The 278,259-nt window shown below is 58.8% G+C and overlaps 8 protein-coding genes across 19 annotated transcripts in view; 2 read left to right on the forward strand and 6 right to left on the reverse strand.

The window, feature by feature from the left end:
- Nucleotides 1-26,924: 26,924 nt before the first annotated feature.
- SLC9A3 (solute carrier family 9 member A3) lies at nucleotides 26,925-57,577 on the forward strand (the record flags this gene model as incomplete). The annotated part of the gene is given in 17 exon segments (NM_001082697.1): nucleotides 26,925-27,256; nucleotides 46,324-46,626; nucleotides 49,095-49,255; nucleotides 50,694-50,772; nucleotides 51,143-51,320; nucleotides 51,739-51,959; nucleotides 52,182-52,384; nucleotides 52,650-52,739; nucleotides 52,823-52,893; nucleotides 54,089-54,218; nucleotides 55,065-55,180; nucleotides 55,563-55,692; nucleotides 55,784-55,963; nucleotides 56,052-56,124; nucleotides 56,465-56,581; nucleotides 56,800-57,034; nucleotides 57,536-57,577. Coding segments are annotated over 17 exon segments (2,499 nt in total). The 3' UTR covers nucleotides 57,540-57,577.
- A 5,317-nt stretch (nucleotides 57,578-62,894) lies between these two features.
- Nucleotides 62,895-88,585, reverse strand: EXOC3 (exocyst complex component 3). Its single transcript, XM_070056959.2, has 13 exons — nucleotides 88,452-88,585; nucleotides 85,758-85,950; nucleotides 83,596-83,815; nucleotides 78,821-79,502; nucleotides 76,880-76,997; nucleotides 75,701-75,826; nucleotides 72,955-73,055; nucleotides 71,070-71,180; nucleotides 70,843-70,993; nucleotides 69,601-69,723; nucleotides 64,371-64,532; nucleotides 63,871-63,998; nucleotides 62,895-63,146 (listed from the first exon to the last, which is right to left on the reverse strand). Exons 2-13 carry the CDS (start codon nucleotides 85,899-85,901, stop codon nucleotides 62,975-62,977), a joined length of 2,238 nt encoding a protein of 745 aa, XP_069913060.2. The 5' UTR covers nucleotides 85,902-85,950; nucleotides 88,452-88,585; the 3' UTR covers nucleotides 62,895-62,974.
- A 7,136-nt stretch (nucleotides 88,586-95,721) lies between these two features.
- On the reverse strand, nucleotides 95,722-163,572 carry AHRR (aryl hydrocarbon receptor repressor). Of its 2 annotated transcripts, none has more exons than XM_070056960.2 (12): nucleotides 163,440-163,572; nucleotides 159,652-159,732; nucleotides 156,867-156,938; nucleotides 147,988-148,169; nucleotides 133,294-133,400; nucleotides 109,183-109,272; nucleotides 107,168-107,297; nucleotides 106,621-106,757; nucleotides 104,561-104,760; nucleotides 100,039-100,100; nucleotides 99,782-99,926; nucleotides 95,722-99,174 (listed from the first exon to the last, which is right to left on the reverse strand). In XM_070056960.2, the coding sequence occupies exons 3-12, from the start codon at nucleotides 156,926-156,928 to the stop codon at nucleotides 98,232-98,234; spliced, it is 2,058 nt and encodes a 685-aa protein (XP_069913061.2). In that variant the 5' UTR covers nucleotides 156,929-156,938; nucleotides 159,652-159,732; nucleotides 163,440-163,572; the 3' UTR covers nucleotides 95,722-98,231. The 2 variants fall into 2 exon arrangements, with proteins under 2 accessions (XP_069913061.2, XP_089169463.1); XM_089313337.1 differs by lacking the exon at nucleotides 163,440-163,572 and adding an exon at nucleotides 159,883-160,224.
- Nucleotides 163,573-173,994: 10,422 nt separating this feature from the next.
- On the reverse strand, nucleotides 173,995-193,035 carry PDCD6 (programmed cell death 6). Of its 3 annotated transcripts, none has more exons than XM_008251395.5 (6): nucleotides 192,881-193,035; nucleotides 192,297-192,358; nucleotides 181,649-181,693; nucleotides 179,369-179,521; nucleotides 176,857-176,966; nucleotides 173,995-174,572 (listed from the first exon to the last, which is right to left on the reverse strand). In XM_008251395.5, exons 1-6 carry the CDS (start codon nucleotides 192,979-192,981, stop codon nucleotides 174,474-174,476), a joined length of 570 nt encoding a protein of 189 aa, XP_008249617.1. In that variant the 5' UTR covers nucleotides 192,982-193,035; the 3' UTR covers nucleotides 173,995-174,473. The 3 variants fall into 3 exon arrangements, with proteins under 3 accessions (XP_008249617.1, XP_002723239.1, XP_069913068.1); XM_002723193.6 differs by having other exon boundaries at nucleotides 179,363-179,521; XM_070056967.2 differs by lacking the exon at nucleotides 179,369-179,521.
- Nucleotides 193,036-197,056: 4,021 nt separating this feature from the next.
- Nucleotides 197,057-226,118, reverse strand: SDHA (succinate dehydrogenase complex flavoprotein subunit A). 2 transcript variants are annotated; one of them, XM_051829792.3, is made up of 15 exons: nucleotides 226,012-226,118; nucleotides 221,139-221,225; nucleotides 219,974-220,135; nucleotides 217,766-217,909; nucleotides 217,305-217,469; nucleotides 215,987-216,135; nucleotides 213,280-213,404; nucleotides 210,075-210,243; nucleotides 207,803-207,998; nucleotides 206,934-207,105; nucleotides 203,875-203,993; nucleotides 200,526-200,637; nucleotides 200,294-200,424; nucleotides 198,986-199,099; nucleotides 197,057-197,516 (listed from the first exon to the last, which is right to left on the reverse strand). In XM_051829792.3, exons 1-15 carry the CDS (start codon nucleotides 226,072-226,074, stop codon nucleotides 197,430-197,432), a joined length of 1,995 nt encoding a protein of 664 aa, XP_051685752.1. In that variant the 5' UTR covers nucleotides 226,075-226,118; the 3' UTR covers nucleotides 197,057-197,429. The 2 variants fall into 2 exon arrangements, with proteins under 2 accessions (XP_051685752.1, XP_017194705.3); XM_017339216.4 differs by having other exon boundaries at nucleotides 221,139-221,228.
- A 93-nt stretch (nucleotides 226,119-226,211) lies between these two features.
- Nucleotides 226,212-242,591, forward strand: CCDC127 (coiled-coil domain containing 127). 7 transcript variants are annotated; one of them, XM_089313342.1, is made up of 5 exons: nucleotides 226,212-226,549; nucleotides 232,743-232,775; nucleotides 232,896-233,024; nucleotides 233,428-233,580; nucleotides 241,745-242,591. In XM_089313342.1, exon 5 carries the CDS (start codon nucleotides 242,005-242,007, stop codon nucleotides 242,401-242,403), a length of 399 nt encoding a protein of 132 aa, XP_089169468.1. In that variant the 5' UTR covers nucleotides 226,212-226,549; nucleotides 232,743-232,775; nucleotides 232,896-233,024; nucleotides 233,428-233,580; nucleotides 241,745-242,004; the 3' UTR covers nucleotides 242,404-242,591. The 7 variants fall into 7 exon arrangements, with proteins under 7 accessions (XP_089169468.1, XP_089169469.1, XP_089169464.1 ...); XM_089313343.1 differs by having other exon boundaries at nucleotides 226,212-226,287; XM_089313338.1 differs by lacking the exon at nucleotides 233,428-233,580.
- Nucleotides 242,592-245,406: 2,815 nt separating this feature from the next.
- Nucleotides 245,407-250,828, reverse strand: LRRC14B (leucine rich repeat containing 14B). Its single transcript, XM_051829793.3, has 2 exons — nucleotides 247,973-250,828; nucleotides 245,407-246,834 (listed from the first exon to the last, which is right to left on the reverse strand). Exons 1-2 carry the CDS (start codon nucleotides 248,857-248,859, stop codon nucleotides 246,189-246,191), a joined length of 1,533 nt encoding a protein of 510 aa, XP_051685753.1. The 5' UTR covers nucleotides 248,860-250,828; the 3' UTR covers nucleotides 245,407-246,188.
- A 917-nt stretch (nucleotides 250,829-251,745) lies between these two features.
- Nucleotides 251,746-278,259, reverse strand: part of PLEKHG4B (pleckstrin homology and RhoGEF domain containing G4B) — a 65,366-nt gene continuing 38,852 nt past the window's right edge. The window contains exons 4-21 of one of the 2 annotated variants that reach the window (XM_008251397.5): nucleotides 276,099-276,287; nucleotides 275,219-275,342; nucleotides 273,906-273,999; nucleotides 272,030-272,116; nucleotides 269,641-269,757; nucleotides 269,234-269,332; nucleotides 268,523-268,665; nucleotides 267,983-268,121; nucleotides 267,264-267,380; nucleotides 267,020-267,181; nucleotides 265,551-266,359; nucleotides 261,430-261,679; nucleotides 260,219-260,308; nucleotides 259,911-260,141; nucleotides 259,330-259,500; nucleotides 258,369-258,549; nucleotides 256,623-256,739; nucleotides 251,746-256,511 (exon numbers count right to left, since the gene is read on the reverse strand). In XM_008251397.5, the coding sequence (XP_008249619.4) occupies nucleotides 256,303-256,511; nucleotides 256,623-256,739; nucleotides 258,369-258,549; nucleotides 259,330-259,500; nucleotides 259,911-260,141; nucleotides 260,219-260,308; nucleotides 261,430-261,679; nucleotides 265,551-266,359; nucleotides 267,020-267,181; nucleotides 267,264-267,380; nucleotides 267,983-268,121; nucleotides 268,523-268,665; nucleotides 269,234-269,332; nucleotides 269,641-269,757; nucleotides 272,030-272,116; nucleotides 273,906-273,999; nucleotides 275,219-275,342; nucleotides 276,099-276,287 (3,329 nt within the window). In that variant the 3' untranslated portion in view covers nucleotides 251,746-256,302. Of the gene's footprint in view, nucleotides 256,740-258,368; nucleotides 258,550-259,329; nucleotides 259,501-259,910; nucleotides 260,142-260,218; nucleotides 260,309-261,429; nucleotides 261,680-265,550; nucleotides 266,360-267,019; nucleotides 267,182-267,263; nucleotides 267,381-267,982; nucleotides 268,122-268,522; nucleotides 268,666-269,233; nucleotides 269,333-269,640; nucleotides 269,758-272,029; nucleotides 272,117-273,905; nucleotides 274,000-275,218; nucleotides 275,343-276,098; nucleotides 276,288-278,259 lie in introns of both variants that reach the window. The other variant, XM_017339228.4, reaches the window with a different exon arrangement.

Here is a 278,259-nt window from a genome sequence, read left to right on the forward strand (position 1 = left end):
AGCACCTGGGCCAGAGCTTGTAACAGGTGAGGTGATGGGTGAGGGCCTGCAGTGGGCCCTGGTCTGGGCTCTCCAGCCATCTGCAGCTGCATAGCCCTCTGCCTGGCCACTCCTTGGTGCTGTGCCTGTGGAGTGAGGGGCTCCCGGCACAGAGGGCCAAGGGGTCTGTGGGTCTGCTCAGACCCCAATGCTGCCACACACTCGGCACGGCCCGGCAGGCACCCCTGGGACGCACCTTTCCCTGGGCAGAGCCGAGTGGCTGCAGAGTGGGAGCCCGGGAATCCGGGCGCCCCGGGGAGCGGCGCTCTGAGCAGCCCTGCCCGCCTGCCCAGCCCCAGGCACTCGCCCTGGATGAGGCTCCGTGGTTCTCTGTGCTCTTTCTATGGGAGGGCGTTGTTCTTTTATTTTTCAATAACCAGGGACGTGCGCGGTGCAGGAAGAGGATGGTGCCCAGCCATGGCAGGAAGCCCCTGCTGTCCCCGCGCCCCACACGGCCCCACCCCTGGACGCCATGGCTCAGGGATTCCTGTCCCTTCCTACAGGGAGGCTGTGTGTCAAACTGTCCCAGAGCGCTCACTGTCGCCACGCCAGCATGCTCTGTTCCGTGATGCCGACCCAGGACGTCCAGGCAAGGTCCACCCGGCAGCTTCCCTGGGTGGCCCCCCGGCCAGGGCACGCCTTGCCCTCCCCCTACATGGGGCTCCGCCCCTGTGACTGGTGCCTGAGGACCACTCTGGGAGCCGGGCACCCTAGGTGACCACACCGGGGTCCGCCTGCCACCTGCACGGCTGCGTCCCATCCCCCAGTCTCACAGCCGGGTGCTCGCTGCTCTTCTCAGATCAGGGCGAGTAAGGGACAAGTAGCCTCCCTCTCCCTGTGGGGAGACCCTGGCCATGCTCTGTGAGGTATCAGAAGGGGCCAGCGTCCAGGACACAGAGACTCAACCAGGTGGTGGGGGTGGGGTGGGGGTGGGAGAGACATGAACCCTGCCAGGCGGCCTCCCAGGTCTCCCCCAACCAAAGCGCCATGGGCGACATGCATGTTGCTGTGTGTTCACTTCCTGCTCTTTGTGCCAAGCGGGGGACCTTGCTGTGTGCAGACCCCAGCCCTCGGCAGGAAGTCAGTCCCCTGGACAGCCATACCAAGAGGAAGTGCACGTGAGTGAGCTCAGGTACGTGGGGGGGTACTCAGACCCGTGCACGGCCGGCCCCTGCCCGGAGGTCTCACGGCCCTGTGGGCCCGCGTGCGTGGCTCTGCACCACGCGGCCAGTCTGCCGTCCACAGAATCGCGCCTGCCCCTCTGCTCCCTTCCTGCTTTTCAATTCCATGCAAGCAGAAACCGAAGGAACCTGATCCAGGTGAGGGAGAGACCGTGTGAGGCTCCAGGCACCGGCAGACACATGGGGAGTGTGGGGTGGGGAGGGCACCCCGGGGTGGGGAGCGAGTGTGGGGTGGGGAGGGCAGCCCGGGGTGGGGAGCGAGTGTGGGGTGGGGAGGGCACCCCCGACCTGGAGGCCGAGCCGCGCGCTGGAGCTTATCGGAGGAGGAAGCTCTGCCCACTGATCGAAGGACTCTGAAGGAGCGCTGTTTGCTCCTGCGCTGGCCCTGTGTGCTGACAGGCCTCCCACCGAGTCCCCCGGCCCTCGGAGCGGGACTGGGCCTCTGCCCAGGACGCTCAGGCTGCCAAGGCGAGTGGGGGAGACCCCATTCGCACAGCAGGGGCAGGTGGTGAGGCTCGCCCTGGGTCCCGGTGCCCAGCTGCACATAGACAGTGTTCACGGAGTGCCGGTGCTGGGGGAGGGGGAGGAGGGGGCAGAGCCCAGCAGAACCAAGCAGAGTCTGGGGTCAGTGGGCCAGGCATCCCGGTGACAGCCAGACAGGGTGGTACCCCGGAGGCTGAGGCCAAACCCGCAGGAGACAGCTGGACAGCTGGCAGCCGTGCGTCCAAGGGAGCTGTGGGCAGGAGCACCTGGGGCACTGCCCTGGCCACCGTCAGCCCCACCTCAGGGCTGTCCCCACCGGGACCAGCCAGTCTTTCTCAGCCCTGAGAACTCGGGGAGAAAACCCCCCAAACGGGGAACGCGCCTTGAATGCATCACATGAGGGAGGCCAGGTGCCTCGGTTTCCTTGCGTGCGGGTGAGGAGGGCGGCAGCAAGGTCATCTGGGGGCTCCTCTTCCTGCCCCCCCAGTGTGTCTCTCACCCGCGGGCATCACACCCGGCTTTCCTGGCTTTGTCCGGCTTTGTCCTGCTTTGTCTGGCTGCTGGCTGCCCTCCCAGGCAGGCCAGCGTCCACGCCAGCATCCGTGCCAGCCCCAGGAATTGGTCCTCCCACTCCGGTCCTCCAGGGACCCCAGCGACACTTGTAGATGTGGATTGCTACACCTGGTCCCTCTGCCTGTAGCCAAGCGTTGGTCACTAGTCCGGGACGCAGGCGGCCTCCCCCTCAGTGACTCCTCCAGTCCTGCGGGTGCCCGTCCTGTCCCTCCCCTCCCACAGAGCTGAGCTCCCAGGCGGTGCGCTGCCGCCCCGTCTCCGAGGGCTGTCCTCCGGCCTGAGCTCTGCGCCCTCGGGACTGGCCCTGTGGGCTCTCTGACTTTCCAAGCCAGGCCCCGCGCCCTGACGTCTGTCGGGCTGGGTCTGCATCGCCGTGCTGCGTCTCCTGCGCCTGTTTTGTGGAGGGGCTGCCTCTGTCCACGCCTCCTGGTGTCTTTGCCAGCTTTTGACCGTGGACTTGAGCTGGGAGTCTCTCCGCCCCAGCTTTTGCAAAAGTTCAACAAATACCTTCACCACCGGACAGAGCGCATCACTGCAACCATCCGGCTCGGCGGTTTTTCTTTGTGCGGATAACGCATTCAGTCTCCTCGGGAGGTGCAGGACGATGCACCCCCTGGTGGTTGTGTCTTCAGGAGAAGCTGTGGGGCCCGGCTGCGCCCCCGCTCTGCTTCCGACCCAGCTCCCTGCTGACATGTCCAGGAAAGCACGGAAGATGGCCAAGTGCTCGGGCCGCTGCCACCCACTTGAGAGACCCAGATGGGACTCGGCTCCTGGCTTTGGCCTGGCCCAGCCCTGGCCGTTGTGGTCATCTGGGGAGTGAACCAGCGGATGGAAGACTCTCTCTCTCTCTCTCTCCTTCTTTCTCCCTGTTCTATAATTCTGACTTTCAAATAAATAAATCTTAAAAATAAATACCATTGGTTTCCTTATCTTTGAGCTGCAGGTCACACTTCCTGGCCCTGTGCTGTGGGCAGGGCACGGGACACACTCACAGCCGCACAGGCCCTGAGCCATGGGTCAGCCCGGAGCCGCCGGTCTCTGTTGTAGGCCCGTTTCCCTGCCAGCTCCTGGCAGCTCTGCCCTCTCTGTGGCAGACGCAGCTGACCCTCGGCACCCTCCTCAGGCTGCTGACGGTTCAGGGGTCAGGCACACTTTGGGGGTTCACACAGGCCCCCTGTCCGTGGTGCCTTCCTTTGGGGAGAGCCCTTCACTGTCCAGGCACTGCCCCTCAGCCACAGAGGCAGCAGCAGTGGTCAAGGGAGCCACGCAAACCTGCACGCACAGCCCCCTGCAGCCTCACCACAGCCACGGGGAAGCCACGGAAGCCTGAGGGGCACACGGTTTTCTGCTTTTTCGGGACTGGGGAGGAGTCGGCCCTCTCCCTGGAGTGTTGCCCCCGGCTTGCTTTCACCATTTCCCTCTCTGGGAGGCCACTGGCTTCTCTCTGGGCTCGGCTTCCTGAGGCCCCTCCAGCGGGCAGCGTGGGCTTGCGTCCGAGGCCTGCGGGTCCCGAACGCATGCCCCGTCCTGTTTCCCGGGGACTCATTAACCTCGCAGCCTCCGTCCGCTGTCGTCCGAGATCACTGCCCGTCCCTCCTGGGCATCTCCAGCAGTTCCCAGCCCTGTGGCCGTGGCCCAGTCCCCTGCACTTACACCGTGGGCTCAGCTGGCCTGACCACCTTGGCCACCTGCACTGTGGCAGAGCCGGAAGCTGTGTGTGTGTGTGTGTGTGTGTGTGTGTGTGTGTGAACGCATCGCCTCACTTGTAGGCCCCAACACAGACACACCGTTAAATTTGTACTCTTCCCAAACGGCTGCCAGCGACACAGGTGCCGGCAGTCTCCTCCCACGCACACGTCAGCGCCAGTCAGGGCTCGGAGATGCCCCTTAGCCGGTCACTGCGCGGCCTGTGGGCGTGGCTGGTCCACAGGGATCCTGTGGTTTTGGTAAAGTTGTGGGAGATTCTTTGAGACTGTTCATCTTAAATCTCCCATTTCTTTATATAATTACAGGCTCATGGATTCCAGTTTCAAAATTCCTGACGATTGTTATTTTTTCAAGACTTATTTATTTCTTTGAAAGGCAGAGAGACAGAGAGAGATCTTCATCCGATGGTTCACTTCCCAAATGGCCACAACAGCCAGGGCCGGGCCAGGCTGAAGCCAGGAGCCAGGAGCTCCATCAGGGTCTCCCACGTGGGTGCAGGGGCTCACGCACCTGGACCGCCACCTGCTGCTTCCAGCTGTGTTAGCAGAGGGCGGGGGGGGGGGGGAGCGTGGCGCTGCCGAGGCTTGAACGGGCGCTCTGGTGTGGATGCCAGCAGTTGAACCCGCTGCGCCACAACACCGGATTGTCAGATTTGGCAGGACGCGACCCAACCCTCTCCCTTGGGCTGCCCTGTAGCCTGGAGGTGGGGCCTTTGACACTGCCTGGCCCGGCCTGCAGGTGGCACTGCCGGGTGCACCCCAAGGCTGCTGGGAGCCGCGGTGTTCCGGGCAGAGACCCAGTCCCTGATAAAGCGCCCATTAAACCCCAGTCCTTCACCGGCCTTTCTTTTCATGTCAGGCCAAGATGGGCGGCTGCTTCTCTTCCGGCACAGGGAAGCGGGCAAAGGCTTTGAACTCCTGTGGGTGGGGGTCCACCCCAGGAAGGCCACAGGGCAAGGCTGGACGCGGGGTCAGCGAGGGACGGTGCTGGGCGGAGGCAGGAGGAGCGAGAAGCGGGGCTGCGTTTGCTGCGGCGCCTGGGCCCAGTCGGCGCGGGCACAGCCCAGGGGATGCGCTGAGCCTGTGAGGAGCCCGTGCCCGGCATGCGAGCCTGGGGGTTTGGCCTGGAGGTCTTGGCGCTGCTGGCCTGGCTGATGGGCACCGTGTGTCTGTGTGCTGTCGCCGGCCAAGGCCGGAGCCCGGGGTCCCCTGCCCCCCAGAACAGCAGCGGGGTCCCGGTGGTCAGCCTTCAGTGGCCCTCCGTGCGGGCCCCCTTCTTCACCGTGCTGTGGACCCTGGTGGCCGTCTCCTCCCTCCTGGGTAAGCCCCTGCGTCGACTGGGTCTCTATTGTCTGCAGAGGGGGCCTCTGGCGGGGCTGTGCCTGGCCTCTCTGCTCACTGCTCGTGCCTGAAGCGCTCTTCCATGGGGGCTGCCCGTCCAGCACGGCCAACTCAAGGCCCCCAGCGCGCCACAGGCCACACACAGCCACGCAGCACCACCCCAGGCGCCCCAGATACCCCTCAGCGCTCTGCTCTCGCGGGCCGGGGGTGTCAGGAGGGCGAGGCCCGGCAGGGCTTTTGAGGGGATGCTGAGGCGGGACCACCCCAGAGCAGGTGCACACACGGCTGCCACCGCCAGCCGCAGTCCCCTCCGGAGCCGTGCTCGCACGAGTCGCACAGAGGCACTGCGGTTGCTGTGGCTGCCAAGCCCTCGGCTTGGGCACGCTGGCTGGGCTTCCTGCACTCATCCACTGCCTGTTGCCTCTCGGCCTGCACAGAACAGACGGCGTCTCGGGGGAAATCAGATCTGGGGCCACAGCCTCAGCTTAGGCGAGTGTCTGTCCACTCGGGGTAACCAGACTCGGGTGAGGAGGAGCAGAGGGCGTGACAGTCTGGACACCCCACCGGCCTCAGATGCCCAGCCCAGGGGGTGGGGAGGCCAAGGACCGGATCCCAGCCCCACTGCCGCTCAGAGCTGCCTGTCCTTCTCCAGGCTTGGTCGGGGGAAGGGGAGGGGGCACACAAGTGTGGGCCTGGCTGTGGGCCCTTGCAGCCCACAGCCACATACTACTTGCTGCAGCCCAGGACCAGGCTGCTGACCCGGGCCAGGGCTGTCCTGCTGGGGCTCTGGGCCTGGAGGACTCCACTCTGCAGAAGCTGGGGGAGTCGCTTCCAGTCTCTGTTCCTCACGGAGGATGTTCTCTGGGGTGCCGACGCGGAGCCACAGCACTGGGCAGATGTCACAGGGGCGCTGATCAGGGTGGCCTGGCGGTGACGCGTCAGTGAGGATGGCGGGGGCTTGGAGGGGTCGGGGCAGGGGGGCTGGAATCGGGAGCAGAGCTGGGATGTGGGCGTCCCCAGCAGTGTCCTCCCCACAGGGCCACCTGCCTGCCCCTGTGTGACGTGTCTGTGCCCCGGCTGCTCAGCCCTGCACCACTGCCTCCCATTTCTGTGAGCCGCAGCTGGGTTGTTTCCAGTGCTCGGTTGCCACCCACAGTGCTGTGGGAGCCTTTGTGGCGAGGCCCTGTCCTGCGCACTCTGTGATGGGCTGGGCGGTGTCTGCGAGACCCACCGTGTGGCCGAGCTGGGGGCGCAGGGTGGCCCTGCTCCTGTGTGCCTGTGTCCTAACATGGCAAGGAGGTGAGGACATGGAGAAGGGGCCTCCCTGCCCACACTGGCCTGGCCTGGGCCTCTGGGGCTGTGGGACCTACACTGGCTGCCTGGCTGTGCTGCCTCCTGCAGGTTCGCACACGTTTGCTGGTGGGAGGCGGGGCTGCAGGGCACCTGTCCCTCCCCAGGGTGGAGTCTCCCTTCCCAGATGATGAGCCTGGAGCAGTGGTTCAGCAAGTGGTCCCCCCATTCGTTGTGGGGCATTCTCACAGGCAGACACACACGTGCACATGTGCACACGCACATGTGTGTGCCGTGTGCCCCCCACCTGGCGTCTTTCCCCTCACTGTGTGTGGGCGGCCGTGTTTGGAAGACAAGGATGTTTGACTGGGAAGTGCATCCTTAAGAATTTCACTTCGAAGGGCTTATCTCTATTTCACCTCATGAATGCCATGGAAGACTGTGCTAGATGAACGCAGACGAGACAGTTGCGAGGCAGGATAGAGACAGAGGTGTAGGTATAGCTGCAGACGGCAGGCAGGGAGACGGCAGGCAGGGGATAGGCTGCCTGTGGGACAGGCCACAGGTGATGGAAACGTGACAGCCGTCCCACGGGGGCGGAGCACCTGGAGTACACTTTGGGGGGAGTAGTACTGCAAAGAATGCACCCCCATCTGTGCCCCACAGTGGCCGAGCTCGGGGCAGCTGCAGCCGCTCTGCAGGGAGAGTGGAGGGGCGTGGCGCGGGGCTCTTTCGCCTCTGTCTCCTGTACACGCAATCACCTCTCTGCTCGCTGAAAGCACAGAGGGGCGGGTGCTTCCCGAGCGATGCGTCCCACATCGGAACCTCCGGGTCCCGTGTCTGGCTCTGCTGCTGGCTCCGGCTGCCTGCTGGTGCGGACCCTGGGAGGAAGCAGGATCGCTCCAGTGGCTGGGATCCTGCCACTCACATGGGCATTTGGGGAGTGCACCGGTGGATGGGAGGTCTCTCTGCCTCTCAACTGAATAAATAATAAAACCTGGAAGGCAGAAATACAGTAACCCAAAGCCCCCGAGACTTGATGTCTGAAAAATACCCATCAGACCCCAGCACTGAGCGCGCCGCGGGAACGAGGCTGAGTGTCCCCGAGCCAGGAGGCCAGCACCTGTCCTGCATGGGGCCCTGACCAGCAGCCCTCCGGGCAGAGATTCCTCAGCGCCCAGTGGCCCTCCCGGTCTCAGGGATCAGCCACTTTGGGGAACGCAAGGGCAGAGATTCCAGAAGCAGAACCTGAGCCTGTGCAGCACAGGACGGCCAGGGAAGTGCGAGGAACAGGACAGCGTCGAGGCCGGAGCGCATGGCCTGCGGCCCGCGGCCTGTCGTGTTCCTGGGCCCGGACAGCAGCTGGCACAGCCAGCCATGGGCCAGAGATGGAGACAGAGATAGAGACAGACAGGAGAGAGAGATGGAGAAGACAGAGACAGAGGCAGACGGAGAGGAGGGGCCGACGCCGCGTGCTGGAGGCGGAGTGAAGCTCACTGCTCACCGCAGGAATCAGACGCAGGCGCTCCCCCGGCCCGCACAGCCAGGTGGACCACTTCCTAGCAAACCTCAGTCCAGAAGGGGTAAAATCTAACCATCCTGCAGCCGTCCGTCAAACTCGGGCTTCAGGGATGTAGTCTAAGCCCTCCCTCCCCAGGATAAGCCCCCCGCTGTGTGGCTGCGGGCCTGTCCTCCAGCAGAGCTGGGAGCCCAGGCCGTGCGGGGAGGAAGCCAGCCTGCAGCCCAGCATGGTGGGGGCTGTGGATCCTTCGGCCCCTGGAATGCTCCCCGACTTCTGGGCGGGACCTGGAAAGGACTGTCCACTCCCATGGACGCTGGTTCAGAGCCACACTGTCTCCAAGAGGTGCTGGAAATGCAGAGGCCAAGGCCTGCCCAGACCTCCTGGATCAGAAACTGCATCTTGGGGCCGGCGCTGTGGTGTAGCGGGTTAAAGCCCTGGCCTGCAGTGCCAGCATCCCATATGGATGCTGGTTCGAGTCCCGGCTGCTCCACTTCTGATCCAGCTCCCTACTGATGCGCCTGGGAAGACAGTGGAGGATGGCTCAGGTGCTTGGACCCTGCACCCGCATGGGAGACCAAGAGGAGGCTCCGGGCTCCTGGCTTTGGATCAACTCAGCTCTGGCTGTTGCAGCTACCTGGGGCGTGAGCCTGCAGATGGAAGACCTCTCTCTCTCTCTCTCTCTCTCTCTCTCTCTCTCTCTCTGTAACTCTGTCTTTCAAATAAATAAAATAAATCTTAAAAAAGAAAAGAAACTGCATCTTTTTAAAGAAATTATTTATTTTAAAGGGGAGATGGAGAGAGAGAGACAGAGAGGTATCCTCCCTCCACTGGTTTATTCCCCACAGGGCTGCAGCAGCTGGAACTGAGCTAGGCTGAAGCCAGGAGCCAGGCGCTTCTTCTGGGTCTCTCAGGCAGCTGCAGGGGCCCGAGTACCTGGGCCGTCCTCCACTGCTTTCCCAGGTGCGTTAGCAGAGAGCTGGATTGGAAGAGGAGCAGCAGGGACTCGAAGCCGTGTCCCTGTGGGATGCGGGGTCACAGGCGGCGACGTTACCCACTATGTCATGATGCCAGCCCAGAGTCAGCGTCTTAGTAGCACACCCAGGGCCGTGGGTCCTGATGTGCTTGACACCCCTGGACGCCTGCCAGGGACAGCACATTCCTCGCTGGGGAAGACGGCCTCAGCCCCTTGGGACAGCAGCGTGCTGCTTGGGGACGGAGGGTGGCTGCCTACGGCACAGCAAACTCCGGTCATTTCTCAGCAGCCTGGCACACACTGGACTACCTCAGGCCATAATCTCCGGGCGTCCTTCGCAAAACCACGGCTGGCGGGAGGGGAGAGGCCAAGCGTGGCCAGCAGGGGGCAGGCGGCCGCTTCCTCCCTTGGCCACCAGCAAAGGTTCTGCCGCTGCCCGCTCCTGGGAGCAGGCGTCATTTGGTTTTTCTCTGATTCATCAGAAACAGGGACGGGAGGTCAGAGTTCACACTGGGGGCAGCTGGTCCTGCGAGGGCCCCCGAGGCTGCCCCACCCAGGCACCTCCTGGAGGTGGCCCCGGGTCTCCTGTCTGGCCACAGGGACAGCAGATGCTTCTGGATCCTGTATCTGGCGGGCAGTTCACCCCCCATACACAGTCTGTGCTCTGGACACCCGCCCGCCCCACCTCAGCCGACCCTGTGGGACAAGGGGGCTGAGAGGCAGGAAGACGGGATCATGGGAGCAGGTCTCCCGCAGCTCCTGGCCCCAGGGGACCTAGACCCCCAGGGTCTGTGCTTGTCACCATCACCCCAGATGCCGGCCTGGGCCCCTGCCTCTGCCAGGCCCCCGTCGTGGCCGCACACTGCCCTGGGGTCACCGAGGACACGCCCCCAGCAGACCGCTGGGCTCCCCCTGAGCTGGCTCCCACTCCAGACAACGTCACGCGTGTCCTCACCTTTCTTCCAGGCGACCCAGGCAGCAGAATGCCTGTGGGCACTGTGGCTCCAGGTTTCCCACGTCTGGCTCCCGCCTGCTGGGTACACTTTTTTTTTTAAGACTTATTTATTTGTTTGAAAGACAGAATTACAGAGGAGAGAGAGAGGGAGACAGAGACCCTCCATCCACTAATTCACTTCCAAAATGACCACATGGCTGGAGCTGGGTTGATCCAAAGCCAGGAGCGGGAGCTTCTTCCAGGTCTCCCATATGGGTACAGGGATCCAGTCACTTGGGCCATCTTCCACTGCTTTCCCAGGCCATAGTAGGGAGCTGGATTGGAAGTGGAGCAGCCCAGTCTTGACCTGGCACCCATATGGGATGCCAGCATTGCAGGTGGAGGCTTAACCCACTACACCACAGACCGCACCCTGCCCGGAGTTCACCGGTGCAGGCAGTGGGGGAGGGGTGGTCACTGACTTCTTGCTGTGTGTCCATGGGGGCCTCATAGGGTTCTGGGGTAGAGAATTGGGGATAGCTCAGCGGCCCACCCTGCACAGGGCTGGGCAGCCACAAATGGGTTCTGATGCCAGGATGGCCTTCAGTGGGGCCTGCGCCCTGCAGTGGCCAGCGGTGGGTGCAGGCTGCTGCCTCTTGGAGGGGAGAGGCCGTTCCCCAGGAGCCTCACCTGGGAGGTGTCGGCCCCCAGCCCCCCAGCTGCAGGCCCAGCACGCTGGGTGCTGTGGACAGAGCACGGCAGGCAGCGTGGCGTGGCCACACTTCACTGGCGGGAAGCTGCCGTAATCTCCAGCCCACCCCTGCGCTTATCTGCCTAGGCTGCGCTGTGTGTTTCTTTTCTATTTATAGCTGCCTTGTTCTATGTTGAGCAAAACTTTACAACCTGCCCGAAATTCCCTTGGGAAGCAGAGGGGTGTGTTCCACGCCGTGTGATGCGGTGAAAGGTAACACGTTTATTCCTCCCCATTGTAAAAACGCTGCTGCTTCTTCAAGGACCTGGCCAGGGTCTCAGCTCAGCGTCAGGCCCTGCGTGTGCACGAAGGCTCGAGGCGGCACAGAAGGCAATGGCAGGGGAGAGCAGAACCAGGGCCGGGTGCCTGCTAGGAGTGGGCGTGGCCAGGGCCTGCCCTGCCCAGGACCTGTGAGACCAAGGGGTCTGAAGGGGCCAGGCCGCTGGGCAGGCCGCCGGGGGCCAGGCAGCCTCACGGTGTCTGCTCTCCTCGGGCCTGGGATGGAGACGGCCTCCCACACTCCGGGGCAGGGGTGTCTGCCCGCTGCGGCTGCTTCTGCGGGGGTCCAGCTGCCGGCAAGCCTCCCCTCACACCCGCCCGGTGCTGAGAACGCGCGCGGCACCGGGAAGCTCTGGCGCAGGCCGGACCTTGCTCTGGGCCGGGAGCAAACACGCGCTCAGTGGTGCGGCCGCTCAGCGAGGAATGTGGCTGCAATTTAGAGGCTGCTGTTTTATAAGGATGGATATAAAGTTTCTCACTCACGCACTTTTTATTGAACAGCTTTATGGAGGTGCACTTGACACACAGTAAACCACATAAAGTGTCCATTCGAGAGGCCGGACTTGTGGCCGCCCCGGGACACCTCCACAGCACCAGGGCAGGCACGCTCCGGCCGCGCCCGGCCCACAGCCCGGCTCCTCCATCCCGCCCACGGCCCCGCTCCAGGCTCCAGGCGCTGTCACCGCCCATGCGTTATCATGTGTGTGACTTCCGTGGAAACGCGACAGTACCCTAATGAGCTTTCTTGTCTGCTTTGTTTCACTCAGGATAGGTGTTCGGAGTTTCCTTGTGTGCTAACTTAGCCTCTCAGCTTTCCTTGATAGGGATTAGCGAGGGTGTGTTCTTCAGCTAATTAGTGTATTTCTTGCGAGGACTCCCCCCCATCTGACAACTTTTGCTTTTTAATCGGGAGCCTTTGGGCCACGGACACTCGGTGTGACTGGTGCGCGCCCCCGTCCGCTGTGCTGTTAGGCTGTGTGTTCTGCGCTTCTTGTTTCTGTTCCGTCTTGGATCATTTTCCCAGACTCGCCTTCACCTCCTTGTCGTGTTTTGCTGTCTTATGGCCGAGGAAGCACTTGCTCCCCGACAGCCCACCGCAGCCGACGGGGCACCAGCTCAGGACCCGTCTCTTCCCCACCAGCCTCTGCCGGGCACTTGCCTGCAGCTCAGGCCCTTGGTTTCCTGCAGCGCCGGCGCCTGGCTGTCAGTGCCGTGAGATCCTCTGCGTGTGGCTCCAGGCCGTTAGGTGCGGTCCCAGCCCCCTGTCTCAGCTGACTCTGCCTCGGACCCTGTGAGCAAGCAGGGGCCAGCAGGGCAGCCCACCCTGCACCTCACCTGAGCCCTCCAGGCGGCCGCTCTCCCCGGCACGCTGACACGCGGCGCTCCCTTCCCCGTGGGTGGTCTGTGTGCTTTCTCCTCCCGGTGCCCCTGTGCGTTTGCGCGCGTCGGGCGTGCGTGGCTGACTGTTAGCCAGCAGACCCACACTGATGTCACAGTGGAGCTGGGCAAGGGGAAAATTCTAGAGATCAACTCAACTTGTGTGTGGGGGGGGTCTCGCATGTGGGAAACACATCACTCTCCCACCTCCCCCCAGGCCCAGCTGCGTGACTCCTGGGGAGGCGGCTGGGAGGCGTGAGGCGGGACCACAGCCCATTCCTCCTGCTGTGGGGATGTGAGGACAAGGAGTCGCTGTTCAGAGCGCTGGCTCCCAGGAGGACACTCCCTCTCCCCACTCAGAGAGAATGGCCGCGCCCAGCCAGCCGGCCTCTGCCCTCGGGGCTCCCGAGGGCTGGCGGACGGGGGCAGGGGCCTGGTCCGGAGCTCTCTGAGGGCGAGACCCTCATTTGCGCACCTCTGTACCTCTGGCACCCTGTAGAGCTTAGCCTGGCTGGGCTCTGTGGCTTGGAGTGGAGAGACTGCCGTGCACACTTGGGTCTCGAACTCGAGGCCTGGCAGACGCCTTCTGGGTCTGGAGGCTCCTTGGTGGCCCACGCGGAGTCAGGGGTCCCAGGCCTCTGTCTGCCTCCCCAGCACAGATCAACCAGCTGGATACAGAGCCGTCTCTCACTTCTGTCTCTCACTGGGGGCAGCAGCCACGGGGCCCACACTGCGCTAGGTGCTCTGAGCCACCCAGGGACGGCTGAGGCTCCCGGGGGATGCCGATGGTCCTGCCCACGTGGCCCCACTCGAAGGTGGAACTGTAGCACTGGGCTGGGTATCCTGGAGTGAGGGAGCAGATCCAACCCAGGCCGTGGAGGGCAATGGGTCGCATGGGGGTGACTGGAGCAGCGCGGCCCTGAGCATGGGCAGCCCAGCCCAGAGACAGAGCCACTGGCTGGGGTCTCAGTGGGCTTCTATGCAGACACACGCCAGGTGTGAGGTGGGGCGCGGCCCTGCCAGGGGGCAGCTGTGGCCAAGCCCATGGAGTGCGACCCGCGTCCTTTGGAGGCTGCCCAGCATGCCTGGCCTCTTCCTACTGGGGAGGGGGCTCCCTGAGGCCCAGGTCTCATGGACTGCAGGGCACCAACCCCACACAGGTGTGATCCCAGAGCCCAGGTCCCCTCCAGCCTGAACCCCCAGGACCACCCGAACCCCGGCAGGGACCCTGCAGCAACTGCCCCGGCAGGCGACCCACAGGCAGCTCTGGGCAGCCATGGGGGTGGGCAGCCGGGCCAGACCATTCCTGAGGGAACCAGAGTCCCACCCACCCTCGCACCACTGGACATACTGCGCCCTGCTGGGTCCCTAGGAGGGACCTGGTACCAGGTCAGGGGCAGCTGCTCCTGGGGCCCCGGCACCGCCCTCCTGCCCCATGCTCCTGGCCCTTGGCCCCAGATTCCTGCGGGATGACCGCCTGAGAGCCAGGATCCAGACCCTGGGTGCTGAACTTGCTCTAGGCTGTGGCCACGGCCTGGAGGCAGACCTGACACCAGGACCCTCTGCCACCTGAGCAGCCGGCCCTGGCCCCTCAGACCCTGGTGCAGATGCTCGGGTCCCTGCACTGAGCTCCTGGGGAGGAGTGGCTCCACCTCGGGCCCTTCAGGCAAAAAGACCCCGCGCAGTTTCACGCGCTCGGCCAGTGCAGAGTCCCTTGCAAGGGAAACCCCCCGCCAGCTCTGGGTCCCGGGGCTCAAGAGCAAGGCCAGGGACCACCCTCTGCTGCCCTTGCCTGCTGAGCTGGTGCCTGGTTCTCCCTCCCACCTGGGGGACCCGCCAGGATGGAGACATGATGCTTCCCAGCCCCTCCCCCGTCTCCTGGGGGAGGCAGCCACAGGTGGGAGCTGCGTTCCTGGCTGTGCAGCGCCCCAGGACACACGCAGGGAGCCCTCGGGCCTGGGCTCCCCAGAGCAGGAAGTCAGCGCGGCTGTCTGGGTGGCAGAATGACAGGTGTCACAAAGTCCAAGCGTGCAATTCTGCAGACTTTATTGGCAGGAGGGGCCCTCCTGGCCCGCTCCCCCGTCCTAAACCCGGTCTGGCAACAGCACACCGTGTCCCAGCTGCAGGAGCAATTCACCCACTCCATAGCTCAGCTCTGCCCTCCAGTGAGGGAAAGGGCAAAGACGGGGAAGCCCCCTCGAGAGGCCCCAGGGCCAGGCCGCATGGGTAGCGGCGGCTGGCACTGAGGTCACGGCCCAGGCCACAGTGAGGAGCCTGCACCCCGCCAGTGTTGGTGCTGGGGTCGCGCCGCGGGTACTGTAACCTGGGGCAGGCCTTCTCTGATAAGACCGGCAGCTGCTCCAGGCCTCGCCGGGGACGGCAAAGTCACTTTCCCCGAACTCGTCCTTCCTGGTCCCTTCCCAGAGCTGCCTGAGCCATCCGGGAACTGCTGCGGTCGGGCCAGCAGAGGACAAAGTGTTGACACTGCGTGTCCCCCGGCCTGCTGGAGGACAGGTGCCCACGGCCGAAGCCCAGGCACCGGCTCTGTGGACTCCAGGGCCGACAGTGCACACGTGGTGGGGTAGTCTGGGGCCTGAGACGTTGTGCTTGGCTGTAGCCTGGCTAGCCCTCTTCTCAAGTGGGGCAGGGGTGGCACCCTGGGAGACCCTGTGCCTTCAGCTTGGGGCTCCATGGGACCCTGCACGGATGCCAGGGTGCACCGGAGCTTAAGGAACAGATACCTGAGCCCTGGTAGGTGGCTCCCCCAGCGCACGTCCCTCAGGGAGTGTGGACGACGGGTTTATTCCATGCCCGGGGCCCCAGCCCCCAGCCCCCAGCCCCAAGGGCCAGGAAGGAGGCGGAGGGTCAGCACACTGCTCTCACAGAAGCCCACACGTGCACTTCAGCCCCTCCCTCTGCACCCACTCCCAGGCCACACTGTGCAGAGTCAGGGTCAGGGCCCCCCAAGGCTGCTGGTGCCCTGGCCGTCACATGCGGGGGTGTCCAGGTCTGGCTGAACCCGGTGAGAGGAATGTGGTGTCACCTCCTGGTGTCCTCGGTGGCTCCTGAAGCCCCACAAGGCCCAGATATCACCCCAGAACACAGGCCCTCAGGATGCCTGACCTCGGGGCTCGGTCCACCCAGAGGGCCGGCGAGTGCTGACCCACAGGCCAGAGGTGAGCCACGGGGAAGGTTCCTACGCAGCTTGTGGAGAAGAGGAAGCTAAGGACTGGTTAGTACTGGGGACTAGTTAATACGGGGCTACGATCCCAGCAGGTCATCTGGCAGGGGCCGGCTGCACCTGCAAGCCGTCAGCGTGAGGCGGAAGCTCGGCTCTCATGCTGGAACTGGGCTCTGGCCTGGAACCCGTGCTGGGCTGGGCCCTGTGGGCGGCGGCCACTGCGGTCCCCTCCTGGGATGCAGCCGCCACCTGCTCCACCTGCATAATTCAGAGCACATAAAAATGAAACGGGGAGGAAGTGGAAGTGCGAGGTGGCGGCCGTGCCCCGCGGCGGTGCTGGTCTCGTGCTCGCGCTTTAAATGCCCAGCCTCGCTTCCTTCCCACAAGCAGGGGTGGCTGAAGGTCACGGGTGGCGAGGCGGCTCCCCGTGAGCCCTGCCGGCCAGCAGCGCTGTGCGAGGTTGGCCTCAGCTTCTGGGGATGCTCCCGCGTGTGCCCCTGCTCGGATCCCGCCGGGAACCCTGCACACGCGGGCACCGGAGCGGCCCTCAGTCCCAGGGCGAGCCTCACCGCTTCTGTCCCAGACCTTCCACACCACGCAGCCACCTCCCCTCGTGTGGTCAGCTCAGATGCTGGGGGAGAGACTGGCAGCAGTGGCCTCGTCCAGGTCCAGCGTGTGCCTGCGTTTGTGTAGGGACCCGGAGGACCCCTCTCGGGACGGTGAGCGGAGGCTGCCCGCTCCCACATACCCGCTGCGGCAGAGCTGGCCTGGTGACTCCCTGAGACTCCCTCAGTCTCCCCAGGGCCCAGCACGGAGCAGGGGACAGCGGCTGTCCAGCCTGAGGCCTGGCCCAGGGAGGTGGCCAGGAGGCTGCAGCGGGCCATGGATTTGGGCAGGACCCGCTGGGGGCTGAGAGGGCCCAGAAGCGGTGGCTCTGGGGGTCTCAGGCTATGCTTCCCAGCAGAGCGGGGCACAGTGCGCTGGCCAGGCAGCCAGGCTGCACCCTTGCCCTTTCACAGGGCGAGTCCACCCGCGAGGGCTGCTCTCTCACAACCCCTCCCGGGGAGGCCAGGCTGGCTGGGATGCGGCTCCAGGACGTGGGGGCGGGGAGCGTCTAGGGGGAGGTTGGGGCCGCCCTCCAGAAGGCTGGTTCACTTGACCCAGGGCTCCGCACCTGCGAGACATGGGGACGTGGCACGCGGCCCCTGCCCTCACACGCGCTGCCCAGGGCTCCTCAAGACAGCAGGACTGGCCAGACGTCATGAGGTGTCCCAGTGACCACCAGAAGCAGACCCAGGCCACACCCCTCTCCCTGGGCCTCAGCGCTCTGAGACCCTCCTGTAGCTGTGAGGAGCCCCCAGGCCTGTGCCCTGTCCCTCAACACTGTTCTCCCGTGGCCACCGCCACACTGCTGAGTTCCCGTGGCCCGTGAGACGTGCCTGTGGCTGCCTCCCCAGCCTCCCGGTTTGGGAAACAGGAAGGTCAGACCTGGCGGGGCCACCCTCTGCTCCCTCGGGGCTGCCCCTGTCCCTCTGTCCCTGTCCACAAGGGCGCTCTAGCTGCTTCCAGCCCAGACCCCACCAGACCCGAGCAGCCTGCTCCCCGCTGCCTCTGTCCTGGCCTGCCCTCAGGCTGACCCCCAGCACCTTCCGTAGGTGACCACGCCCCTGCCCTGCCCTTGCTGCCTGCCCCTCTCCCCTGGGGCCTCCCTGACACTTGATGAGGCGAGAGGTGGCCCTGGACAGCACACAGGCCGCCCAGGCTTGGGGCGTCTGGGCCCCTGGGGTTTGCTGGCTTGTTCCCGTCTGTCCCTGATGCCGTGTGCCACCCCATGCATGGCACAGGGCTCTGTGACACCAAGGCCAGCTGCCTCCAGGTCCCCACACGGCTCAGCTGTGACCACTCCTGCTCTAACTTGGTCATCGGAGGCTTCTCTGGGTGTGTCAGCTCCCTGGTGTCCAGGGTGGGTCCGCCCAGGCAGGGCAGCAGTGGTGGCAGGGCCTGGGCAGGAGCTGTCCCCCCGGCCACGGCTCCCCTTCGTGTCCGGCGTCCCTGTCCCAGCTTCGCCTGGGGAAAAAGGCTGGTGTCTGCTCCTGACCCACTTGGCTGCAGGGCTGCGTCAGAGCTGTTGGGGCTGAACTCTGCCGTATCTGGGTGGCTTCAGATCAGCCCCCAGGAGGCAGCAGCGCAGGGAGTTGGGGTGTCTGGGAGGGGCAGGGTGCTGAAGGAGGAGCATCAGAGGCTTCTCAGAGCCCCCTGGGCAGAGGGGACGCCGAGGCCCGAGGGGTGACTGGAGGGACAGAGGCCTGAGGGGCTGACCCCCAGGAGGGGGCAGGGAGCGAGGACTCTGTGGCTCCAGCCACCGGACCTGGCAGCCTGGGGCGGAGGGGACCCTGGCTGAGCTCCTCAAGGAGAGGAGAGGAGACGGCACCAGAGGGAGAGGGCAGGGCTGTGCGTGGGGTGCTTAGGGGCTGCAGGGGGAGGGCTGTGCGTGGGGGTGTGGGGGAGGGCTGTGCATGGGGTGAAGGGGAGGGGGAGGGCTGTGCGTGGGGGTGTGGGGGAGGGCTGTGCATGGGGCGCTTAGGGGCTGCAGGGGGAGGGCTGTGCGTGGGGGTGTGGGGAAGGGCTGTGCATGGGGTGAAGGGGAGGGGAAGGGCTGTGCATGGGGTATGAGGGGAGGGCTGTGTATGGGGGGAGGGCTGTGCGTGGGGGTGAGGGGGTATGGGGGGAGGGCTGTGTATGGGGGGAGGCTGTGCGTGGGGGTGTGGGGAGCCGTGCGTGGGGGTATGAGAGGGAGAGATGTGCAGCAGGGGCGAGGGGGCAGGTGAGGGGTGGCAGAGCCAGAGGAAAGCTCAGGCTGAACCGCAGACCAGGCAGGGCTGCTCCTCCCACTGCAGCTGGAGGGAGACGATGGTTTGGGGCAGACACACCTGTGTAACCTGAGGTGAGGGAGTATCCCCACGGTCAGCCCTATTGATCTCAGAGCAGAGCTAGGAGAGCAGCCTGGGGGACCAGGGACAGCAGGTGGGGACGGCCACCCTGGGATGGAGGCTGTGTCCTGGCTGCTGCGCCCAGCGTCGTAAAGGGCCGCATAACCATTAAGTAGTGCAGGTTAATCTATAATTCCGTGCCTGCACTATCACCAGAGCCATTGTTTGATAAGGATTTAATGAGCAGGGAGACAGCCTGATAAGAGCCTCCCCTCACTGTGGGATGCCAAGGTCAGGTGGGGGCAGCACTGACCCCTCTGCAGGGAGCCTGCTGCCCCCCCATGTGGCGGGCTCCGGGACAGAGCCCTGGGGACCTGGGTTACTGTCTCGCGTCCTTGTCCACCCCAGACCCCAGGCCGTGGCCAGCCCCTCCTGCTCCCGGCAGGCTGCTCACTTCCGGCAGGCGGGTCTGGACGAGGGAGAGGGCCAGGCGGGATGTGGTGCCTCGTAAACCGGGCCCTCCCAGCCATCACAGGGCCAAGCAGTGCCCGGCAGTGCGGTCAGCACGTGGGCTGGTGTAAGAGCCTGGCCGGCAGCGGGAGGTGGGGCCTTCCGAGCGGGCAGAGGAAAGACTAGGGGCAGAGGTGGCCCCCGTCCACCCCGCCCTCCAGCCTCGGCCCCGCCCTCCACTCAGTGACTTTGAGCCCGGGACGCAGGCATGTAAGACGGTGCATGGAGTGACATGGTGCCCACCCCGGCAGGCGGCCCCTCGGCGGCGCTAATCCGGGAGCGAACATGGAAATGTATTCACAGGCATGCAGTGTCCGCCAGAGAACGGCCTCACGTGCTCAGGCGCCTGAGGGCCAGCTCCTGGCCACGGCCTGCTCTAAAGGCTCCGACGCCCAGTCACTCCCCTGCTGTGTCCTGTCGAGGACATCTCCTGCGAACAAGGCTGCGGGGCAGCCTCCCCACCCCGGCTCTGTCCCCTGCACTCAGGCCCCTCAGGCCGCCCACTGAGTGCGGCTACTGCAGAGCTGACCATGAAGGACACCCTGGAGAGGCTGCTCTGGGGGAGACAGAGTTCTCCTATGCCCCTCACCCCCAGGCCGCGGCTGCGCACACGGGCGCCTCGCACTCCCCGCACCCCGCACGCGGATGCCTCCGCACCCCACGCCACTACTGCCTGCTTCCCTCACCCCCACACTGCGGCTGCACAAGCCAACACCAGGTCATGGGCACTCCCGTGAGTGTTTTAAAGGTCGCTTGGCCAACAAGTGGCTGGAGCCAGGCCAGGAGAAGAAGCCCCCACGGCTAAGCTACCCCTGGTGCCCCTGTGCCTCTGGTGGACGGGCCTCGGTTGACGGCCACTGCTGAGTCCAGTCCAGTCCAGGGCGGGCCAAGCTGAGCCTGCCCAGGGCTGCTGTCCTCTGAGGCCTCCAGCTGTCTGCTGTCCCCTTAGCCCTAGGATGCCACTCCCAAAATACTGCTGTGAGGTAGGGGCCCGAGGCCTGACATGTGGGGCTGGTCAGCAGCCGGGCAGCCCCCTCGCTGGACACACGCAGCACTGCTGCCTTCCAAAAGACCCCAGCACCCGCGCCCACCACTTGGCTCAGTGCAGGGTGCCCACAGCTGGTTTCACTCGGCCAGGCCCTCCCAGGCGCCCCCTGCCCGGCCATCACCCCCTGCTGTCCTTGGCACAGAGATGGCAGTGGAGTGGGGCAGCCGGGCCGTGCAGGTGGCAGGGCGTGGCCACGTGGTCCTGTGTCTGTGGCCAGCCCCAAAGCCGCCCACTTCCTAGACGTACAGTGGGATTAGGAGCGGAAGGGGATGGCCAGGCCCACGGCCGTGATTCCCAGGGGTATCGGGTGAAGCCCGCAGGGGCTACACGGGGGTTGAGCAGCCCTCAGTAGCTGTTTTCCGTGTACTTAATACCCCTTCTCTAAACAGGGAAGTGCGGACACAGAACAATGAGCGTATTCATCCGTTATGAGCACGAGGGACTCGCTGAGGCCACCACGTCGTGTCGGGCAGACCCCCAGCCTGGCCAGCCAGGAAGCAGGTGCAGGCGGCAGCATGGGGCCACGGCACGGGGCCACGGCACAGGCGTCCCTCCTTGGTGGGTTTTGCTGGACACAGAGGCCACGCTCATCAGGCCCTGGGCTGGCCTTCACCCGGTGGGAGGGAGCACCCTGGCCAGAGAGAGTTTCAGAACTGGGGGAACACTGGGACACTGGGACGCTTCCATGGGGAACGTGGAGGCCCAGTAAGCTCCTGGGCTCCATGTGGCCCGGTGAGCCCCTGTGGCCAGCGGAGCCACTGCAGAGGGGAGCGGGGGACCCTGTCCAAGTCCAAGGAAAACATGAGCTGCCACCGAGAGGCTGAGCTCTGAAAATATTATTCCTGAAACCAACACTTGCAGCCCATGCTCCTGGCCGCGGGCTGTTTGGCCTTCAGGTCTGGAACTCGGGTGCCCACTGGAGTTGGCCAAGGCTGCCCTGGAAGCTCTGGGGGCAGGGGCACATGTCGGGCCCCAGGTGGGCTGCCCAGGTGGGGAATGGCCCACGCCCCTCCAGGGCCACTAAACGGTGACTCAGGCTGAGCTGGCTCCCTAATCCTGCCTCCGGATTGCACCCAATAAACTTTCTGGAGAGAAGTCGCTGTTTGTGTCCAATGCGGCCACATCTCCTTTACAGCCCAATTGACCTCAGCCCAGCCGGGGCCGGCCTAGGACAGCCTGTACCCACCTGGTGACTGCTCCAGCGACTGCAGTCCACGCTGCCAGGTCTTAGGAGGGGTGGGGCTCAGGGACGGCACCCGGGATGGAGCAGCCTTCCTCCTGCCAAGGTGGGGCCGTGGCCTGGGGGACCAGGGCAGCTTCTTGGCTGCAGGGGGAAGGCCAGCCAAGGGGCCTGCCTGGCCCTGCTGGGACGGTGGGCCTGGCCTCCTTCCTTGAGCAGAATGCACTCGTGAGAGACCCGACCGTGTGCTGTGGCCCCCTGAGCCTGTCCGGGGGCCCCTGCAGCAAGAGGGCAGGGAGAGGCAGAAACCCTGTCTCTGCCCCCATCAGAGGAGTCCGGCATGTTCCAGAAGGGTTGGGGTGCTGGCACATGCTACTGCCTCGGGTCAGGGGGAGCAGGTGGCCTAGGGTCCTTCTGTCTTCTCCATGGCCCTGTGTATGACAGTGGCCAGCTCCAAGGCTTCGAGGGGAGAGGCCGCGGGGGTGGAGGGCCCTTGGCTCTGAGCTTGGGACACTGAGTGCTGGCCCCGGAGCCGTCCTGTGCCGACCTGCTCTGGCCTGAGCGACATTCCGATCTGAAAGGCTAATTTGTGCAAATGAGTGTGCCCCGGCCCCTTCCTGGGAATTCCCCGAGCCCTCACACCAGGCAGCAGGCATTCCTCTCCGTGGAAATTTCCCACCGCCGGGGGGGGGGGGTGCCTCACCCAGCTCCTTGGTGTCCAGCACTGTCTGGGATGCGGACGATTCTTTCCTTCCCAGGGAGTCGGAGCCCACAGTGGTCCCAATCCTGGTAACCCCAGGGTGGCTGGGGCCGATGGCCACTGCCCAGGGGCTCCTGTCTGCTGGCCCAAGGTTGGGCAGACCAGGGAGGTGGACCCAGGCCAAAGATTACCCCATCCCCCAAATAGAACCCCAAAGACGGGCATATGTGGCGTCTCTCAGTGGGAAGAGGCACTGGGGACATGCCAGTGGGCTCCCGTGTCAGCTGTAAGCTTCCTGGGTGACCAGTTTTGCCGTCAGGATTCCCACAAGTCCACAGTGGCTCATGATGGAAGCAGCACAGATGGGTGAATGTGAGACCTGAACACAGGTTGCAGTCCCCTCCTCATCCCTCAGCTGCTGCCTCTTCCCAGCTGCAGGCCCAGCCCCGAGGCAGAAGGAACAGACCCCCCCCCCCCATCCTAGGTCTCCCCTGCACCTGTAGGACTGTGCCTTAACCTGGCTCACCCGGCCCCATTCGCCATCATCCTGGAGGCGCTGCACACCTAAGAAGTGCGTGGAGTGGCAGACCGAGGCAGGGGCGATGCTGACTCTCACAACCCACGAGGAGAGCTCACTCATTCACAGGCACAGAACTTCCATTCTTCGGCGAAATCCTTCTGGATTCCTTTGGGGAGAAATGCTATCAAGAATGACTTAACACAGCTACGCCCGCCTACCAAGAGCCAGGGCACTTCCCACCACCAGGGCTCTGCCCAGCCCAGGCTGGGGTCTCCAGGAGCACCGTGTGCACTCTGCTCCCCGACGGGTGGGGTCTCCAGTGGCACCACACGAACTCTGCACCCTGAGGGGTGGGGTCTCAGGGCCACCGTGTACATGCTAACTCCCGGGATCCTCCAGGGCACACTGCGTCAACCAGGCACTTAGACAAAGTCCAGAGGCCACCACCCCCTGTGGGCCCCATTGTCTTCCAGCCTCTCAGGCCCCACGCTGTTGAGCTCCAATGCAGGTGAGGCGGGGCCGCTGGCCACCTGGGACGCCGGTGTTGTCAGGCCCAGGGGGCCTGGCCCCCGTCCAGCAGTCCTAGCTGTTCCAGAGGCTTCTGCTCTGTGTGCCGTCCCTGTCCAGCAGGTCTGAGGTGCAAGGGACAGGCTGGCACTGCATACCATGGTCACCCCCAGGGCTTCAGGGAACTACTGGGGTGCACCCTGTGTCCCCGCAGGCTGGCTCGAAGCGGTTCCCACCTGGGAACAGCCACCACAGAGGGGAAGCAGGCTCACAGATGAAAACGGATCTCACCCAGCACAGGAGGGGATGCCTGCCCCAGAGCCCCACGAGAAACTGCGTGAGACTTCCGGCCCTTCTGGTCCAAGGTGGAAGCCACGGACAGCGGCAGGGACAGTGTGTCCACTGAGGCCCTCCTCCCTCACGGGCTTCCACCGAGGCAGGGTGAGGAGGGCTGACCATGGCCACGCAGCACAGCTGGAACGCCAAGCTCCGCCGCCTGTAGCTCCTCCTGGCTCCTGGAGGAAGGCGCCCCTGACCATGCAGCAGGTCCCGGGCCAGCTGCAGCCTCAGTTTGGCCAAGCGGCTGCTGCTGCGTCTTCCAGGCTTCAGAGTCCTCCCAGAGGGTTGGCCCGGATGCCAGGAGAGGTGGCCAAGAGCTGAGCTTCTGGGGACGGAGCAAATCCACAGGAGGCCGGTGCGATGGCCCCACGCCTGACCCTGACCCTAATCATCCGCAGCCAGGCCCATGTCCCCAGGGATGCTGGCTGGAGCCCCCAGGTGACCTGGGAGCCCAGGAGGAAGCCCCAGAGGAGGCCTGAACGATCACGCAAGTGAGAGACGTCAGGGACACTGGCAGTCCCAGCAACGACTTGCAACGTGCAGTGCAGGCAGGTGGCAAGATTCGTGACCGCTGCTCGTGGGACCTCTCCTCTGTGCCTCCTCTGACACTGGCTATCCCCAAGGGCCCACTTCCCGTCCCCTGGTGGTCATCCGTCAGAGGGCATGTCTGTGCCACATGCAGAACCTAACGCTATCCGAGCAAATCTTTGCGGCAGGCAAGTGAATTATAAGAATGCTCGGCCAGATTAACCAGGTCTGCGAGCAGCAGCAGAACGAGTCTGTTATCCTCGGAGCCACACCTGGGCGAGTGACAGAACCAACAGGAGCTGCGGCTTGGGGGCTCGTGAGTGACACGAGAGACAAACTTCTGGGGCTCCTGCAAACAGAGAGAGGCCTGGGTGCCAGGTGGGCTTGGGGTTGCGTGGACTCCCCGGCACCTGGGTGATAACTGGAACACCCCCCCCACACACACACAGACACACTGGGAAGCTCCAGGATGCGAGTGAAGCAGCAATCGGAGCCAGCAATGTGTCCAAAGGAGGCAGAGAAGGCCCAGGGGGCGGCCCCGACCTCCGGGACCACTCGGCTGCTCTTGGGAGGGGCCTGGGGCTCTCCTGGGATTCGGGCCCAGCTCCGAGTTCAAGGAGGAAGGAAAGCCGGGGAGAACAGAAGACACAACAGCTGAGGAGGTGGGCGGCAGAGGCAGCCGACAGGATCAGGATCCGGCTGTGCCAGCGGCGAATAAAACCACAACCCTCTGCAAGTTTATCAAAAGGACCGGAGAAGAACGCGGTGCAGAGAACCTGGCAGAGTAAACCTGACCCAGGATCTGAAACCTCTCCACCTTTGCTGCTTCGCCAGCCAGCTGCCCCTGCACGCCCCTCTTCCCTGGTTGCTCGTTTGTGCCACCTCTCCCCTCGGCACGGCCAGGACCAGGTGGGGGCAGTGCTGCGCGGCCCTAGGATTTGAGGCCGCGGCTTCACTGGGGAGGAGACCCAGGCCCGACCCTTTGTCTGCATTTGTCCCTTTTCCTTCCTCAGCTGGGTTTGCGGGGTGAGGGAGCGGCGGCCGGCCGGGGCCTTGGGAGGTGCCCCGGGAACCGCGCAGCCAGCGAAGCGGACCCCAGATGCCACATGCGTGGGGAGGATGCCGGGAGGGGCCGGGAAGGAGGATGAGTAGTCCTGGGCCTGATTGCGGGAGCTGGGAGGAGGACTCCTGGGCAGCACCGGCGCCGTGGGTTGGACCGCAGGAAACCTAGACTCGGTGGCGCCCGGGACCCCAGACGGCTGTGCTCAGAGCCGCTTGCTGCGGACCCTGCCGCCCTGCGCCCTGGCCCTGGCTATCCCTGCAGGAGCCCTGGCATTGGGAGCCCCCAGCCCAGATCTCACCATTTCCCGGGCTCCAAGGGCCCAGACCCCTCCCCAGCCAAGACTTCCTGAGACCAGAGGGGAGGCTCCCACCCATCTGTCCCCAAGGGCTCACCAACCAGAAACCAGGGTGCTCGGCCAGCAGGCAATGATGGCTGAGTGGCCGGTGGGTGCCCACGGCCCCAAGCCTCAAACGCCTCCACGCTCCACTGCCGGCACCGCCCGATTTCGTTAAGCGAAGCTCAGATTCTGAGCCGTTTGCTTCAGCGCTCCCGAGAGGCGTTTACAGACCTCACAGCAAGTTTTCTTAATCTTGCAGCTCAGGGTTTGGGTTAGGGAGATGACGCTGCCTTCTGGACTTTTGGTGGTGGTGGTGGTACTATCTCAACATGTTTGAGTGCATTGTGTGGCCATAATCCCTCCACAGAAGCCAGGGAGAGGGGCCGCCTGGGAAGCGTGGAGGGAGAGGGTAGATCAGAGCGCACAGGGGCGGGAGCGCCCACCGCACCGCCCAAGCTGACTTGGTCTGGTGAGCCTCACGGTGTCCCTCCTCAGAACCCCACTTTCCGGCTCCCACTGCCCATGACAGAGCCCCAGCAGCCAGCCAGGTACCCCCGTGGGCTCAGTGCCAGACCCGTCGTTAGCCCATTAGCCCTGCATCACCAGCTGCCCAGCCGGGACGCCCAGGGCAGCCCAACAGGAACACTGCCTTGGGGGGTCACAGGACAGCTCCCGTCAGCGGGTGTGGGTGGGGGGGAGCCCGGGAGCCGACCAAGCCCCAGCCTCAGCACTGCGCTCAGGCCCCTGGGTGCTCTGAGTGCATCCGCCAACCTGGGCGCTGCCTACCCGCCGGTGTCCCCGCGCTGTTGTGTGCCAGGTGCCTGAGCCCCGGGAAGGGAACGGAGAGGGAGCGGGTGCTCCCGAGGGGTCGGGGCGGGAAGGGGGAAGGTGACACTGGAGCTGGCGGGAGAGCAGCGGGAGTCGGGGCAGCGCCCGCACGGCAGCTCCGGGAGTTTTGTGTGTCTGGAGCGTCAGGCGAGTGAGAGGCTGGAAACCGCGCGAGCAAAAGCAGAGCCCGCGGAGCTCGCCTCGCAGGCTGGGGAGCCCCAGCGAGCGGCGCGCGAGGTGCAGGCGGGGTCGTGCGGCGCCGGGGACGCTGCCGCCCTGGAGCCGGAGGGCTGAGCCCCCGCCCTCCGAGCTCAGTCGCCCCTCGCGGAACGAGCGGCAGCTGCGGTGGGCGGGGAGGGGCGGCGCCGGGGAGGGGCGCTTGACCCTCTGCGTGCTGTGGGTGTGCGTGGAAGGCAGTGCCCGGCTGGCTGCCCCGCTGGCCCCGGTCCCGCGCTGGCGCACAGGGAGCGACTTCGGGAGCCCCGCGGGGGATGCCGGAGGCGCCGGGACGGCCCGTCCATCCGCACAGTGTCCGAGTCCGAGGGGCCCCGCCCCCAAGGGAGGCGGCCACCCGGTCCCGGTTTGCCCTTCGCAGCGCGACCTCGCGGACCTGTGCCTTCCCGGCAGCTGCTCCGGAGAAGGCGCCGGGACCGGCGCGCAGGAGCTGGGGCCGGGCGTCCTGGGCAGGGCGTGCGCAGGCCGGGCGGGCAGGCGACGGTGTCTGCGCTCACGTGTGCGCGGCGGGGGCGGGAAGGCCCCGCCCTGGGGCCGCCGGATTAAAGGCCACCCCAGCTGGCGGGGACCGGGACTGCCGCCTCACCGGCTCGCGCAAGGCTTCACGCCGCCCACGCGCGTCCCGCGGCCTCGCGCAGAGGGACCCTCCCCACGCGACATGCGCGTCGGGCCCCGGCGCTGAGCGGCAGAGGCGATGTCAGGGCGCGGGGGCTGCGGCCCTTGCTGGGGGTTGCTGCTGGCGCTGGTGCTGGCGCTGGGCGCGCTGCCCTGGACGCAGGGCGCCGAGCAGGAGCATCACGATGAGATCCAGGGCTTCCAGATAGTCACGTTCAAATGGCACCACGTCCAGGACCCCTACATCATCGCGCTCTGGGTCCTCGTGGCCAGCTTGGCTAAGATCGGTAAGCGGCCCTGGGATCCCGTCCGAGGGACCAAGCCAGGCGCGGGCCTCGGTCTCGGCGGCGCAGCCGCCGCCGCCTGGTCTTGGGTATCCGATGGGGAAGGGGCGCGTCCGGCGGAGTTGCGGCCGCCGCGGGTTGGAGCGCAGCTGCAAGTCCGGGCGCCAGGCCGGTCTCATCGGCTCCTTCTGCTGGCGTCCAGGCCGCTGTCGCTGGGTCTCCCGCAGGGTCTGGGGGCTTTAAGGCTCTCGGTCTGGCCGGGTTCGGCGACGTTTCCCTTCCATCAGAAAAGCAACCCCGGGAACAGGGCGAGCCCGGCGCGGCTTGTCTGTCCGCCCTTTCTCTTCCTGAGCGGCGCACAGGTCCGGGAAAGTGGGGCTTGCAGGGACCTCCGGGCAAGGTGACAGCAAGGTCAGCGTTCTTCTGCGCGGTAGGGATCAAAGTTTGCAGGGAGGGTCTTCCTGGAGGCGCTGGCTGGCTTGATTGAGCGGTGGAGGCTCCAGCTGGGTGGAGCCAGGGAGCCGAGCAGCCGCCCCCGGGGGAGTTCCCATGGGGGAATCTGGTGCAAGGAGGGGCGGCTTAGGGGTCCCCTGCCAGCCTGGGGGCACGCTGCTGGGGTCTGCTCCTGCAGACCTGGCCCCTCCCCTTCCATCCCTCTCCTCCCTCTCCCTCTCCAGATCCTCCTGTCTCCTCTTCTCTGTGGCCTCCTGGCCCCCTGACCTGGCCGCTGGGTCTCCTCGTGAGAGTGGGGCTTGTGGCCTTGCCACCGTGGGTGCAGGGCCAACCCTGGCTGCTTCCTAAGGCTACTGCCTGCTGAGGTCCAGCCTCCACAGCCTGCCGTGGGAGCAGCAGTGGGGAGGGCTCAGACAGTGGACGGGGCACTCGCGGGCCAACCCCACTCGAGGGGACCGGGTTCTGCCTGGCCCCAGAGCTTGCCGTTCCCTAGGTCTCCCAAGCACGCGGACTAGACCAGAGTGGACGTCCAGGCGGCTGTGGTGGCCACCCATCCCCCTCCCCAGCAGCACATGCCTGTGACCAGCAGGGGCTCTAAGGACACAGTCTCCTGTGCAATGTCCCACCCTGGGGTGCATCCGCAGAGGGGCCAAGTCTCCTTTGCAATGTCCCACCCTGGGCCGTATCCACAGAGGGGCCAAGTCTCTCCCCCCTAAAATGTAAGCCAGGACCCTTGCTGCCCCTCACCCACCTGCCCTCTGTGTGGCCGCCCCTCCTGGTGTCTCAGCAGCTCAGAGGCCCGACCTCCTCCCCACCCAGGCCCTGGCTCTGACCTGTGCCCCATCTCCACTGCCTGGCTGGCCACACCAGCACCGTGGTGCTCTCCTGTTCACCCAGGGGTATGACTGCCCAACAGGGATCCTGGCATGGTCATCTCCCCACACCCAGGTGACACTGGGTCCCCTCCTCGTCCCCTCCTCATGGAACAAGCCCCAGCCTCACAAGTCACCGTGGTGCCCCTGTGTAGGCCCCCGGCCCAGACTCTGCCCCCCCCACTCACCTTCCCCAGCCCCAACAGTAACAAGCAGGCCCCCACACCCATCCCCCTCCCTGTGGCTCACCCTCCTCCTGCCCCCTGCCCTGTGAACTCTGCACCTGACCTGCCTCCTCGCAGGTCTCCAGAGCCGCTCCCCGCAGCCAGAGGCCCCAGCGCCATCACGCAGCCAGGCGCAGCCACTGTGTGGCGGATCCTGCAGGAATGGGGGATCCTGGGTTCCGTGAAGCTGCCCCATGTCCCCAGCCGAGGGCTTCATCCTGCTTGTGGAGCCATTGTGTTGTCTGAAGCGGTCGGGGTGGTCCTACCAGGGTGGCTGGGTGTTTGTGATCTCCCAGCATTTGGTCAGAGTTACAGAGAGAGGGGAGAGATGGAGAGAGAGCGAGAGGGAGAGAGAGAGAGATCTCCCATCTGCTGGTTCACTGCCCACATGGCCACCAAGGCCAGTGCTGGGCCAGGCCAAAGGCAGGAGCCGGGAGCTTCATCTGGGTCTCCCTCGTGGGTGGCAGGGCCCAAACAGTTTGGCTGTCCTCTTCTGCTTTCCCAGGCCATTAGCAGGGAGCTGGATGGGAAGTGGAGCAGCCGAACTCGAACCGGCGCCCGTGTGGGTGGCCTTCCCTGCACGCCACGATGCCAGCCCCTGTTCCAAGTCTCTGGAGTGGCACATGAGCACCCAGTCTGGCTCTGGGTGTGTCCTTCGGGCAGCTGGGGACAGAGAGAGGCCGCAGAGCTAGAGCTGCCCGTTCCAGCTGCTAGGGACAGCGCAGCAGCAGCGTGGCCCAGAGCCTGCTGAGGGTCAGGTGTGGGTCTGGGCTCCCAGAGGCTTTGCTGTGAGCTCCCTGCTCTGTGCCCTTGGCCCCTGGGCTCCCCACCTGGCATGGAGAGTCAGAAAGGGAGGGAGGAGCCGCTGAGGCTGGAGCTCCTGTCCGTGGCACGGGGGCAGGGACATCCAGGATGCCTGCTCCTGGGGTCTCCAGCCAGCAGCCACACACAGCAGGTCACATCCTGCCTCATCCCGTTTGGTGAGCTGGTGACCCTGGGCCAGGCAGGAGAGCTGAGGAGGCCAGGGGAGGCGCCCGGGCAGGCTGAGGAGGAGGCCAGGCTGCGGGGGTCCATGGGGGAGGCTGAACCGGCTCTCTGCAGGCCTCAGAGGACTTTGGCCCCTACTTGGGGCTGTCGGGAGGGCGGGACTTGGTCAGCACTGGCCATAGGGCAATGGACAGAATGGGCACAACCCAGAGCTGCTCCTGGGAGGACAGCGGGGGTCCTGGGCTGTCAATTGCAATGCAGAGGTGGGGGCTTCCGGCCCAGTCTGTCCCCCTACCCCCCGAGCCGCTCGCTTCTGGGCAGGGCCGTCCACTGCGCTGACCTCGTCTGTCCTGCCAGCTGGGGTGGCTGTGAGGACACGGCGAGGCTGAGACACTCATACCAGCGGCCTGCAGGGGCCACTACGCAGCAGAGGTCGTGGGTCCTGGCAGGGAGAGTGATCCCCATGGCACCCTAGGCGAGTAACCCAGGGTCTGGAGGGCACACTGAGGCTGGGGCTGTGCCAGGTGGTGAGGGGTGAGGCCCACCCTGGATGCTGGCCCAAGGCCCCTGGCGCCTGGTGATTCACTCCCTGGCCGGCGGGCATGGAACATGGGTTTGGATGGTGGCTGTAGACTCGCACCCCAAGGGCCGGCCGGCATAGAGACCAGCAGGGACCCCTGGGGTGCGGGGCAGCGGAGGACAGAGGTCCTGGATGGGACTTCTGTGACCCCTCAGGTAGCCGTCCAGCTGGAGCCCCCCTGGGCACTTCACCAGTGTTAGCCCTGGGCGTGTGGCCTGCCAAGATGGGGACCCTCGGGGTCATGGGAAGTGCTTGTCCCCAGTTCAGGGAAGTGGTGGTTCCAGGGGCTCCAGGCTTGGGACGCTCCCGTGGGGTGAGGGTGGGGGCTCTGCCGTCTGCCTCTGTCTCTCAGTGCTGTTCTGTGATGTTGCTGCTGAGGCCTTGGCCTTGGACCGTAGCCTTCTCTTTGGATGCGTGTACAGTGGCCCTTCAAGGCCCCTGTCCTGGCGCCCGGAGGTCTACTCCTGCCTGTGGGGCTGTGATCTCTGTCTAGACCTGTGATGTCTCCACGTGGCTGCCCTGGGTCACAGTCCCAGGCTGTGGAGGAGCCGGGGTCCAGCTTGGGAGCTCGAAGTTTGTATTCCGTGCGCCCCAGGACAGGAGGCCCTGTGAGACACCCTGCCTGTCCCACAGCTTTCCCACGGCTCCTGCCCCTGCTGCTCTCCCACCCCCTCTGCTCCCCCAGAGGACGAGGGAGGGGCTCTGGGCCCAAGCACGAGAGGCAGGAGCGGTGTGTCGGCGGGCCTGGAGCCAGGGCCAGCAGCAGAGGTGGGAGCCGGACGTGCCCAGCGTCGCCCTGGGAGGGAGAGACTGCTGGTCTGGGTCAGCAGCCACTGGAAGCAATCCACGCCGCCTTGCCTGGGAATCTCCCGAGGAGAGGGCAAAGGTCAGGGGCCGAGCCCCAGGCTGTCCTGTCCAGGCAGGGCCCACCCGCACCTGTTGGCCCTGCTGGGCGCTCACGCTCTGGGAAGGATGTGGGTTCTGCTCACCCAGCTGGCAGCAGGGGATTTCCCTTGCCAGGGCTCCCCAGGAGCTGGACTTGGGGTCCCCACCTCTGTATTGCCGACCCCATTCAGGGGGCCAAACTCCACACCTGCGGTCTCTGTGGTGAACCAGGCCCAGCGATTCACCTCCCCGGAGAAGAGGCCGGGGCCTCCCCACAGCCAGCTCGGTCCCCACTTGGGCACGGGCGTGGGGCCTGCCCCTGTGACCTCTGTGCCCATGGCGTGGCCGCCAGGAGCCTGCTCTTCAGCATCAGGTCTCCAGGGGCCAGTCTCGGGGTGCTGGGTCTCGGGGTGCTGAGACTCCAGGGGCCAGGTCTCAGGGTGCTGGGTCTCGGGGTGCTGAGTCTCTAGGGGCCAGTCTTGGGGTGCTGGGTCTGGGGGTACTGAGTCTCCAGGGGCCAGTCTCGGGGTACTGAGTCTCCAGGGGCCAGTCTCGGGGTGCTGGATCTCGGGGTACTGAGTCTCCAGGTGCCAGGTCTCAGGGTGTCAGGTCTCAGGGTGCTGGGTCTCCAGGTACCAGGTCTCAGGGTACTGAGTTCATGATGCTGGGTCTCCAAGTGCCAGTTTCAGGGTGTTGGGTCTTGGGGTGCTGGGTCTTGGGTGCTGGGTCTCAGGGTACTGGCTCATAGGGTGCTGGGTCTCTAGGTGCCAGTCTCAGGAAGCTGGGTCTTAGGGTGTTGGATCTTGGGGTGTTGGGTCTTGGGGTGCTAGTTCTCGGGGTACCAGGTCTCAGGGTACTGAGTTCATGATGCTGGGTCTCCAGGTGCCAGTTTCAGGGTACTGGGTCTTAGGGTGCTGGGTCTTAGGGTGCTGGGTCTCAGGGTGCTGGGTCTCGGGGTGTTGGATCTTGGGGTGTTGGGTCTTGGGGTGCTGGGTTTTGGGGTGCTGGGTCTCGGGGTGCTGGATCTTGGGGTGTTGGGTTTTGGGGTGCTGGGTCTCGGGGTGCTGAGTCTCCAGGTGCCAGGTCTTGGGGTGCCGGGTCTCAGGGTGTTGAGTCTCCAGGTGCCAGGTCTTGGGGTGCTGGGTCTTGGCGCTAGGTCTGTGCAGAGCCCGGAGTGGATGGTTTCTCTCTGGCCATGTGGGTGGCTGGAAGGTCCTTGTCCATTGCGTAGGGACACACTAAGAAGGGGTGACTCCAGGGTGAGGGGCTGAGCAGTCCCTGTCTGTTGCCCCAGGTGGCACCTGCCCCTTGGCTCTCTGTCCCATCCCCATGACCTCTGACCTCTCAGCCCACCCCCACTTCCTCCTTCCCCAGTGCTGTTTTCTCTCCTGGAGCCGAGCCCCACCCACTGCGCCTCATCCCCACACCCGGCATCTCCCGCCTCACCCTCTCTGAGCTGGGAGTGCTGCTCACCCCAGCGCCCAGGACTCCGCTCCCAGCACCCGGTTCTTCCGGCTTGGCCAAGCCTGTGTGGCAAGGGGCCGGGGCGTCTGCTTGTTCTTCTGGACTCTGAGCCTGGAGCCTGGCGGGCCTGTGGCTGCAAGGACCCGATGTGGACAGACGAGGGAATGAATGCACGCATGGCGGCGTGGGTGTGGGTGAATGAATGAATGAGCAGGTGCGTGCTGCGTGGGAGAGGCCTGGCTCGCCCCGTCTGTAGTGTCCTCCAGATGCTGGGGCCCAGACCCGGGAAGTGGCTCCTGAAGCCCCTCGGTGTCAGAGCCGGGGTGGGGGCACACCCTGAATCATCCACCTTGGCGCCAGGCCCCACCCACAGCCCTCTCCTGGCACAGCGACTGGGCCGGGCCCCCGGGACGGTGGTGGCTTTTCCATCTGGTTTATTTTGTCCGTATGGCGACAGCTGCGTCAGGACAGGAGCCCCTAACAGTTAGTTCAGTATTCAGGCAACAGATGTGGTGTCAGGACCTGTAGGCACCGCTGCGGGTGAATCCAAGCTAAACCAACCCAGACCCCCCCAGGAGTCGTGGCTGGGGAACGGCCACCTGCTGACACCACCCCTCACAGCCCATGTGCAGAGGGGCAAGGGGCAGCGGGGTGCTGATGAGCGCTGGCCGGGCCCCTCCCGGGGCTCGTGACGTGGGCACGGCTTCCGGCGTTGTCCACCTGTGCTCAAAGACATTCAGAGAGTGCACACCCGAGAAGCCGAGCGTCCACACTGGGTATGCTGTGTGGGGCGTGGCGTGGGGGGAGGGGCACTGTGCCCGTGGCAGGACAGGCCGGGGGTCGATTCTCTGCCGTCCTCGGGTCCTGCCTTGGGCTGCTCCTGGGGGCTCTGCCATGGAGCCTCATGCGTCCAGGGAGCACCGAGCCTCAGGCTGAGGGCTCCGGGGCAGCCAGGGGTGCAGAAGGGGATGGTGAGTCAGCCTTGGGGGAGGGGGCCAGGCAGAGCAAGAGGACCTGGGGTCCCCAGAGGAGGCCCCGCCCGGGGCTCGTGCAGACGGTGTCAGGGCTGGAAGACAGGGCAGGCTGAAGGGTGTGGACTCTGCCCAGGCACAGGACAGCCTTCAGGGAAAGCAGTGCTGCAGGGAAGGGCGTGACCCTGCGCCTGCGGGGGGCCTGCCAGCCTGGGCTCCCTGGGCCGGCGTCCTGGGTGGGGCGTGGGGAGGGCCGAGGGCAGGGACAGCGTGTCCCCGGGTGCCGGGGTCGGGGCGGCTGTGCAGTCTGACTCTGGCCAATCAGGAAACCTCTGTGAATTCGCCACCTGCTGGGCTGGGGTGCCAAAGTCCAGTGGGGTCTGAATGGAGGCCAAGGCTATGTCTGGCGCCCCAGGGCGGCCGTGAGGAGTGGGACCCCAGCTCCTGCGGGCCCTGTCCTCCCAGACGCTGCCCGAGCTCTGGGGACCCAGCCCCCGGCAGTGCCCAGGGAGTGGTGGCTGTGTTGTCACCGGCAGGGGGTCTCAGCAGAGCTGGGAGGGAGGGTACAGGATGCGCAGACCTCAGAGGGGCTTGCACCTCGCAAGGGACCAACCCCAGGGTCCTGCTCCCTCGGCTGTCCCGGGCGCCTCTTCCCACCCCCGGGTCCTCGTCCTGGGTTTCTCAAGAGCCGGGTCACTCGGAGACGGCACAGCTTCCCAGACGGGGGAAGGGCAGGGAGGCGCAGCCCCCTCTGGGTGGGGGGTCCCTGCTCCAGCCCAGCCCACAGAGCTGGACCCGCTGAGTGGCCAACAGCACCGAGCGGAGTTACCCAAGGCTCCCCACCCCCAGCAGTGAGGGGCACTGTGGCCAACACAGCGTCACCAGCGGGGCCGTGTGTGCGCCGTGGTGGTGGCACATGTGTGCGCATGGAGGAGGCGTGTGCACACGTGGAGGCAGGTGTGGCAGTCACGGCACCAGAGGTTTCTAAGGGACTGAAGGGGTCTGTGGCCGGGGCCCACACCGTCTCTGGGACTCAGCGCGCCTTGCCCCGTGGCCTGCAGGTGTGTCCTGGGCTCTCTCCCCGGTCCTGCGGCGTGGGGGATTCTGGGTCTGTGAGGGCCCTCGGGCCCAGGCATCACCAACAGCTGCATTGTGGGTCCCTCAGGAGCAGCTCCTGAGAGGGAGTGTGGCGGCTGTGCACAGCAGATCCCTCCAGGAGCCCCGTGGGGGACTGGGCTGTGGGTGCAGCTGAACCGTGCAGGCTATGGCTTTGCACCTCACGTTTAGCTTATAAAACAGGCACATAGATCAGCGGTCCCCAGTGATAAAGCAGGATGACTTTAACCGCACACCGCTATGGTGGTGCCCGGTGGTGTGGGACTCTCCCTGCCACACCTGGGCCTGCCAGCCGGGGACCTGGGTGACTGAAGCCGCTGCAAGCTTCAGGTGGGGCCGCCCAAGGCCACCAGCTCCCAGCCCCCGGGCTCTGTAGCTTCCTGGAGCGGGCGGCCCCTGCTGCTGCCCACACCCACCTGGCGCCCACTTGCACACCACACTGCCCCTCCCTGGCCCCCAGCCCTCCTGGCCTCTGCGGTGCGGCTGTCTGGTGCGGTGCAGGGGCCCCTCTGAGCCGTGAGGGTCCAGGAGAGAGGCGGGTGTGTCTACCCCGGGTGAGGGCGCTGCTTCCTGGGAGAGATGAATTCCCAGACTTTCAGACTTGGGGAACAGCCCAGAGTGGCCCAGCGTCCCTGTGCCCCGCCTGCCTCCTCCCGCGGCCCCGGCCCCAGTGTCTGCACAGGACCTCGCTTGCTTGAGTGCCCCCAGCGTTGGCTGCGCCCTGGGTTTGCCCAAAGGTGTCAGGGTCACCGGAGCTGGGTCACCCCGCCCTCTGACCCTGGCCCCGGATGTTCGTGCGGCCGGGATGGTGCAGCCTTTCCAGGCTGGGATCTTAGGACGGCCCCCGTGTGCCGGGCTCTGGCGTCTTCTCATTTGCATCTTTGCCACGGTGTCTTTGGTCCGGCTGTTCACTGCCTTGTTTTTCGTGCGTTTTGGAAATGTGCCCTTTCCAGGTAAAAGCTTTGCAAATGCTTTCTCCCAGCTTGTGGCTGTCTTTGCATTCTCTTAGCATTTTAATTCTTTTAACTTTCGCGAAATCCAGTTCAGCAGTTTTTTCTCTCATGCATGGGTCATGTGGTTGGCATTTTACCTGAAGTTCACCGCCAAGCTGGAGGTCACCTGACGGCCCCCGCGGGTCCTTCCAGAAGTCCCGTGGTCTCGTGTTCCACACCTGGGCCTCCTGCCCCTTTCGAGTGAGTCCTCTGGTGAGCTCTGGGGGCCTGTGCCTAGTTTTGGGGGCGTCACTGGGTGAGAAGCCACGCTAGGCTCCCTCCTGCACTGCGGCCGGGTTGGAGCGCTGTGTGGCCACGGCACCAGAGCTAGAGCTGCGGGGGCTCGGCAGAGTCGGCTCCCAGGCTCTGTGCCGCGTCCGTGATGCGTGGACTCCCAGGACCTCTGCACGGCACTCACACTCCAGGCTCGCTCCGCCGTGGCCAGGAGACTCCTGCAGGCACTGCTTTGAATGTGGGTCACGGCCTGCCGCTGAGCGAGGGGGTCTCGGCGTTTCCCTCCAGGAAGGTCACCTTTTAAATGGCTTCCATCAGAATTCCACATTTTCCCGGCACAGGGCTCTTGCGCACTCTGTCAGACTTGTGCCCGAGTTTGGGTTATTGCGATTCCTTTGTGGGTCTTGGCGCTGAGCTAAGTGGGTGTGCTTTCGGCGTCAGCTTCTGTGTGTTTTGTCACCTTTGGGCCACCCATGGTTTTGCTGATGCATGTTGGGTATTTGGGGCCTCTCGGCCAGGACCTCACCTGTGGGTGGGTGCATACAGGAGTCCCAAGGTGGGCTTACAGGACCGAGGGCAGAGCCTGCAGAGAAAGGGGATGGGTAGGCCTAGCAGGGGCTGTGCTGGGCCCAGGCGTGGGATGCTGGGAGTCACGGGGCGGGGGGGGGGGGCTGGCAGCATGGGCGTGCCGACAGGGGGCGCACGTGCCAGCCCCCTCCCCAGGGCCTCTGCGCTACTCCTCCAAGCTGTTGCTCTTGCCCTGCCTCTGGGCACTGACCCCTCGACTCTCGGAAGATGGGGGAGCCTCCAGCAAACCCCTGCCCGTGCTGCCTGCCAGGCAGAGCCATCTTTGTCCCCTGGGGCTGTCGGCTTCCCTCAGGGAGGAGGCCAGCCCTGCCCGCCCCCGCTCTGGCCCCACTCCCCAGCTGGCAGGGGAGGCTCAGGTGGGCGCCCTGCCCTGAGCCCCCGGGGTCCGGCCCCAGTCTGTGTCTGTGCCGTGCCTCCTTGGGAGCAGCCGGCTCGCCTCGGGGTTTCTCTCCCGGGGGCGGGGGGGGGGGCTCTGGACTGTTCTGTTGGATTCTGGTTTCTGCTCTGGCATTTGGAACTTCCGAGGGCTTCGGCCCCTGGCACCCCTCCCCTGGGAGCTGCTCCCGGCGGCCAGGTCACTGGCTTCCCCCCGAGACTTGCCAGGGCCCGTGTGGGTGAACCGAGCTGGGGCAACTGGGGTGCCCCGGAGTGGGGGCTGCTTGTGTGGCTGCCCGCCCGCCACTGGGGACCCAGCGCTCCGGGGGTCTGATTGGCATCTCCCAGCAGCCCGGGGGCGGGGACTTTCATCTCAGCCCCTGGAAACCGAGGCTGCCAGAGATAAGCCAGGCCTGGACACAGAGCCGTCCCGTGTGCAGGGAGCGTGGACTTGTGACTCCACAGACGGGGCCGCCTGCTCTGCGGTGGCCGCTCACCCTGTGGGGTGGCCCCACAGGGAGGTGGCCAGGGCCTCCTAGCATGACCCCGCCACGTCTGGGGTGGACGATGGGGCCTGGGGAGCTGGCACAGCCTGGGCGAGGCTGCGCCCGGGGCCTCAGTGCCCTTTGCACCGCCCCCAGCTCCGCATGCTTCAAGCCCTGGCGGGGGGACCCTGGGCCCTCCCTCGTCCCCTGTGGGGGGCTTCTCTGCTGCTGGCCCCTGTGCCCTTGGCACACGGCACAGACATCCAAACTCATCGTGCCCGTGGCTCCCTGCCGCTGCCCAGGCAGCAGCTCGTGACTTGGGCCCGGCTGGGGGTCACTCTGTGGGCTCCCGGATGGTGGGGGCCGTGGCCACGTGAGCGGCACAGGCTGGTCTGGTCTGCAGTGGCCTTGGGACGCTGCCCACACATTTTATCTGCACAAAAGGAGCCCTCGGAGCGAATGTCCCCGCTGGAATTTTCTGAAGCCGGGCTGAGCCTGCCCCCCGCAGAGACCCTGCTCGCACGCCTCCGGGAGGCCCCGTGTCCCCAGGCCCGCCCCAGAGCTGCGTCTCCTCCGTGGATTTTCCATCGGCTCGGTCCTTGGGGTGGCCCTTCTGGCCCCCGGCCACCACACCCGGCTGTAGAGCCCAGCCAATCTGGCGGCTGCTCCGCAATGTGATTGACAGGTTCCCGGCACTCCCCACGCCCAGATGCCACTGGGAGCCCGCCCCCTGGGGTCTTCGGGTGCGTTTGGCCCTGGGTCCCTGGGACCCCCGCTTCTGGTGGGGTCCCCTGAGGCCGGAGCGCCCTCCTCCCTGCCGGCTGTGCCTGCTCCCCGCTCAGGGCTGCGCTTCCTCAGCACCACGCTCTGTCGGGGCGGGGCCCCTCCCCTCAGCCGGCGCCGGGGTCCCGGTGCGGCCTGTGCTGGGCTCTCAGGTCACAGGGGCCGGCCGCACGGCGCTGGCCGGTGCCTGGGTGCCTGCAGTCTTGTACTTGCCCTGCCCGGGAACCGCAGAGTTCCCCAGATCCACACAAGCCTCCTAGCCGAGGATGGGAGCAGCTCCTGGTGCAGAGTGGCACCTTCGGGTCATCCAGGCCCTGCTCACGCCCGCCAGCCCTTTGCTGGAAGGTCAAGGTCACCTCCTGCTGCCCAGGTCACCTCCTCTGCTGCCCAGGTCACTCCTCTGCTGCCCAGGTCACCTCCTGTGCTGTCCAGGTCACCTCCTTTGCTGTCCAGGTCACCTCTGCTGTCCAGGTCACCTCCTCTGCTGTCCAGGTCACTTCTGCTGCCCAGGTCACCTCTGCTGTCCAGGTCACTTCTGCTGCCCAGGTCACCTCTGCTGTCCAGGTCACCTCCTCTGCTGTCCAGGTCACCTCTGCTGCCCAGGTCACCTCTGCTGTCCAGGCCACCTCCTCTGCTGCCCAGGTCACCTCCTCTGCTGCCCAGGTCACCTCTACTGCCCAAGTCACCTCCTCACCCAGGCAGCTGAGGGTCCCTTCAGACACCGCGCTCGTCAACCCGGAATTCCCTGTAGGTTCTTTGGGCGGCTTCTGTTTCCGTGGTCAGCAGTCTTGGCCCGCGGGCTGTGTTGGGGCCAGCTCTGCTCTCTGCTGTGTGGCCGCAGGCCTGAGTCCTTCTGTGCGTCCCGGTTGAGGCGTTCACGGCCCGTGTGCTCCTGGCCGACATGTCGCTACCCCTGCGAGACAGGTGGCGTCCAGCCTGCACCCCGGTCAGCAAGCCTGGCCCAGTTCCGCTCCCTGCTGACGCGCAGCCCAGGGGCAGCAGCCACGGCTGCCCTGCTTGTGCCCTGCCGCCCATGTGGGAGGCCTGGATGGAGCCCCTGCCCCTGGCCCTGGCCTGGCCCAGCCCAGCTGTTGCAGGCATCTGGGGGTGAGGCAGTGGAGGGAGATGTGCCGTCCCTGTCTCCCCAGCAGACAGGTAGGCGCCATCCAGTGCGTCAGGACCTGTTTCCCTGGTGCCCTTGCGTAGGTGCTAGCAGCAGCTTTGAGGCCGTTCTCTGGGTCGACCCAGAGTCTCTGCCTGATCTTCGTCTGGGGCCGGCACCGCGGCTCACTAGGCTAATCCTCCGCCTGCAGCGCCAGCACCCCGGGTTCTAGTCCTGGTTGGGGTGCCGGTTCTGTCCCGTTCACTCTTCTTCCAGTCCAGCTCTCTGCTGTGGCCCGGGAGTGCAGTGGAGGATGCCCAAGTGCTTGGGCCCTGCACCCCATGGGAGACCAGGAGAAGCACCTGGCTCCTGGCTTCAGATTGGCGCATCATGCTGGCCGTGGTGGTCACTTGAGGGGTGAACCAACGGAAAGGAAGGCCTTTCTCTGTCTCTTTCTCACTGTCTAACTGCCTGTCAAAAAAAAAAAAATTAAAAAATTAAAACTAATCTTCGTCTGGGACCGTGTGACGGACGTCACATCTGGGGGTGGTGTCGTTGTACCAGGCAGTCCACTTGGGTGGGCTGAGGGTCCGCTTGCGTCCTCCCAAGCTCCCAAGAGCTCACACGGGGGCCGGGCTTGCTCCTTCCAGGAGTGCCTCCCACGTGCCAAATAGCCGCAGGAGGCAGGGACCTTGCTGTGAGCTTGTCCCTTCTCCGGGCCGGGGCCCCTGTGTCGTGTCTGCTCCTCCGGGGCTGCTGCCGGGACAGCCCCAGCCGGCAGCCCCGGGCCCAGGAGGCCGTGAGGACGCCGGGACTGGCAGCCAGAGCCCCCGCAAAGACGGGCTGTGGCGCAGTGACAGGCGGGGGTCGAGAGGGCAGCGTGGTGTGGGTGGCCGCTGGGCTCCAGCTTCTGGGGACCCGAGCCCTTGCTGCTTGCCGTGGCTGATGTGCACAGTCCTGGGGGCGGCTGCCGCTCTCGGGGGACAGTGTCGGGGACCCTGCTCTCCCACTGCCCGCACTGGGCCGCTGCCCACAGGGGTTCTCACCTGGGTTTTCTAAGTCGACCCCGGAGGCCACTTGTGTCAGGAGGTTGGGTCCTGGGACAGCCGCACTCAACACTGGTTAGTCCCCCCGCCCCCTTTCCACTTTAGGTTTTAAAGATTTTAAAATTTATTTTATTTGAAAGGCAGAGTTACAGATAGAATAAGAGACAGAGACAGAGAGAGAGAGGTCTTCCATCCTCTGGTTCACTCCCCAGATGGCTGCAGCAGCCAGGGCTGGGCCAGGCCGAAGGAAGGAGCCAGGAGCTTCCTCCTGGTCTCCCATGGGGTGCAGGGCCCAAGCACTTGGGCATCCTCCACTGCACTCCCGGGCCCCAGCAGAGAGCTGGACTGGAAGAGGAGCAGCCGGGCCTCGAGCTGGCGCTCCTATGGGATGCCGGCACCGCAGGTGGCTTTCCCTGCTGTGTACACGCTGGCCCCAACGACATAGTTTTAAAATATAAAACGCGGCAAGGCTTGCTTGCATTTTGTAAGCGGGCAGCCTTTGAAGTGCCTGACGGGTGAGCTGAGGCCATCAGAAGGGGCTGCTGTTCTGGAAGCCACGAGACGCGGAGCAGAGGCTGCGGCCGCCCTGGCCCCAGCAGGCCCCGCCTTGCCGGGGAGGAGCTCCCCACACGGCCCCGGGAGAACCCCACAGCCCTCCTCACCCGTCGGGCTCAGGGCGGCCACTGGTGCTGGCTGCAGAGGCTGCTGGGAGGTCACCGCACACGCCTGGGCCTCGCGCCCGGGGCGGGGCTGACTCAGCTGCGGTCCCTGCCCCGAGCTGCTCTGAGCAACAGGCTCTGCTCCCTGTGTGCAAGTCCGTGGGAACCCCTGCACGGTGCCCGTGACTGCGCGTGCCCGTGTGTCCTTGTGTGGTGCCCGTGTCTGCGCGTGCCCGTGTGTCCTTGCGCGGTGCCCGTGTCTGCGCGTGCCCGTGTGTCCTTGTGCGGTGCCCGTGTCTGCGCGTGCCCGTGTGTCCTTGTGCGGTGCCCGTGTCTGCGCGTGCCCGTGTGTCCTTGTGTGGTGCCCGTGTGTCTGCGCGTGCCCGTGTGTCCTTGCGCGGTGCCCGTGTGTCTGCGCGTGCCCGTGTGTCCTTGTGCGGTGCCCGTGTCTGCGCGTGCCCGGGTGTCCTTGTGCGGTGCCCATGTGTCTGCGCGTGCCCGTGTGTCCTTGTGCAGTGCCCGTGTGTCTGCGTGTGCCGGTGTCTCTGTGCTCTGTGTGCGCACTGTGAGTGTGTGTGTGTGACTGCGCTGTGTGCTAGTGTTGCATTTGTGTGTGTGTTACATGTATCTCTGTATGTGTGTGACTGCACGTGTACACATGTGTATCTGTGTGTCTGCATGTGCACACATGTGTGTGTCTGTGTGTGTACACGTGTGTACACCTGTGTGACTTTGTGATCTGTGTGTGCATTGGGTGCATATGTGACTGCGCTGTGTGCTAGTGTTGCATTTGTGTGTGTTACGTGTATCTGTATGTGTGTGCACACGTGTGTATCTCTGTGTGTGACTGTGTGTACACATGTACGCGTGTATCTCTGTATCTGTGTGAGACTGTGTACATGTGCGTGTACCTGACTGTGTATGTATCTGTGTGTGTGCATGTGTGTGTATCCGCGTGTATCCGTGTGTGTGCGTGTGTGCCTGTGCATCTGCCCACTTGTGAGTGAGACCGCCCGGCCCGCCCTGCCGACCTGGGCTGTGTGACGAGCCCCCCGCTTCTCCCGCCCTTGCTGCCCACCCTGGTCTCTGTGAGGCAGAGCCCATGCGTGAGGCCAGGTCCACGTTAAAGTAAAACCAGAGGATTTGCTGTGCCGCTGCCCTTGCATGGACTCAGCGGAATCTGCCCATCCCCCGGACGGCCGGGACTCGGGCTTGACCCAGGCCCGCCAGGCTGTGTCCCTCGGGGCCAAGCCTGCCCCTGGGCAGCCCAGCGCTGGTCCGGAAACGGGCAGTTTCGCAGCAACCTTTGCCTCGCACGGGGCTTTGTAATGAGCACTAAAAGCCACCTGTCGTTACCAGCGCGCGGCCACGCCATTCTGTGCTTAATTGGCTGTGACCCCCTGGGCCTCGGCCATGGTTCCCGTGGCTGGGTGCCCCTCGACCTGTGGGCGGCTCTGTCCTCACCGCTCCCAGCGTCCTGTCCCCACCGTGCTTTCTTCTGGCCTCCGAGGAGACCCAGCCCTGTCTCTGGCTGCTGCTGTGTCAGGCTGTCAGCCACGCCGGAGCCAGCCACGGGCCACACCGCCTCCTTCCTCACGTGTCAGAGCTCATCTCAGTGCTGGGCTTGGTCGTGGTGCCGCTGAGTGTCGCAACAGGCACATTCCAACACTGAGCCTGGGTCGCTGTCGGCCCTGACTGTGACGGTGTACACAGTGCCTGTTAGCTGTGGCAGTGTATACAGTAGGCTGCTAGCTGTGACAGTGTATATAGTGGGTAGCTGTGATGGTGTATACAGTGGGCTGTTAGCTGTGATGGTGTATACAGTGGGCTGTTAGCTGTGATGGTGTATACAGTGGACTATAAGCTGTGATGGTGTATACCGTGGGCGGCTGTGACAGTGTATACAGTGGGCTGTAAGCTGTGATGGTGTCTACATCAGGCTGTTCGTTCTGCTCTGTTTTCCCTAAGGCCTCACACATCCCCTTCCCAGACCTCCATGCCAGACTTTCTCAGGTCCAGGGCCCTAGGGAGTGAAACACAGCGGTCCACCCGCCTCCCCTGGGCTCCTGGGACACCTGTCTCCTGGGCTCCTGGGGCACCCATCTCCTGGGCTCCTGGGACACCCGCCTCCTGGGCTCCTGGGGCACCCATCTCCTGGGCTCCTGGGGGCACCTGTCTCACCTGGGGCTTGAAGGAGGTGCCTGTAGACAGGGATGGCCCCACGGACCCCCAGATGCCCTGGAGCAGCATGGCGTCTGCCCTTAGAGTGGGGGGACAGAGGACGGGGAAGGCCCACAGGTGAGTGCGTGTCCACACGCGTGCCGTCGGCCTGCCCAATCCGCTGTTGGAGATGAATCAGCACTCAGGAGGGACAGGGAGCGTCCAGGCCGTGCCGGGAGCCACTCCTGGGTCAGGGTGTCCATTTCCCGGTCACAGGCATGTGCGTGGCCCCACGTGTCAGGCCCGTGCAGGCGGAGCAGGAACCTGACTCCCCGCCATGATGGGCCCATTGCACCCACGGGTGCTGCACCGTGCAAATTGCCGCTTGAGCCATCGGAGTCCGGTCGATCGCTGCCTGAGAGGCAGTCCTGGCTCGGAGGCCGGGGAGTCCTGAGACCCCGGCAAGCCCAGCCCCACCACTGGCACAAACCATGGAGCTGTGGGCCTCAGCAGCAGGGCAGCAGAAATCAGCCCCCAGCCCCCAGAGCCAGGGCAGGGGAGGGGCTAGCCTGGAGGAAATGGGAAAGGACCCCCCTCACACGCACACACAGGTGCACATGTGGACACACACACAGGCACAGACATGCACACACAGGTGCACACGTGGACACACACAGGCACAGACATGCACACGTGGGCACACATGGACATACAGGCACAGACATGGACACACAGGTGCACACGTGGGCACAGACATGCACACACAGGTGCACACGTGGACACACACAGGCACAGACATGCACACACAGGTGCACACGTGGACATACACATAGGCACAGACATGCACACACAGGTGCACACGTGGACATACAGGCACAGACATGCACACAAGTGCACACGTGGACACACACACGGGCACAGACATGCACATAGGTGCACACGTGGACACACACAGGCACAGATATGCACACACAGGTGCACACGTGGACATACACACAGGCACAGACATGCACACAGGTGCACACGTGGACACACACACGGGCACAGACATGCACACAGGTGCACACGTGGACACACACAGGCACAGACATGCACACACAGGGGCACACGTGGACACACACAGGCACAGACATGCACACACAGGTGCACACGTGGACACACAGGCACAGACATGCACACACAGGTGCACACGTGGACACACACACGGGCACAGACATGCACACAGGTGCACACGTGGACACACACAGGCACAGACATGCACACAGGTGCACACGTGAACACACACAGGCACAGACATGCACACACAGGTGCACACGTGGACACACAGGCACAGACATGCACACACAGGTGCACACGTGGACACACAGGCATACACACACCACACATAGACGCACACAGGCACAGACATGCACACGTGTGTGTGCAGGGGGAGGGGCTCCTGTGCAGCCCAGAGCCCCCGCCGGCAGCAGGTGCTGGGCGCTGAGGCGGCTCAGGGAACTGGGTCGGAAGTGACGGGGACCTGCCGGCGCCGAGGTTCACCCTTGGTTGATAGAACAGCCTCCCGCAACTGGGCCGGCCCCACGGGCAGCGGCAGTCAGGGTTTCAGGGACGTGGGAGCCCAGGACACCGTCCGGCTGAGCCCTGGTCAGAGCTGCAGGCCATGTCTGCAGGGGTGAGGCGCAGAGCCAGGATTTTTGGCTCAGAAGCAGAGCAGTGGATCCCAGGACAGTGGATCCTCAGGGAGACCCGGCTGGGCAGCTGCTGTGGGCTGGGGCTGGTGAGGAACAGGGCCAGCGAGGAAGGAAATGTCCCTCAGGTCTGGCCACAGCCACGGGCAGGTGTGGAGCCGTGGGCAGGCCTGTGGGGGCGCCCGGCTCTGGGCAGGGACCACGGATACAGGCCCAGCTCCGTGGCCATTGGGAAGGAACAGGAGGGGAGGTGGTCAACCACTGGCCCATCCCTGAACCTCTCAGTGACCCCCGAGAGACAGTGCAGGCTCCCCAGCCAGCCCAGGGCCTGCCAGAGTCCAGTGCTGCCCGGGGCCTGTGGCCATCGCACCAAATGCAGCGGACATGGCCATCCCTGGGACCTGGGACCTGGGACCTGGGACCTGGGACCTGGGACATGGCTCCCACGTGTGCCCCCCAGGCCCCAGAGCCTGATGCACACTCCCAGGCCCCAGGCGGGGAGCCGGTGTGGGGGGCACCTCCCGGAGGAATGCCACCTGTGCTGTCCACTCGTGCTCCATGAGGCTGCCGTGCGGGCTTTGGCCATCGTGGCCGTGGTGGCCATCGTGCTGCCTCCCAGCGCTGCTGCCCCCGCGGAGGGGGACAGAACCGTGACCGGACACCCGGGAGCAGGTCCTCTGTCCCCACAGCGGTGCTGGCTGCAGGGTCAGGGTGCCCGGCTCAGACCAGGTTTGAAGAGGACCCGTCAGGAAGCCGCAGGGGGAAGCTGGGCAGGGAGGAGCCGAGCGGGTCGAGGGCGGGGCTGGCTGGTGCCTCCTGGAGGTTCTGGTGTGGCCCGAGACCTGGGTCCTCCTGCTCCTCACTCTCTGTGCTGGGCTGGGGCCTCGGCTGTCCTGGGGGACGCTTGGCATCCAAGAGGACTTTGGCCAAAGCCTGGGAACAAAGGCAGTACACCGTACTTTCTCGGGCTGAAGGAGTCACCCTCCTGGCAGCTTCCCGACCCCCAAGAGCTTCGTGTGGGGCTCAGTCTGCGCAGCCCAGGGCGGCCGAGGCCGGAGGCTGGCTGGGGGAGACCCGGAGACCTGGGGCTGCACTCCACAGCCCCCCGAAGGTGGCTACAGTGGGACAGGCGATGGCTGCCCTGGGACTGGGCTCCCCTGCCCTGGCCCCTCGTGGGGGGCTCCGCCTGTCCCCTCAGCCACCTCCTGCCAGCCCTGCTGAGCTCCCTGTGCAAGAGTGGGGGCGGCGTCTGAGGCTCTGAGCCTCTGGGCTTGACCCGACAGGGAGGGGAGACGCCAGCTGGGGCAGGGTCCGGGCAGCTGAGGGAGGGCAGTGCAGGGAGCACAGGGCCCCCAGGGGCCAGGTGCCTGCCGCTGCCGCTCCTGACGCGCTCCCCTCCCCCGCAGTCTTCCACCTGTCCCACAAAGTCACCAGTGTCGTCCCCGAGAGCGCGCTGCTCATCGTGCTGGGCCTGGTGCTAGGCGGCATCGTCCTGGCCGCTGACCACATCGCCTCCTTCACGCTCACGCCCACCGTCTTCTTCTTCTACCTGCTGCCGCCCATCGTGCTGGACGCCGGCTACTTCATGCCCAACCGGCTCTTCTTCAGCAACCTGGGCAGCATCCTGCTCTACGCCGTCGTGGGCACTGTGTGGAACGCGGCCACCACCGGGCTGTCGCTCTACGGAGTCTTCCTCAGCGGCATCATGGGTGAGTCCGGGGGCCGGGCAGGAAACAGACCCCAAGGAGGGTGTGCACAAGGGGCCCACCGAGCGCCCCCTCGAATTCAGGACCGGCTGGGCAGGTGGGAGCGTGTTCTTCCGGGGAGCGTCTGGGGCTGGGGTCGGCCCCAGGGAAAGGGAGAAGGGGCTGGCAGAAGCCCCCAGGTGAGGGCCACGGACCACAGGCTGAGCTGCCCACAGCGCCCAGTGTCCTGTCCACTGAGCCCGGCACTGCAGCCCTCCTGTGTGTCGGTGGCCACATAGCAGCCCGGGTCACCCCACCTGCCGCAGGTACCTGATCCTGCCCGGGACTGCGCTGGCTCTAACTGGTTAGCTGCGCAGGCTGGCCAGGCTCAGAGGCCCGGGGCCGTGTGCACAGGCAGGCCGGGCTGCTCCTGCACTGTGGACGTGAACAGCCGTGGCCCATGCTCGGGTGGCCCAGGCAGGGGGAGAAGCCGTGCAGATGCTGCCGTCTCCTTGCCCCGGGTGCAGGGTGAGGCCTCCAGCAGGGCCAGTGCCTGCTGGACCGCCAGGCGGAGGCCAGAAGGGCTGCTGCCCCGGGGGAGGGCCCACCCCACCCCTGGCCACCTCGGGACTGCTGGGGTCAGCACTTTTCCAGAAATTGCCGCAGACCCGTCAGGCCCTGGAGCAAGAGCTGGACCTGCACGGGAGGCCTGAGAGGGGACTTTTGTTCTTATTTTTTCTTTACTTATTTTCAGTCGAAAGGCAGAGTGACAGGGGTTGGGGTGTGGAGAGTGAGCAAGAGAGCTTCCATCTGCTGGTTGATTCACTTCCCACATGGCCACAACATCCAGGGCTGAGACAGGCCAGAGCCAGGAGCCAGGAGCTCCGCCCCGCTCTCTGACACAGGTGCAGGGCCCAAGCACTTGGGCCACCCTCCACTGCCTTCCCAGGCCACGAGCAGGGGGCTGGAGCGGAAGGGCAGCAGCTGGGACCAGAACTGACGCTCAGATGCGGCGTGCAGCGTCACGGGGAGGCCTGGCCCACAGCGCCCCTCGGAGGCGGGCCTAGCAGGGCTGCGTGTGGCCGCAGCCTGAGGCTCAGCTGGGTGGAGGGGCAGCGCAAGTCCTGCCCCAGACAGAAACCCCAGGCCCTGCGGAGTCTCAGGGGCTGCACTGCTGACCCCACGGGGAGCACGGGGACCCGCTCACTGGCTCCCGCTGGGCCCTCCCACGGGCCCCGGGCCTCGGCCTGGAGCGGGATGGGCAGGTTCTGGCACAGCCCAGACAGACGTATTCTGGGCTGCGCGGCCGTGGGCGCCCTGGAGGACTGCCAGCTGTGAGCTCGGTCCCGGCCCTCCCTGCACCTTCTCTGGCCCTGGGCAGGCTCCTGCACCCCCTCAAGGCTGAGCGGTCTGCTAGGCCCACGGGATGGACAGAGGACTCAATGCCCTCTTTATAGCCAAGAAGGCGGCCGGCAGGGCCCCAGAAAGCCGGCCTGAGGAGGGGGCTGTGCACGGCCTGAGATGGGGGGGGCTGTGCACGGCCTGAGATGGGGGTGCTGTGCACGGCCTGAGAAGGTGGGGAGCTGTGCACAGCCTGAGATGGGGGGACTGTGCACAGCCTGAGATACGGGGGGAGCTGTGCACGGCCTGAGATGGGGAGGTGCTGTGCACGGCCTGAGATGGGGGGCTGTGCACGACCTGAGATGGGGGGCTGTGCACGGCCTGAGATGGGGAGGTGCTGTGCACGACCTGAGATGGGGGGCTGTGCATGGCCTGAGATGGGGGGGCTGTGCATGGCCTGAGATGGGGGGCTGTGCACGACCTGAGATGGGGGGGCTGTGCATGGCCTGAGATGGGGGGCTGTGCATGGCCTGAGATGGGGGGCTGTGCACAGCCTGAGATGCAGGGTGGGGGGTGCTGTGGTGCATGGCCTGAGATAGGGGGGCTGTGCATGGCCTGAGATGCGGGGTGGGGGGGTGCTGTGGTGCATGGCCTGAGATGGGGGGGAGCTGTGCAGGGTGTGAGATGCGGGGGGGGGGGATGTGCACGGCCTGAGATGCAGGGGGAGCTGTGCACGGCCTGAGATGCAGGGTGGGGGGGTGCTGTGGTGCATGGCCTGAGATGGGGGGGCTGTGCAGGGTGTGAGATGCAGGGCAGGGAGGGGATGTGCACGGCCTGAGATGCAGGGGTGCAGACCTGCCTGGAGCCCTGAGAGGGAGGGGCCTCATGTGGACCTGCCTCCCCCTGCTGTCCCCGACACCCTGAACGCCCTCTGCACCTGCCTTCTGTTGCCCACCTGCCGGCAGGCCTCTTAGCACTTTGTGCGCCCATAGCCCCACCTCAGGCCAGGCCTGGGTCGGCCCTGCCCCTGCCTGCTCCCCTGCAGCCCCCTGTGACTTCAGAGGGTCACACTGACCCCACAGGGGCTCCGGTGCCCTGGCTGCGCCCTTCCCGGGTGCCCCGGAGACCCACAGTCCCTGCTTATCTTGCAGGCGAACTGAAGATCGGCCTCCTGGACTTCCTGCTGTTCGGCAGCCTCATTGCTGCCGTGGACCCCGTGGCCGTGCTGGCCGTGTTCGAGGAGGTCCACGTCAACGAGGTTCTGTTCATCATCGTTTTCGGGGAGTCGCTGCTAAACGACGCCGTCACGGTGGTGAGAGTGGGCGGCGTCCCAGCCGCAGCAAAACTGATTGGGTGTCTAGTGTCCCTGGCATCTGTGGGCCGCAGGGGCCTGGCCTCCATGACCTATGACCCTGCACCACTGCTGCCTCCAACGCCGTGAGGCACAGGGCCTCGTGGTTAGCAGCCCCCACCCACGCCTAGCCCTGGTCCTCCACACAGAAGGAGCGGAGTTTCCGTCACAGTCTCGCTGTTTGCTCCTCAGACCTGCCCACTTCATCCCGCAGGGCCAGGGGCCAGCGCTGAGACCCCAGGGCAGGGGTCTCTACTGTGGATCTGCCGCTTCCTGCTTCCTTAGGAGCAGACGAGCAGGGGGAGGCGTTTGGCCTAGAGGTGACAGACACCTGCATCCCCTCGGAGCACTTGGCTTCCAGCCCAGCCCCGCTCCTGACTCCAGCTTCCTGCTATGCACAGCTGGGGGCTGCGGTGAGCTCAAGCGGTTGGGTCCCCGCCGCCCACGTGCGAGACCCGCCTGAGCTCCTGGCTCCCCACTTCAGCCTGGCCCAGCCCCAGCCGCGGCAAGCATTAGCGGAGTGAACCAGCACGTGGGGGCTTTCTCTGTCTCCCCTCCCACGGGAGTCACAATAACACCTGGGGTTGCCCAGCAGAAGCAGGGACACAGCAGTGGGGGCAGGGCTGGCTGTGCCTCGTGTGGCCGGCCCTCCGTGTGCGTCCCTCTCCTGTGACGCAGACCCTCAGTGCCTCCGTCTGGCCAGTTTGCCTCTTTTAAAGACCCTATCCGGGCACGGGGCTCCCACACGTGAGTTCTGGGCCGGGAAGCGAGCCGGGCTGCCGTGGGCTGGGGCTGCGTCAGCCATATCCCACAAGGAAGTCGTGCAGCTGCACGGCCCCGACCGGCCGTCCTCTGCAGCCTGGGGGCCCCGCCTTCCAGCCGCCGCGCCATCCGAGTCTCAGGCTCCAGGAGCCAGATCTGCCCTGCACCAGATTTCTTGTGTTTGGCAGCAGACACAAGGCTCCCAGGAAAATGCAGAATTAATTGGACTTTAATCGAAAACAGAGCGAAGGCTGCTGTGTGCCCCTGGGGCCCTGGGGGTGGCAGCGCCGTGTCCCGTGCAGGGAGAGCTCCCGGGCTCCCTGCCGAGGTTGTGACGTCCCGGCTGCCCTTGAAGACCCCGTAGGCGACCGTAGGACCATCACAGCCAGACCACTCCATCTTTGCGCCTCAACCCTTCAGGGCAGCCCTGGGGTCTGAGCAGACCCCAAACTCCAAGAGCCCAGAGTCGGGGGCCACAGCCCCCAGGGTCCCAGCGCCACCATCAGCATGTGTCTGGGCAAGTCTGCACTGCCCCGGCGAGGTGGGAAAGACCAGCTCTGCCCCCGGGGCTGCCGCCTCTGCCGCCTGCTGGCCCCCCGCAGCCGCAGCCCGGGGCTGACCAGACGCCCTCCCGCAGGTGCTGTACAACGTGTTCCAATCTTTTGTGACACTGGGTGGTGACAAGGTGACAGGCGTGGACTGTGTGAAGGGCATAGGTATGTGGGTTGTGGGTCCCGCCCTGCCTGTCCATCAGAGGAGCACAGGAAGTTCCCAGAAGTCTCTGCTGCTCCTGGGGTGCGAGGCCCTGCAGGCCTCTTCACTGTCAGGGTTTCCCATGGGCCCCGGGCAGTCAGAGGACAGCTGAGCTGGGCACCCTGGGAGGTCCTGCCGCCTCCCCAACCCCCACGCTGCTCCCCTGGGTGGGCGGGCTGCGTCCTCTCCCCTCCACACTGAGGACAGAGAATCAAGCTCTTGTTTCCCAGGCCCACGGCCCCTCCGCGGGGCGGTTACCAGGCAACTGTGGGCAGGAGTGGCGGCCAGCCTCGCCCACGCTGCCGGGCTGAGCCGGGCCTGCTGTCCCCGCAGTGTCCTTCTTCGTGGTGAGCCTGGGGGGCACGCTGGTGGGGGTGGTCTTCGCCTTCCTGCTGTCGCTGGTGACGCGCTTCACCAAGCACGTGCGCGTCATCGAGCCCGGCTTCGTCTTCATCATCTCCTACCTGAGCTACCTGACGTCCGAGATGCTGTCCCTGTCGTCCATCCTGGCGTGAGTGCCCCGCAGAGCGCGTCTGGGCCAGGGTGGCCGAGGCCTGGCCCTCGCCGTGGGGGAGGTGCATGCCCAGGTCTCTGCCCATGGGCCCCGGGACCTGCTGGGTGGGGCAAGGCTTCCAGGAGGCCCTTGTGGGGCACCGGTGCCCCGGGTCTGCCCTGAGCCCCCAAGCGGGCAGGACCAGGCCGTGGACGGACCCCCAGGCTGCCCGCTTGGGGCCCAGAAGCAGGTCTTTGTGGGTTTGGTGTGCACGCCGGGCTGTGGGCACCAGTCCAGGGCGCTGGTCGCCAGCGGCGCTACATCCACTCAGCACAGGGCTGACCCCAAAGCGGGGCCAGCGGCCGGGATGGCGGGTCTGGGCTCCGCTGCCCCGCCCGCTGGTCCTGAGCTGCCCCGCCCGGCCTGCCGCCCCCAGTATCACCTTCTGCGGCATCTGCTGTCAGAAGTACGTGAAAGCCAACATCTCGGAGCAGTCGGCCACCACGGTGCGCTACACCATGAAGATGCTGGCCAGCGGGGCTGAGACCATCATCTTCATGTTCCTGGGCATCTCGGCCGTGGACCCGCTCATCTGGACCTGGAACACGGCCTTCGTGCTGCTCACGCTGCTCTTCGTGTCCGTGTTCCGGGCCATCGGTGAGCTCCGGGGGCTGGGGGCCGCCCCCCGTGAGGGTCCCAGCACCCCCACAGACTGGGGTGTGCCCTGCCTGTCGGGATGGACGGTGCTGGAACTCACGGGGAGCCTGCTGGGTTCCTGCTAACTCCGGGCAGGGCAGCGAGGCTGGGGAGGGGCCCACGGGGCACAGAGATGCAGGCCCGGCCCGGCCCGGCCCGGGGCTGAGCACCGCCGGCCCCCAGGTGTCGTGCTGCAGACCTGGCTGCTGAACCGGTACCGCATGGTGCAGCTGGAGCTGATCGACCAGGTGGTCATGTCCTACGGCGGCCTGCGCGGGGCCGTGGCCTTCGCCCTGGTCGCGCTGCTGGACGGGAACAAGGTCAAGGAGAAGAACTTGTTCGTCAGCACCACCATCATCGTCGTCTTCTTCACCGTCATCTTCCAGGTGCGGCGCCCCAGGACGGGGTCTTGGGCTCGGGACCTAATTGGGTTTTGTAATTTTAGTAACTAGGAGCGCTATGTAGGCCTCCACGCGGCCACTGGGGACACAGCACCATTTGTCGGGGCAGCGGCTCTCGCGGGAGGGCCCGGACCGGGACTTCTGGCCAAAGCAAGGGGCTGGGGGCTCCTGCGGGGTGGGGCACGGCAGCCGGGCCTCCGCTTGCCCTGCCAGGTGGGGCGTGGGCTCAGCAGGACCCCTGTGTCCCCAGGGCCTGACCATCAAGCCGCTGGTGCAGTGGCTGAAGGTGAAGCGCAGCGAGCACCGGGAGCCCAAGCTGAACGAGAAGCTGCACGGCCGGGTAGGGGCTGGGGTCCCCGGGGCCGCCGGGGGGCTGGGCAGTCCTGCTGCTGGCCCACACCCAACACCCCTCTCCTCCAAAAGGCTTTCGACCACATCCTCTCGGCCATCGAGGACATATCCGGGCAGATCGGGCACAATTATCTCAGGGACAAGTAAGTAAGAGGCGCCGGTCGTGGCCGGTGGCACCCTCCTTCAGCCCCTGACCCTGGTGATGGGCTGTGGAACCTACAGGACAAGCGGGGGAACAGAAAGCCACGTAAACCAAACGGCACGGAGCTTCCGGAAGTCCCTCCACTCTGGCCGGGTAATCAGCCCGGTCCTGACTCTCAGGGCTCCTCTGCCCCACGAGGCCAAGGCTCAGGTGTGCACCAGACACGCAGGTGCACACACATGGAAAGGAGAACGCCTGGCTCCACTGAGCTGCCGGGGCCCGGACGGCCACGGTGGCCAGTTCATCCCAGGCAGCCACGTTACGTGGGAGATGGGAGTGGGAGAGATGCACTCATTCCCCTCCTGTAAGCAGAGGGGGGCGTGCCAGCACCACTGTGCGAGCCTGGCACTGGGCACGTGTGGTCAAAAGACAAACTGGATGCTAGGACGTGACCAGCCTGGTAGCCAGCAGGACTCGGCCTCCTGCACGGCCACCAACAGCAGGCGCTGGACGGCCTCATGTCTGGGCCCTCAGAAACCTACATCAGCGAAGGGTCTCGGTCTGGCCGAAAACTTGACCTGGGCAGAGGGCAGTGAAGCAGCTGGCCCCTGGGGCGACAGCTCCAGCTCCCTGGGGCCTCACCCCCTCTGCCACTGAGGGGCTGTGTCTGGAGCCCCCCGGGGTGTCTGAGCTGAACAGCCTCACTCTGGCCAACTTGGCTCTGTCCAAGCCGAGAGCTCCGTGGGCCCCTGCTCCTGGGAAGGTCACACAGGCTCCTGGCCAGGGTCCTGTGCGCGCCCCCAGGCCACCTCCTGAGGATGAGGCAGACCCTGGGAATGTAGAATCCACGTTTGTGTGTGTTCAGACAGTGCCATCCAACCAGGGAGATTGTGGAATGCGAGCAGAGGGAGAGGAATGGAGCGAGACAGAGAGGGAGGGGGAGGACAGACACGAAGACCTCTCACCCGCTGGTTCACCCTGCGACGGCTGGGAGCGCAGCCCGTCTCCCACGTGGGCGGCACTGCAGTACCAGCAGGAAGCAGAACCCAGGCACTCTCACATGGGACGGGGTGTCCCGAGCAGCCTCGTAACTGCTGGGCCCCGAGGTCGTCACGTCCACCCGCCCAGGAGGAGAACGGGTCCTGGGTCGAGGCCGCGGGCTCCGTGAGCTGACGGCTCTGTCCGCCTGTTTCCAGGTGGGCCAACTTCGACCGGAGGTTCCTCAGCAAACTGCTCATGAGGCAGTCGGCCCAGAAGTCTCGGGACCGGATTCTGAACGTGTTCCACGAGCTGAACCTGAAGGATGCCATCAGCTACGTGACTGAGGTGCCCGGCCCCCTTCCCTCGCGGGGCCGGCTCAGCCAGCTTCGCTTCATCTCCCCGGTCCCCAGACCCAGGCCAGGTCCTTATTTGCCCTCCCAAGAGACAGCAGGAGACAGGGAGGCGAGGCCCCAGTACCCCTGTGCACACACCACAGAAATGGGTACCAACAACTGTGGATGGCATTCAAAGACGCACCAGGATAAACGTATCTTTTCATTTCATTTTTGGTGAACATTTAGAAGTAGCCTTGTAGGCCTACATGCACACACATGTGCACACGTGTGATCACACGCGTCACCACACAAGGGAGCGAACGTGCCTGCACACAAGCCACGTGTGAGTTCAGTGCTGCCACACACGCGTGACTCTGTAAGCAGTCCGTGACCCACGCCCCAGTCACTCAGCGCTGCTGGGGGCGCAGCCCTTCCCGCACCGCCAGTCTGCGCAAGGTCAGAGAGGAGCCGTGAGTTAGAGGCAAAAAACCAGAGCCCGTCCCGGTGACGAGCAGAGCCCTGGCAGGGCAAACCGGCAGCGACGGCGGCACGCCCCGCCTCCCTCAGCCCGTGCAGAGCAGTGGAGCCGGGCCGGCTGGCCCCCAGGGCCCCCATGCGGACCCCCAGCCCGGCGGGGGCCGTGGGGGGCCTCGGTCCTCTCACACAGTAGCCCTAGCGCCCAGCTGTCCCCTGGCGGCCTTTGGGCTCCCTTTCTCAGGTGTCCCCAAGGTGTCCCTTCACACAGCCAAGAGCTCCGGGCCCCAACACCCCACTTCTTCCTGGCTTGGGTCTCGGGTGGGGCAGGAGCCCTCTCATGTGGGCAGGGACACGTGGCTGATGGGGCCGTGTCCCCCAGGGAGAGCGCCGAGGCTCCCTGGCCTTCATCCGCTCCCCGAGCACTGACAACATGGTCAACGTGGACTTCAGCACGCCGCGCCCGTCCACCGTGGAGGCCTCCGTCTCCTACCTCCTGTACGTGTCCCAGGGGCTCCCGGGGCCCCAGAGCCTGCTGCTGGGTGGGGGTCCTTACCGAGGGGCCCCTCACCCAACCATCAAGCGGCCGAGAGCTGTAAATGTGGCGGCGGAGGCGGTGGGGGGGGGGGGCGGCTCACCGAGGGAGGCAGGGTCCCCAGGGGGCTGGGTGGGCAGGAAGCGGACAGGGAAGGAGGGAGCTGCAGGCACATTGCCAGCCGCGAAGGCGCCTGCAGGGCCCCTGGCAGCTGTGGCTGGTTTGGTTATGCGGGCGCTGGGGAGAGGCAGTGGACAGCACCATGCCCACCTCCGGGGGGTCTCAGGGCGGGGGTTTGTGGCCTCGTGGGAGTGGGTGCTGTGGGCTCAGCTTTCCCCTGCACAGGAGGGAGAGTGCCAGCGCTGTGTGCCTGGACATGCAGTCACTGGAGCAGCGGCGGCGCAGCGTGCGCGACGCAGAGGACGTCATCACGCACCACACGCTGCAGCAGTACCTGTACAAGCCTCGGCAGGAGGTGGCGCGGGGCAGGCGGGGCGGCGCTGGGCGGCGTGGGGCGGGGCGGGGCGGGCGCAGGGGTGACGCCCCCTCCCCCGCCCCGTCCCCAGTACAAACACCTGTACAGCCGGCACGTGCTCAGCCCCAGCGAGGACGAGAAGCAGGACAAGGAGATCTTCCACCGCACCATGCGCAAGCGGCTGGAGTCCTTCAAGTCGGCCAAGCTGGGCCTCGGCCAGAGCAAGAAGGCGACCAAGCACAAGCGGGAGCGGGAGCGGGCGCAGAAGCGGGTACGCGCGGGGCGGCGTGTGGGGCGGGGGACGGCTGGACCCCAGGGACCCCTCACCGGCTCTGCAAGGCTCCATGTCTGCTCCTCAGAGAAACAGCAGTGTCCCCAACGGGAAGCTGCCCCTGGACAGCCCTGCCTACGGCCTCACCCTTAAGGAGAGAGGTACGGGGAGGGGGCGGTGTCCCTTGCCCATGGCTTCACCCTTAAGGAGAGATACGGGGGAGGGGCGTCCCCTGGGGAACCCTGGTGGCCTGCAGCCCACTGCCGCCTCATCCCTGCCCCTCTCCTCCCCTTCCCTCCTGGCCCTGGGGTCCCTGCCCCTTTCTCTCTGACCTAACTCCCCAGAAGGCCAGGGATGGCCAGGGCAGGTGGGCAGCACTCCGTGGCTTTTTGTCCAGCACACCCGGCTGGCCATCTGGTGGCCACGACAGCCCCTCTGGGCAGGGTGGACCTGGGTCCTCCTCACCCCCGGGGAGTCCCCTCACCCCCCACTCCCCACCAGAGCTGGAACTTTCAGACCCCGAGGAGGCCCCCGACTACTACGAGGCTGAGAAGATGAGTGGGGGGATCGAGTTCCTGGCCAGCGTCACCAAGGACACGACCTCCGACTCCCCTGCAGGTGAGGACCGAGGGGAGTGTGGACGAGGGGACACGAGGGCCTGGGGGCTGTGCACACCCTCCCAGCAGGTCTGCCTGGCCAGGAGCTGGCTGGGCCTGTGTCCCGGGTGGGTGAGGGGCTGCAGCCTGAAACGTGGCAGGTGACTGGAGCCTGTGGTGCCGGCCGACCCCTGCAGCTGAGGTGCCCTGGACACTCAGCGGCCACGCCCTCTCTCCTAGGAATTGACAACCCTGTGTTCTCCCCGGACGAGGACCTGGCCCCCAGCCTCCTGGCCAGGGTGCCACCCTGGCTGTCTCCCGGGGAGGCCGTGGTGCCCTCCCAGAGGGCCCGCGTGCAGATCCCCTACTCCCCGGGCAACTTCCGCCGCCTGGCGCCCTTCCGGCTCAGCAACAAGTCGGTGGACTCGTTCCTGCTGGCGGAGGACGGCGCTGAACACCCCGAGTCCACACACATGTAACCACTGCCTGCTCTCTCGCAGCTCCTCTCGCAGCCTCCCTTCTGGAACTGTCCTCCGCACCCTTCCTGGGACCCTGCTGCAGGCGGGAGGGAGCCGCTCAGGGCCCGCCGGGAGGTGTTTCTCTTCCCAAAGGGCCAGGCGCGGGTGAAGAAGGAAAGAGTGCAGGAGAGGCGGTGGCGCCGGGGGCGGGGAGGGCCCGCGCGGGGGGGGGGGGGGGGGCGGTTCACCTCCATTTCCCAGGAAGCAGGAGCTCTGCTCTGTCGCTCTCTCCCTCTCTCTCTCTCTCTCTCTCTGCGAGCAGCAGTTACCTTCGGCCTTGCAGCCCGGCAGGCCCCAGGCAGGGCGGCCCCCGCCGCTCCTCGCTGCGCCCTCCCAGGAGCACCCCCGATCCGCCGCCCAGAGCGGGCATCCGGGAGGGAGCTGCTCGGGCGGGCCTCGGGGCGCGGGCGGGGGTCCCCCAGCGCCTCGCGCGCCTCACGCCCGCCCCAACCCCGCAGGTGACACGGGCTCCGACACGCCGCTGACCGGACGCTCGTCCCCGCGCCGCCGGCCACCTGACGCCGAGAAGCCCCCGCCGCCCACGCGGCTCCCGCGCCCGCGAGCTCCGAGCCCCGCTCCGCCCACGTCCGACGACGCAGCGCCGGACGCCGCCCCGTCCGGGCCCGCCCGCGAGCCCGGTGCGGGACCGGAGCGCAGGGCGCTGCCCAGTGCCCACGCGAGGTCTGCGGCGGCGCGCCGCGTGCACAGCCGGCGTTCGTTCCAGCGGCCCCGCGTGCGCCGCCGCCCCGCGCTGCTCAAGCTCGCGTCGCTGCCCCTGTCGAGCGCCTCGTCGCCTCTGGCCCTGGAGCAAGAGGAGACGCCGCTGTGACGGCGCCCGCCGAGGGCAGGGCAGGTGCTCCGATGTCCTCGTCTGCACGTCCATGATGCTGTTTGCACTGCCGACCCACTCAGGGACAGGGGCCCCCAGAGCGGGGCTCTGCGCCCCAGGGCAGCGGGACGGGGTACGGGGGAGGGTGCAGTCCTTGGGCGTCCTGAGCCAACTCTGGCCGGCAGGGGGCCTGCGTGGTGGCTGTTCTCTGGCCAGTTCTGGGACTGCGGGACTCCGTGTGGGCTGAGGGCAGCGACATCCCTTGTTCACTCTTCAGTTTTGTGCTGGAACTCCTGAGCTGGGCACACAGGTCCTGTCACCCTGGACTGTAGCCCTGCCTGCACCCAGGGCTCTAGGGGCTGGGACACTGCGGCTGCTGTGGGTGACGCGGGCAGGGTTCCTGTTCAGAACCACAGCCTGCCCTTCAGGGGGTTGAGGGCCAGGTGGTTGCTGTCCCCACTAGCCACAGCAGGGGAGGGCTAAAGGGACAGCAGGGGCTCAGGCCCCGAGGGAGACTTGGCTGAGACTCCTGGGCCATGGATCCCCTCTCCCCCACCCTGGGGTCGCAGCCCATGGAGCTGTCACCTGCCACTGGCCTCACCCTGCTCAGGAAAACTCAGCTGCGTGTGTCTGGCCCAGTTCTGAGTCTGTGCTCTGAATCGCCCAGCTAAGGGACGTCACCAGTAGCTGAATGTCACACGCTGAGCTCTGTCCACGGCTTTGCAGCTGAGAAAAGTGAAAGCAACAGCAAGTTCGCTCACCACACAAATCACTTTCCGAGGCTTCGGCACGCCGACGGTTTGCTCACAGTCGGACTCATCAGTGGGGCCGCGTGGACAGTTCCCGGGCGTCTGGCTTCAGCAGGCCTCCTCACGCTTCCCAGCCCCTTCAGCCAGCTCCGAGACAAAATCAGCCACCTACGCAGCAGAGCCTGAACCACCCGGCTCCAGGGGGCAGTCCCATCTGCGCCACAGCCACCTTCCAAGTGCCTGCCCCGCCTGGGGGGGACAGAGTAGCAGGCGGCCGGCACCTCCGGCTGGACCACTGGATGCTGGGCAGACTCCCAGCTGCGGGAAGCAGCTAGATCCGTGGCGGCAGCCTGCATCTGCCTCTGTGTCTGGGGCCCCACCAGGCTGAGCCCGGCTGTGACGGAACGACGCGCCAACGTCTCGCACCCTGACGTCCGCGCGCAGTGCTGTGCCCGGGCTCTGTGCTCGTCTCCCGGATGAGAAGCCGCGTGTCGTCACGGTTGTAAACAGAATGTACACAGAGCCTCATGAATGTATTTCCTTAGGAAAACCACTGTAAAAATTTTTATTACGGAGGAGTATTTATTTAATGCTAAACGTTGGCCTACCTTGCGGTAGACTACAAAGTACACAACTTAGGAAATCACTAGTCCTCACTTCTGTATCCTCTTGAAATCCACTGTTACAGTGCCCAGTGGATTGTTCAGAACTGCCCAACTGTGAGACTTCAGGAAGAATCACATCAGAGGTGGACATGGACTGTATCCAAGTGACGAGTGGGGAGGGCTGTGAATCGGTGATGTCACCTGTAGACTGGGGGGTTCTAATCACAAAACTATGTGCCTTAAGATGCCCGAGCCCCGCGACAGCTGCTGCAGCCACTCGATTAAAGACGTTTGAAGGCATTCTGGGTGCAGCTGTGTTCAGGAGCACTGTCCTGGGGACACTGACCAGACAGCGTGGCTGCCCTTTCTGGCTGGTGGAGTAGACACAGCCTGGATACTGGGTAGTGCCAAGCAGGCCTCATGAAACACCAGAACAGAGGTCCAAGGCCCCCAGGGCACTGGCTAGGGCAGCCGCAGGCAGCAGGCTGGCATCCAGGTTGCAGGAACAGCACCCCCTGGTGTGTGCTGGAGGGTGAGGCACCTTAGCAACCAGAGTGGGCAGGGACACTAGGGTCCCGAGCCTGCGACCAAGGAAGCGTCTTTGCATGAGACGCGGTGGTAGAGCGGGCAGAGGTCAGTGGACCCAGGACAGCCATGTGCCCGACCCCATGTCCAGGCGGACTCTGACCCCTGCAGGTGGAGTAAGAGGTCACAGACGCACTCTTGAACAGTTAAGTTTGTAAATGTTTGTTATAAAAAGAGAACTGCGAGGGGAGGTAACCTGACATTACAGGGCTTCAGACCACACAGAGTCCACGCCCCTGCCAGCAGCCTGCGGGGGGGGGGGGGGGGGACACTGTCTAGTCCCGCCCTCTCAGGGTGGCTTCCTCTTGACTGGCCGCACTGAGGGGACGGGGACCACCTTGAGGAAGAGGGGAGGCTGCTTCGCTGAGCCTCCCCTGCAGCCTCCTCGCTTTCTGGGACCCCAGTGAACTGCCTGCTCTTTCCAACCCCACACCCAGGCTCCGTGCTGCCCCCTCCCTGGGCCGTGGCTACCAGGTCTCACACCCACTGTGTGGCTTGGAGGTGACCCTCCTGGAATCAGATGGCCGTGCCTTCCTGTGCATTCTGGCCAACGCTCTGCCTCTGGAGTCAAGCCTACCCACCCTTCAGGAAAGCGCTCCTGTCCGCACTGCAGATGCTCAGCCACATGGCCCTGCAGGGGCGTGACACGCGGTTAAGGACACCTCGCACACCACACGGCTGCCACCAGGACGCTCCTCCCAGGGTGAGGGGCTGACTCCTCAGCGGAGGAGTTCACACTATTACGACAGCCTCCGGAGAACTGTGAACACGCAGTGCAGCTCTGCGCGTGCTGCCTCTTCCCACACCCAGGGGCGTGCCAGGCTCCGCGTTAGGCAGGGAGCAGGGTTAAACCACGCATTAGGAGACTGCATTAGCCGCACGTCTCTCCTGAGCCAATAACCACCAAGGACTACACCCCCTGGTTAAGGGGACACCGGCAGCCCACACGCGCACTGGTTCAAGTCCCGACCCAGCTCCCTGCAAATCCACTCGGAAAACAGCTGAGGGCGGCCCAAGCACTTGAGCCCCTGATCTTAGCCTGGCTCAGCCCCGGCTGCTGGGGCCGTCTGGGGAGTGAACCAGCAGGTGGCCGATCTCTCTCCCTTTCCCTCTATCTCTGTAACCCTGCCTTTTCAGTAAGTCAAAAAAACAAACCCTGCATCTAATTTTTAGTTAGTTAATTCTATTCAGGTTTTGATTATTTTAAGAAAAAGTCCTATTTGTGACTTTTCCCTTCTTCAATGAAGACGGAAGAAAGGTGAATGCACACTCAGTCATGTTTAAAGTGCGGACCCGGGCCCACACAGCAGCAGCGTGCTCTGGGCTTTGACGCAAGGACAGAGGGCTGGCCGCCGGGCACAGGGGAACCCACACAGCGCTTACCCAGCAGAGCACACACCTGCAGTGATGGCAGGACCAGGGGCTGGCAGGGACCCACTTCACTCTGGACACAGTTTCTTACTGAGCTCAGTGAAGACACATGCACGCCGCCGCCAGACCAAAGGCAGATGCACGGGGCAGCTTGGTGATGGTGACTAAGGGATTCCGTGTCAAGAATAAGCAGAATTTAGGGCTGGGTTTTTGTGCAGCAGGTTCACCAGTGGCCAGGATGCCACATCAGAGCTTCTTGGCTTCTGACCCAGCTTCCAGCCGATGCACCTGGGAAGGGGGCGGATGATGGCCCAGGTGCATGGGCCCTTACACTCATGGAGGAGACCAGGATGGAGTTCCTGACTCCTGGCTTCATCCTGGTCCAGCCCTGGCTGCTGCAGCCATTTGGGGAGTAAACCAAGGGACGAGCTCGCTGTCTCATCCTCACTCTCTGATGTTCTGCCTTTCAAATCAATCAACCAGTCTTTACAATAAAAAAGGAATAAGCAAATCTACAAGTCCTAAAACGCATCCCACATACACTTTTATCAAAATTTACACTCTCGAAAGCACCAGCACCGTGCTCATCTTCAGGGGTGCCGGGGAGGTGAGTCTGTCATCTGCAGGACAAGCTGAGGTGCAATGGGTGCCCTGCGTGCTGGCCAGGCTGCATGGCCAGCTGGTGGCCGGAAACAGATCTGACGCTGCAGCAACCCCAGAGAACATCACAGTGAGACACAGCCTTGCTCCACCTTCACCGAGGAGCTGAGATGCCAACTGGGGGCCAGAGTTCCAGAGTGCATGTCCCAGACGGGTGTGAGACACAGAGTGTGCATCTCAGGTGAGTGTGAGACCAGAGTGTGCGACACAGAGTGTGCGTCTCAGGAGGGCATGAGACCCAGTGTGTGTGATACAGGCAGGTGTGAGACCCAGAGTGCACGTCCCCGGCGGGTGTGTGACACAGAGTGTGTGAGACACAGAGTGTGTGTCTCAGGAGAGTATGAGACCCAGAGTGTGTGTGACACAGAGTGCATGTCTCAGGTGGGTGTGACACACAGAGTGTGTGTGTGACACAGAGTGCATGTCTCAGGAGAGTATGAGACCCAGAGTGTGTGTGACACAGAGTGCATGTCTCAGGTGGGTGTGAGACAGAGTGTGTGTGACACAGAGTGCATGTCTCAGGTGGGTGTGAGACACAGAGTGTGTGTGTGACACAGAGTGTGTGTCTCAGGAGAGTATGAGACCCAGAGTGTGTGTGACACAGAGTGCATGTCTCAGGTGGGTGTGAGACAGAGTGTGTGTGACACAGAGTGCATGTCTCAGGTGGGTGTGAGACACAGAGTGTGTGTGTGACACAGAGTGCATGTCTCAGGAGAGTATGAGACCCAGAGTGTGTGTCTCAGGTGGGTATGTGACAGAGTATGTGACCCAGGCAGGTGTGAGACCCACACGGTGTATCACAGGAGGGTGTGAGACCAGAGTGTGCGTCTCGGGGGAGTGTGAGACCCAGAGCTGGATGCAGTCCCCCCTGCACCTCGTGCACACTCCCAGCAGCACTGTGTTCACAGTCTTGGAAAGCAAAAGGGGACAACTGTGTGGCCTCACAGCCACCAGGACACACTCTCCACGCCCGACGCTCAGAAGAGGCCTGTGAAACTGACACCAGCAAACATGGATCTGGAGTGTAACTTTGCTTTTAATGCGTTTCTGAGGGTGTGGGCGAGAAGGTGCTGAGTGGCAGGCTGGCGACCCACGTGGCTACTTGAGGAGCTTTGCCACGTTCAGGCTGGGCACCATGATCTCCTTGAAGATGGGCACGTAGTTGGGGTTGGCCTGCGTGGGGCCCTGCTCCAGCGTTTCTATGATGGTCTGCTTCATGTCCCGGCTAGCGTCCCCCCGCATGGCCAGGAGAGCGCCAATGTGGTCATCTCTGTAGGGGAGAAGATGTCAGCCCACACGTGCCCCTCACCGTCTCCGGCCCCCACGGGTGGATGTGGACAGCTGTGAGCAGCAGGCGCCCGTCCCCCACTGTGCTCCTCCCCACCTCCACGGCAGACAGCTTTCGAATGCTGCTTCTCCAAGTCTCGGTTTAAAAGCTGCCAGTGTAAAACGGAGACCCCAGAGGACCCAGGATCCTGGCTCTTCCCACCTCGCAGAGCGTAGCAGTAAGAGGAGAAGCTGAGGCCTTGGAGGTACCCACTGAGCTCCACAACACAACATGGCCCCTTGGGAAGGCAACAGGTGCCTGGGACAGGATCACAAAGGCTCGGTCCATGGGCGGGGGCGTGGACCTGCCCGCTCCCTTAGCCTGACACTGGGGACTCTGAATATTGTGTCCATGGGAATAGCACGGCATGAGACCCACACGAGGTTCCTACAGTCACTGGCTCAGCCCACTCCCATGGCCCATGCTGCTGTGACACGCCCATAGCTTCTGCCCACTCAGGCTGGCGTGGCTGAGCCACATGCAGCTGTGTGGACCTGGGCCAAGGGTCCTGCCAGCAGGACGCAGCAGGGGCCTGCTCAGCCGGCCCCAAAACTTGGTCTGCTGTGCCTTTGCCAGCCCCCTCCACCAGCAGGCCCAGCCTTCACCTCTGGATCCCGAGAGCCAGGAGGTGGTGCACGTGCTCCGGCAGGCGCCGCGCCGCGCGTACCTGATGTCGGGGTACTTGCTGACCAGGGTCGACACCTCCAAGTAGAGCAGGGACGGGTCAGTCAGCTTGATCACTTCAGCAACGGCCACGATGGTGTCACAATGTCCATCCACGTCCTCACCGAACCCCTGGACAGCAGCGGGGACCCGGAGAGTGGCCTCAGCTCCATCAGCCAGCTGCAGGTGCAGGTGCTGTTCTGGCCAGCACCGCACCTTCCTCTTGTGTGAAAATCCCTCACGATCCACCCCGAGAGCCAGGGCTTTCCTTGCAGGGCCGGGGCTGGGGTGAGGGGTGCCTGTCACACCTGTGCCTGGCTTCAGTCAGGTCAGAGGTTCGTGACCAGCCTGGCACAGAAACAAGATGGGACGGGGTGGGGGGCAGGAGGGGGGGTCAGGGAAGGCACTCAAAGAGCAGGGCCCCTGAGGTAATTCAGTCACTCTCCAACCACAGGGCTGGGCAGGATCTGAACCCAGACCACCTGGGTCACTCCCGACACTCACAGAAGCCAGCTTCCGGAACAGGAAACGCAGCTGCTCCGCCTCCCTCACCATCTTCTCAGCGCCCTCTTTGCGTTCCTCGGGGCTGCGGAAGGAGATCCGCTTCTGCATGACGGCCCGCAGGTACTCCACCACCACGCGCCGGTGCGCCTCCGCCGTCATCCTCTGCAGGGAAGCACAGTCAGCCGGACGCCCAGCCGGCCAGCTGTCCCGCCTGCTCCTGGGCGCCACCGCGGGCCGGTGTAGTGTGAGTACCACTATGCCAAATAAGCACAGCGGCAGTTTTGTTACCAACCCGTGGACACCTCTAACGGGGTCACTGCAAGCACAGAGGCCCAGGGCTGAGCGGGGAGACCTCCAGGGTACCCAGCGTGTGGACGCCGATGCTCAGAACAAAGAGCCCAGGTTTGACGTCATCGTTATGGGCACGAGAAAGCTGCCATGCACGCCAGCCCAGCACCAGCTTTATGAAACCTGCTTCAGGTCTCCTGACCCCCTCCTCAGCCCCCCGCCCCGCAACTGTCTCTGAGCTATGACCCCTCGGCAGAGCGGCTGGACGGTGTGGGGCTTGACAGGACAGAGGTGTGTGCAGGGGCACGAGCCTGCTGTTCTTTGGGGTTGATGACAGCCACACCTCAAGCACTGGCAGGACCTCTGGGGGAAGAGGAGCCCCAAGCCCGAGTACTGGGGAGGTTTCCAGAGGAGAAGCCAAGGGGGAAGGCCAGGAAGGCGGCGCAGGAACACAAGTGGGCATGACTGAGCCCATCGGGACACACAGGTGTTGGTCAGCCGTCCCTCAACTGTGGATCGACAATGTGACAGCTGACATCACATTGGGATCCCAGCTGCGTCCACTCTGTTGTGGCCTGAGCAAGCGTGAGAAGGCTGCCCTGACATGAACTGAGACCCACGCCAACCGCTGTCCTGAGGGTGCGGCTTCATAGCAAAGCAAGGAGACCCCAGGGCCCTGAAGAAGACCGACAGCACCGGCAGCTGCTGGCAGCCGGAAGAGGCACCCTTCCCTTAGCTCCCAGAATCCCCTGTCCAACATGAGCTCAAACCCCATCTCAACGGACAGCATAGCGCAAGACAGAAGCGGCCCAGACACCAGTCAACGCATCTAGTGTCCAGATACGGAAGGTCCAAAATACAAAAGCAAAAAGATACAAAACTGACCAGGTAAGCCTAAAATTAAACAACCATAGTTTTCAGGAAGAGAAACACGATTGTTGAGACGTGAACTAACGGAAGCAGGGCTCTGATTCAGGCCAGGTCATCCCGGCAGTCGGCTTAATCTTCAGGCTCCTGGGGAAGGAAGATTCCCCAAGACACACCGATAGGACCGTAAAAAATGGGGTGAATTTGACTCCACTAAAATCAAGGGTGTCGTTCCTCAGGGGAAGCTATGCTAGAAGCTGTCTCGGTCCACTCAGCTGCCATGAACAAGGACGCAGACCAGGGCTCCGTGGCAGAGACCTGTGCCACACTGTGCAGGTGGAATCCAAGACCCAGGGGTGGGCAGGGCTGGCCCCTGCCAAGGCCTCTCCTAGGTGTGCAGACGCTGTCCTCTCCCTGTGTCCTGAGGGCCCTGTGCACGTCTGCACCCTAACCTCCTCTTCTCACACGGACACCAGAGCCCAGCACCACCCACACAGTCCTCTGTAAAGTCACGCCCTGAGACACCAGGCCAGGACTCTAGACAGGAATTCTGGGACGGGGGCCAGCCCAGGACAGAGACACACAAGCAGGAGGAGCAAGATGCGACTCAGAGCCAACCAGGACCCCAACCTACAAGAGACTACAAACCCAGATGGCCCAGCACAAATGCGGGACTGTGACGGAGCTCAGGACAGAGGGCTCCAGGTGAACCCAGTAGGGAGAGGGGGTGACTGCGGAACAAGATGCTGATGGGGGAGGGGCCTTCGCTCGATGCTGGGGGTGCGCAGCCTGGCCCAACCCCTCTGGATGCAGGGCAGACTCCCCAAGCCCACCGCCAGGCCTCAGCTGGGAGAGGGCCGAGGACCAGGGATGGGGGACGGCCAGGAAGTCGGCCTCTGGCCACAACCTCCTCGGCTCAGGGAGGTGTGGACACGCACGAGGGCCACTGTGAGTGTATGGACACGGCTCTGGGCTTGCGGCTAAGGAGGACACACAGCAGACAAGTAGCCACGGAGGAAGTCAGAACCCCGGGAAGGGGCACTGGCCACACCGCGTTCTCCATCTGGTGTTTCCCTGGCCTTCTGTTGACTGCACTTCTAGGCTAGCTGACAGCGAAACACCACCCACACCAGCAAACAGATGGCCAAAGCCCCCTCAGGGCAGAGGGGGCACTACACCCACTCAGAAACCTCAGGGACTTCCCACACCGTGGAGGAGCAGGGGCTTCCAGTCCCCAGACGACGTGGGAAGAGGGGTCCGCCCTACGTCAGCACATCAGATCGCCACACGCGCGAGGAGAAAGCCAGCGAGAGACACTCGGAGGAAAATCACAGGCCATGTCCCACACGCACATCTGGGTGAAAGAGAGAATCCCCAACAAAACACGAGGAGCAGACCCACCAAGCACGGAGCAGTAAGAAACCCCCATGACTCGGGTGAACTCGTCTCAGAAACACAAAGGTCACTGACAGCAGAAAACCCTTTACACGTAGTTCACGGCCTTGGCTGACACCGGAGAGACTCCAACAGACGGAGAAGCCCATTAGTAAAACTCAACGCCAGGTCCTGGCTAAAAACAAACCCAAACCACACACGCGCTCCTGTCAGGAAGAGACGGGTGCTCTCCTGGTCAGAGGAGAGGTGTCCAGGACAGCCTCCCCCTTATCACATTAATGTCAGGAAAGAAAGAGACGTCGGGACACAAAGGAAAGGACATGAACAGCTCCCATCTGCCAACATTCCTCACAGTCCTCTGTAAAATACGAGACGTAAGACACACAAGGTCTGCCACGCGAGGAGGGCGAGGCCGCCTCTGGGGGAGGGGTCCCCTGCCGGTGTGACGCGCTCTTGGGAAGCCACGGCCACCACGCACCGATCACCAACCTGCAGACAGCTCGGAGCTCCTGCCTCCTCTGGCTGCGTGCATTCCTAGTTCTTACCTGTGCTGGCCTCAGAACAACCCGCCCTGCCTAAAAGGGAATCCTAGGACCAGGGGCAGCTGGTCCCATGCCTGGCGCTGTCCCCTACAAGGGACCGCCTCAGCCCAACTCCAAGCAGGGAGGAGCTCTGGGCATGACCAAAGCAGAATGTAACACCCACGTACACAACACACAGTGCACCCTCCATGCAACGAGCACACAGCCCACACCACATGCATACGTGGCCATACACATGCATACACATACATGTGCACACATGTGTACACATATTCCCACACTCAATGTATACAACACACACATTTCACACATGCAAAAACATACAATATACACAAGCCTCACACATCCTACACATACACACCACACACATTAAAGACACATTTCTACACCACGCATGCAGTGTGCATACACGTCACACACCACGGCCTCCCTTTCCTCCTGGGTCTCTTGCTTGGACCCCTCACCCCTGGCACCAGGCCACCAACCAGCGTCCAGGAAGGAGGACCACTCAGGGATCTGGCCCCTCTCTGTCCTCATGGGCCCACTTGGGGCCCAAGGCCTCTGAAGACATTTGCTGGGTGTGGAGTGACCCAGGGTGCACCAGTGCACACTCACCCACAGCACAGGAGTGAGCACCCTCATCACAGGTCCCATGCTCACGGCCAGTCTTGGCTGGCCTGGGAGTGGGGGAGGGGGTGTGACTCCTGGGTTTCTTGTCCCTGCGCTTGCCCAGGACAAGGGCCACAACAACCGCACTTGTCACTCGGCAAGGCGTTCTCCCGGGCTTGCTTTCGCTGGCCGTGACTGTTGGCGGAGGCCTCTGGCTGCCGTGATGAGTCCAATCAAGTTCAGTCAATTTACCACCTCTGGATCTCCCTGTGGGGCTCCTTTCTAAAAGCGAGGAGTTGGAAGAATTTCCCTTAAAATCAGGAGTTGGGCCGTGCTGGGTGTCCCAGCCAGTGTGGGGACAGGGAAGACAGGGCGGTGGTGACCACCAGCAATGAAAACGGCACACAACGCCCTCGCACACAGAGGCTACGGCTGTCCATGTGGAGTGAAAGAAGCTAGACAGATGGACAGAGGGCTGGGCATACACGGAAGCTATCAAACCACCTGGATTTCCATCAGCCAGACACAGGCAGCTGGACGTCCGTTCTCCTGCTGCACGCACTCGCCCCGCTCATGACACCGACAGCCCAGCTCAGAGGGCCTGGGTCAGGTCCCGCCCCCGCCTTCCCAGCCAGCTTCCCACAATGCACCTGGGAGGAAGCAGGCTTTGCCACTCATAGGGGAGACTCAGAAGGAGCTCCTGGCTCCCAGCTTCAGCCTGGCCCGGCCTCGGCTTTTGGAGACATCTGGGGAGTAAAGAGCAGATGGAAGCTCTCTCTGTTGCTCTGCCTTTTAACTAAATAAAAACTAAACTTTTTTTTTAAGTTAAAACTCCTTTTAAAAGATTTATTTAGTGAAAAGGCAGAGTTGGCAGGGAGTAGACAGCGAGAAAGGTTTTCCATCTGCTGGTTCACTCCCCAAATGGCTGCAACAGCAGGAGCTGGGCTGATCCAAAGCCAGGAGCCAGGAGCTTCTTTCGGGTCTCCTACATGGGTGCAGGGGCCAAGCACTTGGGCAATCTTCCACTGCCTTCCCAGGCTCATTAGCAGGGAGTTAGATGGAAAATGGAACAGCCGGGACTCAAACTGGTGTGCATATGGGATGCCAGCGGTTTTACCCACTATGCCACAGCACTAGCCCCCAAACGTAAAACTTAAGAGTAGCAACGACTGTAAGAAAAGATGCCCGAGACATGGGTAAGGAGAAGACACAGCACCTGGTGTGGGGGTAGGAGGGGAGGCAGCCAGACAGGCTCTGCAGGTGCATGCAGTCCCTCCAGCCCACTGACCATGGGCTCTGGCCACTGCAGAGTGGACAGGCCAGCAACCTGAGCGTGCACTGGAGGGGTCTGAGAAGGGCTTGCAGCCCCCAGTGCTGGGCCCTCTTGCCCAGGGAAGACAAGTGGGCAGGTGAGCTGTGCCTCAGGTGAGTGGTGCCCCCTGGAGGTCAGGTGAGCGGTGCCTCAGTGCTCACTGACGCCCCCCACAGCCTTCTTGGAGACACTGGTTCCAGTGAACCCACATTCTTACCTTTTTATATGGCTTTTTGATTTTGGCAAAATCGTTGAAATAGTCTTCCACGGTGACACAGATGATGTCCACGGCGTTTGACCCCAGAAGCCACTTCTTCGTCATGAGCTCATTCAGATGTTGCTGCAAGCACATCACAGGAACAACGCCCATGGGACCGTGCACCCAGGAGGGGGTCACGGCCGTGTGCCTCTGCCAGGCCCACTGATGACCGCGACACACACTCGTCACCTGCAGATGCGCTGCACGTGCACTACCTGCAACCACTGGGACGGGCTCCCCTAAACCACGCGTGAGACGTGTAGCTCTGTGTACGACATCAGATATGGAGTCCTGTGTGTGCTGAGCTTCATTCCATGGCTCAGACACCTACATGTTCACACTCCAGTTTACCAGCTAGATTCTCTACTGAAGGACACTGAAACGTCCTCATGTTTTCAACTGTACGCAGTGCGGCAGGGAATCTGCACATTTCTGCTGGTGAAATTCCTAAAGCCGAATTCCTCAGTCCACAGTGCACCAACCAGAACTCTGAGAACCAGACTTCCGAACTGCTCCCCCAAGCTCCCCGACGCAGCGCCACACCTCTGTTCTCTGCCCTCAGCCACAGAGCTGCTCCCGCTCCAGCAACAGACGACGTTCAGCCTGCACCGGCCCCTGCTCCTCGGTCAGGACACTGGTGCTCCCCTTCCCAGGAAGTGTCCACGCAAGGCCTGTGTTAACTGCTGTCATGCTGTCTTGCTAATAAGCTTTCTGACATTCTCTCAAAGGCAAACACTTTCTTTCTCTTCAGCCACTTGTGAGGAAGCTCTTACACTGCCACAGCACGCCCACCACGTGACACTGGAACCACGCAGCACCCAAGCTCCCTTCCAGCAGGACCCAAGCGAGGGTGCCCGGCATACACCTAAGTGATACTGAGCCCCTCTACGTGTGCAGGAAACCCACCGGCTCACGTATGTGAGGCCTCTGAGTCAGTGACAGGTCACGTGACGCCTGTGCTGTTTTCACACAGCTGTGCAGTCTGGTGTGGGGACAGCTTCTCCACGCTTGTTCCTACTCTGCATGCACCGAGTTGCTCACGGCTTCAGTGCTTCCTGGGGGTCTCTGCCGAGGGCGCACCCCAGACACAGACACCCTCCAACACTGAGTACGAGTGCAGTGTACAGGTCAGTACACACAGTGTCCACCTGGACAGTTTACGGTGTGCCTCCTACACCTGCGCCCAAGGGAATCACCCACCTCCAGGTCCAGGAAGACCTCCTCCAGAAGGCTGCCACAGCCCTCCTTTGCAATGGCGTCTAATATCCCGTCCATGTTGGGTTGGCTGGGGGCCATGCCCTCCTCCACTTCGTTCTTTAAATACTTCTTTTTTAAGCTCACGATGGATTCTCTGCAAGGAAACATTTCAGGCTCAAGGAGGTGGCTGCGCACTGTGGCCGCTTTGTCCCGTTCCACACGACACTCACTTGAACGTCTGGCAGTTGTTGATGACTGCGATCATGTACTGGACGTAGCAGTGCGGCTGCTGCCGGTTCCTCAGGTGCTCCTCCTTATACAGCTGTGCCTCTTCCCGGTACCTACAGACGCACAGCCCAGGCAAGAGTCTCATCAAGCAAGGACAGCCAACAGCCATTCCCAACACCGCGCTGACTCTGTCTGGTGCAACAACCCCACGTCCCCAGCAACAAACCAGATTCAATTCTGTACCAGGTATGGAAACATGGTTCTATATTCTGATACCCTGATCATGAAGATACCTGATTACAGGGACTTCAGGAAGCATTATCTTATTTTATCTTACACACAATTCACCTAGAAACTCATAGAACAGCATCAATGTAAGGTAAGATGTCCCTTGGGACCGGCGCTGTGGCGCAGCAGGTTAACGCCCTGGCCTGAAGCACTGGCATCCCATATGGGCGCCGGTTGGGTTGGAGACCCGGCTGCTTCTCTTCCGATCCTTGGGCCCCTGCACTTGCATAGGAGACCTGGAGGAGGCTCCTAACTCCTGGCTTCAAATCGGCACAGCTCCAGCCATTGCAGCCAACTGGGGAGTGAACCATCGGATGGAAGATCCCTCTCTCTCTCTCTCGCTCCTGCCTCTCCTGTGTAAGTCTTTCAAATAAAATAAATCTTCAAAAATCATTTTAAAAAAGGTAAGATGTTCCTTTCCAAAACTGCCTCAGAAGAAGTCATATTTAAATAAATTAGACTTAAAATGTCAAGGCCAAGACAGCATGCACTTTGCTTTCAGGCCTGCTGTGGAGACCCCTGGGCCTACACAGTACACGTGTGGGCTGTGTTCACGCTGCACACCGGCAATGGACAAGCACCCACTCCGCTCTGTCCAAGCATGGCTCCGGTGGCTGAACAACCGCGGATGGTCTGGGAACGTTTGTCTTACAGACGATCCCACTGCACACGCATTCTGACCTCTGATGAGGGGGCTAACTTGGCCAGGACCTCTGGAGGAACCGTCTCAGGGAACTTGAGCCCCATCCCCATGGGTGGATGGATGTTGGATGGGGAGTCTGGGTGAGAGGCCTGGTCGTCAGCCCTTGAGCCCTCGGCATGACAGGCGGATTCTAAGTCTCCTGACAGACTGCAATGGGGAGCCCAGGTCAATAAACAGACCAGCAGGGCCCCAAGAAGCCTCAGAGCTGCCTGCTGGTCTCAGGCAGCTGGCAGTGTGAGGGCCAGCACTCCAGGAGACTTATCTGCCCACCTCCCACAAACCACCGACTTGGTGGCGGGAGCCCTCATGGCCACCTGCAGCATAGACCTGCTGGTTCCATGTGACACACAGCCAGGAAATGTCAGAGACAACTGGGAAGTGTGAGCCGACAGCACTGCTTTGAGAGGTCTGGGATGCACCTGGAAGGTCTTCAGCAGAGAAAGGAGAGGGAGAGAGGATGGTGGGAGTGGAGAGGTCAGGCGAGGGTGGCTGCAGATCCCAGCTGACAGACACAGGCTCTTCCACGCCTCCCTACTGCTGTACAGGGCTGAGATCTGCTCTGCCAACAGCTTAGAAGAGAGCAGCACGCTGGGCACAGCCCACCTCGAGCTCCGTCCAGGCCCAGTTCTGCCAGGGGCAGCCCTGGAGGGGAGTTACTGCCTCAGCTGGCATAGCTGTCCCCCCGTCCCCAGCGGTTCACTCTCAGAACACATCACTGCTGAGGGTGAGGCCCGGAGGGAGAGTGCACCCCACCCTAACGGCAGCCTTAGGAGAGCCACTGTGGGTGCAGAGGGGCTTTCTCAGAGCCTCTGGGCTTAAACTATCCTTGGATCACAGATGCCTGCTCTTAACTGTAACACATCACTTCTACACTGCACAGGGGCAAAGACGCGTACCTGCTTAGGAAAGAGTTCATCTGCTGCAGACACAGAACCAGCACCTTGGTTTTCAAGTCCTCACTTATCTGAGCAGCAACTTGAAGATTCTGTTCAAACATCTAAAATCAGAAGGTGTGAGCACTGACGTAACCAGTGGAGTGCAGGCTTCCCAGTACCCACAAACCTCAGCCGCTACTGCACATTCAGAGAAAAACCCAACTACCTCAAAAATAGCACACGCTACTTGTCCACGTGCTGACGTGAGGGCTGACGGGGACCGTCCAGGAGGCGATGCTGGGCCACGGGCCAGGGGCTGGGCTGCACAGCCTACGCCCCCAGGGCTCCAGTTGCACATGCCTCTCATGGCAGCTCCAAAACACAGGGGAGGTGAGGACAGTGCCACGCGAGAGGCCCCGTGCCCAGCAGCCCGCACTCCTGCCTGCGGTTCAAACTGCTCTGAGCAGGCAGAGCTCCCTGCCCCACGCCTGCCCCTTCAGCAACGCCACTCAAGCAAGAGGCAAGTGCAAGGGAGCAACACGTGAGGTGGCCGGCACCAGAAAGCCGCCAGTGGTGAGAGGACGGGGGGTCTGACCCCAGCATGGGACCAAAGTAAAAGTGCAGGAAGCGACTGACACTAGTGCTCCCCACTCAGTGCACAGCACTTCTGAGGACGCCTCGGCATCGACAGGCCTGGGCACCACAGAAGCAGCTCAGGTCCGCCACGAGTAACAGGGGTGCACCGGTTCTAAGTCAGGAGTAACAGGGGTGTACCGTGTTCTAAGTCAGGAGTAACAGGGGTGTACCGTGTTCTAAGTCAGGAGTAACAGGGGGTGCACCGTGTTCTAAGTCAGGAGTAACAGGGGGTGCACCGGTTCTAAGTCAGGAGTAACAGGGGGTGCACCGTGTTCTAAGTCACGAGTAACAGGGGATGCACCGGGTTCTAAGTCAGGAGTAACAGGGGTGCACCGTGTTCTAAGTCAGGAGTTACAGGGGGTACATCATGTTCTAAGTCAGGAGTTACAGGGGGTACACCGGGTTCTAAGTCAGGAGTAACAGGGGATGCACCGGGTTCTAAGTCAGGAGTAACAGGGGTGCACCGGTTCTAAGTCACGAGTAACAGGGGTGCACCGGTTCTAAGTCAGGAGTAACAGGGGTGCACCGGTTCTAAGTCACGAGTAACAGGGGTGCACTGTGTTCTAAGTCAGGAGTAACAGGGGGTGCACCGTGTTCTAAGTCAGGAGTAACAGGGGTGCACCGGTTCTAAGTCAGGAGTAACAGGGGTGCACCGGTTCTAAGTCACGAGTAACAGGGGTGCACCCATGTTCTAAGTCAGGAGTTACAGGGGGTGTACCGTGTTCTAAGTCAGGAGTAACAGGGGTGCACCGTGTTCTAAGTCAGGAGTAACGGGAGGTGCACCATGTTCTAAGTCAGGAGTAACAGGGGGTGCTCCCAATTCTAAGTCAGGAGTAACAGGGGGTGTACCCGTGTTCTAAGTCAGGAGTTACAGGGGGTGCACCGTGTTCTAAGTCAGGAGTAACGGGGGGTGCACCGGGTTCTAAGTCAGTAGTTACAGAGGGTGCACCCGGGTTCTAAGTCAGGAGTAACAGGGGGTGCACCGTGTTCTAAGTCAGGAGTAACAGGGGGTACACCGTGTTCTAAGTCACGAGTAACAGGGGTGCACCCAGGTTCTAAGTCAGGAGTGACAGGGGGTGCACCGTGTTCTAAGTCAGGAGTAACAGGGGTGCACCGTGTTCTAAGTCAGGAGTAACGGGGGGTGCACCATGTTCTAAGTCAGGAGTAACAGGGGGTGCTCCCAATTCTAAGTCAGGAGTAACGGGGGGTGCACCGGGTTCTAAGTCAGTAGTTACAGAGGGTGCACCCGGGTTCTAAGTCAGGAGTAACAGGGGGTGCACCGTGTTCTAAGTCAGGAGTAACAGGGGGTACACCGTGTTCTAAGTCACGAGTAACAGGGGTGCACCCAGGTTCTAAGTCAGGAGTGACAGGGGGTGCACCGTGTTCTAAGTCAGGAGTAACAGGGGGTGCACCGTGTTCTAAGTCAGGAGTAACTGTGGTGTATCGTGTTCTAAGTCACGAGTAACAGGGGGTACACAGGTTCTAAGTCAGGAGTAACAGGGGTGTACTGTGGTCTAGGTCAGGAGTAACAGGGGTGCACCGTGTTCTAAGTCAGGAGTAACAGGGGGTGCACCCGGGTTCTAAGTCAGGAGCAACAGGGGTGCACCGGGTTCTAAGTCAGGAGCAACAGGGGGTGCATCCGGGTTCTAAGTTAGGCGTAACAGGGGTGCACCGTGTTCTAAGTCAGGAGTAATAGGGAGTGCACCATGTTCTAAGTCAGGAGTAACAGTGTGTGCACCCGTGTTCTAAGTCAGGAGTAACAGGGGGTACACCCAGGTTCTAGGTCAGGAGTAACAGGGGTGCACCATGTTCTAAGTCAGGAGTAACGGGGTGCACCCAGGTTCTAAGTCAGGAGTAACAGGGGTGCACCCAGGTTCTAAGTCAGGAGTAACCGGGGTGCACCCAGGTTCTAAGTCAGGAGTAACGGGGGTGCACCGTGTTCTAAGTCAGGAGTAACCCAGAGATGAGAAAACCATGAAGACCTCCTGTAAGACTACGAGGCGAGTGCAGTCCTGGGGGGCACTGGGCGGGGACAGGACTCGTGCACGTGTCTCCATGCTTTCTAAGAAAGATCAGGTGTACTGCATCTGTGTGTGATCCCATGGATCCCACTGACCACCCAAGACCGCACCTGGAAGACGATGGCAGGGAGTGTGGTCTGGTAGTACCCGTCCTGGTCAGCTTCGGGCTCCGTCTCTTTGCTCCAGTCTTTCTTGTCTGTTTCTAGAGCCTTCCGCAGCCAGGCAATGATGTTTGACTAGAAGAGGTTCAATACCATGGAGGAGAGCAGAGCTCTGAGTCCCGCCCAGAGTTCTGCAGCCGTGAGCAGCTGCACAGACCAGACCGTACGTCACAAAGCCCTGCTCCCCGGACCCTAGCACAGCCTCCACGGACTAGGAGCCTTGCATACGGCCATCCCACTGGAGGACAGGAGCCTTGCGTACGGCCATCCCACTGGAGGACAGGGCCAGGCAGCAGACAGCAGGCACCGGTCAGGCTGGGCACATCCAGGCCCAGACCCAGCAGCCACATCAGCTCAATCCCCCCAGAAGACACGGCCTCCACTCCTAGGACCCCAGCACCAGAAGGCCGTCTCGTCTTGTGTGAACAGCACTGAGGAGGTGGGTCTGCGCCTGGTGCTGGACGCGTGTACACTGTCTGTATGCACGGGGCACCCACAGCTGATCCGGGCCTTCACAAGAGCCCACAGACACTGACACAGCCCTGTGCGCTCCCTGTCTCTGGCCATGTGGTCCCTGCACTGCCCTGGGACTCTGCCCGCAAGAACACATCACCAGGGGCTGGACCAATGGGGTCTGCCCAACCCTGGACTGTGAATCTCTGGAACCGCGAGCCAAAGCAAGCGCCTTTGCTTCAGAAAGAAGCCTGAAGAGGGTATCTCCTTGTAGCCATCGAAAGTTCACTCATACTTTGGTCACACCCTTTCCGAGGAAGCAGAACCCAACCCTGTCTAACTGGAAGACTGCCTGTGGTCAGCCGGCTACAGCCGCACCTGCCCACTGGTCCCCTAACTGCCACCCTCACTGGGACTCAGAACTAGGCATCTGGCAGGCACCACTGTATGTGGCATGGACGTCAGGTCTCGCCAGCCTGCAGGGGTACAGCCCCACTCCAGGGACAGAGAATGGACCGCTCTCCCGGCCACTTCAAGTCCTAGACAGAGCCAAGGTGGCAGAGCACACCTGGGAGGGACATGCCAAGCCTTCTCTCTCACCCTACCTTCTTTTGCCCCTAAGGCTGGCCACGCCCAGTGGACACAGCGGTGGGACTGTTGCCAGGCTCTACTCACAGTGAGAGTTGACATGTACGTGTCCAGCAGCTCAGAGACCACATCTGGAGAAAGTAAAGGCTCCAGGGCGTGCACGTCCACTTCCGGGGCCAGCTCTGCGTTTCCCATCATCTCTGCACTGCAGTGAAACCAGGAAGGGGAATGCTGGGTCACAAGGGACACAGAACACTCTTGGCTGAGTCTAGGAGCGCGATTCCTTCTGACACACGAGTCCACCACCCTGGACGCGGTGCAGTCACCATTCGGGCACGACAGGGGCCTTGTGGGCAGACCCGAGGGAGGAGGCATCACATATTGGTGCATGTCCAAGTCACTCTAACCCAGCCCTCGGCCTCACAGGGGCCAGGGGCTCAAACGCCAGACAGAGCCCCGTGCAAGCGAGCCGTCTGTTCACTCATGCAAGTGCTGGGTCAGCACGTCCTACTGAGTAAGAAGATAAAAAGTGCTGCAATTTGGACGCAGAGCCACCAGTTTCTGCAGGAGCACAACTGGGCATGATGGACTAAAAGCAAGCCAGCAAGAGTTAAGTGAAGTCATGCGCAGCCCACTGTGCTGTGGCCTGGGAAAGCAGAAGATGGCCCAAGTCTCTGGGCCCCTGCACCCACGTAGCAGACCCAGAAGAAGCTCCTGGCTTTGGATCAGTGCAGCTCCAGCCGTTGTGGCCAATTGGGGAGATAACCATCGGATGGAAGACCTTTCTCTCTCTCTCTCTCTTTCTGCCTCTCCTCTCTGTGTAACTCTGACTTGCAAATAAATAAATCATAAAAAAAAAGAAGTCTCATCACAAACAGTCATGAGTATGTGGCAGTGCTCTTAGAAGTCTGTGGTCTTCGGGCGGGCGCTGTGACGTAGTGGGAAAGCTGCCGCCCTCAGTGCTGGCATCCCACATGGGCACTGGTTCAAGTCTCCGCTGCTCCACTTCTGATCCAGCTCTCTGCTATGGCTTGGGAAAGCAGTGGAGATGGCCCAGTGCTAGGGCCCCTGCACCCACGGGGAGACCCAGAGGAAGCTCCTGGCTCCTGGCTTTGGACAGACCCAGCTCCGGCTGTTCTGGCCATTTAGGGAGTGAACCAGCGGATGGAAGACTGGTCTCTCTCACTCTCTCTCTGCTTCTCTGTAACCCTGCCATTCAAATAAAAATAGATAAATTTTTAAAACAAACAAACAAAAAACAACAGAAGAGAAGTCTGCGGTGTGGAGGTGCAGAAATCTCGTGTGCAAGCCACACTCCCTACACATGCACTCAGACCCTGAGTGACGGACATTAACGCCTGGGCCACGGTCTGCGAGGGGTCCAAGCACTTGCAGAGAATTCTGCAAGCACGAGGGGCTGCTCACTTAGCCCAGGTTATCTCTGCCTCGAGAACCTCCAGTGAGGGCTAGGGAGCAGCTCAACTGCCCTGACACAGTCCACCAGGCTGCCACAGGCCTTCCAGGGACACACGGTGCTGACAGCGTAGGCAGTGGGAACGTGAGTGACACAAGCAAACACCCACAACCTAGCGGCCAGAGCTCCGGCAAGGCCCAGAGCCCGGGCTGGAACCCTGCTCCCCACTCGCTGGCTGTGTGAACCTGAACCCTCCCTTCCTCAGAAACTGGAAGCGGATGGTGGCCATCTCACCAGCTGGTGCCTGGTGCAAGTCCCAGCAGCTCCTGGGGCAGGTGTGCTCGCGTCAAATGGGAAAGAACACTCCTGCCCCGCGGTGCTGCTGGGAGGAGCACCCGGCACATGGTGAGCACAGAGAGCGAGCCCGACGCTGCACCTGCTCGACAGAGACTGGACGGCAAGAGCAGGGTCCCACAGACAGGCAGCACTGAAACCACAGGCTGGTCCTGACCCCAAGGAAGTCCCCTCAGGCGCACCAGCAAGCTACGCTCTGCCTGCAGCAGAGAGCCAACAGACTCGCCGGAGACTGCCCCGGCCGTGCGGAGCGGCTTTACCTGGCGTAGGTGTTCAGCACCCAGGTCAGCAGGCTCACGATCTCACTGGCTTCCAGGTCTTCCGCCGCGAGCTCCTGCATGCGTGTGCTCAGGGCCTGGTGGTACATGCCCAGGAGATTCTTGAAGATCTCGTAATGGGGAGGAAAACACTGAACCATCAGGTTTTTGGCCACGATGAGGTCGTCCAGGACGTACTTCCTTATGATCTCCAGGTGGCGGACCAGCCACATCTTGTCCGACTCCCGGGTGTCTGCCTGTGTGCCCTCGATTCTGGTGGTCACGGTTCTGTCCAAGATGGCAAACATTTTCTCTTTCCAATTTTTGGGCCTCCCGGGAGGAACAAAGCCGGTTTGCTTTTTGCGGTCAAGTATACGCCTGTCAATTTTTTCTTCCCTCTCGATGATCCTGACCACAGACACCAGCAAGGTGGGGTCTCGGCGGACGGTGACCAGTGACCTCTGCAGCACCATCCACAGCTGCTTGGCCAGCTCGTCGGAGAGCGCCTGCGTGCTGCCGAAGTAGCCGTGGATGAGGGTCATGTCGCGCGTGTTGCCACTGTCCATGCGGTACTGCTCGTACATCAGCCCGTCCCGCGAGCACTCCAGCTCCATCAGCTTGCGGTGTGCCTGCAGGAGCGCCCCCTGCTCAATCAGGTCCTGGGTCTCCCTCACAATCTCGGGCACTGGGGAACAGACACAAGACCACACCATGAAGAAACGCACCCAAGGGGTGGGCAGGGTCTGGGCAGGCGAGCACCCTCTCCCCAGAGAGACAGCGGTACCGGCAGGCCCCACCTGATGTGCACTACATGGGAACTGCACAATCTCATCCAGGCTTCTGCCTGCCAGAGGAGGCCCGGGTGCTACACTGCCTTCACAGGAGGAGCGACCCACCCTCACCGCCAGCCTCGGGACAGGCAGCCTGCACTCCACTGGCAGGAGACAATGGAGGGGGTAGAGGGCCAAGAAAAATCCCACGCTCTAAACACCCAGGATCTGTTCTGGGAGTGCCCCTCACTCTCCTGCTAAACTGACTTCCAGGGCATTAAAAGGGTCAGGCCCCCTACTACCCTGCTTTGAAGCCAGACAAAGATGTTCCGAATAGAAAGTCACTGGGCATGCCCAGGACAAGGCAAGGCTCAGAAGACCTGGGAGGAGCTCAGCACACAGCCAGCCTGCAGCAGCCCAGAGGCAAAGAGTGAAACCAGCACACCCTGGAAAGGCAGACGGGACTCCAGGGTTTCCACACTGTTAAATTCCATGTCCAGTTTGGGCAAAAATCGTAAGACATACGAAGAAGGAGGAAAATACACCCAAAGGAAAAAGTAAATTCTCTCCCGGAAGACCTGATGCAGAACTCCTAGTCAAAAGCTTTGCAACGAGTTTAAAGATGCTCGAGAACTAAAAAGAGACACAGAGAAAGTAAAGAAAGCGTTATGGACTGGCGCCGTGGCTCAGCAGGTTGAGCCGCTGCCAGTTCGAGTCCCAGCTGCTCCACTTTCAATCCAGGTCCCTGCTAATGCACCTGGGAAAGCAGCAGAGGATGGCCCAAGTGCTTGGGCCCCTGCACTAGCATGGGAGACCCAGATAAAACTAGTGGTTTCTGGCTTCTGCCTGGCCCAGCCCAGGCTGATGCACCATTTGGGGAGTGAACCAGCGGATGGAAGACCTCTTGCTCTCTAACTCTGCCTTTTAAATAAATAAAATAAATCGTAAAAAAAAGTGATATAAAACTAAAAGGAATGTCAAAAAAGAGAAAACCCAAAAAGAAACTGATACTGAAAAAAAGTGCACTAAGGAATTCAAAGAGAGACTTGAGCAGGCAGAAGAAGAATCCACAGACAGACTGAAGCAAAGTGAACAGAGCACAAGGAAGCCCGGGCAGCTGCACACAGACCGACATACGCACAGCAGGAATCCCGGGAAGCAGGGGAACTAACTCTGGGATGGGCCAAGCCAGTCAGGAGCTAGGAACTGCGGAGTTTCAGATGATGAGCCGGAACACAGGCATTCACCCCACGAATGCCACTGGCCAGCTCCAGCCTAGGGTTCAACTAGTAACGTAACAATCAAGGATGTGCCCTACAAATCACTGCAGGACAAGCAGGCACGAGGAAGGGAGGTAAGTGCCGTGGGACATATTTATCGTGGGAGAGAAGTCCCAGCTGCTGCTGGCTCACCTTCTGTGTCCTTGAAGCATGGTAAGGAGTTTTCCGAAGAGCAGTCTCCAATAACACCCCAAACCTTACGCTTACGGCAGCCACACCCGTTCAGGCAGGCAGCCACACTCGTTCAGGCAGGCGTGCCTTCACAAGGACCACAGCCCTGTCCGGCGGCCAGGAGGCGGTGGCCTCACTGCGAACACTTGGGCAGTATCCACTACGAGAAGTTCTAGCTGGGTCTCCTACACGGGCGGCAGGGGCCCAGCCAACTGCGCAGTCATCCGCTGCTTTCTGATGATGGGTGCGGATGTCTCGACCCAGCTTAACCCACTGACCCACGATGCCGGCCCCATGACACCTGACGCGGCAACGGTTTCTTGGGGGAGACACCAAAGGCACAGGCAGCAAAAGAAAAAATAAACCGGATTTTATGAAAAATTTAAAACTTTGTGCATCAAGGGGTAACCCACAGAGTGGGAGAAGTAGCACTATCTGATAAAGGATTAATATGCAGAATATTCAGAAAACACCTTACACTCAACGACAACAAAATAACCTGATTCAAAAACTGGCAACAGGGCTGGGCGTCTGGCCTCAGTGTGAAGACGCCCGCAGCTCACACAGCAGTGCCTGGGTGTGAGCTCCACCTCTGGCTCCTGGCTCCAGCATCCTACTACTGCAGACACTGGGGAGCACCAGGCCACGGTCAGACAGCTGGGTCCCCAGCACCCACGCGGGAGCCCTGGACTTGTGACCATTCGCTAGCTTCAGCCCGGCCCATTAGGGAGGGAACCGGCAGAGAAAAGGTCTTTCTCCCTGTCTGTCTCTCTGCCTTTCAAATAAACAAAATAAAAATTAAAACCAGAAGTACATAAAATGCAGCAATCCCACTCCTGAGTATGTTTCTGAAAGAACTGAGACATCTGCAAAGCCACGTTCACAGCACTACTGACAACAGCAATCCAGACACAGAAGCAACCCCAGTGTTCATCAATAGACGGCAGCCGCCAAGGCCGCGTATTTATAAAACAACCCCAGTCAGCCTGGAAGGGGGAAGCAATTCTCACCAAACTAAGTGAATCACACCAGACACAAAGACAAACGCCGTGTGGTCCCACGTACACCTGAGGTGCACACAGCAGTCACATCCCGTGAGACACGAGGCAGAAAGGCAGGTGTTGGGGCTGGGGGAGTTCCTGCGTCACGGGTACAGCTTTTCACGTGTGCAAGGACAACAGCAGCGTGTGCTTACAACTACCACGCACACACCTACAGCCACCGAGGTGTGAGCTCTGTCACACGCGGCCTAACAGGACCAAGGGGCCTGTGTCCACAGCTACGCCCGAGGACTTCCAGGCACGAGGGAACCACAGGCCACAGGTTCCCAGTGGAAATCCACGCTAACAGGAACGTGTGCACGCGACAGGGCCCTCTGTTCATCAAGTGAAGAGAATCATTTCAACAGCTGGGGATGAACGAATCCCAGCGACTAACTCTGGTCACGAGGCGCTAGTCTCACAGGAAGATGCAGTCAGGCAACAGGAGGTTACAGGAGCAGCAAGATGGACGAGGACAGCGCCAGCTGAGTACCACCAGGGCAGTTCAGGTGTGGGGCCTCTGCTCCAACTTCAGGCAGTCAACAGCCACCGAGAGGAGCGGCTTCCCAAGCACCTGCTGTGAACGTGACAGTTGGGACGACGTAAGAAGTGATAGGTTCTGTGCCACCAAAGGATGGGCACACACAGGGGGACAGTGACGGGCTCAGCCAGGCTGTAGCTCCAGGCACAAGTAGACGCCAGGGGAGGCTGGGCTACACAGACCAAGGTATGCCATGGGTGTGGGCACCATACCAACCACACATGACTTCAGGACCTGGGCACTTTGGCCTCAGTGTTCAGACAGTAGCTATGATGCTGTGGAGCACAGCCAAGCAGCCATGGCCAGCACGGAGCCAAGTGGGGAGGAAGCTGGAATCCCAGGGCACTGGGCAGACCTTGACTCCTGACCTGGCACTGTGGGGACGGAGCAGAAAGAAGACTTTGGTGCAAGATGTTTGAGGGAGACAGGTAAGGAGTCCGACCACGCCAAGGCTGCTGCTTGGGGGGTCTGAAGCACATCGGGGACGCTGGCAGGTGATGGAGGGGAAAGACATGTTCTGGGGGCCTAAGACCAGGTCACATCCCCGCGAGTGGGGAGGTGTGTGAGCACAAATGCCAGGAGCCACCACCCAGGTGCACCTGACACTGCTCCAGGCCAGGCTGCTGAGCCCGAGGCTCCTGCTCACCAGGTACTGAGAGAGACCACTCTGAAAGCGTCGCCCCGCCCTGCCATGCACAGCTCCACCAGGCCCCTGCTCCGCAGGCCCGTGCGCCGCTGCTCCCCCAGCTCCCTCACACAGCCCACAGCCCACAAGGACACTGTTCCAACACTGCTCACTCAGCTCTGGGCCTCCCTGCAGAGCCAGGGCCGTCAGTGCCAGAAGAAACTGAGCAGGTGGGACACAGGCTCACTGCCCACTCCGACAGGTCTCCAAAACGCCTCGAGTAACGGCCGGGGTGTGAACATGGGCAGTGGGCAGCCCACGACCGCCAGGCCCCGCCGCCGGCCAGGGCACCTGAGAAGATGTTCTTGAGGTTCTCCACGGCGGCGGCCAGCTGGCTATGCTGCACCACAGCGTCCTTCACGTCCTTGAGGCTCTCGATGGTGTTGATGCTCTGCCTCCAGTCCTTGCTGACGTCGGCCAGCGCCTGCTGGATGTCCTTGACATCGCTCAGTGCGTTGTGGAGCTGGCTCAAGCCCGTGCGCACCCCGTCCAGCTGTGACTGGATCGCAGCCTAAGGGAGACAGTGTGCAGGTGAGCAGAGCCAGAGACAGCCACCAGCTGCATCCCAACGAGCAAACCTTCCCCAGGATGGCCAAGTTCAGAAGATGCATCTCAGCAGCAAGAGATAGTTCCCATCCAGAAAAAGGAATCAAGTGGACAGAGATTTACTCAGATCGCTTCTTTTCTCACTGCTGCCTTGGGACGGAACAACGATGCCTCTGAAAGCTCTGACAAGAAATCTTCCCGAGAGCCCTGTCCTGCCTCGCCACCTGATGACAACGGACACCTCCTGGGCCTGCCTCGGGCCCTCGCCACCTCTTAAATGACCTCCTTAGAGGGACATCACCCGGGTATCTCCCACCTTTCCAACAGAGCTTCCTGAGGTACAGGAAACTAGCAGACTTCTTCCTCAGCTGGGGCTCCCACCACTCACCTGGGCCCAGACTCGATGCAAGGGTGGTGGACCCCACACTGAACTGGCACATCGGGGTGTGGGCTCTCGTGCTGGGCCAGCCAGAGCAGCACAGCCACGGGGAGGGCCGTGCAGGAGCCATGGCCGGGGATGGGGAAGGGAGGGACCAGCCAGGAACAACATTCACCGGGAGTCTATGTCACACCTAGAAACAGGCATCCATAGTCACAACAACCCCTCAAGGTCTCTAAGTCACTATGACGACTGTTAGTCCCACACTTTTTTTTTGGACAGGCAGAGTTAGACAGTGAGAGAGAGAAAAAGGTCTTCCTTTTCCGTTGGTTCACCCCCCAAATGACCGCTACTGCTGGCACGCTGCACCAATCCAAAGCCAGGAGCCAGGTGCTTCTCCTGGTCTCCCATGGGGTGCAGGGCCCAAGCACTTGGGCCATCCTCCATTGCCTTCCTGGGCCACAGCAGAGAGCTGGACTGGAAGGGAAGCAACCGGGACAGAATCTGGCACCCCAACCGGGACTAGGACCTGGGGTGCTGGCACCGCAGGCGGAGGATTAGCCAAGTGAGCCGCGGCGCCGGCCAAGTCCCACACATTTTGACAGCAGATAAAAGCTCAGGCTAGAAACACAGCAGGTCCAAACTGTTTTTCCAGTTAACAGGAAGCCGCTGTTTCAGAGCAGTGCAGGGGGCTCTGGGTGCCTGGCTGGGACACGAACGAGCCCACCCTGGCTCGCTGACAGCCCTCCTGTCTCCAAGTGGAGCGCAAGCTCACTGCCCTGCCCGTGTGAGCTGGCTCTCCTCAAGGCCCTCTCTCAGGTCCTGCACGGCTCGGGTGGGTGGCAGCCAGGCAGGCCGTGGTTCTAACCTGCTATGACTACACTGAATGTGCCTATTTCAATAAAACCTTGCCTGCTCAGATCAGTCAGGCTGAAAGCCAATCTAAACCATAAAATACCTTTTCTGTCTCACTCCCACACACACTTTGTGAACCTGTCCAGGGGCCAGTGTCATGGAGCAGTGGGTTACGAGATGCCGGCTCGCCACACAAGCAGCTGCTCGAGTCCCAGCCGCTCCACTTCCAATGCAGCTTCCTGCCAACATGCCCGGGAAGGCCGCGGAGGATGCCCAAGACCTTGGGCCCCTGCACCCACGTGGGAGACCCAGACGAAGCTCCTGGCTCCAGCCTGCCTCCATCCTAGCTGTTGCTGCCATTTGGGGGGGAACCAGGATATGAAAGAGCTCGCTCTCTCCCCCTCCCTGTAACTCTGCCTTTCAAATAAATAAATCAATCTTAAAAAAAAAAAAAGGTGTGTAGCTCTTCCTCCTGACTCCTGGCACGCTCAGCCCGGCAGGACCAGGACCTGGTTTCTCCTGCGAATCTGCTGACTGGGAGGAGCCCAGCTCTGCCTCGTCCTCGTCCTCAGAAAGTCCAGCTGAGCAAACTCACTGTGACACTGTCAGGCAGGAACCCAAGTTCAAAATAAATGACTGTCCCGCCCAGAGTGCAGCAGGTGCGGCCGCCTACCTTCAGCCTGGCCTCCACGGAGGCCTTCTTCCGAGCCTCTCTTCGGCGGTACTGCTGCACTTTGTCCAGCTGGTCCGGGCGCTGAAGCATGCCAGCTACCCGCTGCACGGCCGTTGCCACAGCCTCGCGGTCGGTCTCCTTCATGGTCCACGAGAGGGCACAGTCCCCACGCCTGTCATTCCAGGGGCACTGACTGTACAAGAGAGACAGGGTTAGGAAGGTGGAGACACGGGCACCGAGCACGTCCCCAGCCAGCTGGCCATGTGGGCACTGAGCACGCCCCCAGCCAGCTGACCACGTGGGCACAGAGCATGTCCCCCAGCCAGCTGACCACGTGGGCACAGAGCACGTCCCTACCCAGCTGACCATGTGGGCACTGAGCACTCCCCCTATAGCCAGCTGACCACAAGGGCACTGAACACCCCCAGTCGACTGACCATCTGGGGCCATATGAGAGGTGTCTGAGACCGCAAGTAAACTAGAAAGAAAGCGTAACCAGGCTCATGAACCCCCTGACTCAAATTCAGGGATTTTTTTTTTTAAGATTTATTTATTTATTTCAAAGTCTGAGCTACACAGAGAGAGAAGAGGCAGAGAGAGAGAGAGAGAGAGAGAGGTCTTCCATCTGATGGTTCACTCCCCAGATGGCCGCAACGGCTGGATCTGAAGCCAGGAGCCAGGAGCTTCTTCCGGGTCTCCCACATGGATGTAGGGGCCCAAGGACTTGAGCCATCCTCCACTGCTTTCCCAGGCCACAGCAGAGAGCTAGATCGGAAGAAGAGCAGCCGGGACTAGAACCGGCACCAATATGGGATGCTGGTGCTTTAGGCCAGGGCGTTAACCCACTGCACCACAGCGCCGGCCCCTCAGGGATGGTTTTACATTACATGTAGAAACCCCTGTTGGGGCCGGCACTGTGGTGTAGCGCATAAAGCTGCTGCCTGCAATGCCGGCATCCCACATGGGCGCCGGCTCCAGTCCCGGCTGCTCCACTTCTGATCCAGCTTCCGCTATGGCCTGGGAAAGCAGTAGAACATGGCCCAAGTCCTTGGGCCCCTGCACCCATGTGGGAGACCCGGAAGAAGCTCCTGGCTCCTGGCTTCAAATTAGCACAGCTCCGACTGTAGTGGCTGGTTGAGGAGTGAACCAGCGGTGGAAGACCCCTCTCTCTCTCTGCCTCTCCTCTCAATGTGTAACTCTTTCAAATAAATAAATAAATCTTAATAAAAAAGAAAAAGGAAGAAAGAAACCCCTGTGCACGAGAAAGCAAGCGCGCGCACCAGTCCCTGTGCGTGAACCTGCACACGTCAGCCCGAGGCCCTGCGGCGCCCCTGACAGGAGCCTTCTCGCCAGCCCAGGGCCGCGCACAACTGCCCCAGAGGGCGAGCACGCACCCAGGGCCACCCTGCAAATCACCACGCACAACTCCATCCCCTGCATTTCACAGCCCTGACAGAGGGTGGGGAGGGCAGGGGACGCGGCACAGGCGCTGACCCAGCTCCCCCGCCAGCGGCCCCAGCTCCAGCACTACCCCCACCACGGCCACCTCTGCCGGGCTTTCTCATTCCCATTCCCGGCTCTCAGGAGAACGTGCGGGTCTCTTCTCTTTCAGAGGCGGCACTGCAACCGCTACCCTCTTCTCCTCCCCTGGTTACGAAATCAAACCACATACAACGACGCATGGGAGCTACGGACACGCCAGAGGCAGCCGCGTCCCCCCGCCCCCCCAGGCGCCCTCTCCTGCCGGCTCGGTGGCCCCCGCTGCTCCCTGCATTGCTTCAGTACGCAGAGCGCGGCTTTGCACACGACCATGTTCCCGCTGACACGGGACCCTCATCTTGATGACCACAGCCAAGACGCTGGCAGCGTGCCCTGAGCCCGGCCGCACTGGCCCTCAGCACCCTTCCTGGGTGCAGGGCAGCGGAGGGCTCGCCTCTGAACAGACGGGGAAAGCAGGAGGCTCACCAGGGACCGCACAGGGTGCGCCAGTCTCCCCAGGCCAGACGGGAACTCCTAGGGCCCCAGAGACCCTGAGGAACCTCCACAGCCCTCCCACACCGGCATCGGGGAGGCACCGATGGGCTGAGGAGTCAGATGGGCAGACACCACGGGGTGACACCTGTGCTCGGGAGCGACCCGCGGGGGTGACTCCCGGGCCAGGGGGCGACGCCCCGGGGGTGACACCGTGCCCGGGGACGACCCGCGGGAGTGACACTCAGGCCGGGGACGAAACGCGGGGGTGACACTCAGGCCGGGGGATGACCCGCAGGGGTGACACTCAGGCAGGGGGACGACCCGCGGGGGTGACACTCAGGCCGGGGTATGACCCGCGGGGGGGACACCCGGGCCGGGGGACGACCCGCAGGGGTGACAGGCAGGGGGACGATCCGTGGGGGTGACACCCGCACTGGTGGACGACCCACGGGGCTAACACCCGGCCAGGGGACGACCCGCGGGGGTGACACTCAGGCCGGGGTATGACCCGCGCGGGGTGACACCCGGCTGAAGAGACTCCCGAGCCGAGAGGACACAGCGAGGCGGACACCGCACCGCGGCCCAGACGGCCTCGGGGAGCCCCGCCCTCGGGCCCCGCCCCGGCCGCCGCTCATCCCGCGGACGCCCAAGGACAACGGCGGCAGGGTCGGCGGCCACCACCCAGCGGACCGCAAGCCTTCGGACCCCACAACGCCTCACCGCCCGCGCCGCCGCTGCCGCTGCAGCCGCCGCCGCCGCTGCAGCCGCCGCCCGCTCCCGGGCCCGACAGGAAGTGGACGCTGAAGGGCACTTCCGCTTCCGGCGACGCAGGTGGCGGGCGGGGCCTGGCCAGTGGGCGGGCCTTCGGGACGGCAAGACCGTCCGGTGCTCCGGGGGTCGCTGTCCACGGAGCCCGGTGACGGCTGGGGGCTTCCTGCCTGTCCCGGCTCCGCCGCCCCTTCCCTGACGTGCGCCGGACGCCGCCCGCCCGGACCCCTCAGGATTCACAGCCGCAGGCGCCGACCCCCGGCCCGCCCCATCGCGGTGTGTGTGCGCAAGCGGGTGTGCGGGCGTGCGCGTGTGTGCGCGCCTGTGCGTGAACGCGTGTGCATGTGTGTATTTGTGTGGGCGCGTATGCCCGTGTATGTATGTGTGTGTGTGCGTGAACGTGTGTGAACGCGTGTGCATGTGTGTATTTGTGTGGGTGTGCACATGTGTGCACATGCGTGTGGACATGTGTGCGCGCGCGTGTGCTTTCGTGTCACAGAAGTTCTGCTGTGGGCACCTCGGTGTCAAGGCCATAACGGCCTAGAATACCGGACATGGGAGGGGGCTCACAGGAGCCCTCCACCCTCTGTGCTTGGCCCTGGGGGGGTCACGGCAGCAGCGTGCATGGGCGTTCTTGGGAGCGTTTCCCTTCATGCTGCCGCTGCCACTTCTTCCTGGCAAAACAAGTGTGGGCACTGAACGAAACACAACTGAGGTGTTTACAGCCTTCCGTTCCCTGAGCTCTGACCCAGTGAGGCGGGCACAGTCAGGGACAGTGCAGTGAGTCCCAGCTGGCTTCACTCCATGTGTCAGATGCCCTCAGGTGACAGGTGGCACCCAGGGGTGGTGCCCTCAGGATGGACAGGTGGTGCCCGGGGTCAGATGCCCACAGAATGGACAGGTGGCACCCAGGGGTGGTGCCCTCAGGATGGACAGGTGACACCCGTGGTCAGATACCCACAGAATGGACAGGTGGCACCCAGGGGTGGTGCCCTCAGGATGGACAGGTGGTGCCCGGGGTCAGATGCCCTCAGGATGGACAGGTGGTGCCCGGGGTCAGATGCCCTCAGGATGGACAGGTGACACCCAGGGGTGGTGCCCTCAGGATGGACAGGTGGTGCCCGGGGTCAGATGCCCACAGGATGGACAGGTGGTGCCCGTGGTCAGATGCCCTCAGGATGGACAGGTGGCACCCAGGGTCAGATGTCCTCAGGATGGTGCCCGGGGTCAGATGCCCTCAGGATGGACAGGTGGTGCCCGGGGTCAGATGTCCTCAGGATGGACAGGTGGCACCCAGGGTCAGATGCCCTCAGGATGGACAGGTGGCACCCAGGGGTGGTGCCCTCAGGATGGACAGGTGGCGCCCGGGGTCAGATACCCACAGGATGGTGCCTGGGGGTCAGATGCCCTCAGGATGGACAGGTGGCACCCAGGGGTGGTGCCCTCAGGATGGACAGGTGGCACCCAGGGTCAGATGCCCTCAGGATGGTGCCTGGGGGTCAGATGCCCTCAGGATGGACAGGTGGCACCCAGGGGTGGTGCCCTCAGGATGGACAGGTGGCACCCAGGGTCAGATGCCCTCAGGATGGTGCCTGGGGGTCAGATGCCCTCAGGATGGACAGGTGGTGCCCGGGGGTCAGATGCCCTCAGGATGGACAGGTGGCACCCAAGGGTGGTGCCCTCAGGATGGACAGGTGACACCCGCGGTCAGATACCCACAGAATGGACAGGTGGCACCCGGGGTCAGATGCCCTCAGGATGGACAGCTGGTGCCCAGGGTCAGATGCCCTCAGGATGGACAGGTGGCACCCAGGGTCAGATACCCACAGGATGGTGCCTGGGGTCAGATGCCCTCATGATGGACAGGTGGCACCCAGGGGTGGTGCCCTCAGGATGGACAGGTGGTGCCTGGGGGTCAGATGCCCTCAGGATGGACAGGTGGCACCCAGGGGTGGTGCCCTCAGGATGGACAGGTGGTACCCGGGGTCAGATGCCCTCTGGATGGACAGGTGGCACCCAGGGTCAGATGCCCTCAGGATGGACAGGTGGTGCCCGGGGTCAGATGCCCTCAGGATGGACAGGTGGCACCTAGGGTCAGATGCCCTCAGGATGGACAGGTGGTGCCCGGGGTCAGATGCCCTCAGGATGGACAGGTGATACCCGCGGTCAGATACCCACAGGATGGTGCCCGGGGTCAGATGCCCTCAGGATGGTACCCGGGGGTCAGATGCCCTCAGGATGGACAGGTGGTGCCCGGGGTCAGATGCCCTCAGGATGGACAGGTGGTGCCTGGGGTCAGATGCCCTCAGGATGGACAGGTGACACCCAGGGGTGGTGCCCTCAGGATGGACAGGTGGTGCCCGGGGTCAGATGCCCTCAGGATGGACAGGTGGTGCCCGGGGTCAGATGCCCTCAGGATGGTGCCCGGGGTCAGATGCCCTCAGGATGGACAGGTGGCATCAGGCTGTGAGTCACATGGTCACAGGGGACATCCTTGGCAGTGACCTCTGCTCTCATACAGAACAGGCTCGGGCTGGTGGCTCAGGCTGATGGAGGCCCAGCAGGCTGGGAGCCGGCAGTCAGGCTCTGTCTGTCCCATAAGGCTGCTGCTCACTGGGAGAGCCCCTAAGAGAGACAGGTGTGGGGCAGCTGCGGGCACCAGCGGAGCCCTCACTGGGTCAGCTCTGGTGCCGGGCGCCCCTCCCATGTGCAACAAAAAGTAGCAAACGCCATCCTCGGCCAGGTCAGTGCTTGTCACAGGCGGGTGTCTCCATCAGACCAGGGAGTGCGGACTCCCTGCCTGGACCCCCAGAGATTCCCCCGCCCCTATGACAAACGGTGCACGCTCCGTCCCACAGAAAACCAGCTGAAGTGAACCTCTGCCCCCGCTCCCTAGTGGAGCATTCCACCTCTGCTCCCATGGGGGCTCGGGCTTTTTGGCTACAATTTTGTGTGAACCTTCTTTAAGGCATCAGTGAAGTGGTCTCTGCTTTGTGAGCAGAAGCTGAGCGTGCTGCAAATGGAGGCAGGGACGGCTCTTGGAGTGCCCAGGGCCCTCCTCCTCCTTCCCAGTGCCACGCCGAGACCCCACGTGCTCCCTGCGGTAGCCCGGCTCCCCTCGGGCTGACGGCTGGCACAGGGCACCGGCTCAGGAGGAAGGGACAGTGTGTAATGTGACTCCTGTAGCAGCTGCCACCCGGGGGCAGCCTCGCCTCTGCCGTGCCCAGGGGTGAGGAATGAATTCAGCCCTCGTGGCACACACACAGACCAGAAGCCCATGTGGGACCCACAGCAGTGGGACAGGGGCCCTGGAACACTCAGGAGAGCCTTGGATGCCAGGCTGGGCAGGTCCCTGGGCAGGCAAGGCCCTCCACCTGTGGGGCACTGCCCCGAGCGGCGTGCAGGTGGGAAGGCGTGGCAGGCCCTGTGGGGGATGGAGGGGAGGCCGGCGGCTGCAAGGGCCTCACCCTCCTGAGAGCGGCCACTGTGAGACCACCAGCTGTGGTGGAAACACCTGTGGCCTCAACACTGCATCTGAATGAGAGTCTTTCAGTCTGTCACCAACTCTGCGGATGATCATCAGCCGGGATGGTGCCCACATCCCGTTCAGGGGGGTCTGAACGTGACAGGGATGGGAACACGGAGCTGGGGGCCGCCACACGCGCCCCAGAGCTCACATACCTGGTGCACCTCAGAGCGGGGAGGTTGGGCTCACACACCTGGTGCACCTCAGAGAGGGGAGGTTGGGGCTCACACCTGGTGCACCTCAGAGAGGGGAGGTTGGGGCTCACACCTGGGTGTAGCTCAGAGAGGGGAGGTTGGGGCTTGCACACCTGGGTGCAGCTCAGAGAGGGGAGGTGTGGGATGTAAGCAGAAGTGGAGGGGGAGGAAGCAGCAAACAGGGAGCGGGAGGTGGCCGGCTATGCCAGGGCTTGGATTCTCACTGCACAGAGGACAAGATGGGGTCAGGCTCCCAGCAGGTGGAGATCCCATGTGAGGCTGGGTGTTCACAGGGGTGCATCCCCCGAGGAAGGGCAGACCCAGAAAAACACACCAGAAATCGGAAAGCAAGGTTAAGATGCTGCCTGGACTGTGCACCCTAATCCGCGCACGGCTCCCATTCCAATCCAGCTCCTGCTTGTGCACACCTGGGAGGCAACAGTGATGGCTCAAGCGCTTGGCGCCCGACATCCATGCAGGAGATCCGGAGGGCGTGCCCAGCACGGCTGTCGCAGGCACCTGGAGAGTGAACCTGGGAAACAGGAGCCCCTTTGACCCCACCCCACCACCGATGACTCCTCTCCTCCCACCTCTGAAATAAACTGAGAAATGCTCTCCAGGGTCCCAAGGATGGCAGGAGGCCTGCCTGACTGCCCAGGCCAGCCCGGGCATGGTTTCAGTTCTGCAAGGCTGAGGGTTTGACCCTCAGCCCTTGGCAGAAGCCAAGGAAGGCCGGCGCTGTGGCTCACTAGGCTAATCCTCCGCCTTGTGGCGCCGGCACCCCGGGTTCTAGTCCTGGTCGGGGCGCCGGATTCTGTCCTGGTTGCCCCTCTTCCAGGCCAGCTCTCTGCTGTGGCCCGGGAGTGCAGTGGAGGATGGCCCAAGTACTTGGGCCCTGCACCCCATGGGAGACCAGGAGAAGCACCTGGCTCCTGTCTTTGGATCAGCGCGGTGCGCCGGCCACAGCGGCCATTGGAGGGTGAACCAACGGCAAAGAAAAACCTTTCTCTCTGTCTCTCTCTCTCTCTGTCTACTCTGCCTGTCAAAAAAGAAAAGCAAAGCCCAGGAAGACTCTGCCCAGCCCCGACAGGGGCAGACTGCAGAGGTCCCAGGAAGAGAGCGTTGTGAGCCTGCACATGGAGGGACAGGGACAAAAACAGAACACACAGGCGGGGACAGCACGGGGCAAGCACGCCGCCTGTGTGGTGAGCAGCAAAAGGCGGGGTGAGCTCAGGCACGTGGGCCAGTGGCCCGGGAGAAAACGCACAAGTGGCTGGGAATGGAGGCCACTTGAGTGGCACCTGGCCCCTTCGAGTCAAGCCGCTGCCTGCATCCCATATGGGCACCAGTTCGAGTCCCGGCTGCTCCACTTCCAATCCAGCTCCCTGGAAAAGCAGTGGAAGATGGCCTGAGGGCTTGGGCCCCCGCACCCATGTGGGAGACCCAGAAGAAACTCCTGGCTCCTGGCTTCAGCTTGGCCCAGCCCAGGCTGTGTGGCCATCTGGGGAATGAACCGGTGGACAGAAGATTCTTCTTCCTCCCTCTCTGTAACTCTACCTTTCAAATAAATAATTCTCTTTAAAATTTGCCTGCTATATATCTATTGAAATTTGAGCCTTGCCAGCAGCTGCCAGATGCCCTCACAGGTCTCACAGGGCCACCCCCGGCTCCTGGGCAGCAGTGGTGGTGTGGGGGCATGAGGGGTGCAAGCTGGGCCAGGGTGTGGTGACAGACGGGGTTCCCCAGGTGGGACTGGCCTGGGGAGGACGCAGGGTTGCAGGGTGTGACGGGGAGGCTGCCGACACAGACAGCACACGGCACCACAGGACACATGGAGGAGGCCTGGGCCTGGCTTCGCCCACTGCCAGCAGCGGTCACCACAGCACCTTCAGCTCTGCCCTCCTCGTTGCCTGCAGGACAGCCCTCACCCGGGTGGCCACGGGCGCTGGGTCCCCAGTTTCCCTGGTGCAGCCTGGGCTCTGTCTTCACCTGCACCTGCCTCCACCGCACAGCGTAACTCAACCGCCCACACCTGAAGGAAGTGGAGTCACTCCATTCAGAAGATCACGCAGGCACTTCCACTTCACTAAACCCAATTAACTCGTGGTTTCCCTCACGTCCTATTGCACATTGCGTAAAACCACTGCATGATGATATAGCTGAGAGGTCTCATACAGGCACCGAGGAAGAATTGGCATCACAGCAACAGCTTAAAAATAGAGCAATTTAGTCTGGATATTAACTCATTTCTTCTAATACAATCTGAAAAAATGTAAAACAGGACTTGTATCTCACTCCCCTTCCCTCCCATTCCCACTTTATATATGATTTTAATAATTTTCAGTTATATTTGTACAAGCAAAAGAGCCCACAACAGAAAGACACAACTGCCTCCTGTGATATCACACACCTGCCCCCTGCCCCTCCCTGTGACATCACACACCTGCCCCTGCCCCTCCCTGTCTCCTGACATCACATACCTGCCCCCTCCCTGTGTCCCTGTGACATCACACACCTGCCCCCTGCCCTTCCCTGTCTCCTGTGACATCACACACCTGCACCTCCCTGTCTCTTGTGACATCACAACCTGCCCCCTGCCCCTCCCTGTGTCCCTGACATCACACACCTGCCCCTCCCTGTCTCCTGTGACATCACACACCTGTCCCCTCCTGTCTCCTGTGACATCACACACCTACCCCCATCCCTCCCTGTGTCCTATGACATCACACACCTGCCCCTGCCTCTTTGTCTCCTATGACATCACACACCTGCCCCTGCCCCTCCCTGTGTCTGTGACATCACACACCTGCCCCCTGCCCCTCCCTGTGTCCCTGTGACATCACACACCTGCCCCTCCCTGTGCCTCCTGTGACATCACACACCTGCCCCTCCCTGTGTCTCCTGTGACATCACACACCTGCCCCCTGCCCCTCCCTGTGTCCCTGTGACATCACACACCTGCCCCTCCCTGTGTCTCCTGTGACATCACACACCTGCCCCTGCCCCTCCCTGTGTCTGTGACATCACACACCTGCCCCTCCCTGTGTCTCCTGTGACATCACACACCTGCCCCCTGCCCCTCCCTGTGTCCCTGTGACATCACACACCTGCCCCTCCCTGTGTCTCCTGTGACATCACACACCTGCCCCCTGCCCCTCCCTGTGTCCCTGTGACATCATACACCTGCCCTTCCCTGTGTCTCCTGTGACATCACACACCTGCCCCTCCCTGTGTCTCCTGTGACATCACACACCTGCCCCCTGCCCCTCCCTGTGTCCCTGTGACATCATACACCTGCCCTTCCCTGTGTCTCCTGTGACATCACACACCTGCCCCTCCCTGTGTCTCCTGTGACATCACACACCTGCCCCCAGCCCCCCCCCGTGTCCTGTGACATCACACACCTGCCCCCTGCCCCTCCCTGAGTCCTGTGACATCACACACCTGCCCCCTGCCCCTCCCTGTGACATCACACACCTGCCCCTGCCCCTCCCTGTGTCCTGTGACATCACACACCTGCCCCCTGCCCCTCCCTGTGTCCCTGTGACATCACACACCTGCCCCTGCCCCTTCCTGCTGCCTTCCTCACACAGCCTCCTGCAGGACCTGGGGAGAAAATGGCAAAAGTTCTCACTGAGACAATTTTTGGCGCCCGTGACACAGCGTGTCCCCAGAACACAAAACCCAGCTGTGGAATGAGGGTCAAGAGAGCATGACCCATCAGGCAGCCGAGGCCACTGGACTGGTCCATGCTGGTCCAGGAGGGGTGGGCGGCTGTTTCTGGGGGGGAAGTCTCCTGGGCAGGATCTGTGGCCCCCGTCGGCCACCTCAGAGGGGCTGGAAACGCATGATGACTCTCATTTCTTCTCTTCCTGTTTCCATGCACTTTCAGGACACTCCGGAGGCATCACACCTGCTCGTCTGTTGCTGCTCCTGCTCCAAGGCAGGAAGGGGTGGTGCTGAGCGCTGGGCTGCCTAGGAGCCTCGGAACTGCCCTGCCCCCACCGCTCCTGCCTGGGAGATGCTGGAGTCTGGACACCAGGAGGGGCTTTCTAGAGGCAGAGTGGGCGCTTGGTTGGGATAGGAGGAAAGGAGGAAGAGCCTGAAGTACCACACCCCTGTCTTAAGGGTGAAGTCATTAACAGCAGAGTGCAAGTGCCGCGCTGGGCACAAGACCGAGTGAAGAGGGAACGCTGGGCCAGCTGTGCAGAGAGCGAGAATCAGACCAGGTGGCTGCGTCCCCAGGTGCATCCTTAGGGCTGCATCCCCAGGTGGTTGTACTCTATTCCAAGGTGGCTGCATCCCCAGGTGTCTGTGTCTCCAGGTGGCTGCGTCCCCAGGTGGCTGTGTCCCCTGGTGACTTCATCCCTAGGTGGCTGTGTCCCCAGGTGGCTGCGTCCCCAAGTGGCTGTGTCCCCAGATGTCTGCGTTCCCTGGTGACTTCATCCCTAGGTGACTGCGTCCCCAGGTGTCTGCATCCTCAGGTGGCTGTGTCCCCAGGTGGTTGCATCCCTGGGTGGCTGTGTCCCCAGATAGCTGTTTCCCCTGGTGACTTCATCCCTAGGTGGCTGTGTCTCCAGGTGGCTGTGTTCTCAGGTGGCTCCATCCCCAAGTGGCTATGTCCCCAGGTGGCTGCGTCCCCAGGTGGCTGTGTCCCCAGGTGACTGTGTCCCCAGATGTCTGCGTCCCCAGATAGCTGTGTCCCCTGGTGACTTCATCCCTAGGTGGCTGTGTCCCAAGGTGGCTGTCTTCCCAAGTGGCTGTGTCCCCAGGTTGCTGTGTACCCAGGTGGCTGTGTCCCCAGATGTCTGCGTCCCCTGGTGACTTCATCCCTAGGTGGCTGCATCCCCAGGTGACTTCATCCCCAGGTGGCTGTGCCCCGAGGTAGTTAGGCCATTATCCTGATTTCAGGCGTCAGGGGAATAAGAAACTGGCAGTGGACGTGGAGGCTGTGAGCATGGCTCCTGCCCATGACAGCATGGCATCAAGGTCACCTTTGCAAAGGGAATTGTGGGATGAGCAGACCCGAGAGGCCACTGCGCAGGTGGCCCTGAGTGCTGGGAGGACATCTTCAGCCCCATCGCTGCCCCAGGGCAAATCCTCCTGAGCCCGGGCTGCTGAGGGCAAGCACCCCAGGTGTGTGCTGCTGAGCCACGTGTCCACAAGTGTGCATTTACCATGCATGTCCACCCAGGGGCTGAACACTGCTGTCCCAAGGCCATGAACGGCAGAGCCCATGCTGAAGCCTGAATGTGCAGGCAGGTCCCTGGCCCACAGGTCCCTGGTCTGCAGGCCCTGCCACGGCCACGGCTCCCAAGAGAAGGTGGCCTCAGGGCAGGCACTGGACCCGCTGCGTGGCCTCCTCCACATCCTCTGTTGTGCACTGGATGTTCCACGCCGGCCAAGGGCACTTGGAAGGAGCCGGGACTGCGCCTGCAGCCCCAAGTTGCCGTGGGTGGTCCTCAGGCACCCATGAAAATCCCAGGGCAGTTCCCAGATGCTTCCTGTGCCTCCACCCACCCGTGGCCCCTCTCGCACCTGCTGCACTTCCCAGCACCCACAGCCCCTTCCACGTGCACCCTCTTGGGTTCCTTCCATGATGCTCAGGGTCACCTCCCACTGAGCGACTCACTAATGCACCCTGTGCTGCTCGCCAACATCCTCCGCCCTGAAGCCTTGCCCTACCCACAGGCAGGAGGCTGAGAGGCAGACTGGAGGCCGGGCTGGAGGCGCCACACCCGTGGGCGCCAACCTGGACTGTGGAGCTGCTTCTTGAAGCACAAAGCACTGGCCGGCCGTGTTGTGTGTGCCACTGCTGGCCACTCTCTTGATGACCTCAACTTCTCAAAGAGCATCATGGTCACTAAGCAGAGTTAGGGTCATGGCAGGACACCTGTAACACACGGTCCAACACACCACCCTGCAGGGCTCTGCTGCTGGGGCTCAGGCCGTGTCCCTGTGTCCCAGTGGAGGCAGCCCCAGCCAGTCAGCAGCCCCAGGGGGCCAGCAGTGCTAGGGCAGGAATGTGCACTCAGAGGCCCCGGGCGGAATCAGGGCCCAGGGGGGTGAGTCTAGGGGCTCGCGCTTGACCGTGGGGGCGTCCCCGGGACCCAGGGGCTGGTGCTCAGGGCGGCCAGGTGTGCAGAGGTGGAGGGGGCGCTGCGGCTCAGGAAGGCTGTGCAGGTGCTCCAGGCAGGCGCAGGGTGGGGGGTAGAATGGGGCCAGCTCTCTGCAAGGCCCAGCGGCGGCCCTGCTGTGGGGGGCTGCTCCCAGCACTCTGTGCCCAAGGTGTGGGGCGTACACCTGGGGCCTGGAGTGCGGCTCCACTTTCAGGTGCACCCTGGTAGGGAAAGTGACCAGGTGTGACTTGGCCACGTTGCTGGCTCCCTGCCACGCCTGGCCAGGACCGCAGGCGCCTGCGGCATCCTCGGGTCCAGAGTCTTTCTCCATTTTGATGGGCATCTCCAGCGACATCAGGGGGTGGCACGGGGCTCCCTGGGTGTCCTCGGTGGAGCCGCTGCCTGCTGGGAAGTGCTGAGCTGCAGGCGGGGGCCCCTGGGGCACGCGGCAGGCAGGCAGGGGCCCGGGGCCCTGAGCCACGTCCCGCGGGGGCCTGCTGGTCCGGCTGGCATAGGCGTCGGGACAACGGCTTGGCAGATGAGAAGCGGGAGAATCTCTGAAGGCAGCTGTACCCCTGGCACCGCCCGAGCCCTGCACACTGGGGTAGGGCACACAGGAGCCGCGAGGCACGGCTTGCACGGAGCCCAGCTGGCTCCTACTGGGCTGCGGCCTCAGCCTGGAGCCACCGCCCTCACCGTGTGCTCCTGCTGTCCAGCTCAGGTGCCGCACGGGCCCCGGCGTCTGCAGCCGGCAGTCGTACCTGCGCATCTCCCGGAGCCCCCTCACCGCAGCGCAGCTGCTCAGCACCCCTGCCTGCTCCTCTTCCTCCTCGTCCCTGCAGAGAGAAGACAGCTCCTAAGAGGGCTCTCCCCCTTGAGGGGGTCTCCGGGGCAGGGCCTTTAATTAGGGTGGGATTCACCAGGGCTTTGCCCCAGCCCTTGTAACTCCAGGCTGCCCAAGCCTCAGCCTCCCTGTGCCTACCCCGCCCCCAGCGCTGGGGGGGGGGGTGTCCCAGACTGGAGGCAGAAGCTCCGCCCACCCTGCCCGCAGGGAGCGCACTCTGGGAGGCTCCTGCTGCGTGCGAGTGGCCAGCCCGCGGAGGCTGGGCCGGTGACCGTGAAGCCCCGCCTCCAGCCACGCCGACCACACCGTGTCGAGGAGGAGCTGGCCACACAGCTGGCCACGAGAGGGCCCAGGAGATGGGAGTGAAGCGGGCTCCCCAGCACAGGTGACCCAGAGAGGGCGAGGCCAGCGTCTGGGCAGCCCTGGCCAGAGCCCTGGGCGTCCTCTGCACCCTTCCTCCAGGGTGCCACCAGGCCCGGCAGCCATGGGGACCCGCGTGTGCGCCGGGGCTGTCAGGGCCTCCGGCCACCCATCCCGTCCAGTGGGGACCCTCCCTTTGCTTTGCATTAGGGGCAGGGGCTGCGCCCGGCACCACTTACCCCGCGGCCCCCTCGGGATGGAAGATGAAGTCAGGACCACTCCTCAGGCACATGCAGGGGGCCCTGGCGGGGACCCGGGCCCAGCGCCCCGCGTCCATCTGCGCCCTGAACAGCGACGTGCAGCTCTCTGCGCTGCCCCTCCCTGCTGGGGTGTGGCGGGGGAAAGGCCGCGCGTGAGCCCAGGAGCGGCTGCCGGGGCACGGGCTCGGGGCAGGGGGGCTCACCCAGGGAAGGCACAAGCTAGACGGCCCGCGTACCTGCAGGCGGACTGGGCTTCCCGTGCGAGTCCGCGTCACACAGGGTCGCGGCGGCCGTGGCGCTGTGAAGAACGAGACGCAGGTCCACCGCGTGCGGACGGCAGAACTCCCCAGCGGCGAGCGGTACCTCACACGCCTCAACTCCTCATGCACACGGGCTCCTCACACACACGGGCTCCTCACACTCATACTCCTCACACACACGGGCTCCTCACACACACGGGCTCCTCACACACACGGGCTCCTCACACTCCTCACACACACGGGCTCCTCACACGCCTCGGACTCCTCACACACACGGGCTCCTCACACACAAGGGCTCCTCACACTCATACTCCTCACACACACGGGCTCCTCACACTTATACTCCTCACACACACGGGCTCCTCACACCCCTCACACACACGGGCTCCTCACACTCCTCACACTCCTCACACACACGGGCTCCTCACACACACGGGCTCCTCACACTCCTCACGCTCCTCACACACACGGGCTCCTCACACACACGGGCTCCTCACACACACGGGCTCCTCACACGCCTCAACTCCTCACGCACACGGGCTCTTCACACTCCTCACACTCCTCACGAGCCTTGGACCCTCACGCTCCTCACACTCACACCCCTCACACTCCTCACACTCACACCCCTCGCATTTCTCACACTCACACCCTTCACACTCCTCACACTCACACCCCTCACACTCCTCATACCCCTCACACTTTTCACAATCACACCCCTCACACTCCTCACACTCAGACTCCTCAAACTCCTCACAGCCCTCACATGCCTCACTCCTCACACTCACACACCTCACACTCTGACTCCTCATACTCTTCACACTCCTCACACTCACACTCCTCAAACTCATACCCCTCACACTCACACCCCTCACACTCCTCACACTCACACCCCTCACACTCCTCACACTCACACCCCTCACACTCTGACTCCTCATACTTCTCACGCTCAGACTCTTCACACTCCTCACTCCTCACACTCTGACTCCTCATACCCCTCACACTCCTCACACCCCTCACACTCACACTCCTCACACTCCTCACACCCCTCACACTCACACTCCTCACACCCCTCACACTCCTCACACTCACACTCACACCCCTCACACTCACACCCCTCACACTCACACCCCTCACCCTCCTCACTCTTCACAGCCCTCACTCCTCACACTCTGACTCCTCACACCCCTCACACTCCTCACACCCCTCACACTCCTCACACCCCTCACACTCCTCACACCCCTCACACTCACACCCCTCACCCTCCTCACTCCTCACAGCCCTCACTCCTCACACTCTGACTCCTCACACCCCTCACACTCCTCACACCCCTCACACTCCTCACACCCCTCACACTCCTCACACCCCTCACACTCACACCCCTCACCCTCCTCACTCCTCATACCCCTCACTCCTCACACTGAGACTCCTCACACTCCTCACACTCCTCACACTCTGACTCCTCACACTCCTCACGCTCAGACTCCTCACACTCCTCACACCCCTCTCCCTCCTCACTCCTCACACTGACTCCTCACACTCCTCACACTCACACTCCTCTCGCTCAGACTCCTCACACTCCTCACACCCCTCTCCCTCCTCACTCCTCATACCCCTCACTCCTCACACTCAGACTCTTCACAACCCCTCACACTCTGACTCCTCACACTCCTCATACTCACACTCACACTCCTCTCGCTCAGACTCCTCACACTCCTCACACCCCTCACACCCCTCACCCTCCTCACTCTTCACATCCCTCACTCCTCACACTCCTCACACGCCTTGGACTCCTCCTCATTACAAAGTCTTTTCTCTGTCACTGAAAACCTCTGACTCAGATCCCTTCCCAGGCCCTTGAAGGCCGCCAGCCCTGCTCCTGAACGCACTCCCAGGGCATCTCGGAGCCCGCGTGTCCTCCTAGAAGGACAGAGTGGAGACACAGTCATCGTGGCCCAGGATTCAGGCTCCACCGAGCCACGAACACCGAATCAGCGAGCACAGAGCAGCTCATTGACAGATGCTGTTCCTTCATTTTTCTAAAGACAGATGCTGGGTGCTTCGCCTGGTGCTGCCCACTAGCAGGGGCCAGAGCTGGAGTCAAACCCTGTCTCGCTGACCCCAAGCCACAGCCTCCTGCACCACCAACCTCTCTGTCCCCTGGGTGTCTCTGCAGGACACCTGAGACCACATGCCAGGGGAGCAGGAGGAGAGGCAAGAGAGGGCAGAGGGCAGAGGGCAGAGGGCAGAGGGCAGGGGGCTGGCTCTGCCTTGCTGGACCTCGGCTAGGACTGTGAGCATTCGCAGTCACATGCATTCTCCACCCCACACGGGGTCATGAATGGGCAACAAAGCAGAGCAGACATGGATTTGACGTCACAAATAAACTCTAGTGGGCAGAAGAACCCACAGGACAGACTTTGGGAAGATGAGCAGCAGCACGTCGCAAAGTCCCTGCCAGAAGAAGCTGCAAAAGACTGCGATGGCCGCTAAGGGACGTGACCCGGCCCGAGCAGCCCGCCAGGCCCCTGAGGCTGCAGGTGTGCATCCTACACCTGCCCCGGAGCTCACAGGAACCGACCGGCTTATGGGAGTGGGGAGCTGGCTTCTCAACGCTGGTCACTGCAGGGTTCAGAACCACCCAGCTGCTGGGGGACAAGATCTCCAGGCGCCTTCTTTCCTCCTCTGAGCTTTGACGACATTCTCTATGAAACAGCGCGTCCTTACTGACGCTAGACCCTCAACATGGCACAGGGTGCTCATAGTGTCTGGGCAGCTGGAGGACTGGTCCATGACCCGCTGACCCCCACACCTGTGTGGCACCTGTGAGTCAGGATGCGGCCCTGTACACCTGCAGTGCTGCTGGCCGAGTGGACAGGGCCTGACTTCCTGCACTGGCACCGGGGGCAGCCCAGCTCCAGAAGAGTGAGAGGGCCTAGGATTTGTCCCTTTATTTTGTTTTTAGGGCTGGAAAACTAAGAAAAGCTAAAGTTTATCATGTGCTTCAATCATAAAAACCAAGCCAATCATAACTGAAAACAGAAAATTCCAAGAAACAAATGACTTTGGAGGTCAGAGGTGGTCAGGAGTCGAAAAAGCAGGTGAAAGCAGAGCCTGGCATGGAACTGTGGTCCTCTGGGCACTGCACTGAGCTGTGCACCTGTTACGTCCTCCCTGTGGTCCTCTGGGCACTGCACTGAGCTGTGCACTGTGCTGTCCTCCCTGTGGTCCTCTGGGCACTGCATTGAGCTGTGCACCTGCTACGTCCTCCCTGTGGTCCTCTGGGCACTGCACTGAGCTGTGTACTGCTGTGTCCTCCCTCCTGGTGTCTGGGCAGGTGGGGACGAGGGCAGGGGTTCCTGGGGCACACAGCCACATGAGAGCCAAGGCCAGACTCAGCTCAAGGAGAGGCAGTGGGTGCTGGATGCCTGCAGCTGGTGAGGAGGACACTGGGTGGTACCAGGGAAGTGCCCATGGCCTCGTGGAAGGGCCAGTGCTGGAGCAGCTGGAGGATATGCTGGCTTCATCCCACCACAGCTGGACAGCCCAGCCTGACCCCGAGGTCTGCTCAGTGGCACGGGACTTGCAGTGCAGTCCTGGGCAGGGCAGGGTCTGTGGCTGCGGCTCAGCAAGCCCTACCCACCATGGAGAGAGAGAAAGAGGTCAGGGACTGGGAGTCTTAACAAACTGCCCTGTCCAGGGTGCGGGCAGAGGAAAGTCAGCCCCAGAAGGTGCGGCCAGTGTTGTACGCAGCCAGGGAAGCAGTTGGTATCCCATGTGGGCGCCAGTTCTAGTCCCAGCTGTTCCACTTGTGATCCAGCTCCCTGCTATGGTCTGGGAAAGCAGTAGAAGACGGCCCAAGTCCTTGGACTCCTGTGCCCATGTGGGAGACCTGGAAGAAGCTCCTGGATCCTGGCTTCGGCCTGGCCCAGCGCTGGCCATTGCAGTCATTGGGGAGGAACCAGAGGATGGAAGACCTCTCTCTCTCTCTCTCTCTCTCTCTCTCTTCCTCTCTCTCTCTCCGTAACTGCTTCTCAAATAAATAAATTGAAGAAGAAGATAGGAGGAGGAGGGGGAGAAAGCAGCAGCAGAGGGCCACCCGGGACGCACCCCACAGCCTGCACTCGCCCCACACTTCCAATAGCTCCCAGGGTCTGCAGACAGGAGTGGCCTTAGAGCTGGGCACAGCCACACCCTGCCTCTGTGAGTGGAGAGAAGTCTGGGCCAACATGGGCAAGGCCCTAAACACCCACTGGGGTCGTGTGTCCTGAGCAGGAGCCCTGGCTTGCCGTGGATGGACAGGGTAAGAGGATGAGCAAGAAGCGGAAAAGGCAAAGGCAGAGCCCTGGCCACTCGCTGTGTGTAACGGGACGGTGCCGGCCGTGCGTGCCGCAGTGCGCTGGCTTTAAAAACATCGACTGCCTCGCTGTGTTCCTTACTGGGGACAAGGACGGGAGGGACTGAGAGCACCGACCGTCGGCGCTGTGCCAGCCCCACTCACTTTGTGTCCACGCCGGCCGTGGCGTCCACCCTCTGCTTCGCCCTCAGAAACGTGCTCCTCGGGCTCATGTCTGCCACGGGGGGCAGCAGAACCGGCACGACGATGCAGAACAGCGAGAGCCGCGGCGGCAGGGCCGTCCCCGAGGGTGCCTTCTTCTTCTGCCCAAACAGGAATTTGAGTTTTCCTTGGAACTGCATCGTCTGGGTTGCAAAGACAGAAAGGAGGGCATTGTCACAGAGCTGGCCGGAGACGCAGCCCAGGGCAGGGCAGTGGTCTGGTCCGGCCGGGCTGGGAGTGCAGCCAGCTCGCACCCGAGGACTCGCTCACCCGCTCACACAGGTAAAGCTTACGGCCACTTGGTCTCACTCTCCCAGCCGTGTCGTGTGAGCACGAGGCCAGTGAGTGACAGAAACGCCACCCACAGAGGGGGCTGAGACTGCTCAGCCATCCCTCGGGACACCCCTGCCCTCCCCCCATATCCTGCCCTTCATTCGTCACCCTTCCTTCCATCCCTCATCCCTCCCCACTCCATCTAGGGTCCCGAGTTGGCTGTGTGGACTGAGGAGCCCGGGGACAAAACGGGCGTGGGGTCTTAGTGTGGATTCCCCAAAAGCCACCTTGGCAAGGGTCACTCTCAGCCCATGGCCACCGGGCCTCTGGCCCTGGCAGTCAGGGCTGCACTGAATAGGGAGAAGGGTGACAAGTGCGAGGGACAAGCCAGGACAGGGGCCTGGAGCCCATGGCGCAGTCTCCACGTGCGGCACTGGCAGCACTCAGCCTGGCTGCTGAAACAGTGCCAGGCCCCATGGGACAAAGGGGTCCACCTCCCGGACAGCAAGTCCACAGTCCACAGGAGTCCACAGAGACTCCACCAGGCCACAGTGCAGGTGGGAGTTGGCCCGGGGGAATCAGTGCAGGTGGGAGATGACCCTGGGAACACAGTGCAGGTGGGGGATGACCTGGGAACACAGTGCAGGTGGGGGATGACCCTGAGAACACAGTGTAGGGGAGATAACCCTGGGAACACAGTGCAGGTGGGGGATGACCTGGGAACACAGTGCAGGTGGGAGATGACCCTGGGAACATAGTGCAGGTGGAGGATGACCCTGGGAACACAGCGCAGGTGGGGATGACCTGGGAACACAGTGCAGGTGGGGGATGACCCTGGGAACACAGTGCAGGTGGGGGATGACCCTGAGAACACAGTGTAGGGGAGATGACCCTGGGAACACAGTGCAGGTGGGGGACAACCCTGGGAACACAGTGCAGGTGGGGGATGACCCTGGGAACACAGCACAGGTGGGGGACGACCCCGGGAACACAGTGCAGGTGGGGATGACCCTGGGAACACAGCACAGGTGGGGGACGACCCCGGGAACACAGCGCAGGTGGGGGATGACTCTGGGAAGAAGTGTAGGGGGGATGACCTGGGAACAAGTGCAGATGGGGATGACCCTGGGAACACAGTGCAGGTGGGGATGACCCTGGGAACACAGTGCAGGTGGGGATGATCCCGGGAGCACAGTGCAGGTGGGTCTGGTAGGAAGTCTGAATTGGTTGTGGAATCCTTGACTTCCTGTGCAAGAAAGTGGTCTCCCAGGTAAGGTGCTGGGTCAGGGGTCCTTGTGGATGGTCAAAACCCAGGAAGGTGGCAGGAATCCGTTCACGGCCGCTGTCGCGGATTTTGGTAACAGCCCCGACTGATACCTGGGAAGACCCAGTTCTGATCCTGGGTCTGGGAGGTTTTTGGGGTCTGGGATGCGGGGCTCTTGGTCCCTGGAAGATGCTTCTGCGCTTTTGAGAGAAACAGCGGGAACAGAAGAGGGGAGACCCCAAGGGTCCATTTGGAAGAGAAGGGGCTAGAGCCAGAGGCCAGGCAGCAGTTGTGGGCCTTGGACATGTGTGCCAGTCCCAGGGCCATGGAAGGGTGGGAAGAGGAAGTCTTAGAGAAAGGCTGCAGGGCCCTGCCCCGCCTGAGCGGGGCGCCTCCCCCATCAGCCCTGCTGTCCCCTCCCACCCGGACGGAGCCCATGCCCACCACCAGCGGCCCCCAGGCTCACCAGGAAGCCCGAGGTGCTGTCCAGCAGGCAGCGCACGCGGCAGACGAAGCAGCGCGTCAGGAAGGCCGCGAACTCGGCGGGCGCACTCCGACCCCCGTCCTGGGCCCCGAGCAGCCGCCCCAGCACAGGGTCCTCTCCTGTGGGGGAGACCACACACGCAGATGAGCCCCCGCCCTGGCGCTGCTCTGCTTCTGCAGCTCCGCTGCTGAGCACCGAGCGATCCCGCCCTTGCTTTGCTGGCTTTGCTCCTCGTGTTCGGCCGCGTGCTGCTGTCCGGGCTGGGGTGGACGCTCTGCCCCGAGTGATCTACAACCTCCTGCCTGCCCTGCGCCTGGTCCCCTCAGCCCACTCCCGCCACCCTCCAGGGTGGGGGTGCCCAGCGCAGGGGGCAGCCAGCCCTGCATGGGCAAAGGTCTCAAAGGGCCTCCTGGGTAGCCCTGTGTGCTCGTGAGGGAGGTGGCCGGGGCCCTGCCTGGCAGAACAGAGGAGCCTCCCACAGGCCCTTGTGGGCGGTGGAGGGGCCTTTGCTGGCAGCACTGTGACCCACCTGCCTCTGCGGCCAAGGGCTGCCCGGTCTCCGCCTGCGGAGGGTCCATGGCCCAGTGCAGCTGCCGGCAGAAGTCCTGACGGTCGTCCACGTGGATGTAGTCATAGATGTTCTGGTGCATCACGTCCGTCTGCAAGGCGGCAGCAAAGCCCTTTTACCCTGCCCTGAACAGGTTTCCCCATTCCAGGGGTCAACAAGCACAAGGGTCTGGGCCCACCTGCCCGATGCAAGTCACGTCTGGGAGGCAGGAGCTCGGGCTGGAGGGGCCGCCCTGGGGGCCTGCTGGCGGGGATGCCGCTGCTGCAAGCACCCCCTGCTTCCCTGGGGACTGTGGCACACAGGCTGGCTGAGCAGTGTCTGGGTCTTCTACACCCTGACCGGGAGCAGGCACCCACCCCAGCTTGGCCCTGGGTCTGGACCACAGATGCCCTGGGGCTGATTTTCCTGGCCCTGGCCTCTTGCCATCATTGTGCGTGTGTACATGTGTGCATGGCTGTACGTGTGTGTGCGTGGCTGTGTGTGCATGGCTGTGTGTATGTGTGTGAATGGCTGTGTGTGTGCATGGCTGTGTGTGCATGGCTGTGTGTGTATGTGGCTGTGTGTGTGTGCATGGCTGTGTGTGTGGCTGTGTGTATGTGTGTGCATGACTGTGTGTGTGCATGGCTGTGTGTATGTGTGTGCATGGCTGTGTGTGTGCATGGCTGTGTGTATGTGTGTGAATGGCTGTGTGTGTACATGGCTGTGTGTATGTGGCTGTGTGCGCGCGTATGGCTGTGTGTGTGTGCGTGGCTGTGTGTGTGCGTGGCTGTGTGTGTATGTGGCTGTATGTGTGTGCATGGCTGTGTGTGTGCGTGGCTGTGTGTGTGCGTGGATGTGCATGTACATGTGTGAGTGGCTCTCTGTGTATGTGTGAGTGGCTGTGTGTGTACTGTGTGTGTGGTTGTGCATGCATACATGTGTGCATGGCTGTGTGTGTGTATGGCTGTATGTGTGTGCATGGCTGTGTGTGTGCGTGGCTGTGTGTGTGAGTGGATGTGCATGTACATGTGTGAGTGCTGTGTATGTGTGTGAGTGGCTGTGTGTACTGTGTGTGTGGTTGTGCATGTATACATGGCTATGTGTGTATGTATGCATTGCTGTGTGTACACGTGTGCGTTTGCACTGCAGGTGTGCACAGGCATGTGCGTGCGTGCTCGTGTTCTCCCTGGTCTGTGGAGCTGTCTCGCTGACCCACTGTCATCTGTGCAGATGCAAACATTAGCCCTGCCCTGCTTGCCCCCTCCCACGGACTCTGACAGCCCAGCACCCAGCACTCCTCACGCTGTTCTGCTGTCCTCCAGAGCTGACCTGTGAGCCACGTGCCGTCGGCGAGATCACCGGGCGTGGCCCTGCCGAGGCAGCTGCAGCAGAGTAACAGTTTTGTGTGGCCGGGGAATGATGCTATAAATATGCAAATGAAAACAGCATCCCCACCCCGACCTGACGCTTCCAGTGTCCACCTGCCACGTGTGAGGTGGGAGTCAGGACTCTGCTCACATGGGGATGTGGGCCCTAGTCCACCTCCACTACAAGCCCCATGTCCAGCGGCTGTGTGTGCCCAGCCCCCTGCCCTGACCACTGAGCCTCACGGGACCCCTTGTGTCCATATTGGGAGCCCATAGCCCCCATCTTGCTCCCCTCTCTGGATGGCCGGGACACCCTGGGCTTCTGGCATTTCCACGTGGATTTTAGGGTCATTTGCCGAAGCCCAGCACCAGGCCAGTCCACCTCTCCTGCTCTCTGGTAACCTGATCTGTGGAAAACGGGGATCTGTCATTGTGGTCTCAGCAGACCCCCCAGCAGTGTGAGTCTCCCCTCATCCCCACACGCCCACCCCTCACACCCCACTCCCAGGCCCACGGCCACCCTGACAAAGCCGGGCACGGAAATCTTATCAGAAAGCCCAGTGGTCTGAGAAGTGGACGGCAGCCGTTTCTAACTCCTGAATTCAGCAGACACCGACAGACGTGACGGACCTGGTGGAAGCCCAGGTAGTCCGCGATGGTCGCCGACGCGTAGAAGATCATCCCCTCGGCGCTCACCACCAGCGCGAAGCCGTCGAGGGACTGGAAGAGACGGGGGAGGCTGTGGTTCATGGGGAGCAGCGCCCAGACGTGCCCTCTCTGCTGACCGCTGGCCACACGGGAGGCAGCAGGTGGTCCACATGGCCACACACGCTGTCATCCGTCTAGTGGCCGTCAGGGCTGGGGCTGGCGGATGAACGCGTCGTCAGCAGAACGGGAGCCTCACTGGGGCAGACCCCAGCCCACCAGGCTTTCTTCTACTCGCTATTTTAGAGACTAAGAAAAGAGTCCCTGAGCGCGTGTCCTGAACACTGTTGAACTCCATCAAGCGCTTTTTCTTTCTATCCTGGAACAATCACAGTTGCTCTTCAGTCTACTCTTGCATGTGTAACATAAATTCTGTGATTTTTTATATGTTCTTGGAGGTGACTGATGGAAGAGCTAACCATCCATGGGGCAGGCATTTGGGCAGCAGTCGAGATGGCGCTTGGGACCCCCGCATCCCACGCCAGAGGCCTGGGTTCGACTCCTCCCTCTGCTCCCAGTTTCTGCTTCCTGCTGATGAGCACCCTGGGAGGCAGCTGTGAGCTCAAGTGCTCGGGCCCCTGCCACCCACAGGGGAGCCCTGGACTGAGCTCCTGGCTCCTGGCTTTGGCCTGGCCCAGCTCCAGTGTTGCAGGCATCTGGGGAGTGAACCAAGATCTGTCCGTGTCCCTCTCTCTGCCGTGGAGGATGGCCCAAGTGCTTGGGCCCTGCACCCCATGGGAGACCAGGGCAAGCACCTGGCTCCTGCCTTCGGATCAGCGCGATGCGCTGGCCGCGGCAGCCATTGGAGGGTGAACCAACGGCAAAAGGAAAACCTTTCTCTCTGTCTCTCTCTCTCACTGTCCACTCTGCCTGTCAAAAAAAAAAAAAACCCTGAAAAAAAATACCAGGGGGGCTGGCACTGTGGCATAGTGGGTAAAGCTGTCGCCTGCAATGCTGGCATCCCATGTGGGCGCCAGTTTGAGTCCCAGCTGCTCCTCTTCCGATCCAGCTCTCTGCTATGGCCTGGGAAAGCAGTAGAAGATGGCCCAAGTCCTTGGGCCCCTGCACCTGTGTGGGAAACCTGGAAGAGGCTCCTGGCTCCTGGCTATAGATTGGCGCAGCTCTGGCCATTGCAGCCAATTGGGGAGTGAACCAGCAGATGGAAGACCTCTCTCTTTCTCTCTCTCTCTCTCTCTCTCTACCTCTACCTCTACCTCTCCTTTCTTTGTGTAACTCTGACTTAAAATAAATAAATAAATAAATCTTAAAACAAATACTATGAAATTGGCAGGAAGCTTCTCTCCTTATTTTGGAGTCAGGGAATAATCACCATAAACGGTCCAGCCCCCCACGCCTCTAACAGTCATCATAACAGGCCAGCCCCCCACGTCTCTGGGCCACGTCTCTTTCTGGGCCCATGTCTCTGGGCCCACATCTCTGGGCCACATCTCTTTCTGGCCCACGTCTCTGGGCCACGTCTCTTTCTGGGCCCATTCTCTGGGCCCATGTCTCTGGGCCACGTCTCTTTCTGGGCCCATTCTCTGGGCCCACGTCTCTCTCTGGGCCACGTCTCTTTCTGGGCCCCCGTCTCTGGCCCCCGTCTCTGGGCCACGTCTCTTTCTGGCCCACATCTCTGGGCCCATGTCTCTGGGCCACGTCTCTTTCTGGGCCCATTCTCTGGGCCCACGTCTCTCTCTGGGCCACGTCTCTTTCTGGGCCCACATCTCTGGCCCCCGTCTCTGGGCCACGTCTCTTTCTTGCCCACATCTCTGGGCCCATGTCTCTGGGCCACGTCTCTTTCTGGGCCCACATCTCTTTCTGGGCCCACGTCTCTGGGCCCATGTCTCTGGGCCACGTCTCTTTCTGGGCCCACGTCTCTGGCCCACGTCTCTTTCTGGGCCCATGTCTCTGGCCCACGTCTCTGGCCCACGTCTCTTTCTGGGCCATGTCTTTTTCTGGGCCCACGTCTCTGGGCCACGTATCCAGGGTGGGATGATGAGGCCCTTGACGCCAGCTTCACCTCCCAGATTGTGTAGCTTGGGCACATTTTGAGGAGACAGTGGTGAAGGGTTCAGGTGGGCATCAATCACTGGGTGTCACATGTTCACATGTGTGTCGATCACTGGATGTCATGGTTCACATGTGTGTCAATCACAGGATGTAACGTGTTCAGGTGTGTGTATCAATCCCTGGATGCTGTGTGTTCAGGTGTGTGTCAATCACTGGATGTCATAGTTCACATGTGTGTCAATCACAGGATGTTACGTGTTCAGGTGTGTGCATCAATCCCTGGATGCTGTGTGTTCACATGTGTGTCAATCCCTGGATGTCATGTGTTCAGATGTGTGTCAACCACTGGATGCCATGCGTCCATATGTGTGACAATCCCTGGATGTCATGTGTTCACATGTATGTCAACCACTGGTTGCTGTGTGTTCAGGTGTGTGTCCATCACTGGATGCAGCATATTCCACATGTGTGTCAACCATTGGATGCCATGCTTTCACATGTGTGTCAACCACTGGGTGTCACATGTTCACATGTGTGTCAATCACTGGATGCCACATGTTCACATTCATGTTAATCACTGGATGCCGTGTGTTCACATTCGTGTTAATCACTGGATGCTATGTGTTTACATGTGTGTCGACCACTGGGTGCCATGTGTTCGCATGTGTGTCAATCCCTGGATGTCATGTGTTCACATGCATGTCAACCACTGGATGCTGTGTGTTCAGGTGTTCATTTGTCTCACGTCAACTCCAGAACCTTGAAGCATTTTCCAGAACACATCTGCCGCACCCTGGTGTGTCTGTGCGTGTTGCCCGCTGTCCTGTGATGACTGAGTCTGAACAGACGCTTTGCAAAAAGAAGAGTGATGTCCAGCGTGCACGCAAAGGCCTCAGAGTGCCATCCCGCGTGCAGCAGGGTAGTCAGCTCAGGAGGGCAGCACTGTCCTCGGGGAGGACCAGACGCATGGCGGGGGGGGGGGCGTCTGGTGCTGCGATTGCTTTAGAAAATGTCACTGAGGCCGGCACTGTGGCATAGTGGGTAAAGCCGCCACCTGCAGTGCCGGCATCCCATATGGGCACCGGTTCGAGTCCCAGTTGCTCCACCTCTGATAGTCTCTGCTGTGGCCTGGGAAAGCAGCAGCGGGAGACCTGGAGGAAGCTCCTGGCCTTGATCAGCCCAGCCCTGGCTGTTGCAGCCATTTGGGAGTGAACCAGCGGAGGGAGGACCTCTCTTTCTCTGTCTTGTTCTCTGCTTTGCAAGTAAGTAAAGACAAATTTATATGAAAATGCTAATAGGCCCCAATTTCACATTAGGAAATAACATCAGTGATCAAGCGCACTTATCCAGGAAGGCAAGGCTGGCTCAGTGTTAGAAACGGGTTAATGTTGCAGGCCACAATCACAGATCGAAGGAGAGAGATCTGATGACCGTCTGCACGCCGGCAAAAGCTTTCATCCAAATCCAAGTCTCATCCCCATGCGCAGCGTCCAGGAAACGGCCAGGCTGGGCACCTTCCTAGCACGAGCGCGTGTGGCACAACTCACGCTCACACAGCGGCTTCCGGAGCACCCCAGCAAGGCGCCTCCTGCGAGGCCAAGAAACCAGGCGAGGGGGCCACTCACCCCTCCTGGGGGCATAAAGTATGGCCCCCAAACACAGCGCCCCCTGGCCGTGTCGACAGCCTCGCTGGGACACAGACAGACCTGTGTACTTATCTACGTTTGCGGCTACTGCCCACTGCGGCACTCGCCGCCTGGCCCTCTGTGGCGCTGTCTGCTGACCCCCGTCCCTGCACGGATGCTGTTGCAGAGGCATCAGCTGACCCTCGGAGACTGGGCCCTTAGAACGGGAAAGGGATGCTGCCGCGTCTGCAGACGCCATCACCATGTTGTCTGCACGCCCAGAGAATCAGGGACAAAGCAGTTCAGAGGTGTTCGCTATGCCATGAACTCACGAATATCAACAGCCTGCACATCCCAGAAAACACCCAAGTTCTGCTCCTAGACACAAGCTAACAAGAGACGCAAGGCTGGGGCCGGTGCTGTACCATAGCTGGTAAAGCCGCCGCCTGTAGTGCTGGCATCCCATTTGGGCGCCGGTTCGAGTCCTGGCTGCTCCACTTCCAATCCAGCTCTCTGCTGTAGCCTGGGAAAGCAGTAGAAGATGGCCCAAGGTGTTAGGCTCCAGCACCCACATGGGAGAAAAAGCTCCTGGCTCCTGGCTTTGGATTGGTGTAGCTCCAGCCATTGCGGCCAACTGGGGAGTGAACCAGTGGATGGAAGACCTCTCTCTCTCTCTCTGCCTCTCCTTCTCTCTCTGTGTAACTCTGACTTTCAAATAAAGAAATAAATCTTGAGAGAGAGAGAGAGAGCGAGAGAGCGAGCTGCATCTGGAAGAGGGGAGCCGGCCCTGGACCCTGAATTCACAGGTGCACCGGGCACTTGCAGGCACAGCGCCCCCTGCTTGCTGGGAGCAGCACGTCCACACCTCACTGCCGGACACGGCATCAGGCCTGTGTCACCACTGGTGGGCGCCGGTGCTCGAACAGATGCGTGACAGACTCAGAGCACAAACACAAGCGTCACCAGGCAAAGGTGCCACCTCCGTCCTCAAGGCCAGCGTGGGCTTCCAGGGAGGAAGAAGACCTGCGGACCCCACACCGCCACGCTGCTGCCAGGCACGCCTCGCCCCGCTGCCTGTGGCCACTGCGCTCCTCCTCCCAGCACGCGGGGAATCACTTTGCTGTTGCTCTCTGCCAGGTCCCCTCCAGTTTCCCAGGCCTCACAGAGCCAACTGGCTTCCACGCCTCGGGATGGTGTGAAGAGTTGGGTATTTTCTGCTTCTTAGAAATTTCCCAACGTTTGCTTCTAAGAGTGAGAGGACCAACCCCTGCCTCTGGTGTTCCAAGGCTTCTCCCCACTGCCTGACCAGCTCATCCATGAGTGTGAATCCCCAACTGGACGCCGCCTAGGACGTCTGGCCGTAGGGGCAGAGACTGGGGCTCCCCAGCCTTGTTTCCTGATGTGGGGGACGAAACGCAGAGCAACCACTCCCAGAGAGAATGTGGCCCCCGGGGAAGGCTGAGACCTCAAGGACCGGCGTGAGCCTGTGTGGCCGTGGCCGCCCACTAGGGGTCAGGAGCACTGGCCGGCTGACGGCTGCCTCCAGACGACGCTTCATCTCTCTGCTTTGTTCCTGTTCACTGGGCTGTAGATCTGCTCTGCTGGTGCTGTGGGGTGCAGAAGTGGGCATCTGACCGAGACCCAGGTCTGCCTGGAGCTCATGACTCTCCCTACACACCTGGTGCCCGGCCCAGGCTCCCAGCCCCAAACCACAGCCGTCACAGACACAGGACAGAAACACTTGTCGAGGCCCTCGTTTGAGTCCACGACTGCTGAGACACTGTAGCTGTGCACAGTGTCAGAGCGAGGCATGGGCAGGCAGCTGGGCGGGGCTGCTGGGTGGAGGCAGAGCTGGGATCCCTGCCTCAGGGACTCCCCACACCTCGGGAGAATACAGGGGTTGGGGGGGGGGTGCACAATTGCAGAAGCGCGGCCGGTGGTTCAGGCACAGCCTACACCCCAGCGGCTTTTACACATCCATCAGAACGCACCAGGGAACGAACAGCCCCATGCAGGCTCCAGCCCTCGCCCACGGGCTCCCGGGACCTCAGCCGGGGGCTACTGTCAGGGACACTCAGGTCCCAGAGCCTCAGCCCCAGACGCGTGGCTCTCAGGGACGTCTGGGGTCTGTTCACAGCACCAGACCAGGCTGGCTCTGTGCGCTGGCCCGTGGCAAGGAAGCAGTTCTCATGGTGAGCGGGGAAGGGGGAACCCTGGGGACAGTGTTCGAGGCCCACGTGCGAGTCCTTGCTGGGCAGACTGGCCATTGCCAGTGACCACCACCTCCCTCCCCCAGCTCCCACCTCCCACCAGCTCCAGCGTGTTTTGGGGGTCTCCTCAGGGGCTGTAGCTCCAGCCCTGGCCAAAGGCTGGACCCATCATGCCCAGACCCCTCGTCCCTCATCCCCCTGACCCAGCTGGGACAGTGCATTTTAGAGGAGGTTAAGTTGTGATAAAACACACAGAACACGAAGTCCACCATATTCACCCTCAGAGTGGATGCTTCCATGGTGCTGACGTACGTCCAGGGGCTAGTGCAGCCAGCCCCTCCCCTCCCCCAGGGACTCTGTGCCCCCTCCCGGCCCTGCACAGCCCACTGGGCGCCTTGCTTAGGTGGTGTCACAGTGTCGGGAATGCCACTGGGCACAAGGTCACCAGGGTCACGATGCTGCCCCTCCTTCCTTGTCCCTCCGCGCACCTCTCGGCCTCGGTGGGTCCTGCGGCTTCTGTCCCCATGTGAGCGGACCCTGCAGCTCTCTGCTTGGCCTCCTCCAGGGTCACCCACGTCCTTGCAGAAGGCAGACTCCTGCTTTCCCATGGCTGCCTGGTGGCCACACACTCATCCGCCAATGGACACCCGCCTGGGAGTGCAGCAGCCCCTCAGCAGGGGTCTCGGGCCTTGATGCCCACCCAGAGGAGGGACTTCTGGGCCAAAGGCAGGGCTGCTCTCTCATTTCTGGGGGACACAGGCACCCTCTCCCCTGCACCCAGCCAGCATGTCTCAGGTGTTTAATGACAGCCACCCTGCACTTGCAGTAGGGCCCCCAGTGGCTGACCCCACGGTGGCTGACCCCAAGGGTGGCTGACCCTGCAGTGGCTGACCCTGAGGGTGGCTGACCCCAAGGGTGGCTGACCCTGACGGTGGCTGACCCTGACGGTGGCTGACCCTGGGGATGGCTGACCCTGCAGTGGCTGACCCTGAGGGTGGCTGACCCTGCAGTGGCTGACCCTGCAGTGGCTGACCCTGAGGGTGGCTGACCCTGCAGTGGCTGACCCTGCGGTGGCTGACCCTGCAGTGGCTGACCCTGAGGGTGGCTGACCCTGCAGTGGCTGACCCTGAGGGTGGCTGACCCTGCAGTGGCTGACCCCAAGGGTGGCTGACCCCGAGGGTGGCTGACCCTGCAGTGGCTGACCCCGAGGGTGGCTGACCCCGAGGGTGGCTGACCCTGCAGTGGCTGACCCCAAGGGTGGCTGACCCCAAGGGTGGCTGACCCTGCAGTGGCTGACCCCAAGGGTGGTTGACCCTGTGGTGGCTGACCCCAAGGGTGGCTGACCCCGAGGGTGGCTGACCCTGAGGGTGGCTGACCCCTGGTGGTGTGAAGGTGGGCAGGGCGGGCACTTCTGCGTCCCCGCCTGAGAGAGACGGTTCCAGTCCTTGGCACATTTTCAAAATCAGGTTGTTTGTGTTCCTGCATCAAGTGGTTTCATTGTGGACGTTGTGGACGTCACCCTGTATCACACATATTTTCTCCCGTTCTGCAAGCTCTCTGCCCTCTGCTGATTGGTCCCTTGCTTCTCAAGGCTTCGTGCAGCCCCGCTGTGGGCTCCTGCACCCTGTGGCTGCTCCTGTCACCAGGTCTTGGTGAGCTGGGGCCACAGTTGGGAAGGGCCTGCTCTTGCCTGCGATCCTGGCCACACACAGAAGGCGTGCAGGAGCCTGGGGGGCCGAGGCTGCTCTCTGCCGCCCCTCAGAGCCACCCAGGCCTCGGCTTCCAGGGATGTCCTTCAGCGCTCCGTGCCTGTGCTGGGCCCTGCTCGGGTGAGGCCTGGGCCACGACAGGGGGCAGGAGTGGACTGCCCACAGCCGTGCACAGGCAGGGGCTGGGCCGAAGCAGCCCGTGCTCCCCAGGCAAGGCCACCATCACCATGGTGCCCACACCTTAAGAGCCAGGGCAAGGTCTTAGGATGGAGGGGCCCGATCACGGAGGACCCCAGGCTGGCACTGCCCACCCACCAGGCTGCTGCAGCCCCTCCCCGGCCTGGGATGTGGGCAGAGCCAGGGTGGGCTGACGCTGGGGTGCACAAGGCACCGCCTGCTGGCGAACACCGCTCGGCTCAGCCACGGCAGAGACAGCGCGAGTGAGGTGAGGACTCACAGCAGTGCCCGGGCTGCGGTGAGGGAACGACCTTGGGGTCTGGCCGTCTGGTCCACGCCAGGCCTCGGCGACCCCAGGCCTGTGCAGGTGTGCGGCTGGCAGTGCCGGGCAGCCCAAGGGCGGAAGCCGGCCCCGTGGCCCGGCTTGCCGGCTCCCACGCCGCCTGTCCCAGCTCAGCTGCCACGTCCTGGTGATGCCCTTCTAATAATAGTTCAAAGACCAAAGGCATTTTCAAGCCTTGAGAACATAAAATGCCTCCTTAAAAAAGACTTTATGAGATTAGTCACAACCAAAAACAACCTTCGTTTTAACTCACAAGGCAGAGTTTTTTTTAAAGACCATAAAAATGCCGTTTGTGGAGTCATATGGATTCAATATCGGACTCCGAGCTGCAGGACCGTGGCCAAGGCCTCCCCACGCGTGAGGCCATCCTCCAAGTATGCACGCCGGACACTCGCCGGCCTCTCTCCCTCTCTGAATTCTACAGCAGGTTTTTTCTTTTCTAACTCGGTACATGGAAAACAAGATCACATTTCCAAATGGAAAAATGGCTCTGGCATCCAGGTTCAGGCTGCGCTTTCTCCGGGGAGGGTCACGTCTGGACGCCACGGAACACTGCACCTGCCCCTCAGAGGGCACGGGGAGGGGCCCGCCCACCCTGGGCAGGGCCTGAGACCAACGTCCTCACAGAGCTGGGGCTTCCTCTGGCAGCCTGCGAATATCCCGATCCCTTCCAGTCCCGTGGCAGGAAGAACGGCCAGCGAGGACTTCAAAGGGTATTTCTGTCAAGGTCACGGCCGAAGGAGAAACGGGGGAAAGCGGTGACTGTCCCTGCTCCTCCTCGGAGCAGAGGAAACTGAGCGCCGGCTCCCCGGGGAGCAGTTGCCACGGCGACACAGCAGCACACTGAGGCCAGTCACGCGAGCGAGCGGGCACCAGGCCGGCGGCAGGGCAGCCGGCCCGGCCTCCTGGAGCCAGATCACTCGCGGGCCGCGCCATGGGGTTTGCGTGTGAGTCCTGACTGGCTGTTTACAGCTCCCACAAACAGTAAACTCAGCCGCCCACAGCCCCCACAGCAGTCACGGCACATGGAAGCTTCTGGAAGACAAGGTTGCCTGACAGTGCCGTGGCCACTGAGGCACGGGCAGGTGCGGCCCCCTGGGGCCCGGCTTCTTGAGAACAGAGCGCAGTTGTTACACCAGGGTCTGCTTCCTGAACACGGACACCCGGCGAGACGCTCACAGGGGCCGGGGGTGACTGTGACACCCCAGGAGCCCTGCCAGAGCCAGGCCCCTGCTGACCCCTCCGTCTTCAAGCGTTGCCCTGTGGACACTACGGGCACTGCTGACGTCACCCCGATTTTCTCCCATTCCCAAGCTCTCCACCCTCCGCTGATTGGTCCCTCGCCTCCAGGGTCTCAGCCTCTAGGGCTTGGGGGGCTCAGAATCTGCCTCGGACAGGCGTCCAGGCCTCTCCTCTGCACACAGCAAAGGACACAGCCAGCCAGGGTGGCCTGGGGCCAAGCACTTCCCGGGAAAAACTTCATCACCAGGTGCCCCGGCTGCTGCCTCCTCAGAAACAATGACCAAGGGACCTGACAGCTGCTGGGGGGGGGGGTCCTGGTGAGGGGTGGTCCACGGTGGGACAAGGGCCAGGATCCCCCAGGGACCCACTCTCCCAGGCTCTGGCAGGGACCCCTATGGCCGGGGCGGCCTGCGCAGGCACCAGCCCTGGGGAATCACCGAGCCCTTGCAAATGGACAGGGCTGCAGTTTCAGGGAGCACAGTACATCACTGGCAAGAGGCAGGGTCAGAGAGTGGACCACCCACGAGCACCCAGCACCCAGGGAGTGGACCGCCCACGAGCACCCAGCACCCAGGGAGTGGCCCCACCACAACCACCCAGCACCCAGGGAGTGGACCGACCACAACCACCCAGCACCCAGGGAGTGGACCGACCACGAGCACCCAGCACTCAGGGAGTGGACCGACCACGAGCGCCCAGCACTCAGAGAGTGGACCGACCACGAGCACCCAGCACTCAGAGAGTGGACCGACCACAATCACCCAGCACTTAGGGAGTGGACCGACCACGAGCACCCAGCACTTAGGGAGTGGACCGACCACGAGCACCCAGCACTCAGGGAGTGGACTGACCACAATCACCCAGCACTCAGGGAGTGGACTGACCACGAGCACCCAGCACTCAGGGAGTGGACCAACCACGAGCACCCAGCACTCAGAGAGTGGACCCACCACGAGCACCCAGCACTCAGGGAGTGAACCGACAATGAGCACCCATGGACTGACCCGTGGACTGACCACAAGCACCCAGCACCCAGGGAGTGGACCGACCACAATCACCAAGCACTCAGGGAGTGGACCGACCACAACCACCCAGCACTCAGGGAGTGGACCAACCACGAGCACCCAGCACTCAGAGAGTGGACCCACCACGAGCACCCAGCACTCAGGGAGTGAACCGACAATGAGCACCCATGGACTGACCCGTGGACTGACCACAAGCACCCAGCACCCAGGGAGTGGACCGACCACAATCACCAAGCACTCAGGGAGTGGACCGACCACAACCACCCAGCACTCAGGGAGTGGACCAACCACGAGCACCCAGCACTCAGAGAGTGGACCCACCACGAGCACCCAGCACTCAGGGAGTGAACCGACAATGAGCACCCATGGACTGACCCGTGGACCGACCACAATCACCCAGCACTTAGGGAGTGGACCGACCACGAGCACCCAGCACTCAGGGAGTGGACCGACCACAATCACCCAGCACTCAGGGAGTGGACCGACCACGAGCGCCCAGCACTCAGGGAGTGGACCGACCACGAGTGCCCAGTACTCAGGGAGTGGACCGACCACGAGCGCCCAGCACTCAGGGAGTGGACCGACCACAATCACCCAGCACCCAGGGAGTGGACCGACCACGAGCGCCCAGCACTCAGGGAGTGGACCGACCACGAGCGCCCAGCACTCAGGGAGTGGGCCGACCACGAGCGCCCAGCACCCAGGGAGTGGGCCGACCACGAGCGCCCAGCACCCAGGGAGTGGGCCGACCACGAGCGCCCAGCACCCAGGGAGTGGACCGACCACGAGCGCCCAGCACCCAGGGAGTGGGCCGACCACGAGCGCCCAGCACCCAGGGAGTGGGCCGACCACGAGCGCCCAGCACTCAGGGAGTGGACCGACCACGAGCGCCCAGCACTCAGAGAGTGGACCCACCACGAGCACCCAGCACTCAGGGAGTGGACCGACCACGAGCACCCAGCACTCAGGGAGTGGACCGACCACGACCACCCAGCACTCAGGGAGTGGACCGACCACGAGCACCCAGCACTCAGGGAGTGGACCGACCACGAGCACCCAGCATTCAGAGAGTGGACTGACCACGGGCACCCAGCACTCAGAGAGTGGACCGACCACGAGCACCCAGTACTCAGGGAGTAAACTGACAACAAGCACCCATGGACTGACCCGTGGACTGACCACGAGCACCCAGCACTCAGGGAGTGGACCGACCACAACCACCCAGCACTCAGGGAGTGGACCAACCACGAGCACCCAGCACTCAGGGAGTGGACCGACCACGAGCACCCAGCACTCAGGGAGTGGACCGACCATGAGCGCCCAGCTCGCACCTGCCCCCTCCAGGCTGCAGGCCTGGGGCCTCACAGCGACCGCGCACTCTGGCGCTGCTGAGTGGAGCCCTCCCTGTGAACCTCTGCTCGGCATCACTCGTTCATGGTTTACATCTGCCGGTCCTGGGGGAAAAGCTGCTGCAGTGTGGGTGACGCGAGCAGCAGCTCGAGAGGAGGCAGGAAGCCTGGGGTCGGCCGTGGAGTCAGCAGGGAGCTCTGATGTCACAGCGCTCTCCAAGGGAGCCGGGCAGGCCCCCGGGGCCCGGCCACACCCAGGCCTCAGCCCTGCCCCCCAGCCCCACTCTACCCACTGGCCCCTGCTGGCCCTGTGCCTCTGCATCCAAGGGTGTCAGGCCCTGAAGCGGGGACTGGGTGCACGGGGGCACCCCATGCACCTCGGTCTGGGCCTCAGCCTCATCCTGGGGGGCTGCACCCTTGCCCCAGCCACCCCTGCTGGACCCAGGCAGCCCCTGCCTTCTGGTCTTCAGGTCTCAGGTCTCAGACCCGCCCCTCCTGGCCTCAGTCCTGGAGGGCTCGTGGCCTGGTCACCAAGGGCCCCTTCGAGCCACTGGAGCAGAGGAGGCAGAGGCAGTGTGTCCACCCCACGCTGATCAGAACAGCGCCCCGCCCATGGAGCACCTGGAGCTCCCAGCACGGGGCAGGGCCCTGGCGACTCCTTGTCCTGGGAAATCCCGAAGGGGAAGATGAGCCTCTGGGTCTTCCTCTGGAAGGGCAGAGGCCTCGCGGTGAAAGAGCCACCCCACCCCTGCCCGTCGAGCGCTGGCACATCTGGCCGCTGGGAACTACTCGGGAATTTTGTGGCGGTTTTTCCAGAAGCCATGCCAGCACAGCAGTGCCGCTCAGTGTCTGCTACGTGGCCACGTGGCTCGGGGCTTCCTGACACTCAGGGCTGCACTCACAGCCGCTTCTGTGAGACCCTAGCTCGGTGCCTGTGGGTGCAGGGCCAAGTCAGGACCCAGCAGGTAACCCTGCCTGAGCCCCTGAAGCAGCCAGCATGGACAGGAGCCACCTCGGGCAGCCACTGAGCCAGCCACTCCCTGCCAGCGACCCCGCCCCCACAGCAGCCTTCTTAAATGGAGGGCCCTGTAGAGGACCGGCACCTGCACACTGCACCTCACCAGACAGCCTGCACGAAACCCACGCCCACAGCCCTGCTCCTCCTCCTCCTCCAGGGCCTGGGACATGGCCTGCCTGGTGGGACAGCAGCAGGTGGTCAGGAACAGGGGAAGCTGATGCAGGCTGAGCTGCCCCTGGCAACCCCTCCCTCCTTCCTGGGCAGCCCCGGCCAGAGTGACCCTCGCAGGGCTCCTTTCTAAAGGCTAGCCACTAACAAGGCACCTTCGCCAGTCTGGCCATCTGGTCCCCCCGAAGCCTCAGGCAGGGCAGAGCCAGCCCTGCGTCCCCAGTTCACAGGCCAATCACAGCACCGGATCTGCTGCACAAGAACCCGCACCCCCCGGTCAGCCTGGGAGCAGAACGAGCCGCGGCAACACTGGGCAGGCATCCGGCCTGCGGGCAAGGCGCTGAGACCCACGTCCAAGCGGTTGAATTCCCGCCTCTAGCTCCTGGCTCCAGCTTCCTGCTAACACAGGAGGAAGCAGCAGGGGACAGCCCACCCACACGGGAGACCCCACTGGGTTCCAGCCCCTGCTGTTTTGAGCACTTGGGGACACAGGACATCTCTGTGTCCAGGCCTTTCTAATGGACACAAATAAACACACATTTCTTTCAGAAAAGGAAAAGGTGAGCTAAAGACAGCTGGCTCCGCAGTGGGGCTCCGTGGTGATTTTTAAAGAGAACATCGGAGGCAGACGCAAAGACGCCAAGCGCCCCAGAGAGCAGGGGATGGCGACAGCGACTGGACCCGTGGGTCCTGCGGCAGCACTGGGCGCCGGGACAACCCCCTCCACGCATGCATTTCCATGCACATGGACCTTACAAAGTAAACTTGTCTTTTAATTCCATTTTCCATGAACTTTTTGAAGTACCCTCATATTTCTGAAGGAAAAGGCAGCTTTGACCCAAACCTGAAGGCAAATGGCATTTTCCAGCCCCAAGTGGAGACTTCAGGGGACCCTGAGAGGACACATCGAGCAGAGAAGCCCAGGAAGGGGCCCAGGCCTGGAGGGGACTTCAAGAACAAAGATGAAAGCCGACATCCCGACATCCAGGCGGGACTTTCTGGTAAAGGCAGAGCCGAGCGGAGAGGGGCCAGGGCCAGCTGACCCCGCGGGAGCACAGAGCCGGGCCCTGGCGGCAGCCTAGCTGGGGAGAGTGGGGGAAGACGGGGAGGGCGCCACACACAGGCTGTGAGGACCCAAGGCGGCCAGGGCCCATTCTGCCTCTGCCCACAGGAGGCCGAGGAAGAGGAGGGGGCTTGGAGACCAAGGGCTGGAAAGATGTAGCACACGGCGGGCAGCAACCTTGGGAAACAGGAGCCAAATGCCAGCACAAGCACACTCCCCACGCAAGCCGCTGGCTTCCCTTGCCCGTGCCCACCACACCCCCCACCTCCGGCGCCGCCCCTTGCTGCAGCCTGCCCACCATGGGCTCGTCTGAGAAGCGTCGCTTCTCTCACGTGCAGGCGCTCTGCAGAGCCAGGCACAACGCGCTCTGCGTGCCTGAGGTTGACGTGGTTTTCAGCAAACGTGTTTAGCCTGAAGAACCCACCTCAGCTCCCGGCTCTGCCGGCCTCAGTCCCTGAGCCGCAGCTCCCGTGCCTGGTCCAGGTGCAGACTCCAGGACCTGCCGGAGATGCTGGTGGAGAGGAAGCAGGGGCTTGGGCACTGAGTGCCAGCACCGCCTGTGATCCTTCCCGACCCGCTGTCTGGGGTGCAGGCCTGAGACCCCCGCTCCTGGGAGCCCCTTCGGTCGCCCTGGATCTCTGGGTCCCTGAGGGCGCAGCCTTGCGCGGGGCTGCCGGCCCTCCCGACTTTTCCTCTTCTTTGCTTCTCTCTCCTGGGGGGATCTCCCGACTGCAGCGCCCATGCCTCTCGCCGTATTCGGGGGTCCTGTGCTCACAGTTTCGGTCTCACTCTTGCTGTCCCTCTGGGCTCCCGTTTCCTCTCAGTGACCCTCAGCTGTCCCGTGCGTCCCAGGACAAGGCAGCCATGCGTGGCCTCTTCCCTCTGGAGCTGTGACTCGCTCCCTTCTCCCACACCAGCCTCTCTCCTGCAGATTCCAGCCCAGGGGCAGGCGCCCTGGCAAACCTCGCCCCACACCGGAGTGCAGGTTAGAGTCCAGGCTGCTCAGTGTCTGACCCAGCTCCCTGCTACTGCACCCTGGGAGGCAGCAGGTGAGGGCTCGAGTGCTGGGGCCCCTGCCACTCACGTGGGAGACCCAGATTCAGTTCCCGCCTCCTGGCTTCAGCCTGGCCCAGCCTTGCCCAGGCTGCCTGTTTTGTGCACTTTTGGAGCGAACCAGCAGATGGAAGCACAAAGCACAATCGACGCATCAACCACTCTCTCTTTCAAGTAGATGCAAACTAACACGTGGAAGGAACCAGCCTGGTGTATGCTGTTTTCACAGCAGGTGCCATGTGGCTGACGGGAAGCCAGGCCTTAGGCAGCCCGTGCAGTGGGTTCTGGCTGGAGGCCTCCCCAGAGATCACGGAGCCCCCGGGCTGGGCTCCCACGGCCCAGCCACAGACCCCCTTCTGTGGCCAGCACTGCCCTAATTACCTTCAGAACATGGTTGAACGGGGTTTCCCAAGCATCCCTACCCCAGGGCTGCCTCCAGGTACCTGGGCCGGGGGCTCCCTGGTGTTGCTGTGCTCTGAGCCCAGGGTCGGCCCCGACTGACGTCTCCATGGCTCCCTCCTCGTTGATTTGCAGGGATGTTGTGTGACATTGCAAAACAGCCACTGGCTGAGTTCACGGCTTCTTCCCTTTGAAATCTGTGATGCCACTCCCGTCCCTCAGCCTTCACCATCCCTGTCCACCCAGCTGGGCCCCTGCCAATGCCAGGGCCTAGCTGGTGGGAACCGTTTTCCTGCCAGGGGCCATTCGGGGCTTTATCGCATCATTCGCAGGCCACAACAATCAACCTAAGAATGAGCCTGCTGCAGATCCTGACTGTGGTGGCCTGGGCAAGGCCGAACCACAGGACCACCACGGCCTTGCTCGGCCCACAGGCCGTCCCCCACCCATACTCCCTGGACAGCTGCCTGCCCAAGGAGGTCTCCCCAAGGAGCAAAGACGTGGCAGGCCTCGCAGGTCACCCAGGCACGTGTGGCTGCTCCTCCCAGCCCCCGCCCAGCCCCCGCCCAGACCCCCGCCCAGCAGCAGCTGCCTGGTGCCTCTGCCCACCCCCACCCCCCACTGGACTGCACTTCGTCGCCCGTGTGGAATCCGTGAAGGAGCTCCTCCTGGGCTCTGGCTTTGTGGTGAGAACTGGTGTCCGCAGCGTCCAGCCTGGGCTGCAGCGCCCTCCCACGAGCTTCCTGTTTCAGGGCGGCCAGCAGGAACCAAATCTCTGTGCTGCGGCCCTCAGAGTGGGCACACACCGCGACCAGCGCAGCCCTTCCAGCGGCTCTGGGCTTTGAAACTGAAACCCCAGAGTCTCTGTGGGCCCAGACGGTCACGGCACCGACTGCTACCCAGGGGTGTCTTGGGCCTGGTCCTGGAGGAGGCTGACGGTGGGATGGGGCCCCCAGCTTGGACACCAGCCCCGCACGCTGCCAGGGCCCGCCACAGGCTGGGGCCCCCAGTTTGGAGGGGGCCCTGCAGGCCGGCCTGACCCCTACTCCCTCCAGGATTCTCTGGGGGAGGCCCTGAGAGCCGAACTTGGAGCACAGACGCGGACCCTCAGTCTCCGTCTGGGGGGGTGACAGGGCTTCGGAAGGCCGCCTGTTCTGAGCGGAGCAGTGCAGGATGGGGGGATGGGGGTCTGCCCCACCCCTGAGCCTCTCCAGCCTGAACAGCTGCCCCCCGCCCCGCCATGAGCTGGAGTCATTTGGGCAGGACAGTCACGCTGGCTGAAGTGTCCCCAAATCCAGTGTCTCCGAACCTGAGGTTGGCCTTGCTTGTGAACAGGGGCGTGGAGATGTCACTTAGGTGGGAGTGGCCCAGGCCCCTCGCGTGGGGGGTTCTCTGCTGGGGCCACAGGACCACGGGCAGCACTTGGCCCTCAGCCCTGGGACACGGTGCTGTCAGGGGCTCCACGCAGGGGTTTGTGAAGGGGGCCCCACGCAGCCCCCCAGCAGCCCCCAGCTCTGGCAGGTGCGTCCTCAGCATGCAAGTGAACTCTGTTAGAGTTGGAACCTGTATGTTATAATCCTAAAAAACATTGAAATGAAACACACACCTGACATCCAGTGGGTGAACTAAAATAGAATTCTAATAAATACGCGCACAGCCAAAACGAGGGCACAAAACATGAGCGAGGGGAACAGAAAAAAACAAAACAAAACAAAACAAAACAAAACAAAAGCAATAACCCTAACTCCAGTATCAGGAGTCTCCCCAGACGCAGGGCCTGCACGCGCAGCCGGTCAGACCCAACCGCGCTTCCCATACAGCGCCAACGGCGAGCACGGGGCCGGCGCGCCAGGGAAGCCGTGATCACCGGGGAGGGGCGAAAGTGCAGACGTGGGGCAGGAGAAGCCGGAGCAGGGGCTGAACGCGCGGAGAAACACACTAACTCCGCGAGAGCACGCACCCTGCGTCAGAATCCCGCAGCACACGCGGCAGGACAAGCACCAGGACCAGGACAGCACCTGAGGGCGGCAGCGGCCTCGCTCAGGCTGAGGTCGGCGCTGGCGGCGGCGCCCCGCATTCACGGCGGAACGCCCAGCTATCCGCACCCAGGGCGGAACGCCTCTCCCCGCGGCGGCGCCCCGCACCCACGGCGGAACGCCTCTCCCCGCGGCGGAGCCCCCCATCCACTGCAGAAGGCCTCTCCCCGCGGCGGAGCCCCCCATCCACTGCAGAAGGCCTCTCCCCGCGGCGGCGCCCCGCACCCACGGCGGAACGCCTCTCCCCCGCAGCGGCGCCCCGCACCCACGGCGGAACGCCTCTCCCCGTGGCGGAGCCCCGCACCCACGGCGGAACGCCTCTCCCCGCGGCGGAGCCCCGCACCCACGGCGGAACGCCTCTCCCCGCGGTGGCGCCCCGCACCCACGGCGGAACGCCTCTCCCCGCGGCGGAGCCCCCCATCCACTGCAGAAGGCCTCTCCCCGCGGCGGCGCCCCGCACCCACGGCGGAACGCCTCTCCCCCGCAGCGGCGCCCCGCACCCACAGCGGAACGCCTCTCCCCGTGGCGGAGCCCCGCACCCACGGCGGAACGCCTCTGCCCACGCCCACAGCCCGCGTTCTGGGCTACAGCATTGCCCTACACACCTACAGGAGTAGCCATCTTCACAGCCCTGCCCTCGACCATAAGGAATCTAAAGGATCCCACACCTTGGGCGGCGCGGCGTTTGCGCGATGGCGAGGCTGCCGCTTGAGACGCCTGCAGCCCAGTCACAGAGCCGGGGGTTGAGCCCCAGCTCTGGAACCTGCACTCCGGGAGGCGGCAGTGACGGCTGAGTACTGGGGTCAGTGCCGTCCAAGTGGGAGACCCGGATGGAGCTCCAGGCTCCAGCCGGGGCCAGCCCCAGCTTTTCAAGAAATCTTCTAATGGTCTCGGTGGGAGCATCAGTGCTACACAGAGGAAAGAGCAGGGACGCAGATCCCCCAACAAGCCGGTGTTAGCTGGCAATCACACAGCCGCTGGGGCTGGGGCCGTGGTGCCGCAGGCTAAGCCTCCACTGGCTATGCCAGCATCCAGTATCAGAGCGCCGGTTCCAGTCTCCACTTCTGATCCAGCTCCCTGTGGGTGCACCTGGGAGGGCAGCAGGTGATGGCCCACGTGCTTGTGTCCCTGCACCCAGGTGAGGGACTCAGATGGAGCTCCAGGCTCCTGGCTTCAGCCTAGCCCAGCCGTCCGCAGAGTGAACCAGCGGATGGAAGTTCTCTGTCTCTCCCTCTCTTCCTGTCACTCTGCCCTTCAGATAAATAAATAAATCTTAAAGGGGGGGGGACTCCCTATTTTTCAAGAACATAGACACACAAAAATCCCACAAAATCCCACAAAAGTCTCAAACTGAACCCAGTGATGGAATGCAAGGTTGGCTCAGCATTGGGAAACCACTGTAATTCACACCATTACCAGCCTGAGTAGACAAGGAAAGAGCGTTTTACAAACCGTGCCACCTATTCGTAGTAAGACCTCGCAGCAAGTAACAAGCAAAACTCCTCCACCTGACATGAGGCATCCATGGAAAACCTCAAACACACACAAGCTGGCATTGTCGTTCACGCCAAGGTTCCCCTGCCCTGCGGGATGTCCGGGGATGCAGTGACAGCAGACACACACCTTTCTCCACTCTCGGAAGACACGGGAGTCATGTGCAGAAATCCCACAGAAGCCATTAACACTTTGACGGGCCGGTGCTGTGGCATGAAGGTTAAGCCACCGCCTGCAGTGCTGGCATCCCACATCGGCGCCAGTTCTAGTCCAGGCGGCTCCACTTCCGATTCAGCTCTCTGCTGCCGCCTGGGAAAGCAGCAGATGATGGCCCAAGTCCCTGGGCCCCTGCACCTACGTGGGAGACCTGGAAGAAGTGCCTGGCTCCTGGCATCAGATCAGCCCAGCTTAGGCTGTTGTGGCTGTTTGGGGAGTGAACCAGCAGATGGAGGACTTCTCTCTCTCTCTCTCTCTCTCTCTCTCTCTCTCTCTAACTCTGCCTTCTCAAAAATAAAAAAAATAAAAATAAAAAAGGACACTTCAAGAGCTCCCACTGGGTTAAAAAAGGTCAGAGAAGGTCACCTTGGAAAGTAGGCTGTGTTCTATATACTAGCAGTGGACAACTGGAAACTGAAATTTAAGTCTCCCTTCTGATAACAAAAATAGGAAATATTTGGGCATTGGTTTAATACAAATATACAGGCACTGCATGCTGAAAGCAGAAACACGGTGACAAACTCAGAGGCCCCCGCTCAGTGTTTGGGAGAAGCAGGGTTGTTGGATGGGAATTCTCCCCAGATCCAATGACTGCTTCAACAACTCCAGGGAAAAACCAACAGGGATTTTTGTAGGATCAATAAGCTAATGCTAACCTGTGTCGCTCCCCGTCTTCGTGGAGGAACGACACAGGACCCTGCGTTGTTCTTTCGTCTGCTCGGCCCTCCCCGGGTTTGCTGCTGGTTCTTCCTGGGTTGGCTACCGTCCCTTCCACCTCCGTGGAAGGGCGGTTCCCCCTGCCACATTCCCCACTTCCGCGGGGGAGCGGCACACCGCCGGCCGGCTCTCTCGGGGGCTGCACAGGTGTTCCTCTTAGATGTTCCCCTTAGATGTTCCTGGTGCATGTTGTCTCTCTCCTCCTTTATAGTCCTCTTCCACCAATCCCAACTCTGCTACCCACACGCTGAGTACGCTGCTCTCCTCCAATCAGGAGTAGGTCCTACAGTTTATTGGTTGAACTGGAGGCAGCTGTGTAGAAGCTGTTTCTCCCTTCTCAGCGCCATATTGTGGGAGAGCAGATGCATAGAATAAGTCTTAATTCCAGTAACTTAGTCTAGTCCAAGTTGCTCCCCACAAACCTGCATAGAAGAAGATAAAGGATTCGGAGGGCAGGAAGACTGAGAGACAGAGAGAGATCTTCCACGCGCTGATTCACTCCCCGGATGCCCACAACAGCCAGGGAGGGACCAGGCGGAAGCCAGGAGCCCAGGACTCAACCCAGGTCTCCCACACAGGAGCAGGGGCAGGGCCCAGTCCTTGAGCCGGCACTGCCCCTCCGTGGGCTGCGTTAGAAGGAAGCTGGAGTCAGCGGCAGCTCTGGGATGAGAATGCCGGCTTAACCGCTGCCCCAAGTGTCCGCCCACGTGATTTTGAAAAAGAACAAACTGGAATATTTACCCAGGTGCTGCTCAGTTACTTGTACGCAGTAACGGTTGGGTGTGCTGACCAACAGAACAGAAACAGACCTACGAAATGCAGCCAGCCGATTTGCACAAGGTGTGAGGGCATTTGGTGGAGAAGGGACCGCCTTTCTAACCTGCGGCGCTGAAGAAGGAGAATACAGTGGAACTTGACCTGTACCTCACACCTTGGACCAAAGGTGGCCAAACAGGGATCTTCCACCTGGACACGAAAGCTTAAGAAAGGGTTCTGGATGTGTTACCAAAAGCACGGACTCCAGAGGCCGGTGTGTGGCACAGCAGGTCAAGCCGGCACTTGTGTCACCCGCATCCCACGAGCGCCAGTTTGAGTCCTGGCAGCTCCCTGCTAACACACCCGTGAAGCAGCAGAAGACCCCATGTAAGCTCGGGCCCCTGCTACCCTCGTGGGAGACCGGGTGCAGTTCCAGGGTCCTGGTGCAGCCACTGGGGGCAAGAACCAGCAGATGGAAGAGGTATCTCTTGCGTGTTCCCTCTCTCCCCCATCCTCTTTCCCTGATTTACAGATAAATGAGTCTTATTTAACAATCATGGCCTTGGGGCCGGCGCTGTGGCGTAGCAGGTGAAGCCGCCGCCTGCAGTGCCGGCGTCCCATATGGGCGCCAGTTTGAGTCCTGGCTGTGCCACTTCCGGTCCAGCTCCCTACTACTGTGACTGGGAAAACAATGGAAGATGGACAGAGTGCTTGGGCCCCTGCGTCCTCAAGCTTCTGAATCGCCCAAGCTTTCCACAGTTCCCCGAGTCGGCCGACGGCACCTGCCACAGCACCGCAGCCCCGCCGCAGGTGAGTGCCCCGGGGGACCCAGCTCACGGAAAAGCCGGTGTGAAGCCTGCAAACAGCTGAGTGGACGTCGTGCCAGGAGCCTCGCGTGGCTGAGTGACGGAAGCCGGCGGCAGGGGACGGAGCCCTGACCCTGTTCACAGGGCCTGATGGGGCTCAGGGGGCAGGACGGGGATGCCTGGGGGTGCCACTGTCTGCATCCTGACACCACTCCACTGAACGCCAAACGACGTGAAGTTAGCACATGGAAATTTTAAAATGTGTGTTAGAAAACGTCACCTTACACTTGAACTCCAGCGAGAGCGTGGTCAGCTTCCTGCCCCGAGGGGCTCACAGCTGCCGGAGTCTGTGTCTGTCTTCTCTGCACTAAACACATTGCCACTCCCAGGCAATGGGAGTGGAAACCCAGCAGCTCCAGGTTCTCCCCTGTTGCCCACCCCAACCCAGCACCCGTGCCCAGCTGTGCACCGCGGTGGCCCTGGCCTGGCCTGCCCTGGGTGCAGTCAAGGGCTTGCAGCCCAAGCGCCTGGTAAGGAGGATGGAGACCGGCCCCGCCCCCCCCCAGGGGCGCCAGTCACACCCTCCCCCTCCTTCCCAGCTCACCCCGCAGGGATGCAAGGCTGGGGGAGTCCGCGGCCCCTTCCAAATGTCCTCCTCCTGGGAAAGCCCGCCCAGGGGGCTCCAACCACACCCCCTCCCACAGGGAAGGACGGGCCCCAGACTCGGCACAGCCTCCCCTCCCAGTCGAGGCCTCGGGGAGCAGCTCAGGCGGAAGTCGGGGCTCAGGGCTCAGCTGGGGGCAGAGGCGCCCTCTGTGGCTGGTGGCGGCCACAGCACCACCAGGCAAGTGAGCGGAGGGGCAGAGGTCTGGGTGCCCCGCACCTCTGTGTGCCCCATGTGCTATTCACGCTCTGTGTGCCCCGTGTGCTCTGTGTGCCCTGTGTGCTGTGTGTGCCCTGTGTGCTCTGTGTGCCCCGTGTGCTCTGTGTGCTCTGTGTGCCCCATGTGCTCTGTGTTCCCCGTGTGCTCTGTGTGCTCTGTGTGCCCCGTGTGCTCTGCGTGCTCTGTGTGTGCTCCCCGTGCCCCATGTGCTCCGTGTGCTCTGCGTGCTCTGTGCTCCGCGCGTGTTCCATGTGCTCCGTGTGCCCACTTGCCCTGCGTGCAGGTCTGTGTTTTGTGGCTCGCTGCAGTGTTGGCCAAAGAGCTGATGATTCTCGGATTCGACAGGACAAGTGAGGGAGCAAAGCAAGAATGGATGAGTTGCTGAGCTTCAGGTCCACAAGGGACACTTTGGGAAGCTCTGGCTGCACCGCGCCGAGGAAGAGCTGTTTTAAAGAGGCGATCGGCAGTGAGGAACGAGGCGTGGAAGTCTTCCTCCACGACGGACGGCGTGCAAAGCCAACTCAGACCCAGGCCCTGGTCTGGGTGGGGCTCACGCCTAACCTGCTCGGACAATGGGGTGCAGATGTGACCGTGCCTCTGCCCTGGGCCCAGCACACGCGCTGCTGGGTGTTGCCGAAGGCCGTCACTCGTGGCCCGGGAAGCGTGCGTCCTTCCCTAGCAAGAACACCACCCTCAGGGAGCCCACCCCTCAGCAAGGGTTGACAGCCTGTCCAGACCCTGGCTTCCGGGCCGCTCCACACTCCAGGCTCCCACCTGGTGCAGCAGGGAGACTGAGGGGCTGCAAGCCAGGCCAGGGAGCCAGGGAGGGCCCGCTGCACACACAGGAGTGCACGAGGGGCCTCAGGCCGCACGGGCACAGCAAGGGGAGCAGAGACGGTAAAGCAAAATGCAGGTGTGGGGGCGACAAGGAGGGCCTGGGCGGGGCGGACAGCTGCCCGGGACAGTCAGGATCCTCCCTCTCTCCTTTGTTTGAAGCTTTCTCACCGAAAGAAGAGAGCGAAGAAAGCGGGAGGGTGGCTACAAAGACGACAGCTCTGGTGCCTCGGGTGGCACGGTGGTGATGATGGGTGGTGAGTCACGTCCCAGCCCCACAGCGCACGCCACCCCTGAGGACCCCTCGCTGAGAAAAGCAGTGAGGCAGGAAAAAGCTGGGGCCAAAAGCCCTGGGGAGGCCTGGCCCAGCAGAGCCGGCCAAGAGGCGGTGGACAGGGGAGGGAGTGTCCTGCTCGCCCCGCACTGAGTCGGGTCCTTAGGGTCAGGCAGAGGACCTCCCAGGACAGCCCCTGGCAGGAGACAGAGAGAGGCATGGCTTCAGGAAGGGACGTGGTGGGGGCCGAGCTCTCCACACCTCTGAAACAGCCAGAGCCCACTCCACCACCGCCCCTTGCCAGGGAATTCCCCTGGTGGCCCAGGCCATGGGAGAGGCCGTCTCGGAGGACAGCCAGCCTGACAGGGCCCCAGGCGTGGGCCCTCACACCAGGCGTCCCGAGGCTGGAGCCACAGCAGAGGCTTGAAGCGGACTTTCCTAAACACTTAATTCGGAGAAGAAAAAAGGCTAATTTCTTACGAGCCTTCATCACAGAGAGACACAGGATGAGGCGTGGGTTCCTCCCGGGACTGACCCAATCCGGGTCACCTGCATGGACAGCGCTCTGTCTCCTTAGTCACAGCTGCGATGCCGCCCTCCCCTGGCCACAGTGATGTGGGGGCACTCACCTCCAGCAGCAGCCGCCCCTCCAACACAGCAGAGCCTCCATGCAGGTGGCCGCCTCCCGGTGCACAGGTCCCTGTCGCCAGCGGACTCGAGAGCCTGTCCTGCACGGCTGCCGGAGAGAGCACAGGTGAGCCCCACAGGTGAGCCCCACACGGCTGTCACAGAGCACAGTGAGCCCCACACGGCTGTCACAGAGCACAGTGAGCCCCACACGGCTGTCACAGAGCACAGTGAGCCCCACACAGCTGTCACAGAGCACAGTGAACCCTGCCTCAGCCCCCAGGTCTCAGCACCTTCCCTTCTCCTTCCCCATCTCCCAGCCTGGGTGTGCTGCACATCCCTGGCACAGACCTGCAACTGCAAGGTGGAGTAGGAGCCAGGACCCAGCTGTCAGGTAATGTGGAGGTAGAGCCCAGCCCCAAGCGCCCCCTCCCACCCAGTGCTGGGCAGACGCTGGTTTCCTGCCAGGTCCCCCCTCCACAGCCAAGGCCTGGGGTCCCTGCAGCTCTATCCAGAGATCCGCGGGCCAGTGAGCCCCAAGCAGGGAGCCAGAGCCCCCCAAGGCCATGTCCCCTCTTCCACCTGGGCCCCTCCTGTCCCACATGCCCTCACTGCCTCTCCCTCCTTCCCACATAGACTGCAGAGCGCCTTCCCACAGGGGCCCCCAGAGATGGCCTCAGGGACTCCCAACCTCCCCCAAGACCTTCAAGAGGAGTGGAGGCTCCCGGCACCTCCACACCTGTGCCCCAAGCCTGGCCTGAGCTCCCCACTGGAGTGAAGCGCTCAGGTAGACAGCTTCACAGCCCGCCGGCCGGGCACCGAGCCCGGGCCTGCACAGGTGCCGGCCCCCGCGCAGCCTTGCAGGCTCTGTGTCCGGGCACCGTGCTCACCCTCATCCCAGATGCACAAGCAGAAGCCACAGCGAGGAGCCTGCAGCCCCCTTCCTCAGGGCGCTTGGGCTGCCCTCGAGACAAACGTAAGCTGGGAACACCCTTGAGCACTGAAATCAGCGTCGCCCCTGCCGTGCCCAGGGCTCCCTCACGGCTGTGACGCCTCCCTCTGTCCAGGGGGACCCAGCTCCCTGCTGCTCCTGCCTGCTGAGCCCAGTGCCTGCTCCACCACCTCCACCCGAGAAGCGCACAGCGCGGCCACAGCAGTGACAGCCAGCACATTCCAGGGACGTCTCGGCCGAGCTAAGGGTCCGTCCCCGGGGGAGTCTTCCTCGGGGCCCTGCAGTGCACACGCAGGAGGTGACAGGCCTCAGCCCACGGAGCCTGTTAAAGCGTGCCCCCCATGCCCCGTCTCTGCACTTTGTCAGGGCCCCCACCCAGGGTCCAGATGCCCTGTTTACTGCCCCTCCCCATCAGACCTGGGCCTGCCCTCCAGGACCTGCACTGAGGCTAGAGACCCCGAACCTCGAAACTGGTGGCACAGCTGGGCTGGCAGCTTCCCTGCTCCCAGAGGCCACACTGAGGCCATCGACCAGACCCTGTGGCAGGTGCAGGGGTACCCTCAGGGGAGCCCAGGAGATGGTGGCCCCTCTGTCCCTCCCTCCCAGGAGGACCGGATTCCTGTCCACACCGCAGGGCATCCAACCCCTGCCCCCTGCCAGAGCACAGAAGCCGTCCTGGTGGAGGTCCCAGCCACCACCCACTATGCAGCCCACTCTGCCCTCGGCCCTCACACACCCCAGGGCCGGCTGGCACCTGTGTGCCTGTTGGGGCACACAGCAGCGGTCACTTCTGACTGCATCCCTCAGTCCACTCTGCGCCAAAGCCAGCCGCCCACAGTGCCCAACCATGCGCACCCTCCTCCCCGCCACACACGGCAGCACAGAGGTGCCCAGAGGTGGTCTCAGCAGGGCCCTGTGCGCTCAGAGTGCTGGAGAAACGGAAACCCTGACCAGGAGCCTCAAGATGGACCGGCAGGGACTCTGCCCACCCTCACTCCCAGCCCGATCACTGACCAGGGCCCACCCTGAGGGTCCCCACGGGAAGGCATCAGCATCACCCACAGGGTCCTGGGCCAGAAGGGATGGGGGTGGGGTACTTGGTTCAGATCCCGACTCAGCTGGGCTGAGGGGGCCAGGACCCGGAGCCAGGGCAGCCAGGTCCCCACCGGTGACCATAGACCACAGTCAAGCCCAATGTGGCCAGACCCCCACTGGGCCAGCTCAGGTTCCAACTCTGGCCCCGCCCCTCCTGAGGGGGAGGGGAGGCTTAGGGTGGATTTTGGGGGTTGGTCTGGGCTTCACTCCGGCCTCGGCAGAGCCCCGTGTGGAAGACACCCACTCTCCTAGCCCCGCGGGTGATGCAGCGCCCCCTCCCCTGACGCCCATCCCCCAAGACTCCGCGCCCCTCCCACCGCATCCTCCCCTGCATCCCGCACCCTCCCCGTGCCTCCCCTGCCCATGTCCCCTCCCACCGCATCCTTGCCTGCATCCCGAGCCTCCTCCCTCAGAGTCCCTTCCCCCAGGGCTCCGCGCCCCTCCCCCCACGTACCCCTCATCCCTCCCCCCAACCCCGCCGCCACCCCCGCCCACTTCCCTCCGGCGCCACCGCGGCTGTCACGCGATGGGGCCCGGCCAGGGCCTCGCGTGCGAGCAGAGCTGCCGCCACCGCCCCCGCCCCGCCCCGCCCCGCCGGGCTGTGGCCAGAGGAGAATCCGAGGGGCCCGGGACGCCACCGCCGGGACGCATCCGATCCTGCTGCCCTGGGGTCTTCGTTCTGGGCCCAGCCGGTGTTAAGGCCCAGGTCACATGCCCTGGTCGGGGGCCATTCAGGCTGGAGGCCTCTCTGCAGGCTGTGTCAGCCCCTCTTGACCTGGGAAAAGCCCACTCTTGAGGACCCAGAGCTTCCCCTCCCCGACCTCACCCCTGCCCAGGGACAGAGGCCACTGGTGGGACTGCCTGTGGGAAGGCAGGGAGTTGGAGGAGGCGCTCCAGGGACCACCAGGGTGCTTGGAGGAGGTGCAGGGCATCCTCTGGCAGAGGCCCCAGGCCCCAGAGGTGCCTGGCCCAGGACCCAGCCTGGGCTCCACCGCTGACTGAACTGACCACTCAGCAGGCTCCACGCTAGGGCCCAGGCCCCTCCTGCCCGCTGCCTCCCACCTGCTCCACCAGGCAAGAGCCCAGTTCACCAGGGTGCAGATCCAGGGCCTGGGGTCTGCTCTGCTACAGCTCCCACACGCGCGCACACACACACACACGCGCGCGCGCACACACACCAGCCCTCCCCAGTGTGCGAGGAGGGGAGGGAGGTGTTCCCTTCCCAGCCGTTCCAAAGCCTCCCACAAACACTGCATCGATTACTTGCTCCTGGATTCGAGCAGAGAGCATGGGAGGCAGCACCAGGGAGGCCCTGTGAAAGTGCTGGGCAGGCCGGCTCCCACAGGCTCCTGTGCCACAGCCGTGTGCCCAGGGCTGTGTGTCTCTATGTCGCCCGGTGCTTCTGGTGAAGAGGAGACCAGAAGACTGGGCTGCCTCCCACCCCTGGACGATGCTGCCATGCCCCCAGCTCCAGGGCATCACAGCAGGTGGCGCTGGGCAGTGGCCACGCAGCCCTGGAGCAGGCAGGCCAGCAGGAGCAGAGATGGTCCAGGGCTGCAGCTGAGCTTCCTGGTGTCCCGCAGGCTAAGTAAAGTGCACTTGGATCTTCCAGAGATACAGAGGCAGGCCCCGGCCGGAGCTGGGGAGCTCCAGGGGACGGGAAGGAGAGAGGTAACAGAACTCAAGCAGGGAGGGCGAGGAGATGCCCCTCTCCAAGGCCCCTGCACACGCCCCCACCCCGCGTCTGGGATGGAACAGCCTGTCCTTGCGGGCGCCTCGACCCATTCCCCAGGACATGTGGGCCGGGCCGTACGGAGTCCCCATGCCCCAGCCGGGAAGGAGAGGCTGCAGCCCACCGCCCCACAACCCCCTGCAGAACACCCTGGGAAGCTGGACCCAGAAACACTGCCATGGGTGAGCAGGGAGTTGAGCAGGGCGTGCCCCACCCGGCCCGGGGGGGGGACAAGTGAAGCCAGCAGAGGGGCCCGCTTCCGTGCTGCACACGCGGGTGCCTTGCAGAGGTCCTGGGCACAGCCGCCCACACCTGCCTCAGAGCCTGTGAGGAAAGCCCCGACTGCCCCCCGCCTCTGCCTCCACTCTGTCCTTGGTGGGCATGGCAGCCGACAGCCCTGGCTGCACAGCAGGTGAGCGAGCGTCAGGCAGGCTCCGGGAAGCGCGTGAGAGCAGCAGGTCCTCCAGGGTCACAGCAGGGGCTGGCTCCACAGTCCTGGGAGGACGCTCAGCCCCCTGGGGGCCAGGACAGTCAGGTCCAGGGCAGCTGGATCCAGGACAGATAAGCCCCACTGCATGTGGGACGTGGGGGCTGGCCAGAGCTCTGTGCACCTGCTCAGGGCGGGAATCAGGTGTCTGCCCCCTGGCGTCTCATTGGTCCAGAAAGTCGGGGGCCCCAAGGGCACTGCCTTTGTTGAACAGGCCCTGTCCACAGGCCAGCCCCTCCCAGATGTGCCCATGTGGGGGTTCATGTGTGTCACTGTCATGTCACTGCCATGACTGGGCACAGGGTCTGTCTCAGCAATGGACTCAGTGCAGGGGGCAGGCCTCTCAAGTGGGGTGGGTACCTGCAACCCACCAGGGCCCGAGGAGAAAGGGGCCTGTCCCCGCCCCTTCCTCCTCGTCCCCAGGATGTAGGCGGCACACAGTAGGACGTGCTGGCCTCCACCTGCATGGGCCAGGCCCTCATACCAAACGTCCACCGGCGCCCTCCCTGATGCTGCCTGTTTCTCCAACGGACTTGGGCATGTAGTCCAGGAACACGGATCCAGGCGGAAGTGCAGTGCACCTGCTCCCCAGGACCATGAGGGACCCCAGGAGAGGACCAGGTGGTACTAGGGAGGCAAGGTGTGTGCTCACTGTGTGAGATGGGTGTGTGAGATGCATGTGGTCACTGTGTGAGGGGTGTGTGTGGTCACTGTGTGAGATGGGTGTGGTCACTGTGTGTGGTGTGTGTGTGCTCACTGTGTGAGGTGTGTGTGGTCACTGTGTGTGAGAAGTGTGTATGATCACTGTGTGTGATATGAGCATGGTCACTGTGTGTGAGATGCGTGTGTGTGTGGACAACGTATGTTGAGGACTAAGAATACTGGGCAGAGGGCAGCTGAGGCCACTGCTGTGACCGTGGCTCACTGACCAGAGCCTGAAGTCGCCCCTGAGGAGCCCTGGGGAGTGAGGACACGTGGGGACAAGGACCCCAGCCAGCAGGTGTGGGTGGGCTGTGTCCTTCCAAAGTCCTTAGTGACAGCTTCGGGGCATGGGGGTTAAAAACGCCCCGGTTGCTCTAGCAACCAAACAGTGCCCAGAGTACAAACAGCCGCACGCACGTTGCCCGAGCCCGCGTTTGGAGAATGCAGGCTGCGTCTGTCTTTCCAGATCCTCGGGAGGCAGCAGCAGCCTGGGAGACCCCTGCACACCACGCCTCCCAGCCAGCGGGGACGGGACGCCGTGGCAGCGCACATGCTGGTCTCTGGTTTCCGAGCCTTGCTGAGCCCCGGGGCTCCGTGCTAACCCCAGCCACACACTTGTGCCGAGGAAACGCACCCTCTTTCAGCCGTGTCAGCGTGAAAGGCGCAGCCACAAACAGCTCTCTGGGGGAGGAAGGACGTGATGTGTGCCCAACGCGGCTCCATGTTCTCTGCCTGATGTGAAACATCTGGGGCCAGCACAGCGCCCGGGTGCTCTTGCTGTCGCAACAAACCAGCGGAGAGCCAGTCAGCGACAGGCCACGGTTCAAGACACCAAAAGGGGCTGCAGCTGTAAAAGCCAAACACGTACTCGGCAACCTCCCAGCGCACAGTGTGACGGCACGGGCAGGACCCACGGGACGGACAGAGCTGTGACCTGGCCTTGCTGGTGACGCCCTGACGGTGTCTCCTGGGCAGCTCTGCCCAACACCTGTCCTCTGCGGTGAGGGCGAGGGCGTGGCCTGCTGAGTCCTGCACTGTCCACCTACAGGTGCACACACCGCCCAGCTGCACATCACATCACAGTGCCAGAGTGCGACTCTCTGCAAACGACGAGCTCACGACGCTCCATGGCTGTGGACTTGCAGACAACCCTGGCGTGGAGTCGGCCTGCCTGTCGGCCATCATCGACGTCACCCATCACTGTGGTGCTTGCTCCTCTCAGAGCCTGGCCACCTTCACAGCCTTGGACACAGCCGTCTGGGATGTGGCCATTTGTGCCTGGGCTCTCATGCACCCTTCAGCATCCGTTATGCCCATCCCTGCCGTGGGGACACACAGAGCAAGGCACACCAGAGCCTGGGCCACGGGCCACATACAGAGGAGAAAACAGCAGGGAGGGTTGTCGTAAAAGCATGGCCAGGCGTGGCCTCCTGAGGACTGGAAAGTCACAGGTGCACCATGTGACCAGGGCAGCCCCCTGGCCCAGGCACTACTCCCTGTCAGCACCACATCCAAGTTGTGCTCGCATTTCGCACCTGAACCCCACAGCCACTGCTGTCCACATGCCTGCCCCCCAGCCACAGGCCACGGTGCAGACCCACGTCTGTGAGAGCGGGTGGTGAGCAGTGTGCTTCCGAAATTTCTCTTCACAAGAGGCCTGCGTGCCCCATCGTGACACGCCTTGCCCCCTGAGCGTGCATGCGCACCCACATGGGCGGGACCACGGCTACCCCGCAGGCCCCCGCATGCTATGGCCGCCCTGTCCGCTGGGGCCCCTCTCTCTACCAGGTGCCTGTGGCCACCAGCACCCAGCCTCCTGGAAACCCCGCCATTGCCATTGGCGTTGCATTTTGAGATGACCTGAGCGCGCAGGAAGGGGGCTGGAACGGCACCAGGCACCCCCATGTCCTCTGCCAGACTGCACTGGGGTCCACCCTCTGCGCCTCAGCCTCGAGCCCCTGCCCCATTCCCCACCCCCGCTCAGTCTCGCCGGGCCTTCAGGGGCCCTCGAGTGGGGCTGTCTGCTGAGACCAAGGGCACGCAGGCTGCACCCACTCATCCTGCGGTGTGGCGCCACACGAGGTCATTCCTCCTGCGTCAGTGCTGGTCCCTGAGACGGGCAAGGCTGCCCCCCCGAGGGCGTCCCCACTCGTAAGTGCCAGAGGCCTCCCCTTCCCACCCTGGGTTCACACTAGCTTCAGCACCTGCTGATTTTCCTGCCTGGACGGAAGGACTGCGCGTGCTGAGCTCACCGCGCTGTCAGTCAGCAGTCTACTGTCCCGAAAACGCCCATCCACTCGCTCGCTCACTCGCCTGTGTCAGTGTGGCCCTACAGGTCCTGCTTCACCCCTGCTTCTACCCACTTCTGCTTTTCACTTCAGTGCAGAAACTGCCCCGCACTGGCTGGGGGAGCCAGTGGCTGTCCAGGGCCCTGGGCTCCCCCTCAGGCCCCGCCTGGCGCTCTGCAGCAGCTCCGCCCCAGATCTGCCCTGGACTCACCAAGGGCTGCCCCCCACAGCTCCTTTTAACAGTGAGCAGACTTTAGAAACCAAGACTGAATACGGATGTGCTCGCTGCTGGGGGAGGGGATTCATGGCTCCCAGAACCCCAGTGGACAGAGCTGTGTGTGTGAACATGCACACGTCACACACGCGTTCAGCACCACACACGTGCTCATGTCTTCGTCTTTGCCTGTTGAAACCACAAGTTCACACCAACACCTCCAATTCCAGCTTAACCCCACAGGACTTGGTACAGAGTAGAATTATTTTTCCTTTAATATTTGGTAGAAATTGCCTTAAAACTTTAAGATTTAAACAACGAGTCGTATTTCAATGGTCTCACGGTCATTCGGCCTCCTCTTTCTTCTTGAGAAGGTTTTAGTAAGCTACGTTTTCTAGGAACTGAGTCATCTACCTTTTCAAACTTCAAACTTCTTGGTGGGATGTCGAAAGCCTCGCCCATCTCACAAGACCTTGAGGTCCACGCTCCACCATCCCACAGCTCTGTGGCAGCCGCCTGGCCCTTCCCTCTCGAGCCAAGGGGGCTACAGAGCTGGCCCCCGCCCACACTGGCAGTGGTAGCCCTGGTGACCTCCCAGCCACCTTTCTGGAGGCACAAGGCCAGGGGCTGAGCGGCTCCACCGCCGCCTCTGGTTCCCTCAGTCAGGCTACAGGGACTGCACTGCCAGGGTCCCCCTCTGCCCCCGGCTTCTGCTGAGGCGGCTGACTGCACCTGTGTCCACACCCGGTCTCTCACCTGTGCTCACACCATCTCTCACCTGTGTCCACACCATCTCTCACCTGTGTCCACACCATCTCTCACCTGTGTCCACACCCGGTCTCTCACCTGTGTCCACACCATCTCTCACCCGTGTCCACACCATCTCTCACCTGTGTCCACACCATCTCTCACCTGTGTCCACACCCGGTCTCTCACCTGTGCTCACACCCGGTCTCTCACCTGTGTCCACACCATCTCTCACCTGTGTCCACACCATCTCTCACCTGTGTCCACACCCGGTCTCTCACCTGTGTCCACACCATCTCTCACCTGTGTGCACACCATCTCTCACCTGTGCTCACACCCGGTCTCTCACCTGTGCTCACACCATCTCTCATCTGTGCTCACACCTGTTCTCTCACCTGTGCTCACACTTGGTCTCTCACCTGTACTCACACCATCTCTCACCTGTGTCCACACCCGGTCTCTCCCCTGTGCTCACACTTGGTCTCTCACCTGTGTCCACACCATCTCTCACCTGTGCTTACACCATCTCTCATCTGTGTCCACACCCGGTCTCTCACCTGTGCTCACACTTGGTCTCTCACCTGTGTCCACACCCGGTCTCTCACCTGTGCTCACACTTGGTCTCTCACCTGTGCTCACACCCGGTCTCTCACCTGTGCTCACACCATCTCTCACCTGTGCTCACACCATCTCTCACCTGTGTCCACACCCGGTCTCTCACCTGTGTCCACACCATCTCTCACCTGTGTCCACACCATCTCTCACCTGTGCTCACACCTGGTCTCTCACCTGTGCCCACACCATCTCTCACCTGTGTCCACACCATCTCTCACCTGTGTCCACACCCGGTCTCTCACCTGTGTCCACACCATCTCTCACCTGTGTCCACACCATCTCTCACCTGTGCTCACACCTGGTCTCTCACCTGTGCCCACACCATCTCTCACCTGTGCTCACACCTCGTCTCTCACCTGTGCTCTTGATTGAATGCTTATTCATCCACATCCTAGTGTCCTCTCAGAACACTGATTCTTTCGTAATATGAAAAGTCTGAGAATTTACCAAATGTTTTAAGTTCTGGTTCCTCTTCTCTTAACAGTTCCATTTATGTCTCTCACATGTTACTATTAGCAGCGAGGAGAAGCAAGGGTGCACCTTCAACACTTTGCTTAGAAATCTCCTCAGCTTAGGGGCTGGCGCTGTGGTGTAGCAGGTAAAGCCGCCGCCTGCAGTGCCGGCATCCCATATGGGCGCCAGTTCGATTTCCAGCTGCTCCACTTCCGATCCAGCTCTCTGCTATGGCCTGGAGAAGCAGTGGAGGATGGCCCAAGTCCTTAGGCCCCTGAACCCACGTGGGAGACCTGGAGGAAGCTCCTGGCTCCTGGCTTCAGATTTGCGTAGCTCCAGCCATTGTGGCCAACTGGAGAGTGAACCAGTGGATGGGGACTTTCCCTCTCTCTCTGCCTCTCTTTCTCTCTGTGTAACTCTTTCAAATAAATAAATAAATAAATCTTAACAAAAAAAGAAAGAAAGAAACCTCAGCTCAATGCCAGTCTCCCCACGCCCCAGCTCTGCTTCCGGCAGAAGGGCCAGCTCTCTGCCTCTACAGCAGGGTCCCCTCCCTCCTGTCTGCAGCGCAGGCTCCTCATGTCCACGTGAGTGCCCCATGTCCAGCCTCACAGTTGTGCACCGTCAGTTCTCCACAGCGCTCCTCTCTCTGAGGTGGACGAGAGGGCTCCTGATGCCCACACTGCTACCTCAGCCTGCGAGCCAGGCTCTCCTAGCCTCTGCCCAGGACCCTGGTCCCAGCTGCCTGCGAGCCAGGCTCGCCTAGCCTCTGCCCAGGACCCTGGTCCCAGCTGCCTGCGAGCCAGGCTCTCCTAGCCTCTGCCCAGGACCCTGGTCCCAGCTGCCTCCGTGTTACCAGGAATTTGTTCACCAGAACCAAGCATATCAGTATCAGAATCTGCTTATCACAAGCTATCACAGACAGGGGCTGGTGCTGTGGCGTAGAAGGTGAAGCGACCACCTGCAGTGCCAGCACCCCATATGGGTGCTGGTTCAAGTCCCGGTTGCTCTACTTCTGATCCAGCTCTCTGCTAATGCACCCGGGAAAGCGGTGGAAGATGGCCCTGCACCCATGTGGGAGTCCCGGAAGAAGCTCCTGGCCTCTGGCTTTGGCCTGGCCCAGCCCTGACCACTGCGGCCATTTGGGGAGTGAACCAGCAGATAGAATCTCTCTCTCTCTCTCTCTCTCTCTCTCTCCCTCTCTCTGTATTTCTGCCTTTCAAATAAATAAATAAATCCTTAACAAATTTTAAGACTGGCAGTTGAAACACAGGAGTTTCTTTCCGCAGTCCTGGAGGCTGGAACTCCGTGATCAGCTGCTGGCTGACTGAGCTCTGGTGAGAGCTCTCCCTGCTGGGTGCTCACAAGGGCCTCCTCTTGCCAGGGCACCAGCCCAGCAGAGCAGGACTCATTAAATCTTCTCCACCGACAACCACGCCGGGGACTTCAGCTCATTTTCTAGGGGACACAGCCACTCACAGCACAAGGATCAAGAGGAGGGCACGCGCTCAGCAGAAACAAGCCAGCACCCGCCGCCCATCGCTCCACCATCCTGGGTCTCAGGGACACGCCGCTCAGTGTGGCATTCCACACACACATGACACCACGGGGCTTCTGCATGCATCCCACCCAAACCCCACGTGACACCACGGGGCTTCTGTGCACATCCCACCCAAACCCCACGTGACACCACGGGGCTTCTGTGCACATCCCACCCAAACCCCACTCGGCCCCGATGAGCATGACTCCCAGTGTGTGTGTGCAATCAAGTTCCTGGGGATGGACTCAGGAAGGGGCCCAAGCCACCACGGGGAATGTGGATGACAGAGGGGGACGGAGCAGGAAGGGCTGCAGGTGTCCAGGAAGTGGTCCGCTCCCTCTGCTGTTTGTTTTCTGAGACCACCCCCCACCCCAGGCACTCCCCCTCCAACATAAGAACACCCATCCATTTGCCCTGACCAACACTGCTGTCCCCATGAGTCATCGTTGGAACGACTTGGTCCACCCACCGGGCCTGGGAGGGCCTTCAGCCGCTGGTCATCAGTGCCCTGAGGTTGTCTACTCCTAGGCACCTTTCCTCGGCCTCCCCTCCCTGACCACAGGGTCTCCCTGGGAAGACAGGACCTCCAGACAAGTGGGCTCTGTGGTGCTTTTGCCGTGACAGTGCCTCCAACCGCAGCTGGACTTAGTTCGGGGCTCAGAGCTTCTCTGACTCTCGCTGTCTGCTCAGGGTCAGCATCCCGGCTCCGACCCAGGGCTGAGCCCTGCCCTGCAATGGGGACAGCAGACACAGCTGAGGCCTGCGTCTGCCCAGCCTCCTTCTGCTTCTCGGAGCAAGTCCACCCCCTCACACTTTTGTTTGAGCCCCGAATTTCCCCTTTTGAGAACAGCAAAGTTTATAAGAGTGGAAAATCCCAACCCCAGCAGTTGGCCACAGGGGAGACAGAAGCAGGAGGCTCGTGTGAGTCCAATAAAAGTGTCAGCCCCTGCTCCCTACAAACCAGGGCAACAAGAGCAAAATGCAGCCCACTGCTGTTTACCAGTCCACGGAGTCAACAGCGAGTCCCAGGCCGTCCCCAGCCTTTGAGGATGAGACCTCCCCGTTCATGCACTTCCCAAAGCGGCTTTTATGGAAGCTTTAATGAAATTAGCTCGTCCATTTCTGAGACAGGCAAAGATTAAGATCCAGTTTTTTATAGCTTCACATTTTTCTAACTACACACTGAAATGAAGTCAGGAAAGATTTTAGAATTTTCTCTAAAGTGCACAGCTTGAAGGGCATAGAAAGCTTGGAAGCCGAGTAGAAGATGTGAGAGAGAGATCTGGAAGTTCAGTGTTTTACCAACTGAGACAGCCATGAGGCTCTCTTAAAGCCCGTGGCCCACTAAGAGCCAGCAAGGCGGACAGACACCCCAGGGGACCACCGATTCACACCCCAGAGGAAGGGCGGGAAGACCATGCTCGCTGCAGGTGGACGCTCGGACACTGTCTGAACTCGCTGGAAACAGCAGAATCAGAGCCTCTCTGAGGTCACCAGGCCTGGCATGGCTGGGCACAGCTGGACCTGTCCAGACAGGAAGTGACCCAGCAACTCTCTCCTAGTCTCCCGGCCAGGGTCAGTGGGAAGAAAGCAACCTGCAGGTCCAGATGGGAGTCCCCTCGGCTGGGCAACTGCAAGCCTGGCCTAGGCTGCCCCTACCTGCTGCCCTCAGGGTGGCCGGGTCAACTCAGCCCACAGTCTGCACATACAAAGGGCGCCTTGGGGACAGTCCCACACACAGGCGAGCACAGGACGACTCAGGGTGTCTTGTGCAACCGTCTCGGCTCCATCACCCCTTAGCCTTCCTGGAAAAGCACAGCGCCCCGCCCCGTGGTGACACCAGGCTGGACACCAGCACCACTGGAGCTGAGAGTGACCTGTAGGGGTTCCGCATGTGGAGGCCAGGGAAGGAGGGAGATAAAACCACAAATCAGTACAATTTCTGTATGAAACGGAAAACCTGGAAGGCACAGCAGAAACATGCTGGGCCTCTCACTCAGAGGCAGGCACCGTTAACACTTTTGTATCCAGGTCCAGTGGGGGCGGGGCTGGTGGGGACCTCAGGAAGAGGTCCGAGGGGAGCCAGCAAGGGTCTCTGGCAGGGCCGCGTGTCCACAGGGCTCCCCTCACAGTCAGTGCAAGGCACCCTCTCCCGCATCCCCACAGCAACAGCCTTCGTTAGGGAGTGTGCAGGAGTGTGGAAGCCAGCGGGCCCCAACACTGACAGCGTCACGCAAGCCAAGGCTGATCCCTTTCTGCTACAGAAGCACAACATCCCCGGTCAGCACCCAGTTCAGGAGCCCAGACCACCCTGAGCCCTCGGGCTGACCGTGAAGAGCCACTCGACCCGTCTGCCAGAGGCCCCACTTGGGCGAGGCTGTGGTGAAGTGGGTTAAAGCCCTGGCCTGCGGTGCCAGCATCCCATGTGGGCTCCAGTTTGAGTCCTGGCTGTTCCATTTCCCACCCAGCTCTCTGCTGTGGCCTGGGAAAGCAGGAGAAGATGGCCCAAGTCTTTGGGCCCTGCACCCATGTGGGAGACCCGGAGAAAGCTCCTGGCTCCTGGCTTCAGATCTGTTCAGTTCCAGCTGTTGCGGCGATTTGGGGAGTGCACCAGCAGATGGAAGACCTCTTTTTCTGTCTCTACCTCTCTCTGTAACTCTGCCTTTCAAATAAATAAAATAAATCTTTAAAAAAAAAAAAAAACCGGCCGGCGCCGCGGCTCACTAGGCTAATCCTCTGCCTTGCGGCGCCGGCACACCGGGTTCTAGTCCCAGTCGGGGCGCCGGATTCTGTCCCGGTTGCCCCTCTTCCACGCCAGCCCTCTGCTGTGGCCCGGGAGTGCAGTGGAGGATGGCCCAGGTGCTTGGGCCCTGCACCCCATGGGAGACCAGGAAAAGCACCTGGCTCCTGGCTCCTGCCATCGGATCAGCGCGGTGCGCCGGCTGCAGCGCGCTGTCCGCGGCAGCCATTGGAGGGTGAACCAACGGCAAAAGGAAGACCTTTCTCTCTGTCTCTCTCTCTCACTGTCCACTCTGCCTGTCAAAAAAAAAAAAAAAAACAAAAACATAAACACAATGCAATTCAAACCACTGTTGGGCTGTCAGCCTCAGCTTCCTCCCACCTGGACAACGCTAAACAAAGGCCTCGCTCTCCCGTCTGCAGGTTTTCTTGAGCCCATCAGAGACCCACGGCCCCAGGGTTACTGTATGAACACCTGGGAAGGTAAGGAAATTCAGGCTGTTTCAGGACAGGCAGGACCCGGCCACAAGCGTGGACAGTCCTGAAGGTGGGCTGATGGGAGGACGCAGAGCCCCTGCTGGGGACAGACCTCCAGGGGGTTGCAGAAGAAACGGACAGGGCCAGAACCCAGAGTAGGTCCAGGGGTGGCACTGTTCTCCCCCAGTACAAAATGCCCAGGGACTTTTCCCATTACCCATGGAAGGGGTGGGGGCCCAAGCTCTGAGGAGGCCCCGCCCCCAGGTACAGGGACTCCTAGGCTGCCTGTCGAATGCTAAGAAGTGCCTTGGTCCAGAGCGTGGGTGGTAGGAGGGCACCGAAGCACAGAAGCCGGCAGCCAGACCCTGGGCCTCCAACCGTGGCCGGCCCTGCTCCTCCACCAGGCTCAGTGCTCACTCCTTCCCTAAAGCTCTGGGCTGGGGGAGCCCTGAGCCCCCCACCAGGGTTGGCTGCTTCCTCTGCACTCGGCAAGCCCAACTTGCGAGATGCACACCTGCAGAAGGCACCTGACCCGAGTGCTGGAGGACAGCCACCCGAGAAGCCAGCCGGCCACTTCCCTCAGCAGGTGCGCAGGGAGGGGCACACGTGGGGCAGCCGCAGGCTCACTCCCCAGTGGCCCAGGAAAGGCGCCTACCTTGGAAGAAGCTCTTCACCCTGAGGTAGCTGACGCTGAGGCGCAGCACCGAGAGCTTGTCCAGCTTGGAGATGACGTCGGGGGGCAGGGGCAGCAGGCTGGCCAGGTGGTCCAGCTCGGCATTGAGGCGGTCCCGGTGCCTCTTGGAAGGGTTCGACTTCTCAGCCCCCAAGGCAGGCCTCCTGTAGGGAAATGACCTCAGTCAACGGGGACTGTCCACCAGGAGCCTCTGCCCTGCCCTCAGAGACTTGTACTGGAAGGAGCCTGATAGGAGACCAGCACTGCTGTTTAGACCAAAACTCACCCACTGCCGCCAGCAGGGTCCCCAACTCACCCACTGCCGCCAGCAGGGTCCCCAACTCACCCACTGCCACCAGCAGGGTCCCCAACTCACCCACTGCCACCAGCAGGGTCCCCAACTCACCCACTGCCGCCAGCAGGGTCCCCAACTCACCCACTGCCACCAGCAGGGTCCCCAACTCACCCACTGCCGCCAGCAGGGTCCCCAACTCACCCACTGCCACCAGCAGGGTCCCCAACTCACCCACTGCCGCCAGCAGGGTCCCCAACTCACCCACTGCCACCAGCAGGGTCCCCAACTCACCCACTGCCACCAGCAGGGTCCCCAACTCACCCACTGCTGCCTATCAACAGCCCCCAACTCACTCACTGCCACCAGCAGGGTCCCCAACTCACCCACTGCCACCAGCAGGGTCCCCAACTCACCCACTGCCGCCAGCAGGGTCCCCAACTCACCCACTGCCGCCAGCAGGGTCCCCAACTCACCCACTGCCACCAGCAGGGTCCCCAACTCACCCACTGCTGCCTATCAACAGCCCCCAACTCACCCACTGCCACCCAGCAGAATCCCCAACTCACCCACTGCCACCAGCAGGGTCCCTAACTCACCCACTGCCACCCAGCAGGGTCCCCAACTCACCCACTGCCACCAGCAGGGTCCCCAACTTACCCACTGCCACCAGCAGAGCCCCTAACTCACCCACTGCCACCCAGCAGAGTCCCCAACTCACCCACTGCCACCAGCAGGGTCCCTAACTCACCCACTGCCACCAGCAGGGTCCCCAACTCACCCACTGCCGCCAGCAGGGTCCCCAACTTACCCACTGCCACCAGCAGAGCCCCTAACTCACCCACTGCCACCCAGCAGAGCCCCCAACTCACCCACTGCCACCCAGCAGAGCCCCCAACTCACCCACTGCCACCAGCAGGGTCCCCAACTCACCCACTGCCGCCAGCAGGGTCCCTAACTCACCCACTGCCACCAGCAGAATCCCCAACTCACCCACTGCCACCCAGCAGAGCCCCCGACTCAGTACATGGAGGGACACACAGGGGCTCCTGCAGGGGCAAGGGCACAGGGAGAGGTTCTCAGCCCCATGTACGTGTGTGTGCATGCGCGTGTGCACCTGTGCGTGTGTGTGCATGCGCGTGTGCACCTGTGCATGTGTGCACCTGTGTGTGTGCATGTGTGTGTAAAACAACGCATCCACTCAGCCTCTTTCATGTTCTCCTCGGTGTTACCCAATCCCAACACGTTGCAGTAAAATAAAATACTTCCTCAGGGCGTCAGAGCAGACCCGCAGAGCCCTGGGCCTCGGTTTCTCCTCTGTAGCTGAGGAAGCAGAGCTGGGACTGAGAAGGCAGAGATGAGGACATCCTGAAAAAAACGGTGGCCACTGCCCCAGAAAGGACGTCGACGACTCTGACCCCTGCAGGATTGGTTCTACAAAAGGAGGGAGCAGCCTGCCACGCATCTGGTCTACCTCCTGACGCTCACCCCGCAGTGACCCCTTCCCCTGACCCCTCGCCTTGTGTGACTTCCCCAAGTCAGCACATACAAACAGCATCCTATGATATTTACATATCATCCACTTCTTGCCATCCAAATAAAAGTGGCAGCCAGAGCCGGAGCTGTGGTGTGGTAGGCCATGCCTCCTCCTGCAGTGCCAACTCCCATATGGGCGCCGGTTCGAGTCCTGGCTGCTCCACTTCTGATCCAGCTACCTGCTAATGGCCCGGATAAACAGAAGATGGCCCAAGTCCTTGGCCCCTGCACCCGCATGAGAGATCCGGGGGGAAGCTCCTAGCTGCTGGCTTCAGCCTGACCCAGCTCCAGGCATCGGAGCCATTTGGGGAGTGACCCAGCGGATGGAAGGAAGACTTCTCTCTCTGTCTCTATCTCTCTTTGTAAATCCATCTTTCAAATAAATAAATAGATCTTTGAAAAAATGTGGCAGCCAGTGTGGGTCCAGTTGCCAGGAATGTTTGTGTAGCTGCGAGGGTGCCGGTGACAGTCACCGAGATCGGATCACCCAGCCTGGGAGCCAAACCTGGGGTCTGCTCACATCCCAGGGTGAGGGCATCCTGCTGCCTCAGAAAATTGGGTGGGCTTTGTCCCAAGGTGCCTGGCTTTTCCTTGCATTTGCATTAATAGGTAAGATTAACAGGTAAGCATGCTGGTTGCAACTCACAGCGTGAACCTCTCCATTTTTATTATCTGGCAACACTAAGTCCAGAAGCGATTCCTTTTAACTTTGTTAGTTGAAACACATTTTTCATAGTATAAAATTAATCATTTAGGGGCCAGCATTGTGGCATAGCAGATAAAGCCTCCACCTGTGAAGCCAGCATCCCGTATGGGTGCCAGTTCAAGTTCCAGCTGCTCCACTTCCTAATCAGCTCCCTGCTACTGCACCTGGGAAAGCAGTGGAGGATGGCCCAAGTGTTTGGGCCCCTGCACCCATGTGGAAGACCCGGAAGAAGCTCCTGGATCCTGGCTCCTGGCTTCGGCCTGGCCCAGCTCTGGCCATTGTGGCCATTTAGGGAGTGAACCAGCAGATAGAAGATCTCTCTCTCTCTCTCTCTCTCTCTCTCAACTCTGGCTTTCCAATAAATAAATTAACCATTTATAAGTGAACATTTCAGTGGCATTTAGTATATTATGAATTTGTGCCACTGTCACCTCTGTCTAGTTCCAAACAGGCAGCTCACTACCCACCTGCTGTCATGCCTGATTCCTCGTACACAGACCCTAGCAGGCATCAAATCTGCTGGTTGTAGGCGCTCGGTAAAAATGGAATCAAGCAATTGGGGCTGTCAGGGTGAGTTGTGCTGTGCAATGGATCAGTGCTTCTTTCTTTCTTTTTTCTTTTGAGAAGAGACAGAGAAGAGAGAGAAGAAAAAAAAAAAACCCTCTCTTCCACTAGTTTACACCCTAAATGCCTGCAAGTGCCAGAACCAGAGATAGGAGCCCAGAACTCAACCCAGGTCTCTGATGTGAATGGCAGGGATCCAACTATGGGAGGCACCAGGGTCTGCGTTGGTTGAAAGCTGCAGTCAAGGAACCAGAGCCAGCTCTCTGTCTCACTTCTTCCTGTGGGTGAGCCACAGCCCGGCGGACGACGGACATGCTCACCACGTGGGCTGCTCCCTCCTCTGCATGCAATGCACACCTGTGTCAAAGACTGGACGTCCGAGCAAGGCACTGGGAGATCCTACGGAAACTACACTCAACGTCTGAGGAACCACCGCGGCGGGCCGCCTTGCACGCTGCATCACAGTGGCGCACAGAGCGCCACTCCTCCGCAGCCTCCCCAAGTTCTGTCGTCCACTCACCGATCACAGCCACCCTGGTGGTGTGAGGCAGATCTGATCTGCGTTCTGCTGCTGGCTGGTGATGCTGGACATCATTTCCCGGGCTTGATGACCATTCACACAGCTCGGAGAGAGGTCTGCTCAAATCTCAGCCCATTTTTAAATGGAGTCGCTGTTTTTTTTTTTTTGTTTTTGAGTTGTAAGAGTTATGTTTGCTGAATACTAGGCACTTATCAGATATATGATTTGTAAATATTTTCCCATTCTGAGTGTTATCTTTTCACTCTTTGCTGATTGTCGTGATTCCCACCCCAAAATTACTCAGCTGCGGGCCGAGAGTTAAACAGGCAGGAGACGCTGGAGATGAACTGGCATTGTCCACCAGGAGGTATCAGTGAGAGCCACCAAGGCTTCCTTGGGAAACAGGGGGGACCCCTGGTGGTCAGGTGGCAGTGTGTGGGGGACACAGATTGGGGAGAGACACCAGGGAGACGGGGGTGGCACAGCAGAAACCCAGATGTGACCACCCCACAGTGCCTCCTCCCTGGGGCTGTCAAGGTCATGGCTGTCTCCCTCGTCCCCTTCTCTGTGCACCCCGCCCACATCATGCATGGCCCCTTGCCTCCCCCCAGCTGCCACAGTGCCCCATGCACCCCAGCGAGGTGCCCCAGCTCAGATGTCACCTCTGTTTAGAGCTGGGAGAGGCTGCCTGCCGCGAGCCGAGCCCTCCTCACACCTCATCCCCAACCCCAGCGCCATGGACTGGGACGGGGTGGGGAGCACCTGCCTCTGAGCCGCCTGAGGCCTGCAGAACCGTGTGCGCTGGCCCTGCCACAGGTGCCACTCAGGGCTGAATCAATCCGCAGCAGGTGTGGCCTGCAAATGACGCTACAAAGGTCCAAATGGCCCTGGGCAGAAGGGAAAGCTCACTATTCCTGAACTAGAGCCACCAGGGACCCAGGACACCTGGGCGAGTTCGCAGGCACAGAGCTGTGAAGGCCGACCCCTCTGGAACCCACCTCTCCTGCAGGCACTTCTCCCTCCAGGGCCCCACGCCAGGTGGGTGGGGCTCAGCTCACTCACTCAGCACGAGGCCCTAAATGACCAGAAAGATACACCACGTTCTTGGACTGGAAGGCAACACTGATAAAATGGAGCTTCTCCACCAAACGGACCCACAGAGCCAATGTCATCTCAATTGAAAATTCCAATATGTCTTCTTTTTCCACCATGCATCTTTGTTTCTTTTCTTTTTTTTTAAAGATTTTTATTTATTTACTTGAAAGTCAGAGTTGCAGAGAAAGGTCTTCCATCCGCTGGTTTACTCCCCAAATTGCCGCAAATGCTGGAGCTGGGCCAATCTGAAGCCAGGAGCTTCTCTGGGTCTCCCACACTGGTACAGGGACCCAAAGACTTGGGCCATCTTCCAGTGCTTTCCCAGGCCATATCAGAGAGCTGGATTGGAAGTGGAGCAGCTGGGACTCTAACCGGAGCCCATATGGGATGCTGGCACTGCAGATGGTGGCTTTACCTGCTACACCACAGTGCTGGCCCAACAGGTCTTTTGACAGAAACTGACAAGCAGACTCTAAAATTTTCCTGGAGCAAGTAGGACCTATCATAGCCAATTAAGAAGAAGAACATGGAGCTGGTGCTGTGGCATAACTGGCTAAGCCTCTGCTTGCAGTGCCGGCATCCCATATGGACACTGGTTCGAGTCCCGGCTTCTCCTCTTCTAATCCAGCTCTCTGCTATGGCCTGGGAAAGCAGTGGAAGATGGCCCAAGTGCTTGGGCCCCTGCACCCACGTGGGAGACCCAGAGGAAGCTCCTGGCTCCTGGCTTCAGATCAGCTTGGGGGTAAACCAGCAGATAGAAGACCTTGCTCTCTCTCCCTCTCTCTGTAACTCTACCTCTCAAATAAATAAATAAAATCTACTTGCCTTACTGATTTTAAGCCTGCTCTAAATCTAAACAGTGGAGGGGGTTTGGTGTTGAAGACCCAGATGTGAGGCCCATGGAGCAGAGCAGACGCACCCACTTCTCACTGGGTCCATTCACTTGACAACACAATAGGGAAAGAAAAATCTCCCATAAATGGTGCTGGGCCAACCGGACGCCCATGGAAATGAATGAACATCAACCCTGAGAAATTAACTCAAAATGGATCCTCGACCCACGCATGAAACCCACCACAAAGCCTAACAAGACAACATGTGCAAGACTCTTCTAGGCCATGGGTTGGTTACAGGGTGCTGAGAGCTCAAGAACAAACTCGACAGACTGTCTTCATCCAGTCTTTGCAATGTCTTCTGGAAGGCAATAGGTAGAAAATGACAAGATGGTCATTGACTAGGGAGAAAGCATTCACAGTTAGGACTGATGCCAAGGACACCACGCGCCGCCTGCAGTGCCGGCATCCCATATGGGCGCTGGTTCGAGTCCCAGCTGCCCCACTTCCCATCCAGCTCTCTGCCTTGGCCTGGGAAAGCAGTGGAGAATGGTGCTCACTTCGGCAGCACATATACTAAAAAAAAATTGGAAAGCAGTGGAGGATGGCCCAAGTGCTTGGGCCCCTGCACCCACGTGGGAGACCCAGAGGAAGCTCCTGGCTCCTGACTTCAGATCGGTGCAGCTCTGGCCGTTGCGGCCAACTGGGGAGTGAACCAGCAGTTGGAAGACCTCTCTCTCTCTCTCTCTCTCTCTGCCTCTGCTCTCTATAACTCTGCCTTTCAAATAAATAAATAAATTTTTAGAAAGAAAGAAAGAGAGAGAGAGAAAGAAAGAAGGAAGGAAGGTAGAAAGAAACCAAACAAGATCTGGCGTGATTCCAAAACACCAGGAGGCACAAACTCAGGGGCAGCGCCAGGAAGCAGGTCTGCTGCCTGGGGTGGAGGCGGAGGAGGAAACACAAGGGACACAAGGAAACTTCCTCAGTGCCGGAAAGCTTGTAGTCTGGATCCCGTGATCATTCCTGGGTGTACAGAAGGCTGAAGCCTAAATGCACGCCGTCCAACCGAAACAAGAATTTCCATCGTATCCCAGTCGAGATGAAAATGCGAAAAGCAAGGGGGAAGCCCAGCTTCCTGGCTGTATGGGCTGGGACCTCGTCCTTGGCAAGGACTCAGGGGGCCCCAGAGGACACAACACGGAGCACCGACGGGCACGGGCTGCTCAGGCACCGGCTCCCCTGGCACCCAGACTCCACCAAGGCTAGGACACGAGGGACAGGGTTTCAAAGGCACCACCAGGAAGAGAGGAGCTCCAGCCGCAGCCCGGGGGCCCGCAAGAGGAGGCTTCAGTGCCACGGGTGGATCCACGCCGGCTGCAAGCTCAGTGCACCCTCCAGCCTCCCCCTACCAAGACCCCAGGGGGAGGACGCCTCGCCCTGGCCCATCACCACCACCCTCCCACAGGGGAGGAGCCTCACGGGGTGCTGGACACACAGTGTCACACACACTCAGGCTGTGTCACACACTATCACACACTGTGTCACACACTCACTGTGTCACACAGCCACACACTCAAGCTGTGTCACACACAGCCACACTATGTCACACACACTGCATCACACTCTTACACTGTGTCACACATACACAGTGTCACACACTCAAGCTGTCACACTCTTACACTGTGTCACACACACTCTCACATACCCTCACACTGTCACACACACTCACACTATGTCACAATGCTATCACACACAGTGTTAGTCATACACACGTGTACACGCACTGTCACACACCCTCACACTATCACACACACTCATGCTGTGTCACACACCCTCACACTTGTGTCACACACCATCACATTTGTGTCACGCATTCATTGTGTCACACACTCACACTGTGTCACTCTTACACTGTGTCACACATACACAGTGTCACACACTCATGCTGTCATGCAGTCACACACTGTCACACAGTCATACATGTGTCACACACACTCACCCTCACACTGTCACACAGTCACAGTGTAGTCACACTGACAGTGGTAGTCACACACATGTGTCACACACAGTCACACACTCTCACACTGTCACTCTCACAGTATCACACACACTCACAGTGTCACACACACTCATAATGTCACAGTCACACACACGTGTCATACACCCTTACACTGTATCATACACTGTCATACATACACTCACACACCCTCACATTGTGTCATACACACACTGTGTCACACACATTGTGTCAGACACACACACCCTCACACTGTGTTACACACTCAGTGTCACACACTTGTGCTGTCTGTCATACACTTGTGTCACACACATGTTGTGTCACACACATTCACACACACTGTCACACACTCACACTGTGTCACACACCCTCACACTGTCACACATTATGTCACACACTTGTGCTGTGTCACATGGTCACACACACATCACACCCTCACACTGTCAGACACATGCTGTGTCACACACACACACTGTGTCACACAGTCACATACCCTGTGTCACATGCTATGTCACATTCACACACACACTGTGCCACACACAGTTTCACACACACTGTATCACACACACTGCATCACACATGCTGTCACAGTCACACACACACATCACATGCACACTCTCACACACCCTCACACTGTGTCAGACACGTGCTGTGTCATACACACACTCATACTGTGCCAATACACTGTTACACACTGTCACACACGCTGTCACACTCACACTGTGTCACACGCATGTGTCACACATCCCCACACTGTGTCACACACACTCACAATCAGACCCACCTGTGGGCAGCCGTGGTCCCTGGCGGGTGCTGCTCCCACCACAAGCCTGCTGCCTCGGCCCTGAGCTCACACGGTACACTCTCTGCAGTGGCGCCAAACTCCCACCCCAAAACTCGTGGGGGTCTCCTTGTCATTTGGGCGAAGCCACACACAGCCCTTGGTGGCATTCTCCTGAGTGTGGTCTCAGGGCAGAGAGGCTGGGTGCTGAAGGGGAAAGAAGGTTCTAGAACAAATGGTAATGCCTCGCCCACCATCTCGGCTTCCAGCCAAAGGAGGCCTCCCCCAGCCTGGCCTCTTCTTCCTGTCCGTCAGGACGGCAGCCCAGGGCTCGCCCGGCCCCTGGAGAGCGGGTCTCCGCCATGCATCTGTGCCCTCCTGCTGGGCTGCCCGCCCCTGGCTGAGCCTCTCGCCCTCTCTGTTCCTGAAAGCACCTTCTCAATGAAAACACAAAGCCCTCGCTCCTGTTTCAGCGGCACTGGCGTAAGCAGAAGGCACAGCGGGCCTGATACTTTACTGTTTCTGGATGGGCCTCCGCCTCGTCCTCCCCGCGTACACGCAGTCCCCGGGAGGGATCATCGTCTGCGGCCTGCAAGAGAAAGGAAAGGGAGCACGCAGTCGGTCCTGAGAAGCCCCTGGGACCCCAGCACCGCCCGCCTCCAAGGCCGCCAGGGGCTGCTGGCCCCGCTGCCCCCACGCGCAGGGAGCACGCTGGGCCGCCTGCCGCGGGAACGGCTCATGCCCCGCCTCACCGAGCAGGGAAGCCCTGGAAGGACACAAGGAGGCCCCAGGCCCTCAGCTGTGACCCTGGTGCCCAAGTCCATGCAGCCAGAGGGAGTAGCCAGGACCCCCACACGTCTGTCCACCAAGGCCTCACAGGAAAACCGCCCTGTGCTCCTGAGAGCTGCAGACGCACAGCAGGGCGCTCGGACTGACACTGACCTGAGTCTGCTCCCACTGGGCACGGCCACCGCTGCACACCCCACGCTGTGGCCTCTGGCTCTGGGCCAACAGGCCTCCCTATCCAGGTGACATCTCCGCCCACTCTGAGGGCTGCACCAGGCCCTGCTGACTGCACCCCAGCGGTGCCGGGCCAGGCACATCCACCTACGACATCACCGAGGAGGGCTGTGCCCAAGACTGCTCACTCGCCCAGCCCCACCCAGAGACTGGTCCCCTTCTTGCCACAGAACCCTAACTTTCCCGTGCAGTGGACATCTGAGCCCCCGACCTCCGGCAGACCCCACATGTGGCATCACCCCAGCTCTGGGCCAACAGCCCCAGGGGAGGCCCAGGAGCCTGCGCCTGACCTCATGCACGTGCAACCTGCTGGAGGAAGTGAGCACAAACACACGTCCTGCCTGGGCAGAAAGTGCGAAGCCCAGGTGAGCAGAGTAGCTGGACAGAAATCCACACCAACACCCACGGAGTGGGCCTGGGGTAAAGGAACAGCCTGGGCACAGAGAGGACACTGTCCAGTGACCGAGGGGCCAGCGGAAAGGGGATGGACCCAGCTAGAAATCTGCAAAATGCGCAAGGCCAAGGCCAGTAAAACGTCAAGGACAAAACGTCCCCCGACTCTGCAGGGGGAACTGGGAGACCACGCCCTGCAGAACACCCCTCTCCCCCTGCAGGGGGAACACTCACAGGGAGACCACGGCCTGCAGCTCAGAACACCCCTCCCCCTGCAGGGGGAACACTCACAGGGAGACCACGGCCTGCAGAACCCCTCCCCCTGCAGGGGGAACACTCACAGGGAGACCACGGCCTGCAGCTCAGAACACCCCTCCCCCTGCAGGGGGAACACTCACAGGGAGACCACGCCCTGCAGAACACCCCTCCCCCTGCAGGGGGAACACTCACAGGGAGACCACGGCCTGCAGCTCAGAACACCCCTCCCCCTGCAGGGGGAACACTCACAGGGAGACCACGGCCTGCAGAACCCCTCCCCCTGCAGGGGGAACACTCACAGGGAGACCACGGCCTGCAGCTCAGAACACCCCTCCCCCTGCAGGGGGAACACTCACAGGGAGACCACGCCCTGCAGAACCCCTCCCCCTGCAGGGGGAACACTCACAGGGAGACCGCGCCCTGCAGAACACCCCTCCCCCTGCAGGGGGAACACTCACAGGGAGACCACGGCCTGCAGCTCAGAACACCCCTCCCCCTGCAGGGGGAACACTCACAGGGAGACCACGCCCTGCAGCTCAGAACACCCCTCCCCCTGCAGGGGGAACACTCACAGGGAGACCACGGCCTGCAGCTCAGAACACCCCTCCCCCTGCAGGGGGAACACTCACAGGGAGACCACGGCCTGCAGAACCCCTCCCCCTGCAGGGGGAACACTCACAGGGAGACCGCGCCCTGCAGAACACCCCTCCCCCTGCAGGGGGAACACTCACAGGGAGACCGCGCCCTGCAGAACACCCCTCCCCCTGCAGGGGGAACACTCACCGGGAGACCACGGCCTGCAGCTCAGAACACTCCTCACAAACCTTCAAGAAACAGAACTCAGACAAAGCATGTTCTCCGACACAAAGGAATTAAACTATAAGGATATCTGGAAAAACTCCAAATATTTGGAAAGCCACTTACTTGTACATAACCGTGGCTCAAAGAGAAAAGTCTCAAAGAAATTTTTAAAATATTTTAATTGTAGGAAAATGAAAATGCAAACACATCAGACTTTGTGGGATTCAACTAAACAGGACTCTGCGGAAACTGACAGCACTGAGTGTTCACGTAGAAAAAGTAGACCTCGTGGAACCAAGAGTCAGGCAGAAGCAGAGAAATAATGAGAAGTACAAAATCTAAAGCATAAAATTGTAGGGAAAAATCAATGAAACCAAAAGCTGCCTCTTTGAAAGGATCTGCAACATTGATAAACCCCTAGCCAACACCAGCCAAGAAATGGAGGAGACGCGAGTTGCCCAAATCAGGAATAAGAGGGCGCCGCACCGCCGCACGTGCCGCAGGCGTGAGGAGGCAAGCAAGGGGATGCTGCTGAGGGCTGACCTAAGCCCCGCCCCGGCCTCCACGGAGGAGGTGCCCGGGGTTCGCCTGACACAACCCACACCGTCACAGGAAGAGACAGCAGGGCCCTGCACCGTCTGCCAGCCGGCAAGACAGCCCACCCCCGCCAGCACCCCGACCCCACCTCCCAGGCCCAGAACCGTGAGAACACGTCCATTCCTTGACAGCCTGCGGGACTTGCCACGCAGCCCAGGAGCACCAACACAGAACTTGTGCTGCCCCCACACCACGAAGTAAACGATCAATTTCCTAAAGCCCACGAAACCCACCTGAGAAACCACGAGCAACCTGGACAGTCTGTCTCCGTCCCAGGAAGAGACCCTCCGGGATGGCTTCACTAGTACATCCCACTGTGTAGAGAAGGAACAACACCAGTTATCTGCAGGCTTTGGTATGAATTTAGGAAAAACTGAAAGATAACAGCTGATGGACTGCACTGCCCCGGAAGCCATGGCCAAGTCGCCACGGGGACGGCAGACGAGCACCTCGTGAACACTGACCAGCAACGCAGTGAGCCACACAGGCGACAGGTCCCAGCCACGCGCTTTCACCCAAGGCTCAGGGCTGCTTTAGCACACCAGGAACCCAGGGAATTACTAAAAACCAAAGAAAAATGCACACGATCACCTCAGTATGTGCAAAAACTCATCCGACGAAACCCAAATCCACCCACGATAACTTAAAGCCTTCACCCAGCTAAGAACAAAAGCAGACGTTTAACCCGGCGGGCCTGCGGCGGGCGTCCCAGCTGGGGCAGGGAAGTCCTAAGCCGCACACAGACTCCCTGGCAGGCCCAGGCATCCCCCTGCTGGGACCCACGCAGCAGAAAGGAAACACGCACCAAATCCTCCTTTTTTTTTTTTTTTTTTTTTTTTTTTTTTTTTTTTTTTTGACAGGCAGAGTGGACAGTGAGAGAGAGAGAGACAGAGAGAAAGGTCTTCCTTTGCCGTTGGTTCATCCTCCAATGGCCGCCGCGGCCGGCGCGCTGCGGCCGGCGCACCGCGCTGATCCGATGGCAGGAGCCAGGAGCCAGGTGCTTTTCCTGGTCTCCCATGGGGTGCAGGACCCAAGCACCTGGGCCATCCTCCACTGCACTCCCTGGCCACAGCAGAGGGCTGGCCTGGAAGAGGGGCAACCGGGACAGAATCCGGCGCCCCGACCGGGACTAGAACCCGGTGTGCCGGCGCCGCTAGGCGGAGGATTAGCCTAGTGAGCCGCAGCGCCGGCCTTTTTTTTTTTTTTTTTTTTTTTTTTTGACAGGCAGAGTGGACAGTGAGAGAGAGAGACAGACAGACAGACAGAAAGGTCTTCCTTCCATTGGTTCACCGCTCCCAAATGGCCGCTATGGGCGGCGTGCTCGCTGATCCAAAGCCAGGAGCCAGGTGCTTCTCCTGGTCTCCCATGGGGTGCAGGGCCCAAGCACTCGGGCCATCCTCCACTGCACTCCTGGGCCACAGCAGAGAGCTGGAATGGAAGCGGGGCAACCGGGACAGAATCCAGTGCCCTGACCGGGACTAGAACCTGGGGTGCCGGCGCCGCAGGCGGAGGATTAGCCTAGTGAGCCACGGCGCCGGCGCAAATTCTCCATTTTCCACAGCAGCCGAAAGCGTTAACAACGCGACGTCCACCAGCACATCACTGGAGGAACACTGTGAGCTGCACCACAGGCAGGGCGCACCCCAGCCATTGAGGAACCAAGTCCTGGCCATGCTGTGGCGTGGATGAGCCAGGAGCCGGACACAGGAGGCCACTGGTGTGCTCCTGCACTGTATGTGGCAAACCCAGGATAGGCAAAGCCATGGGGACGGAGGATGCCTGGCAGGTAGGGCAGCACCAGATGGAGGGTGTGGCCACACAACTTGGTCAACACACCAAATGCCCTGATCTGTTCCCTCTTAAATGGTTACTTTTATGGTATATAAATTTTACCACAATTAAAAACAAAACAGAATGCAACTTTACATATAAATACAAATCCAGTCTGCAGTGTTAAGAAAGAAGGTGAAGACCAGGAGAGGCTCAGCACGGACGTCTGGGGGGCTTTGTGAGGGACAGGGGCAGCAGGGCTCCTGCGTCACAGGAGGGCCAACGGGGTGGCCCCGTGGCTGTCTGGCAGGCTGGGGGTGGGGCGAATGTTGTTGATAGGGTCACAGTGGCTGCAGGCTGGGGTGGGACACACGGTGGGTGGGAGGTGGGATGGATGCCTCAGAAGGCTTTGTGGGGTGCTCTGCCTCATGCCGTGTCACTGATGGCCAGGGGCCTGGTCAGGGCGCTTCTCTGAGAAGCCAGGTTGGGCCCCTGTGGCCGAGGCCAGCATACAAGGCCATCTATCTGAACTGCAAGGCCTTCCAACTCAGACAGGAAACCCCCCGCCACGCCCAGGCCTGGCCGACATCCACCAGCACCCACTGGACTGCCCCGTGAGGTCACAGAGGATGAAGGGTCAGAGCTGACCTACCCCCACCCTGAGAGGTCCCGGTTCCGGCACCACCAGCCTCACCCAACTGCTTACCCACGTGAGCCCGGAGCCTCAGGGCGGGAAGGGTTGTGGGGCCGAGGCACGGCCGAGAAGATGAGGCTGCATGAGGAGCCTCGTGGGGGGACTGTGCTGACCCTACACTGAAAACCCCCTTCCAGCCACAGGAACTGAGGCAGGACCCCTCCCCCAGATGTACCCAACCATCATCCTCTGCGGCCACTGGCCACACTGGGAGGACCAGCCCAGCGGCAGGACGGCCCTAAGATTCGGTTCTGGCACAGGCACCTGCAGAGACCCCGGTGGGGGAGGGGAACTAAAGTCCCTCCTCCCTGAGGGAGCTCAGCTCCCGGCCGTGCCCGCGTGGGTGGGGGCTCATCGCCAAGGGCTGCTCCGCCTTACTCAGTACTTGGTTGGACCTGTGCACTCTGCAGAGAGGGACCTCCCTGGGGCTGGACGCAAGTCCCCACTGAAGTGCCCCTGAGGCGGGACACTGAGCGGATAAGGGGGAGGGGCAGACCCTCCCCCCTGGGCTCTTGGGGCCTCCCTGGACGCCTGGCACTGCCTGCAGGACAGTCCAGGCCTCCCACAGTCCGCCGGGGGCCACTGCCACTCTCGGAGAATCTGTTTTCTAGGAGTGCTTCTCCTATGGCAAAGCGGTATCTGCTCATTTTAGGAGAAAGAAAAGCGGAAAACAAAATGAGAAGCATTCCCAGGCCCCTCTCTCCCATGCTCACCACTGTGGGACCACACTGAGTCACCGCCTCGGACGGAAGTGAGGCTGTGCACGGTCACCGCTCGGAGTGTCGGACAAGGTCCCCACCTCACAAAACGGACGACAGCTGCCAACCCGCGCCCCCAAGCATCCCGAGACCGAGCAGGGCCCTCCACCTGCCACAGAGGAGCCGGCCTGGCACATCACGCAGGACCCCAGCCCGCTGCTGAGAGCCCCAGCGGCCCCAGCACACGGCCGGGTGTGGACATCCGGCAGAGAGGTGGAGCAGGCCTCTGCCGGAGGGTCAGGCCCTGACCAGGTCCCCACGTCCAGCACAGGGGGCAGTCACCGAGGGCGCTCACCTGCCAGAGCCCAGGGGCTGCCACACGGAGGGTTGGAGGCCGCCAGCCCCTTCCCTTCTCAGGTCTGCTGGGGGCCGCCCGCCGGGGGATCGCAGGCAACTGCCGGGCCAGAGTTTGGGGCTCGGCCCTCCAGCCACGCCGGTTCCGCGGCCCCTCTACGCACCCCGATCCGGGGGGATTCCTTTGGCCCCTCCAGCTGGGCGGAGGGAACTCCCGGAACCTCGGCCCCTTCCGGGCGGGCGTGAGACCCAGGCGGTGCCCTCTGCCCCCTGTCCACCACGCGCCCGGCCGCCCGCAACCCGGGACCCCAAAGAAACCGAGCTACCGGCAAAGGCGGTCAGCGCAGGTCAGCCCGCTCCCTGGACTCAGCGGTCAGGGCGCCCCTGGGCGGGGAAACTGAGGAACGTGGGCAGCCGGTCCTCACGCAAGAAGCCGTGGGTCGGACGCCAACGCGCCTGCCCCGCCTGGAGACGCGAGGACCGGGGCCGCCCGGCGGGCACTTACCGGGCCTGCGAGGCGGAAGCTCGGGCACGCCCGCGGGGGAGCGTGCCCGGGCCAGGAGCTGCGGCGGCGCGGCGGCCGGCGCGGGCATCGGGGGACCGGCGGCTCGGCGCGCGGAAGGGCGGCCCCACCCCGGCACGCGAGCCGCCCCGCCCCGAGCGCCCGGGGAGGCGGCAGGGGGCGCCCGCGGACTGCGCGCGCCGGGCCGTCTTCGTGCCCCGCGCCCCTCGAGGCCCCGGGCCCACCCTGCGCTGCCCGCGTCCCCTCCCGCCGGGCTGCCCGCGCTCAGGGAGAGCAGGGGTGCGGGGGCAGCGCCTCCGCCTCGCTGCTCCGTGGGTCGTCTCGAGAAGCGGGAAGAGAGGTTCCCGCAAACTTCAAAACGTGAACTTCTGGACTAACCCTCCCGGGAGCGACACGTGCACCAGACACGGAGGAGCGACTTCCGTGGGCGCACGCGGCGACCCCGCCGCCCCGTGCACAACAAGCGCACCGAGCTCAGGGCCCTCCCCCCCACCCCGGGTCCCTCCGGCTGCGCCCCCGCCGCTGCCCGCGTCCCCTCGCGCGCACGCGCCTCCCGCAGGTCCTCTGCCCGGTCCACACCGTCCTGCGGGCGGCCTCGGACTCCCCGGGACATCCCCTGAGCCTCTCCCTCTGGCCCTCACTGAGAGGGGGGATAGGGTCGCTACCGCCCGTCCCTGGGGGTCCCGGAGGCACCCCGCGCCGCCGCGCAAGCCTTGAGCGCGCCCTGCCGGCCCCGGCGCCTGGCGCGGGACGCTCCGCCGCCCCAGCCCGCGCCTCGCCCCGCGCCGCCTGCGGTGCCCCGTGAAGTCTCAGCTCTGCCCACCTCTGCCCGGTAGCAGAGCTCAATCTGCTGGCTGAGCAGATGGGTTTATTTTATTTTTCGAGTTGGAATGATGTGTGGCCATGTTGCTGAGCTCTTGAAATCGCCCATTTGATCTTGAATCAGTTTTCGGGAAGTGGACTACACAGAAGTTGGGTTGGAGAACTCAGATTATGAGTGAGCTCGAATTTATTCTTTCATCTTTTTAAGTGTAAATCCAGGAATGTCGCTGCTGCCCTTCCCACAGGGGGCCACAGCTCCCAGGCCCACTTCACCTCCCGTCCCACCAGAGCCCAGGACTCGGGGAGCCAGAGGGGGGAAGCTGCCCCGCCCCCTTTCCTCAAACTGCCCATCCCCTGCCCCCTGCGCTTGTCCTCAGTCTCAGGGCTCTGCAGACCAGCGGGCAGCCACTGCCCATGACCCGTCCAACAGGGCCCCGGGCCCTGGCTTCTGCCCCCAGCTACTTCCCATTCAGATTGTGCAGGTGCCCCCCCCATCCTCACCTGCAGGACCACCTGTCCCCCACCCTAGGCAGGCCCAAGTGCAGCTGGACCCCAGCCATACTCCCCCCTTTCCGCGCAGCCCTCCTGCCCCCAGCTGGGAGCTCCCTCCTATGGGTCACTTGTCCGCCCAGGCCGGGCCGGCAGGGAGGGATGTGCTGACTCCTCCCGGGCTGGGTGAGCACCGGTGCAGCCAGGTGCCACCCCTCCTTTCTCCCGCAGTGCCAGTGCCTCTCAGGCATTATCGCCTGGGCAGCCCCAGCCACGCCTGCTTCCTCTCCCAGCTCACTTTCTCCTGGAGGCCAGAGGAGGACCTGGGCGTTTTGTGGGAGTTGCTGGGCAGCGTCCCGCCCCCACCTTCAGCCGCCCTGCAGCCCCCACGTGGCCCCCACAGTGTCGGGCACTTCTTGTCACCTGGTGTCAGCCAGAGGGGCTTGCTGCTCCCTCACTGTGCGGGATCAGCCCCGGCCTGACGTGGGCGCTGAGGGTGTGTGTGCACGCGAGGGGCTGCAGCTGAGCGGCAGGCCCCAAGTGCACCTTCTCTGTGAGATCAAGAAGGGCCCAGCAGCTGGGCTGCAGGTGCTGTCCCTAGACACTGCCTCCCAGGAGGCCCAGGCAGAGGCCCAGGGAAGGGGGCCCAGCCCGCAGCTTCTCATCCCGGTGTGGCCGACAGATTCCCGGCTGCATGTGGAGCCTGAGACGGGGCAGGCAGCAAATGGGCCAGTGGCTCCTCCAGCCAGGACCTTTCAGTAAAAGGTAGCTCAGGGATTGTTCCTGAGCACTGGGCGGGAACAGGCAGGAACGGGCTCTAAAGCCACAGACACTGCAGGGCTGGAGCCAGTGAGGGCTGCGTCCCTGCCCTCCTCCCCTCTTCCCTTCCTCCCCACCTCTCAGAGGGGGTCTGGTGACAGTGCTCTCAGGACTAACAAACTAAGGCTCATGCTAATCCTGGGCAAGAACAAACACAACCAGCAGCTGAGGTGTGGGGAGGTGAAGCCCCCGGGGCCCAGCAGAGCCCCTCGCCTGCATCTCCCAGGAGCTGTGCAGGCCAGCACCCACCTATGCCAGCAGCCCCTTCTCTGCGAGCCCCAAGGCCCTGCAGAGCCCTGGCTGCTTCTGGCATCACCCCCCCCCCCATCAGGTGCTCCTCTGTGAGCTGGGGACCAAACCTTGGGCCACGCCCCTGACCCCTGAGCACAAGCGCCAGGCACACCCCTCACGAGACGGCCAGCCCCCCACAGTGGGCCTCAAGGCTCCCCAGTGGCATCAGTGGGAACTGTGTGGCTGGGGGCAGCTCGTGGCCCAGAGCATCAACAGAGACCTCAAATCTCACCCTCCACTCTGACCCCTGGCTCCCACCCCCTCCTGGGGCTTGCAGGGTGCTGTCCTGTGGGTGCCGGCCCGTGCTTATGTTCAGATCCTGGGGCAGGCACTTCACCCTCTTACATAGCCCCACATACCAGAGCAGGTGCAGAGCCGGGGAGGGCGGGGAGGAGCCGGCTGGCTGCCGTGTGCTTCCTTTTTGTCCGGTCCCAGACACCGTGAGGGTTCCTCTGCTCCCTCCACACCCAGCGAGGGCTTCTGCAAACACCTCTCACTGAACCTGCACGGGGCTCAGCCTCTGACAACCTCTCCAGCCCCCACCCCGTGACTGACACTCGCTGGAGAGCTTTGGCACATCCTTCCACTGCCCCCCACTTACCCCTCTCCCTGGTGGGTCCTGTCTCTGAGCCCCAGGCCTCCTCCTTCTTGGTTTCTCTTGCAGTGTTGCTGGCGTCCATCTTCCAGGAGTTTCCTCATTGAGGGAACAAGGGAGAATCGAACACTCGGTCCCTGAGCGTCTGAGGGTGGCCAGGCTGAGGACCAACTCCACTCAGGAAAAGGTCCCTCCCAGAGGGTCCAGGGTTTGCTCAGCCTCCCTGTTTCCATGCCACGCCGGGGAACCACAGCTGTCCGAATTCCTGGGTCTCCCGGAACCTGTGCTGCCGCTCTGTCCTTGAGATTCTTGCTAGTGCACCTCAGTGAGGCCTCTGCCCACAGAGCAGCCACTTGGGGTCCTTCCAAGCCAACCTCATGTCTGTCTGTAGTTCTGGAAAATTCTTCATGTGTTTTTTGTTTTGAAAATTTCATCTGTGTAGTTTTTGCTGTGTTTAACCTTTTCCGTTCCAAATACTGTGTTTTAATTTCTAAGAGTTATTTCTCTGGGGCCCGTGTGGGGTACAACAGGTTAAGCTGCTTCCTGTGACGTCAGCATCCTGTATGGGTGCCAGTTCAAGTCTCAGCTGCTCCACTTCCAATCCAGCTCCCTGCTAATGCCCTGGGTAAACAGCGGAAGATGGCCCAACTGCTTGGACTCCTGCACCCACATGGGAGACCTGGATGAAGCTCCAGGCTCCTGGCTTCAGCCTGACCCGGCACTGGCCATTGCAGCCGTTTGGGGAGTGAATCAGCAGACAGAAGACCTCTGTCTCTCTCAAGACCATTCCATGGGGAGGGGCGTTCTCTCAACAATGATGCAGAGACACCTGGCCCTTCACATGCAGAAGGAGGAAGCTGGCCCCTTACCTAAAACCATACACAAAATTTAGCTAAAAATGGACCAAAGTCCTAAGCGTAAGAGCCAACCCTATAAAACGCGAGAAGTATGGGAAATCTGGAATGAGAGTAGGCAATTTCTGTGCTACCATGTGTAAAGCATAGACGGCAGAGGGCACAATCAGTACAATAAAAAGGCAACAAAAGGGAGAGAACTTTGCAAGTCAGGTGCCCAGCAAGGATGAACACCCACAATGTACACACAGCTCCTGCAACCAACAACTGAAAGACAGACATCTCAATTTCTAAAACAGGCAAAGGATTTGAAAAACATTTCTCCAAAGAGACACAAATGGCCTATAGGCACACAAAAAGAGGCTCAGCATCACCGGCCCTTAGAGAGATGCAGCTGGAAACCAGACGGAGATGCACTGCACCCATCAGCATGGCTGCGAGCGGAAACACAAGCAGAAGAAGGCAAGCGTCGCAAAGCTGCAGAGACACCGGGCCCTGCCGCATCGCTGGCGGTGCAGTCACCGTGGGACGGAGCTGGCAGCCCTTCAGAAGTTAAAAGTGGGCCGGCGCCGCAGCTCAATAGGCTAATCCTCCACCTGCAGCGCTGGCACACCTCGGTCGGGGCGCCGGATTCTGTCCTGGCTGCTCCTCTTCCAGTCCAGCTCTCTGCTGTGGCCCGGGAGTGCAGTGGGGGCCCTGCACCCGCATGGGAGACCAAGAGGAGGCACCTGGCTCCTGGCTTCAGATCAGCGCGATGCACCGGCCGCAGCATGCCAGCCGCGGCGGCCATTGGAGGGTGAACCAACAGCTAAAGGAAGACCTTTCTCTCTGTCTCTCTCTCTCACTGTCCACTCTGCCTGTCAAAAAAAAAAAAAAAAAAAAAAAGAAGTTAAAAGTGGAGTTACCTTTAACCTGGCAGTTCCATGAGTAGGTACGTGACCCAACAATGGACAGCAGGGAATGCGCTGTGCGCCGTGGCGTTCTTCATGATGGACAAGCGGTGGAAACAACTCACCTGTCCATCGAGGGTCCCAGCGTGGGCCGTCGTACAGCAGGCTACACGTCAGCCTTACCTGGCCCGTGCTATACCAGGGACAAACCTTGCACGCTATGAGCACAGAACACAGACCCCGTGTGACGCCATGTACCTGAGGTCCGAGACGAGCCAGACTCAATCAGGAAGCAGAACAGCGGCTGCCAGGGGCTGCAAGAGGAGACGGGATCGTGTTTAATGGGCAGTCTCGGCTTGGGAAGTTGAGAAAGGTCTGGATGCATGCAGCGATGTTTACACAACAAAACGAGTGAACTTGGGACCATGAGCCGTGCAACCCAGTGATGAGGAGCCCGTGTCGTGTGCAGCGGGTCAGGCTGCCACTTGCAAAGCTGGCATCCCATATTGGAGTGCCAGTTTGAGTCCCAGCTGCTCCACTTCTGATCTGGCTTCCTGCCCATATGCCTGGGAAGGCAGTGGAAGACGGCCATAGTACTCCAGTCCCTGCCACCCCTGTGGGAGACCAGGATGGAGTCCCAGACTCCTGGCTTCAGCCTGGCCCAGACCTGGCCGTTGCAGCCATTTGGGGAGTGAGCCAGTGGCTGGAAAACCTCTCTCTCTGTCACTTTAATAACAAATACATCTTTTAAAAACTGGTGAAGGTGGTACATTTTATGAAGACTTTTTCAGAACACATGCAGGCAAGACCATGCTCCTCTACCAATCTCTTCACCAGGCACGCATGTTCCGACCCTCAGAGGCACAGCGGGCGGCTTCCTGCAACCTCTGGCCAAGAGGTCCTGTCTCTCAGGCAGAAGTGTGTGCAGGGATCCACACTTCACCAGGTCTTGTGGAAACGAAGGGGCTACGATGAGGAGGGGTCCATAGGGCCTGGTTCCCTCTGTCCCCCTCTACAGTGCAGGGACGAGGGCCCTGCAGGAGCACTGCAGAGACCAGCCCTGGAGCAGGGGAGTGAGTCTGACATCTGCACCGCCCAAAGCCCAAAGCCCCTCCTTTGGGTAAGGAGGGCCTGGGCCCCCAGGTCCTGACACCCAGAGCTGTCTGTGCCCTTGGCCCCCTTCTCCCCTCCCCCATCCCAGCCCCCAGCTGCTCCCTTCCCTGCACTTCCTCACGTGGGCAGGAACCAGGTGACTGTCCTCACCTGCCAAGTGGACCGGCGGTGATCAGGGTGGGAATCCAGAGCTCAGACCATCCTGGCCATTTCCGGGTCAATTCCCTTCATGGTAGAACCACTGAGGTTCAAATATGGTCCAATCCTAGGCCTTCAGCAGGTCGGGGTCATGAAGGGTTACAAGGTGGGGGCCGACAGGGGTGAGTGACCAGGGCGCAAGGCCAGGGGAGGCCAGGGGTGGAGGGTGGGAGACAGCAGGGCAGGCGTCCAGGGATCTGCTTCCTGGTGGTGCCACGACAGCTGAACTGGACACAGGACACCGCTGGAGGGCAGAGCCACAGGTGAAGGCAGCACCACACACGTCCCCAGCAACCTCCTCCACGGCCACCCAGGTGTCCCTCGGTGACGTCAGCAGGGCCAGTTCCCTCTGCTCTGCTGCCAATCCTCTCCCAGCAGCAGGCAGGGCCTCCCGGCTGGAGCTCGAGGCCCTCCTTGGTGCCACTGCACTGCCCCCGTGTGGCCAGGCTGCATGCTGACACCTGGGGGCGCTTGCGGGAGCTGCAGTGCTGAGGTTCAGCTCTGCATGCTTCCTCGTCCCCCTGCTAAGACCCCGAGGTACCGGCCTCCTCTCAGACTCCTCACACTCTGGGAGCCCCCGCCCCACACCCGGAGCCCAAGGCCACTCCCCACTCGGTGTTTTCAGCCGGTTGGCCCACTGGCCCTCAGGATGTCTGTCCTAACAGGTGTGCAGCACAGACTGCCCACCACCCTCCTCACCCGCCGGAGCTCCACTCCTGCACATTCACGAGATTCTGTCCTCATGACCTTTGAGCCCAGGAGACTAGGGACTCAGGCACCAAGTGTGGAATCATGCCTGTGAGGCCTGGGAAGTACACACTTCTTCATCAGAGGCAGGCCAGCCTTTCCTTTTCTCCACCGCACCCGGCCTTCACCTCCTCAGGCAACAGAGTTCACCACAATGAGCAAACCCCTTCTCCAGGGGCTGATACAGGAGCCCAGGCCTCTCGGTGTGCAGTGGAGGCCCTGTCAGATCCAGAGGGGGGTTCCACCACACAACTGCAGCAGGTGCCTTTCCAAGAACCCCCTCCAAGGCTGTCCCTTAGCCAGGGTCCAAGGGTGTGGGGCTGCAGGTGTGGGGTGGGTGACAAGTGGACAGGGAAGGCCCGTGGGTATCTGGAGACTCCATCTCGCACAAGGAGCCTGCTCTCTCAGCGTGAGGCATGGACGTAAGGCAGGACGGGCTGAGCGGCCACACCAGCTGCCCTCACCCCAAGCAAGGTCCTGCAGACCTGAGACTGAAGGGGAGAGGGGCGTCTTCCCAACCACACGACAGCCCTGTGGGCGGCAGGAGGGGCAGTGGCGGCTGGCAGGGTCTGGTCTGCACATGGCTTGTGAGTGACTGGGGAGCGGGACAACAGTAGCTGGAAAATGCTCAGTCCAGGTGCCCGGGAGAGATGAGGAAATCACGGAGCCTGGTGTGTGGGCCGGCGTTGGGGGTGACCTCAGTGGTGACTGGCAGGTCTGAATCATGGGGATGCAGTGCCTGGGGATACCCAGAGGTCCTAAGGTCAGTCTGAGCCCCCCGCTGGTGACATCTGGGGCCCAATTCTGCCACCACAGCCCCCTGAGAAGTGACCTTGTGACTCCTCCAATCACAGAACCAGATTACGCATCCACAGCCCTCAGGCCCATCCCCAGCTAGCACAGGGCCCAACAGACCCTAAGGACCCTGGGCCAGCAGGGGGCCCAGAGACACCCCATTTTTTAAAAACTTTATTTTATTTACTTGAGAAGTAGAGTTACAGACAGTGAGAGGTAGAGACAAAGAGAAGGGTCTTCCTTCCGTTGGTTCATTCCCTAAATGGCCGCAGTGACTGGAGCTGCGCAAATCTGAAGCCAGGAGCCAGGAGCTTCCTCCAGGTCTCCCACGTGGGTGCAGGAACCCAAGGACTTGGGCCGTCCTCCACTGCTTTCCCAGGCCATAGCAGAGAGCTGGATCGGAAGAGGAACAGCCCGGACTAGCACCAGTGCCCATATGGGATACCAGCGCTGCAGGAAGAGGATTAACCTACTGTGCCACGGTGCCAGCCCCACCCCATTTTTTTTTTAAAGATTTATTTTATTTATTTGAAAGACAGAGTTAGAGAGAGAGGTGGACACAGAGAGAGGCCTTTCATCTGCTGGTTCACTCCCCAAATGGCCGCAATGGCCGGAGCTGTGCAGATCCGAAACCAGGAGCCAGGAGGTTCTTCTGGGTCTCCACATAGGTGCAGGGGTCCAAGCACATGGGCCATCTTCTGCTGCTTTCCCAGATGCATTAGCAGAGAGCTGGACCAGAAGTGGAACAGCTGGGGGCCAGCGCTGTGGCATAGCGGGTAAAGCTGCTGCCTGCAGTGCCAGCATCCCGTATGTGTCCTGGTTCGAGTCCGGCTGCTCCACTTCCCATCCAGCTCTCTGCTATGGCCTGGGAAAGCAGTAGAAGATGGCCCAAGTGCTTGGGCCCCTGCACCTGCATGGGAGACCCAGAAGCTCCTGGCTTCTGGATTTGCATCAGTGCAGCTCCGGCTGTTGTGGCCAACTTGGGAGCGAGCCAACGGATGGAAGACCTCTTTCTCTGCCTCTCCTCTCTTTCAAATAAATAAATAAATAAATCCTTTAAAAAAATTGAGCTTACGCTGCATAAACAATTAAAAAAAAAAGTGGAACAGCTGGGACTTGAACTGGTGCCCATATGGGATGTTGGCACTGCAGGCCGGAGTTTTAACCCACTGTGCCACACTGCTGGCCCGGGACACTCAGTTTCTGATTGCTAACATCAAACCATACGTCTGTATACGCCACCCACTCCTTTATCAGAGGCACCAGGGGAGCACCCTTCAAAGGGGAGGGGCTGCCCTCAGGAGAGCCCTGCAGGACAGACTCACAGGGCCACAGCAGGTGGCAGAGTTCGGGGCTCCCGGCTCCTGTCAGGTGGGGTGTCACCGGCATGGCAGACACCAAGGAGCAGCAGCAAAGCCCCCTCCATGTCACCCAATGAAGGCATGTGGGGCCAGCCACCCAGGAAGGGGGCCAGCACAGGCTGGTCAGGCCCCAGGCCCACATCCCCCGAGTCTGGAAACTCATTTCTCAGAGGCATCAGGCAACAGGGGTGTGCCCTATCCTCTCACAAATGCCCTCACCCCAGTAGCAACTGCAACGGGCCAGAAGTTTCCCCACAGACAGCAACGTTAAGAAAGGCACGTGCACAGTCAGGAGGACCAGCATTCATGCAGGCATCTTCTGAGAAAATACTGCACCCACAAAACCAGCCTGCAAGGGAGAAGGCAGAGAACGGGGAGGGACGCGGAGGTAAGAGCTGCAGCCCGCAGAGGGGCAGGCTCTGCGGCGGAAGGGAGGCAGCAAGGCACCTGTGGCTGAGCTGACCAGCTCGCTCCCATGGACAGCGTGGGATGCAGGTGTTCAGGTTCAGCCCCAGCACCGGACTGGACTCCTGTGAGATGGGACCCACCCTGGGTTCACTTCAGACAGTAAAGTGCGGGGTGGCAGAGACTGGAGGGCAGCACTGGCTGTGAGCGGACAGCTTGCCAGGCTGCCTGAACCTCCTGTTCCAGTTTTATTTTTAAAAATTAATTAAGGGGGCCAGCACTGTGGCACAGGAAGTTAATCTTCTGCCTGCGGCACTGGCATCCCATATGGGCACCGGTTTGAGTCCTGGCTGCTCCTCTTCCAATCCAGCTCTCTGCTGTGGCCTGGGAAAGCAGTAGAAGATGGCCCAAGTCCTTGGGTCCCTGTACCCGCTTGGGAGACCTGGAGGAAGCTCCCGGCTTCACATCGGCCCAGCTCTAGACGTTGCTGCCGTTTGGGGAGTGAACCAGAGGATGGAAGACCTTTCTGTCTCTGCCTCTGTCTGTAACTCTACCAGTCAAAAACAAACCAAAAAAACCAACAAAGACAAAAAACTAAAGGGCTAACATTGTGGCATAGCAAGTTAAGTTGCCGCCTGCAACACTGGCATCCCATATGGGTGTTGGTTCGTGTCCTCCTGGCTGCTCCATTTCTGATTCAGCTCCCTGTTAATGGCCTGGGAAAGCAATGGAAGACAGCCCAAGTGCTTGGGCCCCTGCACCCACATGGGAGACCTGGAGGAAGCTCCTGGCTCCAGATCGGCCGTTGTGGCCATTGGGGAGTCAATCAGTGGATGGAAGACCTCCCTCCCCGCTCCCCACCTCATTATCTTTACTCTGCCTCTCAAAAACAAAACAAATAAACAAAACAAAAACTGTAATTAAGACGACAAGGCACAGCATGGTTGAGTCACGTAACAGATGTTGACACTGGAGTTGTTCATCCAGGCAGAGAAGTTTAACAGAATTTAAACCCACTCTTGTAACAGAAAGCAGCACGCTGGGCCGCAGAAGACCAATCCAGAGGTGTCCTGGGCAAGTGGATGGTGAACGTCAGGGTCAGGCCTGGGAGGACTGAGACACAGGCATGGATCTCCGATTAACAGCTGAAGGCATCCATGTCTGGACCATTGACTTTATTGTTTATGTTGCATATTCCAACAAATATAACAATAACAAACTCCACTTTAAAAAGTAAGGCACATGAAAAGCCTGTGCAAGTTCTGAATTATTTTACGGTTCCTATTGGCTAATAAAAGCATTTTCACTATAGAACTAAAGCTATCTAGAAAAGTACATGATGCGTTTTTTGCAAGCAGAATTCCTGATACATTATTACATTTTTACCTTGTGGCACAATTAAACTGTCATGAAACCCAACGTTTGCATCATAATGATACTATTACAGCTGCAGTTTGCATTACAGTATTGTTAAAACTGCAAAAACATGAATCAGCTATCCACATATGTACAACCAGGTCCCCCAATATTAATTATAATAAAATAGAACATCGGTGTTCCATTCCATTAAAGTTAAGAGATTTGGCATTTTCAGTCTTTCTTCTGTAGTCCCGCTGCTTTTCACAAAAGGCTGATGGTTATACGATACTGAAGACCATGGAAAGGTACTGTTCATAAGACACCTGAATCCAGCCATCCTGATCCGTATCGTAGCGTCGGAATATATCCGTCAACCTCTGGGAAAAACAAAAAGCAACAGCATTCAGAACGTGGTACTGACTAAACAGAGGGAACAGGCACACTGAGGAACAGGTAACTCATCTCCTGCAGGGAATCTGGTGATGGAGACCAGCACAGGCAGGCTCAGGTCGGGTATCCCTGATACCCCACACATTGGAACAACCCTGGACACCAAAGGTGGGGCCGGCCCAGCTCAGCTACAGACCCCGTGAGGCCTTGGTCTCCTGAATGGGCTGAGCCTGGCCCTCCCTTCTACTTTTTTTTTTTTTTTTTTTTTTGACAGGCAGAGTTAGTGAAAGAGAGAGAGACAGAGAGAAAGGTCTTCCTTCTATTGGTTCACCCCCAAAGTGGCCGCTACAGCCGGCGTGGTGCGCTGCGCCAATCTGAAGCCAGGAGCCAGGTGCCTCCTTCTGGTCTCCCATACGGATGCAGGGCCCAAGCACTTGGGCCATCCTCCACTGCCTTCCCAGGCCACAGCAGAGAGCTGGACTGGAAGAGGAGCAACCAGGACAGAATCCAGTGCCCTGACCAGGACTAGAATCCGGGATGCTGGTGCCGTAGGCGGAGGATTAGCAAAGTGAGTCGCGGCGCCGGCCAGTTTTCAGGTTTTTTAAGATTTATTTATTTATTTGAAAGGCAGAGTTACAGAGAGTCAGAGGCAGAGAGAGATCTACTGGTTCACTTCCCAAATGGCTACAATGGCTGGAGCTGGGCCAATCTGAAGCTAGGAGTCAGGGGCTTCTTCTAGGTCTCCCAGGCGGGTGCAGGGACCCAAGCACTTGGGTCTTCTACTGTTCACCCAGGCCACAGCAGAGAGCCGGATTGGAAGTGGAGCAGCCAGTCTTGAACTGGTGCCCATACAGGATGCTGGCATGGCAGGCAGTGGCTTTACCCACTATAGCACAGTGCCAGCCCCCAGATTATTTTTTATTTGAAAGTCGGAGAGACAGAGACAGAGAGACAGAGAGAGAGAGAGAGAGAGATCTTTCATCCACTGGTTCACTCTCCAATTGGCCGCAACAGCTGGAGTTGCACCGATCTGAAGCCAGGAACCAGGCAGACTTCCAGGCTCCTGGCTTTAGCCTGGCTGTTTTGGGCATCTGGGGAGTGAACTAGTGAACGAAGATGGATATCTCGCTTTCTGCCTTTTAAATAACATGAAAACAAACAGTTGTTTAAAAGCCTTTTTTTCCCTGACAAGGCTGGAAGACAGGGGCCTGGAAGGTGTCAGTACCCCAACTGCTAATGTCCATGAAAATCCCAGCACTACAGTAATCCAGACCCAGTCCATCGGAATTCTAAAGTAGAGAATGGCACAGGAGTCCAGAGAGGCAGGAATGCACCAAGACTGTCCCTACTCTAGGGGCTTGAAGCAGACAGTTCTCCAGCAATCACTCAAGAATGGATGATGGATCCAAACTCATCTGTAGAGAAACCCAGAAGTGCTGCACGGGCCAAATCAGAGAAGATCTGCTTTTACTGGTTTATCATTTTAAACAGAAAGGAAATATGAGAATGTTTTCTAAAACTCCAAATTACACCTAAACACTTCATGCTGTTCACATCACTGAATGGATTCCAAGGCCAGCAAGACGCAGCCTGGACTTGGATTTGCACCAGGAGGGCTGACTTCTAGGACAGGAAGCTCATGGAAACACGTGTGCTCCCACACATGGGAGCTGCTTCAGAACCACAGGTGGGGCCACGCTGATGTCTCTGCTGCCGTTTTTGCTGGATGCTGTTACTGCAACATTTTGAAAGATACACAAGGTTTATCAACATGCAGCATTCCCAAAGCTTGAACCATGGACCCTGATCTCTGAACACCAGCAAGGGCTGCAAAAGGAAGAGCTGGGTGAGTTCCACTGGTCCTGCTCTGTCTTAAGCATCCCTAGGCAGCCCCTCAAGCTCTCTGCCTCGGTTTCCTCACTGACCATCAGTGAGTGATGGGGGGCTCCAGAGGCCAGAACACAGTGATTCTTTGTCCATGTTCTCAGACTGGAAGCTTTTTGTAAAAATACAGAATACCACAGTGTATGTGTGTGACTCCGAGATGGAGTAGTAGAGTCTCTTCTGAATGGACTGCTCTGCATTTCCAAGGGAGAGAAACAACGTTGTCTAGACATCTATTAACAGAATCAGTTACGTCTCCAAAGGTGAGACCTATATGAGCTCCAAACACCAACTCTACACATGCCTAACTCAGTTCCTTGCACTGAGGGTCAGGTGCACCCCTCTGACAGTCCCCTCCTTCCAGTGCCCACATGGCTTCCTGTTCACCTGCAGGACGATGCAGCCCTGGATGAAGTCGTCAAACGCGATCTGCCCCCGTCCTTGTCGGTCAAACTTTCGAATGAGGATGTCATGGAACTGGTCAGAGAGCCGGTAGCCTTAAAGAGGAAAATCAGAGTTAGGAGCAGACCAGGACAGGTAGACGGCTCTCCCACCCAAGACTCCAAGCCTCAGGAATTCCACAACATAGAGCCAGGTGGGGATAAAACTGCAAATTCATTCGACTCCCTCTGAAACCTAAACAAGTCATTCTGCAATCTGTGTGCACCTCCAGACTGGGAAGGTAACCCCACTCAAAGATCAACACCATCCACCTCTCTGCAAGGGAGGAGGCGTGACATGAGCCATGCTGTGATGAAAGCAAAGGCCACATATCTTAATTAACCACGGCCATTCAGGGCTGTGCCCAGGGAAAGCACCCACGGCAGAGCCAGACCCGGCTTCTGGCACCCGGTAGTTATCTTTGACACTCTTTTTCTCCTGGGTTTTGGATGTGAAAAGTGCGCTAGGTCACGCATTACATCACAGAAGGGAAGACGGAGGAATCTCCCCCACTGAAGGCAGGGAATGCATCTGACACCAGAGTCGGCTGGCCCTCACAAAGTCCAAAACCTCTGAGAGCTCCCAGAACGCTTCAGTTATTTCAGATTTACTGAGAAGGTCTCCAGCAGGGAGACAGCTCTGCAGCACCACACTTGCAGGACTCTCGGGCCGCCCCAAACGCGCTCACGCTTGTCCTGCGGCCTTCCCGTCACCTCCCCTGTGGGACCGACTTGTCCTCACTGGCTCAGGAGACAAGACGCAGGTGCCAGAATATGGTTACTGGCTTTCAGTCTTGGAGGAATCTTGCAAGGACAAGTACACCTATCGTCTGAGTGAATTTCACAGTTAATTACCTGTAGGAGCACTTAATCATTTTACTGATAAAGACTCAAACACACCCACAGGTACATAACACCTTCCAGAGTGCTCAAGGCATGCTGTGGCCTAAGCTTGGGGGCCTCCAATGAGTGATGGCTGCCTCACCCCCTTCCCGGCAAGCTGAGTAGAAGACAGGACCCCAAAATGTCAGAAAGACAGCACAGTAGGGAGTGCAATTTTTGCTTCTGAGGTTGACTTCCTAACAGTTAAAACTTTCCAAAACAATACGCAAAAAGCATGGCAACATTCCTTTTGGTGAAAGGGGTGATGGCCAGGACAACAAAGAGCTGCTTTGGACTCCTGAGGGATTCTGCCACTGCGTGGAGATTTCTAGAATGTCCTCAGTCTGATGAGGACACAGGGCCCGATGGGCATTCTCTATGTTAGTGTTTAGATCATGCACTCCAAGGACCCAACGGTCCTCAGTGCTCCAGGTGACAGGCCCAGTTCACCTGACACAGCCCCAGGGTGACTCTCCATGGAAGTTCCTGTCCCAGGGGACAGAAGTCTGCCCAGACTCTGTCCAGTGTCCCCAGCTAAGGCCAGCAAGGTCAGATGTATCCCAAGTTCTAATTGGGATCTATCCCTCCGACCCCACCCCACCCTGAATCCTGGCCCACAGTCGGGGAGCTCTAGAAGGGGCCCTGACTCACCCTATGGACAGCTCACAGGAAAGCAAAAGGAGAGGAGGAGTGAAGAGTGTGCACTGGGAGGGGCCGGGGAGAGGGCAGAGGCCACATGAACACTCAGACTCAGAACAACTACACTGGATCATGATCTAACTTTCCCTTGTTTTGTAGAAGGCACTTACTAGCAGCAGTCTCTTGAATAAAACTCAGGTTTTGTTTCATGGCCAGATGAAACAGCGCTAGGTTAACCCCAAACTGGAATCTTGGTGTAGCTTCAGCTTTGGTCAGTTTTTCCTTCGTAAATAAAAATCCCAGCTTCCTGTCAGACCTGACTCACCCTGACAGGCCCTCGATGCACTCTGGACAGGTGCCATGAACACTCCCAGGAAGCACGGCACACGGCTACAGGCCCAGGCTCGTGTGTGTTCACGTGCACACACACGCTCATCCAGCACACACGTGCTGAAGGCAGATGAGAATGGGTACACTCTTTCTCCAGTCCCCCATCCAAGGCCCATGGCTGGACGGACGGAGAAACCTGCTGACTCGCACAACCGTGTCTGTGGGTGACTGCAGTGTCTCCTCCTTGCATTTTGATGTGACGTGAAGTATAAGGTACCCCACACCACCTTAAATCATTTCAAAAGCCACATTCTCAGTTTTGTGCGTGAAATCACTCCAATTCACAAAAGACAGACAATCTGCATAGCGCTTATCTCATTCTGGATGAAAAAACTGCACAAAATCTCCACGTCAAAATGTAAGCCTTCAGGATATAAATATACCAAAATATGAACCTGCACAAAAAAAAAAAAAAAAAAAAAAAAAAGAAATTTTACACAGACTGGGTTAAAAAAATCAGTCATTTGAACAAAGTAAAGAAGAACCTTCAACGGCTGTGGGTTCCAAAAAGAAACATGCTACACGACAGACAAGTGAATTACCAAAACCTGAGAGTGCCTGCTTGAGCTCGTTCTTGTCGATCATGCCCGAGTTGTCCCTGTCGTAGGTGCGGAACACGTTCTGCCAGTCGGTGATGTACTTCCACACGCCTGTGAACTCACTGAAGTTCACGCCTGCCTTGTTCTCTCGGTCAAACATGGCTAAGACAGAAGACACCAGCAGTGCACATCAGGCTGACTGCCCAAGTTTCACAGCCAGAGATCCAACCCCAGAAGCCCACCCCAAGCTTCCAGGGTACCCTGGTCCTTTAGGAAGCCAGCACAGAGCCAGCCTGCTAATCGCTAGTGCTGGTTCACAAACGTCTGAACGGTCCCATCACCCACTGTTAGAACGCACACTGCAGCGTGAAGCAAAACGCCAGCAGAACACTCCGACAGACTCAAAATGAAAGCAACGGTTTCCACTGAAGTGTGTTCTGCTTTAGACAGGAAACCAGGGGCAGAGCGGTCCGATGGCTTGACCTGACTCTCCTGACCCTGTGCCAGACCTGCTCCCGCCTCTCCAGGGCATCCACATCCCTGGTGGAGGCTCACAGGACCCCACTTCAGTGGAAGCCCACTTCACTCAGAAAGACAGACCCTCGGCTACTGTCTCACTAGCTTTAGGTTAAATAAGACTTGGTTTTCATTTAAAAGAAAATCAGTCTAATTCCAAGTCCAAATATAAAAAAACTTTACATTTGCATGTGATTGTAAAATATGTAAAACTCAGTTTGAGGGGCTGGCATTGGCATCCCATATGGGCACTGGTTTGAGTCCCAGCTGCTCCACTTCCCTACCAGCTCCCTGCTAATGGCCTGGGAAAGCAGTGGAAGATGGCCCGAGTGCTTGGGCCCCTGCACCCACATGAGAGACAGGGATGAAGCTCCTGGCTCCTGGCTTCAGCCTGGCCCAGCTCTGACAGTTGTGGCCACTTGGGGAGTGAAGCAGCAGATGGAAGATCTCTCTCTCGCTCGCTCTGTAACTTTGCCTTTCAAATAAATAAAATAAATCTTAAAAAAAAAAAATTAACAACTTAGCTTCAACTGTTCCTACAAAGAAGATGGCAGGCAACTGGTCTCTTCACAAGCAGGCAGGCAACTGGTCTCTTCACAAGCAGTAAAACACAGGACTGTAACACGGTGCTCTCGGCGGGGTCAGTGAACTACTGTCCACTGACACATCACATAACGAAAGCTCGTGTGGGACACAGCACTGGCCTCTCCTCCAGCCGTCACAGGCTGCCTCCCATGTCACCCGTCAAGACAAGGACTGTGCAGAGAGGGCACCAGGTGTGCAGTGTGCTGGGAGGCAGCCAGCATCACTCGCCCACACACAGCCACCTGGGCATCTGCACCTGTCAGCACCTGTTCCAGCACTGACGGCCAAGCCTCTGCCACCACGCACTGTAAATTACTGCGACAGGTGTGAAGTGGCCAGGCACTCGGGCTCTGCCGCACTGCTGAGCTCACCAGAGAGTAAGGGGGTCCTCCCGAGGCTAAAAATGTGCAGGAGGACAGGGGTGAAGCAAGAGCAGCCCCTCTGGGAAACAAGGGACATGGAAGTGACAGGATGAGCCCAAGACACAGTAACAAGGGAATGTGTAAGGAGTACATCTCCAGAAGGGCTGGCGAAGAAAAACAAAAATTAAGAAAATATCAAGGAAAACACCCACCATAAAGAACTTAAATTCTGCAGCAACAGTAACGACGACATGTGGAGCCCCCTCCCCAGGACTTCATTCAGGGATCAGAAACACTACACGAAACGAATACCGTGCAAGGGGTCTTCCCAAAAGTTCACGGAAACGTACCTTAGGAGAAAACTATGCATGGATTCCAAAGAAGCTCTGTACTCTCTCTTTTAATTCCACTTCTAAATTTTTTGATGTACTTTCTCTCTCACACACATACACAGAATATTATTCAATTAAAAAACTTATTTGAAATCTAAAAGACTATGAAATGAACAAGTGGTAAGAAACCACACACACACACACAAGAAAGACTTGAGAATAAGCAAATAGTAATTTAGAACTATCATACATATACAACCGTTAGAATTAGAAACGGAAAGGATGGGTTAGGCAGTACATTGGAAATAAAAAGCACACGAAAGCGCACGCGTGCACACACACACACACACACACACACGAGAGGGGCAGAGCTGGGAGGGAGAAAGCAAAGGTTCAATGCCTGGCTCACTGGCACTGCAGGAGGAGCCATGAAGCCATGCACAAGCCACAGCCAGGCCACTGCAGGCAAAGCAGCCCAGGCCACAGATACTCACATATGATCGACCTGACAGTCACGGGGTTAAATGGAGTCCATGTGCCTGAAACAGACAGCAAACAACAGGAATTCAATCATTTCATAGGGACCCCTGGGAGTTGTTTTGGTTGCCATGGCCACAGGGAGGGCCCATAAGCACTCTGGGGTCAGGTGTTCTGCCAGATATTCAAAACTGTAATTATCTCAGGCCAGAAGTTCACCTTTGTTTAAGACATAACAAAAAATGGTTTTGTATTACCTTCACACACTGAACTTTCCAGGCACGCAGCTACCAGGTAAGTTGAGAAGGCGGCACCTGGTTTCACCCTAATCACCATGGCCTGCAGCACGGGAGTCGCCACGACTCCCAGGGTACAGCCCTGAGAGCTGTGTGCATGGTGACGCTACACTCGCTCATCCTCATGCCCAAGATTCAAAGCACTTTGTTCTTTCACTGGTTTTCACGTGCGCTGGAAAGCTGACTTGTGGTTTTGAGTGGAGGGGCAGGGAGTGGCTCTGCCCAGCCCACTTACACTGAAGCAAGGCAGTCACAGGCACGCTCTGGTCCCTGGTCAGCAGGCAGAATCCCTTTGCCTCCACAGCCCACTGGGCTCACACGACTCCTACTACCAAGTACCATGGCGGCTCAGCTTGGCTCTTCCTCAACCTGAGCTGTGTCTCCTCAAAAAACACAGCCTGCACCCCACCCTACTTGCACTTTCTTCAGGAAGCTTTCCCTAGGGCCCTGGAGCCCTGCCCAAAAGTTAAGTTCAACTGCTCTGCTCAAGTGCCTCCTACGTTCCTCTTGGGAGGCCATGGCCAGATGTAGGGACTCAGTGAGCGTGCACTACCCCACAGAAGCCAGGGCACCTGTCTCTGTCCACTGCACATCAGACCCGGACAAGCATCTGTTAAACTGCACAGACCTTCAGTCTACAGGAATATCTTGTGCAGGCTTCATAGATGTTTAGGGGAAGACTGGGCAGCAGTGTGTACAGAAAAGTGTTGGAAAACATCAACACTGGCTGGCGCCACGGCTCACTAGTCTAATCCTCCACCTGCGGTGCCAGCACTCTGGGTTCTAGTCCCAGTTGGGGCGCCGGATTCTGTCCCAGTTGCTCCTTTTCCAGTCCAGCTCTCTGCTATGGCCCAGGAAGGCAGTGGAGGATGGCCCAAGTGCTTGGGCACTGTGCCCGCATGGGAGACCAGGAGGAGGCACCTGGCTCCTGGTTCAGATCGGTGCAATGCACCAGCTGTAGCGGCCATTTGGGGGGTGAACCAATGGAGGGAAGAAAAAAAGAAAAAGAAAGAAAGAAAACATCAGCATTACAGAAAGCTGGTCTAGGCACAGCAGCAGCACTTCCTCACCCAGTTCTACGTGGGCTTCCCTTCCCGCTTCTTCCTCTGTGTGCTGCCCAGCAGTGTTCACACCTGAAGAGAACCCCATCTAACCCCTCAGAGCCCAGCTCCAGCAGCCAACCACCACAGCAAGTGCTCCTGTCAGGCAGGGAGTTGGAAATTAGCCTATGTGTGTGTGAGAGGGGCTTGAGGAAAACAAGGTGTGTGCAGGAGCTTACCCCGGAAGCAGCCCAGGATTTTACACCTCCAAGTCCTGCCCAGACCCCAGCTGCTTTCCAGGGGGTCCCAGCCCTTCCCCCAAGGGAAGTTCCCAGGAGAATCCTCTCTCCTCAGTACCACATGGGTTCCCTGGCTTGAGGACATGCAGCAATAAAACCTCCACAGCCTTCCTCCAAGGCAGGGCCCTAGCGGAAGCTCCTCTGCCCAGGGGCCAGGTGAGCTCCCCAGTCTGATAGCACTGAGCAGTGAATCCCTGGGAGGAATTTTTCCTAATTCACACTCAGCAAACCCTTCGTCCTGGAGGAGGAGGAGAAGGGTAGGAGAAACAGCAGGAAGAACTGGACCCTTGCCCTTACAAGCCCAGTCTGAACACAGACTGCATGCTCAGCGCTCACTCTGCTGAGCCGCCCGCCAGGCCTGCAAGGTGTATTCTCACCATTTAACCATGTGACCTTGCTCTCCCCAGTCTGAGTGGGCACTCTCTCTCTCGGATTCTGTCCCATCCGTTCTGGTGGATGCCTTACCTCCCAATAAATCTTGCTACCTTGCTTACCACTGCTCTCTGGCTCACATCTGAATGCTTTCTTGCTCAGAGACCAGAACCTACTCCACCCATCTCCTCCAACACTCCGTCCTCTGGTTGTGGAGACACGGCCTCCTTTCCTGCTCTCCCCCAGAGAGGAGTTGGAGTGTGTTTACGGAGCAGGGGCAGCTGGCCTAACCTCTCCATGGGGAGCTGCCCTGTGATATGCTCTTGAATGCTGAAGGCAGAAGCCTCGTGGGGCCTTCTCATCAAGTAACAGGGCTGGTGAGCTCTAAGCCCAGTGACACAGGGAGGACACAAGCAGTGTGCTGAAAAAAAAGACAGCCTGGACGAAAAATCAAAGCTCAAGCCCGGGGCTGGCACTGTGCAGCAGTAGGTTAATCCTCCACTTGTGGCACCAGCATCCCATATGAGCGCCAGTTCTAGTCTTGGCTGCTCCACTTCCAATCCAGCTCTCTGCTATGGCCTAGGAAAGCAGCAGAAGATGGCCCAAGTCCTTGGGCCCCTACACCCATGCAGGAGACCCAGAAGAAACACCTGACTCCTGGCTTAAGATCAATGGCCGTTGCGGCCATTTTGGGGCATGAACCAGCAGATGGAAGACCTCTCTCTGTCTCCCGCTCTCACTGTCTGTAACTCTGCCTCTAAACAACAAAAACCTGAAGCTTATTCAGTGGTTCAAACCACCAGTGAGTTCCTGAGTTTGGTTACAGGCTTTGAGCTTTTCTTAAAGCGTGGCTGCTAGTCACAGTGACAAAGAAAGAACACCCAGTAACAGCAGCTAACAGCCTTGATGACTGATCAGGAGGTGCACTGTGTTCCCACACTCAGTAGGGAGAGGTCCTTAAAGCACAGATGTGTCCTACCCAAGCCAAGCAGAGGGTCCCTGAGAGGCTGGGCTCCCTGCAAGCATTCAGGTCCACAATGTTGAAGGAATGTTGGCACACAGGTACAGGTGTGTGCAGAGATGGCTTGTCCCTGAGGGCTGTGGCTCAGGGGAGGGGGACCAAGACAGCGGCCTACAGTTCTCTCGAGTACTCTGGGGACGATGGGAACATCTGAGGCTCAAGAGGGAAAGGAGGCAGAGGTGCCAGTCCTCAGGCTGTTCCCAGATGAACCCCAAAGCCCAGTGACCCACACGAGCTGCACCACCACCACGTGTAGACACCTAATTTTTGGTTACATTAGACCCTAAGCAGTGCATAAAATGCTCTCTGCAAGACAGCACCCTGTGACACAGACAAGCCACGCATCACAGAGCTCACCCAAAGTACACAAGAACACAGACAGGGCTTTCCATGCCCTTCCTGGGCTTCCCGTCTCAGAATTTCTGGGCCAGTCCCAGATTCCAACAGCCCAACCTGCTTTCCCCAATAACCAATCATCTAGGCTTCCTGTCAGCCCTTTACTTAGAAATAAATGGTTGGCTGGCACCACGGCTCACTAGGCTAATTCTCCACCTACAGCGCCGGCACACCGGGTTCTAGTCCCGGTTGGGGCGCCGGATTCTGTCCTGGCTGCTCATCTTCCAGTCCAGCTCTCTGCTGTGGCCCGGGAAGGCAGTGGAGGATGGCCCAAGTCCTTGGGCCCTGCACCTGCATGGGAGACCAGGAGAAGCACCTGGCTCCTGGCTTCGGATCAGCGCAGTGCGCCGGCCGTAGCGGCCATTTGGGGGGTGAACCAACGGAAGGAAGACCTTTCTCTCTCTCACTAACTCTGCCTGTCAAAAAAAAAAAAAAAAAAAAAAGAGAAAGAAATGCTCACTGCCCCTATTCCCCTACTGCCTCCATTGCATCTCAAGGAACTAAAGGAAACAGGTATACACAAACGTTGGGCAGACATAACTTTTCCACCCACAATTTGGGGACAGCGCTAAAGGCATCAGAAGCACACTGTAAGGACTGGCCTGCATCTCTGCACTATTTTGGTGTTTTTGACACTTAAACCTCAAGCACACAAATGGTTAGAAATTTCTATCTACCCCTTTGTGAAAGGTTAAGATAACCCATCTCATTTCCTGCTACAGGATAATATACTGTTTTGTGTTCTTTCTTCAAAGTATGTCCCGTTAACCAGAAACTGACATTCTGGTTAATAAAGGCTGTGGTGAGTGGTAAAGTCACCAGCACTGCACAGATGAAATCCCTGGATTGTGGGGTCTTGTGAGGGAAAACTCTGCACCCCCCCCCCCACATTTGCAATCTCTTTCTCTGGGACTCCTGGCTTTCTGCAGGGGAGAAGAGCTGTATGGGGGTCCAGCGAGCTCAGGGCACAGACCTGGTACGTAATGCATGGGCATGCCAGCTCTGTGGATTTAAAAAAAAAAAAAAAAAAAAAAAGATTATTTATTTACTCGAAAGGCAGGGTTACACACACAGAGAGAGGTTTTCCATCCACTGGTTCACTCCCCAGTTGGCCTCATTGGCTGGAGCTGTGCCAATCCAAAGCCAGGAGCTTCTTCCGGGTCTCCCACACGGATGCAGAGCCCCAAGGACTTGGGCCATCTTCTACTGCTTTCCCAGGCCATAGCAGAGAGCTGCATGGGAAGTGGAGCAGGTGGTACTTGAACCGGCGCCCATATGGGATGCCGGCACTACAGGCTGGGGCTAGAACCCACTAAGCCACAGCACCGGCCCCTAGACCTCTTCACATTCAACAAAAGCCCATATTTTACAGGCAACTTGTATCACAGCTCCAGGTGGCCATGACTGGAAATAGAGACTTCCTGAAAGCAACGGACGTGCTGATCAACGGCACTGACAAGGCTTAGCCCCCCGAGCTGGTAAATCCACTGTAGAAACTTCACCAAGCTTTCATCAAGTCACTGCAGCATTTCTGTTCATGAAGAGCACAATAGTGAAACTATTTCCCAGCCTGCAGAGGGCCCGAGTCTGGGTCCCAAGAAGGAGCAGCAGAATCTGGTGCCCAAAGTTGGTGAGGGCAGAAACTTCCACTCATCCTCCTTTTACATCCAGAGAAACTGAGGTAGATGGCTGCGACCTGCCCAAGGTCGTAGAGCAACTTGTGAGCAAAGCATGTCCACAAATCCTGACCCTTGTTATTTCTCTTTGGTATTCTGGCCAGGTAAGTTTCTGGGAAGAGCAGGTGCTAACAGGCTGTACTGAGGTCCCCAAGGTCACCCTCAGGCTCAGTGAGGGGAGCACCATGGCCACCACTGGTCACGGAAGTAGTGGGCCGCCAGGTATGCGTGTCCTTGGTCCTCTCCCAGCAAAGGACTCCTCCACCAGGGGCTGCGGCACCAGTGCTCCCACCAAGCTCTCTTGAGCCTGGGGTCCTGGGCTTTTCCCGGAGGTCAGCCACCAGAGGAAAAGCAGGCATCCGATCGAACTCACATCACCACAGCAAAGCAGCACGAGGCAGAGCACCCCACGCTCCCAACCCAGGAGCCAGCATGGTCGTGGTCCCACACACCCTCCCCATACAAGGGGACAAGCCTGCAGGGAAGCAGGGAAACGCAGAGCAATATTCTAGTTCTTTTTAATAGAAGGTCCCCAGAAGCTGGGACTTCGAATGACTGTCAATACTGATTTTTTTTTTAGGTACTGTTAAAAAAGTCTCCCGGGACCAGCGCCTTGGTGCAGTGCTGGCATCCCATATGGGCGTCAGTTCTAGTTCCGGCTGTTCCTCTTCCAATCCAGCTCTCTGCTGTGGCCTGGGAAAGCAGTGGAAGATGGCCCAAGTCCTTGGGCCCCTGCATCCATGTGGGAGACCTGGAAGAAGCTCCTGGCTTCAGATCAGCACAGCTCCAGCCGTTGCGGCCCATCTGGGGAGTGAACCAGCAGATGGAAGACTTCTCTCTCTCTCTCTGCCTCTCTGTAACTTTGCCTTTCAAATAAATAAATCTTAAAAAACAAACAAACAAACAAACAAAAAAAAACTACAGAAGCACAGAGGCTTAAGAAAAATTAATTTCTCACAATTTTGAGAAATAATGCTAAAGTGATTAAAAAAAGACTACCAAGTTCAACACAGTTTGTGACATGTTATTTCAAAGAGGCAAGAGAAGAGCCCGCGTCTGTCTCCCTCACACTCATGGCAGCCAGTTCCAGAGCCTCAGCTGCGCACAAGCCCTGCCGGGGGCCCAGCGCACTCTCCAGCACAGCTTCAGGCAGACTACACAGTGCCCGCAGAAGCACAGCCCGACTCAAGTGAGAAACCCTGTCCTTCCCTGAGTTCATTCATTAAATGTCCTGATGCAGCCTAACGATCGAATTCCATCCAAACAGAAGCCCAGTCCTAAGAGAACAACTAGAATTGGAAATTTTAGACAGTGAGCACCAGAGGAGGGCTGCGACTGTCCGAGGCAAGAACAGCGCTCCACCTTGAGGAGGGGGCTTCAGCTTGCAGGGTAGCGGCAGGAGGGGCAGAACCCAACCAAGTGAGTGGGGAGGGGGCCCGGGCACCTTGCAGGCAAGAATGGTTTAACTGAAGCCTTTGGGTGATCCCAACAGGCAGAAAGGAGGGAAAATACCAGGGCCTCAGAGTGAACACCCAAATGCGAGGAAAACAGCTACAGAAGAGCCTGGGAGAATTCGTGGTGAACCAGACACCTGGATTCAAATCCCAGTTCTGCAATGTGATGGCACCACAAGTAACTCAACAGAACATCAGCAATCCATCACCTGCTGCCCTGTGAGGCTGAGGAGATGGTTAGACACGTGCACGGCCTCCTTCCAGAAACAGAGATTCATGGCTTAGCAAAATAAGGCAAATTTAAATCATGGAGGCTGGAAGAAAAGTAACAAGATGGAAGAAGGAAACAAAGTATGAGTTTCAGGCTAGGTCAGAAGATTACCTCTCAAGACAATTCCTTTTACCAATGAGCCACACATTAACTAAATTTTAGCAGCTGATTTGAAGGAGTAGTAGTCGGTTAGGAGGCTGCAGACACAAGCAGACAGAACCAGCTCCCAGCTCCTTGGGTACAGGCGGCCCCACCTCCAGGGAGCAGTGGGAGGTGCCTTTTCTGAGGGCTGCTCCAGGGGACGGTCTCCCTCAGGACTCACCACGCCTTCTCACACTCAGCAACAGCTGAGGGAATCCCACAGGGCAAGTTCAGAGAAGTCACTCTTTGGGTCCACCATAAGATGATTCCGATACACTCACGACTTTGGGTTAAGCCAAGTATTGGTTTCAAAGTTTCTCGGGAATGCTGAACTCAGAACCCTTGAGGAAATTCTGTTAAAATCCACCCCACACAGGCTCCTGGCAGAGACTGAGGAGCAGCTGAAAGATCGTCCAGCTGCCATTTGCGTCAGCAACCAGCTTAACGAGTGTTGCTGTGGATTCATTCTGAGAGGAGAAGTGCAGTGGTGCCAAGAGGCACAGAGTCACCACACAGACCCCAGGAGTTGGGTGAAAGCAGGCCAGAGGAGAGCAGCCCGCAGACTCATTTATTTCAGTTGGTGCAGCAGCTTATATAGCCGAGGCAGCCAATCCGGTCAAGGGTGGTTTATGCCCTAACCAATCACAGCCTATTGCCAGGCAGGCTCTGTTGCCAGGTGGTTTCCAAAGCCATCCAATCACACCCTGTTGCCAGGCAGGCGCCATTGCCAGTGGCCATCTTGGCATGGCCTTCTCATTCCACCACAAAGGAGGAGCAGCACTGGGGTGCCTGGTGAGAACAGCACAGCCTGAAGACAGGTCAGGACAGAAGGGGCTCAGCCCAGGGCTCCAACAGCAACGCTGACCACAGGCTAGGGCTGTAAAGTACCCGGCTCCGTGCCCACATGTCAGTGTTTGGGAAGCAGAAACCACCAAAGGCCTGGGCTGGGTTCCTAGCCACGGGCAGACACAGCTAACAGCTGCTGAGTGTGTGCTGTGTGCCGGCATCTAAGAAGCACACGAGCTTGCATTCCCTGGCTTTACCCTCCTGGTAACTGTGAGCACACTGAGACCGAGGTTCAAGTGTTTGCCAGAAGCCAAGTTATCCCAACTGGTGGAGGAGGACTTGAACCCAGGCAGACTTGAACCCTGTCCTCAGGGCAAAACAAGCTGTCATGCTCATCAAGGCAAGTGTCTGACCACCACCCCCAGTAAAGAAAGCTTCACAAAAAACCTGAACCTTGGGGCTGGCGCTGCAGTGCAGTGGGTTAAAGTCCCAGCCTGCAATGCCGACATCCCATGTGAGCACTGGTTTGAGTTCTGGCTGCTCCACTTCCCATCCAGCTCTCCATTATAGCCTGGGAAAGCAGTGGAAGATGGCCTAAATCCTTGGGCCCCTGCACCTGTGTGGGAGACAGGGAAGAAGCTCCTGGCTCCTGGCTTCGGATCAGCTTGGCTCTGGCTATTGGGGTTATTTGGGGAGTGAACCAGCGGAATGGAGGACTTCTCTCTCTGGCTCTACCTCTCTGTAACTCTGCCTTTCAAATAAATAAAATAAATCTTAAAAAAACCTGAACCTGCTCAATATTCTCAAATATTCAAGCAACTGATCAACAAAGGAAACTATTTAAATGGATCACAAGCCTATTCTGACTCACTGGAAACCACTGACAAGGGTGTCTCTGAAGTAGGCACTATGTGTGGCCCTTACCACTGTGGCGACTACTGTAACCCCGTGGTCATCCGACCAGTTATGGTAGGATTGACAATATCAACCATTTTGATCAATACTGATAAAGCTTTAAGCCAGGATTTGGCAAACTGTAGCCTGTTGGAGTCCTGTTCTCCCAACAGCTCTCTGTGAGCCTGTCCTTTACCTCCTCTGAGGGTAAATCAAGCACTGGACATGCAAACCAAAGACAAGCAGAGTCTAATAATGGCCAGACAAGAGAAGTCAAGAAGACACAACAGGGACCAGCACTGCGGCACAGGGAGTTAAGCCACTGCTTGCTTTGCCAGTGTCTCCCACCGGAGCACTTTTTCGAGTCCCAGATGCTCCCCTTCTAATACGGCTTCCTGCCAATGTGCCTGGGAAGGCAGAGGATGCCCAAGTGCTTGAGCCCCTGCCACCCACGTGGGAGACTTGGGTGGAGCTCCCAGCTCCTGGCTTAGGCAGGGCCCAGCCTTGGCTGTTGCAGCCATCTGGGGACTGAACCAGTGGATGCAAGATCTCTCTTCTCTGTGTCTCTCCCTCTCGGTCACTTTACCTTTCAAATAAATAAATCTTAAAACAAGAACAAAAAAGATGAACCACACAACAGTCAGGGCAGGGGTTAGGGTATTTCCTAGTTTCCTGGAAACAATCCACATAAATGCAGGAGAAACACACCAGCTCCCTGGGCCCATCGATCCTGAGACAGAATGCTGGATCCACAGGTACACGTGCTACTCTGAAATGCAAGTCGTCAGAAATCAACACCCAGTGCCTAGTATGTGCCACGGTACACGGTTCTCCTCTGACTCTGGCCCCAACACCATGAGCCCGTGTCCCGCAGTCAGTGTTACCCACTCACTCGTCCAGTGTCCTCCAATATCACACTGCTTTCCACTAATAAGCGCGAACCTTTCAATACTTTTATCACATCTTCAAAGCGACTCTTTTCCTCGCTTCAGTGGCAACTCTGGAAAGACAAGCTAATGCAGCTTTCAGAAAACGCCACTGTACCCGGCACGGCGACACAGGCAGGCACCTCACCAAGTACAGCGTCTCCAGCAGCACTACTGAGGGTTAACCATGTGGTAAGTCTGTGGAGAGCCCCAACGCATCACGGCCGCCACTGTCCGTGCCATCTCCACAGCCCCACTGCCTGTGCCCAACATTCCCAGCTACTTCCCCAGAATTCAGCCCTGGAGCTGCAGCAGTTCCTGTAGTGGCCACACTCCCACCAGAGTGCTGCAGACCTGCCCTAACCCTTCAACTACCTGCCAGTGCTGCCTGACAACCCTTCCAGGAATCAGTAAGATTCAGTTACCTAAGAAACGCAAGACTTTCAACACACCTGAAGGACTCCTGCTGTGCAGCGCTACTGTGCCTCTCTGAACCCTAGCTTCCACTTCCATCTCCACACACAGCTGTCCTGCTGCCTCAGCAGGGCTCCTGGAGCGACAGCCAGTGAAAACCAGCGCTAACACAACTCAAAATGGCCGCAGGGCAGTCAAAAAGGACAAGAACCTTTTCCTGAGCCTCAGACTTGCCGGCATCTCAGAGGCTGCCCCGGGACACCACGACAGGAACATTTTCCAGAATCTAACACTGACTTCGAAGGTGCGAGAACTGCTGAGCGGTCCATCTGCCTCCTGACCTGGATATCGACTTGCCACCCTTTCCAACCACTGGCCCTGCCCACGTCCCCAGAGCCCTCAGCTGCGGGCTCCCCTCTCTTCCTAAAAGCCACAGTCCACCTCCCACGCAGGATGAACCTGTGAACCCAGGTTTGCATATCTAGTCTGCACCCGATTAAGACTGCCTTGGCTGTAATTGTAACCTTACCTATGGTTTCTTGGGTTATACCAGGAAGTCATGCGACAACACAAACCAGAATCACCCCCACTACGCACACCAACAGTAACTTGGTCTTGAAAGGACGTCCTTCGCTGCGACCCAGCAGGCTTGGGCAGCGCCGACCCAGGCCCCACTCACCGTTGGACAGCGCCTGCTGCAGCTCGTTGTCCGAGATGACCCCGCTCCTGTCTTTATCGACCCTGCAAGAACAGAGAGACCCGGAAAGCTGGCGACGGAGGCGCAGGAAGAGCCGGACACGGCGAACACCAGCGCCGCGTCTGCCCGCAGCCCACGCGAGTCCGCGACGTCCCAGGCTGACCCTCGGCTCGCCGCGCTCCTCGCCTCCACCGGAGACAAGCAAACAGCCCGGGTCCGAGCCCGGACTTGCCCGAGAGGCTGAATCATCGGCCCTCCGTCCCCGCCTCCAGCTCCCTCCGTCCCGCCCGGAAGCTCCAGCCAACAGGAAAGCACTCCCGGACAGTCAGGTCGCCCCGGGCCCTGAGGCACTCGGCGGACGGCAGGACAGGGGCGCCGGCGCCGCTGCCATCTTGGCAGCCCCGGAGCAGTCCCTGGGTGACCCTCCCCGGGAGACCCTCGGGAGGGCAGGAACCCGCTCGCAGCACCGGCTTCGCGGCGGCCCGGGGAGGGGGCGAGGCCGACCAGGACTCGGAGGGGGCGCCCTGAGGCTTCGGCGGTGGACGCTGCCCTTCGGGAGGCCTCACCTCTGGAAGACGTTCCATAGGAAGCTCTGGTCCGGCAGCGCCGCGCCCGCAGCAGGGCCGGGGCCGGCCCCGGGGCCGGGGCGGTAGGAGTAGGCGGCCATCGGCCGAGAAGACACTGGGCTGAGGCGCCGGCGGCGACGCGAACGACTCGGGGCGGCTCCGCTTCCGCTGGGCGTTGCTTGAACGCGTCACTTCCGGGGACACAGGAAGTACGTATCCCCGGGTCACGCGGCTCGGCGTGGTGGATCCCCTTGTCGCTCCGTTGCTGGGCAACGGCCGGGCGCCTGGGCAAGGAAGGTGTTCCGCGCGTGCGCGGTGCGGGACGTGCGTCCCGAGTGTCTGGGGGCGATGCGGGGATGGAGCGGGAGCGGCTAGTGGCCGGTGTCCGGCGAGCACGATGTGGCGCTGCCTGCATTCTTGTGAACTGTTCCCGCCTCCCGCTCAGGGCTTCCTGGTGTGGGTCAGGCCGCACCGTGCAGGGACCCGCCCGGCGCCTGCCTGCCTGGGCGCCCCTGGGCCTCTCGCGGCGGCCACGCAACCCCGCAGTCCGCAGCGCCGGGCACGGGTTCCGAGCTGGGAACCGCTGGGCGTGGGGCGGCTGACGCCTGGGTTTTCCTCACGGCCGCGGCGGGCTGTGCCGTCGGGTTCAGGCCTACTGCAGGGCTTTCGGTTTGCGAACGCGGGGCCCGGGGTCCGCGGGTGCGGTCCTCTCTCGGGCTTCGCCTCAGTGCTGCGGGGCCGGCCGAGGCCTGGCCGGGTTCCCTGGCCGCGGCTGCTCCCGCTGGCCCTGATGTATTATTCAGCGCGGCCGCCAGGCGCCAGCCGCCGAGCTGTGTCCCAGTTTTCTCTTCCTCGCGTTTTAACGATGGTCTGCGCCGTTGGCGTTCGCCCAGGGTATTAGTCCGCAAACCGCTGCAAGCTCTTCTCCTGAGGTGATGATCAAGCGACTCCCGGTTTCCTCCAAGAATCCCGTCACTAGTTGAACGCCCCGCGTCTGACCTGTGGCTTGAGGCCGCCTCAGCCTCCGGCCTCCGGCACTGCAGATGTTAACAACCCCATTGGTGGGTTTCCCAAGACAGGGAAACCTCGGCGAGTAACTGTCAGCGGCAGAGACCCCACACCCACACCCAAGCGCTCGTCCTGGATTCGCGGGTGGGACACGCCCTCGCTCGGAGAGGGCCTCTGACCCCCCTGCCAGGCTCTCGGTCCGTGTTTCACTGAAGCCGTGGCTCAGAGGCTAAGGGAGCTGTCTACAGGTGAACAGGCAGGAAGAGATGCAGCCAGATCTCTGCTTTGCCTACACCGTAGTGGCAGCGAGGCTAAACTTTGAAATACCACCCGTGTGTATCCATGTAAAATGTACAAACGGGTGAGTCCAGAAAGCCAAGTCCTGACTCATTCGGATGACATAGCTTCAGTCAGTTCCTTCCCGTCAACCCTGGTCTGCATGGAATCTCTAGTCTGGGGGAGGCCCAGTGCGCCTAAGAAATGACCTTGCCTGGGACAAGGTCTCCACGCTCCTGTGCCACTGCGGAGGTCACTGCCCGAGCCGGCAGCACTGCAGACGCTGTGTGCCAGGAGAGCATCGTCTCCCTGCAGTGCTATCGCCTCGCCCGTCGCAGGTTCAGTTCTCTCCAGACCAGCTCTGTGCTAAGCTTTCCAGGAGTTGAGAAAGTTACCGAAACAACACTCCCCGCGCCCTTCATTAACGTTCATCACTTCTTGTATCCAAGGACTGGGCCAGTCTTTCCTTCGGTCTGATTCTCAGCTAATTCCAAAGTGCCCAGCATCTCTGCAGCGTTCCACGGTGCATGCGCCGCTTCACATGCCAGCCCTCAGCAAACGCCTGCTAAATGAATCAGGCGCCCATGTGAGTGGACATGCACACACCCGCACACACAGTGTGGAGCTTTGGTGTATTTAAATCCCTCTGAAGCCACTGTGTGCATGACTTGTCTTCCGAGGTCTCTGACACAACGCACACCGAGGGCCTTTCCCGTGCCGGTCACCCTTTGCCCAGGGGCTTCACCTGGTGGCAGCAGTGCAGGCTGCCACGCGTGTCTCTGGATGCAGCCCTAGCTAGGAAACGCATGAGCCGAGCTGCGCAGGTGGGAGCTGCCCCCACAGCTGGACCCCTGGTGCCTATCTCACCTCCATTCTTCCAGCTGATGGCCCAGGATCTCCTTCCAAATTCCTGTCTCTGCCTGTGGACCCCAATCTGAGGGAATTACAGTCTTTCATTTCAGATTTAATTTTTCAGTTTCAGGGACTGGCTTCAGAAATTCAGTTTGGAAATACGTAAAACACATACATGATTTCCCCAAGGTTTCACTTTGGGTATTCAGCCGCACTCCCAATCTTATGCCCTCTTCCCTAACAACCACTTCACTTATTTTTCCTAACTAGGGTTTTAAGGAAAAGGAAAGCAAGCATGCATTTTCACTGTACAATTTACTCTGCCCTGGCCCTCATCACCAACAGGCCTTCCTCATCCTGCCTCAGGGCTGGAACCCCAGGGAAGGACATTTGTGTCATTTGCAGTAGCATAAATGTGATGGGGAACTAACTTGGTGCACAATGCTGTTTACTACTTTGCTGGTTTCTTGCAGGGCTGCTGCGTCACAGGGAAAATGTGCTTTCGTTGGATGCAGCATCTGCTTTTCCACCTGCAATGTGTGTGTCCTGCAATCCCACAGCTTCACAAAGTATGATGCAAACTTTTGGGTGCTTGCCAATCACACAGGTGAGAAACTGTATATACTGCCTTCTTATTTAAACAGCTCCCTCTTGCCACCCGGTAACGCCTGCAGGGCTCTCTGTCGAGACGTTAGTTTGCCTACTCTGCACCGTGCACGAATGGAATCACACAGATGTACCCTTTTTCTGAATGACTTTGAGATTCACCTACTCTGCTGTGCGTACAACTCATTCTTTCTCACTGCAGGGGAGACTCCCACTGTTGGGCATAACCCAACTGTTCCCCGTAGTGATGACGTGTTTCCTTTAGCTGCTAACAGAGACATCAGTTTCAAAAAGAAAGAAAAAACAACAGCAAACCCTACATTTAATATATGACTCAAAACTCCTAGGTCATTTTTAATGGTTAGATTTCCATGAACCTTCTGCTTTTATTACATTTCAGTTCAAGGACCTAAACACAGTGGCTCTGTATTTATCACATGCAAACTCTTCTACCCAACTGTCAAGTACCAAAACTCAGTAGAGTTTAGCCTTTGAGGAACAAGGTACTGCTGAGCATGGGACATGGGAAGCAAATGTACCACCTGTCCCCTGGAGGTCCATGACTTGACCTCCAGGGCACAGAAGACAAAGCCTTCAAATTCAAAATCAGAGTCCAGAGCTGTAGCATGGCGGGTAAGGCCGCCACCTGCAGTGCCAGCATCCCATGTCGGCACCAATTTGAGTCCCAGCTGCTCTACTTCTGATCTAGCTCTTTGCTATGGCCTGGGAAAACAGCGGGAGATGCTCCAGGTCCCTGGGCCCCTGCACCTGTGTGGGAGACCCAGAAGAAGCTCCTGGCTCCAAATAGGCCCAGCTCTGGCTATGTAGCTGTTAGGGGAGTGAACTGGCGGATGGAAGACTTCTCTCTCTCTGCCTCTCTGAAGCTTTGCCTTTAAAATAAATAAGTAAAATAAATAAGTAAATAAATCTTAAAAAATTTTTTTTTAAAAAGCAAAAAGCAAAGCATGTTGCTGCCTTGTTTGCTGAGTAAAGTGTTTCTACCAAAAAGTTACTTTAAGGAACAAATTTGTAATAGTTCCTAGTGATGATTTTTGAAAAAAATAGATTCATAGTTTAAAGCAAGCCAGCTCTGGGGCTGGCATTGTGGCCTAGCGGGTTAAGCCACTCCCTACAATGCCAGATTCCATATGGATGCTGGTTCATGTCCCAGCTGCTCCACTTCTGATCCAGCTCCCTGCTGATGGCCTGGGAAAAGCTGCAGAAGATGGCTCAAGTGTTCTGAATCCCTGCTACTCACGTGGAAGACCTGGAAGAGCCTCCTGGCTCGTGGCTTTGGCCTGACCCAGCCATGTGGGGAGTGAACCAGCAGATGGATGGTCTCGTTCTCTCTCCTCCTCTCTGTTGACTTTCAAATACATAAACAAATCTTATAAAAAATAATAAAAGTTGAGCCAGATATATAAAGAAATGCAGTTTTGTTTCACATTTGGTTATTTCAATACTTTATGACACAGGTTCATCTATTAAACCATTGGCCAAGAACAATGGGGAAATGTTAGTTTTCTTCATCTGCTGTCAGGCATCAAAATTCATTTTTACTTAAAGTACAACAGAATTTCTAGAATTTAACAGAATAAAAAGACAACTGCATTTACTATTTTAGGGCAACAAACATGCCTGAGGCAAGTGGAACAGTATTTTAAATGGATGTGCCCAGCTGTACAGTTTCACAAGAAGGAAGCAAAGGGACAGGCAAGCACTGCCTGGTGCTATTGAGATGACATGGACACACGCAGGGGCTATTGTACATAATCACAAACGCTGCTTCTGTAGCCTGTGGGTCTCCTCAGTAGGAGCGGATGGCAGGGGGCACTGTGGCGCAGTCAGCTTCGTTCAAGGTTTTGTCAATTACAGGTCTGTACTCCAGAGTGACCTGAAGAAGAAAAGCTGGTGTAAGAGAGCATGATAGACAAATAGCCATATCTTATGTTGCTTTAGAGAAAATTTAACTCTAAAAATAGATTACAGGCATGGAAATGTAAAGAAAAAGCTATCCACTAGAAAATTTTATGGTAACTGGCAAATGATCTATATGTGCAATAGAGCACTGACTATGTAAGTTATGATAAATCAGTACAGTAGATTAGAGCAATGTACCAGACTCTTAATGCTTTATGAAAATAATCATATCACAAAAAGTAGGTGAAAACCTGTACACATCACACTGTCATCCTATGTTTACACTATGTACTTTGTTTTTTCTCCTTGAAAGAAAGTATTTATACATAAACATAGGAAATAGTATGTATATATACATAAGGCTTGAAGGAAACATTTTAAAATAATGGGTTATTGATAGGCTCATGTGTATTTTATTCTTTCTATACTTTTAAAAGTGAATATTTATTTTCTAATAATAAAAACCAGAAAGTATTATTAAAAATAGACTTGTGCTGAGAGAAACAAGTCAGGCTTTTATCTGATATCAGAAATAAATTTTGAAATAAATTCTAAACATGACTGAATTAAAGACCTACTGGGCACCCCATGCAAATGACAAGGACAGAGCTCTACTTGATTCACAGAGACCCAGACAAATGCTTATAAGGTGATCTCTTACAAGCTGCGAAAGCGTTAAGGGCAAAAATGTTGTATCTTGGGGTTGGCGCAGTGGCATGAAGGTTAAGCCACCATCTGCAGTGTCAGCATCCCATATGGGCACTCATTTGAATTCTGACTGCTCCACTTCTGATCCAACTCCCTGCTAATGTGCCTGGGAAAGCACTGTAAGGTGGCTCAAGTACTTGGGCCCTTGCACACATGTGGGAGACATGGAAGAACTTCCTAGCTCTGGCCTGGTCCACCCCCAGATGTTGTGGCCATTTTGGGGAGTGAACCAGTGGACAGAACATCTCTGTCTCTCCCTCCCTCTCTCTGTAACTTTCAAATATAAAATAAATAAATCTTAAAAAAAATAAAAAGATGTACCTTAATTATTTCTGGGCCTCAGTGACCAGCAGAGGTGCCAAACGGCTGAATAATTCTTGAGGGGGATGAGACTGAGTCTGCTGGGACCCTCGCTGGCCGCCTCTGCTTGCTGCGAGCCCCGGGCACGCTACGGCTGCTTCTACGTGGTCCAGCCAATGGCTCCCTCTCTACCAGACGAGCTTCTGGGAGTGGCTGTGGCCTTGCCCCAAAGACCTGGGCTCCCTACTGGACTGCAGAATCACCATCTCCTTCCCTGCCACCAGGTGCAGGACACTTGCTCCCACCCCACGCCCTGCATCGGGTCCATGCCACACAGGCCGAGGCTCCTCTGAAGCGGCCCCATGGGCTGGATCTGCTCCCAGGCCGTGTCCTCCATGGTGCCTCACACCTGGTGCAGAGCACGCCCCCACGTACCTTCCCAGTCTTGACATCAACGTAAGAAAGGGTGTGCTTCCTCCAGTGCTCCCCAAACGGCTTCTTCTGCTGCCCTTGAATAGGCTTGGAGTAATCGTACTCATCGATCCGCACCTGAGCCAGAAAAGCCACATGACAGAGCAACACCGTCAGGAAACACGGCAAACATGATGATGGTGCGCAAGCACCTCCGTCTGTGAGGCTGGCACCATGGACTTGGTGGAAGCTGCTGGCTGTGCTGCCACAGTGTGAGTTCAGGAGGACCCAGTTTTGCACAGCATCTTTGCAGCTCCTAGCAGGTGGACACTGGAATCAGACATCCCTTGTCTCTTCTGCTCCATACTCTGAGCGTTTGCCTCAACTTTCTTTTTCTTTCTGCCTTTTTAATGTAAATGTTTCAGCAATCACGTTAAAATTTTCAAAAACTCTAAAGTAGAAGCTGCATGCTCTTAAGGAAAACCTGGGGCACATTACTGGTACGACATATGAGAGCCTCTTCCGATAAAACAGAAAGCGCTAAACCCTTGGCTGTTCCTGCTGGGTGGGGCGCGGCTGCCTTGCAGCTCCTAGTTTCTGAGTGAGCGGCCATGGGCTAAGCACTCCTAGGGGATGCAGGTTCTGTCTGCCAAGCTGCAAGTGAACACAACAAAACCTAGCTCACCTCACCCCCATCAGAGGCCAACCTGGGGAGGCCTCAGTCCCACAGCATAGACTCTCTCCTCCCAATGGGCACAGGCAAACCCAGCTCAGCCTGACGCCTGGGAGGTGAACAGTGACGCTCCACAGTGAATGCGCGGCCAGTTTCTCCTGCTCTGCTGGTTTCCCAGAGCAAGCCCCACACTCTGGAGCGCAATCTGCCCATCTCCTGAGGCAGGAATCTTTGTGGTCCTTTCGTTGAGGTGGTTTACTCCCTTGCCACGCTTGTTGCTGTCGCGTGCTGAAGCACCCTCTTCTGTGCACAGCCACCTGTGTCAGCACCTGCAGGCCCTTCCCAGATCACAGCCCAGGCCTGAAACGGTGACTGACCTTCTGGAAGTCAGCAAACTGTCTGCACCTAGCTCTGGCCCTGGTGAGAGCCAGGCATGCTGTGCCAACAGAACTGGCCAGCACCAGCAGCAGGAGGCGCTGATCTAAAGCAAGAAGGCGCCACACTGGTGCTGAAAACCGTAAAAAAAAAAAAAAAAAAAAAAAAGTATGAGAGCTACCAGAAAAAAAGGTCGTTTTCTTGATTGACTTCTGCCAAACGTAGAGAAAATGCAGGGGAATGGAGTAAATAAGCAGCCCATGTGAGCACGCCCCGAAGCACACCTTGTAATCCTCCCTGGCGTGGGCACCCCGAGACTCCTTCCGAGCCTCAGCTCCGTAGATGGTCTGCAGCGCACACAGCATCAGATTTTGCAGCTCCAGGGTCTCCACCAAGTCTGTATTCCAGACCATCCCTGGGGACATGCACAACCCAAGTCAGTGCTAAATGGGAAGCACAGGCCCACCCTGCGGAAGGCAGCGCCCCAACCACACGCGTGGAGCTGCAGACACTCACCCCTGTCAAACGTCTTCAGGTGCTTCAGGTCTCCGTAGAGCTGGCTGATCTTCTCACAGCCTTCCTGCAACACGCTCCCAACACGGAACACTGCAGCATGACTCTGCATAGACTGTAACACGAGACAAGACCGGGAGAAGAGGCTGTAGAGAACCACTGTACCTTTAGTCCTGCCTTTTTTCTGAATTTAATTCAGAAAAAAAACTACCTGGAGGTATTTTAGGTTTGCTGTGATCCAACTGCTTCCTATCAGATGGACAGGCAACCCTAATGGAATGATTTTTCCTTGTGCCTTCCTCTGAAAATCCCCTTCATCCCATGCCACACCTCAGCACGCCAACAGGTATATTCCTGACTCCTCCTCTTTCTCTTACTACAGCTTTTAAAAAATGTATTGGGGGGCTGGCACTGTGGCACAGCAGGTAAAGCCGCAGCCTCAAGTGCCGGCATCCCATATGGGTGCCAGTTTGTGTCCCCGATGCTCCACTTCCGATCCAGCTCTCTGTGACCTGGGAGGTGGCCCAAATCCTTGGGCCCCTGCACCCACATGGGAGACCCAGAAGAAGCTCCCAGCTCCTGGCTTCAGATCGGCTCAGCTCGGGCTGTTGCAGCCAATTGGGGAGTGAACCAACGGAAGGAAGACCTCTCTGTCTCTCTCTCTCTTCCTCTCTGTAATTCTGACTTTCAAGTAAATAAATAAATGTTAAAATAAAATGTATTAGGGCCAGTGCTGTGGCACTGGAGGTTAATCCTCTGCCTGCATGGCCACAATCCCATATGGGTGCCGCCGGTTTTAGTCCCTGTTGCTCCTCTTCTGATCCAGTTCTCTGCTATGGCCTGGAAAAGCAGTGGAAGATGGCCCAAGCACTTGGGCCCCTGCACCTGTGTGGGAGACCTAGAAGATCCTGGCTCCTGGCTTCAGATTGGCCCAGCTCCCACCATTGTGGCCATTTGGGAAGTGAACCAGTGGATGGAAGACCACTCTCATTGTCTGTAACTCTACTTCTCAAATAAAAATAAAATCTTAAAAAAAAAAAATGTATTCAAGAGGCAGAGGGATAGAGAGAGATAGAGAGAGAGATAGAGAAACTCCCATCCACTGGTTTACTCCCCAAGAGATCACAATGGCTGGGGCTATACCAGGGCTAGGTCAAAGCTGAGAGCTGGAAACTCAATCCAAGCCTCCCATGTAGATAGCAGGAACCCAACTACTTGAACCATCAATGGCTACCTCCCAGGGAGTTGGGAATTCAAACTAGGCACTCTGATATGGGACAGACACCTAACCACTAGGTTAAATGTTCACCCCTAATATAGCTTTATAATTTAATCGAGAGACATTTAACTTTCCTTAGACTGATACATAACTGTGCAACTGTAATGCACATCATCAATGATTTTTCAGGAAAAATAAAAAAAATTCTCTTAGAATTTATAATTATTAAACACTTTCATTTTCTTCAGTAGTCACATGGTTTTCCATATGCCTTCCTTCCATTTCTGGGTAGGGTGTGCCAAGGGTAACGTGACTGCTGACCGTGAACAGTTCACACTAGAAAGCAACTGATATTTTTGAGTCTTTTACCCAGACACCTGCCCATGCTCTTGTATTATTGCTGCTTTCAGTGTATTCTCTCAGGAATCTTACTCAACATATCTGTAAATAATGGCTACTCTCTTCCTTTTCTTTTTTTTTTTTTATTTTTTATTTTTATTTTTTGACAGGCAGAGTGGACAGTGAGAGAGAGAGACAGAGAGAAAGGTCTTCCTTTTGCCGTTGGTTCACCCTCCAATGGCCGCTGCGGCTGGCGCACTGCGCTGATCCGATGGCAGGAGCCAGGTGCTTCTCCTGGTTTCCCATGGGGTGCAGGGCCCAAGGACTTGGGCCATCCTCCACTGCACTCCCTGGCCACAGCAGAGAGCTGGCCTGGAAGAGGGGCAACCGGGACAGAATCCGGCGCCCCAACTGGAAATAGAACCTGGTGTGCCGGCGCCGCAAGGCGGAGGATTAGCCTAGTGAGCTGCGGCACCAGCTCTCTTCCTTTTCAATGTGTATCTATGAGTCTCATGGGATTAGTTGGAGTCAGCAAAAAAAAAAAAAAAAAAAAAAAAAAAAAATTCCTCTGCCACTGAACATGTACACCATGAGCGCAGGAGCTGTGGTCTGCAGCACTGAGCCGCACAGAAGGGACAGGGCCCCTTGCTGCTGGGAACGCCTCCAGGGTTTCCACTGCAAACACCTCAGGGATGTGCTGCTTCCCACCCTGACTCAGGCCCTGATCACCCAATACAGTGGCCACATCTGTCCTCACTGGCCTCGGCAAAAACCCTGGTTCACCGCCCTCTGTGCCTTCAGTCATGCTGTTTGCACCACTCCCTATAGCTTCCCTGAAGCCTACCTCCAGGGGAGACAGAAGACACAGACCTCTGAGGACAGGGCAGTACCCAACCCTTTCTGCTGGGGCCTGTGTGCATGTGCCACTGGACCCCCTTCACAACAGGGTGAGAGGAGAGGCTTTGCGGAAAGCACTCACTTGCAGAAATTCTTGCAAATGATCTCAAGTAGACAAGGGCTCATTCGTGACCAGGACTCCCTGTCTCAGAAGAATCTGATTTTTCTCCTGTATTGCCTCCCGCTTTATACAACATCTTGATCTGATTCTGTTACACACGGCAGAGCCACTGGCTACATGTAGCTACTTCTGTTAGAACTGACATGCAAGAAAATCAAAATTCAGCTTCTTACAATGACATTTCAAATCCTGCCTGGTGGCTACCATGCTGGACAACAGACACTTCCACCACCAGAAACTGTCCAGCACCAAGGGTCGGTGCCCATTGACCACTGCCTGGTGGCTACCATGCTGGACAACAAAGACACTTCCACCACCAGAAACTGTCCAGCACTGAGAGGTCAGTGCCCACTGACCACTGATTTGACCGGCAGCGACGGCCCCAGTTCAAAGATGCTTCCAGAGTTACTGGAAGCTGGGTGGGGGAGGTCCAAGTAGTTCCTGGGAAGGAGATATAAGCAAGCGTGCTGGGTGGACTGTCAGGTAGCTGCTAAAAGGTGGCCACCAGCTGGAGACTGAGCTCCTGTTGACGTCTACGTCTCTCTTCTGGCTGTGACACCACAGGGCCAGACACACACCCGGGGTGGACAAGTCCCCTATCTGCTCAGTGGCTGTTCTTGTCCTGGACTGCTGACCTCCAGCCTCCTATGTGGAAGACCAGACTTTCCTGGGAACTCTGCTGGACTCTCCACTGACCAAGCAAGGAGCCTGAGCCACTGCTGCACACCCTGACACCAGGCTGCGGCACAGCCGCACTGGCCGGCGCCTGTTCTTACCTTCTGCATGCTGAGGCGCAGCTCCGACGTCCTGATGCTCCCATCAGCAAATCTCAACTTGTCAAGATTCATAACAGACTCTTCCCCTGCATTTGGTTTAATCGGGGGGACTTTATCTCCTAAAAGAAAGAAAGAAAAAAAGGCCAGAATTTAACTTTTGAAAACCTTAGGAAAAACTGGATGGATTCTGAACGACACAGCAATGTGTATCACAGCCATTTGGGAATTCAGAAAACACAGATGGAACCACCCACTGACCTGGGGCCAGTCTTAAAGAACATAGAGAACATCAAGACATTTCTTGCACCCCATAGGTAACCTCTGATTGAACAACATAGAAAACATCTCTAAAATTAGATTTATGAAAATACATCTTTAACCTGTTACTTTATTAAAAAAAAAAAAAAAGAAAAGAAAAAGACAGCTTCCAGAAGGCAGGTCTCATGAGCCGTACTGATAACCCAGGGCCAAGCATACCTGCTGTTCTCAGGCACATGGGCCAGGACGCCAGTGCAATCATCACTGGCCAACCCTGCCTCTCAGACTCGGATTTGCAAGATCTGCAGCTCTTCCCTCTCTGGACATAATGCTCTGAAGAAAAGCGTTATCCTTGAGGATGTATTTTAAAAGCCCTGTGCTGCCGTCAGCTCCTCTAGCCGGGGCCGGGGCCCCGACTCTCCTGTGCTCCACCCGAGTGCTTCCTGGAAGCTGCTGTTTCTTTTCCTTTTGTTTTTAATGTTTTAGAAAGTTGTCATTCAGTGAAATTTCCTTCTGTTGCACAGCCTCACAAATTTTCATACTTGCACAGAATCATGTAACTACCACCACAATCAGGATACAAATAGGTCTGAAGTCTTTTAAGCCTTAAAAAGTTCCTACTTGGGGGGATATAATGGTACATTTTCCCTGTTCTATCATCAGTGAAGACAAAATAGAATTTGCCATTTTTAGTGTAGTTTTTTTTTTTTTTAATTTATTTGAAAGTCAGAGTTACACAGAGAAGAGAGAGGGAGAGAGACCAACCCCAAATGGCCGCAACGGCTGGAGCTGGGCCTGGCTGAAGCCAGGAGCAAGCTGAGTCTCCCACGTGGGATCAGGGTCCAAACACTTAGGCCATCTTCCGCTGCTTTCCCAGGTGCATCAGCAGGGAGCTTGACTGGAAGTGGAGCAGTTGGGTCTCAAACTGGTGCCCATGTGGGAATGCCAGCATTGCAGGCGGCTTACCCTGCTATGCCACACACCAGTCCCTAGCATAGGGGTTTGCAGGTTCTGCCAGGCGGAAGTCCACAAAGAGGCCCTTTCACAGAAGCCCACGTGCAGCCCGGTTCCCTGCACACTACAAAGGTGCTATTTCTGTGGCTGAGTTTTGTTTTGTTTTGTTTTTGACAGGCAGAGTAAACAGTGAGAGAGAGAGAGACAGGGAGAAAGGTTTTCCTTTACCGTTGGTTCACACTCCAATGGCCACTGCGGCTGGTGCGCTGCAGCTGGCGCACCGTGCTGATCCGAAGCCAGGAGCCAGGAGCTTTTCCTGGTCTCCCATGCGGGTGCAGGACTTGGGCCATTCTCCACTGCACTCCCGGGCCACAGCAAAGAGCTGGACTGGAAGAGGAGCAACCGGTACAGAATCCGGCGCCCCTACCGGGACTAGAACCCAGTGTGCCGGCGCTGCAGGCAGAGGATTAGCCTATTGAGCCGCGGTGCCGGCCTGTGGTTGAGTTTAAGAAGTTGTAAAAGTGTCCCTTGATCCCATATATACAGAAGTGTGAGGTGTTTTTATAAAACTTTCCTTTTTGTGGCATAGTAGGTAAAGCTGCCACCTGCAGTGCTGGCATCCCATATCGGCACCAGTTTGAGTCCTGGCTGCTCCACTTCCCATCTAGCTCTCTGCTGTGGCCTGGGAAAGCAGCAGAAGATGGCCCAAGTCTTGGGCCCTTGCACCCACATGGGAGACCTAGAAGAAGCTCCTGGCTGCAGATCAGTGCAGTTCTGACCATCTGGGGAGTGAACCAGCGGATGGAAAACCTCTCTCTCTGCCTCTGTAACTATGCCTCTCACATAAATAAATCTTTAAAAAAATAAAACTTCCCCTTTCTCCTCAAAGGACCTGGCTTCAAACCCTCTGCTTTGCTCTGAGAGAAGCACATCTTGGGGCTCAAGGCTACAATGTGCAGAGCTGGCAAACAAGGGGAGTACCACCTCTGCTGTCAGGACTGATACCCACTTGAGCCGTGGCCAGACCCAGGGAGCGGCTGACAATGTAACCTGCATCTTCGTAACTGCTAACAGCAAGGAGGCGCACTGACCACTAGCTACCCGTGCTAGCTCTGCTTGTCACCCCTATCCACGAGGACAGCATTTTCTGACACAAACAGTTAACACCAGAGGAATGTACAGTGAGGACTCAGGGGTCCCCCCATCCTTGCCACAGGGATGTCCACTCTGCCTTGTCCACCTCACACTACTGCTCTGAGCAAAGAGACAAGGCAGTCACTGTGCAGAACCTCTGGGAGTCCTCTGTGACTGGAGCTTGGTGTACTGGAGTGAACTCATGTGTTCAGCACAGGCATTTTTCTCCCATTCATTATTTGAAATGAATGCAAGAAGAAAACACCAACAAACCTGTACTTTCACTGAGGGCAGCAGCCATGGCCAACCCCTTACCGGTTCAGTCATTCCTTCCCCCTTAAGCAGGATTATATTTTAAGAACACTTTATATCATGTTTCCATAAGGATCAAGAAGTTATATTCACTTACATCTACTACTTAAAATATTTCCTAAAAAAGCCAAGTAATACATGCAACATTTCCCCTCAAAATCACAATTTCCTAATGATGGCCTCTGCATGACTACAAAGAAAAGAACTTGCCAAAAACAAAACAAAAAAACTTACCTCCCTAGCCCAGCCTCTGCCTGGTAATGTTAATCTCTGGGCTTGTTTCCTTACTGCTGGGGAAATCCAGACTGCATTTCTATGATCACTGAGCCCATCTCCAGCAGCAAATGCAGACGCCACCCACTCTCCCCCAAACAGCCTGGCTGCAGGAATAAAACACGTACCGGGTCTGCAGGACTCTGCAATGCTCAGGGCACAGGCCCGGCCAAAGACCACCAAGTCCAGCAGCGAGTTTGCCCCGAGCCGGTTGGCACCGTGTACCGAGGCACAGGCAGCCTCCCCACAGGCATACAGGCCGGGCACAATCTGATCCTGGCCATTCACGTGCCTCAGAACCTGCATGGAAGACAACACACCTTCAGACTCGGCATCTGTGCTTTAGGTTGGAAAAGGGAAGTCGAGACCAACCTGTCCTATCTCAGAGGGGCCCTGCCTGCTTTCTCCCTATGCCTCTGAACACTCCTGCTGACCAGGTGCAAGGCCAGTGTGGCATCCACGTTCTGCAGAGGCTCTCCACTGCCCCTGACCCAAGCACTCTGCCCCAGCTCTAACCCTTGCTTAGACTGGGGGTGGGGCAGGTAGAAGTGCATCCAGCGGGGATAGGCGGCAGTGTATCACTCTCTCACCCACCCCTTCTGTCAGAGGACAAGGACAATTCCCAACCACCCTGCCTGACAAGGAGACCATCAGAGACCCACAAACTCCGTATGAACCACACCCACTCTTGGATTTAAAGATCACCTCACTGCCAAGGCCATCATGAAAATAGAAGTGATTACAGAATGCAAAAACCAGCAAATATCGTATCTGTGACTTTTTTTTTTTTTTTTTACTAAGAGGGGATTAAGAAATTAATAATAAGCTGTTAAGGAGTGAATGCAAAAACTGGAGTAGAACCAAGGCCTTTGTCCACCTTGCACTAACAGTAACTCACAGTCAGTGCAGTCTGTCAATAATCACAGGCTGTCTGAGGAACACACATCTTTCCCTCTAGGATCTAAAGGGACAGCTCTGAGGTGGGCCCTGTCAGCACCTGTCCCTTGTAGTTGGTAGGAATGCCGCCCATGTTATAGTGCACCGTGGGGAGCACAGGGATTGGCTCCTTGGTGACGTCCACACCCGCGAAGATCATGGCCGTCTCAGAAATGCCAGGCAGGCGTGTGGCCAGCTGCTCGGGTGGCAGATGGTGCAGCTGCAGGTAGACATGATCCTTCTCGGGGCCACAGCCTCTGGTGGAACGAAGCACAAACCATGACACGAGGCAAAGAAAGCACTGTAGCATGGGATTCCCAACACCGATGATCTCGAAGAAAACTTCTCAGGGGGCTGGTGCTGTAGTGCAGCAGGTTAACACCCTGGCCTAAAGCACCGGCATCCCATATGGGCACTGGTTCAAGACCCAGCTGCTCCACTTCTGATCCAACTCTCTGCTATTGCCTGGGAAAGCAGTGGAAGATGGCCCAGGTCCTTGGGCCCCTGCACCTGCATGGGAGACCCGGAAGAATCTCCTGGCTCCTGGCTTCGGATCAGCCCAGCTCTGGCCATTGTGGCCAATGGGAGTGAACCATCAGATGGAACACCTCTCTCTGTTTCTACCTCTCTCTCTGTGTAACTCTGACATTCAAATAAATAAATAAACCTTAAAAAACTTCTCGGGACCGTCACATACATCCAATCTTTTCTCAGCTTCTGCTGTGTGCCAGGGGGATTCTAAGTGCTAAGAAATGGCCATGAACAGAAAGAACTCCTGCACTCACTACAAACTCCAGCCCTTTCGTCACAATTTGCTGCATTTCCCTGCTACCTGAGTCACAAAGCCCTTTGTGCCAAATACTCCAGCACACACACACAAAAATTCAACTTCTCATTTTTTAAATATAAAACCTCTGAAGGGCATACAAGCAGATGTTTAAAAAGTGCCACTAGGGGGCAGTGCTGGCATCCCATATGGGCGCCGGCTTGAGTCTGGCTGTTCCACTTCCCGGATCCAGCTCTCTGATATGACCTGGGAAAGCAGAAGATGGCCTGGGTCTTTGGGCCCCTGCACCCACGTGGGAGAAGCAGAAGAGACTCCTGGCTCCTGGCTTCGGCCATTGCGGCCCATTGGGGAGTGAACCAGCAGATGGAAGACCTCTCTCTCTCTCTGCTTCTCCTTTGCTCTCTGTATAACTCTTTCAGATAAATAAATCAATCTTTAAAAAAAAAAGCGCCACTATATTAAGGAATAGGCACTGGAAGCCTCTCTTTCTCATGGAAGGACAGATAACGAACACTCCCAAAAGGTTATTAAAACACTTGTGGGGATCAGTGCTGTGGCTTAGCGGGTGAAAACACTGTCTGCAGTGCCGGCATCCCATATGGGCGCTGGCTCGAGTCCCGGCTGCTCTACTTCCCATCCAGCTCTCTGCTATGGCCTGGGAAAGCAGTACAAGATGGCCCAAGTCCTCGGACCCTGCACCTACATGGAAGACCCCAAAGAAGTTCCTAGCTTCGGATCGGCGCAGCTCCGGCCGTTGCGGCCATCTGGGGAGTGAACCAGCATATGGAAGACATCTCTCCCTTTGCCTCTCTGTAACTCTTTCAAATAAATAAATAACTTTAAAAAAAAAAAAAAAAAAAAAAAAACCTGTGGGTATTAAATACACCACAACACAGCACCTATGACTCATGCACTCACTTCTGATTGGGTATGGCCCCATGCCTTCCATACTGAATGCCTATCACACATTCACACTCACAGATGTAAGAGCGTTACAATATCCTGGCTAAAATTTTCCAAATGTAGGTCTTTAGGAAAACACCACACACCAATGTGCATGTGTGCAAGTGTGAAAGTCTGTGCGTGGTGTGTATATAGATGCTGTTGAGTGCGTGGCCACACAAAAATGTACACTATGTCTGTGTGTGCAGTATGTTTTGGGGGCATGTATATGCAGTGTTTATATGCATAGTATATTTAGGTGCATACACAACTGCACGTGCGTGGATATGCAGTGTGTACACAGGTGTGCAAGTATGATCAGTGTGTATGCTGGTGTGTGTGGGGGGGTTGTGCACAGGGTGTATATGGCTATGCACGTGTGCTTTGTAGTGTGTATACAGGTGTGCTTGTGTGAATATGCAGTGTGTACATGATGTGTGAGTACTCAGTGTATACAGGTATGTGTCTGCAGAGTCTATACAGTGTGCATGCAGGTGTACACCTGTGTGCAGTGTATATGGGTGTGCGTGTCCAGTATACACTTGTGTGTGGGCATGCAGGGCGCCTGCCTGCACACACGGGTGTTTATGGAGGTGAATCGCACCTTCCTTCTCGGATCTCCAGGGTCATTGACCGAGACACCACATCTCTGGAAGCCAGGTCCTTCGCGACAGGGGCGTATCTCTCCATGAACCTTTCGCCCTGACTGTTAATGAGAATGCCTCCCTCTCCACGGCACCCTTCTGTAATGAGACAACCAGCACCATATATGCCTGCAAAACAAAACAAACGAACGTTCATAAGGATTGTGAGGTCTATAGTTCAAAAGCATAACATTTTTTTCCCAAGACATTTTCAGGAGGACAGAAAAAAAAGGCATTCAAAGGGAATTATATCCAGAATCAGAAAGAGGAAAAGTTAAGGAACAGTACGAAGTCTGGTTATCAAAAAGCCACCAACAAAGCTGAAAGGTCGGTAGGTTAAGCCAACGCTTGAGATGCCCGCATCCCAGAGCGCCAGTTTTAGTCCCACCTGCTCCACTTCCAACCCAGCTTCCTGCTCTAGCACCTGGGAAGGCAGCAGAAAGTGACCAGGGTACTTGGGCCTTTGCCACTCACCTGGGAAATCAGAATAGAGGTCCTGGCACCTGGCTTCAACCTGGCCCAGCCCTGGCTGTTGCTGGCATTTAGGGAGTAAATTGGTAGGTGGAATATCCATCTCTCTCTCACTCCACTTTTCACATAAAATATTACACCCACCCACCCAAAGCTCAAAATGCAAAGACCCAGTGAGGAGAAAGCTCTCCCAAGACTCTGATTCCAAAGCATTATGTGCTAAATGTCTCAGATTTTAATTTCCTTTTTTTTTTTTTTTTTTTTTTGACAGGCAGAGTGGACAGTGAGAGAGAGAGAGACAGAGAGAAAGGTCTTCCTTTGCCGTTGGTTCACCCTCCAACGGCCACCGCGACCGGCGTGCTGCGGCCGACGCACCGCGCTGATCCGATGGCAGGAGCCAGGTACTTATCCTGGTCTCCCATGGGGTGCAGGGCCCAAGCACTTGGGCCATCCTCCACTGCACTCCTTGGCCACAGCAGAGAGCTGGCCTGGAAGAGGGGCAACCGGGACAGAATCCGGCACCCCAACCGGGACTAGAACCCGGTGTGCCGGCGCCGCAAGGTGGAGGATTAGCCGGCCCAGATTTTAATTTCTTAACCTCTTTTTGCACCTTGAAATTCTGGTGACTACTTTCTTTAGGAATAAACAGGTTAGAGAATTTGTATCTGAAGTGCCTGAATAGCAACAAGGACAAATTATCACTGTTGGTAGAGTTACTGCTTGCTGTACTTGCCAGACAGTTCTAGCTCCTTTACACTGACTTTCATCTCACTGTGCCACCAGGTGATATCACCCCCATTCTTGGAGGTCAGCGACTTATCCAAGACCAAGCAGCCTGGAAGAGCAGAGCCCAGACTCATATGTGGGCCACATGGTGCAGCTTGTGTCCCAAGCGAATAAAAAATGAGGAACGTCAAGCTCTTAACTTGTAGCAACAGATTCATTAAAAAGTAATTTGAAATCTAAAATGTTTATTAGTGACTAAAAGGATTAATTATACGCTTTAAAGGTAAGGCAGATTCTTGCATTTCATGTGCCTTTTGTTCTTCCCAGTGTCAACGGCATTTTTTGGTGGCTCACCTGCCGACAGTGTGCTCTGGAAGGGAGCAGGTGGAAAGTCCAACTATTTGGTTCCCACACATGTGGGAGACCTGCACTGAGTTCCCAGCTCCCAGTTTCAGCCCTGCGCAGCCCAGCCCAGCCCCTGGAGAGCAAATTTGTGTATGAGAGTCTTCTCTCTCCCTCACATAAGCAATAAATAAAGTAAATACATAGGAAGCACAAGAAATAGAGCGCAGGGGCCAGCACTGTGCATAGTGGGCTGAGCGTCCACCAGCAGCACTGGCCTCCCGTGTGGGTGCCTCTTCTGACTCAGCTCTCTGCTTACGGCCTGGGAGAGCAGTGGCAGACGCTTGGGCCCCTGCACCCGTGTGGAGACCCAGAGGAAGCTCCTGGCTCCTGCTGGGCTGAGTTCCAGCTGTTGCGTCCATTTGGGAAGTGAACCAGCTATGGAAGACCCTTCTCTTTTTCTCCCTCTCTGTAACTCTCTCAAATAAAGTCCTTAAAAAAAAAAAAAAAAAAAAAAAAAAAAGAATGACAGAAATGGAGCTCTAAATACTATAAATTACTGAGGGAATTCAGAAACTCAGAAATATTTGGTTGGATAAAGACATTCAAAAAAACCACATTTCTTATTTTTCATCCCTGCCAGGGATCAGAAAGAAGGCATTGACAGGGCACAGAGAAAATGGGGCCTCTGGGGCAGGGACCGTGGCACAGAGTGCTTGGTGCCAGTCCCAGCTCCTGCGTGCTTCCAATCCAGCTTCCTACTCAAGTGCCTGGGAGGCAGCAGGTGATGGCCCAAGTCCTTGGGTTCTTGCCACCCACATGGGAGACCTGGGTGGAGTTCCTGGCTCCTGTCTTTGGCCTGGCCCAGGATCCACTGTTGCAGGCATTTGGGGAGTGAACAAGTGGATGAAAGATCCACCTGTCTCTGCCTTTCAATCAATCAGTCTTTATAAACAGTTCTAAAGATGAATTTAGCAAAAGAGGGATGTGAGACTGGTCTTTAGCGTCCTAATCAAGTCTCCTTATCCAGAGGTCAGATGAGCAGCTCCGGAACCAGGAGGAATCACCTCACAGCCGGCAGGCAGGGTTCATTTCTAGGTGACAGCCCCTGAACCTGGGACTTTAGCTGTCCCTTGTGTTAAAGTCTCTGAATCCCATGGAGACCCAAAGTGAGGTCACCTCCCCAGAACCAGCTTTCCCAGTCATTCAAGGGGTTGAACCTGTCACAGCTGGATCCTGGCTTTCCCCATCACCTGAGACTGTCCACACCACTTGTCAGACCTGGCATACTGAGGCCCTCCTGTGTGCTGAGCACTGGGTCACAGCACTGATTGAGACCCTGGTGCCTGCCCCAAGCAGCTGACCACACAGCTAGAGAGGGACACTGAGCAATCCCTGCTTTACCCTGGGGCAAGATCGCAAGCTAGGGTCCAGGGCTCCCCTGGAATATGGAAGACAGTGACTTCCACTGTCCTGTACGAGTTAGGGGAAAATCTTGAGAAAATGACATTCCAGTTAGGACCTGAGACATAAGGAATCTGATCATTAGAAGCGTGATAGCACGTCAGCTACAGAGCAGCACCGAGTAGGTTCCATGTGCTTACAAGACACAAATGTAGATCCTACCTGTGGGGTGGAACTGGACGAACTCCAAGTCCTGGCAAGGAAGGCCGGCCCTGGTGACCATGGCTGTCCCATCACCGGTGCTGGTGTGGGCAGACGTGCAGCTGAAGTAAGTGCGCCCATAGCCTCTGGAAACCAGACAGTGGCATCAGGACACCAAGACCTCCTATCTCACAGAAGCACAAATGGACAGAGACGCTCCTGGGCCACCACCTTCTATGCACTGTCTGCACACCCACGCCTGTGTGCACATACCCACCCCACAAGGCCAGAGCGCCCCTGCAGTGGACAGGAGGCCAGGGAACAGAGAGGGTATTCAGCTTCCTCGTTTCGTACTTCGTGCCGTCTGAGTAATTCATCTGATAAGCATATACTAATTTCACAGTGAAAAATCCTAAAAGTTATGATTTGTTTTTCCCCCAGTTATTCTGTTTAAACAAATACCAATGATATATACCCAATGTGACTAACACGATGGTCTGGCGTATGCATTGTGAAATGACTACCAATCACGTTCATTAACACATCCATCACCTCCTACAATTACCCTTGTTTTGTGGTACAGACACTTTAAGACCCAGCAAATTCCTGTAACACATTAGCTACAACCACACACTGTACACATCCATCTCCAGTCTGCTCTCAGAACTCAAAGTTGTACCCTGATCCACAGCTCCGCCTCCAGCCCCAGCAGCTCCCACTCTGCTCTGTTCTTAGGAATCTTTCCAGACCCACGTGTGGCTGAGATCAATCTTAGTTTTTCTCACCTGCCTCCTTTCACTTCACGAACATCATCCTTCCTGTCCTGGCTGAAGCATTCCACTGCCCACCCACACATTTCATTCGCTGATGACCCTGACCCTGACCCTGACCCTAACCCGAACCCACACATTTCATTTGCTGAAGACACACGTCGGCTGACCCCACTGCAGCAAACACCAGAGAACATGTAACTCCCTGACATGTGGATTTCCCTTCTTTCAGACATCTACCCAGTAGGGAGACTGCTGGATCACAAGGCAGCTCTACTTGAGGACCCTCCATACTGGTTTCCGTTAACAACGGGACTGATTTACATTCTCTACATCTTTGTCAAGGCTTGTCATCTTGTAACAGATGCGAAGCGATGTCATTATAGTTTAACTTTGCATTTTTTGATGATCATATATGAAGGTACTTCAAAAAGTCCGCAGGAAAATGGAAAATATGTTTACTTTCGTGCAAAAAATTTTTGAAATCTATACAGTTTTTTATGTTCATTTGCATTATACCTGCTGGCCATGTGTGTATCTTCTTTTGACACATGTCTATTCAGGTCCGTTGCCCATTTTTAATCAGTTTTTCTATTGAGTTGTCCGAGTTATCCTGGATGTCAGGCCCTCATCATATCTGAGCCCGAGTTCCCAGTGTATCCTGGAAGTGAGGCCCTTGTCAGGTTCGTGTGTGTGTGTGTGTGTGGGTTCCCAGTGTATCTCAGAGGTTAGACCCTCAACTGATGTTGGCAAATATCCTCTCCCACTCTGCATCTGCTCATGTCTACCTGGCTATGCAGAAGCTTGCTCATGTTTAACATGGTTTTTAAATAACAGCCTGACCATATATAAAGTGAAACTTCGTCATTTTCATCAAGTGAACACACAGCACTGCTATGTCCTGGAAATCAGTGTGGATCAGTGATCACTACTGCAGGAGAGGCTGTACCAGCACAAGTCACATGACTCTTCCCTCCTCAGTTTTCTCCTCTGAAAGTGGGATGATCATCAAGGACCCTCCAGCTGCAACCAGACGGCAGCTTCTGCCATCTACTGAGGATGTCTGGGTGCTCCCTGGACCTACCTCCAAGGTAGGTGCTAGCTGTCCCCCTTCACAGATGAGGAGCCAAGGCAGGCAAGGTTATCACCTCACAAGATAAGTCAAGACCTATGACTGACCTGCTATCTTATCATTACCCTATTTTATGTATTTATTTATTTACCTTTTTTGACAGGCAGAGTGGACAGTGAGAGAGAGAGAGAGAGAGAGAGAGAGAAAGGTCTTCCTTTTCCATTGGTTCACCCCCTAATCGCCGCCACGGCTGGCGCAATGCAGCCAGCACACCGCGCTGATCCAAAGCCAGGAGCCAGGTGCTTCTCCTGGTCTCCCATGGGGTGCAGGGCCCAAGCACTTGGGCCATCCTCCACTGCACTCCCGGGCCACAGCAGAGAGCTGGACTGGAAGATGAGCAGACGGGACAGAATCCGGCGCCCCAACCGGGACTAGAACCCGGGGTGCCAGCGCCGCAGGCGGAGGATTAGTCTATTGAGCCGTGGCGCCAACCAATCATTACCCTATTTTTATTAGGACAGAGAACCTCTGAAACTCCATTTTACAAAAAAATACAATAAACCATCAAAACTAGATTCCTGGTGCCAGCAGTACGTTAAAGCCCTAGCCTGAAGCACCGGCATCCCATATGGGCACCGGCTTGAGTCTGGCTGTTCCACTTCTGATCCAGCTCTCTGCTATGACCTGGGAAAACAGTAGAAGGCCCAAGTAGGAGACCCAGAGGAAGCTCCTGGCTCCTGGATTCGGACTGGCGCAGCTCCAGCTGTTGTGGCCATCTGGGGAGTGAACCAGCGGATGGAAGACCTCTCTCTCTGTCTCTACCTCTCTCTGTAACTCTTTCAAATAAATAAATCTAAAAAAAAAAAAAAAAAAAAAAGATTTCTACCCGGTCGCAACAACAGTGTTCTTTGCTCGTATGCGGTGGATGGACCCATCTTCTATGCACAGCGCGATAACACCACGACACTCCCCATTCTCCATCAGAAGATCCAAGGCAAAGTACTCCACAAAATAGCTGGTATCATATCGCAGAGACTAAAAAAAAAAATAAAGATCTCGCATTCTACATCACATTTAATTAAGCGAGAAACCAACATTTAGTGATACTGCTCACGGAACAAGTTTACAGCACTCACCCAGCTCTAGTAACAAATGAGTGTGCTAAGCCCAGACAGAATGCTGGATCACAAGCAGCAATACACAGAAGTGACGGTGCCGATATCACTGAGAGCACAAGACTTTCTATAACTAGCAGCTTAAAACAAAGGTGGCGAGATGCAAATCTATGTCAGCATACACTACAGGAGAGACAGGCAACAGCAGGCTCTGAACAGACTGCATTCTGGCAACACATCTTATTTCCACACAACCTTGGGAGGCATCCCAGGCTCCACTGGCCACACAAAGCACGGAGCTCCCCTCAGTTTAAAGCTACTGTGAGGCCCATGGACCACTGAGTCATAACCCAGATGAGAGCTGCTGGTCACACATGGCCACTTAATCAAAATAAAACAAAATGTTCAGCTCCTCAGTCCGCAGTGGTCACATGGGGCTGGCAGCTGCCCAAGACGACAGGGCCAGCACTGGACAGGCCATCCAGGCTGGAACTGACGGTCCCTGCAACATAAAGCCAGTAGCTCTCAGCAGCCAGGGCCAGCTCCAATGTGACAACCCCAGACAAGCAGGTCCTGTCACACATCTGTGAATGGTGAACACACTTGGCCACGGCACTGGAAAGTCAATCACCATACCCATGTTCTGAAAACCGCAGAGTTCAGGGCATTACTTGGCCATGCCAAGGTTGGCCCTGATTACCCAGCAACTATTGTCCCACAACTCTGCCTATTTTGAACAAACATTGCAACAAAAACAAATCGATCAGTGCAGGATCTCAGAGGTGATAAAAACCTTTAAAATACTGCTTGTGTCTTGTGTTCGGCAGGCGACAGGCCACAGGTTCAAATCTGGTAGGCACACAATTCAAGCTTCCACAAAGACACAAGAAATGCCACACTGCCCTAATGAAAGCGGCTTTTCACAGCGCGTGCTCCACGCTCCTGTGCCCTGAGAAAGGTCTCAGGAAACTACGCTGTCGCTGTTTAAGCAGCCCCTGAGCTGACTCGCAGCTGCAACCCAGCCCACAGTCCCCACAATCCTCGCCTGGCCAAGCCACGCATCCTGTCTCATGCACCAGGTGGCCTCACCCTTCCATACAAGGTGTGCAGGAGTGAGTGGCCGGTCCGATCAGCCACACAGCAGCATCGGTGGGCCTGCCCGCCTTTCCCAAACTTGAGGCTCTGTCCACCGAACGCACGCTGATAGATCCTCCCGTCTTCAGTTCTGCTAAATGGCATGCCATAATTTTCTAGCTGTGAAACACAAACAAAGACCCGTTACCTTAACGGAGGCAAGGCATTCAGGGTAACGTGCACTGACCACCTTCAAGAGACCTGTAAACCCAAAGCTCAGATGTCCTAGGAAAATACTGACGCTTGAGAAGAGAGAAATTTCCGTGTTACATGAACTGAATAGTTAATGACAGAGGATTTTCCTTGCTAGCCCGGCTCACTACATATTCTTTAGTGGAGCACTTCCACTTCTTCTACTTCTATTTTTTATAGTAGGAACAGGTTGTGAGAGGGCTTGAGAGCCTGCCACACATTACCTCGACCACAGAGGCAGGGGCTTGCTCTGTCATGTAGTGGATGGCGTCCTGGTCCCCCAGCCAGTCAGAGCCCTTCACGGTGTCGTAGAAATGCCATCTCCAATTGTCTTCTTCCATATTTCCCAGAGCAGCATTGATGCCTCCCTGCAAACACCAAACACCTCTTACAAAGCCGTGAACGGGAGTCCCCACTGCATCTTCGGGGCCAGTCTCCTCCCTGGAATCTGATCCAGAGAAAGCCGCTGTAAGTGTGGTAAACTGGGATGAAGCTGACCTTCCAGGGCTGAGTGAGGTGAACAGTCACGAGTATCGAGCACTCAGCAGGCTACTCTGACAAGACAGCCTCCGTGTACGGATGGGAGGCGCTTCCTGCCAACTGACGAACTCCCTGCCCTCTATTTCCTAGGCCTGTGCAGGGCCACCAGCCCCATCTTATCTCACAGAGTCACAGAATATGGCACGACAGGAACAAATTCAGCACTCATCTTCCTTCTTCCCCCAACTGAAATTCTGACTCCTCGGCTTTAGATAATCCTTTCGCTGCGTAAAGGCATACTCTCTAACGTCTTTCTCTTTTTCCAACTGTTACTGAGCTAGCACCTGAGTACAGCAGACCTACGATGCTGGAACTCCTGCCTGTCTGGTGCTGCTGTCCTCTTTTCTCACTTACAGTTTATCTGGGAAGAAAGAAGTCACTACACAGAGACAAGACCCTTGTGGCACACGGAAGTTACCAAGTCACTTTCCCTTCCCTCCTCCAGTTGTAAACCCAAGCACAACCCAGCTTAAAAAAAAAAAATGCAGCTCCCATGTAGGGGAATGATACAGAAAGTGAGCCTGAAAGAACAGGAAAACTGGTACAGCGTGTGCATACAGATGCCCGCCACAGTTCTACCATTGCTACCAGTTTAAAATCCACCTCTCAGAGCCAGCACAGTGGGTGAAGTTGCCATTTGCAGTGCTGGCATCCCACATGGGCCCCAGTTCGAGTCCTGGCTGCTCCACTTCCGATCCAGCTCTCTGTTGTGGCCTGGGAAAGCAGTAGTAGATGGCCCAAGTCCTTGGGCCCCTGGACCCACATGGGAGACCCAGAGGAAGCTCCTGGCTGCTTCCTTTGGATCGGCCCAGTTCTGGCCATTGCAGCCACTTTGAGAGTGAACCAGTGGATAGACGACCTCTCTCTCTCTCTCTCTCTGCCTTTCTGTAACTCTTTCAAGTAAATGAGTAAATCTTTATAAAAAAAAAAAAAAAAGCCCCCCCAAAGAGGTCCAGGAAGTTCTCAGATGCCCCAGGCCAGGGCCTGGTGGTCTTCTCTCCCCAGTTAAACCTTCTCAAGAACCATCAGCATTAGTATTACGCAAGCCTTTCCTCCTCTTGCACTGCCTTAAAACTGTATTTCTTGGCGACATTATTCAGAATTATCTGTTTGTACCTATTTCTCCTTTTAGGGCATGATTCCTATCATATAAATAATATTCTTCATTGCACAAACATAGATTTAAAGCAAAGTATCTTTGCAGTCCTTATCAGGAATCATGTTCCAAATAGTAGAAAAGACCGTTGAGGAGGACAGAGAGAGAACTTCTATCTGCTGGTTCATTCCCCAAATGGCCATAACGGCCAGGCTGATCAGGAGCCCGGAGCTCCTTCCAGGTATTCCACATGGGTGCAGGGGCCCAAGCATGTGAGTCATATTCCGCTGCTTTCCCAGGAATATTAGCAGGAAGCTGGACCAGAAGTGGAGCAGCCAAATCTCGAACTGGCATCCATGTGGGATGCTGGTATCACAGGTGTAGGCTTAACCCTGCTACTCCACACAGCAGCCCTGGGAGCATGTTCTAGCCTGCACATATTTATGCCATCATCTACGCTCATCGTCATTCTCACTCAGCAAGGCCTAGCCAGGGCCAGGCACTGTGCTGGGCAATGCAGGTAGAGCAACCACGTACATTTCTAACCCAGGAAATGCCATGGAGAAAACTAAACAGCGGCTGGACAGCAAAGACCCAAGCGTGACTGCAGCCAAGATGAGTGACAGCAAGGTCCAGTCCTGCAGGCTTCCAAGAAAGAGGCTCCAGGCAGAGACCCCAAATTAAGAATGAGAAGAGTGGGTGGGAGGCAAATGTGGCTGTAAGGTGACAGGCAGAGACTGTGGGACTGGATGGGAGCTCACAGGCACTCAGAGCATTGATAGACTGCTTCTCTTACCTGTGCCGCCACAGTGTGTGACCTGGTAGGAAAGAGCTTTGTGATGCATGCTGTGTTAAATCCTGCCTCCGAGAGGCCAAATGCAGCTCGTAAGCCAGCTCCACCAGCACCGACCACCACTGCATCAAATTCATGGTCCACTACTGGGTACTGAGCAGAAATCTGGAACAGAAAACAACCCAGCTGTCAGTCACATACGCAACTGTGCCAAACACACAACAGCCTTCGAGCAGAGAGGGCCCCATGCTGACGTGGGCTGCGAGCACTGAGCACTATTCATAGTGGGGAGAGTCCCACATGATGAAGGATCCCTACTCAGAGTTTATCATATCCCATGGGCCGAGAAACCCAGTACTTAGCTGATATGCCAATGACGTAGAGGTGTACCCTCAAAACATCCATTTTCCAGAAAGCTTAACCGTTAACAACCGAATCTCACCAAAGCAGGAAAATGAAGAAGCAAAGTACCAGCACAAACCATGAGACCAACCAGTTCTAAGTGTGGCCTCTCCTTCCAAATGTCAATGTTGCTCATATCCTCTGTTTACATCACATACATAGGCTTACAAACCTACACTCAGACAATGTTTCTCCACCTGTGATCTCCAAGCTGCTCACAACAAAGCTGAGATGTTCTCATTTAAACAAGCATATTCCAGTCCACTGGGTGACTCCCTTAGCACTGAGGACCACGCCTCTGTTTTAGGTCATGCTCCATGGCCTCATTTATGGCTGAGAAGGTGTCAAGTGGGATTCAGAAACTGCTGTGAGCTGATGAGAAAAGAACTCGTGAGTCAGTTTCAGTTTTTCTTTTCCAGGGCGTCACAGGCACATCTCAAGAGGCTACACAGTCTTATTTTAAGTAGGAATTTCACCATCTGTCACAGAAAATACTGTTCACTTGTATTTTATTACTTTGTTGCTTTATTTGATTTAAATTCAAATTTATAGGTACATAAGAACTACATGCAAAAATATTAATATCTACACCTACATCTGTACTATTGAGCGGGTTCCACTGTAAGGAATCTGAGCACGCACTGCACGCCTGCGAGGACACGTTCCTTTCAGTATGCACATTATTCAAATCTGAAAATGAACTGGTATTGAGTATCTTCCAAGTCAAAAAAAATGGTTTATAATAAAACAAAGGTCAAGAACTTACAGAATCTGAGACTTTGGCAGATGCCCTTGTATGGCCATCAACAGTGAAGTGAAAATCACGGGTTCCTGTCTGCAGTGCTGCCGGCCGCTGCTGAAACACAGAGTGCTAGTGTCATGAAGAAATAGTAACTGCAGTTCCCCTTCTAGATCATCACCCTGGGACACCCACATCCCATATCAGAGTCCTAGCTCTGCTCCCAGTTCCACTTCCTGCTAACGTGCACCTCGGCCCAGAACCAACTACTGAGGGCATTTAGGGAGAGAACCACTGGATGGGAGATCTCTCTGCCTTTCAAACAAATTAGTAATAATAACAAAAAACAAAAAACAAAAACAAAAACCTGTTACCCTTTTCATGTATCCAACTGGCAGACACAAGGGGCCAGGTCTCAGCCCCAGACTCTCCTCTGTACCCTGACTGGGCACTCTAGGAAAAGCTGTTTTCTGGGTGGAGCTTGTTTCCAGACTGAGTACTCAATAACTCAGAAATGAAATGAAAAAGGCACACTTCTTGGTAGTATCTTTTTTTTCTTAAGACTTACTCATTTATCTGAAAGTCAGAATTACAGAGAGAGAGGGAGGGAGGAGAGGGAGAGGGAGAAGGAGGGAGAGGGGAGAGGGAGAAGGAGGGAGAGGGGGAGAGGGAATGGGAGGGAGGAAGGAGGAGGGGGAGAGGGAGAGACAATGTCTTCCATGTGCTGATTTATTCCCCCAGATGGCCACCAGCAGCCTGAGCTGGGCCAGGCTGAGTCAGAAGCTTCACCCGGGTCTCTAACATGGGTGGCAGTGTGCCAAGCACTTGGGCCATCTTCTGCTGCTTTTCCCAGGCCATTAGCAGGGAGCTGGATTCCGAAGTAGAGCAGCTAAGACACAAACTGGAGCCCACATGGGTTGCTGACACTGTAGGTGGCAGCTTTACCTGCAACACCATAATGCTGGACCAGGAGAGCCCAACGTCTGCCTAAATAAAGACCAGTTCGTGCCACTTGTTAAATTAAACTTTTTGTGGAGAGATTATCAAACATTTTCTAATAAAGTTACATGAAAAAGAACAAGGAAATCTAGCTAAGATATAACTAAAAGAAATACTTGGACCTAAGTATTTCTTTTAGTTATATCTTGTTTTCTTGTTTAACAGCACAAAAGTTCAGATGACGAGGGCAGACAAGCAGCACAGAAGGCCAAGTCGAGGCTTGTGACAGCTGTATTCCACATCTGAGCGCCTGGGAAGCTTGAGTTCTTGATTTTCTGCCACCCACTTGGGAGATCCGGATGGAGTCCTTGGCTCCTGGCTTCAGCCTGGCCCAGCCCTGGCTATTGCAACTATCTGGACAGTGAACCAACAGAGGAGTGCAAGATCTCTCTCCCTCCGTCACTCTGTTTTACAAATAAATCTTAAAAAAAAAAAAAAAAATAGTTCAGATGCCTGAATTAGGAAGACGGGAGATAAAAATGACAAGAGTAGAGATGTTAACAGCCCAGCCTCAACCTAGCAAGGTAGGGAGCCTTCCCTTAATACATCCATAACCATGAACAGGAAGCCAATTCGTAAGCACAATCCTTACAATTACAAACGCAGCCAACAGAGGACCTAAAAATGGTTGTATGGGGCCAGCATCGTGGTTCAACAGGTAAAGCGACCGTCTGCATCACCCATATGGGTGGCGGTTCATGTCCCAGCTGCTCCACTTCCAACCCAGCTCTTTGCTGATAGCCTGGGAAAAGCATGGACGATGGCCCAAGTCCTGCTACCCAGGTGGGAAACCCAGAAGTTCCTAGCTCCTGGCTTCTGCCTGGCTTCACCCTGGCCGTTTCACTCCACTACTTGTGGAATGAACCAGTGGATGGAAGATCTCTCTCTTCTCTGTAACTCTGTCAAATAAATAAATTTTTTAAAAAATGGTTGCATAACTATTGGGAGGGCACAGGAACAGGGAGTAGGTGGAATAAGTGTTTTACCAAACAAGAATTGATGTCTCAACTGACAAAAAATACACCCACATTCAGCTAGAGACTGCAGGTAAATAGCATGGCCAAAATTATAAGCAATTCAGAACTACTCCCACTAGTGGGTGGGGAGCAGCCCACTTCTTTATACCTACAAGGCCCTCTTATTGCCTTCTTTTTTGACAGGCAGAGTGGACAGTGAGAGAGAGACAGAGAGAAAGGTCTTCCTTTGCCGTTGGTTCACCCTCCAATGGCCGCCACAGCCGGCGCGCTGCGGCCAGCGCACCGCGCTGATCTGATGGCAGGAGCCAGGTACTCATCCTGGTCTCCCGTGGGGTGCAGGGCCCAAGCACCTGGGCCATCCTCCACTGCACTCCTTGGCCACAGCAGAGAGCTGGCCTGGAAGAGGGGCAACCGGGACAGAATTTGGCGCCCCGACCGGGACTAGAACGCGGTATGCCGGTGCCGCAAGGTGGAGGATTAGCCTAGTGAGCCGCGGCGCCGGCCTCCTCTTATTGCTTTTTAGAAACTGTAACTGGGACCAGCGCTGTGGTGTAGTGGGTAAAGCCGCCAGCAGTGCCCGCATCCCCTGTGGGTGCCACTCAAGTCCGGGCTGCTCCACTTCTGGTCCAGCTTCTGCCATGGCCTAAGACAGCAGCAGCAGCAGAGCCCCTGCACCCACGTGGGAGACCTGGAAGAAGCTCCAGGCTCCTGGCTTCAGATGGGCCCAGCTCCAGCCGCTGTGGCCATTTAGGGAGTGAACCAGTGGATGGAAGACCTCTCTCTCTCTCTCTCTCTCTCTGCCTTTCAAATAAATAAATAAATAAGTCTTTTTAAAAACTGTGTAATTATTTTCATTATGTATTTAAATGTTAATTTTTTAGTGAAGGATGATTAAAATACAGTGCACATTGTCCTGGGCATAGCTGTGAGTCATGAACCACGGGAGTCAAAGGTCACCTCACAGAACTCCACTAACCCATTCAGAACCTTAAGGTCAGAGTCAGCCTGGTGGCTCAGCATCTCGTAGTTTCCCCACTACCTAAGGACCCTTGGGGAAAGCCTCTGAGATACTCCAAACTAAGACTAAAATCCAGGTTAACACCACAACCAAGCCACTTTTCAAATGAACCAGGAAAGACATATGTAGAATACAGAACTGAATATCATTTATATAATGATCCAAAAAGCAAAACCAAAGGCTATTCCTATACAGACCTAAATAATTCCAGATACACCATTAAAATGTATTCAGATCAATACATTAAAAAAAAGATTTATCTGAGAGTCAGAGTTATACAGAGAGGGATCTTCTATCTGCTGGTTCATTCCCCAGATGGTTGCAAAGGCAGGCACTGGGCCAGGATGAAGCCAGGAGCCAGGAGCCTCTTCCAGGTCTCCCATGTGGGTAGCAGGGGCCTAAGCACTTGGGCTATCTGCTGTTTGTACCAGACCATTAGCAGGGACTGGATCTGAAGTGTAGCAGTCGGGACACAAACCAGCGCCCAGGTGGGATGTCAAGTGTTGAAGGCTGTGGCTTCACCCTCTGTACCACAACGTTGGCCCCAGATCAATCCATTTAAGAAAAGAAGTTAGCTTATCCTAGGACAGCTTTTTGGGTGTTCATCCTAAGAGTTCTGAAACACTTCATTGGAAGCAAGCAATTAATAAATATTTCAGGTCCATCGTTTTACTTTCCTCTTGGAATAAATTGCTTCAGAACGGTTAAAAGAAAGGCAAAAAATTAGTAACTTGAAAGCAGCCATAATGACAGAATGGCTCGAAAACACAAAACTGATAAAAAGGAGATAAATTACCTATTCATTTTTCTGAAATTATCCTCAACACCTACTTTTAAAAAAATATGTATTTATTTGAACGGCAGAGAGGTCTTCCACCCACTGGTTCACTCCCCAGCTGGGCCGGTCCGAAGCCAGGAGCCTCCTCCAGGCACAGGTGCAGGGGCCCACGGACCTGGCCCATCCTCCACTGCTTTCCCAGGCCACAGCAGAGCTGGATCGGAAGAGCAGCAGCCGGACTCCAACAGGCGCCCATATGGGATGCCGGCGGCTTTACCGCTAGGCCACACCACCGGCCCCAACATCGACTTTATAGTCAATTCTCAGCTAACTATCCTAAAATTGCCTTTTTTCTCTTTTAATTTGACTCTCTTTTTCCTTGGTAAACTCCAGTTCTTCAGGAAATGAGCCAACCTTAAGTGCAATACACTGCTTGAGGGCACAATTTCTGGAGGAAGAGCGCCATCCTCACGAGAAGGCCCAGACCCCCTCTTCGGGCAGGCCTGCGTGCGGTTCCGTGCTGCTCCTCCTGGCCCTCTGGTTTGCAAGCAGCCAGCCGCACGAGAGCGCGTTCCGCCGGCTCCAGCCTCGCCGCGACGAGAGGAAAGGCAGGCCAGCGCGGCTTCCCCGGACACCCACTGCGGCCCGCAGAAGGGGCCCCGGCCCCCTCCGGTGGGCGCATTCAGTCACCGCCTGCGGGCCCTCTCGCGACGGCTGAGCCCCGGGCCTGTCAAGCCCCGCAGGAGCCTTGGCGACTCGCAGGGGCACTGGCGAGCGCACTGAAACTGAGGGAACAAGCAGCGAAGCACCCGCGTTCGGCCAAGCAAGACGCCGGGGCCGCGGCCGGAGAGGGCGCCCGGACAGACGCGCGGCGGCAGCCGCGGCCGCTCCTGCGCGAGCCCCGCGCTTCTCCGGCGCCCGGGCAGGATCACGTCCGCCCCGCAGCCGCGCCTTCGCCTCCGGGGTCCCCGCCCGCCACGTCCAGAGCCAGGGGCCAAGGCAGCAGCGACCTTGGCCTCTAACGGGTCGTGACCTTCACCGGGACAAGCCGTCCGCTGCACCCCGCTCGGGAGCGCCGCGCTCCCACCACCGCTGCCTCGGCCCTGCCGGTCCCCGGCGCCGACTCACCGCCCGGGTCAGCGCCAAACGCCGCGCCAACAGCAGCCGCGACACCACTCGGACCCCAGCCATGACGGCCCAGCGCTGCCCCGCCAGCCCCCGCGCAGGACGCGTCTGCGCAAACGCCACATCCGGGGCGGGGACGACGGGAAGTTCCGCGCCTGCGCACATGTCGCGTCCGGGATCGGCGGGTGGCAGCCTGCGCCTGCGCACTGGCCGGGGGCCGGCGGCGCTGAGGGGGCCAGGAGGTCCGGGGGCCAGGAGGTCTGGGCGCCCGCAGCGCAGGTGGGTGCGGCTCTGGTCAGGGCGGGCTTGAGCGGTATTTCTTTAAAAGCCGGGCTGGCAGGGCCGAGCGGTGGTGAGGAGCGAGCCGCTGCGGCGTGGGGACCCTGCGCCGTCCGGCCTGTGCTGGGCGCCGCGACTCCCAGGTTCGCGGCCGCAGGTGCAGGACCCTGGGGCGGCTCCGCGCGGGAGCCCCTGTGTGGGTCCCTCGGCGACTCCGAGTCTACAACTGGAAGGTTCTGGTTTTCCTAATACGCGCGTTCATGTAAGATAGTTGAAGTCTTTTCTCAAATAATTGTGGTGCCTGCGTTTTCATTGGATTAGTAATATGTTTTGCATTATTTTGGGGAAAATAACTTAATTCTTGTTAAATTTACAACAATGCCTGTTTTATTTCTGCTGTTAGTAAGTAAGGCCAAAGAAACTGTGCGTGGCGCTTACTTTCCTGGGGGCGTCCCTGGGCCGTCTGCGCCGGCGGTGGGCTTCGTGGGTGCGGAGGGAAGGTACAGGGACACGGCCTCCGCAGACAAGATAGGAAGAAGGAGCTCACCCGCCCCGCACGAACACTTTTTCTGTTGGTAAACCATGGAGTGCGGTAGCTGTTTGCACTGCGTTATCAGCAAGCAGAGCGCAGGCGTCTGGGAGGTGTGTGGGGAACAGCCCGCGCCACCCGTTCGAGCTCACGCAGGCCGACTGTGCCTCCTAGGGAGTCCTGCAGGTTGAGTACTTTCCAAATTAGGTACCTGCCTAATTCTTAGAGCCTGTGATTGCCACATACTCCACCAGTATCAACTTCTGAGCCATGTTTTTTGCATCTATCATTATTGTCTATCATAATTTTGTCAATTTAGATATTAAGTATTTATTGCAAAGCTGTTAAAATTGTCACAAAACTTGAGTTTCTCGTTTCGTATGTGACCCGTGAGTAACTGTTTAGTAAGCGGGTGTTTGTGGTGGTGGCTCGTGAAGCAGGCTGAAAGCTCTCGTGGCTGCTGTGTGAGTGCCCAGCCCGGGTCTGGAGGGCACTCCGCACCTGCAGCAGGCTCTCTGTGGTCTTCTCCAGTCACTGTCCCCGTGTAAGCACGGAAAGTCCCCAGCGCTGTCCCTGTCTTCCCCACGCAGGAGGCCACAGCCCTGGATGCGCCACTGATGGTGTCCCCGGCATCCCCGCTCGGTCCCGCCTCCCTCGCGTGGTGTCCACGGCGTCCCCGCTCTGTCCCGCCTCCCTCGCGTGGTGTCCCCGGCGTCCCCGCTCTGTCCCGCCTCCCTCGCGTGGTGTCCACGGCGTCCCCGCTCGGTCCCGCCTCCCTCGCGTGGTGTCCGCGGCGTCCCCACTCAGCCCTCCTCCCTCGCGTGGTGTCCCCTGCGTCCCCGCTCGGTCCCGCCTCCCTCGCGTGGTGTCCCCGGTGTCCCCGCTCGGTCCCGCCTCCCTCGCGTGGTGTCCACGGCGTCCCCGCTCGGTCCCGCCTCCCTCGCGTGGTGTCCACGGCGTCCCCGCTCGGTCCCGCCTCCCTCGCGTGGTGTCCCCTGCGTCCCCGCTCGGTCCCGCCTCCCTTACGTGGTGTCCCCGGCGTCCCCGCTCGGTCCCGCCTCCCTCGCGTGGTGTCCACGGCGTCCCCGCTCGGTCCCGCCTCCCTCGCGTGGTGTCCACGGCGTCCCCGCTCGGTCCCGCCTCCCTCGCGTGGTGTCCACGGCGTCCCCACTCAGCCCGCCTCCCTCGCGTGGTGTCCACGGCGTCCCCGCTCGGTCCCGCCTCCCTCGCGTGGTGTCCACGGCGTCCCCGCTCGGTCCCGCCTCCCTCGCGTGGTGTCCACGGCGTCCCCGCTCGGTCCCGCCTCCCTCGCGTGGTGTCCACGGCGTCCCCGCTCGGTCCCGCCTCCCTCGCGTGGTGTCCACGGCGTCCCCGCTCGGTCCCGCCTCCCTCGCGTGGTGTCCCCGGCGTCCCCGCTCGGTCCCGCCTCCCTCGCGTGGTGTCCCCTGCGTCCCCACTCAGCCCTCCTCCCTCGCGTGGTGTCCACGGCGTCCCCACTCAGCCCGCCTCCCTCGCGTGGTGTCCACGGCGTCCCCGCTCGGTCCCGCCTCCCTCGCGTGGTGTCCACGGCGTCCCCGCTCGGTCCCGCCTCCCTCGCGTGGTGTCCCCGGCGTCCCCGCTCGGTCCCGCCTCCCTCGCGTGGTGTCCCCTGCGTCCCCACTCAGCCCTCCTCCCTCGCGTGGTGTCCACGGCGTCCCCACTCAGCCCGCCTCCCTCGCGTGGTGTCCACGGCGTCCCCGCTCGGTCCCGCCTCCCTCGCGTGGTGTCCACGGCGTCCCCGCTCTGTCCCGCCTCCCTCGCGTGGTGTCCACGGCGTCCCCACTCGATCCCGCCTTCCTCGCGTGGTGTCCCCTGCGTCCCCACTCGGTCCCGCCTCCCTCGCGTGGTGTCCACGGCGTCCCCACTCGGTCCCTCCTCCCTCGCGTGGTGTCCCCTGCGTCCCCGCTCGGTCCCGCCTCCCTCGCGTGGTGTCCACGGCGTCCCCGCTCGGTCCCGCCTCCCTCGCGTGGTGTCCATGGCGTCCCCGCTCGGTCCCGCCTCCCTCGCGTGGTGTCCACGGCGTCCCCACTTGGTCCCGCCTCCCTCGCGTGGTGTCCACGGCGTCCCCGCTCGGTCCCGCCTCCCTTGTGGTGTCCACAGCGTCCCCACTTGGTCCTGCCTCCCTCACATTCTCTGCTGGGAAGACCTTATCCTTGTCTGGCTCCTACCGATGTGTAGCTCATTCTTCACAGCGTATCAATATGAGCAGTGTGAGCCCATTGTTGAGTTGATTATAGATACATTTGGAAGTGTATTAGGGTTCTCCAGAGAGACAACCCATAGAATATACGAGTGTATTTACAGAGGCAGTTGAGAGAGTTCATGGAAAATATGTGTGATGAAAAGCTGTGCATGGACTGATTTCAAAATGTTTGCACCAAACGTTTTCCATGACCTTTTCGAAGTGTTCTTGTTTACATGTGTACGGCGTGCATGTATGTGTAGATGCCGTGTATGTATGTATGTGCACACACTATGCATATATATACACTTAGAATGTTTGATTTATTGTGAGGAATTGTTTGGAGGATTCAAATGCTAATCTGATCCAGGAATGCCCTCACAAACACAGCCTGAAATGTTTAGCAAATGTCAGCATTTGTGGCTCAGTCAAGTTGAAATATAAAGTTTACCACAACAACCGTGGTGGGATGAGAGAAGGCCATGCCAGCAGTTACTCACCAATGGCTTTGAAACCCACCTGGCAACAGGCTGTGATTGGTTAGGGCATAAACTGCCCCTTTGACCGGATTGGCCGCCTTGGCTATTTAATCTGCTGCAGCAACTGAAATAAACGAGCCTGCAGGCTGCTTGCCTCTGGCCTGCTTTCACCGGACTCCAGGGGTCTGTGTGGTGACTCCGTGCCTCTTGCCCCCACCACGCTCCTCCTCAGAACGAATCCACAGCAACATCTGGCGCCCAAGGTGACAGAGCGTGTCAGACTTGGCGAGGTCCCCCCTTGATTTCGGCAAATAGGCCCCTTAGTGTTTTGTGTGCTGTTTGGTTCTGTGAGGGTGAGCACAGAACCCCCTCCCACGCCCCTTTCCTTGTCCTTGTCCTCAGTTGAAGTGACCCCAGGTTAGTCAACACCGCCCAGAAGCATACGCCACTTCTCGGCTCCTCCTTTTACTTTCGGTTCACTCGGCAAATTCAGATCATCCCAGAATTCTGAACCAGTCATCTTCCCTCACTCAAGAGAGGTGACGCTCTGGAGCTACCATGTGGGCATACAGCCTTGACCTAACGAATCAAGGAAATCCCCCACTAAGCACAGGACATACTTATGATCTGACACACCACTGTCTATTTGTCTAACGTAGGGAACCCCTGCAGAATGCCATCAGCCGCTGAGGTGCTAGGAATTTGTTTTGTTATGGCAGCAGTGCTGTGCGTGTCTTCCCTTTGGCTAGAGTTGGCATGGCGTGCTGCTCTTAAGCGCTCAGAGATGGGAAAGATACCCCCTCTCAGAAACCCACACAGAGTGCCAAACATAATGAATCAGTGAGTGATGAGAGCCTGTCACTCCAGGCCTCTGCCTCACAGACATCAGTTGATGACTTGGGGAGAGAGAGCTCTAACAGTGAAACAGCAGACAACGCAGCAATGCCTGGTCAGCCACCCCCCAAATATCTGTGGGATGAACTTAGACGACCTCAAGGCAATAACCCATGCGAGGTCATCCCATCCATACCCAGTGAGGATCCCCATGTTTGTGGCAGTCCCCAGGCACCCCAGGCTCTCAGGGCAGCTGCTAGACCCCATCCCACCCGCATGTTTGCCATTAATATAGGAGCAGATGCAGAATTCAGGCCCTGGATTCCAACACCTGTAACAAGGCTCCTGCTAACCAAGGGCCGAGGGTATGCTTGTGTCTTTCCAGAGGATGCGGGACAGCCCATTTGGGTACCAGCCAGAAACATCAAGCCTGCAACTGACAGTCAACCAGGACCAGCTGAACAAGACTGAGAGTCCGCCTTGTTAGCAGACGCACCTGCCCTATCATCCTGCCCTGAGAAATTGCCCACAGCCACATCTGCTACTGTTTTATACCCCACTAGCTCTGGTCAGCCGCTCAGATGGCCCACAGCCTGTGTGCAGTGATGCCATTCCTGATTACCGTTGTTCCTCATTCCTACCCCCGTCTGAGCAAGCACTCCTGTGGTCTCCCATTTTGAGGGCTGGTTAGTCAACGATGGGTAAGATCTAAGATCCCCTGGGGGACAACCTAAGACAGGCACAGCCGCCTACAGAGGCCACATGGAAACGGGGTCAACAATGGTATGGCCAAGTATCATGCCTCCAGTTGCTCAAAAACAAACGAAAAGGGGGAAATGTGGTGGAATGAGAAGGTCATGCCAAGATGGCCGCTGACAAGTGAGCATCAGTTACTCAGGAATGGCTTCGAAACCCACCTGGCAACAGAGCCTGCCTGGCAACAGGCTGTGATTGGTTAGGGCATAAACTGCCCTTAACCGGATTGGCTGCCTCGGCTATATAAGTTGCTGCACCAGCTGAAATAAATGAGTCTGCTGGCTGCTCACCTCTGGCCTGCTTTCACCTGACTCCCAGGGTCTGTGTGGTGACTCCATGCCTCTTACTTGTTGGGCTGAGGGCCACCCTACTGGGAGTTTAAAGGCTTGGTCTTGCAATCTTTTGCCCAACTGATGCCTTTTTTACATCTGGAACACAGCGTTTTGGGCTTGCCCCGTCTGTCAGCATTTGGGCAGTTTCGCCATAGGTGTCCCGTTTCCTGACATCCCCAACAAACTGGGGACCATTAGACTTCCTTGTGTTCAGTTTGTTAATGGCCGCAGTTAGGGCCTGTATGGGTGTATCAGCAGGGTTTACCTCCTTTGTAGCTACTATCCATTTAGAAAAGTCTTCATGACGGACTGGGGCGATGGCAGCTTTTGCTTCTTTGGTAGCACCTTCCCAGCTAATCGTTTGACCAACTTGTCTTGATCAGGGCTAAGCGGTCATCTTTTCTCTACTGCCTCCAAGACTCTGGCGAGGAAATCAGGGAACCATTCACCTGGGCCTTGAACTTGGTTTCTAAAGAGCTGACTATAATAGGAGGATTTATATTTATTTATTTTTTTAAGATTTTTATTTTATTTTTATTTGACAGATAGAGACAGAGAGAAAGGTCTTCCTTCTGTTGGTTCACTCCCCAAATGGCCGCGACGGCCGGCGCCGTGCTGATCCGAAGCCAGGAGCCAGGTGCTTCTTCCTGGTCTCCCACATGGATGCAGGGGCCCAAGCACTTGGGCCATCCTCCACTGCCCTCCCAGGCCGCAGCAGAGAGCTGGACTGGATGAGGAGCAGCCAGGACTAGAACCGGTGCCCATATGGGATGCCGGCACCGCAGGTGGAGGATTAACCCAGTGCACCATGGCGCTGGCCCCAGGAGGATTTATATTTAAGGCTCTAAGTGCCAAATCTCTGACCTGTTCAAAATAGGCAATTACTCCAATGCAGGCCTGTTCATGAGGATAGATGTAGGTGCCACGGCTTGTAAGCATATCAAAGGGTACTGCTATTCCATGGGCAGCATTATTCCTTGCCAGTTGCAGCCTCTTCCCCATAGGAGGCTTTCCATTGTAAGAACTGTGGTCTCGACAAACATGCTCTGAGCAGTGTAACCCAGTCAAAATGAGTTTGCAGGTTCGCTGCCCATTGTGTGAGCACCTGTTCAAAGTAGGGAGAGTCGGGTCCTGACTCTTGAAGCCTTTTTTAGCATAGTAAGGTCATTTACGGGCGCAAATGTAAGCGTGGACACTGGAGAGTATGTCCCGCTCTGCCTGCTCCAGTTCCTTAGTCGCAGCTGTCCCCCGTCCCCTGCTAGACTGTGACTTGTCTCACTAAGCTCTTGTTTCTCCTTTCGTAGGCGCCAGTGTGCTCACCGCTGTGCTGCATGCAGGTGAGACTGAAGATTTTCTTGAATAAAAAATAATTCATATGATCTGTGTAGGTGACATTATTGTGACAGATGTATGAGTATTCCTGTTATGTAGTTAATGGACTTTTCTTTTACTTCAAGGTTTATCCATGAATAACTTAAATGACCCCCCAAATTGGAATATCCGCCCTAATTCCAGGGCTGATGGGGGTGACGGAAGCAGGTGGAATTACGCCCTGTTGGTTCCAATGCTGGGATTGGCAGCCTTTCGTAAGTCACGGTTTTCCTAATATTTTTTTTTATTTTTTTATTTTTTAAAGATTTATTTATTTATTTGAAAGGCAGAGTTACACAGAGAGAGGAGAGGCAAAGGCAGAGAGAGAGGTCTTCCATCCAATGGTTCACTCCCCAGATGGTCGCAACGGCTGGAGCTGCGCCAATCCGAAGCCAGGAGCCAGGAGCTTCTTCCCGGTCTCCCACGCAGGTGCAGGGGCCCAAGGACTTGGGCCATCCTTCACTGCCTTCCCAGGCCATAGCAGAGAGCTGGACAGGAAGTGGAGCAGCCGGGTCTCAAACCGGCACCCATATGGGATGCCGGCGCTTCAGGCCAGGGCGTTAATCCACTGTGCCACAGTGCCGGCCCCAAGGTTTTCCTAATATTTTTGTTTTTCAGGCTGCACGTGTGGAGGAGCACTGTGTGGGAACCCAAAGACAGAGGCTTTGGGACCTGACGGGTGCTCTAGTTTGAGCCCTTACAGTGAATTTTCGGGAAATTAATTCACCTTTCTGACTCCTGGTTTACTTGTCATACTTGCCTCAACACACGGTGAGGAGCAAATAAGTAAACACTACAACAGTGTTAGCAGGATTTTCTGAGGAGTGGGTTCTAGTAACACACACCCCTCTGCAGGCATCTCTGCTCTGGAGGGCGCCCTGCTTCTGTCGCCCTCGTGGGGACTCCTGAGGAAAACAGGCCTAAGGAAAGCCCGTTGAGGGGGGTGCGGTCAGCGTTTGGAAGGTCTCGGCCTGGCCAGAGTTCCCACTGGTCTGACTTGACTCGGCACTGGTCACTTGCAGACTTACAAGGTTCCAGCCCTTGGCTTCCAAGCCTATCAGAGGACCGATTCAGCAGTGTTGGTTTTATATTTCTTCTGGTTGACACTGAGAGAGATGAGAAACTGGTCAAGTGAAAGAGAAGTGAAAACTGCCCTCTCTTTGTAGTGATCCTTTAAAAACTTTTTTTTCATTTTATTGAAAGAGAGGAGAGAGAGAGGTCTCCCATCCACTAGTTTATTCACCAGATGCCCACAGCAAAACATCCAGGGCTGGTCCAGGCCAAAGCTAGGAGCCCAGAACTCAACCTGGGTCTCCCACGCGGGTGCAGGGATCCAGACAACTAAGCATCGTGTGCTGGCTCCCAGGGTGTACTTAGCAGGAAACGGGTGGAGAGTGGGGTTGGGCCCAAAGCCAGGCACTGCAGTATGTACCGCAGGTGTCGCAGCCTGGGTTAACTGCTGCGCCAAACGTTGGCCCTACAGTGATGCATTTTATTTGGTGAGTTTTTACCTGCTTGGATTTCTTAGGAAGTCAGGCCGGCAAGAGTACTCGTTTGTAACCCGGTGATCTGCTCCCGTGGGCAGAGTACTTGTTTGTAACCCGGTGATCTGCTCCCGTGGGCAGAGTACTTGTTTATAACCCAGTGATCTGCTCCTGTGGGCAGAGTGCTTGTTTATAACCCAGTGATCTGCTCCCGTGGGCAAAGTACTCGTTTGTAACCCGGTGATCTGCTCCTGTGGGCAGAGTGCTTGTTTATAAACTGGTGATCTGCTCCTGTGGGCCGAGTACTCGTTTGTAACCTGGTGATCTGCTCCCGTGGGCAGAGTGCTTGTGTGTAACCTGGTGATCTGCTCCTGTGGGCAGAGTACTTGTTTATAAACTGGTGATCTCCCGTGGGCCGAGTACTCGTTTGTAACCCGGTGATCTGCTCCCGTGGGCAGAGTGCTTGTGTGTAACCCAGTGATCTACTCCCGTGGGCAGAGTACTTGTTTGTAACCCGGTGATCTGCTCCCGTGGGCAGAGTACTTGTTTATAACCCAGTGATCTGCTCCTGTGGGCAGAGTGCTTGTTTATAACCCAGTGATCTGCTCCCGTGGGCAGAGTACTTGTTTATAACCCAGTGATCTGCTCCTGTGGGCAGAGTGCTTGTTTATAAACTGGTGATCTGCTCCCGTGGGCAGAGTACTTGTTTATAAACTGGTGATCTGCTCTCGTGGGCAGAGTGCTTGTTTATAAACTGGTGATCTGCTCCCGTGGGCCGAGTACTCGTTTGTAACCCGGTGATCTGCTCCCGTGGGCAGAGTGCTTGTGTGTAACCTGGTGATCTGCTCTCGTGGGCAGAGTACTTGTTTGTAACCCGGTGATCTGCTCCTGTGGGCAGAGTACTTGTTTATAAACTGGTGATCTGCTCCTGTGGGCAGAGTACTCGTTTATAACCCAGGGATCTGCTCCCGTGGGCAGAGTGCTTGTTTATAACCCAGTGATCTGCTCCTGTGGGCAGAGTACTTGTTTATAAACTGGTGATCTGCTCCCGTGGGCAGAGTGCTTGTTTATAAACTGGTGATCTGCTCCCGTGGGCCGAGTACTCGTTTGTAACCCGGTGATCTGCTCCCGTGGGCAGAGTGCTTGTGTGTAACCTGGTGATCTGCTCTCGTGGGCAGAGTACTTGTTTGTAACCCGGTGATCTGCTCCTGTGGGCAGAGTACTTGTTTATAAACTGGTGATCTGCTCCTGTGGGCAGAGTGCTTGTTTATAACCCAGGGATCTGCTCCCGTGGGCAGAGTGCTTGTTTATAACCCAGGGATCTGCTCCCGTGGGCAGAGTACTCGTTTGTAACCCGGTGATCTGCTCCCGTGGGCAGAGTGCTTGTGTGTAACCTGGTGATCTGCTCCTGTGGGCAGAGTACTTGTTTGTAACCCGGTGATCTGCTCCCGTGGGCAGAGTACTTGTTTGTAACCCAGTGATCTGCTCCTGTGGGCAGAGTACTTGTTTATAAACTGGTGATCTGCTCCCGTGGGCAGAGTACTCGTTTATAACCCAGGGATCTGCTCCCGTGGGCAGAGTGCTTGTTTATAAACTGGTGATCTGCTCCCGTGGGCAGAGTACTCGTTTATAACCCGGTGATCTGCTCCCGTGGGCAGAGTGCTTGTGTGTAACCTGGTGATCTGCTCCCGTGGGCAGAGTGCTTGTGTGTAACCTGGTGATCTGCTCCCGTGGGCAGAGTGCTTGTGTGTAACCTGGTGATCTGCTCCCGTGGGCAGAGTACTTGTTTATAACCCAGGGATCTGCTCCCGTGGGCAGAGTGCTTGTTTATAACCCAGGGATCTGCTCCCATGGGCAGAGTACTCGTTTATAACCCAGGGATCTGCTCCCATGGGCAGAGTACTTGTTTATAACCCAGGGATCTGCTCCCGTGGGCAGAGTGCTTGTTTATAACCCAGGGATCTGCTCCCATGGGCAGAGTACTCATTTATAACCCAGGGATCTGCTCCCGTGGGCAGAGTACTCGTTTATAACCCAGGGATCTGCTCCCGTGGGCAGAGTACTCGTTTATAACCCAGGGATCTGCTCCCGTGGGCAGAGTACTCGTTTATAACCCAGGGATCTGCTCCCGTGGGCAGAGTACTCGTTTATAACCCAGGGATCTGCTCCCGTGGGCAGAGTGCTTGTTTGTAACCCAGGGATCTGCTCCCGTGGGCAGAGTGCTTGTTTATAAACTGGTGATCTGCTCCCGTGCCTGCTCCCGCCGTAGAGCACTACCAGCTAAAAGCTCATGAACCTTCAGTCTTGCTCTGCTTATCCTGGGAGAGGCCACTGTTGCCTGTGTCTGGGGTGGCAAACTCACCTCAGTGGGTGGATTAGAAGGCTTAAATTGCATTTATAATGTAATAATTCATTGGCTTGGAGGCTGAGAGAAATCCTGACATGACTGATTCTCCATTTGTTGTACAGATGGACCTCTGACTTTTATAGGCTCTGGTAATAACTTTTAATGGCGAAATTCTTGCCTTCCTTTTTTGGGCTTATGAAATGATGCTTTCGGTTCCTGAGGAGGGTTGAGGGAGGAATATTTTTTTTCTTGACTATTAACTTTGCATTATTATAATTCTCCAAAAATGTAATGTGGAACTTTAAAATTATATTGCAATGTTTGAGGATTTTTTTTTTTAATGTTTGTTTATTTGAAAGGCAGAGTGATAGAGGGAGAGAGACCAAGAGAGATCTTCTATTTGCTTCCAAAACACCTGCAACAGCCAGTTCTGTGTCAGGCCAAAACCAGGAATTCCATCTGGGTCTCTTATGTGGGTGGCAAGAACCCAAGTACTTGGGCCAACATCTGTAGATTAACAGGAAGCTGGACTGGAATTGCAGAGTATCCAGTAGGGAATACCGGCTCCCCGAGTTGCAGCTTAACCTGTTGGCAACACAGCATCTGAGTATTAACTAGTCCCCTAGTATAGTGTGGAAGTAAAGGCAGATACGTGAACACTGTACCTTGTACACACTATTGATTGACTTACTAATGAGAGACTAGTTTTATTCTGATCATTTAAATTGCTAGATTTTCTAACTTAAAAAAAAAAAAAGATTTTTATATATTTGAAAGGAAGGTTGACAGAGAGAGATCTTTGATCTGCTGGTCCACTCCCCACATGCCCACAACAACTGGGCCATCCTGGTCTCCCACACAGTGAGCAGGGACCCAAGTACTTGGGACATCATCTGCCTTCCCAGGTGCATTAGCAAGAAGCTGGACCAGAAGCAGAGGAGTGAGGACCTGACTGCCACTCTGGTATGGGATGCAGGCTTCCCAGGCAGCAGCTTACCCTGTGCCTTACCCTTATGCCTGTCCCTGCATCTTCTGTCTTCTGGAATAGCTGTGCTGGTAGGAGTGCAGTCCTGGGGACATGCTTACCCCAAGCCACTCCCTTGGGGGGCAGTCAGGCGTCTCCTTTCATCTCATCTTCCTGTGTCTCCTCCCATCTCTCCCATGTTTTCTCTCCTGATCTAAAAACATAGTCTTAGAGCAGGAAGGAACTGGTGGAGTTCATTACATTCAACGTAATGTCTTTGACTTAAGCAGTTTGAAGTCTCTGGGTCACAAGTGTTGTAGTAAATGGCACAGAGAGCCCATCTCTGCAGTGGTGACACTGCAGAACCATACAGCACAGTGTCAGTGCAGCCAGGGGACACGTCTTCCTCAGGTGGCCCGGATCTGGGCTAGCCACTCTTCTCCACTTTTTTGATTTTGTCTTTCAAGAATGTTACATAAATGGAATCGCATACCATGTACCCTTTTGGGGTTAGCTTTTTCCAGTCGTGGAAATCCCAAGACCCATACAGGTTATTGTGTCGATAGTCCATGGGTCCTTCTCATTGCTGAGTAGCAGTCCACACTGTGGATGGACCACCATTTGTTCAGCCACTCACCCGTGAGGGTGGCGGCATTGTTCCCGGTTTTTGGCTTTTATGAATAAAGCTGTCATAAATCTTCCTGTACAAGTATTTGTGGGACATAAGTTTTCATTTCTCTGGGGTAGATGGCCAGACATGCATTTGCTGAGTTTATTGCAGGTACATGTTTAGCTTTTATTTATTTTATTTTATTTTATTTTATTTTATTTTATTTTATTTTATTTTTTTGACAGGCAGAGTGGACAGTGAGAGAGAGAGACAGAGAGAAAGGTCATCCTTTGCCGTTGGTTCACCCTCCAATGGCCGCCGCGGCCAGCGCACCGCGCTGATCCGATGGCAGGAGCCAGGTGCTTCTCCTGGTCTCCCATGGGGTGCAGGGCCCAAGGACTTGGGCCATCCTCCACTGCACTCCCTGGCCACAGCAGAGAGCTGGTCTGGAAGAGGGGCAGCCGGGACAGAATCCGGCGCCCCGACCGGGACTAGAACCTGGTGTGCCGGCGCCGCAAGGCAGAGGATTAGCCTAGTGAGCCGCGGCGCCGGCAGCTTTTATTTTTTTAAGATTTACTTTTTATCTATTTGAAAGGCAGAGTTAGGGAGACAGAGAGAGAGAGAGAGAGAGAGGTGTCTTCCATCCGCTGGTTCACTCCACAGATGGCTGCAATGGCTGGGGCTGGACCAGACCAAAACCAAGAGCCAGGAGCTTCTTCCAGGTCTCCTACATGGGCACAGGCTCAAGCACTTGGGCTGTCCTTTGCGGTTTTCCCAGGCACATTAACAGGGAGCTGGATAAGAAGTGGAGCAGCCAGGGCTCAAACCAGTGCCCATATGGGATGCTGGCGCTGTCAACAGCACCATAACCCACCACGCCACAGCTCCAGCCGTTGTGGCCATTTGGGGAGTGAACCAGCAGATGGAAGATCTCTCTCTCTGTCTGTAACTCTGTCTTTCAAATAAACAAATTTTTTAAAAAATTAAGATTTATTTATTTCACAGAGTTACAGAGAGAGAGAGGTCTTCCATCTACTGGTTCACTCCCCAAGTGACCACAACGGTTGGGACTAGGCCAGGCCAAAGCTAGGAGTCTGGGACTGCATCTAGGTCTCCCATGCGGGTACAGGGGCCCAAGTACTTGGGCCACCATCTGCTGCTTTCCCAGGAGCGTTAGCAGGGAGCTGGACTGGAAGGGGAGCAGCCAGGACTTGAGCCAGTGCTTCTCTGGAATTCCAGTTTGCTGCTGCAGCCTGATCACTGCCCCACGACGCCAGCTCCGTCCTTCCCGGGATGTTGTGGGCCAGTGTGCACCCCCTAGTGGCCATGCTCACTGCAGAGGGCACAGCCTCTGTTGGACAGCTGTGTTTGTGTCTTTCAGCCTCCTGACTGCTTTGAACGATGAGTTTTGAGGTCTCTTCACATGCTCTGGATTCTAGTCTTCAGTTAGAAATGTGGTTTGCAAATACATCCACCCTGCCTGTGGCTTTGCTTGCCTTCTCCCACAGATCTCCAGCAGAGCAGAGTTTAGTTTTGATGGACAGGTTATTGTTTTTTCCTTTCATGCACCATAGTTTTTTTTTTTTTTGTGCCAAATCTAAGAACTCTTTTCCTAGCCCTAGATTCCTGAGGATTCTCTCCTCTTTTCTTCCTAAAGGTTTAGTTTTGTGCTTTACATTTAAGTCCGTGATCCTTTATGAGTTAATTTTCATAAGAGGTACGAGATTTTGGTTTTATTTCCTCTTTCCCATGTGTTTGCCTTTCGTTTCTTCTTCTTCTTTTTTTTTTTTTTTTTTTTTTTTTTGACAGGCAGAGTGGACAGTGAGAGAGAGAGAGAGAGAAAGGTCTTCCTTTGCCGTTGGTTCACCCTCCAATGGCCGCCACGGCTGGTGCGCCACGGCCGGCGCACCGTGCTGATCTGATGGCAGGAGCCAGGTGCTTCTCCTGGTCTCCCATGGTGTGCAGGGCCCAAGCACTTGGGCCATCCTCCACTGCACTCCCTGGCCTGGAAGAGGGGCAACCGGGACAGAATCCAGCGCCCCAACCGGGACTAGAACCTGGTGTGCTGGCGCCGCTAGGTGGAGGATTAGCCTAGTGAGCCGCGGCGCTGGCTTGTTTCTTCTTATTGCCATTTTTTTTAAGATTTTTTTTTTATTTGTTTGAAAGGCAGAGTTAGAGACATAGAAAGAGACATCTTCCATCTGCTGATTCACTCTCCAGTTGGCCGCAATGTCCAGGGCTGTACCAGGCTGAAGCCAGGAGCCCAGAGCTTCTTCTGAGTATCCCATGTGGGTGCAGGGGCTCAAGCACTTGGGCCATCTTCCACTGCTTTCCCAGGCTATTAGCAAGGAGCTAGATCAGAAGTGGAGCAGCCGGTACTCGAACTGGCATCCAAATGGGATGCTGGTGTCGCAGGCAGAGTGGGCGACTCCTACCACACCAGGTCTGTGGGCCGTCAGGACTGAGTAACGCCCCTCGTGTGGAGCAGAGCAGGGCAGCACCTGTGTGAGCCTCCCCACTCTCCCTAGTGCCATGTGGTGAGACCCCAGTGGTCTCCAGTTTGGGGAAGAGGACCAAGCCGTGACTCGGGGTTGAGTTTTGTATCTGCCTCATCTTCCTGTGCCCAGCGTGATGTAAGCAAACATCTTGGAGTTGAGCCAGCAGTGACTGGGCTGCCAGTCATAAGCCATACCTCTTCCGTGAGAATCAGGCCAACAGTATTGGAAGCCCACTCATTAGTTTTTAAGCCTTGCTATAGTACACAGGGGCACTGGGGCCAGAGCAGGCAAGTGGTGACCGATTTGAGAGCCAGAGAGAGAGTGGTGGATATTCATAGCCATAGCAGACTGCAGGACTGACGGGGGACTCTCTGCCATGCTTGTCCCTTTCTGATTTTAAGATAAGAATGCCAGGGGGATGCATGGCACAGCAGGTGAAGCCACCACTTAGAACTCCCACACCCTCAGTCAGGGCCTGGGATCGAATCCTGTCCCCGCTTCCAGTCCTGCGCTGTGGATCGGGGCCTGGGATCGAATCCTGTCCCCGCATCAATCCCGCACTGTGGATCGGGGCCTGGGATCGAATCCTGTCCCCGCTTCCAATCCCGCACTGTGGATCGGGGCCTGGGATCGAATCCTGTCCCCGCGTCAATCCTGCTTTCTGCTGATGTGCACTTGGGAGGCAGCAGGTGATGGCTCAAGTCCTGGAGTCCCTGCCACTCACGTGGGAGACCCAGACCGAGTGCCTGGCTCGTGGTTCCATCCTGGCCCAGCCCCAGCTTTGCAGGTGTGTGGAAGTGAACTGGCAGGTGGGAGGTTTTTCTCTGGCCCTCTTTCTTTGTGTCTGTTGCTCTGCCTTTCAAATAAATAAATAAATGAACTTCTTAAAAGGGAACTTTGTTATATGGTCACATACAGAATGTTACCTTCTTGGTACCTCTGAGGTGTTGAGCTTCTACCGAAGCGAGGCCCTCAGAGCACCAGCTCTGACTTGACTGTGTGTATTTTTCTCCCCCAATCTATTCACATCAGGTTGGATTTGGTCTAGGGAGTCCCGGAAAGAAATAGAAAAAGAGAGAGAAGCATATCGTGAGAGAACAGCTGCTTTCCAACGGGATCTGGAAGCCAAGTATCACACCACGATCTCAGAAAGCCGGCGTGCCGTCGCCCGGCTGTCCTTGGAACTAGAGAAGGAGCAGAACAGGACGGCTAGTTACCGAGAAGCTCTGATCTCGCAGGGCCGCAAGCTGGTGGAGGAAAAGAAGCTCCTGGAACAGGAACGGGCTCAGCTCATGCACGAGAGACAGGTGCAGCCTCTGAGAGGCGCGTACCTGCGCTGCCTGGAGAGGGAAGACGACTGGCAGCAGAGGGCCCGGCTGCTGCTGAAGGAGTTTGAGGAGGCGCTCACGGAGCGGCAGAGCATCTACTGCAGCCTGCTGCTCCCTCGCCGCAGGCGCCTGCACATCGAGAAGAGCCTGCTGGTGCGAGCCTCGGTGGACCCAGTGGCTGCTGACCTGGAGATGGTGGCGGGTTTAACCGACATCTTTAAGCATGATACGTATTGTGGCGACGTCTGGAATACCAACAAGCGCCAAAACGGGAGGCTCATGTGGCTGTATCTCAAGTATTGGGAGCTCGTCGCCGAACTGAAAAAGTTCAGGAGGGTAGAGAAAGTCATACTAGAGAAGTAAGACAGGAGTGAAGTGCGCTGCGCCCTGGGTGCCTGGGGAGCACGGGGTCCCTCCTTGCGGCTTCTCACAGCCTTCTGGGGCGCCCAGCATGTTATTAAGCTCCTATCTGGTAAAGTACAGTGTCCTTAGCCTAAGTAATGTTCTGTCTGTTTTGATTACTCCCTAAATAAATTGTGTTTTTCCTTGAATTATTTTTCTGTCTTCCCAAATTACATTTAGAAGGTGCCAGGTGATGTGTGGAACTAAAAGCTGCTGACAGAAAGTAGTGACGTCAGTCATCAGTCCTCCACAGTTTTGAAGATCTTACCTCCTAAAGGGAAGGAGACCATCAGTGTTCGTTGTGCCCTGTTGGCAGCCTGGTGTGCGTGTGGAAGTCGGCCTGTGTCAGGTTCAGTGCAGGCATCATTGATTAGCTGTGATGTATAATCAGAAACTGAACAGTAATAGGGCCAGTTTTTACTTGTTTACAGAGTATCTTTACATATATTATCTCAATTTCTGTTGCAACCTAGAAATTAGGTGGCCCCTTATTGTTCATGTACACGTAACTGTCATGAACTGGTTGTGTGTGTGTGTCCACCTTCATGTAACTCTAGTCCTGTGTGCAAGTACTGCTACTGTCGGGGTGGGAGTCCCCCAGACCGTTCCCACGCTTCCTGACCTGCTGGGCGATCTCGTAGGATTCAGCATATAATTGTACTCGTGACTAAGGTTTATTACAGTGGAAGGCAGGGGGTCCCTCCCAGGGGAGTCCCTAGGACACATCTCCTCCCATACCAAGTTGTGACAACACGAGTGAAAGGTCTACGAGGGACACTTGTCAGAGACTCCGTGTCCAGGGTTTTTACTGAGGGTGGGGTGCGTGGCACCCTCCACCTGGCACACACACAAGTCCAGACTCCAGGAGGAAAGTAGGGCGTTGGTGCGGTCCACAGTTTGCCCAAACAGTCAAGATGCAGGGAGCCCCCCATTAATGGTGAGATCCAAGCTGCCGCATGCCAGCCATGGCCAGCCCGTAACAAGCAGGCCTTTGTCTACTCAGATCAGCTGGAACCAAGGGACTGAAGAGTTAACCTGCCCAGGTGTGGCTCCGGAACCAGACCTGACGCCAAGGGGCCGAGCAGGGAAGGGAGCGCTCCCGTGGGCATCTGTAGGGAGTGTCTCCATCTGTAGGGAGTGAGGTGCTCCCCGAGAACGCCTACAGAACACTTGCAGGGTGACAGTCACCACAGCGCCGACTTGAGTGTTAGACGCCGGGTCTCGGGTAACTCATGTTTATCTCTGATTGAAATCCTCAGAACCAGTGTTGGTGAGGGAGCTGGCTCAGGGGACTGTAAGGAGGGCCTGAACTGGGCCTGGGCCAGCAGCTGCTAGCTCTGCTCCTGCCGGACAGGCTGATGCTTCTCTGCCTCAGTGGCTACTTGGAAGCTCAACTTCCTGCGTAGCTGCATTGCACCTGTGGCTGATGCCAGCAGTGTTCCTCTCTGTTAAGCTTTGACAACCTCGTCACCATTTTTCTCTATTAATTAGGACTCTGGCCGTAGGCAGCTGAGATCAAGGTTGCTTAGAAGGGGGACTCTGAGGCTACCTCATGGGACCTCAGAACAAGAACAGAGCATGCAGGTCAAACCCCAGAGAGGACCCTGAAGTTGTCAACAGGTAGACGCTTGGTGCAGCGGGTTCACCCGCATCCCATGTCAGGTGTCTTGTTCAAGTCCCAGCTCCTCCACTTCCTATCCAGCTGGTGCACATCCTCGGAGGCAGTAGGTGAGGACCCAAGTACTTGGGCACCTGCCACCCACATGGGAGGCCCAGATGCAGACTCCTGATGTTGGTCTGGCCCAGCCTGGCTGTTAGAAGCATTTGAGGGCTGAATTAGTGAATGGATCTCTCTCTCAGATATGATGAAAACCAAAATTTTTTTTTCAAAAAGAAATGAGAAACAGCTGTCCATCTCCCTCTCTGCGTGCCTGTTTGGGCCTGTGCTGGGGGGTGGTCCAGCTCCACTTGCCTGCCCTGCTGTGCCGCACAGGGTGGAGACCCTGGGCTGTGCAATGTTGTGAGGTCTGAGTGCAGCACGCACAGTGAAAATCAAGGGTCGGGAGTGTGTGGCTTTTCTGATCCTCACAGGAAATCTTGAAAAGATCAAAGGCTGCAGTGCTGGAGGGGCCGGGCCCCATGGCACTGGGAAGGGCGCTGTCCTCTGCACGGACCCTCCGACGGGCCCAGGCCTGCTGCCAGGAGGAAGGACTGCAAAGGAGCCCCAGTGTGCAGTGCGCGCAGCAGCACCCAGGCGGCCTGAGCCCTGGGAGGGATGTTTGCTGGACCAGCCTGAGCACTGGGACGCCACGTTCATGAGAACCCTTTATGCCAGCACAGCCAGCCCCTGCCTGTCGGGAACGCAGCTCCCCCTTGCCTGCCTGTGCCCACCGCCCCTCCTGGTCTGACCCAGAGGCCTAGCCTCCGTGCCAACATCCTGCTCTAGGAGGAGGTACAGGGCTTGGCCTGGGTGCAGGCAGGACCTGGTAGGGATGGAGAGGGGGAAGAACTGAGGAAAGAGTTCTGGCAGGAGGAGCCACGTGCAGGCATTGCAGCAATCCCAGGCTCACCGAGGCGGAGCCATCCCTGCGGGACAGCGCCTTGAAACTAGCGAGGGGCCAGTCTGCAGGGAGTGGGCGCAGCCTCCTGGCAGCAGGTCTCGGTGTGTGTGGGGGGAGGGGGTGGGTGTTGTAGCACCAGGTGCCCTGGGGCGGCTGCCTTTGAGGCTGGACTGACTGTGTTGAATGCCTTCCCCCATGCCACTGAACCACACTTCATGACCCGCGCAGGGTCAAAGTGCACGTGCCCGAGGGGTGAGTCCAGGGAGACTGCCAGCATGGCTGCAGGGGAGGGCAGCACCAGAGCGCCTGGGGCGGACAAACCCGGGCCAGGGCACGTGACTCAGACCCTGGCCAGTGCCCGCAGTTCTGGGTCTCAGGTTGAACCAAACCAAACACCAGCCTCTGCCTGGAGAGAACTTTTTATTTTCAGGCTCTACAGTCCTTTTTGAAGTTCTGAATTGCGTTGAAATAAACACTGCAGCTGAGTAAACTGCACTCTGTCTTCTTGGCACGAAGTCATTCAGCTCTGCACGGAGCAGCTCTGGGAGGAAGCCAAGGGCAAATGCATCTTCCTTGGTTGGTGGGACCCAGGTGGCAGGCGTCACGTGAGCACCAGAGCTGCCCCTCGGCTGCCCAGCAGAGGCGAGGCACAGGTGGCTCAGATGTCCTCGGTCCAGTCGGCCTTCGGCCTCGCTCACTGAGGCACCGTGAGGACAAGCCACGCAGAGCAGGAGCCACGGTTCCGCGTGGGCATCAGCGCTGCGCCCCAGGGTGAGGAGCAGGACGCCTTCCTGCTGGGCATGGGCCTGGTTCACGTCTCTCCTTTTTCGGTGACAGTTAGGGCTCCTGCTTACTATACACTTCCCTCTGACGTGTTCTCTGACCCTCCTCCATTGGTGAGACTGCGGCAGACGCGCTTCCACTGTCCCAGGCCTTCACTGACCCTCTTGGCCTCAGCCCAGCTCTCGTCCTGCTGTGCTGGTGCTCGGGGCTCCTGGAGCTGCATCTCCTAGAAGGCAGAGCTCCCTGTCCCCGGGGCCCGACAGGCGTGCTACGGTTCCGCTACGACTCACTTTGGGTGGTGGCGATGCAGGTGACGAATGCTCAGCCCAAGCCCAGTCCAGGGTGGACTCCCAGGGCCTGCAGGCTGAAATGTGAGGCCCGCCACTGGAGCCACTCGAGGATCTACTCCGTTTGTCTCAGTGTTCTGGAGAAGTTTTCTAGAGCAGTTTTGAACGCTTGCAGCAAGAAAGCACCAAGCTCATTGCTTGTTTCTTCGATGTCTGGGTCAAAACTCCCGTAGAGGGGCGTGGAGGCCTGGATATCCTCCCTGTGGGCTTGCAGCAGCACCACTCGCAGCTCCTCGGCGATCAGGTCATACTTCTGCTGGTCAAACCTGGCCAGGCCCAGCTCGTCCTGGGGATAGGCAGCGTCCTCAGGGTAGCAGTCTCTCGGCACTGGGAACTCGATGCGCCGCAGCCTGGGGAGCTCGCAGAGGGCAGTGAAAAGGCGCCTGAGGGCGCGGGCCGACAGCGGGTTCCCCAGGAACCTGAACTCCTGCAGCCGGCGGCAGGGGCTCAGGCCCAGGATCATCATGCCCACGTGGTTATCGGCGATGCTGCAGTCCTCCAGGGTCAGCACCCTCAGCGTCTGGGCGGCCTGGCCCAGCAGCCTGAAGAAAGTCGAGGGAAACAGGTGGACCAGGTTGTGTCCACTGAGGTCCAGCACCTCCAGGTGGCCGGCATGGACACAGTCTGCCAGGTAGGCCATGTCCGCGTGGTTCAGGGCGCAGTTGGCCAGGTCCAGTGTGCGTAGCGGGGTCCTCAGGGGGCTGCGGGAGAACAGCACGGGTGAGGAGAGGGTCTGGGGGTCGGGTCACAAACCAGCGTGTGGCCAAACCCATCTGATGGCTGAGTTCAAGCAGCCGGCGCACCACGGGGGGCTTTGGTATTTCCGAGTGGTGAAAAGCCAGAAGAGGAGCAAATGGTTCGTGACACCTGAAAGCTATGTGCAATTCAGACATCAGTGTCCCTAAATGGGTTTGCGGGTACACAGGCCACAGCCACACTCACACTCGTGTGTGGTCTGTGGCCACGTTGGTGCCGCCACATGGAGATGAGCGTGCTCACTGTGTGAAGAACCAACCTTACCCAGGAGAGCTTTGCGTCCCGAGCACCGAAGATGGCAAATTTGTTTTATCAGCAACCCGATTCGTGTTGTGCGTAGGGAAATCACGCACACGGCTCCGGCAGACCGTGAACTAGCAGGAAACAGCACATCACTCCCCTCAACAAAGATGGAGCCTGGCTCTGCAGCTGGGAAGTGAAGCCTACTTTGCCCCTGCCTGGGGCTCTGCATCTGCGGTCTGATTAGTCGCCGTTGGGCAGACAGGCAGTGAGAGAAGGCAGTCTCGGTGCTCGCCTCTCAGGGGACACAGCTCCATCTCCGGGACGTCATCTTGCTGTCTGTCCTCTCTGAGCCAGAAAATGTCACCAGGCTCCTGCCCACTGTCCCCTCCAGCCCCCTCTCCCACAGTGGGCCCCGTGCACGTCCTGCTTACCCTCACCTGCCCGAGGGCCTAGGTGTGGCCAGTGCCTCCATTCAAGGCCACCTGGACCCACCCCTCCCTGGCTGCTGCCTCTGCCTCTCTTCAAGGCAGAGCTGGTGAGAGGCAGACACCCTCTGCTGCAGGACTCCCAGTGCCCAGAGTCCAGGCTTCTCATGAGAGACTCCAAAGAAGGACCTCACCCCTTTGGGCCTTTCCATGAGCCCGCAGCTCCCAACAACCGTGGATAGCAACTTTGAGCTGAGCTGCACAGGGGCCCTGACCTGGGGAGAATGTGTGTGAAGCCACCAGGGCTTGAGGTGGTAACCACACACCATGATGCAGTTGCTTCTGTCAGGAGAGTGAAATGGGCTCCATCACTGCCCCTCCAGGTCCCCTGCCCCGGGTGGCCCCCTGGACTTACCCAAGCAGCGTTGGGATCTTCCCGGTCAGCGTGGAGAAGGCCACACTCAGCTCGGTGAGGTAGGCCATCCGGCCAAGTTCCCCGGCGATGGAGGTGAGGAGGGAGTCCTCACTGCCAGGGCTCGGGGCACAGGTTGGGGGCATGTCAAAGGCCTTGGTGGGCAGGGTGAGTGAGGCCAGCTGGGGGAAGCCCACCTGGACCAGCAGCTGCTGCACGTGGCCGGCATGCAGCCGCACATTGTGCACCACCTCGAGCTTTCGCAAAGTGCCCGGCCCGGCCAGGCGCAGCACATGCAGGAGCTGGCCAGGGCTGAGGCTGTCAGCCCGAAATGAGGGACAGCGCACCCGTAGAGGGGCCGGACCTGCTGGCTGCAGGGCCTGCACCACAGCCTCAAAGTTGCCCTCGGTGACAAAGAGGTCAGCAAGGACCTCAATGGGGCGCCCGGCCACAGGAGGCCCAGCCTGCAGCTCACAGCAGGTCCTAGCCAGCAGCTCGGTGCGGCCCCACCTGCCCAGCGCCCTCCTGCAGGGGCACCGCTGCACCTGCACGTCACGGACGCCTGTGAGGTCAGCCAGTCGCAGCCGCTGCCGGCCGCCATGCAGCACGTGGCTTGCGAGGCCCCGCACGCAGGCCTCCAGGCAGGCCCTGCAAGCCCGGTCACGCAGGTCCTCAGGGTGGTCGGCACTTGGCCCCAGCAGTGCACCCAGCCGGAACTCCTCCAGCGGCCAGTGTCCCAGCACCGCACAGACCACCTCCGCCTGCTCCTGCAGGTAGCTGGCTTTGAACAGCAGTGGGTAGAGGTTGTGCGCCACACTGTCCAAGCCCTGCTGGGCCAGCTGGGGGTGGGACACCAGGGCTTCAGCAGAAATGAAGCGAAGCGACTGCATTGCGCCTGTCCCCCTGCCACTCTCCCCAGGCTGTGCCCTTCAAGCCTATTTTTAGCTGTAGCTGCTTTGGGCCGAAGCCGTGAGCCACCCTTGCAGTCATCTGACTGCTATTTTTGTCCTGGGGCGCCTGCTTGGCTGTGACCCGAGCGGTGCATGCTGGATCTCGTGGCCCCAGCTGGTGAAGGCAGAGCGGCTTCAGCTAGGGGTGCCCCTTGCAGAGCTGATCAGGCGCCCCAGGACAGACCTGCAGAAGCCAGCCCGGGAGGTGCCGGTGCAGGCGGAAGGGGACGACAGCGGCACAGGCCCCGACTGCCATCTGCCATCTAGTCGGGGGCTGTAGCACACTCAGGCTGACCAGCACGGCCTTTCCTGAGTGGCCCTGGGGTCTCGAGCCTTCCTGTGTCTTATGCCTGGAAGTCAGACGTGGGTCTGGGTGTGGGGAGGCATCTGACTTTAGGCAGAAGATGCTAAGCCCCCCGGGGCCAGCACTGCACCCCATGTCCTCAAGTCTTCAGTCCCCCAGTGGGCTTCAGGCTTCAGTGTCCCATGGAGGGGAGGCCACTTGTACAACATCTGGGGAGGGCCTGATAGGCAGGTAAGGCTGCAGGTAGTCGCGGGGCCCCAGCACGAGCAGAAGTGACAACTGAGCGACCGGACCCTCCCCTGCTGAACCCTTCACTCAGCTCAGGCCCCCAGGGTGTGCCTGGAGGTCACAGGCAAGAAGAGGAGAGACAGAGGCAGAGATGGGCGTGGAGGGCGGGAAGGAGATGGAGCTGCCTTGGGGGACCCACCAGCCCCACGTCTGACCATCCCCAGCTCGTCCTCTGGCCTGTGCTTCTCCAAGGACAGGGAGGGGGTTCTGCTGCAGGGTGGAGCCCCAGGCGTTCTCAGGGAGGGTCTGTGCAGAAGATGGTGGGACCTGGCCGGATATCTCCTCAGGTGTGGCTGTCCTTGGTGGGTGTGGACATGGGCCAGGGCGGAACCCACAGCACCTTCCCTCATGAGCTGCAAGTGACATCAGACACGTGGCCTTCTTTCTGGGCCAGGCGAAAGAATCCAGAGTGCACATAGAAAGCACGATATGTTCGTGTCTCAAAGTTCTGAACACATCAGTCCTGACACAAAGCAGGCAGCTTATGGCAGCCAACAGTACCTGTGTGGACTCAGCACTGGTGTCCTGGCCTTGCCACCAGGTCCCTGGGCCTGGGGAGTGGGCAGGGAGCCTGCACCAACCGGACCTCAGGAGATCTTCCTTCCCTTGTGTGTGGGGTGGTGCTTCTCTGGGGAACACAGATGCCAACAGCACCTGAGCTTGGGTCAGGGTGGAATTTTAGTCCATGTCCCCCAACGTGGGGTGGGGGGTCCAGGAAGTGACCAGTCTCCCCTAAAGTCCTGTCAGGCCTAAGGCAAGTACCACACATGCTAACTACACACAACACATTAAAAAAAAAAAAAAAAAACCTGAGATCCAGTTATTCCAAGAGGCTGGCCCTGTGTTGGGGATGGACCAGGGGGACAGGCCTGGGGACAGGCCTGCCCTCTCGCCCTTGCTGGCCTGGAAGGTGGGTGTAAGGGGCAAGTGTAGTCCTAGTACGTCTCTCTCTGGCCCTAGGACACCACAAGCCGACTGTGGGTGTGGTACAGGGTGGCACTGCACAGAGCTCAAGGCTGCTCCTGCCAGGACCACACAGTGAGAGGGGAGGAGGGTCAGGCCAGGCCCAGCAGGCAGGGCCTCACAGGACGACTGTCGGTGTGAAGAGCCCCCAGCTCGGTGCTGGGCTCATTCGTGTACAAGCCTGGGGGGAGGTCTTTCTGCTCCTGCTGACCAGTGCTCTCCCCTGAGGAACAGCTTCTTATCCAGGTGGGTCACAGCTGTCAAAAGAACAGTGGCTGTTACCTTCCATGGACGCCTCCCGCCTGCCCCTCTGTTCCCATGACTGCGACGGCACAGCCAAGCCCACATCACAGGCACCAGCACGGGGCTACAGGCCGATTCTCCCTGAAGGCACAGCTGCGCTGGAGCTGCTGTCTTGTGGGTAAAGGAGTTTGGGCCCTAAAACAGGACAACACATGTCCATTCTGTGCTTGCTGCTCTGAGCCCAGACCCCAGTGCCTCTGGGTGTGTCTCCTCTGTGTCTCAGAGCAAAGACCACTTCACACGTGTGGAGTCTGCAGAACACAAAATGCACGTGTCCACCGTGACTGGAGCAGAGTTTTCTCCCCCGAGCTCCACAAGGCTCTCGGTCCCCATGGGCTGCTACGGTGTCTCCCTGCATGGGTCCGTCCTTTGTGCCCCCTGCCCCGCCACCTGAGGGATCCCGCAGCGCTGGGGGCTCTGTCTCGAGCTGGCCGCTGTGAAAATGCCTACACACCTGCTCTGTGAACACGATTAGCGGAGCCCGGCTCTGGGCACCCAAGGAGTGAATCTCTTCACTGGGTGGAGCCAGCCGGCAGGCGAGGTCTCGGCTTTGTCCCTCACCAATGCCACCTCACAGCTACACTGGCACTGGGAGGTCGGCAACTAGAAGCCGCCTCCCACAGCCACTTCCTGTGTCAGGGCACCCAGTGGGGGGCTTCAGCCAGCAGCAGGGGACAGTGTGAGTGGCGTCAGCCGCTCCTGCGGGTGCTCTCGGCCGTGCTCTGGCCTCCGGGAGCTGATCTGGGAAGACAACCGCACCAGGAGACGAGTGGCAGTCTCTCCCACGCAACTAACCAGGAGCCCTGCTGTCAGCCCTTAGTTACCTGGGTGCTTGAGCTTTGAGGAGCTGTGGGCTGGGTGGGGGGGGGGGGAGGAAGCCCCTCAGTGCTAGGCTGAGCTGTCCCTCCGGAAACATCTGGAGCACGTGCCAGGCAGCCAGGGTGGCCTTTGGGCGGGCCTGGGGGAAGCGAGGCCCTTGGTTACCCCAGGGCCAGCAGGAACACCCATTACAGAGGGTGCAGTCCAGCCTGGGGCTTGGGGGTCGGCTCTGAGGAGGGAAGGGACCGCTCATCAGAACTGAGTCGCAGGGCACAGTGAAGGTCTGGGCACACGGACTCCAGGGCTCGTGACACTCAGCCCAAAGCCCTGATCCTTGGACTCCCGGCTCCAGGACCTCAATCCTGCCTCCCACCTCTTCTCACACTGCCCAGGCAGGACCCTGAGTGGACGCAGGCCAGGCTAAACCCACAGCCTCAGAGAGGCAGTCTCTCTGAAGGTGCTGCTGGTGAGCACGGCTCCTGCCTGACCCTCTGCCTGGTCACCTCGCTGTGTTCTGGGGGCACGTCTGGGTGCACACAGGGCTGTGGTGGAAAACACTGGGACTTGCCCAGGGAGGGGACCCATCAGAAGGCTGGGGACATGGGGCTATGTGCGCATTCCAGGAAGGACAGCCCCAGACCTTCGTCCACGGACTCCACGCCTGCTTCTCCACGAAGCTTGGTTTAGAAACACCTGAGCTGATCGCCAGGGGGTAGCAGCTAGACCTGCACTAGCCCTGAGGATGGGGCCTCATTCCCTGGCTCCACCTGCCTGAGAAGTCTCTGATTTCAGGGCCACCAGAGTGCAGGGTGGCGCTGATTCCCATGCAGACCAGGCTGGTGGGGCACGCAGAGGGGTCTCAGAGGAGGGACACTCACAGCCGTGGTGACCTGGCCACCTTCTAGCTGCAGCTGGGAGCTCCTCACAGGAAGGGGAGGTCAGGCATCACAAAGTAACTGCTGGAGGCAGGATGGCCTGGGGTGGACGGTGTAGCCAAGGCCACTGGCACTGTCCCCTGTCAACTCAGAATTCTTGGGCACTGCAGATGAGAAGCCAGTTAGGGGCCAGCCCTTCAGTGCCCTTCATGTCCAGGAACACCCACCCTGCCAGAATCCTCTGGTGCTGACCGGATGTAGCATCTCAGGGAAAACACAAGTGAGCCCCAGGCCCTCACCCACCTCCCAGCCTCAGCTCACCTGCGCCCAAAGTTGCACGAAATGAACAGAGGTTCATAAAGAAGTCACCGCACCTGTTGGTTCAACCCGCAAGGCTGGGCCCCGACAGGACGGCAGCACTGCAGAAAGCCAGCGGCACCACGAAGCTTAGGAAGAACTTGCCCCACCTTTTCTGAAACCAGTCAGACCCGGCGAGACGAAAGGCCAGAGACGGAGGTGCTCAGGTCTGGCATCTGAGGACCTAACTTGGCCCTGATATCTTGGGCCTTGGGCCACCAGGCTGGGCTCTGTGACAGTTTAGATGTGCAAGTCACAGAGGAGGCCAATAAGGGCCACGCGGGGACAAGTGTCATTGTGCAGGAGGCTGTCACCGCTTGGGACACCTGCATCCTACATTGGATGGAATTCCAGGCTTCTGGCTTCGGCCTGGCCCAGCCTTGGCTGTTGCAGTCATTTGGGGAATAAACCAGTGGATTGAAGATTTGTCTCATGTTTCTCTCTCTCTCTCTCTCTCTCTCTCTCTCTCTCTCTGTTGCTCTGCCTTTCAAATAAATAAAAACTTTTAAAGGGAAGAAGACGGGCCATGTGGCTTAAATACAAAGCTGGACCACAGCAGCTGCCTTGGGTGGTACCCTGAGTCTCCCATGCATCAGCTCAGAGCAGGGGCTCTCCCTGCCACACCCAGCGGTGACTCCGCCCACTGGGCATACAGCGCCTCCTCCTCAGGAGGTGTCGTGTGCACTTTGCACTTTGTCAAACACAGTTTTGTTGGGATATAAATGACATGCAAGGGGCCAGTGCAGTGGCGTAGTGGGTAAAGCTGTGCCTGCAGTGCCAGCAGCTCCTATGGGTGCCATTTTGTGTCCCGACTGCTCTACTTCTGATTCAGATCCCTGCTAACGTGCCTGGGAGATGGCCCAGGTGCTTGGGTCCCTGCACCCATATGTGAGACCCAGAAGAAGCTCCTGGCTCCTGACCAGCCCAAGTTCCTTGTTCTCCTTCTATCTGGTTAAAAGCAGGACATACACTTCTAAGTGTCGATGCTCTTCCCTCTTCCATACAAAGAGGAGGAGAATAATTTGTAAAAAGTGACAGGCAAAGCCGTAGTTTTGCAGCCTACACGCACATGATCCAGAGCCCACACATCTACCCTCATAGGAGTCCCTGCACCCAACCACCCTGGCCCAGGGGAGCTCTTCTCTGAACATTTCTGGACTGAGTTTTTTATGGTTCCATTACATCTCCATTGTTGGCTTCTTGGTTTGTTATTTTGTGGTCATTTTAGAGCTTGTAACTCAGTAGAGTCCATCTCAAACAGTCTCACCGCACTTCACGCAAACTATCAAACCTCACAGGGTACCTCTATGTCTCCCCCAGCCACCAGACACTTTAATTGCATATGCATTGTAAACGCATTACTATTATCTTGTAAACAGCCAGCTACCACTTGAAGAGGTTTCAATAAGAGGAAGAAAGTCTCTTATGTGCCTGGTTCACTTCCTGTTTCCTCAGGGACATCATGTAACATTTGTTGTGGCACGAGGCCACTGGTCAGAAACGGTGTTTGCGTTTTTTTTTTTTTTTTTTTTTTTTTTTTACAGGCAGAGTTAGACAGAGAGAGAGAGAGAGAGAGAGAGAGAGAGAGAGAGAAGTCTTTCTTTTTCAGTTGGTTCACCCCCCAAGTGGTTGCTATGGCTGGCGCGGCGCGCCAATCTGAAGCCAGGAGCCAGGTGCTTCTCCTGGTCTCCCACGCGGGTGCAGGGCCCAAGGACCTGGGCCATCCTCCACTGCCTTTCTGGGCCACAGCAGAGAGCTGGACTGGAAGAGGAGCAACCGGGACAGAATCCAGCGCCCCAACCGGGACTAGAACCCGGGGTGCTGGCGTCGCAGGCGGAGGATTAGCCTGGTGAGCCGCGGCGCTAGCCAAGAATGAAAGGTTTTGCCAGGCCACAGCTTCTCTTCTGGAGCCATGGCCGTGGAGCTGTGTGCTGCCGTCGTCAGCTCTGCCGCTCTCAACATCGCATACTTCTCTCGGGGTACTCTTAAGATGCTCTGTTCATCACTGGTTTGTGTAGCTGACTGTGGAGGCCTCCCGTGTGTCTGCTGTTTAGGCTTATGGTTTCCTATCTGGAAAACAGTGCGGTTTCTTCTGTGCACATCCGTGTCGCTGTGGCCGGCACATTCGCTGAGATGCTGTCTCAACAGCACTGCTGGGCTCTTCAGGCCTTGTTCTGAGCTGCTGCCACGTCACTGGGGAACAGTGTGTAGGTGAGTGGAGCAGGGGCCAGCCCTGGGCCATTCTCCACTCCTGAGCTCTCTACCCAATGCCCTGTGAACTGTGGGTTTTCCACCAGGCTGTGGGGACAGGTGCAGCCACACCCACTGTTTACCAGGACCTGGTCTCTAGTCTCAGAGGGGCCTCCTTGGAAGAACCTGATGGTCAGCACCTGGTGGGCACACTGTGCAGGTTCTTGGCCCTGCTGCCTTGGTCTCCCCAACACTGCAGTGGCTGCCGACCTCGCTGGCTGCCTCTCCCAGCTCTGGACTTGCAACCCTTGGGGAGAGGCCTGGGTAGTGGCCGGCTCCTGTCTCTTCTCTCTGCTCTGAGGGACACAGTTTTTGTCACTGGGTGTCCTGAGAGCTGAGATCTTTCACGCTTACCATTGTTGGTTTGCTTTTTGCTTGTTTGTGTTTCTTCCCTATTACCTTGCCTTGGGTGAAGGTGAAAGTTTTTTTTTTTTTTAAAGATTTATTTTAAAGTCAGAGTTACAGATCTTCCATCCTCTGCTTCACTACCCAGATGGCCACAATGGCTGGGGCTGGGTCAGGCCAAAGCCAGGAATCTGGAATTTAATCTTGGACTCCCATGTGGGTGGCAGAGTCCCCAGCACTTGGGCCATCCTCTGCTGTTTTTCCTGGGTCATTAGGGAGCTGGATCAGTAGTGCAGCAGCAGGACTTGAATCAGAACCCTCATGGAATGCCACTGTTACAGGCGGTGGCTTTACTGGCTATGCCGCAACACCAGCCCTGGTTTGTCTTTAAATAAAAGGAAATTCAAATTTGTCTGACAATCTTTCCATTTATAGTTGGCCTCCAGTTCTGCACTGGATGCAGCCCATCACCGACCAGAAACATTTGAAAAGAGAAATCCTGTCCGTACTGCACTCAAGGCCTAACCATTTCCCCTAAATGACACAGTCTAATGACCATCTGTGTAGCACTTACATTGTTAGTGCTAGTGATCGCGTTAGTGACCCAGAGACGATGCCACATGCAGGGAGCACGGGTGCTCGTCGTGCGCAAACCGCACCGCTTTATTACAGAAGGGGCCTCGGCATCTGAAGACGTTAGCACCCGGGGGACTGTGGGCCCACGCCCTGGGGATGACTGTGCTGACTTAGGTGAACACTGAGCTCCCTTCTGGGGCCCACGCCAGTCAGCACCCACCACCCAAACTCACGGTCAGGGGCTGCACTGCCCAGGGGGCTGACCGCACTCACACACGGGGGCCTGGCTGCCTGCCTCCTGCTCTAGCTCGTCTTCCTCGATGCAGGTTCTGGTGTCAGACGGCCAGGGCCCGAGGGCAGGGCTGGTGGACAGCGCAGGTTCGGTGGCCCCAGGAAGGAGGAAGCCTGGCTGCCGGAGGAGCTGCTGCTCTCTGAGATGGTAGAGTGGGGTCTCTTGACGCGGGTGGCATGGTCGACGGAGGACACTGCGATGGACGCTTGGGTTTGCGGCGCTGGAAGGGAGCGACAGGGACCGGTGCTGGAAGGGACCTGGGAGGTCTGGCTTCTGCAGAGCGGGCCCATCGCCCGCACTCGTCCACCCACCCTGACACACAGGCCTTCACCTGTTCCCTTCATGATGTGGTCGATGGCCCGGTCGCTGATGGCTGCTTCACTGGGCTGGATGTCCAGGAAGGGCTTGCTGCCCATGCCCATCGACGCCACTTCCCGCATCCTGAGTTCTAGGTGGAGGGAGGCGTGACAGTTTCCAAAGCCACCCTCACAGTGATGTCATCCCCTCAGCCCGGTCAGGGGTGGGAAGCAGGGCCTGCCCAGGGCTTCATGCCCTGGGTGTCAGGGGCCAGGGGGCCTGGTCTGGGTGAGGAGGAGGCCCCTGTGCCAGAAGCCAAATAGAGGGGGACAGATCCTGAGGGGACATGAGTCCACAGGAAAAGACAAAACCATCACTTCCTGGTAGTGTCTGAATATTGAGAGGAGAACAAAGCACAGGGTGAGAGTACAAGGATGAGTTTATTCATGGTAAAAGTAAGCAAAGGAAAAAGGGTAATAATTGGGGCCAGCACTGTGGTGTAGCAGGTAAAGCCACTGCCTGAAGTACCAGCATCCCATATGGGTGCCAGTTCGAGTACAGGCTCTGTGCTATTGCCTGGGAAAGCAGTGGAAAGCAATGGCCCTGCACCCATGTGGGAGACTTGGAGGAAGCTCCTGGCTCCTGGCTTCGGATCTGCCCAGCTCTGGCCATTGCAGACATTCCAGTGATGGAAGGCCTCTCTCTCTCTCTCTCTCTCTCTCTCTCTAACTCTGCCTTTCAAAACAAAGAAATAAATCTTCTTTAAAAAGGTAATAATTGTGAGGAAAAAAAAATGTGTGAAGGTAGAAAATAAAGTTACATCTGCTACTGGATTCATATTTGCATAGCTAAAACCCAAGAGTCGTGATGCACATGCAGAATACTAGCACTGTTCTGACCAAAAGTGGTTTGTGTCTTGGGAGAACAGCAAGTGGGTGCCGAACCTAAGAGGGTCAGCAAGGCCCAGCCCGAGGCCTGTGTGTCCCTCCGCCTGCACACCTGTGCAGCTCATCTGACTCTGCCTGGAGAGACCAATCTGCTCCCAGGGGTTTGGGTTGGTAGAGTGTTTATGTGGAGAGGGGAGAATAAAGCAGAGCTGAGGGCATGGGCTGAGCTGATGCCTGTCGGGTGGGCAAGAAGCCCAAGGACGTGGAACAGTCACAGAAGAGACGTGGAAACCACAAGGAGGGCACCAGGCTTGGCCTTCCTCCTCCCAGCAGAGGCTGGCTCCACATGTGTTGAAAGAGAGGACGGGGAGGCCACAGGTGCATGTGGTGGGAGGCCACAGCCCCAAGGCCACAGAGAGAGGGGCTTGGTGGTCATCTTAGGAGTTTGGACCCTTGGTCCCAGCGATTCAAGGGCCTGCGGGTCAGAGCTGCCAGCAGCGGGCTGGCTCTGCCAGGGCAGTCCAAGGCACCATGGTGAAGAAATTAAGGAAGAGGGGGACTGGGGTGGAAACAGAGGTCAGAGGAGACTTGTGTAGGACCCCAGTGGCAGGTGACAAGGTGGCCCATGGAGGAGGGGCTGCACCTGCCGGGAGACCAAGGGCCTCCTGCGGAACACAGCATCTGGACAAGAGGCCAGAGAGGAAAGCTGACCGGGGAGACTCAGGCCTCTTTCTGGGGCTGCTGCAGGGCCAAGTGGGCCAGGAAGGGTCTTGCTGACGCTGATTTTTAGGGGAGGAGGCCAAGTGTATGACTCCTGTTGGACCCGAGCTGACCAAGGCCTCTAGGATGGACCTCCAGCCCAGCCCCCGCCCACGGCCCTGCCGCCTCCCCACCTCTGTTCCGCAGTGCCTGCCGCCACAGGATCTTCCCGATCACCTCAGTCCAGGCCCTCTTGACTTCCACTGAGCTCGCCTGGAGAACGTAGGTATCCTGAGGTTTCCGACGCCTGCGAAACCAGATCTCAAACCTCAAGCCGCTGTCTCCCACGTTCTCGGTCAGGCCGATCTCAGCTGTCTGCAGGCAGCAAACACCATGCAGGCTGCAGCGTCAGGAGCCAGACCCTTGCCGAACAATGGGGCTTGCTGGCCCCAACGGTCTCGGAGAAGGTGGGCACCCACCCTGGAAACCACGTGACTGTGTGGCACGTGGGCACCAGAGCCCAGATGCACTTGCCAGGGGCAGCGTGGACTCAGTCCCCTCTTCTCCCCAGCAGCTCCCTCCTGGGGCCTGTTTCCCCAGTGGAGAAAAGAGGGCTGGCCCGGAGGGCCCTGTGGTGCCCTCGTATCTGCTGTGTCCCGGGTGACCACAGCCCCTCACTGCACTGATCCAGGTTACAGCTGTGGGATCCTTCCGTGAACCCAATGCCATTAATGTACAGAGTGAATACTTGTAAGTGTGCAGGGCTGAGTGTGCGAGGCTGTGAGCGTGCAAGGCTGTGATCCTCACGGCCCCTGCCAGGAGGGGGGACCTGCCTCCCTGGGAGACAGGTGAGGACCACTTGTGGAAACCCACCATGCCTTGTCACTTGGATAAAGCCCTGTCTGTGGACATCAGAGGCCCAGGGGAACCTTGTTCTCCTGCTCACCTGTATACAAAACCCCAGCACTGAGCCAGCGCATGGAAGACAGGTGTCTCCCAGGCGTGTTGAAAGGCCTAAAGTTCAGACATTCACCAAAGAGCTACAGAAAGTGAAAGCCACAGTGTGGCTCCTGCCAGCTCTGCTGAGTGCCAGTTTCTCTACCGGTCTCCAGTGAGACAAGGGTGTGAGATGCCCAGGGGCAGCAGGTGCTGTACCTTGAAGGACTGCTTGTACAGGTAGAGGTCGTGGCCTCTGTCCACCTTTTTGGTCTTGCTGAACAGGATGAGGTCTTCAAAGAGAAACACGCGCCTCAGGTACTTCCTCCTCCCACAGCAGACGAGAAACTCGTCCTGGCATCGGAGCTGCCCCTGCTCCTTCAAGTCCACCTGCAGGAAGCAAGCTGCCTCAGGGCCTTGGATGGTCCCAGGAGAGGTTCTGGTAGACATCTGGAGGCCAGCGCTGACACAGGGGTGGGAGCGTCAGGACAGGAACTGCAGCGCCACATTCAGAACTCAGGAGCTCACCCTTCCCACAGCCCTCCCACCTTACCCTCTGCGGCCCACAGAGCAAGGGAGAGACCCCCTCCCACACTCGACTGGATGCTGCTTGGGGACGAGGGTGGGGCCGCTCTTGTAAAAGCCCTCGTTCACTTTAGTGAAGCCCCCAGCTGCTGCAGTGCTGGGGTCTCAGGTACCACCAACCGGGGGAGCAGAAGTCCTCTGTGCATGATCCACTCAGGTACCCCAAGGAAGGGCGCCCCCTGTGCTGCCTGTCTGTCTGAGCACAGCTCACTCACATCGCAGCCACGGACAGCGTCCATGGCTAGCAGGTCGTTGCCGTGGCGCAGCTGGAAGCGGACCACCTCTCCGGCTGCCTGCAGCTCACCCAGCTCCTGCTCGCGGCCTGGGCAGCGGCTGGCCTCCTTGACCAGGTCCTGGAGCAGCAACACGTACTTGCCCATGCGCTGCACAGGCTTCAGCAGGTAGGAGGCCAGGTCCATCTTGTCGCCCAGCTCCTGCTGCTTGTCCTGCAAGGCCAGGCAGAGGTCAGCTGGGGCCAGTCCGAGGCCCGTGTGGTCTGCGGGGAGAGTGGGATGACCCTGACCTTGAAGAAGGCATTGCCATGGCTGCTGAGCAGGGCATCCGACTGGGGCTTGTTCTTGCTGTAGAGTGCATACATGTGGAACTCTTCCTCCTGGAGGAGGGGCAGCAAGTTGGGCTCAGGGCGATTCCCAGCCGCCTCCCACAGAGACCCTTAGGCGCAGTTCTCACTGCAGCCACCTGAGAGGGAGACTCAGTCCTTGCTGACCCCGAACAAGCCTCCCAGACAGTGGGCTACCGGGCATCAGTTTACCAATGCCCAGAGTATTAGAATTTGTAAGAGACAGACTGTGGGGTGGGGAGGATGCAACTGCACAGTGGGCCTGTGGGTGTTTGAGAAATTGTCACGATGCATGTCTATAGGAAACAACACAGAAGTTGCACCTTAAGTCTGAAAGTATTTTAAGAGACAGCTTAGGGGCCGTTGCCATGGCTCACTTGGTTAATCCTCTGCCTGCGGCGCCGGCATCCAATATGGGCGCTGGGTTCTAGTCCCTGCTGCTCCTCTTCCAGTCCAGCTCTCTGCTGTGGCCCAGGAAGGCAGTGGAGGATGGCCCAGGTCCTTGGGTCCCTGCACTCGCATGGGAGACCAGGAGGAAGCACCTGACTCCTGGCTTCGGATCAGCGCAGCACACGGGCCGTAGCGGCCATTTGGGGGGTGAACCAACAGAAGGAAGACCTTTCTGTCTCCCTCTCTCACTGTCTAACTCTATCTGTCAAATAATAAATAAATAAATTTTAAAAAGAGGCAGCTTAAAGGCAGAATGTGGGATTCTGTTGTGAATATTTATATTTGATGCTGAACCAGACAACACACTGCTCAGTGAGTGTCGAAGGCATTTTAGTTTCTTCTCAGAGCAACAGAAAACGGTCAAGATGGAACAGGGCCCACCTTTCCAGGTGAAGGGAGAGCAGTGCTGCAGAGCCAGGGACACGGGAGGTGGGGCGGGGCCATGCCTGCTGTGACCTTTGACCCTCAGCCCTCGGTGGCAAAGGGACAGGGCTCTGGGTAGATGGAGTCGATGACGTGGGCAAAGCTCCCTCTGTGGGTTACCCCAAACATGCAACATCAGCTTCTACTTACGAAGGCTCAGTGTCCTCTAGGGCATTGTGTGTTGGCTGCCTTAACACACCAGGCCACGGAGACCCCACTGGGGTTCGCTCTGCGCACCCAGCACCCACACCTGGGACACAGCCCCCCAGGAGGGGACTTACGTGTCTCAGGAAGCCACGGCCCACGGCCAAGGGGCAGTGCCGGCAGCGCTCCAGCTCCTGCAGGAAGCACTGCTGGTGGAAGTCACGGAGCTTCTCCACGTTCCCGAAGATGACGCTGCGCTTCCCTCGCAGGCCCTGGGGCAGGTCCATCCTGTCCATCTCTGGAAAGTAGTTGTCGATGACGTATCCTAAGGACCGGACATACTCCTGCTCCGTGGAGATCATCTCGGCCACTATGTGCTGCAGGCGGCTGTGGGGAGACACAGGGAGCCATGAAGTCCAGCCTGCCGTGGCCATGGGGCCAGGATCTGGGCTTCTTGCTAAAGACGCCGTGTGCTTTGGGCAGAAACAAAAAGCAGACTTTGAGAGTCTGGAGGAATAACCAGCGATTACCCTGGCATGGGCACATCTGGTGCGTGCAACTGAGCCAGTAGTTTCAAGTGTGCCCCACCCATGCCTCCCTCGCTCACCACCAACTGGAGTTGCACCTTTGATGGACAGGCACACGAGAAGGAAAGATGTATTTCTTTTTCTTTTTCTTTCTTTTTTTTTTTTTTTTTTGACATGCAGAGTTAGACAGTGAGAGAGAGAGGGAGAGAGAGAGAGAGAGAGAGAGAGAGAGAGAGAGAGAGAAAGGTCTTTCTTTTTCCGCTACGGCCAGTGTGTTGCAGCTGGTGAGCTGCGCCGATCCAAAGCCAGGAGCCAGGTGCTTCTCCTGGTCTCCCATGCAGGTGCAGGCACCCAAGCACCTGGGCCATCCTCCACTGCCTTCCTGGGCCACAGCAGAGAGCTGGACTGGAAGAGGAGCAACTGGGACAGAATCTGGTGCTCCAACCGGGACTAGAACCTGGGGATGCCGGCACCACAGGCAGAGGATTAGCCTAGTAAGCCGTGGCGCCATCCGGAAAGATGTATTTCAAAGAGACTTGTTGGCCAGCGCCGCAGCTCCACTTCCCGGGAGTGCAGTGGAGGATGGCCCAAGTGCTTGGGCCCTGCACCCCATGGGAGACCAGGAGAAACACCCGGCTCCTGGCTTCGGATCAGCGCGGTGCGCCGGCTGCAGCGCACCGGTCACAGCGGCCACTGGGGGGTGAACCAATGGAAAAAGGAAGACCTTTCTCTCTGTCTCTCTCTCTCACTGTCCACTCTGCCTGTCAAAAAGTAAAAAAAAAAATTTTTTAAAAATCAAAGAGACTTGTTGCACTTGTCTTTTTCACCAAAGACCCCTTTGAAAGAGAAGAGCGACTCCCGGCTGCCAGACGCAGACCCTGCATCCTGAGGCTGCTGTTTGCAGGTCTGGCCCGGCCCACTGAGGGGCGGCTTGAGCAGCTGGAGCAGGAGGGCAATAGGACTGGGGCAGGCGCCCGGGCACTGGAGAGGTGAGGCTCCAGGATGGTGTCTGCCCGTGGGAGCCCTCACCACGGCGGGGGTCCCTTGCCTTAAAGGAGCGTCCTGGGAAGGGGGCTGCAGGCCAGACATGCCACGATGTCCATTCTCACGATGGGTACATCCGAGGAGCTCCCAACACCCCGGTGGGCCTTGCTGCTCACCGTCTGTACAGGATGCGGTCTCCAGCTGCTCCACGTCCTGCCCTCATATCACCAGTGTTGGCAGAGCCCAGACACTGGCCAGAAACCACCAGTGTTGCCCAACAGAGGTGAGACTGAGTTGGCCGGTGCCTGAGTGTGTGGTCAGCTTGGTAGCACGGTCCCTTGTGTGCACGCAGCACTGGGTCTCCCTAATTAGGTGGGCTTTTCTTTGTTTGCTGGGTCCGGTGTTTTATGATAATGCCTAGAATCCAAAATAACTGTTTCCTACAGATGCCAGGTGCTGAGGCCTTCCCTATTTTCACAAGCTGGCTAGCTGCGACCAGCCGGTCACTAGGTTAATGGCCAGTGGCCAATGTGGGGACCTTGGTGGCCTGGGCTGCAGGGCCCCTGTGTGAGTGTTCTCTAGCTCCTTCTGGGATGGAGCCCGAGCTGTCTCAAGGCTGTAAGCTGCAGCAGCACTAACCAACTGCACTGTCAAGGGACAGGACCAAGTTCACAGTGAGCTGGGGCCCCACCCCAGGAGACAGGGAAGTGGGGCCTGGGCCACACCAACCCCAAACTATGACTGTGGGATACCAGGATAACCACGGGTTTTATTCCAACAAAATGTGAAAAGCTGCCCTTTTGCGAAAGAAATTTGTGTGTTGAGGAAAGCTACACTCGCAAAGTGTCTGCAATAGGAAGCTGCCTCCAGACAATGTTACGCCCCGGACTGAGGGCACCTGAGGTGCTGCCTCTCCTTCCTAGAGACAGAGCCCCCAAAGGAACCCGCTGTCAGGAGCCCCTCCCCGGGCAAGGAGTGTGCAGGGGCAGAGTCTGTGAGGCCAGCCTAGGCCAGGCAGTCACCTTTCCACAGGAGGTCTGGAATTCACTGACTCTCCCTCTCCACACCCCCTCTGCCCGGATGGAGATGGTACCAGGGAGCTTCAAAAAGTTAAAGCAAAAATGGAATTAAAATGTTTACTTAGGTGTAAAAATTTTTGAAATCCATGCACATAAGGGGTCTTCAGAGAGTTCATTGGAGTCTACGGCCATACCACCCTGAATACACCCGATCTCGGAAGAGTTTAAGAAGAAACCATACACAGATTTCCATTTTTTCCCACCAAAATAAAGTTACCTATAAATTCTCAAACTTCCAGAAGTGCCCCATTGGCTTGAGACCCTCGTTCTGGCTGGGTGTCCACGGCTCACCCGTGGGAGGCCCTGCACAGTTCCCTCCTGCTAATCTGTCTCACGTCCATCCATCATCTAACCCTTTCTCCCTCCTGCACACACCACACCCCACCCCACTCAATCTCAGTGTCACCAGTCGGGGCTGGCAGATTGTCTTCTGCCATTATTTCCACTTAACTTGCCTTTTTTTTAAGTGGAAAAAAATTAAAAGCAACTCCTGAAGTACACATCCCACCCGCAGCAGAGCTGGACAGCTTGTGCCTGCCCTCGCCCACCTCACAAGTGCTTGCTGTTCCTGGTAGGAGAGCTCCCCCTGGTGGCCAGCTGGGAGGTGTCCCCACTAAACCAAAGGCTCCCGCAACGTCCTTTTTAAATCTCAGGAACTATCTACACTGGGGGGGGGGGGGGGGGGGGGGATTTGGGATGGTTCACACTACAGGTAATAATGGCCAGAAGTGACAGAGGGTGTGCCCACTCTCAGCGGGAGGGCAGCCCTCACTGCCTGCTTCGCCTAGAACCTTCGAAATGAACTACGTACAGAGGCCGACCAGAGAGGTTGGGGGTTGGGGAGGGTGGCGGCATTTCTGATGGATTCAGAAGATCCTACCTCTCCTGACCTGGCTGGCAATACCCTCCTGTCAACAGCAAATCAATCCTTCACCTTCCAGCTCGGGTTCCACCCTCAACAAGACAAACAGCCAGGTTCTAAAACCTAAAGCATCTTTCAGAGGAGTGTTTTGTAAGCTTCCGAGTTCAGATCAAAGCCACACCGTAGGCATGAGGAAGAAACACCTCCCACGAAGCTTAAAGAACAAGCCCCGTGAGCAAAGAAAACACACACACAGGCCACCCCTCCCCACAGCCACGAAAACTCACACACACATGCCGCCTCCTCTCCAGGGCCGTGGCGGCAGTGGCCGCACAGAAGACTGTGACCCGGGTGAACAGCCTGTGAGTGAGCTCCAGGGGCTGACCCTGGCGCTTCTCGTCTCTGCACAAACCTCGTGGTGAAAAAGTGATGAGCTAAAACAGCATCTGCATCACGGGCACACCCTCCTCACCCCTTCACGTGCAGACATTTTTAAAGGAGTACTTTTTAAAGGAACGTTTCACTTCATGGGCCCAATGCGCCTGCTGCAGTTTCTATAAATGGGCCCACATAACTGGAGCTGCCCGCGTAGTTACGCCTCACGCAGCGGGTGAGGCTCCACAGGAGCTCTCGTAATGGTGTCCTGAGCAGGGCAGGGGCCGTCTCGTTCCCCTGGCGGGGGTGCCGGCACAGCGCAGGGTGGCGGCAAGGCGAGGTCTGCAGAGGGCAGCGCATGCCAGTATCTTTGGCTCCCAGACAGCCGCGGCCACTAGGCCCTGAGGACGGGGCAGGGGCGTCCACCTCACCTTCCTGTGTGCTGCGCCCCCACCTCCTCAGGGGGTTGCGTCCTGGAAGGAGAGGACAGACTGCGGCTCCGAGGGACTGGGGGGCACCCCGCAGGCAGCCTTGGCACAGTGCCCGTCACCTCCAGGCCTCTGATGAAGACCCCAGTGTGGCCCAATTGGCAGGCATCCCGGGGACCACTGTCCAGCTGAGGCATCTCAAAACCTGGAATCTTCATCATTTTCTTCAGGGGGTGTTTCCTGGGGCGGCCGGCTGGTGTTGAAGTGGAGTATGAGGAGCAGGTGGAGCTGCTGTCCGTGTCAGTCATGCTGGCCCCTGGCCCCACAGCTACCCCCAGGGAGGGTGGCACAGCCCATGGACCACACAGACCTTGACCCTCCCATCCACACAGAATGGCTTGTCCAGTGAGGCTGCATGGCCCTCGGGCCCATTCCCCAGCTCTGCCGTCAACCTTGGCAGGGGAACCTGTCGGGGGTTCACGGTGCTTCCATGTGGCCTCTTGGGCAAGCTTGAGCTCCGGCGGGCTTTGGTCAACGGTCAGCATGCCAGGGCCCAGGCTGGCTCCAGCAAGGGCTTCTTCCAAGCGGAGCTGCGTCTGCTGGTACCGCAGCCACAGGTCACGCCACCGCTGCAGTGCCTGCTGGCCACCCAGGCCCAGCACGGTCCCACTGGCCCTGGGAAAGGCCTCTGCCGTCACCTTGGTGGCCTCCTGGTGGCAGCTCTTCAGGTACTCAGCGATCGGTGAGGAGGGACGCAGCTCTGGGACCACATGTTCTGGGTACTTGGTACAGCGCAGCAGCCACCTGTCCACCTGAGCAACAAGGAGCTGGTCAGGGAGGCAAGGGTGGTAATGGTTCACAAGGCTGGGCCGCATCTGAGTCCTCAGGTCCATGCCACCCTGCAGGCGGCCAGATCAGGGACTGGGCTGACCAGAGGGCCAGTGCAGGAGGAAGTCCTGTTGCCTGTGGGGATACCTGCTGACCAGACTTGCCTGAGGGTGGACAGGACTCCATGGGGATGGGCAGTGGATCCCACAACCTTGCTGGAGACAAGGACATGCCTGGGCAGTGAGCCCCACTCTGACCTGCCACCTCCATGACCTCCCCAGAGCCTGTCCTGGGGGGTGGTCCTAATGGCTGGGCAAGTCTAGGCTGAGTCCACAGGTATGTGCTGTGTTGCACCAGTGGTTTCAGGTCTTGGATGTAAGCAGGATTTTATTACTAAGTGACATGTAGCTAAGTTTATATATACTATAACTAAGTGATATATAACATAGAAACGTGCTTATCTGACTGTTGTATTTGGCACAATAAATAAACTTGACACAGGTCTCTGGAGAGCCCTCCGCGGAGAGGGCTGGTGGCAGCCACAGGGCTGTGACATGGGCACTGAGCCAGCTGTCCCAGAGGCACCAAAGCACAGGGCCCTTGGGAGGTACACTGTCCACGCTGTCCATAGCTGGATCTCTTACCGTCTCGTAGAGCGTGGACAGGTGGGTCCAGCAGGCCAGCTCTCCCTGCAGACACTCGGCCCGGCCGACCATGGCACTCAGGCGCCTTTGGAAGCCCTGGGTTGTTTCCTGTGAGTTTTGCGAGCTTTCCTTCACCAGCTGCAGCCCTTTCTGACAATATCGCTGTGGCCAGGGAACAAAGCATCAGCAGAGCCCAGCGTCCAGGCTCGGTCTGTCCTGGGGGCGGGGTCTGGTGAGCACCCACCGTCACCGAGGCCAGCAAGGCCCGCAGCTCCTGCTGTCGCTGCCCCACATCCTCACAGGAGAGCGGCTCCCGAGGGCCGAGGAATTTCCCAAGTTCTTCTTCAAACCACCGTTCCACCTGTGCAGGAAAAGACGACGTTGCCTTTGAACGCAGGAGGGAGCTGTGCTCTGGGATCGAGCGTTTTGCCACTGATTCAGCGTCTCTCGTGTCAAAACAAAGAATTTGGCCGGTGCCGCGGCTCACTAGGCTAATCCTCCACCTTGCGGAGCCGGCACACCGGGTTCTAGTCCCGGTCGGGGCGCCGGATTCTGTCCCGGTTGCCCCTCTTCCAGGCCAGCTCTCTGCTGTGGCCAGGGAGTGCAGTGGAGGATGGCCCAAGTGCTTGGGCCCTGCACCCCCATGGGAGACCAGGATAAGTACCTGGCTCCTGCCATCAGATCAGTGTGGTGCACCGGCCGCAGCGCGCCGGCTGTGGCGGCCATTGGAGGGTGAACCAACAGCAAAGGAAGACCTTTCTCTGTCTCTCTCTCTTACTGTCCACTCTGCTTGTCAAAACAAACAAACAAACAAACAAAAAAAAACACAAAGAATTTCTCTTTACATGAGCAGCCGGGCATGCTCTGTCCTGACATAATTTCATTCAGAATGGAAATTAGGTCACAGCCCCAACTGCCAGTGGAAGGCAGGGGGGTCACTGTGGCCATTCAATGGGCCCTGACCTGGTCGTGCCCCTCCTCGAGTGTCCTCAGCTCCCGGAGGTTCTCCAGCCGCTGCAGACCCCTGTTGGAGGCGAGGACCAACCTGTGCACTTCCTCGTCCACTTGGTTGTACAGCCTGGAGGCGGCCTCAACAGCATCTCTGGAAGAGGAAGACAGCCCTGAGGTCTGGCCTGACTGCTACAGCCTTCACAGGCAGCCCTTGAGGAACGGCTCTTGGTGATGGCCTCCTGGACAAGACCTGGACTCTACATCTCTCCTGCCAGAGAAGTGGATGCCTAGAGGAGCACAGTCTGAGCAGAAACAGACATGCTCGTGACCTCCCCATCAGCCACAGAGAACAGGAATCCGCGTGGGGCAGCTGTGAGGGCGACAGAATGTGGGTGGGTGGACGCAGCCTCACAGGCAGCCTCTGGAATTAGGACCACGGCTCCCCGTGAATACAGGTGAGCTTCCAGGATGCACAGAGGGCTTTATGCCTGCATGCTGCGATGTCCCCAAGCTGCCCCCTGCCTGGCAAACCCTGCCCCCGTCAGCGCTCACTGGCAGTCCTGGCCTGCACCAAGCCCTTCTCTCCTCAGCCGCGCCAGAACCACGCTGCCCTCCAGCCGGAGCCACACGAGCAGCGCATCTTCCAGGACGAGCTTCATCATCTTCTCGTGCCGCGTGATCGCCTCAGTGACTTCCTGAGGGGTGGGAGGAAAGCACCTTTCAATCCCCCTCTCCATGGCCTAACACCCCACGGCCAACAGGAAGAGGGCACAGGCTGCACCCACGCAGACAGCCTGGCTCAGCAGGGACATGTGAGAGGGAGGGCGAATCTTAGGACGAAGCTCACGGGCAGGAGCAGGAAGCGTGCTCCCAACTTAGCAGCAGGAGACCCGGTTACTCCTGGGTCTCACCGGCAGACCTGGGCACCCAGGAGGCATCTGGGGCCCCTGCACCTGGACTCCAGGCCATGGAGATCTGCACGGCCAGCCTCTCCCTGTGTCCTGTGTGGACCACTCACCCCTGGCAACGGCCACCCATGCACAGACACGCCATTACATGTAGTGGCCTCGTGGGTGCGTGGGGGGATTATATTTTGGCAACAGAGGAAGAGCTGTGACTTTCAGGAGTCTTTTGCTAATGATCAGAAACATGGAGAGACCTCTGCCACATGCAACGGGGAGCCACACAAGCACATGCCACTCAAGTGAGGCTAAACCTCCAGTCCCCACCCAGCTAAACTCACCTGTGCCTATGAGAACTCACCTGGGATGTCCTTTGGACTCTGTGGGTGTCCAGGGAACGTAGTGAATTCTGCAGGAAGACGATGGCCTCCTTGCAGTCTGCAGTGAAGGCCTCCAGCTTCTGCCAGGGGTTGAGAGGGAGGCGACAAAGACACCTTCTGTCAGGGCTGAACGCAGCGCCCGGGCCCTGCTTCAGCCGATCTCGAGTGGGAGCTGCTGTGTGTTGTGTGCTTTCTGGGCATCTGCAAAACGCAGGGCAGCAGCGCCTGCCGCCCAGGGCTCAGCGCGCTGGGGCCACTCCTGCGAGATCACGCAGACTCCGACTCGGCACCAGTCAGGATGGGAAAGCCCTTTCCAACTCTGAGGAAAGCACCTGCAAAGTCGCGGGAGACTGGTGTGTGTGGCAGCCATGAGCTAGCTATACCTTACCATGCGGAAGCAGATCCAGTCTCTGTGGCTGTAGGGGAACGAGCCATCCAGGTCTGCGGTCAGCTGGGAGCTGTCCACAAGCTTGTGAAGGGCCTTCAGGGAGCTCACCACCTCACACTGCCAATGGGAGGCATTCATTGGTTATGGCCCCAGAGGCCCCTCTTGGGGGAAACACCAGTGAGCAGGCCTGTTCCTGCAGAACTGTTGCACTGGGCAGTGGGTGGGAGCCTGGGCAGGGGTCTCTGTGCCCTGCAGGGCCCTGAGGACTGCACGTTTAGGCACAGTCAGGAAAGTGGGAAGAGAACAGCCAAGAGAAATGGAGAGGCCACGATGAACAGCAGACCCAGAAATGGGGCACGAGGGAGGAGAGGGCAGACATGAGGGGGACGCAAAAACAGTGTCCTGGGCTGGCAGCGCTGGCCCTCAGACAAGGGCCACGGGAGAGAGGGGTGGTGAGCAAAGTCCGGCTGTGTGGGCAGCAGCTGGGACCTGGAGCAAGGGCCAGCATGGCTCTGGCCTGCAGGCGGACTGCCAGTGTGAGGCTCCTACAGAAAATGGGCAGAGCCAGGGTAGCCACCGCTCCCGGGGAGTGGAGGAAGAGTCCCAGAGGCAGAGGGAGAGCTGCAGACGCACAGCCTGGGCTGCGTGGGGACGGGACTAAGCCCGCGGTTAGCCCTCACCCATGCTCACACGGCAAGAACCAGATGCAGCGGAGGAGTCGGAGCTCCAGCCCCCACAGCAGCACCTCCCTGACGTCCAGAACGCAGCTGGGCCACTCAGCATGTGAGGGACCAGAAAAGGCGGCCCGTCTTCGAGAGAAGACGGCCAGCAGGGGCCAGCCTGCCGGCGGTGCAGCAGTGGAATTCGTGGACAAGCAGCGCTACGTCCGCTCCGTGAAGGAAAGGAAAATCCTGCAGCTCAGAAGAGGATAGACACCGCAGGAGACAGTGTTTAAACCCACTGGAAACCTTACAGCTGAACACACACCATCTGAACTAAAAATCTCCCTGGCTAAGCTTAACCGATGAATAGAAACAGCAGAATAAGGAGTCAGTGACCTAGAGACAGAGCCACAGAAACAACCAATCTGAAGAACGCTGGAAAAACGGCAGACGCCAGGCAGCCCGTGGGACCATGTCAGTGGCCCTCAAGTCCCCTACAGGGAGACGAGGGCAGAGGACAGGCAGGACAAACTGGCTAAGGAAGTCCTTGGGCTGGCAATAGACACAACTTTACAAATCCATGCAGTCCCACCAAACCTGCACAGGACAAACGTGAAGAGGACCTTGCGTACTCAGTCAGCATTTGCTAAAAACAGAGCGGAAGGCTGGGCTGAGTGACGCTGTAGATCCCACGGACTGTCCACTGGTGCCACGCAGCCAGGCACACGGACCTCTTCACGGAGCTGGCACTCAGGCTGCTCTCAAGACGGACTTCAGCAACTAGCAAGGTATGTGTCGAGAAGAAGGCAAAGAGGAGACAGAGCGAGGTGGAAGGGAAAGGCAGATTTTAAAGTTTTTTGAGTTTACTCTGCAGGGCTCCTAGGAGGTAAGGAGCATGAAGCAGGTCTCCAGGTACCCACACAGCTGCAACAGAAATTTACATAAGCTCTTTCCTACCGTTGTTAAGAGTTATTTACCTGCTTATTTATTTGAGAGGCAGACAGACACAGAGAGAGACAGACAGAGAACCAGAGAACACTCCCATGTGCTGGTTCACTCCCAGGAACTCAACCCAGGCCCCCTACTAGGTGGCAGGTACCCAGTGACTTCAGCCATCACTACTGGCCCTCGGTGTCTGCACCAGCAGGGGCTAGGTCAGGAGGGGAGCCAGGTGTGGAACCCAAGCATTGTGATATAGGTTGCAGCCACACTAACCAGCTTCTTCTTTTTTAAAGATTTATTTATTTATTTATTTAAAAGGCATAGTGATGGAGAGAGAGAGAGAGAGAGAGAGAGATCTATCTATCTATCTGCTGGAAAGGAATGTGACATTTAAAAACTTTCATTTAAAAATATATCTATTTTTATTTTATTTGAAAGGCAGAGAGACAGGCAGAGATCTTCTATCTGATAATTCACTTCCCAAATGCCTCCAAAAGCCAAGGCTGGGAAAAGCAGGAGCCTGGAACTCACCCCAGGTCTCCCACATGGGTTGCAGGGACCTGAGTACTCGAGCCATTGCCACTGCCTCCCAGGGTCTGCATTAGCAGGCAGCTGGACCAGACGCAGAGGAGCCGGGTCTCCAACCCAGGTGCTCTGTCCCAGGCAGCAACGCAGTCACTGCCCCAAACGCCCGCTCCCCGCCAGTATCTCCCCTAGCCAGTCCTGCCAGCGCTCTTCCCTGGTGCTCAGATACTCTGTCCCGTCTGAGACTCGGTCACCCTCACCTGGATTGTCGTACCCCTGTCAGGGCTAAATGCGGATTCTTTATCCACCAGCAGCAAAACACTATGAATTACGGGAGGAGATGTGTTCTGAAATAAATAAGACATAAATATTAATGAGTAGATTTTTTTTAAAAAAAGATTTATTTATTTATTTGAAAGGCAGAGTTACACGGAGAAGCAGAGGCAGAGAGAGGTCTTCCATCCACTAGTTCACTCCCCAGATGGCTACAATGGCCAGAGCTGCGTCAATCCAAAGCCAGGAGCCAGGAGTTTCTTCTGGATCTCCCATGCAGGTTCAGGGGCCCAAGGACTTGGGCCATCCTCTACTGTTTGCCCAGGCCATAGCAAAGAGCTGGATCATAAGTGGAGCCCCCATATGGGATGCTGGCACTGCAGGTGGCAGCTTTAACCCACTGCGCCACAGCGCTGGTCCCGTGAGTAGCTTTTTATTTTTTTACTTTATCAAGTTAACAGAATTCTCTAATTGCGATTGGTGCTAGTTCTATCTTACAAATATGTCCCCAAAGCACCTGGCATGCTGATTTTGCCCTGAATGTGAGCTACTTGCTCTTACAAAAGTTAATGCAATCAGATTTGTTGAGGTATAATCTATACACAATAACATTCACACTTTCTAATGTCCAGTTCTGCAAGTGTTGACAAAGGCATAGTCACATAAAGAAGACCACAATCATGAGACTAAACAGTTAACCAACAACTTTGCCATGCTCCATAGAGCCAGGCTTTCCCCTAACCCCAGCCCCAGCAAGCACTGCTCTGACTTCTGTCTCCACAAATTTGTCTTTCCCAGATATGACAGACATGGACTGGCAGTGTCAGCATTTGTACACTTATCACAGTGCATTCGGGATTCACCCGTGTATTTACCAAGGGCTCACTCCCTTCTGTTGCGAGTTGCACTTTACCATCTGCAGTATTGCACACCACAGTCTGTGCACCCACTGAAGGGTAGTGACTGATGCTAGTTCTTGGCAATCATAGGTGACTTCCTGGGGAACACAGGCCTTCTGGGTCACTTGACCAGTGTGTCTTCCAGAGAGGCTGCACGACTGTGCGTTTCCAACAACAAACACCCAGCACTGGTTACTGTCAGGTTTTGTGGCTTGTTGCTGTTGCTTTGTGTGTTGTCTCATTTTGGTTTTAAGCTGCATTTCCCCCGTGACTAATGATGCTGAGCCTATTTTCACACGCTTAATGGAACTGAGTTACCAGGTATTAGAAAGTAAAACCATCCTCATTTTACATTTGCAGAGAGCTTGGCTGCACTGTGTTCATGCCCTAGGGACAGAAGTAATGCAGAACTCGACAGTGATGCACCAGGTTACCTAGCGCAAGAAACTTCTCCAGCAGCACTCCATTGAGGCTGCTGTGCCACCGGCGAAATGACAGAGCAAAGAGATGACTTGAAGACAGAACTACAGATGACAGGGAAACAGCAGACTTGGAAAGTTCTCAGCCTGGTTGTGCGCAGAAAATGAAAGAGCATTTTCAAGGGAGGAACTGAGGGTGGGGCTAAGACTCCCACAGAAGAAGGGGTCATCATCAAGGCACTGGGAGAAAGGCCCCAGGCACTCCCCAAGATCCTCCAGGCTGTCAAATGCCCACTCTAGGAGGCGAAATGGTTTCAGGGACTGGGCACAGGGCACTCTCCGTGTCCCAAGGACCCAGCAGATGGAGCAGACAGGATTTCCCAGAGAGCCTGGGCCCAGCCTTGGGCAGGAGAGGGCTCTCTACCCTTCAATGCTAAGCATTAGTAGCCGTGGAGGTGACCACGGGCCAGCTGCCACAGGAGGCCCTGCAGCATGTGGCACAGAGATGCTCTGGGATCCCCTGGCGGGTGAAGACTCAGCCTCACCTGCAGTCCAGAGAGGGCCCAGGAGAGAGCAGGGGAGACTGGACTTCTGCGGGCGTCCACCAGGACGAGCAGCCCTAGGTCCCGCACCTCCTTCCTGGGGAGAGAAACACAGCCGGTCTCAACCAACCCAAACTAGCTTTTCCATCTTGAGGCTCCATCTGGGCCGGTTCCAGACACTGGGGATTCTCCTCTGGGTCCTGCTTCCCGAGGGCCACTGCCCACCAGTGCATTGGCTCACCTAGCAGACACAGCTCCGGCAGGCTGGGGTTACTTCCTCTTAAACACCCCACAATGGGTGACCAAGGCCCTGCAACTGCCCATCCAGGAAGAAAAGACTTCACAGGGGGCTGGCTTCCCCACAAACACGAGCCTGGTCCTGGGGGTCAGCTCAGCCCCGTCTCCAGAATGAGGCTGAGTCAGCCACCTGGCTCATTATTTACCCATAGCTAGCAAGAGGTGGCTAGGATATTTAAAAAAAGATTATTTGATGTTTTTGAAAAGCAGAGTTACAGAGAGAGAGTGAGAGACAGAGATCTTCCATCTGTTGTTTCACTCTCCAGATGGCCACAATGGCCAGTGCTGGGCCAGGCAGAAGCCAGAAACCACGAGCCTCTTCTGGGTCTCCCACATGGGTGACAGGGGCCCAAAGACCTGGGTCATCTTCCGTTGCTTTTCCGGGCCATTAGCAGGGAGCTGGATCTAAAGCAGAGCAGCAGAACACAAACGAGTGCCCGCATGGGATGCTGGCATCGCAGGCGGCAGCGTAACCCACTGTGCCACAACACTGGCCCATGTTAGGCCATCTTTTGAGACTAAGATGACCATCTCCTGTGTTTGGAACCCTCCATGTAAAAACTTGATCTGATTGTGACGGGAAGTTTCAGATCTAAATTTAATAGGGTGCGCTGACTCCTCCTTCAGAGGTTTACTGCTCTAACGTCCAGGGTCAGTGGACACTCTTTCCGAGTGAGCCAGGCGCGAGGATGCTCATTGCAGCGTGGACGTGCACTGTGAGCCAGGGTGAGGCCACCACCCACACAGGCTGGGACGGCTGCATCCTCGCCCATGTCCAGGGCACAGCTCTGCTAAAGAATATCTACAACTCGATGTTTGCTGCGGATGAGAAACAGTGCTCCTCAAGTCCGCGAGAAGCACTCGGGAGCTGTGACGTGTGAAGGAAGCAGGCATCTGGCACAGATGTGGCACCCCCTCCTCCCACAACCCTGCAGCCTCTTTGCCTCAGGGCCTCCTCTGCCAGGAATGTGGCTGGAGCCAACTGGGTCTGCAAGGCGAGAGCCTGGCCCGGGGCCTACCTGGGGATGCCACAGAGGTACATCAGCAGGCAGCTCAGCTCGGCATGGGACGAGTGTTTGCTGGACCAGAGCGGGCCCCTCGTGCAGACCTGCACCACTGCCCTGCCGTGGCGGTCACGGGTCCCTGCAGAGACAGTGGCACCATGAATGGGGACTGTGGGGAGCAGCTCGGACTAGACTAAGTTACTGGAATTAAGACTTATTCTATGCATCTGCTCTCCTCTGTGGGGAGCAGCTCGGACTAGACTAAGTTACTGGAATTAAGACTTATTCTATGCATCTGCTCTCCTACAATATGGCGCTGGGAGAGGAGAAAACAGCTTCTACCCAGCTGCCTCCAGTTCAACCAATAAACTGTAGGACTTGCTCCTGATTGGAGAGCAGCGTACTCGGCGTGTGGGCAGCCGAGTTAGGATTGGCGGAGGAGGACTATAAAGGAGGAGAGAGACGGCATGCACCGGGAACATCTATGGGGAACATCTAGCTGAAGGGAACCCGTGCAGCCCCCGAGAAAGCCGGCCGGCGGTGTGCCGCTCCCCTGCGGAAGTGGGGAATGCGGCCAGGGGGAACTGCCCTTCCACGGAGGTGGAAGGGATAGTAGCCAACCCGGGAAGAACCAGCAGCAAACCCGGGGAGGGCCGAGCAGACGAGAGAACAGCGCAGGGTCCTGTGTTGCTCCTCCACGAAGAGGGGGAGCGACATAATGGTGCCGTGACTCGGATATGAAGCCTAGGCAGGGTTTAGTGTCGTTCCCCCATGAAGACGGGGAGCGACAGGGGACGCCACCAGCGGGCTTCCAGCTGGGGTGGCAAGCGAGGGTCTGTAAGCCCTGATCTGTGTTGTTGACTAAGGCCTGGGCAGGGAGCTGGCACAAACTCACCTGGGAGGGTGATGACCCCGGACTGCAGCAGCTCCTGGCTGGTGTCCAGCACTTGCTGGGGTCCCTGGCTGGGGAGGTCCACAGTGCTGGGTGGCCGCCCTTCACCCTCAGAGCATAGCAGCTCAGCAGTCACATCTGGACACCTGCTGGGCTCCCGTTCTCGGACGAAGGCTGGGGTAGGAAGAACAGCTGAGCAGAGCAGAGAGATGGGTCAGATGGGAGTGGTTTCCCTGTGGTTTGAGGAAAATCGCTCAATTTTCACGTGGACGCAATGGCTCCGTGAGCATCGCCCTGATCCTGGAGGACGTGTGGCTCACGACTGACAGCCGCCCCAGGAAGAAACACGGACTTTCTAACACAGATGTCACCGTGTGTCATAAACACATCCACAGGGGTGCAGGTACCCCAGGGGCAGGCGGTGTCTCTCAGAGGAGTGGGGCCTCACTCTGCAACTCCCAGAGGGCAGGCAGCGGGCAGCCCATGCCTGCACACCAGACACAGGGGCTGAACCATATCACGGCTGTGGTCGGCAGCTCCCTGGCCAGGTCCAGAGCAGGGGGGATGGCCCAGCGGGACGTGGGGCCCCTGAGGCCTTCGGGACTGCACAGGAGCAGCCCACACTCTTTCTTCTGAGATCCCTGACTACTTCAGTGGCTTTCTCATTCCACCTGGGCCAGAAACACCCACACTTTCTCTTCTTTAAACAGGTGTGCTCTACACCTAACGCACACACCTGTTTTAGCTACTTAGCCGAGCAGAACGCCGCCACCAGCCGGTTTAGAATGGTTCCACGAGAGCCGCGAGCACCAGCTCTGTCTCGGCTCCCTCCTGTGTCTGGAGAGCCCCCTTATTCTGGGCACTTCGTATCAGAGGGATCGAACCCTGCATGGCCTCGTTTCTAGCTCCTTCACTCATACTTTTGGCTTCACCCATGACTGCGCTGTTCCTTGCAGGGTTGCTTTGGGAACTGTTATCTGTCTGCCTGGGGTTTCCTGGGTGTCAGTCACACAGTGCTTTTCTTTTTTCTTTCTTTTTAAAGATTTATTCACCTATTTGAAAGTCAGAGTTACAGAGAGGAAAGGCAGAGAGAGAGAGAAAGGTCTTCCATCCGATGGTTCGCTCCCCAATTGGCCACAACAGCTGGAGCTGCGCCGATCCGAAGCCAGGAGCTTCCTCTGGGTCTCTCACACAGGTGCAGGAGCCCAAGGACTTGGGTCATCTTCCACTGCTTTCCCAGGTCACAGCAGAGAGCTGGATCGGAAGCAGAGCAGCCAGGTCTTGAACCGGCGTCCATATGGGATGCCAGTGCTTCAGGCCAGTGCGTTAACCCGCTGTGCCACAGTGCCGGCCCCGCACACAGTGCTTTTCAAAGTGGACTTCATCACGCCTGTTCCAGTGTCTTCCAGAACACCCCACAGGCTACTGGTATTTGGGCCCAGAGGCTCCAGTTCTACAGTGAAGCCCAGGCTGCCCACGTGCGTGGGAAGTGCAGATGTCACTTTTACATGGGACTGCTCTCATCAGGCTGCTCCTGTGGGCTCTTCTTCAACTCAGTACAGAGCATGGGGCCATGGGAGGGGAAGCCTGAGGGTCTGGGTCTCTTATAAGCCAGGAGGTCAGGCGATTGGCCTAGCAGTTAAAACACCTGTGTTCCATACTGGATACCCAAGTCTGGCTCCTGACTCCAGCTTCCTGCTAATGCAGAACCTGGGAGGCAGTGATGGCCCAAGTAGTTGGGTTCCTGGTACTCAAATGGGAGACCTGGATTAAGATCCTGACTCCAGGCTTCAACCTAGCTCAGCCTCAGGCGCTGCAGATTGGGGGAGTATCTGTCCCTCAATAAAAAATTAAATTTTAAAAAACGCCAAAATCAGAGCAGATATCCACTGTGCTAATCAAGCCCTGACAACTCAGATACCATTTGTTGGATGAATGAATGATCTGAGACCACCTCCAAGGACAGGTACCCTTGTATGAGAAGAGGGAGAGGCCATGTGAAAACAGGAACAGAGGACAGAGGGACGCATCCACAAGTCATAGGACGCCTGCAGCTCCCAGAAGCTGGAAGAGGTAAAAAGAAGCCCGTGGAGCCCCCAGAGGGAGCACAGTCCTGCCCACCACAGGGCTGAACTCATCTCTACAGTGTAAGTCCATGTGAACA

The sequence above is a fragment of the Oryctolagus cuniculus genome, chromosome 14 (assembly GCF_051225735.1).
Source record: "Oryctolagus cuniculus isolate XC-2025 breed Fujian yellow rabbit chromosome 14, ASM5122573v1, whole genome shotgun sequence".
Lineage (NCBI taxonomy): Eukaryota > Metazoa > Chordata > Mammalia > Lagomorpha > Leporidae > Oryctolagus > Oryctolagus cuniculus.

Bases quoted from the DNA above. Each gene is read 5' to 3' on its own strand.
- AHRR (XM_070056960.2), bottom strand. From the start codon at position 156,928: ATGATCCCTCCCGGGGACTGCGTGTACGCGGGGAGGACGAGGCGGAGG. The intron at 148,170-156,866 runs GTAAAGTATCAG...ATTTCCCTACAG, and splicing joins CGGAGGCCCATCCAGAAACA to GAGGCCTGCCTTGGGGGCTG. The intron at 106,758-107,167 runs GTGGGTCACAGT...TCTCCCCCACAG, and splicing joins GCCCTTGGCCGCAGAGGCAG to GAGAGGACCCTGTGCTGGGG.
- EXOC3 (XM_070056959.2), bottom strand. From the start codon at position 85,901: ATGAAGGAGACCGACCGCGAGGCTGTGGCAACGGCCGTGCAGCGGGTA. The intron at 71,181-72,954 runs GTACGCGTCTTT...GTGCGTCTGTAG, and splicing joins ATGAACTCTTTCCTAAGCAG to GTACCGGGAAGAGGCACAGC. The intron at 69,724-70,842 runs GTGGGTGATTCC...ATGTGCTTGCAG, and splicing joins AGGTCTTCCTGGACCTGGAG to CAACATCTGAATGAGCTCAT.
- LRRC14B (XM_051829793.3), bottom strand. From the start codon at position 248,859: ATGCAGTCGCTTCGCTTCATTTCTGCTGAAGCCCTGGTGTCCCACCCC. The intron at 246,835-247,972 runs GTAAGTCCAGGG...GTTCTCCCGCAG, and splicing joins AAGATCCCAACGCTGCTTGG to CCCCCTGAGGACCCCGCTAC.
- PDCD6 (XM_002723193.6), bottom strand. From the start codon at position 192,981: ATGGCCGCCTACTCCTACCGCCCCGGCCCCGGGGCCGGCCCCGGCCCT. The intron at 179,522-181,648 runs GTGAGTATCTGT...CTTCTGTCTTAG, and splicing joins GACTGTCAGGTCGATCATAT to CCATGTTTGACCGAGAGAAC. The intron at 174,573-176,856 runs GTGAACAGGAAG...TGTTTTTCCCAG, and splicing joins AGGGCTGCATCGTCCTGCAG to AGGTTGACGGATATATTCCG.
- CCDC127 (XM_089313338.1), top strand. From the start codon at position 232,904: ATGAATAACTTAAATGACCCCCCAAATTGGAATATCCGCCCTAATTCC. The intron at 233,025-241,744 runs GTAAGTCACGGT...TATTCACATCAG, and splicing joins GCTGGGATTGGCAGCCTTTC to GTTGGATTTGGTCTAGGGAG.
- SDHA (XM_017339216.4), bottom strand. From the start codon at position 226,074: ATGGCTGGGGTCCGAGTGGTGTCGCGGCTGCTGTTGGCGCGGCGTTTG. The intron at 217,910-219,973 runs GTAAGAGAAGCA...TGGTGTTTGCAG, and splicing joins CACACACTGTGGCGGCACAG to GGAGGCATCAATGCTGCTCT. The intron at 199,100-200,293 runs GTGTGCTTCGGG...TTTCTGGCTCAG, and splicing joins ACGCCAGGGAGGATTACAAG to GTGCGGATCGATGAGTACGA.